The 207,042-nt window shown below is 43.8% G+C and overlaps 1 protein-coding gene across 2 annotated transcripts; it reads right to left on the bottom strand.

Annotated features, from left to right (window-relative positions):
• Nucleotides 1–66,904: 66,904 nt before the first annotated feature.
• On the bottom strand, nt 66,905–193,502 carry ATP2A2 (ATPase sarcoplasmic/endoplasmic reticulum Ca2+ transporting 2). 2 transcript variants are annotated; one of them, XM_068245299.1, is made up of 21 exons: nt 192,835–193,502; nt 190,914–190,931; nt 190,743–190,825; nt 179,841–179,945; nt 167,380–167,518; nt 149,649–149,729; nt 148,115–148,200; nt 145,911–146,375; nt 118,347–118,435; nt 116,325–116,427; nt 105,139–105,270; nt 103,726–103,848; nt 103,209–103,427; nt 101,496–101,831; nt 101,018–101,238; nt 99,005–99,207; nt 98,071–98,156; nt 95,040–95,173; nt 93,077–93,194; nt 92,867–92,987; nt 66,905–67,725 (listed from the first exon to the last, which is right to left on the bottom strand). In XM_068245299.1, the coding sequence occupies exons 1-21, from the start codon at nt 192,950–192,952 to the stop codon at nt 67,712–67,714; spliced, it is 2,994 nt and encodes a 997-aa protein (XP_068101400.1). In that variant the 5' UTR covers nt 192,953–193,502; the 3' UTR covers nt 66,905–67,711. The 2 variants fall into 2 exon arrangements, with proteins under 2 accessions (XP_068101400.1, XP_068101391.1); XM_068245290.1 differs by lacking the exon at nt 66,905–67,725 and having other exon boundaries at nt 91,828–92,987.
• Between the last annotated feature and the right edge of the window lie 13,540 nt (nt 193,503–207,042).

Below are 207,042 nucleotides of genomic sequence, written 5' to 3'. Positions count from 1 at the left end.
CCCAAGTGCTCCCAAAGACTTCCGAAGCCTCCTTCAGCGGCAGAGAGAGCAGTATTTGACCAATTGGCCGAATACTGCTACCGGGGAGCCAGTGCTGGAATGTGAGGACCGTGAGAGTGGCAGGAAGGCTCTATAGGACCCCAGAGCCTTCCCCCTCCTTAGGTAAGTATTTGTTTTTTTTTCAGGTTCCCATTCACTTTAAAGGACAACTATAACGAGAGGGATATGGAGGCTGCCATATTTATTTGCTTTTAAGCAATACTAGTTGGCTGATCCTCTGCCTCTAATACTTTTAGCCACAGACCCTGAACAAGCATGCAGCAGATCCGGGTGTTGCTGACATTGTCAGATCTGACTAGTGATGGGCTTGCGGGTAGAAAACGAGCAGAATCCGTGATTCTGAGGAGGCTTAATTGCCTCAGGTGTGTGCATGGGGAACAGGGGTTTAATCACCCAGATGTCCGGGCGCTTCTATGCATATCACATGCTTGCATGTGTCCAATGGGACTCGTTCCACGACTCAATACTGTGCACTTCCAGCCGAAATGGGAACTGCGCTGTACTGAGTCGTGGAACGCCTCCCATTGGATGCGTACAAGCGTGTGATATGCATAGAAGCGCCCGGACATCTGGGTTATTAACCCCCTGTCCTCCAAGCACACACCTGAGGCAATTAAGCCTCATTAGAATCGCGGATTCGGCTAGTTTTCTACCCATGAGCCCATCACTAGTCAGATCTGACAAGATTAGCTGCATGCTTGTTTCCGGTGTTATTCAGACACTACTGCTGGAAGATGGATCAGCAGGACAGCCAGGCAATTGGTTTTGTTTAACCACTTGAGGACCACAGTGGTAACCCCCCCCCCCCCCCCCCCCCCCTAAAGACCAGGCTGTGTTTTGTGTAATTGGCCACTGCAGCTTTAAGGCCAAGCTGCAGTGCCACACAACACAGCACACGAGTGATTCCCGCCCTCCCCTTTTCTCCCCACCAACAGAGCTCTCTGTTGGTGGCGTCTGATCGCCCCCCTTGTTTTTTTTTTTTTTTAATAAACATTTGTTCGTTTTGATTTTTTTTTTATTTTTCTTCTTACTGGTGTTTTTTCCTTTTTTTTTTTTTTTTTTTTTTTTTTTTTTTTTACAAATCCCCTCCCTCGCCCTAGCCGGCCAATCACGCGATCGGCTGTCACACGGCTGTCCTCAGTACATCGCTGCTGCTGATCGCAGCACTGTACTATGTAAATAGACGGCGACTGAAGACGGGGTGGAGCTCCGCCCCCCGAGAAGGAGATGCGCGCGCAATCTCCTTCAGTAGCTGGCTCCAGGACCTGACTCCAATTGGTGTTAGTCGGTTCTGGGGCTGCCGCTGCGGCCACACCCATTGGTGTGGAGTGGTCATAGAGAACTTAAAAGGAAATAAATATGGCAGAATCCATATACCTCTGACTTCAGTTGTCATTGAAGGGCTGGACACTAGAGGGAAAGGTGAGAGGAGAATGTACAGCATTGGAATCTCTTTCTGCATGTCACATGCAACACATTGCACGACACACAGCGTTTTCAAATTGACAATTCTTCTTCAGGCTGTCACACATTGCTGTGCAAAATGCTGTGCGATGCAGACCCGGCACATTGTTATACTATTTTATGAAGCTATAGATCAAGTTTTGTTGAGTTTTAGATGCAGAGCCTTTTATGAGGATCTATGAGTCTTTGTACATTACATAGCCAATATTGTGATACAGAGGCTGTAATACACAGCACAGTCAGTATTGTGATGTAGGAGCCCAGCTACACAGCATGAGTACGTATGAAATCGCCGCCAGGAGACTTGGGTGCAGGATACAGCCGATATATGGCTTACCCTGTTCCAGCACAAGCCCCAGCGGTGTTAATTACTATTCCCCTTCCAGGTCCATGTGGATGGTGGGGAATTGTGTAATTTGTCTTTCATGTATTGCTGGTGTCCAAATTACAGTGTTTTAAATGTAACTTCAGAGGCAAGAAAGCAAGAATCCATCTATGAAAGTTACAAATGCCTATAGACATGTGTGTGTGTGTGGGGGGGGGGGGGCTTAGGAGTTCCCGACATCAGGAACTATAACTTAGCATGCCTGGCAAGACATGTAAGGGACTGAGTCTCGGATACCAGCCACTTTTCTAATATCTGTCTGGAAAGGGCTCTGGTGGAACCATGGTCGTTAGAAGGGCTTTTACATGCTCCATGGGCACAATGGCCATTAAGGCTGAAGCAAAGTCCGTTATTTAGAGATACTGCCGTGGCATGGAAAGAACTTTATAAATTATTTGTGTTACCGTGGTGAGTATCAAAATATATGCCTTTTTGGGGCCTACCTGGATTTGTACCTGGAATGATGATGCATGAAGTATTTCTACAGTGGGAGGATAAGGGGGGTAGTAAAGGTAAGTAATCTTTTGAATCTTCATGACCACACTTGGATCCCTTTCCGTGAACTCCAGCGAGGTTACAGGTTGTCTCTACATCATTTTCTGATGTACGCTCAGGTTAAATCTTTTGCTGGCAAACCTTTGAGGAACGTCGAACCCATAGCCCAGTTCACATCTTTTGATCGCATCCTGAAATTAGGAAAACAGACTATCACTCTCAGAGCTACAAAATACTATGTTAAATGTTCATCTAAAGGATAAACCAAAATTTCATTTTTAGGGATTTGGAAAGGCATTTCCTAATGCGGGTATAGAGCATAAAATTCTAGAAGGTAATAAGGAGTACAGGGGAATAATGTACAGTGAAAGGTGGAGAGAATCTCATATGCTATGCCTCTATAAGGCTAAATATGCTTTCAACATCCAGTATGCTCATCCGCCTGCGCATTATGTCAGTAGGTGCCCCAAGTGTGGTCATGTGGATGCAGATCTTTTACATTGTGTGTGGAATTGCCCCCAAATCCGCCAATTCTGGGATGAGGTATTGCACTTTCTTCATAAAGTCTACAACAAACTGCTAATCAAGAATCTGGGGTTGTACTTCTTTCATCATGTAGCACAGGTAGCGGAGGGGACAGAAGCACATAATAGAGCTAGTAAAATGTCTGATATGTGTCATCTTATTGTGGCTGCTGCCAAGAAAGCCATTTATTACTGATGGATCTATTCAACGATACCTTAAATTCAGGACATCCAAGATGAACTTTCTCATCTCATGGGACTTGAAAAATTAGATGCCACACTCAACATTGAAAAAGGAACCAAAAGATTTTTCTGGAAATGGAGGCCCTACATATTACATGTCCTTCATCAGGAACAGTTTAAGAGCGCCATGGACCCATTTAAATACTCGTCCTGGTACACCTATGAACAATTGAAGAATACCAGGATCTCCAAGACAACTAAGCAAAGACTAAGGGAGAAAGCAGGGGGGGGAGGGGAGGGAAAATGGAAGGAGTTCTAGGGTTTTTGAAGATATGCTCTTGTATGTTCTGTTTTTTCTTTTATAGTCTCATCGCCTCCCATGTTTGGATGGAGATGTATAAGAGTTTTCATGTATAACTTTGTACTACAAAAGCAAAATAAAGCATTTATTTAAAAAAAAAAGTAACTTCAGTGCTGAAGTTATTCACTGTGCCCTGCTATAGCCGTAATTCCTATTACAGTCTAAAAATGTTGGTCCATAGTAAATTTAAACCTGTGCAGGAAAGACAGGGAAACTGGCTAACGGATAAAAAATGGGAAGGGAGCTTCCCATGTGGTCATTGTTCAGCGTGTTAATTTGTAAAGAAGGGCAAAGTTGTTCAGGTGGAGGGCGTCACATGGCAGATTAAGGAATTTATTAATTGCAGGTCCAGATATGTGGTGTATTGCATTTGGTGCCCCTGTGGGAGATTCTACATAGGGAAAACCACTCAGCCACTAAAGGACAGATTTTTGCAGCACAAAAGATTGATCAGGAATGGGGTGGGATCACGCCGTGTGATCGAGCATGTAAATTCATGTCATGGGAGGGGACGCAGGCTGCCTAAGAGTAGCTGGCGTGTTAAAAATCTTGGATATGGCTAGAGGGGGGTCCAAAGAAGAATTGTTATTACATAAGGAAGCGCCTCCTTGATATCGATGGCCAATGCATTGGGGAATCTGGGTTTTAATGACAGAAATTAAATTTCAGCTTTTTTAAGATAATTGAATGGAGTATTTTTTTTTTATTGCATAAAATTGCATGTATGTATAATGTTTCCTCCCTGAGGGGTTAATGCTCAGACTGTGTCTGGGATATGTACCCACCCTCACAGATAGATATATAGTAGGGGTTTGGGGAGGAAACAGCTGTCGACACTGGCATATTTGTAACCTGTTGCAAGTTTTGTACCGTGCTTAAATAAATTATTTCTGCATTTGGAGTTCCGGAATCAGTCTTCTTCTTTCCACTATTAGTCTATAGTGGTGCCGGCTGCGCCCAAATCTCCTGCGCTGGATACAATGTGTTCGACACAGCATTGCATAACAATTTACATAAATTTGCATGCATTAATATTTGCATATCATTGATCATACCTTATAGCCACTAGAGATGTTTAATAAGGTGCAAATAATTCTGAGTTAATGCAACTTTATGCAAATGTATGCAGCTTGAAAATGGACCATTCAAATCACGCCAACGTTTTTGGTCTGTTTTCAAGCTGCATCAGTATGTATATACAATTTGCATAATCCTGCAACCACTTAGCACTATTTGCTTCTACTTAATCATTCCTAATGGCCAGTACACTGTACTGTGATCTAAGAACCCAGCTACACAGCATAGCCAGTATTATTGGGGAAAGCCCAGCTGCACAGCGTAATCAGTATTGTGATTTAGGGCCCATTTCCACTATCACGAATTTGCATGCGTTGCCCGCATGCGAGTTCGCATAGCCAATACAAGTGGATGGGACTGTTTCCACTTGTCCGTTTTCCTGAACGTTTTTCTGTGCAGAAAAAATCTGCACGCTAGGGCCCTCAGAATTCGCCTGCGTGTAAAATGCAGGCGAATCGCACGCAATGTATTTAATAGGGAAATCGCATGCGTTTTCCCCATGCATTTTTTGCCGCGAATTCGCATGCGATTTCGCATAGGTACCCATGTTAATTCACACAGGCAGTGACATGGTTAAAATCGCATCACCCTAACCTATGCGAAATCGCTGCAAAAAACGCATGCGGAATCGCACCCGCATGCGATTTGCCTGCGGTTATTCGCCGGCGATTCCGCAACGCTATAGTGGAAACGGGCCCTTAGGAGCCCTGCTACACAGCATAGCAGCACTATACACAAAATACACAATACACCAGTATTGTGAGTCAATATTGAGTAGGCACCCATCTATACAGAATAGCCAGTATTGTGAAGTAGGAGACCACGTCCACAGCACTATTGGGATGTAGGAGTCCAACTCCCCAACATGGCAGTATTTGGATGTTGGAGACCACCTCCACAACATAGCAGTATTGGGATGTAGGAGACCACCTCTGCAACACAGCACTATTGAGATATAGGTTACCACCAGTAGCAGTATTGGGATGTAGGAGACCATCTCCACAACATAGCAGTATTGGGATGTAGGAGACCACCTCCGAAACACAGCAGTATTGGGATGTAGAAGACCACCAGTAGCAGTATTGGGGTGTAGGAGACCACCAGTAGCAGTATTGGGATGTAGGCGATCATCTCCACAACATAGCAGTATTGGGATGTAGGAGACCATCTCCACAACACAGCAGTATTGGGATGTAGAAGACCACCAGTAGCAGTATTGGGATGTAGGAGACCACCTTCGCAACATAGCAGTATGGGGGTGTAGGAGACCACCAGTAGCAGTATTGGGATGTAGGCGATCATCTCCACAACATAGCAGTATTGGGATGTAGGAGACCATCTCCACAACATAGCAGTATTGGGGTGTAGGAGACCACCAGTAGCAGTAATGGGATGTAGGAGACCACCTTCACAACATAGCAGTATTGGGATGTAGGAGACCACCTCCGAAACAGCAGTATTGGGATGTAGGAGATCTTCACAACTAGCAGTATTGGGATGTAGGAGACCACCTCCACAACATAGCAGTATTAAGATGTAGGAGACCACCTCCGAAACATAGCAGTATTGGGATGTAGGAGATCTTCACAACTAGCAGTATTGGGATGTAGGACACCACCTCTGCAACACAGCACTATTGGGATATAGGGTACCAACAGTAGCAGTATTGGGATGTAGGAGACCATCTCCACAACATAGCAGTATTGGGATGTAGGAGACCACCTCCGAAACATAGCAGTATTGGGATGTAGGAGATCTTCACAACTAGCAGTATTGGGATGTAGGAGACCACCTCCACAACATAGCAGTATTGGGATGTAGGAGACCACCTCTGCAACACAGCACTATTGGGATATAGGGTACCAACAGTAGCAGTATTGGAATGTAGGAGACTATCTCCACAACATAGCAGTATTGGGATGTAGGAGACCATCTCCACAACTAAGCAGTATTAGGATGTAGGAGACCACCAGTAGCAGTATTGGGATGTAGGAGACCACCTTCGCAACATAGCAGTATTGGGATGTAGGAGACCACCAGTAGCAGTAATGGGATGTAGGAGACCACCTTCACAACATAGCAGTATTGGGATGTAGGAGACCACCTTCGCAACATAGCAGTATTGGGATGTAGGAGACCACCTCCACAACATTGCCAGTATTATGATGTAGGAGACCAGTGTTGTGATGTAAAAGTGTAGGTACACATTATTGTATAATAATAAATGTGATGTAGCACTGTGGCTACACAACAGAGCCAGTATTGTGATGTAGGAGCCTATCTCAAGATACATGGACAAGCTTTGAAACCCGTCTAAAGCAGGACAAAAAAGGGAAAAAATTAAAGAAATGAGATGTAGTTGAGCATAAGAATATATGGTGGTGAGCATATGAGAGTCGGTCCTTTTGGGATAAAAGCAACAAACGTTGGCAGTCACACGTAGTTCCCAGAAGGAGAGATAGACCAGACCATTTTAAGTAAGTGAAGTTTCTCACGTAAATGTGCAGCAAGATGTGCTACGTTGTAAATATGTTTAAGCTTGTTGTGTTTAATACTTGTAAATTGCTTGTTCTATAGTTTTCCCTCTGACTATTCCCAACTAGAGTGCAGAAATAAGTTGTGTCACGGACGGTTGTGGGGCCGCAGGCGCGTCTTGGAACCGCCCGTGAAGAAAAGATTGATCGCACTCGATTCCCTGCATCGATTGCGCTTCAGATCAATAGAACCAAGATTTGATGTGTAGTATCCCTCTGCCTAGGAACAGCTGGGGGATCTGTCTTAGCTGAGTGGAAGCCTGGGGGGGAGGTGTTAATTAGCTTGAACATCTTCCCTGTGGAAGGCACAATTTCCCTTTCTGTTCTGGGAACCAGGTGACACCTAGCTGATCTCATGTAGATGTTAATTAACCAAAGGGTGATCAGGATGCCTAGGTGCAGCCAGGCAGGCTACGAATCTCCGGGAGGTCTTGACACCTTGCTCACTGGTAAAATGACACACACAAGCAATAGAACACAGCAATACATGCATGCAGCTACTTTTAAGTCGTCAGCAGGTGCTCGTCAGCCAATCAGGATGCACTGTCATACACCCTTTACCTGCCATACCACATCTAGCAGCCATTAGCATTCAGGTGACGAGCACCTGCTGACGACTTAAATGTAGCTGCATCAGGGCCGGATTACTGACCAGGCAACAAAAGCAGTCGCTTGGGGCCCCATTCAGAGTCAAAGGGGCCCCATTAGCACATAAACCAGCCCTTGCCATCCTGTCAGCGGTGGCTGGATGTTATAATGGTTAAAGGGACTCTGAGCAGTGCAGTAACTATGGAAAGATGCATATCATTTTAAAGCTCTCTTTCTCCTCTTTCCAATGATATATAAACAGCTGCTCTATGCCTTTTAGTTTTCGATATTTTCGCCATCGAAATCGTGGCCACAGGACGACTTTTCTCCAAAGTCAGAGGTGGCTGGATGGTATAATGGTTAAAGGGACTCTGAGCAGTGCAGTAACTATAGAAATATGCATATCATTTTAAAGCTCTCTTTCTCCTCTTTCCAATGATATCTAAACGGCTGCTCTATGCCTTTTAGTTTTCGATATTTTCGCGATTGAAATCTCGGCCACAGGACGACTTTTCTCCAAAGTCAGCGGTGGCTGGATGGTATAATGGTTAAAGGGACTCTGAGCAGTGCAGTAACTATGGAAAGATTCATATCATTTTAAAGCTCTTTTTCTCCTCTTTCCAATGATATATAAACAGCTGCTCTATGCCTTTTAGTTTTCGATATTTTCGCGATCGAAATCGTGGCCACAGGACGACTTTTCTCCAAAGTCAGCGGTTGCTGGATGGTATAATGGTTAAAGGGACTCTGAGCAGTGCAGTAACTATGGAAAGATGCATATCATTTTAAAGCTCTTTTTCTCCTCTTTCCAATGATATATAAACAGCTGCTCTATGCCTTTTAGTTTTTGATATTTTCACGATCGAAATCACGGCCACAGGACAACTTTTCTCCAAAGTTGGCAGCTCGATTCAGCACAATGCAATGAAATATAAGGAACCCAGGGGGATATAATTACAAACATCATGCTGGTAGGTGTGAGGATGTAATGAATTAGTTGTGGGTATGCTTAAAGGCATATCCACAGGCTCTGCTTGGAGTCCCTTTAAAGGGGAACTGAAGAGAGAGGTGTATGGAGGCTGCCATGTTTATTTTCTTTTAAGCAATACCAGTTGCCTGACAGCCCTGTTGATCCTCTGCCTCTAATACTATTAGCCCCTGAACAAGCATGCAGCAGATCAGGTGTTTTAGACTTTAAAGTCAGATCTGACAAGACTAGCTGCATGCTTGTTTCTGGTGTTATTTAGATACTACTGCAGAGATATAGACCAGCAGGGCTGCCAGGCAACTGGCATTGATTAAAAGGAAATAAATATGGCAGCCTCTGTATACCTCTTACTTCAGTTCCCCTTTAAGGGCTCTGCCGCTGACACAGGAGACCAGGGTTCGAATCTCAGCTCTGCCTGTTCAGTAAGCCAGCACCTATTCAGTAGGAGACCGTAGGCAAGTCTCTCTAACACTGCTACTGCCTATAGGGCGCGTCCTAGTGGCTGCAGCTCTGGTGCTTTGAGTCCACCAGGAGAAAAGCGCGATATAAATGTTATTTGTCTTGTCTTGTCAAATGATGCCGTGCGCTGCTGATTGTCTTCAGAGCCAGGCTCTCCTCCTAGGTCCCCCTCCTGCTACTGTGCGCTCTGCCGCTGCCCACTCCACCCTCCCTTCCCACAGAGAACCACAGCTGCAGCAAGAATGATAGCAGCAGATGGCAAATGCTCACTCACCTATCCATGATCTGTCTCTTCTACAGTGCAGCCGCTCGCTCTGAACTTCCTGATTCTCAGATCAGACATGAAGTAGGAAGTAGTAATAGTAGTAGTAACAGAGCGGCAGCACTCTAGAGGAGACAGATGGGCTCCGGATGACAGGACCTCTATTGCTTGGATCGCAATAGGTGAATGTGATTCATCTGGTGCTGTCATTCTCCCCCACTGCGGCTGCCTTCTCTGCTGGACTATCGTATTCACTGGGATGGAGGCTGCATGGTGGCTGTCTAGTTTGGGAGGAAATTGGTTGTTCGGTGGTGGGAGTGGTTATGTAATTCTGTCTGGGGAACGGCTTCCGGTTTGGCGGTGTCCAGAGCTTTCTGCTATTGCCAGGCTGGAGATGCAGGGGGAAAGTGCTGCTGCTGTGATATCTGGCGATCTCTTCACAGGGGTGCCCCAGCCCCTAAGTGCAAATGTCCCAGCCATTCATCTCTCACTCTGCATTTTGCCGCTGCTATTCCCTGCATTGTGCACCCACAGAGGAAAGCGTGCTGTTGCCCATAGCAACCAGTAGCTCGGCTGCCCGGTGTGTGTGACATATTGCTGTGCAGCTGCATCTTCTGATTCTATTACGACATGATGGGGGGGCCCAAATCAGTTACTTTGCTTAGGGCCCCATTTAGCCTTAATCCGGCTTTGAGCTGCATGCATGTATTGCTGTGTTCTATTGCTTGTGTGTGTCGAATTTAGCATTCAGTATGGAGGCAGTGTTGGTGGGTTTTCTGGATGTGAGAGGTCCAGAGCCTGGGTGTGAGAGGTCCAGGCCCACCTGCACTCCCCTCCAGGTATCGCGCATTGGCCTTGGGGCCCCGGCCAGTGAGAGAGGTCCGGGGCCCCTGGCCATCGTGCGAACCAATCGTGTGTTTTTTTCACTGGTAAAGATCAAAGGGAAGTCAGCTGTTAGCAGCTAGAACACATCCTGAATAAACCTGAGCCTCATAGCCTAATCCATAACTTCCCAGATCTGTCATATTTCTAGGGTTCCTGAGATGGCAGCTTCGCCAAACGTGGGGGAAGTGTAGCATGAGTCCCGATGCTGGTTCTGAGGAAGTTTCAGAACATTCTGAGGTAAGGACTGCCAGTTAGGCAGTTTGAAAGTGCCCTGATGATACCACAGGGGTCCCACCCCTCATGTCTGGTATCAGGGCGCTGGGTAAATCGAGACCGACCTGAAAATATTAGTAAATCTGCCCTGACCTGTACGGTTCTGTGAGATAGAGCCCATATATGGTTAAGGCATGATTTCTGGTCTCCAGGACAAGGGGAGGACTCATCTCATGTTCTAAGGGGGTGTGTGGCCCCGCCCTCACTCCCTCCTACTGAATCAGGGGCATAAGAATGGCAGAGGAGCCAAACTCAGGGTCCTCCACCCTGAAAACATCTTGAACTCATCGGTGCCAGCTTGAGGATATGCTGGCATCCACCTGGTCTGAACTCTGAACTTTGATTGAAACCCAGGACTCTGTTTTTCCCACAAAAAGGACATCTTTCCAGGAACTAAGTATTTTTCTCCCTTCTTTTATTTTTTATACTGGCTATTACTGTTTTAATAATTGTTGATTTTAATAATTGTCTGTATATATTAATTATTTATATTGTGTGAATAAACGACTTTCTCCAAGTCATTCACTGTCCGCTACCCTGCTTATCAGCACACACAGAACTGATCCCGGGTCTCTGAAGATACGCTACTGTTTGTTTGTTGTTGGCTAGACAGAATACCGTGTGTTTAACCGTTTTATTCGCAGGACTAGTCAGTCAGTTAGTGGGCTCCACGGTCCCATGGTAACCGCGGTGGTGGCAGTTTACTCTGAACCAGTGGGTGAAGTTGTAATCACCCGTGTCTCACAGGCTCCCTTCTGAGTTGTCTGCGGCTAATTCTTAACGGTTCCTGCACATTGACTGCGACCAGAGTTCGCACGATCTGTGCGCTGGCACCGTTTAGAAAGCTAAGTGCGGTCAGCCACTAGGGCTCCTGTGACAGTGTTAGGCAGCGGTTGGGACCTGTGTTGTGCTGAAAGTATCTAAGATAGCGCTAGCGCTATCAAGAAACGAACTAATTTGTTGGTGTAGCTGGAAGGCAATATATTTTTTATATATACAGAGAGACTGTGTAGCCAGTACCCCTCCCCAAAAGTTTTATTTTATTTGGCATGGAAATGTCCGGGAATTACCAGAACATGTGCCTGTCGGACCTGCAAAATCTTTGCCAAGCGAGAGGCATTGACGTCGGCCGCAGGAAACAACAGGACCGGATAGCAGACTTGTCCAGATGGGATACCCAGCAACTGCGGGAGCCGGGAGTGTCCGCTGAGGTGGATACCAGTCCATCTGACAATCGAGGGGAACCAGAGGCTGAAGATCCTAGGCGTACAGAGGTTGAGCATCCTGCGGGCCCTGTTGCAACAGTTACGCCAGAGACTGTCAGTATGGACCCCAATCCCAGAGTTTCTGAAAGTACTCGCCTGGAACCGGCCAGTACTGGACTGTCCATGGGTGCTGACCCGGTAATGCAGCAGGCATTACAAAAGCTGATGGAGACTGACCTGGACAAGTACCTGCAGTACATGCGTGAGGAGCGCCAATCTGCAGAACGCACAGCTGCTGCTGCTGCTGAACGCCACGCGGAGAGGGATGCCGCAGAGGCGTGGGAGAGACGACAGCACGAGCTCAACATGGCAAAGGTTCAACAGGCCAGCCGGAGTTCACTGCCCAGCCTCCCTGTTGAAGGAGCTGCAGCACCCGTAAGTGCAAAATTTAAATTTGCTAATATTGAAAAAGACACAGACATTGACTTGTTTTTGCGGTCTTTTGAAAAAGCATGCCGTCAGTATCGTCTGTCCCAAGACCAGTGGGCCAGACATCTGACACCTTTGCTGCGCTACAAAGCGCTTGATGCCTTCGCAGAATTGCCTGCGGAGAAGGATAATGATTATGCTGCTATAAAAGACGCTATCATTACTAAGTACCAGCTGACGCCAGAAGCCTATCGGAAAAAGTTCAGGGCCTGGCAGAAAAAGTCTTCTGATTCGTACCGAGATGTGGTCAGCAGCTTGCTCACCACACTCCGCCAGTGAACTCTAGGCCTCACCAAAGGGTCTTATGGCGTCCTGGAGGACTTGATAGTCCTCGAACAATTTCTGAACATTTGCCCTGCTGATGTACGACAGTTTGTGTTAGAACGCAGGCCGGCTTCAGCCACTGTCGCTGCAGACCTTGCTGAGACTTTTGCAACTACCCGGGTGGCTGATACCCGCAGAACTGTCCCATCCAGCTGGAGAGGAGGTCAGCCCAATACTCTGGCAGACTCTCCTGCCCCTGTGAGCCGTCCGCCACAGAGGCCACCCAGCGCAGCTGCTGCACCCAGGCCTGCAGCGCCTGGAGAGGTCACCTGTCACTACTGCCGCCAGCCCGGACACATGAAATTCGACTGCCCGGAGCGGAGACAGACACCACCAGCACCTGGATCATCTGCATCACCTGCATCTCACCCACAGCAGAGGCAACCCGCCAGCGAACCACAGCCTGGATCATCAGATTTTGTCCTGTTTGCCCGCGGAAAGGAAATCCGCAACCGAACCGACCAGCAGCAACTTGTTAGAGTGAACGGCAAAGTTGTCACCGGATTTCGAGACACCGGAGCTGACATCACGTTAGTTCACTCACACCTTGTGCCAAAGGAGAGCATCAGCTCCAGCCGATCCCTTGCCCTTACTGGAGTAGAGGGCACCCTTTTTCACATAGCCCACGCGACAGTGAAGCTGGATTGGGGATTAGGGATCCACGAAAGGGTTGTTGGGGTTATGAAGGATCTCCCAGTCCCTGTGTTGCTGGGGACTGATTTGGGCAAGCTTGTGTTCTACTATGAACCTGCCACGACCGCCTTGTCGCTCACGGAAGGAGATGGACTCTCCACCCACCACCAGGTACTTTATACACTTGGGGGAGCACCAGGGGGAGGTGGGTTGAATGTGCCCAGTTCAAGGGTACCAGGTTCAATAGTGCCTGCTTCAAAGGCACCTGAGTTTGATGTACAGACTGTCTGTTGTGATGATGCTGTAACTGTATCTGAGTTTACTGTACAACCTGTCTGTAATGAAAAAATGTCTATACCTGTCAATGTCATTACTGCATGCAATGATGATTTGAGTAATGTCTGTCTGTGCCATTCTGACAGTGTACCTGTGCTAGCAGTACCGCGCAGCTGCACTGCTCAGAACCCGAGCTCAGAACAGGTGAAGGGGGTTCCGGCCTCCTCCCCCTCCTCTGACCGCAGGGATGAGACCTTTCAGCCACTGGCCTCGTGTGACATGAGCCAGTTGGCTGAAACTGACAGCGCCGTATTCTCGGCCGCACTACAAAGTGACCCAAGCCTGGAGGTGCTCAGGCAGCAAGCCGCTGAGCCCCTCGCAGACGGGGCCGCTTTCAAGGTGTACTGGGAAGGTGGGAGACTGTACAGTGAGTCTGTACAGCCCCCTACAGGTAGATCTCACGCGAATACCAAATGGCTTGTGGTCCCGAGTGCATTCAGGGGACATGTGCTGAAATCCGCACATGGTAATCCTCTGACTCGGGTGTCCGCAAGACACTTGCCGGTATTCGGAACCAGTTTTATTGGCCCCGGATGAACAGGGATGTAGCAAACTACTGCAGGGCATGTGCCGTCTGTCAGGAGCTGGGAAGGTCCAGGGATTCCCGCGGGGTTCCCTTAGGTCCACAGCCACTTAGCAGGGGAACCCTGTGTGGGCTGGCTGTTGACCTAACCAACCCCCTGCCCGTTGTCAGCAGTCCCGGCAGACACCACGTCCGACTGCAGTGGTGCAAACGCCCTGTCCAGAACGGTCCATGTCGGGTCAACCCTGAGGGTAGCAGACCGCGACCGGTCCCGGGGAACCGAGCCACAGGCTCCAATAGGTTTTTCCGCCGTACCGGCAACTCGAGGCCCGTCAGCCAGGTTAGCGGCGCCGCCACACATCTTGCGGATGTGTGGCTAAGCCGCAGACAAGGGGTAGGGCTGTCACGGACGGTTGCGGGGCCGCAGGCGCGTCCTGGAACCGCCCGTAAAGAAAAGAACGATCGCACTCGATTCCCTGCATCGATTGCGCTTCAGATCAATAGAACCAAGATTTGATGTGTAGTATCCCTCTGCCTAGGAACAGCTGGGGGATCTGTCTTAGCTGAGTGGAAGCCTGGGGGGGGGGAGGTGTTAATTAGCTTGAACATCTTCCCTGTGGAAGGCACAATTTCCCTTTCTGTTCTGGGAACCAGGTGACACCTAGCTGATCTCATGTAGATTTTAATTAACCAAAGGGTGATCAGGATGCCTAGGTGCAGCCAGGCAGGCTACGAATCTCCGGGAGGTCTTGACACCTTGCTCACTGGTAAAGATCAAAGGGAAGTCAGCTGTTAGCAGCTAGAACACATCCTGAATAAACCTGAGTCTCATAGCCTAATTCATAACTTCCCAGATCTGTCATATTTCTGGGGTTCCTGAGATGGCAGCTTCGCCAAACGTGGGGGAAGTGTAGCATGAGTCCCGATGCTGGTTCTCAGGGGCAAACGCAGGATTTTTAAGGGGGGGGTTCCTGAAAGGTCCAGAAGCACGTATGTCCCGAGTGCTTCCGAATACAGGTGGCTCCATACTGCCCATGCACAAAAGTGCGCTGGCGTATTACGGAGCTGCCTATCTTTGGAAGTACTCAAGGACACTAGTGTTTCTGAGGGCTTCTGGTAGCAGCAAATGTGAACGGGGTACAGCGCTGGAACAACTCCCCAAGAGAGGAACAGGAGATAGACTTAGTTTGGACAATTCAGTGGAATATGCTACATAGTTTCACATAGCGCAAGCGATACCCATATGATGCAGGGATATATGCATCTGCGGAAGATGTCGGCGCTACATAAATACTAAATAATAATATTTTGCCTCACCAGGATTGCACTTTTATTTAGCTTTCCTGTATGACAAGAACTCACAGTCAGCTCTAGGGGAAGAGGGAAACAAAGGTGAATGAGGGAGGCTGGTGCACACCAAGAGTGCTTCTGAGCGTTTTTCAAATCAACAGTGATTTGAAAAGCGCTTGGCTAATGTTACCCTATGTGGGTGTTCCCACAGCAGCGTTGTGATTTTTTCAAAATCGCAGTTATACTGCATGTAGCATGTTTTTGAGCAATTCATTCAAAAATCGCTCTGAAAATCACTTCACAAAATCACACTCACAAATTGCTAGCGATTGCTATTGTCATTTTGGCGTGCACTGGCCCAGAGAGAGGAGTGGAGAAATTGAGAATAGCCTGAGATGGAGCAGAGAACTTATCTGTATTGAAGTCCCAAATCACACAGGCTACTTGCCTGTAATCGGACTCCTGTCCCTGTCAGTCTCTCACACAAGTCAGAAAGAAGCCCTCCTGGAGTCTAGGGACTGTCAAAAACTTTTCAGCTTGTTATCCACACCTTATCCACACATGCAGTCATTATAACAATGGGGAGAGACCAGACAGATGTTTGCCCACAGACCCTGAGTCCAGGCAAGCTCTGCATCATGCTGTGCATATTTACCAGCTTGCCTGCACTCTAATTTCATCATGTCTGACACTTCTGTGCTGTGGAGAGTCCAGGACTCCATAATCAACATTCTCTCACTGCAGGCTGCATCTTCTTGTGAGGGTTGTGAGGGAAGCTCGGCTGCCTCTCTCATTCTATTAGCTGGAGGGAGGCACCAGAAGTAAGAAGGGAGGGAGAATGAGGCTGTTTATATTATGCGGGCTTCCCTGGCTGAATACACAGCTCAGTGCAGGGGGGAGGTTCCAGACACCCGGAATAGCCCCCTGAGTTCGCCAGTGGTTCTGAGGAAGTTTCAGAACATTCTGAGGTAAGGACTGCCAGTTAGGCAGTTTGAAAGTGCCCTGATGATACCACAGGGGTCCCACCCCTCATGTCTGGTATCAGGGCGCTGGGTAAATCGAGACCGACCTGAAAATATTAGTAAATCTGCCCTGACCTGTACGGTTCTGTGAGATAGAGCCCATATATGGTTAAGGCATGATTTCTGGTCTCCAGGACAAGGGGAGGACTCATCTCATGTTCTAAGGGGGTGTGTGGCCCCGCCCTCACTCCCTCCTACTGAATCAGGGGCATAAGAATGGCAGAGGAGCCAAACTCAGGGTCCTCCACCCTGAAAACATCTTGAACTCATCGGTGCCAGCTTGAGGATATGCTGGCATCCACCTGGTCTGAACTCTGAACTTTGATTGAAACCCAGGACTCTGTTTTTCCCACAAAAAGGACATCTTTCCAGGAACTAAGTATTTTTCTCCCTTCTTTTATTTTTTATACTGGCTATTACTGTTTTAATAATTGTTGATTTTAATAATTGTCTGTATATATTAATTATTTATATTGTGTGAATAAACGACTTTCTCCAAGTCATTCACTGTCCGCTACCCTGCTTATCAGCACACACAGAACTGATCCCGGGTCTCTGAAGATACGCTACTGTTTGTTTGCTGTTGGCTAGACAGAATACCGTGTGTTTAACCGGTTTATTCGCAGGACTAGTCAGTCAGTTAGTGGGCTCCACGGTCCCATGGTAACCACGGTGGTGGCAGTTTACTCTGAACCAGTGGGTGAAGTTGTAATCACCCGTGTCTCACAGGCTCCCTTCTGAGTTGTCTGCGGCTAATTCTTAACGGTTCCTGCGCATTGACTGCGACCAGAGTTCGCACGATCTGTGCGCTGGCACCGTTTAGAAAGCTAAGTGCGGTCAGCCACTAGGGCTCCTGTGACAAGTTGGATGCTAGCAGATATTGGGCTCATGTGATATACTGCAATGATGTACAGACTAAATTACAAAAAGATGAGCAGCTCATTTGAAAATGAACACTCTTGTTCCACACCTATGTTACATAAAACTGATGAAATACAAACATGTACATGATCACTTCTATACTAAACTGTGCAGCTACACCATATGATTTACATGCTGCAGATAAAAGCCATACAAGCTTGATTATTACAGACTCCGTTCACACATTAAAAATATATTGCCTCATTCCAGGCTTGGCTCTAAGCATCAAGGCAACCTCTAAGCACATTTGTGTCATTTAGCGCCTGCTGTACTTTCTAGAAGTAAACAGATTTCTGAGTTATAATGATGATGTGTTTCAGAGCTGATATGACTCAAGATGAATGTTCTGTCCTAAAATCCTGAAAAGGAAATCTTTTTATAAGCTCCCCATTGAACCATAAACATTACACTGTCCGCATGAGAAAGAAAGCTCTTAGTGTATAGAATGATAAAGTGTTAAGACTAATGAGTATGCGTGTTCTTGTGCAGCTTGTCAGTCAAATCAGCTACAGCAGTTACCGCCAAACAAATCTGTTATATAAACATGGAAGGTGAATCTTCAGTCACATTCATGGCCGGTGATGCTCTGAGATTAGTTAATACTTTCCCCTTTTTCACTGTTGTCATGTCTGCCTCTAAAGATCTCAAACTGTGCTCTAACCCAGCTGAAATGATTCCTAAGGAACATGAAGTAACAGGGATATGGAGGCTGACGTATTAATTTACTTTTAAACAATACTGGTTACCTGGCAGCCATGCTGATCCTCTGCCTCTAATACCATCCTACACGCAATCTCCGCTCTACTAACAATAATCTCCTGTATTCTTCTCTGGTCAACTCTTCTCACTCCCGCTTACAAGACTTCTCTTGATCCCCCGCTGGAAATCCCTCCCTCAACACATCTGCCACTCAGCCATACTTACCCTTTTTAGGTATAAACTGAAAACTCCCCTCTTCAAGCAAGCATACTCTCCTACCTAGGACACGTCGGACACTGACCACCATTTCTACCATCTCATACACCGCTTCCCTTTACTTGCTGTCCTATCCCTTAAACCGTTAGAATGTAAGACCTTTTGGCCAGGGCTCTCTTCCCCTTCTATCTCACAATGCTGTCTAATGTGTGTGCCTACCTTGCACCCCTGTGTAAAAATTTGTAGTTGACTTGTACACTGCATCTTGTATTAACTGTTGTATTGTTTATTTTGTATTGTTACAGTGGGAATGCGAAAGCTTGGGCAATGTTGTTAATCATCATAATTTTCCTGTATAAATTGTTGGTTGTTATGATAAAAAATGGCAGTTAAAAATATATAGGAGACACACACCGTGATATCTGAAAAGTGAAATGAAGTGTCATTTTATTGATTCCAAAACTTTTAAAACCTAATTATTGGAACTCAAATTGGCTTGGTAAGCTTAGTGACCCCTGACCTACATACACAGGTGAATCCAATTATAAGAAAGAGTATTTATGGGGGTCAATTGTATGTTTTACTCCTCTTTTACATTTATCTGAAGAGTAGCAACATGGGGGTCTCAAAACAACTCTCAAATGACCTGAAGACAAAGATTGTTCACCATCATGGTTTAGGGGAAGGATACAGAAAGCTGTCTCAGAGATTTCAGCTGCCTGTTTCCACAGTTAGGAACATATTGAGGAAATGGAAGACCACAGGCTCAGTTCAAGTTAAGGCTCGAAGTGGCAGACCAAGAAAAATCTCAAATAAACAGAAGTGACGAATGGTGAGAACAGTCAGCGTCAACCCACAGACCAGCACCAAAGACCTACAACATCATCTTGCTGCAGATGGAGTCACTGTGCATCGTTCAACCGTTCAGCGCACTTTACACAAGGAGATGCTGTATGCAAAGGAAGCCTTTTCTCCGCCCACAGCATAAAGAGAGCCGCTTGAGGTATGCTAAAGCACATTTGGACAAGCCAGCTTCATTTTGGAATAAAGTGCTGTGGACTGCTGAAACTAAAATTGAGTTATTTGTGCATAACAAGGGGCGTTATGGATGGAGGAAAAACACAGCATTTCAAGCAAAACACCTGCTTGCTACCTACAGTAAAATATGGTGGTGGTTCCATCATGCTGTGTGGCCAGTACAGGGACTGGGAATCTTCTCAAAGTTGAGGGACGCATGATTTCCACTCAGTATCAGCAGATTCTGGAGACCAATGTCCAGAAATCAGTGACAAAGCTGATGCTGTGCTGTTTTGTAAAGAGGAATGGTCCAAATTACCTTCAACCAGAATCCAGACTCTCATTGGAACCTACAGGAAGAGTTTAGAGGCTGTAATTTCTGCAAAAGGAGGATCTACTAAAGATTCATTTCATTTATTTTTTTGTGGTGCCCAAATGTATGCACCTGCCTAATTTTGTTTAAACAATTATTGCACACTTTCTGTAAATCCAATAAACTTAATTTCACTTCTCAAAGATCACTGTGTGTGTCTCCTATATGATATATTTAACTGACATTTTTATAGTAACAACCAACGATTTATACAGGAAAATCATGAGGATTAACAACGTTGCCCAAACTTTCGCATCCCACTGTATACCCTGTATGCTGTTGTACAGTGCCACAGAAGATGCTGGCGCTATATAAATTAATAAGAATAATACTTTTAGCCATAAACCCTAACCAAGCTTGCAGATCAAACATTGCTGACAGGATTTGCTGCATGCTTGTTTCAGGTGTTTGAGTCAGACACTAGTATAGCCAGAGATAAGCGGGAGTGCCAGGCAACTTGTATTGATTGAAAGGAAATAAATATGGCAGCCTCTATATAACTTTCCCTGCTCACTCACAAACAAGGTCGACGAACTGCTCCTACTACTCGGCAGCAAGCCCTCGATTGGCAGCTGCACCCCGGTTCTCTGCTTCACCGAGACCTGGCTGAACGACGGCATCCCTGACAACTCCATTGTAGTGCCAGGCTACAACCTCCTCCGGGCAGACCGCGACCAAGCACTGTCTGGGAAGAAAAGAGGTGGCGGCATATGCTTCTACGTCAACACGACCTGGTGCTCCAGCACCACCACCCTCAGTATAATCTGTACCCCTGATGTGGAGTTTATAGCCATTAACTGCAGGCCTCAGTACTCCCCCAGGGAGTTCACTTCCATTGTTCTCTTTGGGGTCTATATCCCCCCTGACGCAAACACAAAGAACGCTCTGAGTATACTCAGCGACAGCATCACCAAGTGGGAAACTGCCTTTCCAGAGGCCCTCTTCATCATTCTGGGAGACTTTAATAGTGCTAACCTGCGTCAGGAGATGCCCCGCTTCAAGCAACACATCTCCTGCCCCACCAGGAACCGCAACACCCTGGACCATTGTTACACGACCCTAAAGAATGCGTACAAGGCCACTCAAGGTGCTGCACTGGGGAACTCCGACCACAGCCTAATCCACCTGATCCCCACCTACAGAAGGCACCTGGAAACGACAAAGCCCGCCACAAAGACCGTAAAAAGGTGTACAGCCGAGGCTAAGTTGGAGCTACAGGCCTGCTTCGAATGCACTGACTGGTCGGCCCTGGAAGCACCCTCCCTGGAGGAATGGGCAGAGAACATCACCTCCTACATCAACTTTTGCGAGGAAATGTGTGTTCCTACAAAGACCTTCAAGATCTTCCCGAATAACAAGCCATGGTTCAACAGCAAGCTGCGCCGCCTCCGGAAAGTCAAGGAGGTGGCGCACAAGCACGGCACCCCAGATGAGTTCAGAGATGCAAAGAACACCCTAAATCGCGAACTGCGTGCTGCAAAGAGGGCCTACTCTGACAAGCTGGGTCACTACCTCCAGTCAAACAATCCACGCGAGGTGTGGAAAGGCCTCAGAGCAGCTACGAACTTCAAACCGCCCCCCCAGCATGCAACCCCCAGCACCTCACTAGCCGAGGAACTAAATAAGTTCTACGGTCGGTTTGAAAACAGCCCCAAGCAGCTTGCTAACCCTGCATCCTCGACAACGCTCTCCCCGAAGGTCCAGGTCGACTTAGTGCCAGTAGCAGTCCAGGAAAAAGATGTTCTCCATCACCTCCGCAGACTCAATGCCAGGAAGGCGGCCGGCCCAGACGGCATATCTCCAACTTGCCTGAGAACTTGCGCAGACCAGCTGGCCCCCACGCTCACCTCCCTCTTTAACAGGTCCCTGGCGGAAGGCAGTGTCCCCTCCTGTCTTAAGAGGTCCACAATCATACCGGTCCCAAAAAAGCCAGGCAACACAGAATACAACAACTTCAGACCTGTGGCCCTCACCCCCATAGTCACTAAGATCCTTGAACGTCTGGTTCTTGCCCACCTGAAACGCCTGGCCAGCCCCTTCCTTGATCCACATCAGTTTGCATACAGGGCCAATAGGTCCGTGGATGACGCCATCAACATCAGCCTGGCGTACATCACAGAACACCTCGAAAGACCAAACTCCTACGTCAGGATCCTGTTTTTGGACTTCAGCTCTGCATTCAATACAATCTGCCCAAACATACTGATCGACAACCTTGCACATCTTGGAGCTGACCCCACACTCTGCGCGTGGGTAAAAGACTTCCTCTCTAATAGGACGCAACAGGTGAAGCTTGGTAACTTCTTCTCCAGTGTGAGCACTACCAACACAGGGGCTCCACAGGGGTGTGTTCTGTCCCCTCTCCTGTTCTCATTGTACACCAACAACTGTACCTCCTCCGCCGACTCCGTAAAGGTCATTAAATTTGCGGACGATACCACCATCATTGGGTTCATCGGAGAGGCAGGTGAACATGAGTATCGCAGCGAGATAGAGAGAATCTGCACATGGTGTGAGGTCAACAAGCTCGTCCTTAATGCAGCCAAAACAGTGGAATTGATCTTGGACTTTAGGAGACACTCACCCACACAACAACCAATCTCTATCAACGAGATTGAAGTGTCCAGGGTTTCCAGCGTTAGGTTCCTGGGAACTACCCTAACGAGTGACCTAAGGTGGGGACAGAATACTACCAAAATCCAGAAGAAGGCTCAGCAGAGACTATTCTTCCTGCGCCAATTGAAAAAATTTGGTATGCCTCAGGAGCTGCTGTCCAGCTTCTACACTGCCACTATTGAAGCTACCCTCTGCTCCGCCATTATCGTGTGGTACGCAAGAGCAACCGCCAGTGATAAGTACAAGCTCCAAAGAGTTATCAGCTCAGCGGAAAGGACCATTGGCTCTCCTCTGCCACCTCTGGACCTCCTCTACACCACCAGAATGAAAACAAGGGCCAACAGGATCTCCCAGGACCCGTCCCACCCGGGCTGCCGCTTCTTTAAGCTCCTTCCATCGGGCCGACGCTACAGGACCATCCGCCCGAGGACTAACAGGCGTAGAGACACCTTTTTTCCCCAGGCAGCCCTCCTACTGAATTCCGGCCTCTCGTCGGTACGCTAGCTGCTTTCTCAGATCCTACTAGCCGGCTAGAACTCTACCTGGGCGGCACAATATCCAACCTGGAGGGTCCCGTAAAAGAGCAAAACACATATTGTACTGCATCGACCGACTAAAACTGGGTGTTACTGCAGGTCTTGCTTATCTTGCTTGTATTATATGCAATTTGTTTTTTTGTCTATGCCTGTCTTGCTTGTACTATGGCTATTGTCTTATGCCAATCTCTGTCCTTGCTATAGTTGCCTACTGCCATGTGATCCACAACCAATTCCGGGTACGACCTCGGTCGCACTTGGCGAAATAAAGATTCTGATTCTGATAAAGATTCTGATTCTTCAGGTTCTCATTTAGTGTTCACTATTGCATATGGACTAAGGTGTGTTACATTTGGTGATAACGTTCTCACACTCTCTCATACTAGTTACTGTAAGTTCAACATGGCACCATGGGCTATGATTAAGGAGCCTTTCAGAGCTCTGATACTTGTCAGCTTTTTGTGTGTCTACTGATGTGCTAATAAAGGAAGATATATTTTTACACCCACCCTTGGTGTAGCGGGTTATCCCTTCTTTTTGCCTGCATGCATCGAGACCTGTGATTCCTGCTCCCTTGGGTTGCATAGCGGTGGTAGTAGCTTTTCCACTCTCCTCCAATGGCACCTTATGGCATAGAACTCTGAGGACTTAAAGTGTACCCGATGTGACATGATGAGATAAACATGTGCATGTATAGTACTAAGCATATTAATAAACAGGGTGTTTTACTTGTTTTATTTTACTGCCTGAAAGAGTTAATTTTTAAGGACAGAAGTGACAGCTTCTGTCTTGTCAGTAGCTTGTCAGGAACACAGTAAACATCACTGATAAGCAAATTACAGCCATAAAAGTTTTCCTGGCATAATAAAATTTTCTACATATTTCTGAGAGCAGAAGGAAAGAGAAAGGGTCAATATAGTTCATGTATTTTCATTTAGGGACACTCAATTGACTGCAACTGAGCAGCGACAACAAAACATTCAATCTACTTTCTAAATGTTTAAATATAAAATAAAATCCTGGGATGTCTAAAAAAGTCATTTTTAGGAGTCAAAGGATAAATACAATGCTTTATCTCATCAGTTTATTTTCACCTCGGGTTCACTTGAAAAAATAATTTTTGCTCCACATAAAGATTGCCTAGGCTATAAGAAGATTTCCATCATCCTGAAATTGAGCAGACCATACAGCGGTTTAACAGGACAGGTTCCACTCACAATAGGCCTCACCATGGTTGACCAAAGAAGTTGAGCGCATGCACTCATTGTCATGGTTAGAAGTTGTCTTTTGTAAATAGACATATGAGTGCTGGCAGTATTGCTGCCGAGGTTGGTGAGGTCAGCCCAACAGTGCCTGGACCATATGCCGCAAAGGGCATCAAATTGGTGCATGGCTGTCATCCCAGAAGGAAGACTCTTCTAAAGATAATGCACAAGAAAGCCTGCCAACAGTTTGCAGAAGACAAAGAGACTAATGACATGGATTACTGGAACCATTTTCTGTACTCTGTTGAGGTCAAGACTCACCTCTTATTTGGTTCAGATGGTGTCAAGGGTGCATGGTTGGGGAGTACAAAGACAAGTGTACCTTGTCTACAGTCAAGTATGGTGGTGGGTGTGTCATGGTTAGGGGTTGCATGAGTGCTGCCAGAACAGGGGACCTACTGTTCATTTAGGTAACCATGAATGCCAACATGTACTGTGACGTATTGAAGCAGAACATGATACCCTCCCTTCAGAAACGGGCCTGCAGTGCAGTATTCCAACATGCCGTCCCCAAATACAGCTCCAAGGCGGCCTCTGCCCTGGTAAAGAAACCAAGAGTAAAGGTGTTGGACTGGCCATTGTCTCCAGACCTAAACTCTATTTTGTATTCATGGGGCATCCTCAAATGGAAGATGGTGGAGCGCATCTCTAAACCACCCGGTTTGTAATGACATCATGGAGGAGTGGATTCCATTGGTAACCTGTGAACTCTGCCCAAGAAAGTTAAAGCAGTGCTGGAAAATAATGGTGATCACACAAAATATTGACGCTCTGATCAGAATTTTGACATTCTTCACTTAGGGGTGTACTCACTTTTGTTACCAGCAGTTTAGACATTAATGTCTGTATGTTGAGTTATGTCAATGGGACAGCACTGTTCACTGACTACACGTTGTAGCAAAGTGTCTTATCTGCAGTTGTTGTCCTATCCAATAATAAAATATTTGCAAAAAAGTGAGAGGTGCAGGGGAGGGTGAGAGGGAGGGGAGGGAGGGTGAGAGGGAGGGGAGGGGAGGGAGGGAGGGTGAGAGGGAGGGGGAGAGGAGGGAGGGAGGGAAGGTGAATGAGAGAGGGAGAGAGAGATATTTCTAATACACGCGCACAGTAACAAGCACAATGGATTCATTGGATTCAAACAAAACTATCACATCTTCCCCATTATATTCAGTCTACTGAAAGTCTTTCATTGTATTCTTGTTTTGAGCTAAACATATAATCTATTTGCTGACATGTCTTTACTGCCCTTGGTGCTCCTGTCATTAATAAAATTACATGCTGACCTTTTGGAATGAATTGCACTCTGTGTCAGCAATCCTACCAAACCAGGGGAACTTCTATTTCTGCCATACTGCAAGCTGCTATTTCCAGGTCACTGGAGCCACCAGGAAATACAAAGCGTATCAAATGGCAAATGTTCTTTCTTCCTTTCTTTTTTTTTTTTATAGTATAATGAAGGATTCAGTTCTGGCAGGTTACAGCTGTGGATGTATTTATGTTGGGTAGAATTTCCCAATGCAGATTACCCTGGCTTCCATGGGACAGCACCTGACTGAGGCATCCTTTGACCCCTCCCCCCCTCCACACACACACACACACGCACACGCACACACACACACACGTACGCACGCACACACACACAGGAAAAAAAATCTTCATCCTGTTAAAAGAAACAGAAGAATCTCCACCTAAAAGAAGATTTCCCTTGATTTGTAACATTTTAGTCCATCAATGCGAATCATTGTTCCTGTTCTCTATCTCCTCAACACATCCACCTTCCAGCTTTGAAGGCAGAAGTGTTGAAAAGATGAAGAGTAGTGTGCAGTGCACTGGCGGCAATATAGGTAAGTTAACCCTCTGTGACGCAGCCCATTTCCCTGTAGACACAGGAATAGTTTCACTCACAAAACTAATCTCGCTCATCCCGCTGTTGAGATCTAGATTGGTTCACTCTGGGAGGTATTCCTCAAGAGCAGTGGCACCCAATGCGTCGATCATGATCTACCGTTATCATGAAGGACTACTGGGTAGATCGCAGTCATGTATGCTGACGAGCGAGAAAGCCAAAGTCATGCAGAGCAAAACCACAAAGCAAAGTGGTGCGAGAGGTGCGTGCTTCACTCACCTATCAGCGCCGCTGGGTACCAGCTATGGATTGTTTGCTTAACAATATTTGTTTTTTTTTATAAGCTTCTCAATGTTTTGCTACCAAATCTGTGCATGTATTTCTCAGAGAATTCCCACCCAGAGGCTAGTTTTACACCTGGCCATAGCGTTGTAGTGTAATGCTCCGCACTTTCGCATTGCCCTGCAGCAGAGAGCACTGACAGGGTCATATGCATAGCTCTGCTGTCCCTGCACACCTTTTGCCTGGCAGGAAGTACGTTACTGGGATTCCCGGCTTCACAGTCATATTTGCATCGTTCTGCCACACTGCTGCTTCCACCAAATGTAACATTTCTGCATCGCGCATTGACTTCACTCCATTCCGCCACTGCAGCATCACTGCAGAAGCAGAATGGAAATGCGCTGTTGTCAGTGGCGAATAGGGTACTTCCGACACAACGCAACACGGTTAGTGTACTGGGCCCCCTACACTTCCTTTTCTGTTGCGATACCCTCAGGGCCAGATTTACAGATCAGGAGCCTATAGGCACAGACATTCCAGTGCCACAAACCCCAACCCTCTGCATAGGCCACACCCCAAGTCATGCCCCCTTTTTTATTAAATAAAACCATGCAAGATAATGCAGATATTATTAAAGACAAGTAGAAAATACCAATAATATGCAGATATTACCAATGACATGCAGATTTTAGCAAATATAGGCCAATATTACCAACAATAGGCAGAAAATATAAATGAAATTCTACTAACACAAAAATTGTGATACATTCTAATCACAGGCAGGTAATAAGTAGTAGATTTTAGTGATAGGTAGAGTCTAATGATAGGAAGGTGGTGGTAGGCAATATAGGTGGTGAGTGAGTTGATGCAAATTTGGCAGGTGAAGATGGGAGGAGGCAGATGAGGGTCTAGGGTAGGTGGAAGCAGGTGAGGATGCTGGGAGGCTTATGAGGGTACTGGGTGGGGGAGACAGGTGAGGGTCCCGGGAGGCAGGTGAGGGTGCTGGGTGGCAGGTAAGGGTCCTGGGAGGCAGGAGAGGGTGCTGGGTGTCTGGTAACCCTGGCTAATGGTGTTAGGTGGAGGAGGTAGGTGAGGGTGGTGGGAGGCAGGTGAGAGTCCTGGGTGGTGGGAGGCAGGTGGGGGGCAGGTAAGGGTTCTGAAAGGATGGCGAGGGTGCTGAGTGGCAGGTAACCATGGCTAAAGGCCCATACACACGTCGGATTTCCGTGAACGACGGGTCGTTTGAACGTCCCGTCGTTCGCCCGCTAAATCGGGCGTGTGTACAGACTGTCGTTCGCTTGATAAGAGGGGCCGGGGGGATAAGATCCGCCGGGCGGATCGCTCAAACTCACTCTTATCAAGCGAACGACAGTCTGTACACACGCCCGATTTAGCGAGCGAGCAACTGAACGACGGGACGTTCAAATGACCCGTCGTTCACGGAAATCCGACGTGTGTATGGGCCTTAATGGTGCTAGGTGGAGGAGGCAGGTGAGAGTACAGGGTGGGGGGTGGCAGGTGAGGGACATGGGTGGGGGAAAGCAGGTGAGTAGGCTGGGTAGGGGGAGGCAGGTGAGAGTGCTGAATGGGGGGAAGGAGGTAAGGGTTCTGGGTGGGGGGAGGCAGGTGAGGGTGCTGGGAGGTAGGTGAAGGTGCTGGGTAAAGGAGGCAGGTGATTATAATGGTGGAGGAGGAAGGTGGGGGTCCTGGGTGGGAAGAGGCAGGTGAGGATGCTGGGAGGCAGTCCTGGGTAGTAGGAGGCAGGTGAGGGTCCTGAGTGGTGGAAGCAGGTGAGAGTCCTGGGTGGGGAGGGCAGGTGAGGGTGCTAGGAGGCAGGTGAGGGTGGCTGGGGAATTTGTGATTGGTGGCTGCGAAGAGGCAGGTGACAGAGTGGGAAGAAATTGCAGCACTAGTCTGCACAGCTAAGCAGGATAGGCTTTGGTGATCACTCACCTGGCCATAGCAGCTTAAAACAACACGCCTCTCTAGCCCTGGCCTTCCCTGAATTAGTGCGCATCACTGGCAGGGAGGCGGGGCTTAGTGGAAGGAGGCGGAAGACTGCAATATCGTGCAACATGATTCCTCCAAGATTACTCCCAGCGGCAGCTAGAGAGTACACAAGCTGGATATGCCATGGCTGAAACATTACTTTTAGGCCATTTTACCTGAGAATTTAGTGTGTACAGCAGTCTGATGATGTAATTTAGCAAACTGCCTCAGCAGTACCAGCAGTACAGTGCTCATTCCCAGTACTGTCACCTGACCCTAAGGATCAGCGATTATTAAGGGCAACAGTAATTAAGCATGTGTATACCTTTAAAATAGCACAATCTGTATGTATCGCTGGACTGGTACTACCACTGAGACGGTAGTGTAATTAATTCACTGTATCAGTTCAAACATCTAGTAATTGAAACTCTGTTATCAGCCATGTAATTGTGAATTAGATACACCATGTTTCCAGACCTCCTTTCCTGCTTTATTTCTCTGAACACAATACAGAGAAGGTACAGTATTTAACCTTGAATTCTTATTAATAGTTTTTCCAATCCGTCTTCAATCCCAAAAGGGTTTTCCTCATTATAGCGATAAAAATAGTAAAAATTGGGCCAGACAATCCCTCCAGCTTTCGGGTGATTAGGAGAATAGATTTTGTGTGTGTGTGCGTGTGTATAAAGCAAGTTGCAGTGGAAAATTGGCAGACTGTCAGGCCTTTCAAGAGATATAAAATGGGTCACGCCTTGATAAAATGGTAATCTCCGAGACTCAGGGAGATGAGATATACAGCCCTGGTAAAGGTGTAGCTGAGGAACTGCACACTAAGACAATATTTGTTTGCCGTAGATTCATCTCTCGGTTAAAGTGGAGGTTGTCTTCCGGAAATGTTGTGATCTGCAGGGTGGGGCTGAGAGGGGCATTTGTAGCAAGATCGTTAGTGTCAAACTACTTTTATTGCTAGTATGTTCAGGCCTTTACATTGCACTAATACTTTTTACTAAATGTAGGTCCAAAGTTTAATAGAGACATGAGGCCATGGGGTTTATTCACAAAGCTTTCCTCACAAATTACCTTTCCTTGCTTATTTCTTAGCTCACTTTTTAATACTTTCCAAAAATAAAAATTAAGTAATTCCTTAAAACAAATCTGTGACTGAAAAAAAAAGAAAAACTAAATACTTACCAAGGTAGAGGGAAGTCTCTGGATGATCTTGAGGCTTCTCTGATTCTCCTCCCGCCCACCACCACTTTCCGGGACCCTCGTCTTCTTGGTGGCCATGCTCCCTTCTCTGTTCTGAGTGTGGCTGCACTGTGCATGTGCAAATATGACCTGTGCACTACCACAAAGCCACTTGTGCACAGCTTCCTACTCAGTGCAGGCCGTACTTGCTTCTGCACATTGCAGCTGCACTCATACATGGCCGGGAGAACATATTTGACAAGGCAATATCTTCAGAGGGTCCCAGTGCTGGAATGGCAAGGTCAAAAGAAGTTGGGGGAAGCCCAACAAGGGAACAGGTCATTGGAAAAATTTAATTTTCCAGTGCATGTGCAGTAAAGACTGTGCTTGTCATGCTATCACGTGTTCTTATTAGCCAATAGCAGGCGATGGGTTATTGATAAATCCCTGCTGGGTGATGTCACATTTAACTCTTTAGTGGCTAGTATAAAATAGCCAACGTGGGCTCCAGAGCTCACTTCCAGTTTCCACCTTCTAGCTTCAGACTTCACTTCTCACTTTACTTCTAGTCATCTACCTGTATGCTGTATATACGCTAAGTGCAACTAGCATAGATGTACCATAAGAGAAAGCCTGGTCTATTCACAAGGGATGGACCAAGTTTGCATGAAAAGCATAAGATTCTACAGACTGATCACTTGGCTGAGGTAACGAAGTATGTAACGACGATAAGATTGCTGAACACATCTGTATATCTGTTTTCCGAATAAACTCCTGAAACTTTGACGACATCTAAGTAGTTCTATAGTCTGTGCTGTTGCTGTGATGAGTGTCAAGTTATCACGCGTTCTGTGATATGGTGCCAAACAAAGGTGTAGTGTTGTTGCCCATAGCAACCAACAAATATTTATTACAATTACATTTAAGATTACAGTCGTTTTTTGACACTTTAGTGGTGTATTATACAGCAGTAACTTTTTAACTACTTATACCATCTTAGTGATATATAAGATATATATCTTGTTTTTTTTCAGTACAATCTAAACTTTCTTTGGGTAATATTTTTCTCCCAAAACTATTTTATTTTTTAGTCATTTTATGGGGAAAATTAGGCATAAGTGCAGAAAAACCCCATTTTTTTTATTCTTCACCCTTCCTACTTTTCACATGACACATCCCATAGTGATAAAACACATAAAAATGAATTGTTTGGCCCTTCCCATTTAAAACAATACACCATATGCCATATTTTATTACTAGTTGAGCATGTGGCAGACAGTTATCCCCAGCCAGCGCGTTTGTGGCGATCGGATGCGTTCGCTAGTGCGACAGCTCATGGGCCATAGTGCTGTACAGATGCATCTCTAGGCAATGGCAGAGCGATACATCTGCAGAGCATTGGGCCCCCAAACGTTCGCCCTAGTGATCATATCCAATCGCTACCGGTGGCAGCCGTTAATAGTTTTTAAACAGGTATAGGTATTTCAGGGGTTAGTAATGGGTTAGTAGACTAGGCTGGGATTAAAAATGAACTAGGTATTAAAAAAAAAAAACAATTTTTATGTTATTGGGACTATGTCACATTAAATGTTTTGTTTTTGTTTTTTTTACTTATCAAGCTTTGTTTTCTTCTAACTTTATTGTATGATTGTTGCTATTAGGTAGCAACAATCATTCACAGGGCCGTTCTTTCATTAACGTGTATGCAAATGTGCGTGTACATGCACATGCATCTAGTGGCAGACGGCGGCTTTTAATGCAGGACATAGATTCTACGTTCTGAAACATAACGTTATAATAATTATACTTTTTAGCCACTAGATGGCGCTAAACAATCTCCTGGAATTTACCCGGAAGTGTTAAATTTTTACTACAGTTTTACTTTTACTTTGATGAATGAACTTGCCTCCTAATTCCAGGCATATTCACTCATTATCGGCACATCAATTGACTTGGGGGAACACTTGTCCCTTTCACCAATCTCCCCTCTCTCACAGCTGCTGGGAACAAGCGGCAGGCACGTCTGCATGTTCTATTTGCCTCACACAGACACAAACTGGACACGCATATACGTCCAGTTAGTGTGAAGAAGTTAAAGGACTACTTTCATGAAAAATTGTAACATTTAAAATACATACATATAAAATGCATATTTCTCAGAGAGTAAGATGAACTATAAGTACTTTTTTCCTATGTTCCTGTCATATACAGTAGGTAGTGAAAAACTGATAGATCTGACAGATTTTGGACTAGTCCATCTACTCATAGGAGATTTCTCTGTACCTTTATTCTTCTCAAAAGCACTCCCTGGAAAGGATCTATATAAAGAAGTCAGCCAGATTACCTACTCTTTTGCACACTATTGTGGCAGTTGGACAGAGCAAATGAAGTTGAGTAAGGCAACGTTTTCCACTAGCCCCCGCACGCGGCTGCGAGACGCGCAGCGGCACTTCCTGGTCTGCAGGTACCCAGACGAATCCCAGAAGCTGTGCCATGTATGGCTATGGGATGCGCTGTCTCCCGCACGGAAACGGATGGCAATGTTGGCCGAATCGCTAGGGCAAGCGATTCGACCGGCGGCTCCATTATTTCCTATGGCAGAGTTACCCTGTGCGATTTGCCTGCGGAGAAACCCTGCAAATTCGGCCCGGTTTCCGCACTAGTGGAAACGGGCCCTTAGTGTTTTTGCAAATAAAGAAATAACTAAGAATCCCCCATAAGGAAATGGACTAGTCTAAATTATATAATACATAAATACTTTGAGTCTGAAGCTGTAACAATTGGTGTCAGCAACACAGATTTTTCTGATTATTGGTGATCTGCAGAATCACCAATAATACAGATGCTATACCTGATTATGTGGTGACCTGCCGAATCACCAATAATACTAGTATAGCTGGACACAGGACAACCAATGTGGAATTGTGTTTTGGTGCGACAGTAATGAAAGAGGAGATCTCCCGAGAAGCGGGAGATTCAGACAATACTGCAGCCAAGAATCCCCTGAGGGGCAGGGAATTCAGACTGCACTGCAGCCAGTGAGCACCTGAGGAGCAGGAACCACTGACTGTACTGCAGCCAGTGGACACCTGAGGAGCAGGGACCACTGACTGAGCTGCAAGGATGATCACCCTAGGAGCGGGTGATTAAGACTCTACTGCAGCTAGCAGACACTTGAGGAGCAAGTGTTGCAGGCAGTGCTGCAAAGACTGATCACCTAGGGAGTAGGTGACAGCTCTCAGAAATTCCTCACTAATGGCTAGACCCACTAGTGAGGATAGGAAGGTCAGACAAGCAGGGTCAGCAACGTACGGACAGATAAGGTACAGAGACGGAAGGCTGATTCAGAGTAAGGTACAGGCAGTGTCGGCAACAGTAATCAGATAGGCAGAAGTACCGAATCAGCAAACAGGAGAGTAGTCAGGAAAGCAGAAGATCATAACAGATAAATAGTAGCAATATAGCAACATCCTAGTCTAGGTGTGAAGTCCTTGATTTCAACACCTGGGATCTAGACTAAAGAATAGTACACAGATAAATAGTAGCAATATAGCAATATCCTAGTCTAGGTGTGAAGTTCTTGGTTTCAACATCTGGGATCTAGACTAAAGAATAGTACACAGATATATAGTAGCAATAAGTACTTTAAGCTATCAACGGAAACTGGCTAAGTGTGAATTCCCAGCTCCAGCTGGTTCTAACACACTGTAAGATCTGACTAAGGTCTGAGCGCTAGCACGTTAGCGTTTGCAACAGCAGACAACCAGCCACTGACAGGCAGGTCCTATATATACTCAGAGCGCTCCACAGTGCCGCCCCAGTCACTCAGCCAATCCGGAGCACTACTGGAGTCAGCTGACCGGCTGATCAGCTGACTCCTCTTTTACTTGCATAAAGGTCCTGTCGCTTGGCGCGCGCGCGTAGCTCTCCATCTGTGTGCACTACTAGGCTCAGACAAACCAGACACATGCTGCTGCGGAGAAACCGCCGGTCTGAACGCGGAACCAGCCGCCTCGCTGTCGGACCGCGCAGCGGTGTCTCCGCAATCCATTACATCACCCCATCCAGAGTGGAGTAGCTCTCAATCTATGTGCACTAGAAGGACCAGGCAAAGCAGCAGCATGTAGCTGCGCGGCAGAGGCCGCCGACTGATACGCGGAGATAGCCGCCATGCCGCTTGGCCATGCGGCGGGATCTCCGCTATCCTTTACAGAAGCCTTATAAAAATCTTTTTTTATTAGACATTTATCTTTAGCACTATCAGCACTGCTAAAACACTGCATTCCCACGGCAGAACGCTGTCATTAAACCCCCCAAATACCGGGGCAAAATTCCACGACTTTCAAAGTCATGGATTTTGGATTTTGCTGCCCCGGGAGGCAGAGCTTAGCGCTGTAGCTCTGCCTCCATTAGCGTCAGTCCCCGCTGAATGCCGCCTGCTGGGGAAAGGCGGGTATCAGCGGGGATTGACGCAAGTAGAGGCAGAGCTACAGCACAAAGCTCTGCCTGTACAAGAAAGCAATCCCCACATTTTGCCCTGCTGATTTGGGGGGTTTAATTATATGGTTCTGCCGTGGGAATGCGGCGTTTTAGCAGTGCTGATAGTGCTAAAGATAAATGTCCAATAAAAAGATGATTTTTTTATAAGGCTTCAGACTCTCTTTAAGTGTGAATACTGCTATATATAGTACATAAATACTTCTGTATATAATACATAAATGCTTGTAGGTTTAAATGCACTACTACACCTCTCTGACGCAGGCATGCATGGGAATCTATAAAGCTATAGAGGACCAAATAAGGAAGACACACTTAGGTTTTTGTTTTACTTTTTCCGCCTTTGGCTGCCAGAGATGTAAACGTGTTAGAAACTAAATATTTGCAGAGTCAACTGTAACAGTTAGAAGAGCCTGAAAGAATTCCATGCTTGTGAAAGCAGCAGAAGATGACAGCCTCCCTTGTGTGCCTGTAAGGAGCAGGGTAACTACATGACTTTGTGTTATGCTATGCAGTATCTGGCCTGAATTGCTGTACATTATTGTGGGTGTGGATGTTGTCTGCATGGAATGCAAGGATGTACAGGTTCAGTGTACATGTTGCAGCTCGACAGCCTTTTACAAACAATTATTTTTGTCTTTCGTTCGTTAAGTTTATGCTCTTCTGTCTAAGGTGTCACCACATACTTGTTTTAAATACGTAGACCTGCCTCTACACCTCAACCTGTATTACTAAATCACTGTACATTTATTTTATATTCAATTGCTGTGCAGTTATAGCTTACTATTCCTATTTTCTAACAGCCAATCAGACTGTACAAAACTTCAAACCAACTGTCTGCTGCCATGTTTCTCTGTTCAACATTTACCGTATTCTTTTTTCTTTGCAAATAATGTTTTCTCACGATCATGATCACACATGCTCTTTCTCTAATCTATCTATCTATCTATCTATCTATCTATCTATCTATCTATCCATCTATCCATCTATCCATCTATCCATCCATGCATCCATCCAAACAGATCCAGAGTCCTTTCTAAAAGGTGAGAACTATTTCCTTGGTTGGCAGCTGCATATGATGCCAGAGGGGGCCGACCCTCAGGGCCCGTTTCCATGTATGCGGTGCGAATTTGTTGCAGGAAAGGTGAAAACGAGTTTGCATGTGGATGCAAATTCGTACGCGTTTGTATGTGAATTTTACAGCAAATTCGCATACTTTTGTATGTATGCGAATTTAACCATGTCAGTGCCTGTGTGCTTTTTACATTGATTTTAGACTAAACCATACGCGAATTCGCTGTAAAATTCGCATAGCGGAAATGCATGCGAATTTCCTATTAAATACATTGTATACGAATCGCACACCGCCTTGCGGTCTGCGATTTCTGATGGCTCTGCCGTGCAGATTTTTCCTGCACAGAAAACCGCAAACAAATCCTGAAAAGTGGAAACAGGCCCATCCACTTGTATTGGTTATGCGGATATGCATGCTGTCAGGAACCGGCCCGCGGCACGCCTGCGTATACGGTTCCCGACTGCGGGTTTGACCAGACTGAGAGGGGAAGCAGCCTTAGTCAAGCTAAAACAAGGCTGGGACCCCTCAGAACACCTCTCACTGCCACCACTAGCGGTTCGCCAGACACTTCCACTCTGCTGTCGAGTCCTCAGCGCGCACTCCGCGTTTTCGTATTTGAGTCAGCTTTGCGCTTAGGCCGAATACGAGAACGCCACGCACCCACACACACAGTACAATTACAATTTCATATGGTAGTGTTGCTCAAACATACAACTAGGCACGGACTTATACACAGCTACACTGCAGTCTCCTTTAGGCTATGAGTGTTAGTTTAGTACGGCAGAAGTCAAGCTTATTAAATAATAATTTAATATTCCAGAAAAACATAGAACAATGCAGAACTTAATATATACAAAAGATTACAAAAAACAAAGTAAAAATAGTTACAAGATAAAAGTTACAAAGATAACACACACGGATATTTGCGTAAAATAAAAATGGGGATTAAAAAAAAGTTACCAACTTGAAGGTCTCAACGTTGTCGGCAGGAGCATGCCGCTTGTTCGACCAGAAGTCGAGATCAACTCTAGCTATGCGCTAACTCGAAGAGCAGATACCGGTGGCTGTCCTGGGTCAGCTTAAATAGTCTGAAGTGTCCCCTGGGGCATTTAATGTCCAGCCCCCAGGAACTAATGCACTTTCCCCGTTTGTGACATCACCGAACGCTTGTCATAATCTTGAGAACAACAAATATCCTGTTGACACTTACAGATTTCAAAGCAATTCCTTTTCCAGAGGTCCAACATCCACTATAGTACCCACACCCAACAAAAGACTTCCTTAGCCCAAATTCCCCAGGTTACAATGTCTATACATCCAGAGATTGTTAAGTGAGGCTTTCAACTCCAGGTGCAAACTTGATTAAGGCTTTTTCCTGTCTCCTGTTTTTTAAAGTCTGCAGAGATTTCCAACCCCCTTCCAATAGATGTAAGTTACAGAGTATGTTTGCGTTTCTTCACCACAAGTTGACATGTGTTAGTCTTTTCCTGACTAGGCTTGCTTTGTGTATTGAGACAATGGGCCGTCTCCTGAGTTCAAAAAGCCAGGCAGATAATCCCATTAGCAGAAACGCAAAGCACTTCATATGGTCAAGACAATACCCACTTCCTTGCCCCAAGCAATCAAAGGCAACCGCTCCCTCCATGGAACACAGGCAGAAAAATGAAAGAATATGTTCCTGTTATCCTTACATCATAAGCACCCCAATATATCACCACACCTCCACCGTTAACTTGGTGCAAGGCAGACGATCTTCCCAGATCATCCTGCCAGCACCTACACTGTTGGTTCTGCTTGATGGGACAGCCCATCCGCATTCCCATGATTTCTCCCCTTCCTATGTTGAATAGTGAAGCTATATTGTTGGAGAACCAAGCTCCATCTCAGCAATTTTCCATTGTCACCAGAAACCCGATGTAACCAACTAAGAGGGTTGTGGTCGGTGACGACCGTGAATACGCGACCATAGAGGTAGTGCTGCAGCTTTTCTAGGGCCCATACAATTGCCAAGCACTCTTTCTCTATGGTGGCGTAGGCTACCTCCCGGGGTAGCAGCTTCCTTCTTCTTTTCTGGGCAAATAGCACTGATGTGGCCCGGTTTGTTACAGGCAAAACATTTCCGAGTGTCAACGGTGGCTGTTCTACCTCCAGGAGGCTGTGGCGCTTGGCTTCGCTGGGTGCTCAGAGGAGAAGGTCTCGCAGTCTTTTCTCCCTTCCAGCTGGGTGCCGTAGTCCTCCGAAAATCAGATGCTCGATTGGACGTGTAGGCATCCGCGACTTTCGCGGCCTCATCCACGGTCTTCGGCTCTCGGTCCCGTACAAACTGCCGAACCTCAACAGGACAAGTGTGGAGGAACTGGTCTTTTATTATCAGTTCCTGCAGGGCATCAAAGGTTTCAACAGCCAGTCCTTTTACCCACTGCTGGAAGGCAGTGCGCAGGTTGCACGCATGATCCAGGTAACTGTCATTAGGACCTCGCTGCACTGTCCTGAAACATTTTCGATACACCTCTGGCGTGAAGTGGTATCGCGCAATGATGGCTTTCTTGATCGCCTCAAAGTCTGTTTCTTCCTCCTGGGGGAGACTCACAAAAGCCTCCAGGGCCTTGCCTCTCAGCCCTGGTGTGAGGTATCTTGCCCACTGCTCACGGGGCAGGGCACCCCATACTGCCGACAAGTCCTTTCAAACCCCTGTAGGAAAGTGTCTATGTCAGAGTCCTTGTCCATAGCGGGGAACTTATCCAGGGGGATTCGGTGGACTCGCTCACCTTCGCGTTCTGCGGGTCCAGCAGACCGGTTCTGCTGCTGAAGTTTAGCCAGCTCCAGCTGGTGTTGCCGTTCAGCACTTTCCCTCTCGGCCTGGTGTCGCTGTGCAGCTTGTTCCCTCTCGGCCTGGAGTCTTTCCCTCTCGGCCTGGAGTCGCTGGGCAGCTTGTTCCCTCTGGGCTTGTCGTATTTCCCTCTCTGCTTGCCGATGTTCCAGAATCAGCTTTAGGCGCAGTTCGGGCTCAGCCGAACCTAGTAGCTGTAGGTCGGCTTCCAGAGATGTCATCTCCAAGTTCGGTGGATCATCCAGGACATCGTCTCCACTCGCATTCTGTGGCGGGAGCGATTCCTCCTCTGGCGTGTCGTGAGCTGCATCCGCTGACGTTGAAGCACGGGCTCGCTCTGCCTCATCATACTCCTCGAGCGCACGAACTAACTGCTCCTTAGTCTGGCCGCTCACCGTCTCGATGCCTTTGTGCTCACACAGGTTGAGTAGTATCTCTTTGTTTTGCCTTGCATAGCTGGATGCTTTCTGAGCCATTGTGTTGCAAAAAAGAAAAAGAAAAAAGGGGGGAAGGGAAAGCAAATACCAAGTGTGTATCTTTGAACAAAAAAAAACGTATATACCGTATTTTTCGGACTATAAGACGCTCCGGACCATAAGACGCACCTAGGTTTGGAGGGCAAAAACCAGGAAAAAAAACAAAAAACTAAACCTTGTGCTTCCATGGTGCAGGGGTGTCTTATGGACACATACATATACATCAAGCACTTAATTAAGGGCAAATAACACTGCAGTATGTAAATTAGAGGATCTGATGGGAACACCACCTACAACAGCCTAATAAGTACATTCAAACTTGCTTAAACACATTGGGCTCTATTCTCAAAGAGCCAAAAGTACCGCAAAATTTTACCGCTAAATTCCCGCCAGCGGTAAACTCCGCATTTTTTCAGCATTCACTAACATTTTCCGCATGTTTGCCGCATGCGGGAAAAAAGATGCGGAAACAGCCATTATTCATGCGGGAATGATGCGATAAAAAGGTCGCATGAAAAAGTGTTTAAAAAAAAAAAGTTAAAGTCCAGCAAGCACAGCCCTTAAGCCTCCACACTTCATTAAAGTCAATGGGATGCGGAATATATCACCTACTACTTGTAGGTGATAAAAATTCGGTAATTAACGAAGAAATGATGCGCCTGAACATCTTTGAGAATTGATCTTTTATTGCGGAAAATACCGACTTTTGCGGAAATTTTACCGCATGAATCCCGCACTTTTATCACACTTTTTCCACATGCGGAAAAAACATGCGGAACATTTTGAGAATTCCAACTTGACGGTATTTTGGGTGCAAACTTTCCGCATGTACTTTACCGCATGCGGGAAGTCTTTGAGAATAGAGCCCCTTGGGCTCTATTCTCAAAGACTTCCCGCATGCGGTAAAGTACATGCGGGAAGTTTGCACCCAAAATACCGGCAAGTTGGGATTCTCAAAATGTTCCGCATGTTTTTTCCGCATGCGGAAAAAGTGTGATAAAAGTGCGGGATTCATGCGGGAAAATTTCCGCAAAAGTCGGTATTTTCCGCAATAAAAGATCAATTCTCAAAGATGTTCAGGCGCATCATTTCTTCGTTAATTACCGAATTTTTATCACCTACAAGTAGTAGGTGATATATTCCGCATCCCATTGACTTTAATGAAGTGTGGAGGCTTAAGGGCTGTGCTTGGTGGACTTTAACTTTTTTTTTTTAAACACTTTTTCATGCGACCTTTTTACCGCATGATTCCCGCATGAATAATGCCTGTTTCCGCATCTTTTTTCCCGCATGCGGAAAACATGCGGAAAATATTAGTGAATGTGGAAAAAATGCGGAGTTTACCGCCGGCGGGAATATAGCAGTAACATTTTGCGGAAAATTTGGCTCTTTGAGAATAGAGCCCATTGTCACCAGGATTCAAAACATGTCCTGGTGCTAAATCCCTTATTAACTAGGCTGCACAATGCTTACTTCCTCTCTTTGTGAAAAGCATTAAACAGCATTCTGCTGTATGTGTTATACACATGCTAAGCTCTGAATGGATCACTTACCAAACATGCAGCTGGTGGGTACCATGATCAGGAATGCTTTCATGTGTTACTTAACACATGGATTGACCTGAACTTTCACTCAACTTGCCTGCTAAGCTCTGCCAAATGAGGAAATGTAACAGGCTGCCACCAGGATTCAGAACATATCCTACTGCAAAATCCAGCTATATCTGTTATATGTGCATGGTTAGCTCTGCACTTACCAACCATGCAGCTGCTATCACCGCTGGATTGGGGAGGGAAGGACAGTCCATTGATCACGAGCCGGCAGTGTGGTTTCCCGATCACCTCTGTGGTTGCCCCAGTTATGGCCGGTAAAGTGCATGCCGATATCGCTTCTGTAGGTGCCCCAGTTGGATGCTGCAGATTGATGCGGCGATGCAGCTTTTCAGAGTTATGGCCGGTAAAGTGCACGCCGTGATTCCCGATCAGCTGCGGAAGTAACCACGGAGAGACGCAACAGAAAGCAATTGGCTAATCAGGTGGGGGCGCTGCCTCTATACGCACCAATCACTGCTGCCCGCGTGCTGACAGGACGCGATGGTCTCGAGGGCGGGACATGGCTCAATCATTAGGGCCAATCACTGCACTCGCTGATACTGAGCGAGTGCAGTGATTTGCCCTAATGACTGAGCCATGTCCCGCCCTCGAGACTATTGCAGCCTGTCAGCACGCGGGCAGCAGTGATTGGCGCGTATAGAGGCAGCGCCCCCACCTGATTAGCCAATTGCCTTCTGTTGCGTCTCTCCGTGGTTACTTCCGCAGCTGATCGGGAATCGCGGCGTGCACTTTACCGGCCATAACTCTGAAAAGCTGCATCGCCCATCAATCTGCAGCATCCAACTGGGGCACCTACAGAAGCGATAGCGGCATGCACTTTACCGGCCATAACTGGGGCAACCACAGAGGTGATGGGGAAACCACACTGCAGGCTTGTGATTATTGGACTGTTCTCCCCTCCGGTCTAGCGGCAGCAGGCGGCTGCAGTATGTAGGTATCAGTGGGGGGATACTTTAGACATATGGCACATGTCTGAAATTTAGTATTCGGACCATAAGACGCACTGACTTTTTCCCCCCACTTTTAGGGGGAAAAAAGTGCGTCTTATGGTCCGAAAAATACGGTAGATTCTGCACTGAGTAGACTTCTGTAGGCTAGTTGCTTCTAGCAAGCTTCCAGCCTTTAGTACTCAGAATAGCGAGCTAAACTGTGTACTAATGTACCAAACGATCCCACCACTGCCACCATTATGTCAGGAACCGGCCCGCGGCACGCCTGCGTATACGGTTCCAGACTGCGGGTTTGACCAGACTGAGAGGGGAAGCAGCCTTAGTCAAGCTAAAACAAGGCTGGGACCCCTCAGAACACCTCTCACTGTGTGCTTTTTACATTGATTTTAGACTAAACCATACGCGAATTCGCTGTAAAATTCGCATAGCGGAAATGCATGCGAATTTCCTATTAAATACATTGTATACGAATCGCACACCGCCTTGCGGTCTGCGATTTCTGATGGCTCTGCCGTGCAGATTTTTCCTGCACAGAAAACCGCAAACAAATCCTGAAAAGTGGAAACAGGCCCATCCACTTGTATTGGTTATGCGGATATGCATGCTGTCAGGAACCGGCCCGCGGCACGCCTGCGTATACGGTTCCCGACTGCGGGTTTGACCAGACTGAGAGGGGAAGCAGCCTTAGTCAAGCTAAAACAAGGCTGGGACCCCTCAGAACACCTCTCACTGCCACCACTAGCGGTTCGCTAGACACTTCCAATCTGCTGTCGAGTCCTCAGCGCGCACTCCGCGTTTTCGTATTTGGGTCAGCTTTGCGCTTAGGCCGAATACGAGAACGCCACGCACCCACACACACAGTACAATTACAATTTCATATGGTAGTGTTGCTCAAACATACAACTAGGCACGGACTTATACACAGCTACACTGCAGTCTCCTTTAGGCTATGAGTGTTAGTTTAGTACGGCAGAAGTCAAGCTTATTAAATAATAATTTAATATTCCAGAAAAACATAGAACAATGCAGAACTTAATATATACAAAAGATTACAAAAAACAAAGTAAAAATAGTTACAAGATAAAAGTTACAAAGATAACACACACGGATATTTGCGTAAAATAAAAATGGGGATTAAAAAAAATGTTACCAACTTGAAGGTCTCAAGTTGTCGGCAGGAGCATGCCGCTTGTTCGACCAGAAGTCGAGATCAACTCTAGCTATGCGCTAACTCCAAGAGCAGATACCGGTGGCTGTCCTGGGTCAGCTTACATAGTCTGAAGTGTCCCCTGGGGCATTTAATGTCCAGCCCCCAGGAACTAATGCACTTTCCCTGTTTGTGACATCACCGAACGCTTATCATAATCTTGAGAACAACAAATATCCTGTTGACACTTACAGATTTCAAAGCAATTCCTTTTCCAGAGATCCAACATCCACTAAAGTACCCACACCCAACAAAAGACTTCCTTAGCCCAATTTCCCCAGGTTACAATGTCTATACATCCAGAGATTGTTAAGTGAGGCTTTCAACTCCAGGTGCAAACTTGATTAAGGCTTTTTCCTGTCTCCTGTTTTTAAAGTCTGCAGAGATTTCCAACCCCCTTCCAATAGATGTAAGTTACAGAGTATGTTTGCGTTTCTTCACCACAATTTGACATGTGTTAGTATTTTCCTGACTAGGCTTGCTTTGTGTATTGAGACAATGGGCCGTCTCCTGAGTTCAAAAAGCCAGGCAGATAATCCCATTAGCAGAAACGCAAAGCACTTCATATGGTCAAGACAATACCCACTTCCTTGCCCCAAGCAATCAAAGGCAACCGCTCCCTCCATGGAACACAGGCAGAAAAATGAAAGAATATGTTCCTGTTATCCTTACATCATAAGCACCCCAATATATCACCACACATGCAGAAAAAGCATGCAGATTCGTGATAGTGGAAACGGGCCCTTAGCTTGCTAGAGGAAAGGTATTTCAGAAACATTGAAGCCCCACCCACCAAAGGAAAGAGAGCTAGCCTCTCTGACATTAGGAGATGGCAGCCAGTGGTAGAGAGAACATGCAAAGGACAGTAACAATGCATGCACACCATGCAACTAATATTACCAGATTACAAATCCACAAATACATTTACACATTTAGTAAACTTCACATGCTGTTGAATGCTATCTAATAAAGTCTGCGTCCACCAGCATGTCGCAAGTCCTAGCACCCGTGTGCGCGATGGGGGGCCATGCGTGTGACGTGTACAGATGCGTGTCGACATGTGCACGGGGCCAAGACCAACCTAGCGCCCGTTAATTTGAAAATGGGCCTAATGGCTAATATATGGTCAAAAATGAATGTCAGTGCGATTCCCAAAGTCAATTGATCAACACAAGTTGCCTAGTTTCACACATTTGTCCTTAACACACTGACTTCACACATTTCCAAATTTGACTGCTTCCCAGTGTCTACTGATCTACTCAAAAGCAACATTTGGTTAATCCATACAGGCTAAATATAGTAAAAAATAGAGATTTACACACTGTACCACATCACAATAAACATAGGTCAAAACAAACAATCATAGACACAGCATTGTGAAAATCAAATAAGGCAGCATCTGCTTAAAGTCTAAAATGTTACCTAAAATGAAAATGCCATACACCTCCAAACAGCCTTATAGCAGTCTCAAATGGAGTCCACTTTCATGGCTGTAATGCAGTCCCTGTGCGCTCACCCACACTGCATATGCACCAACATACCCACGCTGTGGGCTGTACACACACCCATGATACTCTGTACACAAGTGCCTTACATGTACACATCAACCCTGTACGTATATCCATAGCCTGTACACATGCATGCTCTACTTGTTCAGATGCTCTGTATACAAGTGCACAGTGTTTTTCTATATTACGTTATCACTTGCTCACATCATTGTATAAGAATTTTGGCCCACTCTTCCTTACAACGTTACTTCAGTTTGTTGAGGTTGGCAGGCACTCACAAATGCACAGCTCTTTTAATGCAAGCAAAAGATTTTCATTGGTTTGAGGTCTGGACTTTGAGTGGGCCTTTTAAACACTTTGATTATTTTCTTTTTTGCTCATCTTATTATAGACTTGCTGGTGTGCTTAGGATCATCTTGGCATGTTCACAAAGGCCCAGCAAAACAACAATGTGCATACAGTGCATCCTGTGGCTGTAGAGCAAGCTGAAGTTATCATCCACCGCCATGCTTCACAGTTGGTATGAGGCATTTGAGGTGTTTTCACCAAACATGACGCTGTGTATTCCAGATAAATGTGTCCACTTTGGTCTTATCTGTTCATTGGACATTGCTATTCAGTAAGCCCGCACCTCTTCAGTAAGGAGTCATCGGGTTAGACTCTGTAACTCTGCTACCCCTTACTGAGCGCGCCCTAGTGACTGCAACTCAAGCACACAAAAAAAGTGAAATAGAAATGTTGTTTGTCTTGTCTTGTATGCATCTTGTGATTTGTTAGATGCAGTTTTGCAAACCTAAGCCATGCTGCCATGCTCTTTTGTAAGAGAAGAGGCTTTCTCCTGGCAGCCATTCTGAACAAGCCACACTGTTCAGTCTTTTCCTAATAGTGCTGTCATAAACTGTAACATTTAACGTGCTAACTAAGGCCTGGCGAGTCCGAGATTGCACTGTCATACCAGGAGATTCATTTGCTGGGACCTCTGCTCCTGGGATGATTGGCAACTGTCTAGGAATATTTCCCACTTGTGAATAATCTTTCTCCCTATAAAATGATGGAGCTCCTATTGTCTGGAAATAGCCTCATAACCCTTTCTAGATTGATGGACAGCAAAAATTTGCATATTTAAAATTAGTGTTGACCCAGATAAAAATAAAAACCTGACAATGGTTTAAACCTGTCCTCACCCTATCAAAACTAAAACCTACACTGTAAGTGCTATTCATGTTTCCACAGAAGAACAATGAAGGGACGCGTCCCTTCATCCACCGATAATATTGAAAAGTGCCATATTAATAGTATGGTTATTGATGATATGACTACAGTTATGGTTGTAGTTATGTGTTCATGTTTGATTGACATCACCTTACCTTGTTTTGATGAAAATGATGGAAGGCAGCATGTTCTGTTATCTTTGCTGTAATATCATAGGCTTTGGATGCATTACTCCCCATGTGGGATATACGGTGTGTAATTTTGTAATCTGCATGTTATTTTATATGCCTTTCTACCACATAAATATATTTTGTTAAATAAAAGAGTAATCTAGACAATAAATGGTACCAGCCCTATTCAAAATATTCAGCCACTGCTGTTGTAGGTATAAATATATACTGCTACATGTATATAATATAAGCATCAATTAGTCACTTGGAAGATAATACAGGATATTCCAACAATAAAAGTTTATTTCTAGTTAATACCATAGGTGTGTGTGACCTAGTCCTGTAACTGATCTTTATAAATCATAATAAAATATAATAATATAATAATAAACTAGCTGGTGTACTTGAACTGCTTATGGAGAGTTAAGCTACATTCACAGTGACGTGTTGCTGTGCGGCACAACAGCCGCATTGTCACCCGGCAATGCACCACCTCTCTGATGTTTACAGTATGGTGCGGCGTAATGTGCAGTGCGTTACCGCAAAACACATGCATTAACAGTGACAGTGAAGCATACTGACGCAACACGTGGATAACATGCATTCCTGTTCCGTTGTGTTCCTGCTGTTACAGGGAGCAACTCCCACTGTGAACCTAGCCTTATACTCATGTACACATATATGACGTGGATGGATCAAATGTTACTAATAAATAACAGAATGCAGAAATGCTGCCGTTAACTGATAAACAGAAGCATGCTAGTTGTGGTGACTCTAATGTTGTTGTAGGTAAATTTTGTTGTAAAAACATAAATTTTGTGCTTGTGCTGTTTACTGTCAACTATGAGACAGCAGACAGTAAACATAAACGCTTGCACTTATCTGTTGTCCTCCCCTGAGACTGGAATGGTAAACACCTTGGGCCTGATTTAACAATGACAATGCAGTAAAAAGATTAGATTTTCCTTATTGTTACAATCGATCTGAAAAATTGATTGTAATCCTCAAATCAAGAAAAAAAAAATTAGTAAAAAAGTATATGGTGTGTGGCCACCTTTACTCAGATACCTCCACAGATCTCTGAGAATCTCTGCTTAGACCATCATAAGTGGTCCCGAAGACCTGCATTGTATAATAAAATGTGTTTGCCACCTTTGCCTCATAATTAATTATTGTGAGGGTTGCTGAAAAGTAAAAAAAAAACAGCAGCTATGTGATTTCAGCCAGAGCATGAACGTTTTCAATAATCCTAGGCTGTCTAAGTTTCATTTTGTTTTATTTATTTATTTTTCTACAAAAACCTTGCTGTGGATGCAGCATGCAACTCCAAATACACAAACGGAAATTTACTTTCCTTGACTTATTGATCCTAATCAGTTAATAATAGTTTGTAATTAATCCCATCTACTCATAAAACAGGATGACTGTACACTTATGTAGATCCTTGGATCCAGAGAGCGTAATCAAAAACCCAGGCAGGTGGTGATGTATCAAGTATTCAGAATATAGGGAGGATTCATGAAAAAATATATCCTTCAGGGTGTCTCCACTTCACCAACGATGCAATCAACAATTTAACAAGGATATAATATCAACATAAAGGGAAAGTCCAGGAAACCAAAAATATAACACAACAACAATGCCGGGTTGTTTCAGGTTGAATGCTCTTCTTCAGGCCATAGAAATATAAGGTGTATCTTGTACAAAAATCACAGAGACCAAACATAAATAACTAATTGCACGATTGGTGACCACTCTCTGCTTTGACTATGCTACATTTCTTCTGCTTGGTCCCTCCTACCTCTAAAGGCACGTGCACCTGCCATACTGTAGCAAACGATGGGTCCGTCAGACCCTCCCACTGGGCGGACTTTCTGCCGACAGTGGCACGTGTGTACACGCTGTTGGCAGACTGTTTCTGAAAGATCCGCTGACGGACCCATCGTTTGCTACAGTATGCCGTGCGTATGCACCCTTAGGGGTGGTATTCCCTGGATTTATTTTGTCCAGATGCATTTAGTTATTTACCTTTGGTCTCTTTTATTTTTGTACCACATTACATTTATACGGCCTGAAGAAGGGAATTCAACCGGAAACAAGCCAGCGTTTCCACCTGAAAGGTTTAAGACTATACAGCACTTCTAAGGCCTCGGGGGGCTTTTATTGTTGATGGATGGACATATTGTTCCAACTTTTTTTAAACTTTTGTGAATTTTTGTACCTTTTGATCATTAACGAGTAAGTCAATTTTATATGTTTGGTTTCCTGGACATTCCCTTTATGTTTATTTATTTATTGTATTTATAAAGCACCAACATATTACACAACGCTGGACATTAGTTTAGGTTACAGTTTATGCTGATATTATATCCTCGTTTAGGTGCTGAATCAAGGCAGATAATAACAATGAAGACTCACACAGATTTCAGATGAATATGAGTTGAAAATCCTTTCGCCTGAAAGTTACTTCAAATGACCCAAGGATGTTGTGCTGGAACTGTTGCCACGGGTGGTGTTTCACCTTATGCACCCCCTATATTAATATAGTAAATATGCTGCAGTAAATAGAGCATATTCTGCACTCCAGAAAATAGATGTAATTCAGAGATGCCTTGAAAAGCTTTTGCATCAATTGCTGAGATGTTCAGTATTAGAGTGTATTCAATATAGGCCGTTTCAAAGCCCTAGGTAGACTGGATGCTGTAATTGTAGTAATTGCACTTAACCCAGTGGCATCATAGATGATTTCAAAGTCTCTGTACAGTATTTGCAGTAATTGCACTTATCTTGGTATCATCCAGCTGCCTCATGTCACATGAAATGATAGACATTGTCCAGTTGTGTTCTGCTACAGTATTATGTTCACATAAAGCAGAGAAGGATTTTTTTGTAGGAAAAATCTTTTGCATTTTAATAAAACTGAAATGCCTGGGATTAAAGTAAATCTGACGAGATACACATCAAGTAAGTCTTACATTAGTTGTGGAAAGGTTCTAGATCTCATAGAGCCTTCTTGTTCCTCCATCCGGGCTGTTGTTCCAGCACTGTCCTCCGGTCTAGCTCTCCGGCATGCCATTATTAGGAATGTGCAATGTTCAAAACTACTTGGAGGCATCCGTGTAGTAAAATCACCTGGAAAAAAGGGTGCAGGCAATTGTCGCTAGTAAACTATCAGCAAAATTACTGATATTTTACTACTGAATTCCGATAGTAAAATATCAGTAATATTTACTGATATTTTACTATGACTTAACCTAACCCTACTCTCACACAGAACCCTCCCTCTACTGATGCCTAACCGTTAACCCTTCCTCTACCTATGCCTAACCCTTAACCCTGCCTGGTGGCACCTAATCCCGCCTGGTGGCGCCTAACTCTTAACCCCGCCTGGTGGCGCCTAACCCTTAACCCCGCCAGGTGGTGCTTAACCCTTAACCTGCTGGGCGGTCTGGACGAGCTCAGCTCGTCCAGTACCGCCGGAGCCTGCCGCTCAGGCCCTGCTGGGCCGATTTGGCTCAAATAAAAAGCAGCACACGCAGCCGGCACTTTGCCAGCCGCGTGTGCTGCCTGATCGCCGCCGCTCTGCAGCGATCCGCCGCGAGCAGCGGCGAAAGAGGGTCCCCCCAGCCGCCTGAGCCCAGCGTAGCCGGAACAAAAAGTTCCGGCCAGCGCTAAGGGCTGGATCGGAGGCGGCTGACGTCAGGACGTCGGCTGACGTCACTCCGCTCGTCGCTATGGCGACGATGTAAGCAAAACAAGGAAGGCCGCTCATTGCGGCCTTCCTTGTTTATTCTGGGCGCCGGAGGCGATCGGAAGAACGCCTCCGGAGCGCCCTCTAGTGGGCTTTCATGCAGCCAACTTTCAGTTGGCTGCATGAAATAGTTTTTTTTTTATTAAAAAAAAACCCTCCCGCAGCCTGCCTGGCGATCTTAATAGAACGCCAGGCAGGTTAACCCCCCCTGGTGGCGCCTAAATCTTATCCTCCCTCCCCCAGAGCAAAGCTACGATTTTCAGCAATGTGTGGAAATTTGGGAGCATGGAGTCTTCCTGCTATGCAAATTGCAGCTTTGCATAGCGGGGAGGATCAGCGGTATTTTATCAGGCGCCTCTGTGCGCCCAAATTTCTAGACATTGCAGCAAATCGTGGCTTTTATAATGGCATCTATGGTGGCGCCTTTTCTTTTTTCTGGCTTTGACTTGGAGATGTGAGTCATTCCGAAGAGCTCTTGGCTGAATAACTAGACCAGTAGATGGTGCTGGAACAACGGCCCAACGGAGGAACGGGAAGGCTTTATGCTATCCAGAGCCTTCCCTCTACTAACGTAGGGAATGAACCTGAAGTTTGTTAGGGATCAAACCTATAGTTGTATAGTTATTTGGGTTGAAAAAAAGACATGTGTTACGTCCATCGAGTTTAACCACAAAATAAGGTACAGCACAAGCCTGCACCCTCACATATCCCTGTTGACCCAGAGGAAGGCTGAAACCCCTACAAGGCATGGTCCAATTAGCCCCAAAAGGGAATACAAATTCTACTCCAAATAGCAATCAGATAAAATCCCTGGTTCAACACCCCTGGGAATGACCTAGTAATTATAGCCATGGATGTCTTTTGATGCAAGAAAATCATCTAAGCCCTCCTTAAAGGACACCCAAGGTGAAAATAAACTGATAAGATAAACAATTGCATCTATCCTTCTTCTCCTAGAAATTACTTTTTTAGATATCCCACAGTTGTATTTTATATTTAAAGCTACTTTTTAAGTGTTTACTGTTTCATTGTTTCTGCTCAATGACATATTCATTGAAGTATGCCAGAGCTAAAATCTATGAACCATTGATCCTTTTTATCTCTTTCCTGCTCTGATAAGCCATTTTCTTGCTAGGAAAGTGTTTTATGACTGTAATTCCTTATCACTGAGTGTTACACTGTAGTCTGACCCAGTCCTGACTGTAGAAAAGGTACTATAAAAACAATTTTGTGTGTTTTCTTGCTTTCTGGGAGTTTAAAGGACAACCGAGGCTAAAATAAACTAATGAAAGAAACAAATGTATCTATCTTCCTCCTTCTAAAAATGACTTTTTAAGATATTCCACAGATTTATGTTTTCATTTATGAACTATTGACCCTTTTTATTTATTTCCTGCTCTCAGAAGCCATTTTCTGCTAGGAAAGTGTATTATTGTTGGAATTTCTTATCAGTGAGGGTCACACTTTAGTCACTTCCTGTCTGAGTCAGGACTGAGTCAGCCACTTACATACCTGATATTTAACTCTTTCAGGCAGAGAAAGAAAAAAAGGAACACAGCATAGTTATTTGTGTGCTTGGCACTGTACATACACGTCTATCTCATCATGTCACATGTCACCTCGGGTATCCTTTATATGCAGATGTAGAATTTGCCATAACTACTTCCTGTGGTAATACATTCCACATTGTAATCACTCTTACTATAAAGAACCCTTTCCTAAATAAATGGCTAAAACTTTTTTCCTCCATGTGCAGATAATGTCCCCTAGTCCTTTGCACAAGCCTAGGGACAAAAAGCTAATCTACCACGCTTTTATATTGCCCTCTGATCTATTTATATTAATTAGATCTCCTCTAAGGCGTCTTTTCTCCAGACTAAATAAGCCCAGTTTATCTAACTATTCCTGGTAAGTGAGACCTTCCATCCCTCTAATCAAAAAAAGTAAGCTGTATGCCAATCTATTTGAAAGAGAGTCACAAAAGCACCCGAGGATGTATGCTATCCGGGCCACATGCCTTATCAGTTTTGATTTTATTTAGTCCTACCTTCACTCCATCCTGTGTTAAGTCATTAAAATTAAAATTGGATGATTGAGACCCTTCCGCATCTGTAATTTGCAAGAACGATGTTTCCCTTGTGAAGACAGAAGCAAAGCAAGCATTCAATAGTTCAGCCCCACTTTAGTCTTCCAACATTGAAATTTTCTCACTTATCCTCTAGGACTCTAATACAGTCTTTTTTTCAGAGTTAATATATTATATTTTGGATTATCATATACTACAGGGAGTGCAGAATTATTAGGCAAATGAGTATTTTGACCACATCATCCTCTTTATGCATGTTGTCTTACTCCAAGCTGTATAGGCTCGAAAGCCTACTACCAGTTAAGCATATTAGGTGATGTGCATCTCTGTAATGAGAAGGGGTGTGGTCTAATGACATCAACACCCTATATCAGGTGTGCATAATTATTAGGCAACTTCCTTTCCTTTGGCAAAATGGGTCAAAAGAAGGACTTGACAGGCTCAGAAAAGTCAAAACTAGTGAGATATCTTGCAGAGGGATACAGCACTCTTAAAATTGCAAAGCTTCTGAAGCGTGATCATAGAACAATCAAGCGTTTCATTCAAAATAGTCAACAGGGTCGCAAGAAGCATGTGGAAAAACCAAGGCGCAAAATTACTGCCCATGAACTGAGAAAAGTCAAGCGTGCAGCTGCCAAGATGCCACTTGCCACCAGTTTGGCCATATTTCAGAGCTGCAACATCACTGGAGTGCCCAAAAGCACAAGGTGTGCAATACTCAGAGACATGGCCAAGGTAAGAAAGGCTGAAAGACGACCACCACTGAACAAAACAAGACACACAAGCTGAAACGTCAAGACTGGGCCAAGAAATATCTCAAGACTGACTTTTCTAAGGTTTTATGGACTGATGAAATGAGTGAGTCTTGATGGGCCAGATGGATGGGCCCGTGGCTGGATTGGTAAAGGGCAGAGAGCGCCAGTCCGACTCAGACGCCAGCAAGGTGGAGGTGGAGTACTGGTTTGGGCTGGTATAATCAAATATGAGCTTGTGGGGCCTTTTCGGGTTGAGGATGGAGTCAAGCTCAACTCCCAGTTTCTGGAAGACACCTTCTTCAAGCAGTGGTACAGGAAGAAGTCTGCATCCTTCAAGAAAAACATGATTTTCATGCAGGACAATGCTCCATCACACGCGTCCAAGTACTCCACAGCGTGGCTGGCAAGAAAGGGTATAAAAGAAGAAAAACTAATGACATGACCTCCTTGTTCACCTGATCTGAACCCCATTGAGAACCTGTGGTCCATCATAAAATGTGAGATTTACAAGGAGGGAAAACCGTACACCTCTCTGATCAGTGTCTGGGAGGCTGTGGTTGCTGCTGCATGCAATGTTGATGGTGAACAGATCAAAACACTGACAAAATCCATGGATGGCAGGCTTTTGAGTGTCCTTGCAAAGAAAGGTGGCTATATTGGTCACTGATTTGTTTTTGTTTTGTTTTTGAATGTCAGAAATGTATATTTGTGAATGTTGAGATGTTATATTGGTTTCACTGGTAAAAATAAATAATTGAAATGGGTATATATTTGTTTTTTGTTAAGTTGCCTAATAATTATGCACAGTAATAGTCACCTGCACACACAGATATCCCCTATAAATAGCTAAAACTAAAAACAAACTAAAAACTACTTTCAAAAATATTCAGCTTTGATATTAATGAGTTTTTTGGGTTCATTGAGAACATGGCTGTTGTTCAATAATAAAATTATTCCTCAAAAATACAACTTCCCTAATAATTCTGCACTCTGTATACTTTGGATTCGTGATTTGCTTTTCAGCTTCAGGCTAGATTCACAGTGGGACGTTGCGTTTTGATGCCACGTTAAAGTCGCACCGCAAGCTTACAACGCAACGCGCCCAAAAAGTGGCAACGCAGCGTTACCGTTGCATACAGCAGATACAGTAAAAAATACAGGCAATGAAAAGTATGCTTCCAAGTCATTACTGAGCATGTGCAAACAGTCCAACGCAGCTTATAACGTGTATAACGCACTGCATGCAGTATTTTTACTTAACGTGCAGCGTTAGACACCAACGCAACGTGTGCACTGTAAACAGGGCATTGATTTTTCATTGCAGTGAGTTATTCTGCATTAAATGCTGTTTTAACGTGCGACTTTAACGTCCCACTGTGAACTTAGCCTCAATCTTTGCCTGCCTAAATAATTGTTACAACTTTTATGAGTTACCAAATCTTCAGGGAATCAACTAACAAAATTATTCCTTTTACACTGCTTTTTGATAAATTTGGACCTAAAATTGTATTGATCAAACCAGATGAAAGATTTAGGTCAATTGGCCTGGTATGGCGTTTGACCCGGGGCCTAAAGCGTTGCACCCCATTGAACAGTGTAATGATGTAGTTCAATCAATTTTCAATGGATGTCCTGCTGGAACCTATTGAAAATCTATGTACTGTGTGTGATAGGAATCGATTTCAATTTGATTTGATTTTGATCAGAGTGAAATCGATTGTTTTGCCACATTGCAGTCTCATCTGTCAGGATGGCGTGAAGTTTCACTTTCTTCTGTGTCTGGCATCTTTTTAAATAGTAATGTCAGAACATGCGGCAGTGTCATGTGGTACAGGAGCCCCAGTGACAAGAAAGAAAGATGCCAGACACTGGAGGAGGCGAGGAATCGCTCTGGCATGACAGGTGTGCTGCTCCCACACACTTACCACTGGCGGGAACATATACACTTGGAGGGGAGACTGGCTAGGGGTCTGTTGGACATCGTCATTACCGCCGCACATCTAAGCTTGAGCTCTTTCAACCCAGATTTTTTGCAGCATGTTGGATTGATCATTTTAGTCTGATCAATCGATTGGGAGCATGTTGTTAGTGTCTACTGCACGGCCCAGTCTCTGCTTCTCCCTGCTGGTTGCTTCATCTTCTTCACTTGTCCAAAGGTGTCCTTTGTTCACGTGTCCCGAGGCGCCTCTGTAACATAATGCAGAGGCTAGATATTAGAGGCCTCTATTAGTCACAGTGCCCCTAGTGTCTGTCCCCTGCGTTACATCAGAGGTGCATGGGGACATGGAAGTGAAAAAGACGGAGCAGCCGGCAGGGAGAAGCCAGGACCACACAGTGGACAGGTGGGAACCACATGGCCCGGGGCAGGGGCAACTGGGACCCAGCAGGCAAAAACAGATTTTCAAAGATTTCATGCTAAAATCAATTGAAAATCTGTGTGGAGGTAATCAAGCAGATAGATAGGTCACAGATGGCGCTATCTACGGGCCACATCGACCAGAATTTCGGCCAGTGTATGGCTAAGGATGTGTCTCGCTAAAGGGGAACTCTGTGCTACTCACGCACATCGCCAACGGCATCAGCAAATCAGTGACAGCTCACAGACATCAGGGGTATTTAGCAGCTATTCATCAGTTTATCCATAGCTTTGGGGTCTGTACCCTGCATTCTACAAATGCACTATACATATAAAGTTCATTATCTCTAACACTCCAGTTTATTTTCATTTTTGTAAAAATGAAAGGGAAATGGTCTTGTGTGAAGCAACTAATCAGATTTCCTATTTTGTGCTGAAACAGGTGGAAGCTTATAGGTTGCCATTATCAACATAAGCAATGTTCTTTTCTTATGCATAAGACCAAACAAGCCTGCCTTTAGCACTGTCATGGGTGCATAGGGTTTTGTGATTTCACTTTACAGCTCAGCTTGCTATACTAGCCAGGGCCGGCGCTACCATAGAGGCAAAGGAGGCAGCTGCCCCAGGGCCCCATAGCTTGTAAGGGCCCCCAGTAGCTACAAGAGGAAAACATTTTTTTTCAAATCGGCCTTATAGTTTTTGAGAAAATTGATTTTAAAGTTTCAAAGGAAAAAAAATACACATTTAAAAACCTGCCGACTTTAATGGTTAATAGCAAATCCACCTTAAATGCTAGAAACCCTAAATTTGCAGGATACGTTAAGGAGATCATTAGGAAGCTCCGACCAATTGGGACTTCACACCCTGACTATACCAGCTGCAAAAAAGGTCCCCTAATGCCGATTTTTGTTCCGGGGTATATGTTGGGGGGGGGGGGGGGCAGGTTTATTTTGCCCTGGGGACCCATTGTTGCTTAAACCGGCCCTGATACTAGCCATTGTTCTGCTGACCCCTAAGGTGGTTCTCTTGATGTTTTGTTGAAACAAAAGTTGCAACACTTGGATGGTGTATTTACTCTTGTAACAGCAGATCTCTGCTGCCTGTTTAAATTGTGTCTGGGAATGTCTCTTGTCATAACACTACTATATCTCTGTGTAATTTGGTTTGGACATGCAATAAAAAGCAATGATACATTTTAGTATACAGTAGATAGTTATGTAGCCTATGCAAAGTCCATGTGATTCATGGTGATTGATGAGGTTATTCAGTAACTGGGAAGCAACGCATAGCAACTGGCTTCAGCAAATTCTCTCAAAGGTGTCTCTCCTGAACTGGAACTGTCAGAGCAGCAGAACACATCCTGCTCTTTGCTGCTGACCAGTCACATAGCAGGAAGGAGGATGTGGCCTGCTGCTCCGCCTCCCAGTGGTCAGGGGAGAAGAGCAGTGGGTGGGAAGGTGAGTAGAAAAAGAATTCCCACCCTCCACTGCTTTCCTCTACCACTAACAGTAGGGACATTGAATTTCCTGTGCCCTGTACCCGTCTCAGCACCTACATTACACCCATATTATAGCCAATGAGTACCCCCCATAGCTAACTAGCACCTGGAACCAGAAAGCACATGACACCTATTACATGTAACCAGCACCCACATGACATCCAGTACTCGCACCCAACCCTCACACGGCACCCTGTATTCACACCCTACCGACTTGTGGCACCTATTACATGCTGTTAGCAGCCACATGACACCCAGTACCTGCACTCAAAGCCAGCATGGCACCAAACACAACCCAGCACCCACATGATGGTCAAAAGCCCTGAAGCCAGCACCCATCACCTACACCCAAGACCTGCACCCAGAACACTAGCACAACCAGTACTTATCACCCACATGGCACCCAGTACCCACTACTATACCACTATTAGTATCCTCCACAGCTGGCACCCAGCCACCACATCCCAAATACCCCGCTACTAGCTCCCACATGACACCCAGTGTCCAGCCATGGCCCACATCCAGTACTTACATGGCACCCAGTACCCACTCATGTCCTGCCTACAGCACCCACTATTCATCTACAGCCTGTACCCAGCACTCACACTGCACCCTGTACCAACAAGGCACCCACTACTATTTAGCACTGTCTGCTGTTCGGCATCCAATACTGTTTAGCAGCCACAGCAATTTGACATCCAATACTGTTTAGCACTCACTGCAACTTGGCACCCAATACTCCTGCATCTTGGCACCCATTGCATCTTAGCAACCATTGCTTTCTTGCACTTACTACTTGCATATCTTGTACTTCCTACTACTTACAACCCACTTTCTATCACTGCTTGTCATCTACTACCTGTCACCTAATGACTGCCTAACCATCACTACTTGCCTTTCACTAGAATCTACTGATCACTGAATACTGCCAATTGCTACCGGCCTGTCCCCAAAAAACTACTTTCCCACCTCTAGAATCTAACTATCACCCCCAGCCAGCCACTATAATCTACCAATCACTCCCAGCCTGCCACTAGAATCTAGAGTAGGTAGAGATGCCAGATAGACATTGAGTCTTGAATGTCAGCAGGCAGCTCTTAAATGGCAGCAGGCAGATCTCAAAATGGATTCTCCATTTAACTGGCAACCAGTAAAGAGTTTGCAGTACTGGGGAGAGCTGTGAGGGGCATTGGCTAAGAGTCTGGCTGCTGAATTCTGTTCTAGTTGTAAGTGGCATTGAACTTTATCCAGGTATCCTATGAAATAGGCATTGCAGTAGTCTGGATGGGAGGATACAAAAGCATGAACCTGTGTAGGTAGGTCTTGATCTGGGATAAGGGGTTTAATTCTTGTTATATTTCTCAGATGGGAATGAGAATTAGACGACAGCGGATACCTGCTGTCTGAGTATTAGCTTTCCATCCAGGTTAACCCCAAGGTTTCGCACAGAGTCTTTATACTGCACGGTATCTCCCCCAATGGCTAGTTTGAAGTGGGGAGAGTTTTGGACTTTATCCATCATGTGTGAACCGCCTACCATTGACACCTCCGTTTTGTCAGAATTCAGCCTCAATCAGCTGGTGTTCATCCACTTTTGTAATTCCACTACACAGGCATTGATGGATGCTGATGGGTCTTATGCGCCAGGCTTGAAGGACAGATACAGTTGGGTGTCAACTGCGTAACAATGATATCCTAGGCCATAGTTTTGGACTATATTGCCCACTGGGTGCATGTAGACTGCAAAGAGTAATGGTGATAGCACAGAACCCTGTGAGACTCCATAAGTATGTGGCACTGGGATTAGAGTAGTGGGTGCCCAGGCACACTTGCTGTGACCTGCCAGATAAAAAGCACTGAAACCAGCTGAGAACAGAACCCCTTAGACTGCAGTATTTCTTCAATTGCTGGATTAATATTTCATGATCCATGGTATCAAAAGCTGCAGACAAGTCAAGAAGAATCAGAATTGGGCACTCACCCTTGTCTCTTGCTGTAAGTAGATTATTCTTTACTCGGACTAGTACCGTTTCAGTGCTGTGCCTTTTCCTGAAAGCTGGCTGAAAGGTATCAAATATATTGTTATCTGTAAGCCTGGCTTCTAGCTGGTTGGCAACTGCCTTCTCGATAACTTTTGACAAGAATGCTAAGTTCGCCATAGGTCTTTAATTGGTCACAGAATCAGGATCCAGAGATGTTTTTTTCAAGAGGGGTTTTATGATTGTTTTCTTCAGTTCCTGTGGGTATAGCCTACTTTGCAAGGAGCACCGAGTTTTTTTTGTGTGGTGCTGTTCTGATCAGATCTGGGCACTGCATTAAGGGACCATTTTGACCAGGATCCAGGTCATAGGTAGTAGGGAAGATACTTTGGATGAGAACACCAATATCTTCCTCACTCAGAGTGTCAAAGACTTGCCATGGTTGTTACAGGCAAATGCAAAGTTCTGGGGTCAATTGATGTTGTTGGTATAATGCCGGCACGAATGGCAGACACTTTGTGAGTGAAGAAGGCAGATAATTTTTCACATCTTTCGCTGCAGAATGTGGCTTGGGGTTTTAGGCATGAAGGATTGCAGAGTGTTTCCACTGTGTGAAAGAGTTCAGCTTCTCTTTTCTTAGCCATAGATATTTGTTGCTGTCAAGATTGTGTGAAGGAACCACCCCTGCAGTCCATGAAGCCATGGGTACTTCAGTGTAAGCTAGTGGTGGTGTTCATCTCCACCTTCTTGGCTCCACTACCTTCCTGTTTCCTGTCTGTGCTCCTTGGAACAATTAGCTCAGAGTGTTATACAAAGAATGCTTTACACAGAAAAGGAACTCCTTTATTTAGTTTTGAACACCAAACACAGATAGTCGTTATAAGAACTTACAACACTAATAAGTATGAGGAGATAGGAGTCCCATGTTGACACGATTGACAGGAATATTTTTGTTTTGATGGGTAAATAGTTAAACTCAGCCAGTTCTCCATTAGACCCACCCTTCTAGGGATTTGATTGATTGTTGGTGGAATCTGAATGTGCGCATTACATTCTGTTGGCTTTTCTCTTGTGAATTTTTCTAATAAAACATCATAAAGCTGAACATCTTATGCGTTACATAGCTTGGGAAAGGAGAATATTGCTCAGTATGAAAACCTTTTATGGTGCTGACACAGATACAAAAACACAAGTTACAATGTTTCAGGGAAAAAAAAAACCCTTGTAGGATTTGTAGGAACAAATGGTTTTGTATTTTCCATAACAAATTTTGGTAAGAATATGACATGAACCAAAACTGGCTAAGAATCAGCATTGACAAACAACTTCAGTACAGTTTGTTCAGATCACATTGGCCTTGATTCATAAAGCATTACCGCATTCGGTAATGCTGAAAACAGCTGACTTTACCGAGCACTTGTCGATTTTGAAAATGTCAATTCATAAAGGCTGTTACCACATGAAAAACTGAAGTTACTGAGCAGTGAGGTAAATTACTGACTTGTGCAGTAAATACCCCAACAAATGTCAGTAAATGTCAATTCATAAAGGATAGATCATGCTGTAAAAGCCTGAAATTTTACCGGCACCTCTGGTGTGGCGAAATTATAGCAGAGACTGTGCGATACTGTGGGAAGCCAACGTGACTCTGGGCTCAAACCCACTAGAAGCCTTTTCTAAGCGCTAGTGATTTGAAAAAGCTCTTGCTAATGCAATGCTATGGGGGCTATGAAATCACATTGCTCAAGTGGGATCACACACATAGCATTACATTAGCAAGAGCTTTTCAAATCACAAATCGCTCAGAAAAGCGCTCCTAGTGGGTTCCAGGCCTAAGACAAGCAGAGAGGGATAAGCTATAACTGACAGGAGCAGAAGCCAATGGAAACAGCCCGTCTCCTGCATGTCGGGTTGACGCATTTTGATAGGACACAAAGCCTTCTCTGGCGGGTCCTGCTTTTCTACCCCCAGGCAGTGAGTAGAGAGAACGGAACATAAGAAGTTTCCCCTGCCTCCATTTAGCAGTTTAACCTCTTCCATTCCTGTTTGAAAATGCAGAGTAGCTAGTAGGGAAATCATCTAAGCAGGGCGTGTGTAAAGTCTCCCGGAAGTTTATCTAAGCTGTGGCAATTAAATAAAATGTTAAGAAAGACTAATAGACAGAGTCAGAGTGAGCAGAGGCAGAATAACAAACAGTGTAGCAACACATGTACATCTAAAGGGGTGTCAAGATACCTATTACTATTGTAATGCTGTCTCTGCACAGAGTTTTGTTGGTAAATGACCAAACTTCTACCGCACCTGTGAACATTTTGATGAATTAGCACACAAAAGGCTAAAATACCGAATGTGGTGATTTACCGAGCACTTTACATTTACCGTACTGTGCTCTATAAATCGAGGCCATTATGTCTGGACTTTGAGCAGAACAAAAGCAATGTAAACTCATCTAGTTAAGTTTGAGGCCTTTTTAAGAGTCAATGTTGCAATAATCCATGTTAATCTTATTAGGAAAGTAACACTTGCCAAAAGTTTATATCTTAGCTCTTGCAAAAGTTAAAGTTCACCTTCACAGATTTTCATTCACTAAAGGTGAACAAACATTACCTACACAATTTTATATTTGATGTACCCATTCTGACTCCCTTTGTAAAGTCAGTCACAATACCTCAAGATCTGTAGCGCTGCCAGCAGAGTTCCTCTTCACAGAGCCATCACCTGACCAACCCCGTTTCTAGGTGCGGGCAAGGCAGGTGTCCGCCTGGGGGCTGTGAGGGGGCCTGGAGGATGCTAGCCTCCACAAACAAATCTTACTAAAAAAAGTGAGGTGATCATCAGCAGGGGCAAAAACCGCTATCTTGCCTAGGGCCCCATTTCATCTTAAAGTGGACCTGAACTCACAACGTCCTCTCTGCTCTAAAAGATACGTAACAGCATAATAACCTTCAAACAAAAAAACATCTTCAGTTTCTGCTTCCTGATTCATGGAAGCAGACATATTAACAGCCTGTGCTTTCAAATTAGCTTATCTGCTATCTCTCCCATGGCAGTCATGTGACATGGGAGAGATCAAATTACAACTTGTGATTAGACACAGATGAGGGGGAATTAGACATGCTAAACTCTCTAAATACATACAAGGTGCATTTCTCAACATTTTCCTTCTGTCCTGTGCAATAGTTCAGGTCCACTTCTCAGAGTGCTGGGATAGGATCAGAACTATTTAATTATAATGTAATAATTAAGGACATATTAGAAATATGCCAGATGCTGTTCAATGCCTGCTTGGAAATGTGTAATATATAGAGGTATTGGGTGAATTATTATATTAAGTAATTATCAGTTAAATGTACACCACAAAATGACATTTTGTTTCTGTAACCAAGTTATGAAATGGTCTGTCATGAAAGGCAAAGAAAAACCCCAAAACGGCCGCCTCTGTCAGAATTTTCCGCACGGTTTAAGCGGTTTCCCATTAAGGCGTATTAATTTCCTGCATTTCCGCATGCGGAAATCAATAGTAATGAATGGAGACGGTAAAATATAATAAATAAAAAAATATGTACGCATGCGAATTCGCATGAAAAAAAAAGCTTGCAAATTCGCAAATGCATGGCAAATCCGCAGGCGTTCTTTTCTGTGCAGATTCGCTTAGGTATAGTGGAAACTTTGATAAAGACCTGAGCAGACAAAATACTGTACAGTGCAAGAGATTATCTTCTTACATCTGCCTGTTAGGTGGACAGGCCTCAGATTAATCTCAAACGGCCATCAACAGGATATCTGCAATGTAATCTAATTGGGATGGAAAAAGAGAGGGATGACCTATGCTGCTATCCCTGGACCTACACAGAAAAAAAACTGAATTCCTCTCAAAGGAAATGTTTTGAAAAAAAAATGGATTTGGCTCCAGCTTTCTTTACATCCTGAAAGGTCTCTATAATTACACATGCTTAACGGACAACTGTAGTGATTCTGGGTGTATGCTTGGCTTTTTAAGGATAAGGATGATTTTCATATTCACACACTGCCCAAAAGTGATGCATTATGGGAATGGCTTCCTGCTCTTTGAAGCGGAATGTCTGCAAATACCTTCTGTTTTTTGGAAGGCAACATTACACTTGGCAACAGTCTGGAAGTAGCAAACACAGCATTCCAACATGCTGCCCATTACCCGCTATTTCTTAATAATAATGTGGCGTAACATTAACCAAGCTATTTTGCGGTGACTAATGCATGTGCTAAATCATTTCAGGCTTGTTTTGCCAGTCTGTCAGTGCTGTTTTGTATGTATAAAAAGCAGGTATGTCTGAGAACGGTGCGAGTTTGTTTGACCTTGGCAAGGAATCTGTGCAGCGTTTGATTTAATAGCTGTAGGGAATACAGATCACCACACACCTCAGGGAGAAGTAAACAATGCAGCCTGGAATTCAGGCAGCAGTTACTATATTTGAATAGCTTTCAACCTTCATCCACAGTGCACTTGTTAATTTCTTTTATTCCAGACTCAAGGACAAGCTGAGAAGAGTCTGCTGCTCTGCATCATTTGTATCAGAGTTTCTCAGCTTTATCAAGATGTATATTTAAAAATTTATATTTAAATTACTGCAGGTGCACCTAGCTAATGTCATCTGTTGTCAAGTGCTCCTTATATTGCTAGTACACCTGATTTGTAGTCCAAATATTTCCTTATAATAAAAAAAAGTAATTACTGGTACCTTTTTATATTGGATTTATTGCTCTCTTAACCAGTCTAGGACAAGCGTTTTTTTTTTTTTTTTTTAACAAAAGCATAGTTTTTATTGAATAAAAAAATGAAAGCATTACATTGGAAAAACAAAGAAAAAAAATAAATAGAACAGTGGGGAATACAAAAAGTCCCAAGTCGGTCCTCATTATTGTCTACAGTTTTTCTGCCTATCCCAGACTAGGTAAAACCTCTTGGTTGCCACCCTGTGTACATAAACTAATTTTTATGAGACTATTGTAAACTTTGTATCCATCTCTGGAGTGAGGGCAGGGTGGGTGCAAGCCATCTGTACACCACCTCCTGCCTTGCCATGAATAAGGTCTTTTTTTTTTTTGAGGGGAGCACCAAGACCCTCATCCTGGATCACATTTAGGGTACACAGCACAAGGTCACTGTTCATGGGAAATCCCATTTTATCATGCAGGAATCCTGTAACCTGATTCCAGTAGCCAGTTAATACTGGGCATTCCCATAAAAGGTGAAAAAAGGCGAGGGTTAGGGAATGCCACTTGGAATATTCATCCGCAGCTTAAATTTAGAAAGGCATTTTTTTTCTACTTAGATCAGCTGACAGTGACCTCGGGTTTGAAGCTAATCAAATTGACTGATGAAATCTACATCCTGGCATAGATAAAAGGCTGCAAACAGGATGTAGATTTCTAAAACCTGCATCCGGAACAGGTTAAGGCTGGTACATACCCTTCATTTTTATTTGGCCAATGACTGCCCAATTTTATCAACTCCTCCATGTAGGCCTCCATGTAGAGGGTTTATCAACATATTCTGCTCATAGTATTCAGTAGCTGTTGATCCTCATACTATATGAAGGTGCTAAAATTGTGTAGGTAAGCAGGAGAGCCTACCTACACAATCTTCTCATATTATTCAAAATCTGTTGGTCCTCTCATAAGACATGGAGAAGGTAAAATGGTTAGTGATTGGCCAGTGAAAACTGGGTGTGTTTAAGCAGAATAATCCATTAAAGCCTTGTTTCCCCCTCCCTTTTAATAACTACATTTCATAGAAATAGAATAAGAAATGAGTATTTAAAGCTACTGTTAATATGAAAATGCAAAGTTCAGGCTGCAAGTTGTCAGTGGTGTGAAGTGCAGAGTAATGCCTCTTTTCCATGGACAGTTAAAGGACTCACGAGGTGACATGATGAGATAGACATGTGTATGTACAGTGCCTAGCACACAAATAACTAGGCTGTGTTCCTTTTTTTCTTTCTCTGCCTGAAAAATTAAAATTCAGGTATGTAAGTGGCAGTTCCTGTCCGGGTCGGGACCGGGTCAGACTCTAGCGTAACCCTCACTGATGAGGAATTGCAGCCACAAAACACTTTTGTGGCAATAAATGGCTTCTAAAAGCAGGAAAGAGATAAAAAAGGTCAATAGTTCATATATTTTAGCCCTGGCATACTTCAATTAATGAGTCATTGAGAAAAGGCCATGAAACAGTAAAAGCTTAAAAAGTTGATGTAAATATAAAATAAAACCGTGGGATAACTTTAAAAGTCATTTTTAGAAGGAGGGTGACAGATACAATTGTTTATCTCAGTTTTTTTTCCCCGCCTTGGATGTCCTTTAATAGGCAGTGAAATGCCTCTAAAACTCACAACTGCTCACTGCTGCCTGTTAACTGCTTGCTGAGCACACAGTTCAATTGCCTGTGGAAAAGAGGCCTTACAGTTTGCAGCTTTCTCTTCTGCACTCCTCCAACCCTTTCTGATAAATCTGCACAGAGAGACTAAGGGCTGTTTTCCATGGACAGTTGAACTGTGTGCTCAGAAAGCATTTACCAGGCAGCAGTGAGTAGTTACCAGGCAGCAGTTGTGAGAGTTTGAGAGGCATATCAACTGCTTGTGGAAAAAAGGCCTCTTTTCCAAGGACTGTTGATAGGCAGTGAAATGCCTCTCAAACTCTCACAACTACTCCCTGCTGCCTGGTAACGGCTTATTGCTGCCTGGTAGCTGCTTGCTGAGCACACAGCTCAACAGTCCATGGAAAAGAGGCCTAAAGCTGAGCAATGAGATAGCACTGATTTTGGCTTGCATATTTAACACAAATTATATGTAGCTTAGAATTGGTCTAATCAAAACTGACTGAATTTGCATTTGATTGGCCATTACCAGCTGCCATCAATTTGCATTAAAGCAATCTAAAGTGAGGGCCCATTTTCACGGGCAGTGTTCTCAGCGAACAGTTACCAGGCAGCAACAAGCAATTGTGAGAGTGAGAGACTTTTCACTGCTAGTGGAAAAGGGCCCTCAACAAAGTTTTAGGGTAGGAACACACTAGGCAGAATCACATATGCATTTTCCATAGGATAGTGGAAAATGCATATGCGATTCTGCCTAGTGTGTTCCTACCCTCAATCAAACTATGGTGCCATGGAGCTTTACAGGGATAAAGGAAACATGTACAAAAGATGTTGACTGGACTGTGAAATAATGTGCAGTGTACACAGTGGTAATAATCAGTGCATAGTATGAGCAAGGCATTAAAGCGTACCTAAACTGACGTGTGACAAGATGAGATAAACATGAGCACATACTATATCGTACTTGTCTGTGTTCACTGATTATTTTTGTAATAGATGAGTGCTTTATGTAATCAAATGAGGCAGCTGAACTGCATATGTAGCCGTGGTCCAGCATGCTTTACTTCTTCCTGCCCGGCAGGAAGTTTAAACAGTAGAGCGCCCTCTACTGTTTAAACTTCCTGCCGGGCAGGAGGAACTGAAGCATGCCGGAGACCAGCGCGGACACGGAGCAGCGGTGACCGGGGTGAGTCGTGCGGAGCAGGTAACTTTAGCATACATTACTGCTCTATTGCGTCAGTCGTCGGGTACTCGAACGCCGCTAGCGAAGCGCTCCCTACCCGCGGGCGATCGACGGTAATTTTCCGCACGGAGCGATCGACGGGATCGGGCGAAATGGATCAAAATTCGGCATGTAGCACAAACGATTGGCAGCAGATTTTATCCCAGTGATCGAATCTGCTGTCGAAACGGCGGCAAATCGGGCCAGTGTATGGCCAGCTTTAGACTCAAGTATTTCTTTCAGCTGGGAGCTGAATGAAGCCGGTGTCTGACATGGCTGCTGTGCACTTTAGAGATCATATCTAACCCTTAAAAGTGAAAATAAAAATATGAGACACCATTTAAATTCCATATACCATTGCTTCTAACAATTCATTACTATTTAAATGCAATGTATTGGTCTTGTAACTACTGTTGCCTACCTGACCCTGGGACATGAACAATGCTACGTGATAGTGTCCATTATTTCCAGTTGAAATTGAGTAAGTGGGGTGTACCATAACGTTGGTTGTGCGCTACATAAATGGCAATGGAAAAAAAAAATACATGGTTAATTCCTTGTAGAACCAGAATGGTAAAGATCTGATTTTACAATGATGACCAGAGATGATCTTACAATTACCATATTTCTCAGACTATAAGACGCTCCTGACCATAAGACACCCCTAGGTTTAGAGGACAAAAACCAGTGGGGAAAAAGTATATATCTTAAACCTGGTGCATTCATAGTGGAGGGGCATCTTGTGGAATATGCCCCCTTTGTACATCATGCCCTCTTGTACCTCGCATCTCCCTGTGTCCCTCTCCATGCCCCTTTGTGTCCTCCTATACGTGGGCACAGTATAGGGAGTCCCCAACATTGCAGCGGGTTGAAGGTTCATATTTGCAGGCACGCAAGTCAGGAACTCTCTGCATTTGGACTAAGATGCAGTTACTTTTTTTCCCCCACTTTTGGGGGAGAAAAAGTGTCTTATAGTCCAAAAAATAGTCTTTTACTTTTATTCATACACTAAAATCATGAACATAACATATTTCAATATGTTGTTACTCAGTCCTCACATCCAGAACATAGCTGTGATGCTTCAAGTGGATGAAAAAGAGATTGTGAAATTGTGCTGGTCATCACTGGGAGAATCACTGCTAGTTGTGCTACAGAGAAGTTGTGTGAAGAAAGAGACATACCACAATCATGTGACTATTTTAAAGCTTCCTTTATGCCTCTGTCACACAGGAGCCTGAACTGCGTCGATCGTCTTTTGGTCATGCCAACTTCATGCAGCAGAAAGGCAACACTTGTCACCCATGCGCTTTATCATTTGACACGTGGTTGGGTTACCCAGCAGGTAAAAACATGCCCTGTAGCTTCTGACCACAGCCGCACTCAGATGTAACTCCATAGGGGCTACTTCTCCAGCTCCTTTTCAAGTGCAAGCAAGTTCTGGCTGGGAGCAGCTGACAGGTTGTGAATGTCCAGCCTACAGCCTTCCTTTACAGAGAACTGGAGGCGTCACAAAGTCAAAAAAGTAAATACTCACCTAAGGAGAGGCCTGGATCCTCCAGAGGCTTCCAACGATGTCCTCCGCTGCCTCAACATTGGGGCTGTGCACCTCTTCTGGCACAAGCACAGCTGCACCTGCACAGTAGCATGGAGCTGCTCGCTATGGCTTATTGCACAGGCACTGCCGTACTCACGCAGACGCAATACGGCCATCATCATGGCTGAAGATGAGCGCGGTTGCAATGTAATCGACAAACTCTTGTCAGTAATCTTCAGAGGGTCCACGGCATGGGAAGCCTCTATAGGATGCAGAGGTTTTCCTCTTCATAGTAAGCATTGATATTTTTTGATGCCTTGGGTACACTATAAGATACTTACCCCCCCCCCCCCTCCCCTCCCCCAATCTTCAGCAGTGTATTTTTAAACTGTGTGTAGTTTTTCCCTTTTGTATACACAAAGCAGTTCTCAAAACACATCAGGCCTTTAGCAGCTAGTCAGCACCCACTAGAAACATAAGAAAAAACAAAAACCAAGAGCACAAAGAAAGACAACTCAGACATAGTACTCTATAGTAGAACAAACTTTTATTTACCTGAAACCATGATGTCTGTATGATGCTTATGTCAGCAACAACTTGAATTTATTTACAATTGTCTAAAGGCCAAACATGCGTTTGCAGTAACTGACATGGTTTTCTTGTCATAGAAGCATCACAATAAGTCCTATTGCACCAAAATGTTATCTGCTTTATAATTCATTTAATAAGTTACATTATTACAGTGCAAAAATGACAATTTGCACACTTAAAACGTTTTTTTAAAAAAACCTAAAACTTATGAAATGGTGATCTGGAGATTTACATTTTAAAACATTCAACATCTGTAGCTTTTGATTGCGTTTATAAATAGAACAAGTGCATATTGTACATAGCTGTTTATAAAGGAAATGATACAATACAGACATTTGGCTACTTACAACTGAAAGCATGCACTACAATGATATTATACATGAGTCAATGACATCCTACATGGCGAAACACAGACACTTGGCTTCGCTGCTTAGGTTATCTCCGGATCCGTTTGATGTTAGAGGGTTACAATACTACATAGGGATTCAGGGTGTCCCTCCAACAGCAAAAAGATGAATATTTTCTCAATAAATATATGGCATCTTCACTGTGCACTGAATAATTAAAATCTTCCAACTCATTTAATAGTTCTGCTGTCATTTTTTTTTCTTTTTCAGCTGATTTTTGAAACTCAATAGACATGCCTTTTCTTGTACCCCAATTAACTTTGATAACTGCCTCTAAACACACACATGCACGCAACAAAGCAACCTTACATCTCTGCACAATTGTTTAAGGAGGGGATTACTCCAGTTGTTCTGAAAAGGAAAGAAGAAATAGTACATCAGCTTTCAGAATGCTGTAGAATGACAAGAGTTGCATTTATACAATATACGTCTATTGCTTAGCCTAGAGGCCTGTCAACTAAAAGCATACTTATTATAAAGCCTTGGAGCTAATCTGTACCTCTCTATGCTGAACGAAGGAAGAAGTATCACAATAAGGACAAAATCGGGTGAAATGGAGCCAAGACAGCTCAACAGTGCTGGTACAAGGTTAAAGCACTGCTTTATCAGGGTTTCATATGATGGTGAATGGATACTTCTCCTTTAAAGCAAGTCTGAAGTGCGAATTAAAACAAAAAAAAAAAACAGATACTTACCTAAGGAGAGGGAAGACTGGGACCTATAGAGCCTTCCCAGTCTCCTGGTTCCCCCACAGGCTTCTCGGTTTAAAGAGAACCCGAGGTGTGTTTAAAGAATGTTATCTGCATACAGAGGCTGGATCTGCCTATCCAGCCCAGCCTCTGTTGCTATCCCAAACCCCACTAAGGTCCCCCTGTACTCTGCAATCCCTCATAAATCACAGCCATGCTGTGAGGCTGTATTTACATTTGTAGTGTCAGTCTCAGCTGCTCCCCCGCCTCCTGCATAGCTCCGGTCCCTGCCCCCGTCCCTTCCCTCCAATCAGCGGGGAGGGAAGGGATGCAGGCGGGGACTGGAGTTCTGCAGGAGGCGGGGAGAGCAGCAGACTGACACTATAGAGATAAACACAGCCAGCTCTGACAAGCTGTTTGTCAGCAGCGTGACTGTGATTTATGAGGGATTGCAGAGTGCAGGGGGACCTTAGGGGGGTTTGGGATAGCAACAGAGGCTGGGCTGTATAGGCAGATCCAGCCTCTGTATGCAGATAATATTCTTCAAACCCACCTCGGGTTCTCTTTAAATCTCGGGAGACTTTGGCAGCAATCGAGCTTCTGAAGACAGGTGGATCTGTACTGCGCACGCACGAAAGAGAATGCTTCCGAAGACTGCTGAAGCCAGCCCAACCCGGAAGAGAGCAGTTCAGTCCAATGGACTGCTAACAGGGGAGCCTGCAGGGGAACGGGAGGAGAATGGAAAGGCTTTGTAGGATCCATAGCCTTCCCTCTTCTTAGGCAAGTATCTGTGTTTAAATTTTCAGACTCCCTTTAAATGAAATGATGCTAATGTTTTCTAGCTTGCTGAATTATTTTACAGAAGCAGATGAAATCAGGATGGACACTACAGGTCTACCGATTCTTGACCTACCTGACAAATGTATTAGAATATTCAAGGAGGGAGTTGTCAATGTTAAAGACAATGGTATCTACAGTATTGTAATCTTAAGAGGTATAATGCCATTTGTTTTCGGTCATATACATGTAAAGGTAAATAATTAGGTGGATTCACTACAGTGAATATTTAAAGCACATATTTTATGAGAGAATATGTGATATCGCCAAAAGTGTTTACCACAAGGTGCTTATGAGCCCCTGTAGCTGGAAATATGGCTTGCAGACCGAGGCCCTCAGCTCTGACTCAGACCAGGGACACATGCCCTCACTATCCCACAAGACAGCAGCACCTCAGTCAGAGGCAATTAAAAGTTGCTGCAGTTTTTCATTGGGCAGTGGGAATATTGCAAAGCACCAAGTCACAGTGAGGCTGATTATTCCAGGGACTACACTCACAAGGACAGTTTACTGCCAGACATAGGTACAGTCAGGAACTTTGTGATGTATGCTGATAATGAAAACCTTCAACAAGGTTTTAGTTTTGTGGGCTACATATATAAAGATATTTTGGCACATGATCAGGATGGTCTGATGATTCCAGCCTATAGTGAATGAGCTATGTGCAGGGAAACAGGTATAGCTAGGATTTCAGCATTTTCCAGTAGCACCCTACAGCCTTCTTCTCTAGGTCCTCCTGTGAATGCTGCCACATCAGGTCATTCAGAAGACATCCCCTGCAATGAGGAACATCTGAGAAAGCACCAAGCCCAGGCAACAGGAAGACTTGGAAGGAATGATGGACTGGATGGGGACATCAAGTTACTATTCCACAGACCTGTGAGTAATCTTAGTTCCCTCTATACCAATTCCTTTAGATCAGAGCTCTTAACCTTCCTGGCAGTTAATTTTTTTTTTTCAAATATTGAAAAAAAACTTTTTTTTTATTTTTTTTTTTGTTTCATGAAAAGCTACCAGAGTGGTAGCTACATGAAACACCACTAGAGGGCGCATGTGGCCCTCTCGTCCGATCGCCGCCGGCAACAATAGCAAACAGGGGAACGCGTATATAACGCGTTCCCCTGTTTGGCTTCTCCTGTCGCCATGGCGACGATCGGCATGACGTCATGGACGTCAGCCGACGTCCTGACGTCAGGCGCACTCGATCCAGCCCATAGCGCTGCCCGGAACTCATTGGTCCGGGCAGCGCAGGGCTCTGGCGGGGGGGGGGGGCCCTCTTCTGCCACTGCGTGCGGGCGATCGCCGCAGAGCGGCGGCGATCAAGCTGTGCGCGCAGCTAGCATAGTGCTAGCTGTGCGCACAGCACTTTACATTGTAAAAATCGCCCCACCAGGGGCTGAGATATCTCCCTGTGCGGCATAGCCCAAGCTCAGCTCGGGCTTACCGCCAGGGAGGTTAAAATAGTAATTTGTAAAAAGGCTACCATTGGTATTATAGTAGCAAAATTCCTTCATCATAACTACAATAGCAATATTTAAAGTATATGTTCAGGGGACCTAGCAATTCTAAATATGCACCCGAGTGTAGTCACATGACCACTTGCCTCCAGGCCTACCTTTGTTGCAAGGTAGCTCCGGGCCAATATTATTCTAATGCCAAAGTTGTCTACATATCTGCTGCAGGCTCTTATGAGAGAGGGTTTATCCTGAACTGCCATGATACAGTCTCCTCATGGCTCAAGATGGTCAATGAGATGCAACTAATTCCAAATTATAAGCAAATTGAATGCAAACTGTATGCAGCTTGGAATTAAGCTAATCAAAATTGGCAGGAAGTACATTGGATTGCCCTAATTTAGTGATCTGCAAACTTGGCTCTCCAGCTGTTAGGGAACTACAAGTCCCACAATGCATTGCAGGAGTCTTACAGCCACAGTCATGATTCATAAAGGCAAATGCATTGACTGACTTGTAGTTCCTCAACAGCTGGGGAGCTGAATTTGCAGATCACTGCCCTAATTCAAAGGTGCACACAATTTGAACTAATTCTACATGCAAGTAGTAATTATCTGCATCTCATTAACCACCCCAAGTCATGGTTAGTCCAGGACTAAAGGTGCGTACACACATGCGACTATAGTCGTTTGAAACGATCGTTCCCCAAACCTTTCGAGCGACGATCTTTTGAAAAAAAAGCAGCCAACGACCATGAAGTCTAACAACGGACGAGCTAGATCGTTCAAAACGAATGATCTAGCTTGGCGGATTTTTCCAAACGACGTTCGTGTGCAAAAGTAGTACATCGTTGGAAACGATCGTTCGTACTAGGCTTGACATGCGCATTTCACTATTTCTCCATGGAACTTTTCATTTTTATGCGCAGGTGCAATAGTTACTTTTACGTGATGTAACGTTCGTGCTAACGATCTGATCGTTACACACCTTTTAAAACTAACTTTACTTAGGTCGTTCTTTCATCAATTAAAAGTTCGTTCGTCGTTGACAACAAACGATCATTGTCGCATGTGTGTACGTAGCTTTAGAAGCAAAGATTGTGAGTAGTGTGACTGCATTTTTAAAATAAGCCGATGAGTAGTGTTAAAAAGTGTTTGAGGAGTTAGAAATCGGAACTGGCCATTGCGCGCCACGTAGTGTTCTAGATCTCTAATACATCCTCTTTCTGGCTTTCAAGGAGGAAGTATTGGAGAGCTGGAATGCAATGTGAAGCGCAGCAGCCACAGGAGGCAATAAGGGTGAGTTAACACTCCTTGCCGCTGTGCATATGTGTGAAGTTTCAGGATCAGTAGCATTCGGAAACCAAGTTCCAAATGTAAACTACTCGATCATGTCAACACTAGCAATAAGATCCCACATCTGTTCAGAGGAACAATGAAAGGTGTAGAGTGCAGGATTATAACTGCACATCATTGGAAGTCCACTTTAGCTATCACAGCCTAAAAAAGTATTGAATTTTATGACAACATGCTATCATAGATGATGTGATTAAACTCTCCAGCAGTTGTCCAACAGAGCACCAGATCTATTAATAAAAAAAAGTCAGCAAATTATACAGTGATGCTAAAATCTGTTCTAAATTTCTTATAATACACTAGGCTTCAGAAAACACTTTAACAGTATAGGTTTTAAACTCCCAATATACAACCATTTATCACCAGGGTTAACAGCATTCAGGTGCACAGTGAATTTCAAAATGGCAAACATTTTCATTAGTCAGTGTGTGGGTGAACAAAAAAAGTGAGTTAATTTTCCCAAGTTGAGTAGCAGAGATGTGAAGTGTTAAGGATGGAAAGGAGTGAATGGGGTCATTTGTCCACACTATTAGTCTAATATATTTATAGGATTGCAACCACAGGATCACAGTTGAATTAAGAGGAACCTTATTTTTTACATCTAGGCATCAGAACTGCCAAATTTCTTTTAAAAGACATAGTGGGACTAATGTAAAAAAGCAGGAAGAAGTGGAAGTATTTCTCAAATTCATATTCAAGGAAACAAAATACTGCAACTTTGAAATCAACTTCCACTGTTCTATGGGCTAAAAGTATTAAATGTTAGCCACAATGTCATGAGGCAGATGTGGTGTCTTTTACTCTATCACCTTGCCAAATGCCGACCAGTGTAGCAGGCTGATTGCGGTATTTTGTCATTAGTACAGTGTAGCAGTGGGTGTTCTACCTGAAGAATTTGTCCTCTGCTCTGTACTCTGTCCTACATCGGGGCTGCACAGCCTCTGGGACAGGAATCCACATGGGTTTCCTGAATTACAAATGACAGTTCTAGAGCATTATGCTTGGCCAATTCTTTTAAGAATTCCCAAAATAGGAATACAAATGATATTTAGAGCCCAAATCTTAAAGAGGCGGTGCATAGCCGAACTATAGAAAAGAAGTAAGCCTTAGGCTAAGTTTACGGTGGAAATGCATTGCGTTTCCAGTAAAGACAGGAATGCAACAGGTGTTAAGAAGTCACATTGCACGTTATGCGAGTGTTGTGCCATATACAGTCAATGAAAAGTATGCTTCACTGCCATGATTAACGTTGAGTTATACGGTAACCTACTGCATTGGAATATCGGAGAACGTTGGATCGCATTGCACCAAATGCATTCTGAATGTTGAATAGACTTTCAGATGCAGTGCGATTCTGTGCTTTAAAATGCCAATGTTACATCATAACGTCCTGCTCTGTGCCTAAAACAGAGAAGTGAAATGTAGACTGTCACAATGTGCGTGTGCACGAAAGGCATGCTACTACCCTCCATATTCTTAGCAAATGCTCAGGCTAAGGATATTTTGCAAATGACTTTCTTTGGAAGCTACATTCTTTGTACATATTGCAATACTGTGCTCTAGAAACCCACTTATGCCTTTCACTGCAGGAAGATTGAAACAATCCTTTGTGTTCTACATTCTATAGCCTCGTTTTTCTACCAAGCCCAGCACTACATTATCTTTCCCATAGCTGAACACGCCATATACAATACATTGAATCAATTCTGCCCTCCCCTTATGCAGCTAAACTTGAAACCTGGTAAAACCAAGATGGAGAACAGGGTTCTCGTTTCTTGTCAAGATATAAGATGGCGCTTTCCAAATATCCATGCTGAGTAAACAAATGGTGGAGAGAAAGAAGAGGAAAATAAATGTCTGCTTAATATACACAAGGGCATCTCAAGCATTACATGTTTAAACTGTACCTGTAAGGAAAAATAAAAATGTCCCTAGGGGTACTCACCTGGGGGTGGGGGATGCCTCTGGATCCTGCTGAGGCTTTCCCCATCCTCCTCCACCAGTCCTGAGACCCCTGAAAAGCCACAAGACCATGGCTTGCACACGCGCACTAGCACAGATCCGCTTGGGCTCAGTGGAAAAAGCCCAGCCCAATCAGGGCCAAGCTACTGTGCTATGCACAGGAGTTATATTTACCACCAAGCAGAATCAATTAATGACAGATAAAATGATTGCGGGGAGAGAAGTCAGCGCATCCTAAAACAAGGTCGCATCTGAAATGACTACTAATAAAGGGCGTGCAGAGCCCGCTAGAGGCAACATACACACCTTGTACAAAACAGATACTAAACTAGACACTAGAGTCTTCATAAAAACGGTATGCAAACATAAAAATAACAAATGGGTGCAGGTAGCCATAAGGTAAACGTACATTTCTTAGACAGCAGGGAAAGGTGGCAGCGCTTCCCAAAACAGGCTGCATTTGAATGACTACCAGCATAGGTGTGCAGAGCCTAATTATAGGCAGGATAGACCTCTTACATTCAAAACAGATGCACCAAATTAACATTAATGGAAGATGTTAGCCAACGCATGGCCCACATGTACAAAGCCTAATGCTTATAATAGCCAGTCAGATGCCAGCTCTCTTTCTGAACATAACCAAAAAAGCAAATCCTCCTCTGATTTACGTTGTTGCTTAAACGACACCTGAACTGAGAATGATATGGAGGCTGCCATATTTATTTCCATTTAAGCAATACTAGTTGCCTAGCTATTCTGCATGTAGTACTTTTAGCCACAGACCCTAAACAAGCATGCCGAACAAGTGCTTTGACTGAAGTCTGACTGGATAAGCTGCAGGCTTGTTTCATGTATGTGATCCAGATACTACTGCAGCCAAAGATCAGCAGGAATTCCAGGCAGCTAGTATTGTTCAAAAGGAAATAAACATGGCCACTTCCATATTCCTCGAAGTTCAGGTGTCTTTAATAGAATGTCTAATAACCAGGGAGCCTCCACAGTTTCACAGAGAAACCTACATCTGCAGCTCCTTATTTAGGTTCATACTGTGTCCCACCCAGCTCTCTAAAGCAGCACACTGGAAAGAGGCAGGTTGAAGGCTGCAATGCTATGTAGAAGTTCAAATCTTCCAGTTCCGCTTCCCTCTGCTGTACCGGTTTCTCTGGACAGCGGATGAATGGCAGCACTTCCGCACTAGAGTGCTGCAGGCACTGCAGCAACGACAGTGCATCTGTCAAAATGGATGCAGTATCCTTAGTGTGAACCCAGTCTACATTTGGGGTTTATTTTATACACACATGTAAGTAACTAGGGTAAAGTCTGACTTCAGGCAGATGTAAATCATGTGATGGCTCAGTGAGTACAATGCACACAGGTTATCCTTTTCCATCAAATGAGGTTTCTGCAACAAGAATATAATTTTAAGCCACAAAATAATTGGAATAAGAAGCACTATGTGGTTCCAATATTAGCAGAGGAAACTGCATTCCCCTTTAGTTACTTCTGGATGTAATACAGCCTACAGGTAATGTTAATTTACTTGCAAACTATATGTCCATTGTGCAGTGTATGTTTTAGTTATGCTATATATCAAAGCATAAGGTAACTATGTTTTCCCCTTTACTTAACAGGCTGCTCCCTTGTTCCTCATCATTCTGTCCAAACAAAATTGGGGCAGGGCACAGATTGCTGCCTGAGAACATTGCAGTCTGCTGATTTAAAAGCCTGTGCTACAGTAAAGGTGCAAACACATGTCCAATTTTACCACCTTGTATGATAGCCAACAGAGTTTGAATAAAGTAGAGTCTTGGTTATCTGGCAGACAGGGATTGGCTGATGCTGGATAAGTGGGCTTTCTGGTTGCTTTCGGCTCAATGTTAACAATAGGCCTAGCTCAGAAGTCAGTACTATACCCTACACTATATACATACCATGAACTCAGTATTAAAGGGGCACTATGGAGAAATGTATGCTGTCCCTATTAAACAATTGATGGGGGGGGGGGCAATGGAACAGCATAAGTTTTACCATAGAGCTTGTGTTAAAAGAAGAAAATAGCTCCTAACACCTGGTTTTCACTTCTAAAGAGCTGATCTACCTCATTAAATCATCGGTTTCTGACAGGTTAGTGACAGGCTAACTGTTCCCTGCTCTCTCCTATCTGATATCAGCCTCCTTTTCGCTCTGCCCACAGCTGATTTTTATCTCGGCTCACACAATTCAGAGCCATGTTTCTGCAGGTTTCTCACATGCAGCATAAAGTAAATAAAATTAAGAAGCAGTTGAATGTCTTAAAGGTAGCAGAGTTTGAACCGGAGACATTCAGGTCTGAAGTCAAAAGCCCTACTACTTTACCATGGCTTTTGTTATTAGCTGCCTGGGAAAAACGTTTATTAGACTTTCAAAGCTGCACTTCTGTCTTCTACATCCAGAGGGCAGAATGTTAAAATACAGTTTAAGTGGACTTGAACTCTTGCATAGGACAGAAGGAAATGCACCCTGTATGTATTTAGAGAGTTTAGCCAGTCTAATCCCCCCTCAGCTGTGACTAATCTGTAATTTGATCTCTCAGCTATTTCAACTGGCTACCTTGGCAGAGCAGCTAATTTGTAAACACAGGACGTGAACCCAAAGTCTGCTTCCATGAAAGCATGAAGTAGACACACTGCAGATTTATTTCAGGATTTGCATCTGCAGTAACAAATGTTTTTCTTTAGAGGTTAGTATGCAGAGTAAGTTCTGAATTCAGGTCAGTTTTAGTATATTAACAGCAGAGCCCACAAACTGCCTAAGAAGTTGGCAATCTACACAGAGCACTGCCAGGGATTTGTGCTGGTTAGAGGAGTTCCAGATAACTAGGACTCTATGAACAAATTGTGTAGGTAGACTCACACTACATGGCAGTGCTAAAATAAGCCAACCAAAATTGGATGTGTGTAACAGGGTGAAATGGCTGTTGAAGAGGCTCCCGAGCAGTAACATGAAATGAGTACTGAAAAACTTTGAGGTGCTAATACAAAGTTCTAATCAACATCTGTCACTTTGTGCCTACACAGGATTAAACAGATTCTTGTAAGAACAGATCCAAAAAAGCCTGTGTGCCTGTAATTTCTGTGCAAGAACGGCAGCTGCTCTTGCTGCTACAAAGCCAGCATTTGCAACTAAAATAAACATGAGCTAGGCTTGCAGGACGGAGGAGGGCTGTATGAGCCAGAACACAGACAAATACAGGAAGCCTCTACAGATCCATGCATGATACAGTACACAATGAAAACATGGCACACCACACAGGCAGAAACCATAAAACCTGTTATGCAAACACTAGAAAAACATGATCAAATCTGCAGCCGCTCAACTATAGCTCCCTACGTACAACGGGAAGGTTTCAGAATCCTGAATAACCACCAGAACTAAGCATTCAGTTGTAATTATATTATTGTACGGTAAATGCATCCTGCTACATAATCTGTTTTTCTAATTTACAAAACATTGCCTTATGGCTTACATTAGTTTTGCCCTCTCTGGCTACATACATGAACCATCACTTTCTTCATATGAAGTGGAGATATTCAGTGCTAGACATACCATGCTGAAGTTGTAGCCTCATCACTCATCAGATCTTCTATCAACATTACTATGGAAACGTTATTAGAAGAGGTCTAAGCACGGGATTAATACATATTTTTCTTACTTAAAATGGAGGTAATTAGATAAATAGTCTGAGAGATTGATGAAAAGTAATGGAAAAAGTCATACAAGGCTTTCCTGGCAGTTTCAGCTTATCAAGCTGTAGAGTTAAACACAGCTTGGTCACTAGGAATGCTTGCTTTTACTCTAACCATTTATGGACATAGTAGGCTTGAACCTCTTTCTAGCAAAGCAGTTTCAGATGCACTGCTAACGAAGGTAGCTGTACCAGCAGCTGTAACAATGCATTCACGGTAAAAAATATCCTACCCAAATGATTTCCAGAGGAAGCTAAAAGTAGAAAAGGAAAAAAAAAACTACTTTAGGAGTTTCTTCCAGCCATAGGCATCTGTGCTGTAACTATCCTGGGATACTTTCTCTGCACAGAATGTTGCAAACCTAGCCACACGCAAGTTCATAATGGTTTGATCAGTCCATAGAAAGTAGTGATCAATTAAGGTTGGTATACACGCTAAATTTAACTCGTACCGCAGCCCCGACCCTCAGACAGCAATACGTCCCGACGGATCACTTTGGCAGAGAGCATTGTTCTTACCACATACTCCGCCCACTACATGATGTCACTCACGCTCAGCACCCTTAGCGCAGAACATGTCGCTTGTTTGCAAACAACGCGTCTGCACAGACTCAGCCCTGCAAGGTTGGGAGCTGACACAAGGGTAGCTCCGCACTTAACGCCTGCTGCTTGCGGTAATAGAAGTCTATGGGCAATGGACTATGGGCTCTATTCACAATCCTTTTCCGCATGCGGAAATGCACTTGCGGTAAATTCCCGACTGAAAAATGACCATCTTGACATTCACAAATTTTTACACATGATTATTGCATGCGTAAAAAATGCGGTAAAAGGCCGCAAAAGTCGGTAATTCCCGCAAAAAAAATTTTCACAAAAAAAAGGGGTGCCTTATTTCTGACTTAACCACCGATTTTTTTTTATCACCTACTAGTACTTGGTGATATAGTTTGCTTCCCATTGACTTAAATGGAGTCTGGAGCCTGGAGTTTGCTGGACTTAACCACTTCGCCATATCTGGACGCATATATCCGTCCAGATAGGCAGTGGTGCTGCAGCCGTGTGTTGCGCGCGATCGGGCGCGCGCCCGCGCGCGCCCCCGCTACCTCCCGCTGCCCCCCCGATCAGTGAATGGGAATATAATTCCCATTCACCGATCCAAGTCCCCGGCAGAAATACCGACGCTTTCTCATCAGAGAGCGTGGTATTTCTGCCCCCAGGAAACAACTTCTCTTCATTTTAGTTCCTAGATGCGACATCGTTCGCATCTAGGAACTTTTTGAATGTGGCCATCTTGTGGCCAAATAGTAAACTGCACCCACATACCTGTATTGAATAAAAAATACATTATTTTACATCTAAAATTGGCTATTTACCTCCCAAACTAAAATTACCCAAATACATTTTTGTATTAAAAAAAATAATAAAAAAAATTACAATTAAAAAAAAAAAAAACTACATAAATAGTTACCTAAGGGTCTGAACTTTTTAAATATACATGTCAAGAGAGTATCTTATTACATTTTTTAAAATTATAAGCTTGTAAATAGTGATCGACGCAAATTGAAAAAATGCACCTTTATTTCTAAATAAAATATCGGCGCCATAAATTGTGATAGGGACGTAATTTAAATGGTGTAATAAGCGGGACAAATGGGCACATAAAATGCATGGGTTTTAATTACTGTAGCATGTATTAATTTTAAACTATAATGGCTAAAAACTGAGAAATAATGTTTTTTTTCCATTTCTATCTTAATCTTCCTGTTAAAATGTATTTACAGTAAAGTGGCTCTTAGCAAAATGTACTACCTAAAGAAAGCCTAATTAGTGGCGGAAAAAACGAGATATAGATCAATTAATTTTGATAAGTAGCGATAAAGTTATTAGCGAATGAATGGGAGGTGAACATTGCTTGGATGCATAAGATTTTCGAAGCTGTAGGCTGAAGTGGTTAAAGTTTTTTTTTATGCCACTTTTTTTTTTTTTTTACGCATGGTTTCCGCATGTTTACTATGTAATTACGCATGTTTCCCAAATTATTTTACGCATTGTTCCCGCATGTGGGAACTTGCGGAACATTTTTAGTGAATGTGGAAAAAATGCGGAAATTATCACTGGCGGCAATATAGCGGTAAAAAAAATTCTTACCGCATGTGTGATTGTGAATAGAGCCCATTGTGTAAAGGATGGAGCATGGTGCATGGGCTTACTGACTGGTATCCTAGTGGCGTACTTACCGCCCAGCAAGGAGTACGACACTGAGCCGGGGGCGGTGCTATGCATATGACCCTGTCAGCACACCCTGACACAGGGTCATATGAGAGGTTTTTTGTGGCGCAGCAGGAGCATTGCAAAAAAAAAAAAAAAAAAAAAAAAAAAGGGTAAATCTGGCCTCAACATAAAAACGCAGCTGAGGGCTGACAGAACCACTAGTGTTATCTTGCTTAGGTTATTTTCACACTGACAGGTTGTGGTGCGCTGCGTCAGACAATATAATCAAATGGCAAATACAATGCACTAATATTGTAAATGGTACGTTCAAATCGGCTCCTTAGCAGTGCAGTGGGACGAAATCCATTGGAATAAGGTGAGGCACACTGTGCAGTAACAGGTAATATGCATATTACAGTTGCATTGATGCATACTTTTTACGTGTGCATTACGTGTACCAGTAAATATGACTTTTCTCCTCTGTTGCGATCCTGTTTTTAGAGAGTATGCAATTCATTCCTACACACCTGTCACAGTGTGAAACTAGCATTAATGCAGTACAATGCTATGTCAATCCAGCCTCAACAGAAATATACCACCAATCATTTTGCCATATCAGAAGGAAATCTATAAGTGTATTATAATGCTTAATTCAGCTTCATCTATTCATCCTTGAAATCATTTAGAGGAGCCTTCCTGTATTTGTGACAGTGGAGGAATGGCCAAACAGTTGATATTCTCAGAACAGTTTTGTGTGTTGGGACAGGCATAAACCTCGACATACCCTTCCAAATTATCATGCAAATTATCTTTTTCTCTAATTTACCTAAATGCTCAACGCAAGTGAAATGCACTGAAAATTCACGGTTTTAAAATTATTACACGTTTCAAAACAATTTTAGGCTGTATATAACTAAAAATGGTAATTGTTGAATTTGCAGCACTAGCAGGCCATATTTAGTGAAAGCAAAAGTCATTTGAATCAAAAAACATTTTAACAGGTCACGTTACATATTATCGTTATTTAATAGCAGCGTCACAATTCTTGCATCCATTTAACTTGTATGTTTTTGGAGAGTTTCTGCTTGAATGTCTATGTAGGATATCAGACCAACCTTCCAGAGCTGCTGTTCGGATGTAAACTTCCTCCCACCCTCATACTTTGCGTAAACATTTTCCAAATGTTCTCAAAAGGTTTGCGGTCAGGGAAGGATGGAGGCCACACCATGAATTTCTCTCATTTTATGCGGATAGCAGCCAATGATGCAGAGGTATTCCTTACAGCATGAGATGGTGTATTATCATGCATGAAGATGACTTTGTCACAGTAAACAAGGCTGTTTGACAATAAGTCCATGTAGTTATGGGCCCGCCACTGCTGCAGTTTCTGCTTGTGAGCATTGGTTAGGGTTGACTGAATAGAATCTTTGTGCATAACTACAATCTTCTGGAGGATCCACCTTGATTCTTGATATATGTAGGACTACTCCAGTGGCACTAGCAGCTTCAAAGTACCGGTTAGCTGCTGTATAATGGCATTTTAGCAGCTGCTCTCTTAATCCAATGTATTTGTCTGGCATAAACCTTCATTTTGCCTTTATATGCACAAACCCATGTGTGCTCTGAGTAAGCCACAAACCTTTTATCAGTATGATGACCATGTTGAAGTTTTCTTGAAATATCTAAGGCTTTCATACCTTGTCCAAGGTATTCAACAATTTCACGCTTGATGGCAGCAGAGAGATTTTTCTATCCCATATTGTTTGTGAATGTTGGTCTGCATAATAATGTGGAACATCCTTCCTATTGGGCTCACTTGGCAAACTAATTATCATAGGCGACTGAGATTGATATCAGTGATCAAAAGAGCCCTGAGGGTAGGAACACAAGGCAGAATCGCATATGCGGTTTCCACTATGTGCTATAGAAAACGCATATGCGATTCTGCCTAGTGTGTTCCTACCCGGAAACACAATTCCATCCATGAGTTTAATTGAAAAACAAAATATTAAATTTTTATGACACTTAACTTAAATACAATTTGCACAATAATTTGGAAATCTTTGTAAAGTTATCTTTTGTTGTTACAAAGACCGGCTGAGAAATGCAATAACTTTGTATGTATAAAACTCTTCTGGGATTGGTCTACCCACAAAAAAATACATTTTATGTGTGTGTTTCCAGAATTATGTATCTGACTTTCCTTTGCCACACACTAAATTATCTGATAGAAAATGTAACAGCAGTGGTGGGAGCCTTCATTATGTAGCAGAAGATTAAAAGGTGAATATGAACAAAGCCTTTAACTATGGTAGAGAAATGTAAAACCAGTAAAGTGTGGGCAATAAACTGCATAATGATTGCCAGAATAATGCAGATTATGTCAATTGAGTAAAGCCTAGGGGGTGAACAGCACTGCAATAGATAGGTTACAGCTGTTAGTGGAAGCCCCACACACTGATCAAGCACTGGAGTAGACGATCAAGCTACTTCCAGGCAGTGTACATTTTTGTTAATGTCATATGACTAAGTGAAACTTTGCGTTCTACTGGAGGTTTCAGTGGGAATTAATTTAAGTGTATAACTTGCACCTTCCAGGCCTTATTAAGCCTTTTCTAATTAGGGGCATTTTATTACTTTGCCTGAACAAACAACTTTACCATTTTGCAGTGTTGTAACGGCTTGTTTAATTAAGCCAAACATGGATGAGACTCTTTAATCACATTTAAAGTAAAAAAAAAATATGCCTATTGGCTGAAAGCACACTTGTCAGTCTTCTGTATGCCATTTTCTGCACACTATGTATTTGCAAGTGGAAAACTGTGCACGGGTCTGGCGGGACTCATCTGACGCATGCATGTGCAACAATCAGAATATTCTACTCACAGCCTGCCATACACCGGCAGACTGCCACCTGAGGTACACAAAAGATAAATCACTTTCTGATTGACATTTGATCAAAGGAGAATCAAATACTGCCATACACTGCCCCCGAAGTTTAATCGCTTTCAGCAGCTTACTACAGGATGCAACTACTTTCACAACAGTGGCTCTACCTCAGCACAACCTGCTCCACAGACTTCTAGGCTGAACATTTATCACTATGCAGAGAAGAGAAAAAAAGTGTGGTTTGTTTACCTGTGCAGCAGTGACACTTTTGTTTCCTGCATTAAGCTATGTCAGGCCAAGAAGAAGAAGAAGAGAGAAAGAAAGAAAGAAAAAAAAACCACTGTAGTGTGCTTTCTTTCAGTAAAGCTGCTGAGCCTACCATGTGCACTTCCTCAGACCTGACAGGATGGGAGACATGTGACAAATTCCAGCAGGGAGTTTTCTTTGCCATAGCGTTCATATTTGTTTCTGCTCCTTAAAGTAACTCTAAACTGTATTAAAACCGTAAAATAAAGCCCAGCTAGATTAGATTACCTCATCATCCCCCCCCCCCCTTCAGTCAAAGGAACTGCTTCCCATAGCCCCGTGTGATTCAGGCACAGTTCCAAATTGCTCTAGCACAGTGAAAGCCAGTGGGGCTGCTAGCCCCAAAGTTTGTTATTTGCCGAATTTATTTTTCTGTATTAATGGAGGCTTCATCCAACAATGGGGGCTTCATCCAACATTTTTCTTGGCAGACCTGCTTAGACCGCTGTTAAATTCATGTAAATTTAGCTCCACCCATGACCACACCCACATTCTGGTGCATGGCCCCACCCATTTTTTGGGATGGAGTGCCCAAAAGTGCCCTGGATCTTTTAGGATGCTAGCAACGACCCCAGTGAAAGCAAAGCGTTCGTTCACTTTCTTTCACTGTGCAGGCTCAAACTCGCGACTAGGCAGTTATGCATTGGTCTGCACCACTCAGAGGAATTTTCAGGTGGCTACAGAGGGGTGGGGACAGGGAAGACCAGGGACAAAAATGAGCAGCAAATGGCATTAGTAAAATGTAATCTAGCCCTCCATGGGTTTTATTTTACAGTTTTAATACAGTTCAGGGGTAATTTAAAGCATTTTACCCTGGGTGTCCTCAATGTAACAATCTATAAAAATATGAAATGAATGTCAAATCATAGTAGAACAAGTCACAATAAGGGGTGTAGCAAATCCTTTACTAAAAGGGTCTGCTATAGGGCACATGAGGAGGGGGAAAAAACACACTGGTACCCAATTTTTACTTAAACCACCACATGCTCTCTTCTGCCTTGCATCTTGCAGATATTTGTAAGTAACTTGATGATTTATCACATAGGGTTTGTGAGATATGAACTGTCTAGAGATTGTGTAAACCAATGAGTAGTCACTGTACTGCATCGCACACAGTACATTAAAGTAAGTCTCCTGGCCACTGCAAACACACAATTTTCAGTAAATGCACAGCACGAGTCCATTGGGAACCAGTACACAGCACCACGGATGCACCAATGTGAACATACCATCCTCTATAATAATAGGCAACTGTCCCTGCATAGCAGGGACAGTTGTCTCAGTGTAGCTGGGTCCGTGCTTTTTGCTACTGCGCATGTGCGCAGCACAGACCCAGCCTCACACAGGGAGGACGAGAGGGACGCAGCCGGGTGTGCGGGCAGCCGGGTGTGCGGTGGGTGCACGGGCGACAGCGGAGACAGACCTAGCCCGTTTTTTAAAAACGAGCTAAGATCACTAGTAGAAATATAATAGCCTTGCACTGCGATCATATTGTCCATTGTGGTGGAACAGGGAGGATGCAGAATGAAAGGAGCCTTATTCTGTTACCCATAGAGCCTGATCAAGCGTCCAGATCAGGTGCTTCAACTGGATTAGCCCCACGCTTGTTTTAGCTGTGTGATTCAAACACTACTGTAGCCAAAAAGATCAGCAGGACTGCCAGGCAACTGGTATGGTTTAAAAGGAAATCAATATGGCAGCATAGCCACCATTAAGCCCTCACTTTAAGTTTCGTTTAAAGCAAACCTGTGAGTTTAATGGAGCGAGTCCTCCAAAGGCTTCCCAATGTCCTCCTGCAGACCACCTCTTCTCCCCAGGACCCCCCTCCCCCAAAAGCTTGCAGGTGCACTCCTATAAGTGAATGAGCACGGCTGCACTGCACAGCTGAGCACGATCGGCTCAGTGCTAATGCACTGGTGCAGGCAGTCATGCTACATTGGCAAGCACTTGTCAAAGCTTGGGAGGTCCTAGTGCTGGAAAGGCAAGTTGGGAGGGGCTGGGGATTAACTGGTGGCTTTTCTCTATTAAAAGGTTAGTACTGGGCAATTTTTCCCTGTGGGTTACGCTTTAATAGAGCGGTTTACAAACAACCATTACACCTTACCAGCTCACTACTCTGCAGTACAACCACCTAGAGGCTTATTTATTTCATATTCACTATTACATTCTTCACTACCAAAGTTCTGTATACGATACAGTAAAATCCCTTTATAGCAAACATCTAGGGGCATGGCCAAGTCGTTTATTATATCATCAATTTATTATATCATTAGTCATACATTGTATATTCATAGAGGCGCACGGTCGGACATGGAGACAGTTTACTAAGACGTAGTAATGGTAGACAGGTTATAGATGTCAAATGGGAGTTGTAAGCTTTAGTGTTTGCTTCTTTTTGAATGAAAGATTTTGTATTGTAACCCCCATGTTAATCTTCCTATCTTTAAAAGAAACGTGAGACAAAACAAAAAGTATCCTTACATACCTGGGGCTTCCTCCAGCCCTCTTCAGGTCGTTAAATCCCTCCTCTGGCTGTCCAGGTATAACAGTTGTCATTTGTCACCCCGTACTGTGCATGTGTGGCCTGGCCACGCACACACCCATTGCGCTTCAGTTGCTGAGAATGTTCTCCACCTGCACAGAGTGAGGGAGGAGCATGCACGGCAAGGCCACACATTCGCACCAACGGTGGATGACATTTACTAGGGTAGATAGGAGGGAGCCAACACCCTGAAGATGGCTGGAGGAAGCCAAAGCTATGCATGGACATTTTTTGTGTCTCAAGTACACTAACTCTTTCTTGTTGCAGTGGACAGACCAGCAAGGCTGCTAAATAGTTACAGTTCCTAAGCTCAAGAAAGCAAAATTACATTTAGGAGTGCTCTTTGATGGGGGCTTTTTTGGTCTTATTTTGCCCTTTATACCTCCCAGGTGGTTCTGGCTCATCATGAGCTGTCTGGGTATTCCATAGCTCCAGATTCCATCCCAGGACATAGTTTGTATGGTCTGCCAGTACTCCTTTGGGCTTGTATTAGATTCTCCAGTTTCACCCTACATCCCATAAATATGCCTTCAAGGTTGCTCCCTAATACTGGCCCTAGAATGTGGCAGGGACATGTAATTACAACCCCAGTTTGAGGACCAGGGATAGATTCGATTCATTCTTAGTAAAGGCAGATCTGTTTACATCATGGTTATTGACCTACGAACATGTCTATAATTCAAATACAGTAGAATCCCTTTATAGTAAACCCCAAGGAACCAGGAAAAAGTAGTTTACTATAAGAATTGGTCACAGATTGAATATTTATAAAGCATTTGCTGGGACCTGAGGACTGAATTTACTATATCAGACTTTACTATAACAAGATTCTACTATAATCCATCATTTAAACAAATGTCCTATCAAAATTGCAATTTATTGCCTGCAAAGATCTAAAAGCTCCAGGTTTTCATATCTGAAAATCTCCATAGAGGAAGCAAATTTAGTGCATCTGATCTCTACATTTTTATAAGAAAGAATTAGCAGTAATGCTAATGCATTAGAATGCATGTAATGTAATGCACACAAAGCAAACCCGAGGTGGTGATTAAAAAAAAATGTTACTTACCTAAGATACCTTTAAGGTGGCCACAAATGATCCAATCTTTTTCATCCAATTTTAACATATCTATGTAGTAGAAGGGTAAATTGAATGGGTAATAAATTCAGTTCCCTTATATTACATAGAAATGGTAAGATTGGATGAAAAAGATTGGATCATTAGTGGCCACCTTTCGAATCTTGCAACTGCCCGGGACCTTCTGATTGTGTGTGGCCCCGCTAGTCTTCATGCACAAGCGCGGTGCACATGTGTAAGCACAGAGTGGCTTTGGCTTAGGCCTCGTTCAGACTATACACGCTGCCGTGCGCATTTTGGCAGCGCATATAGTGTGCGACGTGCAAGACCGCATAGACAGCCCTTCTACCATTCCCATCATATGCGCTGCGTGGCAGCGCGACTGCGCTATCGCGTGCTGCACGCATTTTTGGTAATCGCAGCGCAGATCCCATTCATTGTAATGAATGGGATCTGCAGCGCATAGTAGTGCAAATAGCGTGCAATTGCACGCGTTGCGTTCCGATCGCGCATCCATCTGCGCTAAATGATGTGAATGAGGCCTTACTGTACAGCCATTCTCATGCAGGTGCGGTACAGCCATGCATGTACACTGCAAGCTCTTGCTGGATAGGTTTAGAGGGTGCATACATGACAATGGTAGGGGGTCTAGGAGGGCATGGGAAGCCTCTGGACTGCCCAGAGGCTTCCCTCTACCTTGCTGAGTACGTAATTTATTTATTTTCAGGCAGCCTTGGATTCGCTTTAAGACATTTGTTGGTAGAACTGTTTACTGCGATTGATTTTAAATGAGTTCTCCAACCAGGCGAGTGCAGATGTTTTCTTGGCTCTATGCTGAGCAGAAAGAACTGTTCTAAGGAGAGGAGAGTGACCACAACAAGGAAGATGTTCTTCAGGCCATGCCTGTAAGGAAACGCAGCGGCGTAGCAATAGGGGGGTGCAGAGGTAGCGACCACATCGGGGCCCGAAGGGCTCTACTTCAACTACAGTATTCACTCTCTACTGGTCCAGCGCTCATAATAATCACTTCTATAGATACTTTGAATAGTGGTAATCATTAAGCTGTTCCCCATCCCCTTCTTGCACCTCTGACAGTGTAGTTGCCGGTGGCAGGTTTTGATGCGCCGTATCAATTGTTATGTATAGAGTGCATAGGGGGCCCCATTGTAATACTTGCATCAGGGCCCACAGCGCCTTAGCTACGCCACTGGGGAAACGTTCTAGAAGTTGGCAAAAGATGTAACTTTAGACTACTGAAAAGATATGGGCCAGTGTTGAGACATTTATAAACAGAATACCTGAAATCACTTTTTGGGGTGCAAAAATTGTAATGTGTGTACGTGGTTTAAGTGCGCGGGAGATGATCCCTTCAGACGTTTTATGAATCCTACAATCCAAGATCCAACACTACCACCTAATTTACCATATTTTTCAGACCATAAAACACCCCTGACCATAAGATACACCTTAGTTTAGAGGACAAAAACCAGGGGGGAAAAAAAACTAAACCTAGTGTGTCCATGGTGCAGCTCTTGTGGATCTTCCCCCCCCCTTGTGTCAGCCTCTGCTCCCCACGCAGATCTAAAACTGAAGGCCCAGTGCACACCAAAACCGCTAGTAGATCCGCAATATGCTAGCGGTTTTGGGAGCTGATTTCAGAGCGATTCTAGGTAGGTTTAGAGAGGTTTTCTAAACATACCTAGCGGTTTTGGGTGAGTTTTTGTGTAGCAGATTACACATATTGTTACAGTAAAAGCTGTTACTGAACAGCTTCTGTAACAAAAATGCCTGGCAAACCAATCTGAAGTAGTGTTTTTCAGAGCGGTTTGCGTTTTTCCTATACTTTACATTGAGGACGAAACGCTTCAGAAAACCGCAAACGTGCAGCAGGAGGCACGTTTGCGGCTGGGCAAAAACCTCAAAACGCCGGTGTGCACCATCCCATTTTAATACATTAGCCAAGCGTTTTCACAGGCGGATGCGGCTGGCAGATCGCTCCAAAAACCTCTCGGTGTGCACTAGGCCTAACAGCTCACTTGCTATGGGCACCTGCAGTGATCAATGTCGTCTCCTTTCCCTCATGGTTTCCCATGTAATGATGTGATTAGGAGAAGCCAGCACTAGAGGAAACCGTGAGAGAGAGAAGACATCACTGGAGGCACCTGGACGCCCTACCGCTGCAGATTACTCTGCACGGGAGAGCACAGTACACAGAGTCCTCAATATCACAACGGGTTGGCGAACGTTTGTTTTGGCAGGTGTTTGTAAGTTGGTTCATAAGCCGCAGAGACCTTTTCTCCCCATTTTGGGGGGGGGGGGGGGGGTGTCTTATGGTCTGAAAAATACAGTATGTTATTGTAAATCCCTAGTTCATATTTCTAGGATTTTTCATTGATTGTTAAAAAAATAAAAAATAAATAAATATATGAATACAAGACTGCCATTGCACACTTTCATACTTCATACAGCTATTGAAGAAAAATTGGCCCCAGAACCATTCACAAAAGATTGCAACTGCAGAGTGGACGTTTCCAAGCTATTAAGCAGTTTATGTCAAGCACAGTGTCACATTGTTACCTACCTCCTACTTATCTGCTTACTTGTGATCGACACTGTAGCTGCAGTGCTGATCATTACCAGCACAGGGAGGAGGTGGAAAAAGAGTCAGGTGATCTCTGCTGAGAGAAAGACTGGCTTATTTTCCCTCTCTTACTACCTCAGATGGGCAATAATAGCATAAAGGGTGGAGTCTGGACTTGGTGCCCAGTAAAACTGCACTATCAACTCATGAAAAAGGACCTGCAGGAAACAGCCAGCAAAAACTTATGGTGCAATACCTACCTTAAAAAGTAGCAACAGCATAAGAACTCATTCACACTGGAAGTTAAAGCAGTGCTCAGCAAGTGTATTGCAGCTCAAGCGTGACCCACAAAAATCAATTCAAACAGAATGAATTCATAGTGATTGTACAATCCAGTCATTGCTGCAGTGTTCCTGCTATGCCCCTGCCTGCCGGAAAGCCTAACCGACAGAGGAATCATCAAGGACTATGGATGCGTAGCTGCATCCACTGCCTATGTAAAAAGGTCCTAAGAAGATGACAAATATTTTGGACAAAGTAAAGGCTCATACACACGTCATTTTTCCAAACGGCCGGTCATTTGAATGTCAAATCGGGCGTGTGTACGGTCGGTCATTCACCTGATAACACTGGATTTGAACGATCCGCCAAAACCAGTCTTGACATCCAAACGACCGTCCGTTTGGAAAAATCAGATGTTTGTATGCACCTGAGGAATGGGTTAAGCCCATTGTCTCTGCTGTGATACTTTTCCCACATGGTCAACTCAACAATGCATTAGCTTTAAGTAAACTGGAGAGAATTTAAAACATTTCATGTTTTTATTGATTATGTCCTCTCTGCTCAGGAGGCCACCCGAGATCGAGACAGACAGGAAGGAGGTGTGTTGGGGTTGACTGTAGTTCCAGTTTTTATGCTATTCAGTCCATTATATAGGAAAAACACCTAAAGAGCACAGTACATTAAATTGATTACAATAGTGTTACAAAACTTTAGGCATTAGAGTGATGCAACATAAACCAGCATTAGTGTACAGAGCTATATCCTGACCCCTAAAGAGCAGAGGACCTTAGAATGATTACAATAGTGCCGCAAATCTTTATCACTATGTGGCATAAAAGAGCCATGCTAGCCTTTAGTGTACAGAGCTATATCCTGATCCCTAAATAGCAGAGGACCTTACAATGATTACAATAGTGCCGCAAATCTTTATCGCTATGTGGCATATAACAGCCATGCTAGCCTTTAGGCTACTTGCACACCAAGACGTTGCGTTAGGTGCTACGTTAAGGTCGCATAACGTGCACCTAACGCAAGGCCTGGTGCTCTTCGATGTGGACGTCAGAGTGAGCCACGTTGTGCAGCTCACTCTGGCGTCCGTGATGCGCACTCTTGGACGCATGCGGCATCACGTGGTCCCGCCAGCCAATCGCCGCACAGAGCAGCAGGAAGTAAACACTGCACGTCACCGAGTGCAGTGAATATTAATTAGCCATGTGCCTGGCCGCTCTCCGCTCCTCCCCAACATGACTGAGCATGTGCAGACAGTCTAACGCGGTTTAAGCCGCTGTAACGTTATAGTATGCTGCACTTTCGGAAGAACGTGCAGCGTTACATGTAACGCAACGTGGGCAATGTGAACAGCCCACTTGTGTTACATTGCTGTGCGTTGGGGGAGCGTTACAGGCTGCACTAACGTGCGCCTGTAATGTCTTAGTGTGTAAGCAGCCTGAGTGTACACAGCTATATCCTGACCCCTAAAGAGCAGAGGACCTTAGAATGATTACAATAGTGCCGCAAATCTTTAAGCCCAATCTACACGATACGATTCTTTATGCGATTCGATTACGATTCTATTTACGATACGATTAAATCTAACATGTCCGCTCGGGATTCGATTCAATTCGATTTGCCATTGCAAAACAATGGCAAATCGAATTGAATCCTGATCGGACATGTCGGATTTAATTGGATCGTAAATAGAATCGTAATCGAATCGCACAAAGAATCCTATCGTGTAGATGGACCTTTAGACCTATGTGGCCTAAATCAGCCATGCAAGCCCCTTCAGAGTACAGAGCTATATCCTGACCCCTAAAGAGCAGAGGACCTTAGAAGGATTACAATAGTGCCGCAAATCTTTAGCGCTATGTGGCATAATACAGGCAATGCTAGCCTTTAGTGTTCAGAGCCAGAACCTGCCTCAGTAGGTTGTCTTGGTCTTCCAAAACTTACCGCAAACCACGATAACTTTGTGAAGTTGGTATGTATGAAATGTGGACAGACTCAGTACAAAGCAATGGGAAACTTAACCACTTTTATTCTTTAGCAAGAGTACAGAATGTCATTTCTAGCATCGGTAAATGATCTGGCTATGATGGACTTTTTTTTCAAAGGCATTGAATACTCACTTTAGTTGATGAGTGTTGGAAGGCATTTGGAGAAAAACACCACAATTAGGACGGTTAATGACCTAAACTTTGGTGGCTGACGGAAATCAACCTGAAAACATGCTCTAACAGTTAAATGATGGTCATTAGTGCCACTTTCAAATAAAAATAGATCTATACAATATGTTCATTTGGTCATGTGCTATTTACAAGATAAAAAAAAATTAAATACACAAATTCCCCAAATCTGGTAAGCACAGGTCAGCAAAACAACCTGCAATGATAATAGTTGGATGCTTGCATGCTGACAACTGGGAAATACGATCCAGCATTATCTTTGCAGTGCAAATTATTTGATCACACTCACACAATGCAGAAAGAAGAGAGAGATAAGGAACTTAGGTGATAAAAGCAGTTTTAGAGACAAGACGTTGGTTTCTCTGTCCAATAAAAGGTTTTTATTTTTTTGTCTAGGTGGTGAAGTATAGCCCATGATCTGGGCAACACTGGCAAAATGAAAATGTCTTACAATAAAATACATTAGACATTTAAATAAATAAACTTAAAAATCTATGGGAAGAGAGACATTTGAACTAGATGAAGGTGGGATGATCTGCACAAGCAAGAAAAGGCATACCTCTTACAGAAAATGATGTAAACAGGAAAAAAATGGAAAAAGAAAAAAAGGACAAAACAAGTCTATGAAATAAGACGAGAAAACAAAAATACTGACTGAGGTAGCAGTTATCTGCTTTGTGCAGAAAGAAGAAGAAAAAAAAAAAAAGGCATATGGCTATATAAAAAGCCCATTACACAGACAGCATTATGATATCAAATCAAATTCAAATGACCATGCAGAAATACAGATCATGCTCTGTAGTTTTAGGCATTTAATTGCTTTCCCTAAATCTGCTGCTAATTTTCTGCAGATAATGTCCATTGATTTAAATTAAAGTTCCTTTTTCGCTTCCTTTTGCTTTTTTTTTTGTTTTTTTAATGAGAATATTATGAAACAGAACACTGTACATGCTTTTTCCCATCTACAAAAAATATTTGCATAAAATAGTGTTAATTCTCTGTACATGTTGATGAACACTAACTGTACGTAAAAAAAAAAAAAATTAATAATAATTGGGCGCGATACCTCTGTGTAGAAATGAAGAGGTGTGTGAGAGGGGGACCAAAATAAGACCTAGTATGAGAAACGAACTTGCCTTCACCAGCACTATGTTCATGTGAAAATTCAGCAGAAATAGACAGTTGCTTTAAACAATAAAAAAAATGAATTGGTTAATTTAAACATTTCCATTCCGTAAAAACGTCAGTCAAGACCAAAACATCTCAGTAATGTTAGTGTCGGTGCTGTAAAGCCAGGTAATCAAAGGTAAGGTAATGAACACAAACGGCCAAGAAATCCCCTCAGTGCATGCTGAAAAAGTGAACGGTTTGGCGGCAGGCTTTTCACACTCTTTACCAGGTTCCAAGTAGTTACGGGCAATAAATTTAAGTGCCTCATCCAGAAGGATAACCGGTAATGAGATTTTCAGCACCATCAACCACTGAATCAGGTTCAATGGGGTGATCTGGAAGATGAGCTATAGGAAAGAGATAAAAAAAATAAATAAAAACAGAATATAACGTATAAGAACCTTCATTGACTATGGCAAGAGTGAAAGATACTCACAGGTAATGGTTCAACATAGAGAATCAGGAAATGGAGGGACATGGATAAACAGATGGAGCCCAGAAGCCACACGTTCTCCCATGGAGGCATCCTCAGTAGAGACTGGTTTTCAGATAAGCTTGGTAGAAAGGAGACACACAATTTGTTACTTAATACGTTTACTGGAGCCGAGTCGTTATTGGTAGATATTGAAATACAAGAGAGGAAAATGCATTAAAAATGTAAAGCCATTACAGACAGTGAATGAGATGATTAACTGCAAACTGCATGCAGCATGGAAGAGGGCCAACAAAAAAACAAAACTGCATTGAAAGAGCATTTAACTGTCCAATTTCAAGCTGCATACAATCTGTATCAAGCCTGAATGGAATGAAGAGATCTTAGCCATTAAGACATTTTATTGTTAACTTAAGATCTGGTTTGGAGTTCAATCCTATACGTTTAGCCCTTCAAATGAAAATAAGAGCAGACACCAGGAAAGTTATGTGTAAGGACCAGCTAACGCCCATAGGCGTCAGCAGGTCTTAAGTGGGTTACCATGGAAACGGCCGCTTGATCGAGCGGCCTTTTCATGTCAGTTCACGGAGGGTGTCTCCGTGAACAGCCGGAGAACCGCCGATCGCGGCTCGCCGGCAAAATGTAAACACGCGGGGAAGAAATCCGCGCTGTTTACATCATACGGCGCTGCTCCGTGACGTAGATCGGCGATCCCCGGCCTCTGATTGGCCAGGGATCGCCGGCATATGATAGGCTGAAGCCTATCCTTCAATGCGCAGGACGGATATCCGTCCTGCGCAGCCCATGGAGGGAGAGGGAGGGACGGGAAGGCAGGGAAAACGCTGCGGAGGCGGGCTTTGAAGAGCCCCCCCCCGCAGATCACAAACAGCCGGCGGCGATCAGACCCCCTCAGCAGGCCATCCCCCTAGTGGGGAAAAAGGGGGGGGAGGGAAGTCTGATCGCCACGGCTCAATCCTGATCGGTGCTGCGGGCTGGAGAGCCCACGCAGCACCGATCACTGCAGAAAGCCCTGGTCTTTAAGTGGTTAATGCTACATACAATTATCTCACAAATTTTTAGTTCACATTTACTTTAAATACTTTCCTCAGTTTCTACTGTCCTCCACAGGATTAGCAGAATCAAAAAAGGTGCTCTTCCTCTCCCTCTACACCAGATAAAACATTTGCTTTTACGGTTTACCATTTACAGCAAATTTCACGCAAGCAGTTTTTAGGTATAGGTCTGCTTTACAATCCGCTTTCTTAAAGCTACATTAAAGGTGACATTAAGGTACATTAAAGGTAATTCGTGCAGTTACATGACCACAACGGCACCAGCTTCTCAAACTTTCCAACACTGCTTTCCATCGGCAGAAACTGGAAGTTACATGGTCATGTGACAACTGAATAGAAAACAAAAAACAAAAACATTTCTAACCATTTTGAATAGCAATTAGAAAAAAGGGAAGATGCAGGGGTGAAAGGTGACTCCAAGCAAGAGCCTACTGCTGCCATTTCTGCTTCAAGATTTAAAGCAGTGCAGAGTACTAAAAGATGATGCGACAGTCAGCTGACACAAATAGTTGAGGCTGTAGCCTGATCAGCACAGTGGACCCATGTTTCTCCCCAGAAACCACAGTACCACAGTCTGGTAGTCTGTTCATAGGCCCTTCCACAGCAAAAGCACACCAATGAGCTAATCATTCTACATGCTGCCCCTCTAATCCAATTCCACGAGTTCTGCATTCTGCAAAGGAGAAAAGCCTGAGCTTCAAAACTCAAGCTGTGCTAGTGTCAGTCCGAATAATGCTGTGCACTAGAATGTACAAAAGCCAACATTAAAAGCCACAATCTGGTACTTAAGTCAGCAGCTCAACTTAAAACAAAATTATTTTTTTTAGAAGAAAAGATAACAAAACTGATTTTTGTATAGGACCATCAGCACGCAGCGTCACCATTTTAGTTACCTGTTCAGAGCATTACACATTTCAATAGTGACAAGAACAGACAATGCCATTGTCATTGGATAAGGAGACTCAAAGATTTCGCACTGGACATTTTCAAAGTCTGGGTTTTCTTCCTTGCACTGAAGAAAATGGCTCTGGGGGGAAAAAAAACACCACCACCTAAGTTAGTCTATATTCTATATCACCAACATACTTTCATGAACTATTTCCCCAGGAATAGGACTGCATAACCATGAATGCAAAAGAAAATGGATGTGAAAGGACCAAAATTAAACTGAACACCCCCCTATGGGAGGTGCGTAAATGGTGAGGGCCAGCAAACAATTAGCTTTGGGGGCTGCTCAATAGCCATCCCCCCAGGTGTATGTGGCCTTCCATCTTTTGATCCACTGCCACAGTTCAAAGTGCTCAAAGCAAATGGACCCCCAACAGTGCACAACATACTAACATCCCTTGAGGCAATAAACTGCTTACCCTGCTCAAGTCCTTGCGGAATTAATTACTATTCTCCCTCCAGGCTGCCTGGGATAGTGAGAGAAAGATGTAATTTGGCTTCCAGCTATTGCTGGCGGCCGAATTACAGTGTTCTTGTCGTGATTTGTGCTCAGTCTTCCGACGGCGCCCAAATCAGTCACTGCACGCTGCTATAGCCGTAATTCCTATTATGGTCTATGGTGGTGCTGGCTGCGCCCAAATCTACTGCGCTGTAATTACAGCACTCGTCCCTTAAAGCCAATGGGTACCGTTTAAAAAAAGAAAAAGTCAGATACTCACCTAAGGAGAGGGAAGGCTCGGTCCTAATGAGCCTTCCCTCTCCTCTCCCGGTGCCCTCGGTGCTGCGCTGGCTCCCCCGGTCGCGTCCGTCGCCGCAGGGACTTCGGAGGTCTTCGGGAGCACTCGGGCTTCCGAAGACGGGCCGCTCCATAGTATGTACGCGCGAGCGCGTCATAGAGGGCGCTCGCGCATTATGGAGCGGCCGCGTCATTGGGAGCCCGAGTGCTCCCGAAGGCTTCCGAAAGCTCCCTTCGGCATGCGGAAGTGGCAGTATTTGACCGAACTGGTCGAATACTGCCACGGGGGATCCTGCGCGGGACCCGGCACCGGGAGAGGAGAGGGAAGGCTCATTAGGACCGAGCCTTCCCTCTCCTTAGGTGAGTATCTGACTTTTCCTTTTTTTGAACGGTAAACATTCACTTAAGAGGTTTAAAACCCTGACATAATATTCAACAAAAACATGTTTTCTACTTTTTATATGCCATACAGTTATCATATTTGCATCTGTGCAGAAGTATTATTCATTTAGAAATAGGTTCCTGAAAGTACAGTTTTTTGCTTTGTGAGCTGACTTTGCATTTTATTAATTACTGGTTTTATTCATTGCTGTATTGCAGGCAGACATGCGTCACATTCCTCACTTGATACATTTAAGTAAACACAAGATAACAGCGTCTAAAGTTTGGATGCATCTGCAGTTCACCGCACTGAACTTTCAAGCTCTGTGTGTAACCCTTCAAATGCTGGTCTAGTAAAAAAAAAAATGCTGGTTGCATAGAATATGCTGTAAATAATGTTTTAGAGCAAAGTTGAAATGCTGGGTGATATTCCGCTTTAAGGAGAGGTTTGTTTTACATATTTTGTTTGCTCAGCGTGCTTTAAACGGAACCAGAGGTGAGGTGGATATGGAGGTGGACATGTTTATTTCCTTTTAAATAATGCATATTGCCTGGCTGTCCTGTTGATCCTCTGCCTCTAATACTTCAAGCCATAGACCCTGAACAAGCATGCAGATCAGATGTCTATGAGAAATCTGGCAAGATTAGCTGCATGCTTGTTTCAGGTGTGTGATTTAGACCCTACTGACCACAAAGATCAGCAGGACTGCCAGACAACTGGATTTAAAAGGAAATATGTCAGCCTCCATATTCCTCAGTTCAGGTGTCCTTTAAGGTTATATGAAATATGCTAAGTCTCTATTAAGAAGGTGTGGTTAAGTGCAGACAGCCCCGCCTCTATGTGAATCATGTTTCTGTGGTCCCCACAAAAAACTATGGTGGAAAAAAGAAGAGGCAGTGTGAGGTCAGTGGTGAAAAGATGGTGGAGCTGTGATCCACTGCGTACGGTAACATGAATAATGCATAACATAAAAAAATGTATATATTTTTATATAGCATTTTAGCATAGCATTGAAAATGGACCCTGTAACTGGGATTTAATAATCATCAAAATAGTTTTGTATACATCCAAAATTACTTAATAAAAAAATAAAAAATAAAAAACACCCTTAAAAAGGGACACTGTAGGGGGGTGGGGGGGAAATGAGTTGAACTTACCTGGGGCTTCTAATGGTCCCCCGCAGGCATCCTGTGCCCGCGCAGCCACTCACCGATGCTCCAGCCCCGCCTCCGGTTCACTTCTGGAATTTCAGACTTTAAAGTCTGAAAACCACTGCGCCTGCGTTGCCGTGTCCTCGCTCCTGCGGATGTCACCAGGAGCATACTGCGCAGGCCCAGTATGGTCTGTGTAGTACGCTCCTGGTGACATCAGCGAGGTCGAGGACACAGCAATGCAGGCGCAGTGGTTTTCAGACTTTAAAGTCTGAAATTCCAGAAGTGAACCGGAGGCAGGGCCGGAGCATTGGTGAGTGGCTGCGTGGGCACAGGATGTCTGCGGGGAACCATTAGAAGCCCCGGGTAAATACAACTCATTTTCCCCCGACCCCCCTACAGTATCCCTTTAACTTAAAAAGTTACATGTAGCAGAAGTATTAAAAGAATTAGGACACCAACTATAAAGAAAGGAACATTATAACACAAACATTATGATAAAGAACACATTATGTTAGAAGGGCTAGTGCACACGGCTGTTTATATCCATCTGAAAACAGTTTAAAGTCAGTTTGGCATCCCAATTACACTACTGAATGGCAAAATATTAGAAACCCATGCACACAAGCTTAAAAATACATAATACCGGTTAGCAGGTACTTTCCACATCCAAACATTGTAGAATATTGCCATATATGAATGATTACCAGCTGATAGAAGGTAATTCTTGGTCCGCCCTCAGCAGCAATAAACCACCAAGCAGCTGCACCAACTGTAGCAGCACCAACATAGCCTATGGCAAAATAAAAAATAAAAATTAATGCACCACAAATACTAAGAGCCTTTATAAGTTTTGTACAAAAGCATATGATTAAAATCCAATGATTAATTTTATCACATCTTTGTGATGACAATGTAAAATATCACCTTAAAATTAGACTGTACGGCCAGCTAAATGTCTCCAAAAACACTTAAGGTTATATAGCACAAAGTTGAGTTTTTTGCTGTCTGGGTCCAAAATGGGTATATTGATCGCTTTCTCTCAGTCTTGTGAGTGAGAGAATTGCCCCCCCCCCCAAAAAAAAACAGGGAAACAGCCTGCAACAAAAACCTTTAGAGTTTGGTTGGGTTAAGACCTTGATTGTGGGCATCATAAGTAGAAGAGCAGCTAATTTAAGATTATAAAGATGTTAAAAGGAACCCAAGGTAAGAGGGAAATGGAGGCTGACAGGTTTATTTCCTTTTAAATAAATGCACATTGCCTGGCTGTCCTGCTGATCATTTGCCTCTGATACTTTAAGCCGTAGACCATGAACAAGCATGCAGATAAGAGGTGTATGAAAACTGACAAGATAAGCTGCATGCATGTTTCAGGTGTGTGATTTAGACACTACAGACCAGAAAGATCAGCAGGACTGCCAGGAAACTAGTATTAAAATGAAACATATGTCAGCCGCCATATCCTCAGTTCAGGTGTATTTTAAGGACTTTTACAATAAAATAAAATAAAAAAATGAAATTTAAAATCCCAAAATGTAAAGAAGAAATGGATAGTATGAAAATCTAAAGTTTTTTGTGTGTATACACAACCTAATCTAGTGCATGCAGATGACCTGCTTACAAGGACAGAACAATACTCACATCCAATCGCCAGATAGCGAAAGAATAGCCAACCGCTAATCAGGGGTTCTTTAGGATTGCGGGGGGGCTTGTTCATGATGTCCAGGTCTGGTGGATTGAAGCCTAATGCAGTGGCAGGTAGACCGTCAGTAACCAAGTTAACCCACAGCAACTGCACAGGTATTAATGCCTCTGGGAATCCAAGAGCAGCGGTCAGGAAAATGCTACACAGGAGGAAAGAAAATATATAAAAGGAAAATGAACTTACTGCTGCCATACATTGGTATCAGAGAAAGTAATAGATTTGTGGTGGTACCACTTTCATTCAGTATTTGCTGCAGATCTTTAAAGACCTGGTTTATGTTTGTAGCCACATTTATCTATAATAAGAATAGGACTAATGAATATACGAGTGTTTTCTTGTCTGGCAAGTCATCAGCAGTTCTGATAGCATACTTAACTGTAGAGTAATTATTAAGACTTCAGTTTTCTGGAAGCTTACTGGATGGCTTAATTCATACCAGGTCTACTTTTTGTTGCCAACTGTATGAGAAGCCTAAATGTTCTGAGTTTTCTGAGCGTTACTTGCAGGATTTCCCTGATTAGTGTGGTAAGGCAGATTTTGTGTACTGAGGCACATCTCCAAGATGAACGTTTTCTGTCAGCAAATGCTATGGAGGATTATTTCCGGAGACAGTTTGCTTTGTCACAGTCTTAGTACAACCTGTGCCTACAAGAGACTTAAGCATCTTATTATTGGGCAGTTTTAGGACTAGTGTACAAAGGTTTCGGACATCCTTCTGACATCCCAGTTAAACCTACTGAACAGAAAACTGCTGACAAAAAAAACAACAACAAAAAATCAGTATGGATAGCAGAAACTATGTACAATAAATAGCCACTAGTGCAACTCAGCAGCTACGTCTGCTCAAAAGAAAATTACATCATAGCCAAGGAAAAGGATTATTGTGTTGAGGGAAAAACGTTTGACAGATTGTGTATGAAGTGGTTTTGACCGTAGTAAAGACAGAGGGAACAGAAAATGCTGCTAATAATGCAGCAAAGTGTGTCAAACAGCACAAAAGTAATAATATACTCTTACAGAATGCCAAAGACAATTGCTAAAAGTAAAGCACAAATCCCCATGGGAACTTTTATTAGTATACAAGTATACTTGCTTGAATACAATGTATTTGGGATGGCATATAAAGGAGGTGCCTCTTTTAGTAATACCCATTTGGTTATGAAATAGTTGTAAAGAAGAAAAAAAAAAAAAAGAAAAAAAAAAAACTGTCAGTTTTTGATTTACTGCAGTTTAATATTTTTGTATACTGTACTATCAACATTGACACCTACATTTCTCTAAAGGATAGGTGCCTAAAGGGCTGCTGTTTTATCCTCAAATTGCAGACATTAGAATTCCTTGCATTTCATTTGTTCCTAGAGCTAATCAATTTTCATCTTTTTCCTTGTAGACATTTAGATCTTCCTAAAATGAGAATGAACCTCACCATCAAATTTACACAAAAGTCAGAATATTAAGGGCCCTTTTCCACTAGCGGCGATTACGATGCTGAATCGCAAATCGCTAGTGATTCTTAAATCGCTACGGTTTGTTTTTTAACATAGGAATCGTGGTAGGTAATTTCCACTACCGCGATTCATTTGTTACTCAAACGCGATCGCACAGTGGAGCGATTTTTGCTGTGATTTTGCTATGCTTTGCATAGCAAAATCACGATCGCGAACTCCGGGAAAATTTGTTCACTTTGCTGAATCGCAATCACCAGAATTTAGCGCGAACGCTAGCGATTGCTAGTGGAAAAGGGGCCTAAGTGTGTACAGGTTTGCTGATATTCTTTGGTTCTTATTGGATTACAGACAAGACATCTCCAACCATTTGCCAGCAACCGATGGAGAAATTAGGGAATAGAACATAATGCAAACTTTCTGAAAAAACAGCTGGCCAAAAGAAGTATGCCGAAATAAATAAAAAAAAAGTATTAACTAACAACAGTTATTCTTGACACATACCAAACCACTTCTCCAACATTGGAGGAGATAAGGTAGCGAATGAACTGCTTCATATTGTTGTAGATGGCCCGCCCTTCCTCCACAGCAGCTACAATTGTAGAGAAGTTATCATCAGCCAGCACCATTTCTGAAGCAGTTTTGGCCACTGCAGTGCCTGATCCCATGGCAATTCCAATTTCAGCTTTCTTTAAAGCAGGGGCATCATTCACACCGTCACCAGTCTAGGAGTTAAACAATACAAAAATTTATTATAAAACTAGGTCATAGATGTAGATGAAACAGATGTTATGTACGCATTTGCAAAGCTTTGCACTGGGAAAACAAATCCTGATAATCATCACATGAAGGATTTTGCTCTAACAGGTTAGGACATCTAAGCTTCAAATACTGCAAGTTTAATTATTACTGATTGTGATTTCATTACAAAAGCCTTTCATTATGCCTCAATCAGGAAATCCACCTTCCCCCAGTTCCGTACCATGGCTGTGATCTCATCAAAAGACTGCAGAAACTCAACAATTTTGGACTTGTGCGAAGGTTCCACACGAGCAAAGCAGCGAGCATTCATACAAGCATCCCTCTGTGCAGCCGGAGACAGCTCATCAAACTCGCGGCCAGTGAAAGCCTTTTCAGAAACGTCTTCATCTTCACGGAAGATACCAACACGCCGGCATATTGCGACTGCTGTACCCTTGTTATCACCAGTAATCATGATCACCCGGATACCAGCCTGCCGACACATTTTCACGGATGCTGCTACTTCAGTTCTTGGAGGGTCCAACATTCCAACGCAGCCAACAAAAGTCAAGTTGGTCTACAGATGAACATAGCAGAAGAAAAAAAAAATAAATTAACTTTACTGAATGAGAACCCCGCAATAGATATATATGTCAGCATTTAAACAATTGCTTTATCAAACATTCACAAGGTTTAAAATCGCAACTTCAGAACAAAAAAGAGTGAGGGGGGAAAAAAAAAAGCCATTTATGTGATCGAAAGTTGATCATCATCGCAAAGGAACTGAGATAACGGAACTATAAAACAATCAATTATCTCACTACAACAGCCCACAAACTTAAAAGCGGTATTAAGTGATAAAGATGCTAATCCTGCATTCAAAACTTGCAAAACTTTCTGCTGTTCTGGTTTGGAGTTTTTTTTTAATCTATAACATATTCCTCCTCTTCCATTTATTTCCCTGCTTAGCTGCTTATCAGAAACACCCTCTGATCACTTGTGTTTACAAGCAAGGCTGAGGTGACTCGGCGACTGGATGTGTAAAAAAGTGCAGATCCTAGTATACACCTCAGTGGGAGTGTCTGAAGACTCTGGGAGGTGGGCAGCTAATGAATACACAATGAGCAAGAGAAGGGGGGGGGGGGGGGGGGGAGGAACAAGAGTCAGGCCTAGTGCACACCAGAGCGGTTCGGCTGCGTTTTGCTATCCGCTAGCGGCTGCGGATACGCTTGGGTAATGTATTTCAATGGGCTGGTGCACACCAGAGCGGGAGGCGTTTTGCAGAAACGCATACTCCCAGGCTGCTGCAGATTTTGGATTGCGGAGGCGTTTCTGCCTCCAATGTAAAGTATAGGAAAACCGCAAACCGTTCTGAAAAAACGGCAGTTCAGAGCGGTTTTGCAGGCGTTTTTGTTACAAAAGCTGTTCAGTAACAGCTTTACTGTAACAATATATGAAATCTACTACACCAAAAACGCTTCACAAAACCGCAAAATGCTAGCTGAAACGCTACAGAAAAGGAAGAAAAAGCGTTTCAAAATCTGCTAGCATTTTGCGGATCTGCTAGCGGTTTTTGTTGTGCACCGGGCCTCAGGGAGGATATGTCAGCATTAGCTTGGCAAGATGGCCACCGCCTAGAATTGGATTTCTGCTTTTCCTTTATAAAATTCACAGGAATCATTACGTGGATAGCACAATACATTTGTTATGTAAGTAGAAATCTACTTATATACCGTATGTGTTTTTTATTTCTAGGTTGGCATGGGTGTCGCTTGTTCTTTAAAATGGCCGTCAGCTGCTCTCAGAAAACGTTAAAATAGCAGATCAAATCAAAAATAAAATACCAATACATGGGGCCAGCAGGAATTTGTGGAAAAAAGGCTGATATAAAAAAACAAAACAGAACAAAAAAAACTACGTGCATAATTTAAAAAAAACAAAAACAAATTCTTACCTCATAAGTAATAAAGTTGGAAGATTCCTCGAGATTCATTTCCTCTTTACGTGGGGGGTTATCGTGGGTTGCCAGAGCCAAGCAACGCAGAGTGTCACGCCCGGAGCCCCACTCCCTGATCACACTCATGATCTTCTGCTTAATTCCAGGTGTCAATGCTACCTTGGCACCTCCAACACGAATATGAGTACAACGATCTATTAAACCTTCGGGGGCACCCTACATTAAAATATTAAGCATAGAGACAGTGTTAAGCAATCAAACAAACTATAGTAATTTAAAGGGAACCTGAACCGATATGGATTTTTCCTTTTAAAATACTAGTTGCCTGACCCTCCTGCTGATCGTGTGTGTCTAATACTTTTAGCCACAGACCCTCAGCAGGACTGACAAGCAACTGGTTTTGTTTAAAAGGAAACAGCCATATTCCGCTCAGGTAAGGTTCCCTTTAATGAAAGCTCTTATAAGGATATGAATAAAACCCAAAACTATCTGAAATGTGTTTATTTTGTATTACCTTCACAAACATTTTGTTCATGTTAGTGCGACTTGGTTTGTTAGGTGTACAATAAACAGACATGGATTTTCTGTCTCTTGAGAACTCCAGAGTGAACTCTTTCTTCATCAGCTGTTTTATAACCTGTAATGAAGAAAATGTATACAAGTAAGAATAATTTACAATAGCAACTTATATCTCCTGTAAAAGCCTAGCACAGAAGTCCATGTTCCACTGTGTTCCAGGACAGTACACAACAGACCATTCTGAATTGTAAATGCAGGACTGTCTCAGAAGACCGTACATATCCTCAAAAGCACTTCTCAATTTATATACAAATCACTATTTCCCTTACTAGATACAGCATTCATGATAATATGCCGTTAGGAATCATTTAACACAGGTGACTGTTAGAAACCAAAACGTTCATACTAATTGTCTAACAACCAATCCATATCATGGTGCATATCACAGGAAAAACAGCTAGGAGACCAAAACTGGCAATTCCACCCACATTTATTTAATGTCTGAACTCTGTGTACTAAAGTGGCCAGTGCTTAAAAATAATAAATTATACACACTGTACATGGTGTGAAGTATAATCATAAGCAAATATCTAGGGCCCTATATTTATATGGGCATTTGTTAGGGGCTCATTCACAGTGGGACGTTATGAAACAACGTTAGGGGGGCAGTGCAGCATGGAACAACGCACTGAAATTATATACGTTTATGCAATGTTCAGAGTGCAACATTAGCATTGTGGTGTAATTAGTTGCGTTATGGTAATGCACTGCTGCAGTGCGTTACTGCTAAATGCACACATTAACAGGTACAGAGAAGCATACTTTTCATTGTGTATGCTTCACTGTACCTCACTGTATGCGACATAGAGAGGCTGTAAGATGTGGTACGACTTCTTTGTTCCGTTGCATTGTGTTCCTGTTAAAACAGGAACACAAAGCAATGTCTAACTGTGAACCTAGCCTGAAACCCCAGGTACACTTGTTTATATACACTACACACCACATACACTGTACGCATTTTATTTTTTAGCACTGATCAGTTTAACTAAGTGGTTATGGTATCTACTTCAGACTTTGAATACATAAGGATTTGATTGCTAATATAAAGTCTTTAAGGGCCCGTTTCCACTATACCTAGGCGAATCCGCATAGGAAAAAAATATATACACATTTTTGAATTTTGGCTGTAATGGAAACCGGCTCATTGAAATACATTATTATACGAATTTGCATGCAGTTAATGCAAATTCGCCATAGTGGAAAGACCTGTAATTTCAAATCACTGTTAACATAACTATTGTTTTCAAGTGACATTTAAAGAAAATTATACTTCGCCTCTCGTCCGTAGGTTGAATTCTCCACATCCATGTTGGCTATCAAAAGGTAGACCTGCAAAAAATGAACCTACCGAGTTGCAGGCATTGGCACGCTCTATTCTTGAGAGCCCCTTAAGATCCGTGTCAAATACATTCATTTTTTCAACCAGACAAGTGAGAGCAGTTTCTGTAGCTTCTCCAACTTTCTCATAAACTCCCTTTGCCTGAAACAAGAAAATATAAAAGTTGCAATACAAGGAAAACAAGGTTACCATTTCGGGAGATAAACTCCAGGGCTTATTTTCCTTTTGAAAGTTCAACTAAATAAACCACAACTGAGGAAGATTGAATAAATACTGAATACAACAAAGGTTCTAACAGTCCACAGATTGTTTTATGATGTAAAGGATTCTAAATAAGGTTTAGTTAACACCAGAAGAATGCACAGCGGTTTACAAAATGCCCAAATATGGGGTGGTAGAACGGATCTCCCCTCACCCAGTCATGTCAACTGAAAATACCTATGCCTGCCTGCAGAGATTCCATTATTTCCCTTTATGGCACCAGAGATAAGGAGATGTACCCACCATTCTTCCTAACCAAGGACAAAGAAATGTGAGGATGAGGACAGCAATACTGTACAAACCCTTCCAGCTATTAAAAAGTAAAGGATCTTTTGGTAGCAAAAGTACTTTAAAATTCAAATTCTTGACATGCCGAAAGGACGTTTCTATCCTAAAGTAAACATACCAGTGAACGCACAACAAGTATTCAGTGCATGTTCTATGGAATCAAAATACAGTATAACTAATTCTAGCAAGCACATTGTCTGCATGAGGCTTTTGTGTACACTGAATTTACATTGGTTTCTGCCTGTATTCTGACACAAATGGGAGGGTCAGTAAGTTTCCCTAAAATTGGTAACTGTGAGCCCCACTAATGGACATTTAGTGACAGGACTCGTTTGATGTAGTATGTAAAGCACTTCGGAAAATGGGTCAGTGCTGCATGAAACTTTAATGGTTGTAGTGAAAAGGATTAGAAGAATCCTCACCTAGTATAATTAAACTCCCCCCCCTCCCTCCCCCCCAGCGTACATTTTGTACTGTACTCAACTAAATCAAACATGCTTCTTATGTTGGGTTCATTTTGCATCATAGCTTGCTATTTAAATAATTTGTTTGCATAATAAAAAGAAAAGGGCAAAGGATAAGTACAAATAATTCATATTTGTCCAGCTTTCAAGTCTATAATATACGTGTTAATACAAGTATGTATTCCATAATATAAGTGTTAGTATAAGTTATGTATGCCGTGTTCATTCATGTTTCCCGTACCAAAGTTACATCCCATTAAAGATTCTACATTCGCATCAACACATTCAACCTCCTATTCACTCCCTAACCTAAAATTGGTTCTTGTACCACACCATCCAACCATACATATCTACACCTCAATCATCCTAACCTGATATTAGTCGGTATCTTCTTTCTTCTCCCTCCCACTGGTTAAAGGCTGCGTATGCTCTTTTCCCCCCAACCCCTCAGGCATTCCTTCCCACTCCATTCCTCCTTACCCCTATTAAATCATAAGTTTTGATTCCCCCATCCCTTATCTCTCTAGCCAACTGACATTTTTTACTTGATCCGCCTTCCGTTCTACCTCCTCACCCGACTCCATCAGCAGCAAGTGTGATGATTGTTTCGCCCCTTATTATTTTATAGAGGGTTTATTTGTAGACTTCCAATCCTTCTCTATGACCACTCTTGCTGCTAACGAGAGGATGTAAAGTAAAATTGCCATGCTTCTGCTGAAAAGGCTTTCGATAACAGATTGGAGATGGATGGATAAGGTATTAGATAAATTTAACATACAAGGAGGAGAAGTCAGGAATCTGATTAAAGCAATGCATACAAACTCGAAGGCACGTGTATATATACGCCGGGTTTTCTCTCGGAAGAGATAGTATTAGAGGAAGGAACTAGACAGGGCTGCCCTTTGTCTCCCCTGCTTTTTAAATCTAGCGTTACAGCCAGACCCAAATGCTAGAGAGCAAATTGCCAGGCATGTTGGAAACGCTGTGGTGTCGCAAGCCATGTTCGCCGATGATATCCTTTTATTTTTAAAAAACCCAGAAACTCAACTGGAAGAAGCCCTAAACATAATCCAGCAAGTTGGCAACTTTAGCGGCTTCAAGGTGTTCAAGGTGTTTCCAAAGGTGAACTACTATATCTCTCCCCCCTGGCACCCAAACATCAACTGGCCCATCTTCCGGTAAAAGTAAGTACTGTAGTCACCTATTTAGGCATAAAAATACATAAATATGCTATATAGCTTGAACTATTCTCACCTGATAAAAGATCTTAAGAATCATCTGCTAAGATGGGAAAATTTACCAATAAACCTGGCAGGTAGAGCTGCTCTGATTAAATCGGTCACCTTTGGGAGGCTACTCTATCCCTCTATCCCTTACAAACCATCCCATTGTTACTGAACCATTCAGACATATTAGACATAAATAGAGCAATATCGAGATTTTTATGGAAAAAAAAAAGCAAGAATTGCTCTCGTTTAACTACAGTTACCAAGAGAATGGGGGGGGGGGGGGGGGGCTAGCAGGCCTCCTACACCCCGCAAAGCAAAATCCCCCCGAAGCTGGTAAATAGTAGAGTTATCAAAGATACGGTGATGGCTTGGAGAGAGCTAAGAAAAATATATATCGGGTACTAGGCCTGAAAGATAAATTGAATTTAAATCAAAATCGCGATCACCAAGATCACAATTTCAGAATCGTCAAAGCGGCGAATATAGCGATCACGTCATTTCCACACGGGGAAGTTTGAAGAAGCGCCTTCAAACTTTCCCAAAGTCCCAGTACACGCAGCGTTGGACATACCTTCAATCCTCTATCGCCCCCTGCCGCCTCTTGTGCTTGGCAAAACTTCGGGTTTCTGTATGTCACATGACATACAGGAAGTATGCCGTGCATTAGAGCCTGCAGGAGGCAAAGTGGATAGGCGGCCATCGCTGGACTCGTGCTTGAAGCTATGTCCAGAACTGATGCAGCTTGGGGGCAGAGGAGGCACAGAGAGACACAGGAGACACAGAGGGGGCACAAAGAGAGACAGAGTGGGCACAGAGACACAAAGGAGGCAACAGAGAGACCCAGAGGAGGCATGAAGAGGCAAAGGGGGCACGAGAGACGGGGACAGAGGGGGGACAGGCACAAAGGGGGGGGGGGGGGACAAAGCTTGATTTGAAGGAAATTGTGAATCGAAATCGTAATTTTGGACAGAAATCGCTCAATTCAATTTTTTTCCTAAAATCGTTCAGGCCTATTGGGTACCTCAGCAGATCTCAAAATACATGCCATTTCGGGGACTTCCTGGCTTTACGGCAAGCATTATGCATGGAGGATTTCTGAGTTGGAGAGAGAAAGGGCTCGAGCACTTGGGCCAGATCTGTGACCTGCGCAGGGGGAGATTTATGACCTTTCAGGAAATAAGAGCTAAATTTGGGATTCCCAGAAGCCATTTTCTCTATAACTGCCAAAAAAGTTCACACATACGGAGCAAAATAAAGGACATATCAGTTGTAACTCTAAACTCTTGATAAATTTATCTCGCCCCATATGCACCAATTATCGCTAGCTGAAATGCACTCAAGGTTACAGGGAATAAATATAGAAACGAAAGCTAGGAACAATTTAACCAAGTGGCAAAAGGACATTCCAACTGAAAAAAATGAGGAAAAAATATTAGAGGGTTACAGACTAGTGCATAAAATTATACCAGGGGAGACATTGAGGGAGTCACAACTTAAATTCATAGAGCGAAATACGTATTTAATATAAAATATCGTGTCCCCCTGCGCATTACTGTCCGAGATGTCCCAAGTGCTCACTACAAAATGCAGACTTGTCTTTGGTCATGTCCGGCAATTATCACCTTCTGGCAAGAGGTGTTATATATATTCTGTCTGTAAAAATCGGTTGGACTGTTGCCCAATAGCATGCCTTGTAATTATATCACATCTCCAAATCTAGAAACTGATGCACAAACATCAAATCCCAAGTAAGCTCACACACTTGATTCTGATTGCGGCGCGCAAAGCCATATTTAATAAATGGATCTATCCAAGCAATCCAACGCTCTGGGATGTAAAAGAAGAATTATTCCATCTTTTTAACCAGGATAGACTAGAAGCAACCGTGCATAAGGACCGAAAGACAGCGAGCTTCTTCAAAAAATGGAGGACCTTCATTCTGGCGGCATATTCAGACTTGGAAAAGCAGAGTTAGTACCTGCTAACGATGTTTTCAACAATCCTTCAGGGCAAAGGTGAGACGTTGCTCCTCCCAGGAACAGGAACAGACAGCACTTCCCCTATAAAAAAGTCACATGGTTAGTCCACCCTCAGTGCGTTTAGCCAAGTACCCGACAGGTGAACATTCCACTAACCCATAACCGTGCAACTATCAGACACAGACAATTAACACCCGGGTGGGATCGTTGCCCTGAAGGATTGTTGAAAACATCGTTAGCAGGTACTAACTCTGCTTTTTCCCCACAATCCTTCAGGGCAAAGGTGAGACGATTAACAAGTAATACAACCTCAGGGTGGGACCACTGCTTGGAGAACCTTTCTACCAAACGCTTGGTCGTGTGCAGACATTGCATCAATTCGGTAAGGACGGATGAACGTAGAAAAGCTTGACCACGTTGCTGCCTTACATATTTGCTCAGGCGAAGCCCCTGCATTATTAGCCCAAGAAGCTGCCCTAGCTTTAGTAGAATGCGCTTTAAATGAGGCAGGAGCCTCACTTCCCATAACTCTGTAAGCTTCTATAATAGCTAACCTAATCCAATTAGCTATAGTAGATTTAGAAGCTCTCTGACCTACAGTTTTCCCTGAAAATAAAACAAAGAATCTGTATTCCTGACATCTGCAGTTCTGTTCAAATATTCCAGAACACATCTTCTAACATCTAATGAGTGAAAAATCCTTTCTTTTCCACACTTTGGATTCACACAGAAAGTAGGCAACATAATATCATGCGACCTGTGAAACCTAGACATAACCTTCGGACAAAACTCTGGATATGCCTGTAATCCTAATGTATCCTGAAAGTAAGGACTTTTCATAGACAAAGCTTGTAGCTCACTGACCCTTCTGGCTGTAGTGATGACTCCTAAAAAATACTGTTTTTAATGTAAGATATCTAAAAGAACTGTCCTTAAGAGGCTCTAAGGAACCTTTGGACAGTCCCTTTAAAACCCCTGATAATCTCAAGGAGAAACATATGGTTTATAAACTGGCAGTTTCCTAGAAAAAGCCTTCAGAAACCTCACTATCAAAAGGAGAGGAAGACAAGGGGATAACTGAAAAAGCAGATAAAGCAGCAATCTGCACTTTAAGCGTACTTACAGAAACATTTTTATCCCAACCCTCCTGAAGAAAATCCAGGACTGCTGGAACTGACAGGCTATCAAAATTAAAGCCGGACAGCCGAAGATGGAAAGTTTTCCAGCATTTCAAGTAAATCTTCCTAGTAACTTCTTTACGGATACCAATCAATGTAGAGTCTGCCTTGTCAGATACTCCCAATTTTTGAGTAAGGATCCAGACTGACAGATTCAATCTGCCTGGATGTGGATGCCACAGGTTCCCTTGCAGCAGCAGATCTGGCCTGCAAGGAAGTCTCCAAGGGTCCCCTAAGGTGCAATCAAAATCATCAGATTTTGACAACCTCTTGTTGATAACGGCAGGAATCAAATTGAGAGGAGGAAATGCATACCGAAGTGGAAAGTTCCACTCCTGAATGAATGCAGTCACCCCCAGATATATGCTTTTTTGGATTGAGGGAGAAGAAACTCTGAATCTGGGCATGATCTTCTGTTGTGAACAGATCGATTGACTGTGTTCCCCATCGTTTTGTGATGTCTGGGAACACCTCTCTCAGTTTAGAGACCACTCTGATGACAGAATCCTGCTTCTGCTCAGTTTGTCTGCCTCTATATTGAGTTTTCCCTCGAGACGAACAGCTCTCAAGGATAACACATTCTTTCCTGCCCAGGACAAGATCTCCTCCACTTCTTCTTGCAACAACAGGGATCTCGTGCCTTCCTGTTTGTTGACAAAACGCTACTGCCGTAACATTGTCAGAGTGGATCAGAACATTGGACTGTGACAGTATCGATCGCGCCTGAAATAAGGCCCGCTTTACTGCCATTAATTCCCTCCAGTTGGATGACCTCAGACTCCAGTTCTGTCCACTTCCCTTGAAAGGCTCTGTGAGCTATACGAGCTCTCCAGCCCCAAGCGCTTGCATCCGTAGTAATTACCTTGTCTACAGGCTCCTTCCAAAGCCTTCCTTTCACAAGGTTGGATTCCTCCAACCACCACTGCAGAGACAACACCACAGTTTGAGGAATTGTGACTTTGAAATCTTATGTTTATGGACGACCGTCCCAATTTCCTAGAAGGAAACTCTGCAACTTCCTGGTGTGTGCCAGTGCCCAGGGTACTGCCACCATTGTGGATGACATCAATCCCAGCACAGACAAAATCATCCTTAGGGAAACCTTGTCTTCCCTCTGTAATGATTTCACTGCCAAATTTATCTTTAGGATATTTTCCGGAGGAAAGAAAATCCTCTGTTTTAATGAATGCACTAGCATGCCTAGAAAAGGCGTTTTCTGACTTGGAATCAAAGAGTACTTCTCTAGGTTGATAATCCAACCTAGGGATCGGAGATGTTCCGATACCAGATTTAAATGGTTTGTCAGTTGATCTGCTGAACTTCCGAGAATAAGCAAGTCGTCTAAACACGGAATGATTAAAATCGACTGCTCTCTTAACGGAATCAATGCTTCTCCCAGCATCTTTGTGAACACTCTTGGGGCAGAAGTGATCCCAAACGAAAGGCAAACAAACTGGTAGTGTTCTACCCTCCTATTTTCTCCAACTGCAAATTTTAGGAATTTTTGCGATTTTTGGTGAATGCCAATATGCATCTCTTAGATCGAGAGATGCCATAAAGGCCCCTGGAAACAGTAGCTCCCTTACTGAAAAAATGGATTCCATCCGAACTTTTTCTGTCTCATAACAGGTTAAGTCTTTTTAGGTTCAGAATCAGGCGAAACTTGCCCGACGACTTTTTACTACAAAAATAGTGAAACAGAAGCTTTGCTTTTGTTCCTTTACTGGCACAGGATACAGACTAACCAGCAAGCTCATGGTGACCCAGAACTCAGAGTGTGTAAGAGGCTACAATGGTCCTAAAAGCCCTCTTACTAAAATGCTAAGAAAAGCAAAAAAGTTTGCTTTCTTAAAACAGAAAGAATTTGCAATAATTCAGGTTGGAGTGAGCTTGAGATGTCTCCCAGTGCATCACTGCTGACTATATGCAAATTAACCATTGTTACCCTTAGCAGCTACACACCGCTGGAATGCAATGATGTGTCAGCTTGTTAATTTGTACAGAGCCCTAATAATCCAACATGCATACAGACTGTTTCGGATTGTTTGATCCGGCACAGGATAAAATACATTCTGTTTTAGCATGTTTTGCAATATACTCAAAATTTCTGGAAACAGAGTGGGATCTCCTGGGGCCTTTGAGACCACAAATCTTGACGATGGATGGAGCGCAAACTATTTGGTAACCAAACTTTATTGATCGGCAAATAAACGGGCTTTTTGCCCCTTTTGCCACCTGAGAGAGAAGCATCTTAGCCTCCCCCCACCGCCTTACACGAGTCGTTGGGATTTGACTGGGTTTTCGGAGCTTTATATTTAAAGCCCCTTTTCCCCGACTTGTCAGAAGTCCACTTTCTGCCTTTTCTCTGATCTTTAGAGGCATCTCTTTGATCACACACAAAAACTTTAGTTGCAACAGCTTTTTTCTTTTTAGGAAAAAAATTTTCTTTTTGTTCGATGTACTTTCCAAAGCTGATCATTAATTTCAGCAGTGGGTGTAAACCTAATTGCCTCAGCCGAGGAATCATCTAAATATGCAGCAGATTTAATGAGAATCGCAATAGAATTCAACAAATGCTCAACAGGTGCCAGTATATTAGCTCTGAGCTGATTAATCCACAGCTCCAAAGCTCTGACCACACATGTAGAGGCAACAGCCAGCCTAAACATAGCCACACTAGCCTCCAAAGACCTCTTCAAATAAGCATCCACTTTTTTATCCAGTGGATCCTTTAGCTTTGTATAATTGATCATGAATAGACAAATTAGCTACCACATCCTTACTCAACTCCAAAAGAGTAATTAATGGCAGCAATCAACGCCTCCGTATCCTCAATACGGAATTTAAACTTTGGAACAGACTCAGATTTTATTTCTCTAATGTCTGAATCCTCAGAACTAGCTGCAAACTCAGCCTGACTAACATCAACCTCAGTCACAGATACAGCAACCTGAGAAGTAGATGGATTAGCATTCAATAATGAAGACTTAATTGATTCCAATGAAGCCTTAATCTCCTCTCTAAAGGATCTCAATGTATTCTGAACAGAGTGACCCGGCTCCTCCCTCATAACCCTCTCTATGCACAACTGACAGAGTCTTTGCATAGGGCAACATTAGCTTAACATTGCACAAAGGGCATCTCTTATAATTAGGAGGGAGCCTATGCTTATCTGCAGCAGCAGCCTCAGCAGATTTAGCAGCGGCCTCAGTTTTGGCCTGCAAACAAACAAAACCAACAAGGCATTTAACTCTGTACAGCTTTAGCACCTTTAGCCCAGAAAGAGAAGCCATTATCTCACCTTCTGGGCGGCCTGGTTGCTCTCAATCCTCTCAGCGTCTGACATGTCTCCAAACTTTCATGTCCAGCGCAGGACCAAACTCCCTCTGAGCAACAGTGCAAACAGGCCTGCGCAGCCTCCCTTTTAAAACATATCCGGCCTGCCACAATTGGATGAGGGGCGGACCGGAGGTTCAGAAGGAGTAATGAACCAGCTCTACAATTTGCTACATTCGGCATACCCGCCGGAAATTATGCATCCGGACGCGGCCAAGCGTCCTAATGGCCGCAATGCGCTCCACGCTGCACATGGCGCTTACCTCCGTCCTGCTCCTCTGCCGCAAGGCCGCCAAGGGGAACCCACGCCTTCCACACTTGCTCTCCCTGGCAGCGGGAGAGAAAGGTAGGCAAACCCCAGTAAAGATCCAGCCTGGGGCGCATGGCCAGACTGCCTCAGTACCACAGTCTCAGCCACCCAGAAGGATCCACCTGCAGCCCAGCACACAGGCTTCACCCAGAGGGGAGATGCCGACCTGCCTGGACGCAGGAACAAACAGCACTGTGGGTGGACTAACCATGTGACTTTTTTATAGGGGAAGTGCTGTCTGTTCCTGTTCCTGGGAGGAGCAACGTCTCACCTTTGCCCTGAAGGATTGTGGGGAAAATTAAAGATATCATGGAGCCTTTCACCTATACCAAATGGTATTTGACAAACCACATCCAGGGAACTCTGGGCCGCTTGGACATTTTGCTTTCCAACTAGATTATAAGCATTTAAAATTTCGCCTTAGAGATGACAGAAGGGGAGGTGGGAGGAATCAGGAATGCAAACAAAATTTGTTATAGCACATTGTAAACGGATGTATGTTTATAATAAGGCTTAATGCGTTTCAGATCTTTGCAATGTAACTGTTTGTTCACTATGTGGCAGTCAAATTCCTGAATTGCTGTTATGTGGGATAATAAAAAAAATGTTTAAAAAAAAATTGCCATGTTTTATTTTACCCTTTTTGGCTGAGCTTGAAAACCACTACCGTTGCATTTATATCACTATCTGGGTTTATATACCGTATTTTTCGGACTATAAGACGCTCCGGACCATAAGACGCACCTAGGTTTAGAGGGCAAAAATCAGGAAAAAAAAAACTAAACCTGGTGTGTCCATGGTGTGAGGCGTCAATGATGTCAATCATGTCTTCTCCCCTCCCCCTCATCGTAACCATGTCTGCTCCCCCCCCCCATTGTAATCATGTGTTCTCCCCTCCCCCCATTGTAATCATGTCTGCTAGTCTCCCACCACCCATTATAATCATCTCTGCTCCCCTCCCCCGATTGTAATCATGTCTGCTCCCCTCCGCCTCCCCCCTTGTAATGACGGTATGCGTGCTTTCCCATTGTAATCAAGTCCGCTTCCCCTGGCAGTGCTAAGAATCCCCGCACGGCAATGGTAAAAAGCAGCGGAAGACCTCACCTGTCATGGCGTGTTTCTTTAGTCCTACCCGGGTGTTTTTAAATACCGGCATGTCCGCTCCCCCTGGCAATGCTAAGGATCCCCGTGCACGGCGACAGACCATGCGCTTCTATTCATCCCCAGGTGTTTTTTAAATACCGGAATGTCCACTCCCCCTGGCAATACTAAGGATCCCTGCATGGCGACAGCTGAAATCAGCAAAAGACCGCATGTCCCCGAGCAGCAACAGCCTGCTTCCAGTCTTCTGAGTCGCACGTGCACCGCCAGGTCAAGCAGAGAGAGGGCGCCAGTGACGATGTAAACCAGAAGAAACACTCGGAAGACTGGAAGCAGGCTGTTGCTGCTCGGGGACATGCGGCCTTTCGCTGATTTCAGCTGTCGCCGTGCACGGGGATCCTTAGCAATAGCCAGGGGCAGCGGACATGCCGGTAATTAAAAAACACCCGGGGATGAATAGAAGCACGTGGCCTGTCGCCGTGCAGGGATCCTTAGTATTGCCAGGGGGAGCGGACATGCCGGTATTTAAAAACACCCGGGGATGAATAGAAGCATGTGGTCTGTCGCCATGGGAATTCTTAGCATTGCACTGCCAGGGGAGCGGGCATGGCTGTATTTAAAAACACACGGGGAGGCATATAGATGCATGCGGTGACAGGTGAAGTCTTCTGCTGCGCACAGGTCCTTAGCATGGCCGGGGAGCGGACATGATTTCTATGGTGTGGGGAGGAGCAGACTTGATTATACACAGCAGGTGGGAGCGGACATAGCAAAGACCCAGCAGGAGCAGATACAATTACAATGGCCGGCGGGAGCAGACATAATTACCATGGACAGAGGCGAGCCTAGCCCACTTTTGGGGGAGAAAAAGTGCGTCTTATAGTCCGAAAAATACGGTAGATCTTTTGATGAACTGCTCAATTTCTGCCCAAAAAACTGTATTGTTGGGCAATACCATAACAGGTGTTAAATTTCCTACCTCTGCTCCGCATCTCCAACAATGATTATTATTCTCTTAAATTCATCAACAATTGTCTTTTAATACAAACCTCATTAAAGTCCAAAGATGAATCATTACAAAGTGCACAGATGGTGGCAAGCTCCACTAGACCATCATATTGGTGACATTTCACAAGCTTGTCATCCTTCAACCTATAAGTCAACACAGGAAAAAATAAAGACATTAAAAAAAAAAAAATTCTCAAGTCCCAACATGCTTGTAATTTTGATTCAATTAGTTTGTACTTAAAGAAAAAAAAAATTATAGTGCATTTACAAATGTACTGTAATCTGTTTTACTATTAACCCTCTATCCATCCATCTACCTACTATGGATTTCTCAGGGCAGGACAAGGTTTTTGATCAGTAATGATCACCCTACATGTCGCTTAGCAAACAAAGCACTACAAATCTATAAGCCTTTCTGAAAGCAAGCAATATATTGTAATGATTAATGGTGTCCACTAATAATACAATCTTGATTTATTGTACAATCTTACCTAATCTCTACAGTAGAAGGCTAAACTAAGTGAATATACTGTGAATTGATACATTAGGTAGGTCCTCATGCTACACAGAAATGGTAAGATTGCATCATAAGTGGGAACAATTAGTCTGCAGAAAGACATTGTCAAAGGAGAGAAGGGGCTTGCGGGACAGTAGTAATTTTGTAAACTGGAACTCCTGCGCATTCAGCTTATTAAAGCTTTATTGAAAATTATGCACAGCATTCAATTAATGCAGCATTATATAATTTTCAATAAAGCTTATAATTTGAACATTTGTGAGTGGAAGTAGGGGGTGCTCTTCCACTTGTCTCCTTGCAGCCCATTTTTATACTTATATTTTTGAAAAGGTGCACTGTAATCATTTGCTAGTTTCAGTAGCGATATTGTTTTGCTTTGGTGTACAGTTGGAAAATTTATCATGTGACAAAACCTGCCAAAATAAAGGAAGCCACATGTTTATTAGTTTTCAGTATGCTTTTTCAATAACCTAAATGAATCTGCTGGAAATCTATGCCCCAGCAGGTCAGACTGATCGGATTAATTTTTGGATCAATTTTTAACTGAAAGCTTGATCGAAGTTATCAGACAAGATGGAAAATCTCTAATCACGGGCAGCGGTAGCTGTGGAGTCAGATTTTAAGAGTCAAAGCAATTGTTGGGTACCTGGAGTCAGAGTCAGCGGTTTCATAAACTGAGGAGTCTGAGCATTTTTAACCCACTCCATAGCCCTGCAAGGGCTGTGGAGTTGGAGTCTGCATAAAATTTGGGTACCTGGAGTGGGAGGTTTCATAAACTGAGTCGTCGGACACAAGGGAGGTGCGGTAAGAGACCACACACCTCCCTATACACTTAAAGTGTCCCACAGCTAGGTCATATTTTCAGGGGATGGCTTATATCTCAAGCAGTAGAGTACAGTGGAAGGAGGCGCCCATAGAATGTATGTGAGTCCACTATTAGTAGGTAATATATATGGGAATTTGATCAGGTAAGTAGAGAATACCCTTACCTGTAATAAAGGTAGAAGACCACTGGTATAAAATTGTAATTATTTATTGAATGAGATTAGCACCTTGAAATATATGCTAGGGCTTATTTTCGGGGGAGGTCTTATTTTAGAGTCAACACAGTAGGAGCAGAGAATCAGCACGCCAGCCAGGTAATTTGCATTGTTTAAATTAATTCATATTCCTCTCAACTAAGGTTCTGTCTAAGGACTGTCACTTCCAGACAAAAATCCAGGTAAAACAAACTTATGTTGCCACTATATATGATGTATTTCAATGAGTATTGCTAGCCTTTCCCAACAAAGAATGCATTGCCTCACCCATAGCACTCAGCATATACTGAGGATATTGTGAGTATGCGCTGTTAAAGTATATAAAATACCTAATGGCATTCATTACTAACCACCAACATTTCTGTAAATAGCGGAAACTAACATAATGTCCTTGCACAGAATTAAACAACTGCTATCCTGAGCTAGATTGGATGTGGTAGGATGGAATCGCATATTAAATTGACAAATAAATTAGTGAGATGGTAAGTAGATGAAAATAAACTTACACTTCTCCCATAGGAGCATATGTGGAGCCGGTTGCAGAAAACTCATTCAGAAAGCAATTATCACCTTCAACTCTATCAACAACGAACATCTGCAGAAAGAAAAAAAATGCCATTAGTTACAATCACCAACTTTTCCTGAAGCATATATTTTACTCCAAAGTTCCTCCTGGCTGAATTTTGTAACCAAGATTATTAACTCTTCATAAGGGGCCCACACACTGGTCGATTTCAGCCATCATTTAATTCTATCGAATAGATCGATCGGAAAACGATTCTATCTAATCAGCCGATCGATTGATTTACTTGATCGATTTTACAAGGAAATCCATCCCCAATAACTCCTTTAAGGTGGCCATTCATCTAGTGGTAATGGGCAGATTAGACTAAGAAACAGATGTCTCTCTCCGATCTAATCTGATAGGAGAGAGATCTATCAGCTGCCCTTAAACTGCGGGCCGATTACCTATTGATTTCAGCATGAAATCTTGCAGGAATTGGCCTAGTGATGACTCCTCATCACCCATGGCGCTGCCCACCCCTCCAAATTGGTTGCATTATTGATTGGACATGCTCGCGGCAGCAGCGATTTTCATTTGATTATTATCATTGAATCGGATTGGCGATCGGACGTCAAATCGCCTGATGTACGGCCACCTTCACTGCATTACGTTTGTATCTCCCCATTGTTGCATGAGGTTTCTTCCAATACTCTAAATTCAACCCAAAAAAAAAAAAAAAAAAAAAAAGAAAAAAAAAAAAAAAGGTAAACTACCTTCCACTCAAAACCTGTCCCTAGGCTGTGGAAGATGCAGTAGTTTCATGGAAGGAAAGTGTGTGATGTGCATCATTCCAGTTCTCCACAAAGCACAGCGGAATATGTGTCAGCACTATATAAATTAATAATAAACTAAATCAATTTGACTACTTAGGATATTCAAATTAGCACTGTTTAGCACTTTAATATTAAAGAAATGAATCAACACCCAATTCAGTATTTCTCAACATACAGTAACTTAGGTCAATTTCCCATCTCAACCTAGTTTGATAAACTGTACATTTGCGGTGAATGGAAGCTTTATCGTTGCTATACCAAGGTTTCTTTTTCAAAATAGGGAAGAAAGGAAAACAATATACCAAATATCGCCTGCTAAAGGCAATTTTCAATGAATGTATATAAACATTTATAAAGGTTTCATAAATATAAAACCAATCTTTAGGACTTGGATAAATGGCAATCTTCAACAGTTACAGGGCTGCTCCGTAGCCCCCCTTCTCAACGGGGGCGTCCCATCTTGCAGCCATCACTACCATAGTTCAAAGCGCCAGAGAGTCCAGCGTGCCCCAACCGCTAGTATATGTTTGGAGATTTAGCGTGCCCGGCCACTAGAGCATGCCAGGAGATGTAGTCATTACATCTCTTGGCCGGAATACGTGAAGAAATCTATGGCAACATATCGTGGCATACAAAAGCAACCAGAAACGAGCTGGACTTGTGGGCACTTTGAACTGTGGCCATGCAGTAGTGACAGCTGCAAAATGGACACCCTCATGGAGATGGGGCTATGGAGCAGCCCCATAGGTAAGTTAATTGAAGGCTGCCCAAGATGGTCATTTAAGTGCATGGCTGAAGGTAGGTACTGTCCAGGGCTGTGGAGTCTGAGCTATTTTGGGTAACTGGAGTCGGTGGTTTCATAAACTGAGGAGTCGGATGACTTTTGTACTGACTCCACAGCCCTGGTACTGCCTCCAAAAAGTCTAGACATACATTTCGAAAACAGCATTGTACGGTGATGAAAAATTAAGTTTACAGCCCTCTCCCCAGTTCAGGCATTACAGCTCCAGTCTGAAAGGTGCGTACACAAACCACTGTCCCCTAAAGGGATTGGACCTTGATGCCTCAGGTAACCGTTTGGTTGAAGACTGCTGTACAGACATCTCTAGCCTACAGGCTATGGGAATGTGAAGAGCGAAAATAGCGTCCTAGTGACAGTGGGCCGGCTGCAATGGACACAGCTGCTGCCCACTGTAATGAATCAAGAATGAGGAGAAAAGACATTCTGCCATAGATCGGGACGAATGATAGCCGGGCGCTCTAGGGAGAACATGGCTAGACATTTTAAAGGACAACTGAGGTGACAAGTGAGATGAGATAGATGTGTATGTACAGTGCCAAGCACACATTTGACTATGCTGTGTTCCCTTTTCCCCCCTTTCTCTTCCTGAAAGAGTTAACCAGTTCACCCCCAAGGGTTTTTATCCTAACGGACCAGAGCAATTTTCAGTTGTCAGCGCTCCTCCCTTTTATTCCCTAATAAGTTTATTACTAATCACAAGAAAATGATCTATACCTCGTTTTTTTCCCCACTAATTAGGCTTTCTGTGGATAGTACATTTTGCTAAGAATTGTTTTATTCTAAATGCATTTTAATGAGAAAAACAGAAAAAAAAAGAAAAAAAATCATTATTTCTCAGAGTTCAGCCTTTATAGTTTTAAAATTAAACATTCTCCTGTGGATAAAACAAACACGTTTTATTTGCCCAGTGGTCCCGATAATTAAACCGTTTAGATTATGTCCCTACCACAATGTATGGCGACAGTATATTATTTTGAAATATAAGTGGTTATTTTTCTGTTTGTTCTGGCCATAATTACAAGCCCCTATGTAATAAATTAAAATTAATTTTCCCCCATAAAATATAGAATAAAAAAAGCTGAGTCCCTAAGGCAACTATTTTTTTTTTTTTTTTTTAAGCTGATTTTTTTTTTTACAAGTGTTTTTTTTGGGGGGGAGGGTTGGAAGTGTAATTTTATTAATGATGTGTATATACTTGAAAATGTATGTATTTTGTAGGTGTAATATACTTTTTGGCCACAAGATGGCGCTAGTGAACACTCATAGGACGTGTTCACTTTTTTTTTTTTTTTTTTTTACACACACTTTATTAAACTGTTACATTTCCTGTTTATGTGAATGGACGTAGCCGCTGTTCGCGGTCACGTCCATTCACTCCAGGCACTGCGATTGGGTAGAGGACTGTTCAGTCCTCTTCCCCAATCGCCCAGCACGGGATCCCGACGGTAATGGCGGCGGTAGCGGCGGACACACGGCGGTAGCAGCGGCGGGAATGCGCGACGTATTAAAACGTCATGTTGCTGTTAATAGCGGTAAGCATGACGTTTTAATACGTTAGGATGGCGGTAAATGGTACATCAGGTATGCAAGTGACAGTTTCTGTCAGGGTCAGACTATAGTGTAACCCTCACTGATAAGGAATTACAGCCATAAAACATTTTCCTGTCCATAAATGGCTTCTGAGAGCAGGAAAGATAAAAAGGGTCAATAGTTCATAGATAAGAGCTCTGGCATACTTCAATGCATGTGTCATGGAGCAGAGACAATGAAAAAGTAAAAATAAAAAAGTAGATTTAGCTCAAGTGGGAACACAGCCAACTTGTCCTTAATTTGTCTGACTGTCTCATTACTACCTGTGGCCCCTTTGTCAATTCATCTTATCGGAGACACAAGATAAGAAATGTCAGAGTCTCTGCAAGTGGGACACAGAGCTATAAAACATCGAGGTAGGAAGTACAACCTGTAATGTTCCTATCACTCATCCTTATGTTGCAGAGATTCTCTTATTTCCATTGTCCTCATCAGTAACAAAAGTGAAGGTCACTTTACTAATGGTGATATAGCCAAGGTAAGTACCTCACAGTTCATGCGCTATCATATTGGATATGTACAAATTATCCTTAATGTAATGGAATCTAAGAGGAGAGGAACATAGGAAGGTTGCACTGCTAACGTCTTTTTAATAAAAATGCTACTTTCCTAGCTGCTGTTCTGAGTCAGTAATCAAAAATCTATTATAAGCAGATGATCAGCATAACCACTAAGTAACAAATACTGACAGTCCGGTCTCTGAGAGCTCGTGATTTGTTTGATCAGCTGATAGATATGCAAGTCTCTGATTTGCTAGTCATGATTATGTGCTCACAGCAACTAACCTGACCAAACTGATCACATGCTTCTCCATGGGTTCTCCTAGACAAGAGTTAAGCCTCATCTACACGGGTAGATGAGGCTGCGATCCGGCGGCTCGATTAGCCTCTTCCGCGTGCCCGCCGCATCGCCGCGCATGTGCCGCATTCGATTCCCCGCCGGCGCCGCTTATCTTCCGCTTGATTCCCTGCCATTGTCCCCTCGTGGGGAGCGAGCAGGGAATCGGCGGTGCGGAGATCCGTCCTGTCGGATCTGATCAATCGAGCTGCATCAGCGGCTCGATTGATAAGGAGCATCGCGGCCACATCTACTCGTGTAGATGCGGCTTTAGGGCCGGTTCACATGAACGTTTGGTGGAGATTACCGCGGGCATCTGATAGAACGCTCCTATTCAAGTGAATGGGAGAGTTTATATCAGCAGTTTACAGTTGTTTACGTGAACGCGGCGTTTCAATAAAGATTTTCACCATCATTCTAGGCGACACTGGAAGGACCACTAGACTGCCAGAGATAAAGTGGCAATACCACTAGACTACTATTTAAAGGGAAACCACTAGATCGCTAGAACTACTTCCCGACCGCCGTATAGACAATTGGCGGCCGGGAAGTGGACCCCGCAAGGACCGCCGTATTGACAAACGGTGGCGGTCCTTTTACGGCATGGGCAGCGCGATTGCATCATTCGTGACGCGATCGGCCGCCGGGGACTGGCTCCGCCCACCTCGCGCTGTAACCCGCCGGCCGTTCGGAAGCGCCGGCGGGTTATTAGCACCCGGATCGCCGCATACAAAGTGTATAATACACTTTGTAATGTTTACAAAGTGCATTATACAGGCTGCCTCCTGCCCTGGTGGTCCCAATGTCCGAGGGACCACCAGGGCAGGCTGCAGCCACCCTATGTCGCACCCAAGCACACTGATTTCCACCCCCCCTGCCCCAGATCGCCCACAGCACCCCTCAGACCCCCCCCCCCCCCGCCCACCCCCCAGACCCCTGTTTGCACCCAATCACCCCCCCTAATCACCCATCAATCACTTCCTGTCACTATCTGTCAACGCTATTTTTTTTATCCCCCCCCCTGCCCCCTCCTGATCACCCCTCAGATTCTCCCCAGACCCCCGCCCCCCTGTGTACTGTATGCATCTATCCCCTTGATCACCCGTCAATCACCCGTCAATCACCCATCAATCACCCATCAATCACCCATCAATCACCCATCAATCACCCATCAATCACCCCCTGTCACTGCCACCCATCAATCAGCCCCTAACCTGCCCCTTGCGGGCAATCTGATCACCCACCCACACCAATAGATCGCCCGCAGATCCGACGTCAGATCACCTCCCAAGTGCAGTGTTTACATCTGTTCTCTACCCTAAACACCCACTAATTACCCATCAATCACCCCCTATCACCACTTGTCACTGTTACCCATCAGATCAGACCCTAATCTGCCCCTTGCGGGCAACCCAATCACCCGCCTACACGCTCAGATTGTCCTCAGACCCCCACTTATCAATTCGCCAGTGCAATATTTACATCTGTTCTTCCCTGTAATAACCCACTGATCACCTGTCAATCACCCATCAATCACCCCCTGTCACTGCCACCCATCAATCACCCCCTGTCACCCATCAATCAGCCCCTAACCTGCCCCTTGCGGGCAATCTGATCACCCACCCACACCAATAGATCACCCGCAGATCCGTCAGATCACCTCCCAAGTGCAGTGTTTACATCTGTTCTCTACCCTAAACACCCACTAATTACCCATCAATCACCCCGTCACTGCTACCTATCAGATTAGACCCCTACCTGCCCCTAGGGCACTCAATCACCCGCCCACACCCTCAGAACGCCCTCAGACCCCAGCCCTGATCACCTCGCCAGTGCATGGTTTGCATCTATTCCCCCCTCTAATCACACCTTGAGACACCCATCAATCACCTCCTGTCACCCCCCCCCCCCCCCCCTAGCACTCCTATCCATCAGATCAGGCCCAATACAACCTGTCATCTAAAAGGCCACCCTGCTTATGACCGTTTCCACAAAATTCGCCCCCTCATAGACCACCTGTCATCAAAATTTGCAGATGCTTATACCCCTGAACAGTCATTTTGAGACATTTGGTTTCCAGACTACTCACGGTTTTGGAAATAGTATAAGAAATTTTGGCTAGGGTTCAGGATGTGTAAATCAAATAGTAGTAATTTATTGATAAGTACAAAAACGACACAATTTCATAGCTTGATTGCATGCAAAAATCAGCTTCATAAAATTACCAGTAAAAACCTGTGGAGCATCTAGGTACCAACAGTGAGATGCTCTAACCTTGACAGCAACTATCTAATCTAGGCCGGCATCATACGTCCATCCATACTTCCATCAGTTTTGGGCCAGTAAAATGCCAGGGCGGTATAGGAACCACACAAAGTGACCCCATTTTAGAAAAAAAGACACCCCAACGTATTCTGTTAGGTGTATGACGAGTTCATAGAAGATTTTATTTTTTGTCAAAAGTTAGCGGAAATTGATTTTTATTGTTTTTTCACAAAGTGTCATTTTTCACTAACTTGTGACAAAAAATAAAATCTTCTATGAACTTGCCATACACCTAACGGAATACCTTGGGGTGTCTTTCTAAAATGGGGTCACTTGTGGGGTTCCTATACTGCCCTGGCATTTTAGGGGCCCTAAACTGTGAGAAGTAGTCTAGAAAACAAATGCCTCAAAATGACCTGTGAATAGGACGTTGGGCCCCTTAGCGCACCTAGGCTGCAAAAAAGTGTCACACATGTGGTACCGCCGTACTCAGGAGAAGTAGTATAATGTGTTTTGGGGTGTATTTTTACACATACCCATGCTGGGTGGGAGAAATCTCTCTGTAAATGGACAATTGTGTGTAAAAAAAATATATCAAACAATTGTCATTTACAGAGATATTTCTCCCACCCAGCATGGGTATGTGTAAAAATACACCCCAAAACACATTATACTACTTCTCCTGAGTACGGCAATACCACATGTGTGGCACTTTTTTGCAGCCTAACTGCGCTAAGGGGCCCAAAGTCCAATGAGCACCTTTAGGCTTTACAGGGGTGCTTACAATTTAGCACCCCCCAAAATTTCAGGACAGTAAACACCCCACAAATGACCCCATTTTGGAAAGTAGACACTTCAAGGTATTCAGAGGGGCATTTTGAGTTTTTTGTCACAAGTTAGAAGAAATGGAAACTTTTTTTGTCACAAAATTTTCCGCTTACTTGTGACAAAAAATAATATCTTCTATGAACTCACTATGCCTCTCAGTGAATACTTTGGGATGTCTTCTTTCCAAAATGGGGTCATTTGGGGGGTATTTATACGATCCTGGAATTCCAACCCCCTAATGAAACATGTCAGGTGCTCAGAAAAGTCAGAGATGCTGGAAAATGGGAAAATTCACTTTTTGCACCATAGTTTGTAGACGCTATAACTTTTACCCAAACCAATAAATATACACTGAATGGGATTTTTTTTTAATCAAAAACATGTTTGTCCACATTTTTCGTGCTGCATGTATACAGAAATTTTACTTTATTTGAAAAATGTCAGCACAGAAAGTTAAAAAAAAAATCATTTTTTTGAAAAAATTCATGTCTTTTGATGAATATAATAAATAATAAAAAGTAAAAATCGCAGCAGCAATCAAATAGCACCAAAAGAAAGCTTTATTAGTGACAAGAAAAGGAGCCAAAATTCATTTAGGTGGTAGGTTGTATGAGCGAGCAATAAACTGTGAAAGCTGCAGTGGTCTGAATGGAAAAAAAGTGCCTGGTCCTTAAGGGGGGGGGGGTAAAGCCCACGGTCCTCAAGTGGTTAAAGAGTAACTGTCGGGCATAAAATCAAAAATCAATTCTTTATTTTTTTCTGGTACACACGTAATAAGGATGCTAATCAGGCAATCCAAAAGTTAAAACCACTATTACTTTTCTTGTTAATAAATTATCATTCCCCAGTTTACATGACTTATTTGGTACACAGAAATTTGGTACACAAAAGAGAAGTTGCAGGGCATGCTGGGTTGTTTTTTGCTTCTCTACTTCCCCTCAGACTTCAAGAGACACTGAAGCGAAAAAAAACATTATGATATAATGATTTGTATGTGTAGTACAGTTAAGAAAAAAACACTAGCAGCAGAGACACTTTTTCCAGTAAAGGAAGAGCTAGGAAACTCCAGTTATCTATGCAAATTAGCCTTTGAGCTCTATGACTTGCAGAGAACTCTGCCAGACACTTGAGATAATAAGCTTTAAAAGACAATAATGTATCCTTTTCCCCTCTGCAGAGAAGATTTTACAGAGCAGGCTAGTGAACTTTTGAACCCATTTAGAATGCCGAGTAGTGTCTAAACTGCAAATATTAGAGAATGATGCAATGTTAAAAAAAAACAAAAACAAAAAAAAAAAAACACTATATAACTGAAAATAAATTAAAATATTTTCTTTGCTACTAAAATTCTAGTAATTATCCATACTACACAACCAATTCATTATATCAATTTATATTTTTTTCCGCTTCAGTGTCTCTAACTAATGCAGCCTGATTGGCTGAAGCCTCTTTCCCTCCTGTTTTCCCCTCGCACACCTCTGTTCCTCTCTGATTGGCAAAAAATTTCTCAGGCTGGAACAATGCACTTTCTATAGTGAAGGGCGGGCAAATCGGGCAGGGGAGACTAAAGGCCCATACACACGCCGGATTTCCGCAGACGGGTCGTTTGGACATCCAAACGACCGGTCGTTCTGATGTCAAATCAGGCATGTGTACAGTCTGTCGTTCGGCTGATAAGCGCGGACTTGAGCGATCCGCTTGGCAGACCGCTCAAGTCCGCTCTTATCAGCCGAACGACAGAGTGTACACACGCCTGATTTGACGTCCAAACGACCAGTCGTTTGTGGAAATCCGGCATGTGTATGGGTCTTAACCTCCCTGGCGGTAAGCCCGTGCTGAGTACGGGCTATGCCGCCGGAAGGCACCGCTCAGGGCCCGCTGGGCCGATTTGTATAATTTTTTTTGCTACACGCAGCTAGCACTTTGCTAGCTGCGTGTGCAATGTGATCGCCGCCGCTACCCGCCGATCCGCCGCGACCTTGCCTCGCTACATGAAAAAGAAAAATTAAAAAAAAAACGGATTTGCTGCCCCCTGGCGGATTTTTAGCAAACCGCCAGGAGGGTTAAGGGCGGATATTACATCATGACTGGCTTCAAAATAGCCACAGTAAATATGGAAACTGTCTAGAATAGGATTCTCTACTTTTCCTTTATAAAATTCACAGAAATCATAACGTGGACAGTGCAATACATATGTTATGTAAGTAGAGCAAGTATTTATCTACTTCGATATTTGTGTTTTTTTTTCCTGAGATAGTATGGCTGACAGCTCCTCTTTAAAGGATACCCGACGTGACATGCGATATGATGAGATAGACGTGTATGTAAAGTGCCTAGCACACAAATAACTATGCTGTGCTCTTTTTTTCTCTCTGCCTGAAAGAGTTAAATATCAGGTATGCAAGTGGCTGACTAAGTCCCGACTCAAACAGGAAATGACTACAGTGTGACCCTCACTGATAAGAAATCCCAACTATAAAACACTTTCCTAGCAGAAAATGGCTTCTGAGAGCAATAAAGGTAAAAATGGGAATTTCTTATCAGTGAGGGTCAAACTGTAGTCACTTCCTGTCTGAGTCAGCCACTTACATACCTGATATTTAACTCTCTCAGGCAGAGAAATAAAAAAGGAACACAGCATAGTTATTTGTGTGCTAGGCACTGTACATACACATGTCTATCATGTCACATGTCACCTCGGGTATCCTTTAAAGGGGGAAGAGGTTATCAGTAGACTGCCAAGGATTTCTTAAAGAGGTGGGGGGATTCCACTAGACAACCAGGGAATGTGAGGGGTACCACTAAACTACCAGGGAACATTTAAAGGGGAAAAGGGAGGACCACTACGCTACCCAGGAAAGCTACTGCAGTTGGGGGGGGGGGGGGGAATACTACACTACCAGGGACGGCTGTGGGAAGAGGGCACTATATTATCAGGGAAAGCATTAAAGAGTTGCCTGGTCAGGCAGTCATGCTAATCTTTTTGGCCAGTAGCGTTTGACTCACACACGTGAAACAAGCAAGTACCGTATATACTCGCATATAAGCCGACCCGCATATAAGCCGACCCCCCAACTTTTCCCTGAAAAATCAGGGGAAAATGATTGACCCCCATATAAGCCGGGGGTAGGAAATGCTGGATTGGTGCAACCCCCCCAGTGTGTCCCAGTATAGCTAGTATAGTGCCCACTATGGGTAGGTAGTGCCTCAGTATAGCTAGTATAGTGCCCAGTATAGTTAGGTAGTGTCCAGTATAGCCAGTATAGTGCCCAGTATAGTGCCCAGTATAGCCAGTATAGTGCCCAGTATAGCCAGTATAGGTAGGTAGTGTCCAGTATGGCTAGTATAGTGCCCCAGTATGGCTAGTATAGTGCCCCAGTATGGCTAGTATAGTGCCCCAGTATGGCTAGTATAGTGCCCCAGTATGGCTAGTATAGTGCCCCAGTATGGCTAGTATAGTGCCCCAGTATGGCTAGTATAGTGCCCCAGTATGGCTAGTATAGTGCCCCAGTATGGCTAGTATAGTGCCCCAGTATGGCTAGTATAGTGCCCCAGTATGGCTAGTATAGTGCCCCAGTATGGCTAGTATAGTGCCCCAGTTTAGCCAGTATAGGTAGGTAGTGTCCAGTATAGTGCCCAGTACAGCCAGTATAGTGCCCAGTACAGCCAGTATAGTGCCCAGTACAGCCAGTATAGTGCCCAGTACAGCCAGTATAGTGCCCAGTACAGCCAGTATAGTGCCCAGTATAGGTAGGTAGTGGCCCAGTATAGCGCTCTCCCCCTCCCCGCGGCCGCCACTGCTATTACCTGCTTAGGCAGCGGCCACTTCCTAATCCGCGTTCCCCTTCTCATGTTCAGTTGTTGCAGAGTGTATCACAGCAGCACACCCGGCGCTGCTGCTGTGACTATGCAGGGGCAGGAAAAAGCGCTGCTCCCTGTAGCGGCGATCTGTATTGCCGTTACCAGGGGAACCGATCTTTCCTGCCCCCTGCATCGTCACAGCAGCAGCGCCGGACGCGCTGCTGTGATACACTCTGCAACAACTGAACATGAGAAGGGGAACGCGGATTAGGAAGCGGCCGCTGCCTAAGCAGGTAATAGCAGCGGCGGCCGCAGGGGGAGCGGGGAGGGGGGAGCGGACCACCTTACCACTAGACCACCAGGAAAGACTCGCATACAAGCCTTGGGGGTCAAAAATTCGGCTCGTTTGCGAGTATATACGGTAGCTAATTTTGTCAGAAAAATCTGTATGCTTGTTCAGGGCCTATGGCTGAAAGTATTTAATGCAGTGGAATAGCAGGACTGCCATGCAATGTGCATTGCTTAAAAACGGACCTGAACACAGAACTTCCTCTCTAAAACATACATAACCGCATAAAAACATGTAAAGAAAAACCATTTCTTTGTTACAGTGGATACAAATCCTGCAATACATCTGCAGTGTATCTACTTCCTTTCATAGAAGCAGGCATATTAATTTCCTGCGCTTTCCAATTAGCCTCTCAGCTGTGGAAGACAGCTGATACAACTGAGGGATCAAATCACAAATTGTGACTAGACCCAGATGAGAGGGAATTGGACAGGCTATAGATACAGGGTGCATTTCTCTCAGATTTCCTCTGTTCTGTGCAAGAGTTCAGTTCCACTTTAAAAGGAAATTAATAGGACTCAATCTTCTAACTGTAATATTAAATACTTAACGCAGGAAGAAGTGAAGGCAAGACTAAATAAATTAAAAATAGACAAGGCACCTGGCCCGGATGGCATGCATCCTCGGGTCCTAAGAGAATTAAGTTAAGTTATAGATAAACCCCTTTATCTTATCTTTTGTGACTCTCTTTCAACTGGCAGAGTCCCAGTGGATTGGCGTACAGCCCACGTTTTCCCATTATTTAAAGTGGTTTAACACCCAGCATTACAACTTTGCTTTAAAAGATTGCTTACAGCTTACAAACTATTATGCCAGATTTTTTTTTAAGTAGAAATTCACTGAATGGGTTAAACATGACATTTTAGTGTTGGATTAAACTAGGAATCCGCAACCGTTCTTATCTTTAGTTACAAATGTATCTTTATTTGGAATACAAATAGACCTTTGAAAAGCCTGCTGGGGAAGCCCTCTTTGTTCTCTCAGAGCAGTGTTTGTTACATTGTAGATAAGATACATTTGTAACTAAACAAGCAAGCACGGAGGAGGATTTCTAGCTAAATGCAGCACTAAAATGTCATGTTTAATCCATTCAGTAAATTTCTGCTAAAAAAAAAATCTGGCATAATAGTTTATAAGCTGTAAGCAATCTTTTAAAGCAAAGTTGAAATGCTGGGTGTTAGACCACTTTAAGAAGGGCAAAAAATCAGATCCAGGAAATTATAGACCTGTAAGCTTAACATCAGTTGTATGCCAACTATTTGAGGGGTTACTAAGAGATACTATACATGACTTCATAGTAGAAAATAATCTGATTTCTCAGCATCAACATGGGTTTACTAAAGACAGGTCCTGTTTGACTAACATGCTCAGCTTTTATGAGGTAGTGAATGCTAATATGGATATTGGAAATGCTGTAGATGTGATATACTTGGACTTTGCAAAGGCCTTCGACACTGTTCCCCACAAAAGTCTGGTGCAAAAGTTGATGCAAGGACTGGGGAAGAGTCTGTGTGCATGGATAGGGAACTGGCTAATGGACAGAAAACAAAGAGTTGTGGTCAATGGATCGTACTCAAAATGGGAGACTGTTATAAATGGGGTCCAACAGGGGTCTGTACTGGGTCCAGTGCTCTTCAATTTATTTATTAATGACCTAGTAGATGCAGTAGTGAGCAATGTTGCTATTTTTTGCAGAGGATACAAAATTGTGCAGAATCATCAACTCTCAGGAAGATCGTGTCATATTGCAATAGGATCTGGATAGGATGGCTATATGAGCACATACATGGCAGATGAAATTCAATGTTGAAAAATGTCAAGCATTTTGGTCGTACCAATGGTCTAGCACCATACAAATTAAATGGGATACAGTTGGGGACATCAAACTTGGAGAAGGACTTAGGAGTACTTATCGACAACAAGTTAAATAAATAATACTACTCAATGCCAAGCCGCTGCAGCTAATGGTAACAAAATTTTGGGATGCATTAAAAGGGAAATAAAAACTTGATGCTAGCATAATATTGCCCCTGTGTAACTCTCTAGTAAGGCCACATCTGGAATATGGAATTCAGTTCTGGGCACCACATTACAAAAAAAAAAAAAAAAAAAAAAAAAAAAAGATATTGCAGTTTTAGAGCAGGTGCAGAGACGAGCAACAAAATTGAAACGTGGGATGGAAGGTCTCACTAAGGCCCTTTCACACCAGAGGGCTTTTTCGGCGTTTTAACGCCACAGCCAAAATTGGCGTTTTCCTAGGTAAAATGAAAGTCCATAGACTTTCATTTTACCTTTCACACTTAACGCTGCGTTTTGGAGCGTTGCGTTTTGAAGCTCCCAGGAGCTTTTTTAGGGCTGACCGCTGCGTTACAATTGATACTAATGTATTGGCGTTAAAATGCCTTAAAAACGCTTTGAAAACGCCTTAAAAACGCCAGCAGCCAAAACGCAGCGTTTTAGCCTTTTACTGCTGCCTGTAGTGTGAAAGACCAAGAAAGGTTGGATAAACTGGGTTTATTTAGTCTAGAGAAAAGACGCCTTAGAGGGGATCTAATTAACATGTATAAATACATCAGAGGGCAATAGAATAGCTTGGCGGATGCGCTTTTTGTCCCTAGGCCTTCTCAAAAGGACTAGAGGACATGATCTGCGCATGGAGGAAAAACGTTTTAGCCATTTATTTAGGAAAGGGTTCTTTACAGTAAGAGTAATTAAGATGTGGAATCCATTGCCACAGGAAGTAGTTATGGCAAACTCTATACCTGCATTTAAAGGGGGCTTAGATGCTTTCCTTGCGTTGAAAGACATCCATGGCTACAATTACTAAGTAATGCCTAATGATGTTGATCCAGGGATTTTATCTGATTGCCATCTGGAGTCGGGAAGGAATTTTTCCCTTTTGGGGCTAATTAGACCATGCCTTGTAAGGGTTTTTTCGCCTTTCTCTGTATCAACAGGGATATGTGAGGGAGCAGGCTGGTATTGTACTTTATACTGGTTGAACTTGATGGACGTATGTCTTTTTTCAACCAAAATAACTATAACTAACTATGACAGCCTCCATATGTCCCACCTTGGATTCCCATTGGTGGTCCAAATGGGCTTCACATAGCCACTTCCCCTTTCTAACTTGATTAAAACTCCGCCTTTGCAGCAATGCAAACCATGTGTATGTTCAGATTGCCTAGTGGGGGACATGACTACTGTCACTGCTGTGGTTGGATGTGCAGCAGACAAAGAGACTTCTAAAGCTCTCTGCAGGGCTGCGGAGTAGTTACAAAAGTCATCAGACCCCGAAGTTTAAGAAACCACCGACTCAGACTCCAGGTACCCAAAATTGCTCCGACTCCTCGACTCAAACTCCTTAGTCTAATTTTTACAAAGTATATCATGTGGAAGAGAGGAGGCAAGGTTGGCACTGCATTTCAAGATTTATTGGTATAAAACATATATATTGGTATCACTGCGACAGAGGGAGCCCTATCGCAGTGATTAAGTGCCAGCGGCGCAAAACAGTCATCTGTGGAGTACCAAAGACCTGGCATCCACTTAGGCGCTATAACATCGCCTGACCAAGCTGCCTACGAGTCTGTTTTTACCTTTCAATGATGTTTGATACCAATAAATCTTAAAGTGCAGTGCCAGCCTTGCCTCCTCTCTCCCACATGATATACACATGCTTGAGTGGCTCGAGCAAGCCTTATATGAAGATTCCGTATCTCCACAGTCCCAGCTACCTATACAGGCCAGTCCAGTCCTGCACCGCAGAACCCCTTTGAGTGCTGGAATTACCTCCCACCCCACACATTAAGTTTTACAAAGGCTATGGATTTGGTTCAAAAATCATCTGACTCAGTTTATTGAAATCACTGAATCAGACTCCAGGTACCCAATATTGCTCCAACTTCACAGCTCCACTGGCTCTTTTTTACACTGGTACTACAAGAAGGTAAAATTATATACAACATAACCTTATACTCATTGACCACTATGTCATGTTTGATACGGGGTTACTAATGGATGCAACCATTCCAATATCTCAAGAGCAATATGGTAGTTCTAGGCAGGGCTGTGGAGTTGGAGTAGAGGAGTCGGAGAAAATTTGGGTAACTGGAGTCGGAGGTTTCAGCAACCTGAGGAGTCAGAGTCTGATGATTTTTTAACCAAATCCATAGCCTTTGTAAAAATTAGGCTAAGTAGTCGGAGTCAAGAAGTCGGAGCAATTTTGGGTACCTGGAGTCAGAGTCTGTGTTTCATAAAAGGAGGAGGGAGTCTGACGATTTTTGTACTCCACAGCCCTGGTTCTAGGGTAGCATTGTAGGTTTAGAGGGAACCCGAGGAAAGAGGGATATGAAGGCTGCCATATTCATTACCTTGTAAGCCATGCCAGTTGCACCTGATCTGCTGTATGTCTGTTCAGGGTCTATGGATAAAAGTATTAGAGAGACAGAGTCAGGAGGGACTGCCAGGCAACTGGTATTGTTTAAAAGGAAATATGGCAGCCTCCATATACCCCTCACCTTGGGTATTCTTTAAGTATAATCTCGGAGGTAGCATACATAAACCAGCAATAGTTAGAAAGACTGCAATAAAAATAATGTGTTCACTACAATAAGCCAAAATTATGTCCCCTCGGTTCAGTTTTTGAGTGTATATAATAAACTAAAAAATGCAACAATGATCATCACCACATATTTGAAAACTCAAACCAGAATTCCTTGTCACACAACCCTTCCCCCAACAGTCCCACATAAACACAGTTAGTCTGGCCCATGGCCAAGCAGAAGAGATAAAAATCACTGTTATCCACCCAAAACTGAATATTCCACTCATAGCATAATAAGTCTGTATTTCAAGCACTAACATAATAGCACAGACTGACCCATGTATGCACAAAACTATTAGCAAATGCCTTTGTCAACAAACACTTCTTTCCATTTGTATTTTTGGCAAGAAACTAAATGTTCTATATTTGGGAAAAGACATTTGACTTTGAAACAGGAAGCCTCTGCGTACAGAATGAAGTAAGAAGAGTACTTCTTGTGACTTTTGTAGAGGATTACACTGGAACTATTTTGTATCAAAATTCAAGGCTTAAATCATCTTTTAAATTGCTGCCAGTAGAAAGCTCTGTACAGAAAGGTTTTTCAGAACAAAGTTTTCTTAAAAAGGCAAACACGTTTTATATATCCTGAACAGCCAAAACAGAGCCAACCGCAATTTTTTTTTTCTCTTATGGACATACACCATTCTGATAGAACAGCCCATGGACTCCACAAAATGTTCTGTGGCATTCAGGGCTTTGTTTTGGTATTGGTAAGTGAACATTACAGAGCACCTCCGGCCCAATAAAAAAAAAAAAAAAAAAAAGGTTTGAATGGCAATACATATGTATAATATATATAGCGTAACATCTGGTACATAACAGTTGATAGAACAGATGGACTCATATTTATAACTGTAGTAGCACTTCCTTTCTACTCAAGCTGAAGTCTTGCTAAAATACACCCTTAGGGCTCTTTCACATTAGGGCAGATTTTGTGCGTTAAAGTGAACCTCCGGACTAAAAATCGACTCAGCAGCACTGAAAAGGCTTGGTGTTTTTGTAACAGTTTCACAGCATCAGAACTTTGTTTCTCTTATACAAGCCTCATTTTTAGCTGCACAGAAGAAAACTGCCCGGGCAGTTTCCCCCTTATGCTGTGCAAAGCATGATGGGATTTCTGATGTTCTCGTTCTGCTGTTTTGGTGCAATTTTTTTTTGTACATTCTGAATTTGACATTTGAAGCTTAGTGTGTGCAGCTGGGAGGGGTCATCAGGACAGAGGACAGTTGGAACTGTGTCTCCTGGTCCTTGTCACCTCCTTTCAACCAAAAAGATGGCTGCCCCCATGACAAAGATGGCAGCCCCCATGAATCAAACATTTGCCTGTTCTTTTAAAACAGGGTGGGTAAAAGATTATATTACCTATCTATTCTAATTAACATAACTAATGTAACTTAATAACAGTATGTTTGTTTAGGCTGAAGTTCCCCTTTAACGCAAACGGCAGCCGTTTGCGTTAACCAAGGTAAGATGAAAGTCCATAGACTCATTTTACCTTTTACACCCGACGCTGCGTTTCAATGCGTTGCGGTTCCGACGCACCCGGGCGCAGTTTTTCATCCAACGCACCCGCGAGCCGGCGTTTTCCGGCGGGTTTAATTACCAGCTACCGCCGCTGATTGCGTCGCACCGCAGATACCCGACGACACGCCGCAGGCAGACAACGCGTGCAGGAGAAAGGCTCCTGCACGCGTTGTCTAATGTGAAAGAGCCCTTAGCATTGTGTCCTCCCCTCCAGCCTGGCACCCTCCCCTGCTCTCTGCCTGTCTGGATCAAATCATATCTGTTACAATATTCCGCCGCAACCGGCCCCAACCGCCAGCCCTGGCGCATACCCATATCCGCAACCTCCAGAGGGTAACACGCGCCACTGAACGAAACTAGAGGAAAACGCAACTTAGCCAGGATTTCCTACAGTACAAGGCTAACCTGCTGCAGTTCCACACTGCCCTTGCTGATGCGAGGCAGGAATACTTCACCAAGCTCATCGGAGCACAAGCTTCCAACCCAAAGAATCTCATTGGCACTTTCAACTCCCTGCTTAAACCAACGCCACAGATTTAGCCACCCACTTCACCAACAAAATTGTCTCCATCAGTCAGGAAATATCCAACCTTCAATCCTCATCTCCCATCCAGCTCCTCCTCCACCCTATCCTTCCCTCACTTCTACTACCATTGAGGAAGTCAACCACCTACTGTAAACTTCCCATACCACTACCTCCCCCCTTGACCACGTCCCTTCCGATTTACTCCATCCTCAGTTCATGGATTTGGCCCCAGTCCTCACTACTGTTTAACCTCTCCCTATCAACAGGCACCTTCGCCTTAGACTTCAAGCAGGCCACTGTACTACCCCTGCTCAAGAAACCCTCCCTCCACCCCTCACTACCCCATCTCCCTCCTCCCCTTTGCCTCAAAACTCCTTGAGCGTCTGGTTCACAAACGCCTGACCCAGTATTTCAAAGCCAACTCCCCGCTAGACCCACTGCAATTTGGATTTCTGCCTGCCCACTCAACCGAAACAGCTCTCACCAAAGTGGTCAATGACCTTGCCTTAGCTAAAGCTGAAGGCAAATACTCCAATCTCCCTTTTGACACAGTGGACCATCCCCTACTCCTCCAGTCCATTGGCATTCATGACATTGCCCTGGCCTGGCTCTCATCCTACCTCTCCAACTGCTCCTTCACATCCTTCAAGGAGTCCTCACCCACCCCCAACCACCTCTCGGTGGGAGTACCCCAAGGCTCGTTCCCTGCCCCCCCCCCCCCCCCCCTACTGTTCTCCCTATACACCTCGATTGGCAAGGTTATCTCCTCCATGGGTTTTAACGATCATCTGTATGCAGATGACACCCAAATCTACCTCCACACTTCTGACCTTTCCCCCACTACCCTGGACAAGATCTCCTCCTATCATCAGCCATCTCCTCCTGGATGTCCGCTAGGTTCCTGAAACTAAAGCTTGACAAAACGGAATTTATGATCTTCCCACCCCAGCCATCCCTGAACCTCCCAGATGTGCAGGTCACTGTTAACCACACTATCAGTCACCCTACCTCTTAAGCCCGCGGTCTGGGTGTCAACCTGGACTCACCACTCTCCTTCACTCCAGACATCCAAACCCTCACAAAGTCCTGCAACTTCCACCTCTAACATCTGAAAGATCCACCCTTTCCTGACCTCTGCCACCACCAAACTCCTCATCCATGCCCTCATAATTTCCCGCCTTGACTACTCCCCCCTCCCCCGTATACATTACCTGAAGCTGGCTCCGGGTCCTCTTCTCTGCGCTGCACCGCATCCTGCACCGCATCCCAGCGTACACTGTGTCACTCCGTGACCAGGAAGTTCAAATAGAGCGCCCTCTATATGAACTTCCTGGTCACTGGAGTGACACAGGAAGTTCATGTACGCTGGGATGGAAGCAGGAACAGAGCGGTGCAGCACGGAGAAGATGCCCGGGAGCCAGCGTCAGGTAATTTATACTTGATCAGATCGGCCGCCGCTAGCGACGCGCTCCCTACCCGCGGGCGATCGACGGTAATTTCCCGCACGGCGCGATCGACGGACCGATTTCGGGCGTTTAGCGCGAACGATTGGCAGCAGATTCGATCCCAGTGATCGAATATGCTGTTGAAACGGGCGCAAATCGGGGCAGTGTATGGCCAGCTTAAGCCTCCTTCTTGTGTGTCCTACCTGATCATGCACCTCTATTACTGTGCACCCATGCTATTATGCATTTGAGTGATTTCTACTTGATAAATCCCCATGCTCCCATCCAGTGACAAAGCATTACCTTGTACTTCTATTATGCTGCATGATTTTTTTCACTTGTATTCCAGCATGGTCTTATTGCTCTATGTCACCCCTAATTATTGCCTAACTAATGTCCAGCGCTGCGTAATATGTTAGCGCTTTATAAATACAATAATTAAATAAACTTATTAGGTTTAAAGCAAACTGTAATTTATAATTTAGGTACTCTTGGAGGATGGGACAGTTTAGGGTTAGGCATCATAAAGGAAATAAAAAAACACTGGTGTGAAGTGATTGACCAGTGAGATATCACCTACCAGCTTAAGGGGCCCATACACCTAACGATTTTCACACCGTCATACAGCCGATTCGATCACAGTGTTAGAATCGGCTGTGAAATCGCTGCGCACACCGCTGACAAAACGATCGATTTCCGTCCGAAATCGATCGTTCCCGTCGATCCTTCCGTGCGGAAGATTCTCGATCGCCGGCAGGTCGGGAGTGCTTCGATAGCAGCGTTCGAATGCCCGACGACCGACGCAATACAGCGGGTATACATTACCTGTTCCGCCAGTGCGACTCTCCTGGTCCCCGTTGTCTTCTTTCTGCGCTGGGTTCCAGACCGCTGCAGCTACACAGAACTTCCTGTCCCGGCAGGAAGTTTAAATAGTAGAGCGCCCTCTACTGTTTAAACTTCCCCTGGACAGGAAGTTCAGTAGCTGCAGGAACGGTCCGGAGAAGAAGAAAGCGGGGACCAGGGGAGTCGTGCCGGCGGAACAGGTAATGTATGCAGGAGGGGGCGGCAGCAGCGGCAGCTCCACAGATTGTGAATAGATTTCAGCCTGAAACCGATCACAATCTGCAGTAAAGGTGGCCATACGATCCCTCTCTGATCAGATTCGATCAGAGAGGGATCTATCTGTTGGTCGAATCTGATGGCAAATCGACCAGTGTATGGCCACCTTAACACCCTCTCAAACCCAAAATAGCACTGTACTGGCAATTTTGCCAATAATCCACTTCCATAAGTACCTCCAGGAACAACTAAAACCTTCTTGCTTTCAAGTAGCTCTGATCCAATAGTCTACCTATCAAGTCTCACTCAGATCCTTACGACTGCCCATTTTCTCTACTGTTGACTTGATGCCTATTCCTTTAATAGATATGATTTCATGCCCTCCCTATCCAACTGGAAAAAAGGAATTAATGATGCCTTACCCCTATATATCACATATCAATCGCGAAACCAATATCAAACATTTGACAAAATATGGGACAAATGGGTAAAGGCTATAAATACTACCATACCTAACCTTGATATCACGGCCTCAATACAAGACCTCATACAAGTATGATCCCTTACTTAACTACACATGCTAAAACGATATCAAACATTAATTGATATATATACACCCTTGACCCATGTATAATCCAGGTTTCATCATACTCCAGGACAGCTCACCTGAGATTACCATGGAGTCCCTCCCCTATGGAAACAATGCAGATTAAATTAATTGATTAGCTCTCGGTCCACCCTATATAGCCAGCCCCTTTCTCCATCCCATCAGTTCTTCATTGTTTCCACTCACCCATGGACAGTGCAGTGTTTGTTGTGTTTCAACATAGGGGAGCGTGATATAGCACCTATGGGAGTAGAACAAGCTGATTGGCAACCACCAGGGCACAGTCAGCAACAGCTAATACAGGGGTTGCCGGCTATCTTGGGCCCTATTGAGCCAGATTCTCCTAATGAATCATTTGAGGATATATCAGCAGAATCATTTGAGGAGGGGGAGGCTAGAGACTCAGAGGGACAGGCTGGGTCCTCAACTAGAATGGCCAGGTATCTATTTAGTGTGGAGGATACAGCAGAACTTTTGAAGGCGGTGTATGAGTCAGAAAATATTCAGGACTCAACTCCGGCTACATCAGTTCAGGATGAGATCTACAGGGGGCTAGAGGAGACGGGCTCCAGAACGTTTCTGGTACACAAATCCATTAAAAGTGTTATATCAGCTCAGTGAAAACAGCCTGAGAAGAGATTGTTTATACCAAAGTAATTTAAAAGGAGATTTCCCTTTAAAACAGGAAGATCAGAATTTATGGGGAAAGTTCCCTAAGTTAGATCAGATGCACCACTAGCTCAGTACTCTAAATCGGCAGACTTATCGTTTGAAGATGCGGGCAGTTTAAAGGATCCGATGGATCATAAGGCGGAAATTCTTCTAAAGCGGGCATGGCAGGCAGCTGCTTTTGGTTTTAAGCCCGCCATTGCAGCTGTCTGCCTTACCCGCAATTTGGAAAAATGGATGCAGGGATTAAAAGCACACTTAGTGGCAGGTACCCCACATGAAAAGATTTTGGAATCTATGCCGGTGATGTCCAAGACAGTAGCATTTTTGGCAGATGGAGCCACTAAATCCTTGAGATCCTTAGCCAAAACAACTGCCCTCATAAACTCCGCCAGACGCGCAGTGTGGTTAAACACTTGGGAGGGGGACGTATCCTCCAAACATCGTTTATGCGCTATAGAGTTTCAGGGGGAGTTATTGTTTGGCAAAGATTTAATTGACATACTAGAGAGATCTTCGGACAAAGCCAAGAAGTTTCCGGACAAGAGAAAGAGGGGAACAAGTAGGCCCTTTCAGGGGAGAAGATATTTTTCCAGACGAGAGGCTGGAAGACAGGGCTCGCAGCAGCAGCAAACAAGGAGATGGACTTCTAATACAGGCAAGGGAAAGTCTACCTTCCTGTTCAATAAGCCACAGCCAACCTATGCAAAGCCTGACAAATGACGTAGACTTACAGGTGGGGGGGGGAGGCTTCTTTATTTTTTTCAAGCCTGGCAAAAGATAACGGGAAACGACTTTATTTTAGAGTTAATAAGGAATGGATACAGGATAGAATTCCGGACCTGGCCCCCCAAGAATTTTGTTGTTACAGGAACCCCCAGGGACCCAGAGAAGGCGGTGGCCATTCAATCCTTTGTGATAAAGTTGTTACAACAGAGGGTAATTCAAAGGTTTCCGGTTCAGGAATACTTCAGGGGGTTTTATTCCCGGGTGTTTGTAATTCAAAAACCCTCTGGAAAATACAGAATGATTCTCAACTTGAAACCCCTGAACCCTTACATTCTGGAGAAAAAAGTTTCAGATGGAGAGCGTGGCGTCGATCCGCAATTTGATTTGGCCAGAGGCGTTCATGGCCACCCTGGATTTGAAGGACGCGTACCGCCACATCCCTATTCATCCGCATTTTCAAAGATCTCTGAGATTTGCGGTTGTTATGGGGGACGCGGTATGCCATTATCAATACCGCGCCCTGCCATTCGGAATATCCTCCGCTCCGAGGATATTTACGAAGGTCGTAGCAGAAGCCGTCGCACATCTACACCTCCAGAATGTAAGGATTTTACCATATCTGGACGATTTCTTCATTTTGTCAAACACAGAGCAGTCGTTAAGAGAAAGTCTACAGCTCTGCATCCAAACCCTGGAAACCCTAGGGTGGATAGTCAGCAAGGAGAAGTCAGGTTTACAACCCACCCAGACAGCTCTATTCCTGGGGTTAGTATGGGATTCGATACAGCAAAGGATTTTACTACCGGAATCGAAGATAGTCAAGCTAATGACAATGGTAAGAGAATTCGGGTTAGCCCCAACTGTTTCCTTACGGCAGACAATGTCGCTATTAGGTCAAATTACATCAGTAATTCCGGCAGTAGAATGGGCTCAGGCTCATACGCGGATCTTAAAAGCCTGGGACAAACAAAAGACCTCATTGGACAATCACTTTGCCCCCCCCACAGCCAGTGTTGCAAACCCTCCACTGGTGGCTGGACGCAGACCGCTTGGGCAAGGGCCGTCCCTGGATGCAAAAGGATCCGGTAAAGGTATACACGGATGCCAGCGCATGGGGGTGGGGGGCCCACTGTCAGGGGCATCAGGTGCAGGGTCAGTGGTCTCCTCAGCTGAGTCAGAGGTCATCCAATTTCAGAGAGCTGACAGCTGTCAAGTTAGCACTAGTCTTTTCTGCCTCAGTTACAGGACAAGGAAGTAATGTTGTTCTCAGACAACATCGTCACGTTATCTTATATCAGGAAACAGGGGGGGGGGGGGCAGAGTCCAGAGTCTCAGGGAGTTAGCGATGGAAATCTTAGTCTGGGCAGAGGAACACGTCACGTCTCTGACGGCAACCCACATTCAAGGGGTCCAGAACCGCTGGGCAGATGTTCTCAACAGAGCAACCCTGACGGAGGCAGAGTGGCAACTGAACCAGCAGGTTTTCGATCAGATTGTAGTCCAGTGGGGCAGACCAATATTGGATCTGTTTGCCACACCACAAAATGCAAAGACAGAAGATTTCTGTTCCCTACATCCTTCCTCTTTAACAGACCAGTTAGACGCCCTGACTGTAGAATGGCCGACGGGCCTATTACATGCTTTCCCCCCGTTCAACCTGATCCCAAGAGCCCTCAACAAGTTGAGAAACTCACAGGCGGAAGTAATATTCATAGCACCCTGGTGGCCGAGAAGGGCCTGGTTTCCGTTCCTACAGACCCTAAGGATAAGGGGCCCTTGGCACTTAGGGAGCAGGGTAGACTTACTGATGCAGCCTGGATCCTGAGAGGCAGACTGAGTAGTTTAGGGTTTTCACAGAGGGTTAACAACACACTGTTAAGGTGTAGAAAGGAAAACACGCGAAAAATGTATTCCAAGGTGTGGAAAGTTTTTTGTTCATGGAAGGAAAAGAATAGTGTCAGATCAAATGACAAGAAGTCTATTTTAGATTTTTTGCAGGATGGCGTGGACCTGGAGTTGGCAGTTAGCACCCTCAGGGTCCAGGTGTCGGCATGATCTGTTTTTTTGGACAGGCAGTTATCCACTGAGTTGCATATACATTTTTTTTTTAAAGGCAGTAGCCAGAACACAACCGATTCCAGTGAAGGTGGTACCTCCCTGGGACCTGTCACTAGTGCTTGATTTCCTGATGTCAGACTTTTTCAACCCGCAGAGACTATTCCGGTTAAGTTGTTAACACTAAAGGTAGCTTTTTTTGATTGCTATTACAACAGCTAGGAGAGTGGGGGACATACAGTTGTTATCAATAAAGGATCCTCATATGATAATCCACCCAGACAGAATAGTGTTCCGACCAGATCCAACATACCTACTGAAGGTGGCCACTGGGTTCCATAGAACACAGGAAATCATCTTGCCATCTTTTTCCACAGACCCCAAGAATGACAAGGAAAGGAGGTTGGCAAATTTAGACGTTAGACAAGCAGTGATTACCTATCTACAGAGGACACAACAGTGGAGAAGATCTAGCCATTTATTAGTTTTATTTTCGGGTAGTTGTAGGGGGTTACATGCCTCAAGAGGTTCCATAGCCAGATGGATCAGAGAGGTTATAGGTTTAGCTTATAAAAGTTCAGGTGCTGATACACCCACGAGCATTAGAGCACATTCGACAAGATCCTTGGCAGCCTCCTGGGCGGAAAGATCAGGAGCAACGTTAGACCAAATATGCAAGGCAGCGACATGGTCGGGACATTCTACATTTTTGAAGCACCACCGAGTGGAGTTGCTATCCAGCCAGGATCAGGCGTTTGGGCGCAAAGTGCTCCAAGCAGTCATCCCACCCTAAGGTAAAAGTTCTCGCTGGTCTCAGGTGAACTGTCCTGGAGTATGATGAGAGAAAGGCCGTCCTACTTACCGGTAGTAGTGTTTCGGCGAATACCCCAGGACAGCTGCCTTAGTACCCAGCCCTAACTTTGTATATGTATGAAGTAAAAATAACTAAAGACAGGATATGGGGTGAGCTAGCTACTCTTCTATTGAACTGATGGGATGGAGGAATGGGCTGGCTATATAGGGTGGACCAGGAGCTAATCAATTAATTTAATCTGCATTGTTTCCATAGGGGAGGGACTCCATGGTAATCTCAGGTGAGCGGTCCTGGAGTATTCGCCAAAACACTACTACCAGTAAGTAGGACGGCCCATTTCATCCCCTCATTCGTCTGATGTATTATTTTGTTTTGTCTCTGAGTCACGTCATGATAACACCACTGACTTTTATAACCCAGCTGAACTGTTAATTTATTTTACTTTTGTTCTTTGTTGAAAATTCAATAAAAATTAAAAAAAAAAAAAAAAGATAGGATTTCATGAAATAATCAATGCTATGTACATCTCCAGTCATGGTTTCGTTTTTACATACTGTTAACATGCAGAAAACATGGATAAATAACTATGAAACCGTTCCAAATCACAGCAATGTACTGAAGTGGTCGGAGAAATCCTTCACGCCTGCACTCTTGTGCTGCACAGACATTTTCAATTCAAGTGAATTAACAGGTTTCTTAAAATATGCAACACACAAATGCATAGATTTCTGGTGAGCTTGTGTCCTGAGAGAGCCTGTTCAGATTATGACTGCAGTGGCTGGGTAGTGGTACTGACACAGGAGACTTCCTGTTCAGTAAGCTGGCACCTATTCAACAAGTAGACCTTGGGCAAGAGTGCCTAACACTACTAGTGCCTACTAAGCGCACCTTAGTGGCTGCAGCTCTGGCACTTTGAGTCCACCAGGAGAAAAGCATGATATAAATGTTTTGTGTCTTGTCTCTGCTGGCCACCACCCTGCTTGCTACAATGCAAGGGAATGGAGCAGAGGCTGGCAGAGGAGACTGTGGACATGATCTGTATAGGCTGGGCAAGCCTTCAGCAGTGGTAAACACCTCTGGAATCATGCACTGGGAGAGTAGCCCATTAGATGTCACAGGGGGTGGGCAAATACACAATTCTTTTCATCTACAGGCTTATATAATTTACCTTAACCATTCAAGGACCAAGCCAATTTTTACACTGCTGCAGTGTTATTGCCTATGGGAAACTATAATCTCACCTCAACAGCACATGAATGTAAAAATTAAACACTACCAGAGGTCAGATGGCACAGCACATTTAAAAAACAATACCCAACAGCATTACTAGTGTATTTAAAATTGTTTTTAAAGCAAAGGGGAAACAAAACTAAAAACAAACCTACTTCTCTAAAGGATGCTGCATATCTCTTTAAGAAAGGGAGATTCAAATTCAGCTCGACAGGCTCTAATACTTTCCTGCCAACGTCTCTTGGCTTCATTCTTTGAAAGCTCAGAACAGAACAACCCCAAGACTACAGCAGTTATGCAACGACACTGCAACTAGTCTCCTCTTGAATACTGATCAGCATCCGCTCTCTTGAGAGCAGAGAGGTAACCTTTTCACTTCCTATGGATTAGGTCAAACAAAATTATATATCTGTTTTTTATGCTGGATTCAGTAATAAAAGCTATTACATAACACTCAATTCAAAATACTTCTTATATGTTTAGAATTGAAAACTGCAGCACAAAAAGCAGGGCGCCTTGCACTCGGGCTACAAAGTAAATACATTATTTTCACAGAAGCATTCTGTCAGGGCTTGTCCCTCTAAGCAAAACGAACAAAAGTGTTACGATTTATCTTAACTCACAAAAGCTCAGTCTCATCCTCATCTCTGTTTAGAATGCTGTAAGGGATGGAAACAAAAATTGACCATTCATCCATGACTCACTTAACAAGCAATGCACCACAGACTCAGCTGCCTGGCACAATAATAAAGATTAGATTTTTTTTTTTCTCTTGATTTTTTTTTTCACTGAAGACTGCTCACACATTCAAGGTGACATTGATAATGCAGGCAGAATGATACCACTATACCTGGCCATAAAGCTGCAAAAAATGTTTTTCCTAGACACAGCTATGCAGGCAAACAAAACCTGATTACAGCTATACACAAGATTATTTTTCATGTCAGCCTCCAGAATAACCATTTCTCCTAGATATAGGGATGATTGTTTTCTTACCCTACAGACAGACATCTGGTTCGTCGTAAGAGTACCAGTCTTGTCAGAGCAAATGACCGATGTGCAGCCCAAGGTTTCAACCGATGGCAAGCTCCTGACAATGGCATTTTTCTTGGCCATTCTTCTAGTACCCAAAGCCAAGCAAGTGGTGATAACTGCAGGCAGTCCTTCAGGGATAGCAGCAACAGCAAGGGCAACTGCAATTTTGAAGTAGTAAATGGCTCCTCTGATCCATGAGCCTCCATGGACAGGATCATTAAAGTGTCCAATATTAATGATCCAGACAGCTATACAAATTAAGGAAATGACTTTAGAAAGTTGTTCCCCAAATTCATCCAACTTCTGCTGCAGAGGAGTCCTCTCTTGCTCAGTCGCTACCATTTCATCTCTAATCTTCCCAATCTCTGTGTTGACTCCAGTTGCTACAACTACTCCTATTGCTTTGCCAGCAGCAATGTTAGTACCCTGTGAAGAGAAAAAAAAATAAAAAAATATGCAGATATACACTATAGCAATTATTAAAGCAGAAATCAGCCTTATACACCAGACAAGGCGCATTGAGAGCTTCCTTCTGAAAAAGCTAGCAGTCTAGCTCGGATGTAGTTCTTTAAGCTGGAATTTGGTTTGAATCCCTCACCTGGAACAAGTATGCAGATTAGGAGGAGTGTCTTAAAGTACATATGAACAGAGAGGGACAGGGGCTCAGGAGGATAGATGGTGCAGAGGAGCGGAGTGGTGCACAAGGGATGTCACACAGTGGGGGTATGGCGAGTTGGGAGAATAAAGGTCTCAGCCAGCAGAAAGCTGAATCGATACGCCAGGTTGATTGCTGGCTGAGTCGTCATGAGCATATATGTACATACACTAGATTCTTGGCTTAAGGCATATTTACACTTTGCTAAAGTGAATTGATAATATTGCCAGTTGCAGGACAAATCATCAGACGGTCTTGTGATTAACTAATTCATGTGCAAGCAAAGTGGAAAAAGTTATTGGGAGACAGCATGCATTCTCTCTCTCTTTCACTAGTATTCAAATTGTATAAAAGGGCAAAACATTCTTTAAATGATTTGTAATTATATATGCGCAATAGGTCAACCAATAGATGACCATTTTTCCTGGAAGTCAGATGCATGTGATTGGTTTATCAGGTGATCTCTTTATACTTTTCTGTTGGTCACATGATCAAGCCTAATGCCTGGTACACACCATGCAATTTCCGATCGTTTTCCTGTTTAAAGGTCCGTACATACGCCGGATTGGAGGCGACGGGTCCGTCGTCACCTCCCGCTGGGTGGGCGTTCCAGCGACAGTCCGGCATGTGTACAGTCTGTCTGCAGACTGAAACGGCTGTTTCTGAGCGATCCGCCCGGCGGATCGCTCAGAAACAGCTGTATCAGTCCGCCGACAGACTATACACACGCCGGACTATCGCTGGAACAACCACCCAGCGGGAGGGGACGACGGACCCGTCGTTGCCTCCAGTCCGGCGTGTGTACGGACCTTTATTTTCTGATCACTTCTATGCAAATCGATCAGAAAAACGATCTGAAGTCAGATCGGACCTGTTGGAAATCATCTATTCGACCCATCTATCTGATGGGAAATTGCATGTTGCGTACCAGGCTTTAGGGCCCATCTCCACTGCACAGCTGAATCGCAAATCGCTAGTGATTTTTAAATTGTTAGGGTTGCTACTTTATCATAGAAATCATGATTCCACTATAGTGGTTCGATTCGCAAATCGCAATCGCTTTCTGGAGTGATAACGCAATGCAAATGAAGCAATCACATAACAAAATTATTGGCGTTTGTGATTGCTAGTGGAAAAGGGCCCCAACTACTGATTCCTGTGTAGGCCAACCTAGACAAAGTAGACCAAAACCATTACCAGGTAAATTGATCATGGGCTTCTCCAAGGTTTCCGTTGCAAGATAAATTTTCCTAGGAAAATTGATCAACTCTAGCAGCAACATATTTCTTATCTAAGCAAATGGCATTATCTTATGCAAGAGAGCATTTTTAACTCCTAACATGTGAAAAAAAAAAATCTTTTCTTAAAAAAAAATACAAAACAAAAAAACCAAACAAAAAACGCATATATTTTGTTGACATAGAAAGCAAACTGTAACTGAACATGTGGGCTTGCAAATAATACCATAATTCTATGTAGTGATGTGTGTGGAGAAAATAACTATACTTACAGAAAACAACATATTCTTTTTGTCTTGATTGACAGCCCGTGGATCAGGCACTGGGTCCGTATGTTTGATAACCGATACGGATTCCCCTAGAAATTAAAGGACATACTTCAGACAAAGTGAAACAACAAGTTCTATTTTCTCATTTTTTGTCTATTCTATTGTCTCCATATCTGGCCCAAGATTTAAAAGCTGTGACTCATGAACAGAATCAGAAGTAAAAAACAAAACAAAAAAAAATAGTAATTTAAAAGAAAGGATTCTTGCCATAAAGGTGTCCATTCACACATCGATTTTCCCATTCCTGCCACATGATTACGTCAATCATCAATTTCTCCAAAATGTCAGATTAATAAAATGAAGACTGAGGCTAGGTTCACGGTGCTCAGTTGCATAACGCAGGCGTTATAATGACTGACCTGCCATGGAGACTAAACAAACTTTAAAGGGGTACTGAAGTAAGAGGTATACGGAGGCTGCCATATTTATTTCCTTTTAATCAATACCAGTTGCCTGGCAGCCCTGCTGGTCTATTTCTCTGCAGTAGTATCTGAATAACACCAGAAACAAGCATGCAGCTAGTCTTGTCAGATCTGACTTTAAAGTCTGAAACACCTGATCTGCTGCATGCTTGTTCAGGGGCTATGGCTAATAGTATTGGAGGCAGAGGATCCGCAGGGCTGCCAGGCAACTGGTATTGATTAAAAGGAAATATGGCAGCCTCCATATTCCTCTTACTTCAGTTCACCTTTAATACAAAGCCTGCAAGTTAGAAAAATGCAATCAGTTACAAAGCAGCACTGTGAACAGGCACATATGATTGTATGGGCAGTGACTTGACATGCAGACTTATTCGGTAATGCAACTGAGCACTGAACTAGGCCTCATTAGGACCTTAAAACTATTGTCCTCAGACAGGACGAAAGATTTGCATCTATCAGGGGGGGCAGGAGTGGTGGTTGATCAACAGGCCATAGTGTTGCATTGATGTTCAATCCATTTTCAATAGATTTCCTGTTGTGTATAGTAGGAATCAATCCCTCTTAGATCAGATTGGAGAAGGATGAAATGTTTTGCCCCATCGGATGGTAATCTATAATTGTATGGGCACCTTAATACATGATTTCATTTATACAACTTTCCAGTGCAGCAAAACAGGTCATGTTGCCATTTATGGAATCCCCTAATGATGGCATAAAACCATAGTAATACTATTGAACCAGCCACAAAGTAAAGACCATACTCCAGCTGGATGCTGACAAGCTGCACAATTGCACATTTTAGCATCACGGAAAATGTCAAAAGTGTGCTCCTGTTAGAGAATAATACGTTGCAAATTAAAGGACTCTAAAGCTGGGAGAAAGCTTTTTCAAAAACCTTGCACAAGTGCCTTTACTTGTTGCTTAAACTATTATAATTGCAAAAAATGTATAGCAAGTAGCATGTGACTGTATGATCATGTGAAATATCCTGAGGTGGGGGGACAAAGATAAGCATGAGACCTACCAACCCCCCTCCCTGTCCCCATTGTACATACCAGTTAGGATCGACTGATCTACTCGTAAAGTTGTAGACTTGATAGATGTTAGTCTTATGTCTGCTGGTACTTTGTCGCCAACTGCCAATGGAAAAAAAAATATATATTTAGCATTAATCACAGCCTTGCCATTCAAATCTTAATCTGGAATATACAGATGAGTAATTACAGTTACAATAATGTAACAAAAGTATATATATATATATATATATATATATATATATATATATATATATATATATATATATATATATATATATATATATATATATATATATATATATATATATATATATATATATATATATATATATATATATATATATATATATATATATATATATATATATATATATATATATATATATAGGATAGGGAAAAGACATGCCTTGCAGAGTAGAAATATTAAACAATATTCATTTTTCACAAGCGGGCATAATAAACAGTACATGAACAGATGTGCAAGACTGCAGACAAGCAGGCTAAATGCTAATTAGGTCATCTTATAGACTCTAGAGAGGTTGTCATGCAGAGCTATTAAGAAAGTAAAATAGAAGCTTCCAATAATAATCCAACATAGCCATTTAGGCTAAGTTTTCACTAGAAGCATGTAAATTACATGCAATTTGAGATGCAAAATTTGCATGCGAAACAGCAAACATGTGACATGATTTTTCTGCATGCAACATCCAAAAATAGTAACATGGTTGTCATTTTGTTCTGGATGAAAATTTCGCATTTAGCAGAAACAGGGCCTATAGGAGATCTTTGCAGTGCAAATTTGTGTGCCAAAAAAGAAAAAAACAAAAACAAAACCCAAAAATGCATATATTTGGACCTAGTGGAAACAAGCCCTAAGAACAGTTACCATCGAATAATTTTTTCACAATGTAGTAGCCATTCTCTGGGCAACTTTAAAACCACTCCAAATTGTGATTGATCATCATACTTTAAATAGAACGTGTATGAATGAGAGAGACGCCGACTAGCTAAGTCCAAACTGAATTTCAATATTTCTTTTTTTTAAAGATTCTTTATTTATAAGAGAATTTTTATACAACAAGATGAAATACAACATAATACAGTGTAACAGTCAACTCCACCATTCGCTATCCAAAGATAAAATGACATGGTGCAGCCGATAGCAACCAGAGCCATCAGCATAAATAATATCATATAAACGTAGGCAGCGAAATGTGAGTGTCGAACTTTTTGTGCGCAAAATTTCCCATAAGTGTAGTATATAGCTTATTTTATGACATTCAATACTACACGTGTCTGCCCCCACGTGTGTTCCAGCCCATAAGCTTCCCTCTTCCCAAAGGGGGAATTTGGAAGGTAAGTGGAAGTGGATGTCCTGGGGCCCGGAGGGATCAATCACCCAGGACACCCGGTCCGCCCATTTGAGATGTGTCCCATGTTAGGCCGGTGCACATGGTTATTACACCTTAGGGGTCATAGATATTCACACTGAAAGATAAAAGGGGGAATGAGATAGATAAGGTATCACACATAGAGGTGCGAAGTAGAAAGAGAGAGAGAGAAGTGAAGAGTAAGAAAGGAAAAGAGTTCAGATTGTTGGGCACCAGGTGGGGGGGGGAGCGCGAAGACCACCCTTCTCAACAATTGAGTCTAAATCCAGAAGAGAGACGTTCATGTAACGCCAGGGAAGAGCCAATGCCAAGGAGTCGACGTGTCAACCCATTAGCTCCCTATAGGAATCAGACTCCTCAAACTCCGACCAGGGAGCCCACGTCCTGCTATATTGTTCATCCCTATTATGTATAGATTGGGTGATATTTTCCATCTGTCGGATATGTTTTATCTCCTGAAGCCACTCAGTAACTGTGGGAGGTTGGGTTCCCTTCCAGTGACGGGCAATTGTTATTCTGGCTGCATTGATAAGGTGCTTTGAAAGGGATTTTTTATATTTCCCTAGGCGTCTTGGCGTATTGTGGAGTAAATAATATGTTGGGTCATCCGTGGCGGTCACTCCCGTAATCTCGGACATAAGTTCCCTGACTGTGTTCCAATATGGGGACAGCAGAGGACACTCCCAAAAAATATGCAAAAAGGTGCCCCTATGTGTCAGGCACCTCCAGCATACATCTGCTGATCCTGGGAACATTTTGGCAAGTCTAGCAGGGGTGTAGTACCACTGCGTCAAGAACTTATATCCTGATTCTTGGATCCTCGCCGAGGTCGAGGTTTTGTGTGCTAGTATAATAATTTTTTGCCATTGCGTATCGGTGAATGAGCGTCCAATATCGGCCTCCCATCGTAATCGGAGCCCATTGGCAGAATCGGGGTCAGCTAACAGTAGTGCGTATACCTGGGAGATGGTTCGGGTTATATGCCCTTCTCCATTGCATAATGATTCAAAAGGGGTGAGAGGTCGAGTAAGCTTAGTTTTTCCACCGAGGCTGAGCAGGAAATGTTTAAATTGCATATAGGACCATATGTCAGCTTTAGGTAGTTTTAAGGCGGCTCTTAGGGATTGTATACTCCGCCAGTCATTGTTTTCAAATAGGTGAGATGCTCTTATGATCTTCCCCACCATCCAGTGTTTATATGCTGAGCGGTGTGTGCCCTGGGGAAAGTTAGGGTTGTCCAACAGCGGTACTAGAGGGGAGGGCCAGGGGCTTATTGTCGTGTGTCTACGCAGCTTATGGAACGTCTTTAGTGTATTTTCCACTAGGGGATGATGATTGTCCATATGGATAGTCTTATGACTTACCCACGGTAATTGCGCTATGTGTGGGGTGGCCATATCCTTTTCCACTCTAACCCACTGTTTATTCTGTTCATGTCTACTCCAGTCCACAATCCTGATAAGCATAGCCGCCGAGTGGTATAGTTGCAGGTTGGGGACTGCCAGTCCTCCATCTGCCTTAGTCTGGGTTGTGAGAGCGTATCGGATCCTGGGGGGTTTACCCTTCCATATAAATTTGGCAAAGCATCTACGTGATTCTTTGAAAAAGGACATAGGCACCGAGACCGGGAGAGTCTGAAAGATATACAGAAAGCGGGGGAGAAGATTCATCTTGATGATGTTTATTCTTCCAAACCATGAGAACCTCGGTACATCCCATCTCTGTAAGTCAGTTTTGGCTCTGGATAATAACGGGGCGTAATTTAATGAGAAGATATCTGCTAGATCATTAGGGATTTTGGTTCCCAGGTACGATAGCGCGCGTGAGGACCATCGAAAGGGGAAATTAGTCTCAATTACAGATTTAATCGAGGGATCTAATGTGATATTGAGGGCTTCAGATTTATCATAGTTCACTTTAAAGTTAGTCAGATGTCCAAAGGTTTTGAATTCTTCGAGTAGGTTTGGTAGGGAAACGTGGGGGTGAGTTATATAGAAAAGCAGATCGTCCGCGTATGCGGCGACCTTGTGTTCCCCGGACGGAAGCTGAAGTCCCTTGATGTCGGGATTTGCACGGATGGTACGTAAAAGTGGCTCCAGCGTTAGTGCAAAAATTAGGGGTGAGAGGGGGCAACCCTGTCGGGTGCCATTAGATATTTTAAGGGAGGCCAACAGTTCGCCATTAACTTTTACCTGTGCGCACGGAGAGGTATACAGGGCCATTATGCGAAGGAGCATATTACGTGCCAGTCCAATGTGCTGTAAGGTACCCCCTATGAAATCCCAATGGACACGATCGAAGGCCTTCTCCGCATCTGTGGACAGTAGCATCATAGGTAAGGCCCTCGATCGTGCCCAGTGCACCATATTAAGTGTGCGTATCGTATTGTCTCGTGCCTCGCGCGTCGGTATAAAGCCCACTTGGTCAAAGTGGACCAATTGAGTCATATATGGGGATAATCTATTTGCGAGTACTTTGGCATATAGCTTCAAATCCAGATTTAGTAAGGATATAGGGCGGTAACTAGTGCATACCGCCGGGTCTTTGCCCTGCTTGTGTATGACCGAAATGTGGGAGCTCATCATATCGTCCGGGAAAGACAAGGGGCAGTCATCATCCGCGATCGAGTTAAGGGCGCGAAGCAAATGGGGGTGAAGAGTATCAAAGTATTGCATGTAATAGTCGCGCGGAAGACCATCCGGTCCCGGTGCCTTTCCTGTGGGGGTCTGTGCTAGAGCCACTTTGAGCTCCTCAAGGGTGAGGGGTCCTTCTAGATCTTTAATGTCATCTTCGGATAGTTTGGGCATCCCAGATGCCTCAAGGTATGTCTTAATTTTCCCTCTTAAGGTGCGCTTTGCTAACTCTGATCCGTCTCGGGGAAGATTATATAGTGAGTCATAGAATTGTCTAAAGACATTCGCAATCGAGGAGGATCTGTGATGTTTCCGGGAGGTGGGGTCATTGATAAACGGTACATAGTTCCCCATCTGCTGCTCCCTAAGGGCCCTGGCTAGCAAACGGCCGCATTTATTGCCATGTTCATAATAATATTGCTTACAGCGCGTTGCTGCGTACCTTGCTTTATAGAATAGAAGGGATTTTAGCTTGTCCCTTTCTGCCGTCAACGCCCTCAAGTCAGCATCAGAAAGGGTACACCTATGTAATAGTTCTAAGCGATGGATTTCCTGGAGGGATTTTTCGATCGTTTCTGTTCTTTCTTTTTTAAGTCTACTACCCTCTTGTATAAAAATTCCTCTCATGACACATTTGTGTGCCGCCCATACTGTCATGGGCGACACATCACTAGTCACATTTGTTGCAAAGTAACGCTCCAGTGCTTTGCTGACTCTTACTTCTATTTCCCTACTCTTCAATAAGGATGTGTTGAGCCTCCAGGTGAAAGGACCCAATTTCTTTTCCAGTATCGCGAACGATGCTGTGACCGGAGAGTGATCTGAAATAGTACCTTCTAGTATCCGGGTATCTGACACCGTCGGTAGTAGGTTATGTGATGCAAATAGGTAGTCGATACGCGTGTAAGTCTTATGAGGGTGCGAGAAAAATGTGTATTCCCTATCTGATGGATGGGCGAGACGCCATATGTCCACCAATTGTCGGGACTGAATAGCAAGCGCACAGCGTCGGATCACCCTATGTGGCACTGTTGATCTACCGGAAGAGGTATCCATAATTGGATCTAGTACCAAATTCAGATCTCCCCCTATAATCAGGCTGCCCTCTGAGAAAGCATCTAACTCCTCTAGAAAGCTATTCAAGAAGGTTTGCTGTCCAGTGTTAGGGGCGTAGTACGTACCAAATGTGTACGTCCTATTATGGATGATCCCTTTAACTAGCACAAATCGCCCTTCCCTATCCCTGGAACTCTGAGTCTGTGTTATATTAATGTGTTTGGAGAACAATATGGCCACACCTTTGGTCTTAGTATCTGGGGAGGAACTGTAAAAGGCCTGCGGGAATTGTCTATTAGTCAATTTAGGATGTTCACTCCCCTTAAAGTGTGTCTCTTGAATGAATGCTACCTGCACCTTAGAGCGTTTTAATTCATTTTGTAGTGCGGACCGCTTCTCGGGTATGTTCAGCCCCCTGGCGTTGAACGTCTGTACCTTAAGTGATGCCATCCTCTGGAAGAATATTTTCAATTAATGACAGTCTCCGCGCCACCCACCCCACCCAGCACCCACCAGAAAGAGAAAAGAGAGTAAAGAGAAAACAGAACAGACAGTACAAACAAACAAAAGAAGTTAGGAGTCTATGCTCCTTGTTATACAGTAGAGGGAGAAAAAAACTCCCCCACCATATCACCCAAAGAAGGCCAGGACTCTCCTTTCTACTGAAGGAGAGCAGCATCATATGCCTGACCAACCTGAGGTAGGAGACGAATCCAACCGCCCGCGTGGCCAGCGCCCGTCCCTCCCCCCACATAACAATCGTATAAACATATCTAGTGGAAACTTCTATTGACATAACTGAATTGTAATAACACCATGCATAAATATAACATGACAGATCAATTATCAGCTTATGCGTTGGAAAGAAAGTGTTTGGTTATCATCTCGGGAGTATGCGACCTTCCTATATTATAGGCGATAAATGTGTCCGTATGTAGAATTCTAGATGGTAATTATGTGTATATACATACATATATTGTACATCAATATGCCCACATCTACACCTATATCTCCGTTTTCACCCACCGGATCTACAACTAGTCTGTCGGGATGCATCACCCATCTTTAAGAAGTTTAGACCCCATCTATCCCGCCCCCCTCCATCTTGCCTGCGCTATTGCTTATCCAACACAGAAGCATTTTAATGTAAAGAGGGAAGGTGAAAATACCAAAAGCACCAGGCCCCCATATATTAGTGCATATTGATACATAACTGTGGTTAATGGTATATATCCTGAGTATTCTTATAAGCGTAGCAGTCCAAAACTCCCTCCCCCACACCCCCCCCCGAAGCCCCCCCCCCCCCAGTTCCCCGTGAACATAGCCCCCTCATCCTAGTGGCTTCGGCAATCATATCTGCATAAATAGTTACAGTTCACTAATCATATCACAGTCTGATTAAGTGGATAGCAGCACAAGAGTGGGCCTAGAAGATGTCAGCTATGAATGGTATCTGCCGAAGCTAGATCGCTAAGCACATAAAGTTCGCATGGATATTCCACGGAGGGGTCCGTTATTCCTGCCAGATACACGGATAGGCTCATTCAGCTAATAGGAGTCTATGTGCCATCCAGGGATATCCGGGGATCCGATCAACATGTTAGGGAGAGGAGAGGACACGGGAGAAGGGGAGGGGAAGGGCACTCCCGGGTGTACAAAAAGCGCGAGGCATATTACCTTGTCGTGCGGATCTCAGTCCAGAAAAGGGGGATTAGTACAATTAAGCACCATACTGTAGAGGGGGTCCATTGGTACGTAGGTGGGATCATAGTTCTCCATTTTCCGAAATGCCATAACACTGTTGCGCGGATGCAGAAAAGCCTGCACGGTGAATAGGATCCAAAGTAAAATCACATACGTTTCACTCCCGTGCGTTTCTCTGGCGCTTCTGCTTTTGTGGTTTGGCAAAGTCGATGCTGTCCGGGTCCCACTCCGGAGTCGCCACTGATGGTATATCCATGGTCTTGAAGAAGTCAGGAAGATCTTTTGGATGTCTCAGGGCGAAAGAGGTGCCATTTTTGGTCGCCAGCAGATGGAAGGGGAAACCCCATTTATAAGTTGCTCCCGCCTGGAGTAATGCAGTTATGACTGGTTTAAGTGCTCGTCTCTGAGCAAGAGTGGAGGGAGCTAGATCCTGATATAGTGAAATAGATGCGCCATCAAAGTCAACCGTCCCAGATTCACGAGCTGCCCTCATGATTGCTTCCTTAATCTCAAAATCGTGGATGTGACATACAACATCTCTTGGTGGTTCGGAGCCTTTTGGCATAGGGCGGAGAGCCCTATGTGCCCGATCAAATTTGAGTGGATGATCAACAACCCTGTTAAGCAGTCCGTTAAAGATTGCACGTAGTGTGGGCTGCAGGTCCTCCATCCTCGTGGCCTCGGGTAACCCCCTTACTCTGATATTGTTCCGACGACTTCTATTTTGTAGGTCCTCTATTTGGGATCTCATGAAGGTGTTGAGGGTCTGTTGTCTGTCACTCTTCTGCTTTAGGCCGGCGACCTCTGTCTTTAAAGTCTCCACTTCGGCCTCCAACACTGTGACCCGCTGTGCCGCTGCTGCTATATCTGATCTTACGGTAGCGATCTCCGACTTCGTGGAGCTGAGAATATGTTCCGTCTGGTGGTGCAGATCAAGCTTAGTGGGCATTCCCCTCAGGAAAGCCCATATTTCGTCTAGTGCAGAAGAAGGATTGCTGGACTGCGATGATGCAGGAGCGGGAGTCCCAGATGCTGAAGCGGCGTCCATCTTGGACGAGGTGCTCCTTGCCGCTCGTGGGGTAAAAAAGTTCTCTAGATTGTCTTTCAGTCCCGCAACCTCGCTTTTTCTGGTAGTCTTCCGTCCTCCTCTGCCTGCCATACCATATGCGCCGTTTTCCGGGGTGAATTTTAGGGTTTCCACGCTAAAGATAGTGCCATGTGGTCGGGAGTTCAGAAGGCAAGCTGCCTCACGCGTCCATGTCACGCTCCGCCCCCCGAATTTCAATATTTCAATAATTTTTTTTAAATTGTTTTTCTGTTATTTATCAATTTTTATGGTATTGAACGAAAATCTATCGAAAACACGCTCAAAATTCAGATCAGATGTTGGAAAATATCGATCTGGCAGAAAATTTGATATAGTAATCGAACTCAATGGTTGATCGCCCACCAAGTTGCCTGATGTATGGCCACCTAAAGAGATTAAAGTTTACTGGTCACTTTTAGGCTGCCATGTAGAAATATTATATAATTTAAATGCTCATATCAAATTAAGGTGCCCGTACACTTATACACATTTATTTAATCTATCTGCTGTGAATATATTCCCCTACAAAGTCCAACTGATCAACTTAGTCAATTTTAACCAAAACTCATCTGAAAGTACAGATTGGAGAGGAAGGAAGATCAAGGTAAATTGGGGCAAGTGAGGTGTGGTGGTAGATCGATGGCCCATAGCATTGTGCTGCATTTAACAGTGCAACGCTGCAGTTCAATAGATTTTCAAGATTCCCTGCTGGAATCTATTGAAAATCTATGCGCAGTGTGTGGAAGGAATAGATTCCTTTCAGAGAGAAATTGATCATTTTGCCCCCATCAAGTGTTCCCACTGGAGAAGAGAATGGACATTATGTCTTTTCTTCGCTCATTGTAAAAAACTGACAGAGAGCGGTTCCTTTTTCCTATATAGAAGCTGCTCACACTTGTCAGCCTGCAACAGATCCGTGAGACCCGTCGAAGTAAACACTCTGCACTTCTGTGCAGTCAGTGATAACCCCGATCAGGTGGATGTGTTCCCTCATGTAGCCTATGGGGGTAATGCATCTGCCCCAGCCAGACCACCAGAGGGGACACTACAATGTCCGCTCCCACTGGATGCACGTGATACAGGTACAAGGGGGAACACAGCCTATAAGTGTACAGCAGCTTTAGTTGCTTAAAGAGACACTGAAGCGAGACTAAATCTCGCTTCAGGTCTTATATATAGCAGGGGCACGTGTGCCCCTGCTAAAACGCCGCTATCCCGCGGCTTAACGGGGGTCCCTTCACCCCCAACCCACCCCCCGCAAAAGATGGTCGGAAAATGGTCGCTGGCTGTCTCTCTTCCTGGAGGCAGGGCTAACGGCTGCAGCCCTGCCTCCCAGCGCGTCTATCAGACGCGCATCGCCGCCTCTCCCCCGCCCCTCTCAGTGAAGGAAGACTGAGAGGGGCGGGGGACAGGCGGAGATACGCGTCTGACAGACGCGCATGGGGCAGGGCTGCGGCGGTTAGCCCTGCCCCAACCAGGAAGCGCTCCCCCGCTGCACGGAGGGGGTTTGGGGGGACAGGGACCCCCGTTAAGCCGCGCTATAGCGGCGTTTTAGCAGGGGCACACATGCCCCTGCTATATATGAGGTCTGAAGCGAGATCTATTCTCGCTTCAGACTCTCTTTAAAAAGGCGATTTATCTGACATTACCCAATTTGACATTACCCAATTAAAGTGAACCTCCGGACTAAAAATCGACCCAGCAGCACTGAAAAGGCCTGGTGTTTCTTTAACCGTTTCACAGCATCAGAATTTTGTTTCTCTTATCCAAGCCTCATTTTTAGCTGCACAGAAGAAAACTGCCCGGGCTTTTTTCCCCTGATGCTGTGCAAAGCATGATGGGATTTCTGATGTTGTTGCTCTCGTTCTGCTGTTTTGGTGCAATTTTTTTTTTTTTACATTTTGAATTTGACATTTGAAGCCTAGTGTGTGCAGCTGGGAGGGGTTATCAGGACACAGGACAGTTGGAACTGTGTCTCCTGCTCCTTGTCATCTCCTTTCAACCAAAAAGATGGCTGCCTCCATGACAAAGATGGCAGCCCCCATGAATCACAAACATTTACCTGTTCTTTTAAAACAGGGTGGGTAAAAAATATTACCTATCTGTTCTAATTAACATAACTAATGTAACTTAATGACAGTATGTTTGTTTAGGCTGAAGTTCCCCTTTAAGAAGCTTATTACAGATAACGCTTCAAGAGACTACTTCCATCTAAAAAACGATACTGCTAAAATCAGAAATAGCACAGTCATGATTTTACAAATAAAATAGGGGGAGGAGTACAGCATTTGCTATAAAAGCTTCATTATATGAAAGAGATGGATAAAAATGACCCTGCTCTGAAAAGCTTTCTGCACACTGTGTCCCTGTGGAACAAGTCTCTAGTGGGAGTCCTTATGCAATTACAAGTAATAGCTTGTTTTGAGGTTTGCATTCTTAAACACCTGCAGTAAATCTTTCCAGGTTGTATAAAACACCTATTATGAACCTATAATCTACTGGCCCCTGTGTATCATGCACAATAAAAACAAATATCAGCAGATGTCCTTAGGAAAGAAGAGTTACAGTAATTTACCAAGAACAAAAATCTTCATTCCTAGCTACATTAAACCAGTAATGCCAGCTGACTATGCAGTGCCAACATCAGTAGTAAAAATTTACGCAACCATCTTCTAACAAAGACCCTTTATGATTCTCTATTGACATGAAGCTGTCATTGCAAGCCTGTTTCTTCTGAAAGCATAACATGTAATCTGCTTCAGGATGTAATATGTGAACTATAACCATATCTTAAAGGGAAGATCCGCGGTAGTTACTAAAAAAACAAAAACAAAATGAAACCAGTAATCCACTTACCCGGGGCTTCCTCCAGCCCGTGGCAGGCAGGACGTGCCCTCGCCGCCGCTCCGCAGGCTCCCGGACTTCTCCGGTGGCCGACCCGACCAGGCCGGCTGCCAGGTCGGACTCTTCTGCGCTCCAAAGTGTGTCTCACTTGGGCGCGCTGACGTCATCGGACGTCCTCCAGGCTGTAATGCGCAGGCGCAGTACAGCCTGGAAGACGTCCGATGACGTCAGCGAGCCCGCGTGAGGCGCACTTTGGAGCGCAGAAGAGCCCAACCTGGCAGCCGGCCTGGCAAGGTCGGGTGCGCCACCGGAGAAGACCGGGAGCGGCGAGGGCACGTCCTGCCTGCCACGGGCTGGAGGAAGCCCCAGGTAAGTGGATTTTTTCTTTTTATCACCGTGAACCTTCCCTTTAAGTAGCCATGTCATCAACAATTATTGAGTGGAATGGTAATGTACATGATTTCATAAGCATAATCAAGCAGCTTTCAGAAGAAATATTTGGTAAGCGGCACCCCAAAAAGTAAAATATTTTTTACAAGTTTTAAAGATAAGGGGGCATTCTATACTAATCAACACGCTGATTCTGCCTGATGTACTTTGCATTTATGCCTATATAAGGACACTAGCAACTCAAAGTTGTGTCAAATGGGGAAAATAAAAATTTAAGGAAGGCAGAAATGTATAAAGTGCACCGGAGGCAGTAAAATAAAAAAAAAAAAAAAGTGTAATGTTACTATCTGAAGGACATACCACTATGTGCCCTCCGTTCCATTGTTGACATGCAAATTGTAGGCAAAGTAATGGGGAAGAGGCATCCCTTGTAGGAGGGGAACTCCTGTGTAACGTCCCTTCCCCGCCTATTTGAGCATTCGAACTGGCTCTTAACTGCCTGCTCCCTGCCCTCTCCATGCCAATCAGCGCTTTGTGCTCAGGGAGGAGAGCACAGAACTGCTTCTGCTGCGTCGTGACCCCAAAGACCACAGACCAGAAAGTGTAGTATTGCTGCAGATAGGAGTGGCGGGGAGAGACAGCAATGGACGCTACTTGATCCTGCCACCCTTCCACATCAGGTAGCATACTTTCTCTTTTAAACCTGCCTCGGGTCCTCTAAGAAGTTATCAAGCAGTAATTATTTTAAATTTTCATTAAGTATAAATAAAAAAATAAAAATAAAAAAAAAACACTCCACCCAGAAATATACTACTTTTTCTTAGGAATCAGATGATAGAGACCTGGACAATGTGTAATTTAAAGCTCCTTTGTTGGGCTTTAATTTGGTTTGTGAACTGGCAATTTAAGAATCACAATTTTCTGTAAATTAATCGAGAAATACGCTGTAACAGGAGTAACTCCTAACTCCCAAGTTCCTAATGTTCCAATTGCTGGCTAAAAAAAAGATAATATATTGTTGGACTGATAAAGTTGAATTACAAGATAAAAAGCACAGACTGTGCCTACAAAGCATAATGAGCTTAAAAAAGCAAATACCAATATGGCATTGGTGTGCGGCAGCTCAAAAAAAAAGGGCAACACCATCAGAAGGACTAAAACCATTTTAGCCAAAACACTTATCCCAACAGATACTTGGTAGCCAACAGATGATACAAATACTCCATGTTTACAGCAGGGCTGTGGAGTCGGAGTCAGAGTCAAGGAGTCGTGGCAATTTTGGGCACCCAGTGTCGGAGTCGTGGTTTCATAAACTGAGGAGTCGGAGTCGGGTGATTTTTGTACAAAATCCACAGCCCTGTTAAATATTAGACTAAGGAGTCGGAGTAGAGGAGTCGGAGCCATTTTGGTTACCCGGAGTCGGAGTCGTGGTTTCATAAACTGAGGAGTCGGAAGATTTTTGTACTGACTCCACAGCCCTGGTTTACAGCCCTAAAAATTTCCTCTATAAACTCCAACCATCAAATCAAACTATAAATGGCTGAGTATAGGGTTGTTGAGATCAATTCCCTCCTCTCATAGACCTACCCAAGTATCACTTAAGCTGGCCATACACACATCAATTTTCCCTGGTAGATTTGATCACTGATCAAATCTGCCAGAAATCTACAGCACAGTAGTGTAGTGTATTGAAGGATTTGATGCCACTGGAATCGGATCTAGATCAGAGAGTGATTGATTAGTTTGCCACATTGAACAGAAATCTATGGTGTTTATGGCCACTTTTAATGAATCTCCAAAACTACATACATATGGAAGATTTTCAATAAAAATCTTTTGCAATTACATCAGGCAAGTTAACAATTAGTGTAAAGATGCACTGCTTTTAAGGCGCTCTGCGGATCAGTCAAAAACAGCCTTATGGCCCGGTGCACACCAAAAACCGCTAGCAGATCCGCAAAATGCTAGCAGATTTTGAAACGCTTTTTCTTCTTTTTCTGCAGCGTTTCAGCTAGCGTTTTGCGGTTTTGTGTAGCGTTCTTGGTGTAGTAGATTTCATGTATTGTTACAGTAAAGCTGTTACTGAACAGCTACTGTAACAAAAACCGCCTGGCAAACCGCTCTGAAGTGCCGTTTTTCAGAGCGGTTTGCGGTTTTCCTATACTTAACATTGAGGCAGAAACGCATCCGCAATCCAAAATCTACAGCAGCCCGGGAGTATGCGTTTCTGCAAAACGCCTCCCGCTCTGGTGTGCACCAGGCCATTAAAATACATTACCCTAGCGGATCCGCACCCGCAAGCGGATCGCAAACCGCAGAGGAAACGCTCCGGTGTGCACTAGGCCTATCAGTCTGCCGACAGCTTGTACTCATGTGCAACTGTCGTCAGAACTACAGCCCAGCGGGAGGGTCTGAAGGACCCGTAGTTTGAAAAAGTACGGCGTGTGTACGCACCTCAAGAGATCACCATCCTGTTCTAGAGGATACACACCGGAGGCTGCCTGCTGTAGCACACAATGGCCCATATACAATTAACTTTCTTCTGAGTTCTCTCCTAGGAGATAATTTTTCATCTCTTTAAAAACACTTTACTTCAAAGTGCTGAAAAAGTCTATAAAAAATAAAAAGTACTATCAAAATAATTTTCTTGCATTCTGGGGTTTTAAACGGTATTTTACTGTTAAGATATTAAAATATCACCTAGGAGAAAAACAGAATTGCACATGGGCCAATGCGGGCTATAATAGAAGCATCTAACTTCGCATATTACTGACAAAATCTGAGAACCTACACCAGTATTAGATTTTAACTAATGACAATCAGGCTACCATTTAGCAACAGATATTTAAAGCATGTTCACAGAGCCTTCACACCTCAAGACTATGGTGTTCCAAGGATTATGGCACTACAGTGTCACGTGATGTCACAGCTTTCAGCCAATCAGCAGTATTTTACAAATGCTTTGGATTACCCTTGGATGGTGCAACTTGTATCCCTGTGACATGCTGTTGCTTTATTTAAAGTCCTCTTTGTAACAACGTGGAGGCGGACTACCTTTTTGTTATTGGATATAGGTTGGGTAAGACAGCAGTAAACTTGATATAGGTTGCTAACTTCTCCATTCAGTAAAAGACTTGCTGTACCCTGTCCCAGATGGGGAGGGTCTACTTCCCTCTAGGACAAGATGTGAAAAGATGTGAAGGCAAATAATTCCAATGTAAAACTCATAAAAGCTTTTAGTTGCCCTCAAATCGCCAAATACAGATCTTTTACTGATATAGCAGCTGAAATACTTCATTTTTAACCAATCACAAGTTGATTATAGTCAGAGGGACAATGGGTAAAGACGTAACCTAAAGTTAATGCCCAAACCAATTTTCTCCTCAAAATATCACTTTTTGGTCTTGTTTCCACTTCCTCTCAATGCAGATGGCTACTGCAATGCGATTCTCTCCAATGTGGTTGCGATACCTTTTGTTTATAATGAATGAAATTGTACTGCCTTGCACAAAAATGCATGCAAGCAATCATGGCACTGCGATTCCGCAGTAAAGATGGTGCACTTCTGATATCCCTGTATGTCGCATGTGCAATGATAACATGATCAGCAGCGCACAAACCAAACCAAGGGCTTTGCATCAGCATAAATTTACTTAATATTTGTCTATTTGCAATCACCACCAAAACACTGGCTCCAGAGATGGTCAATGAGATGCAAATCAATCTGAGTTGATGCAGGATTAAGCAAATTCATGCAATTTGGCAGGATGCGTTTGGTTTTTTTAAAGCTGCATACAAAATGTGTATAATCCTGTTTCAACTTGGAATCATTAGCATCTCAATAACCATCCCTAATAGGGATCACATTTTGTAAGAAAGTGTACATGCCCTGTTCAGGTACCCATGTGCACTTAAAAATCAACTCCTAGAAAATATTACACCACATTTACATAAATGTTTGCAGATAACTTAATACTTTTAAATTATCCCAATGACACTATTAGGGTTGCACTGCAGCATGGCTTCCAGGAGGGATTGGTTGTTTCCTTCTTTAGGAAATGACCCTTTTTAAACGCACTACTACACTTCCAATGACCTTCAGTAGTAACTAGAAGACATTCAACTGCTGCATGATGCAAAGTTACCATATTTTTCGGAATACACACTTTCTCCCAAAAGAGAAAAATATTCCAATATTATATTTCAAAGAGATCACCCGTCAATATAAACCGCCACAATGTCAGGGACTCCCTGTATCGTGTCCTGTGTGGTCCTCCAGTACACCCTCATGACTCCTCTCCCTGTATGTAAATACAGCTAGCGGCAGACGCAGCTCATCTAATTCAGTGGTGAGCGCAGACCTCTTCTCCTCCACGGCTCACACGATCAGCAGAAGCCGGCACTAGAGGAGCAGTGCTCGCCGCAGGTGACTACTCGATAAGGTGAGACACGCAGCCGCCAAATGTTTTTACACACAGAAAGTGGAGGAGATCGGGGAGAGGGGGGTGGTTATGCAGGCTGAAGACCACACAGGGGTACAAGAGGGGACACACTGGAGGATACACAGGGACTGGAGGAAGACTCAGGGGGCAAAGAAGGACAATGGGACACAGGAGGACAGAAGGGGACAGGAGAACAGAAGGGGACCACAGGGGGAGCAAGGGAGGATAGAAGGGGACACAGGGCGACTATGATTGGGGGGGGAGGGGGGGGGGATAACATTTACAAGATGCTCCTGGAACATGGATGCACCAGGTTTAGTATAGAAATATTTTTTCCCTGGTTTGTGTTCTCTAAACCTAGGTACGTCTTATATTCCGGAGCATCTTATATCCTGAAAAATAGTCATTTATACTTCTGCTAGTGTCCAATAACACTACTTTCATGCCTGAAACAAGTGTCGCTATAGTTAATTCCTTCAGCAACTTCTGACAATGCGTTTATATAACTTCATAAATATGGTTGTACAACTTTTTTTTTCCCCATTACATTTTGCCTAACATTCTTCTATTATGTGGCCACTGACCTGGGACTAGACAGTCTAGCTAGCACATATAACTGGCCTAATGCCACCATCTGTAGATTAGCTCCAAATAAACGGCAGAGCAACATGTGCAGAAACTGCGCAATGTCTGCTTAAATGAGGCTTATTGGCCCAGTTTCAGCAGAAATACACCTTTACTTGATAATGTAGCTATGAAAACATTGCTAATCCTAACACTTGGCATACAAAATCAGTCCTGGCAAACTGGGGATTTCAGGCAAGACAGATCATAATCAGCAAATAAGTTTTCTTGCAGTCAATATTTGACCAAAGTAGTAAGACTACAGTTACCCCAAAGCAGCGGACAGATCCAACACTAGTGTCCTGTATGAAAAGGATACATACAATACACCAGCGGATCATATTTGGATGCCTGGAAATTTGCTGCTCGTCAAGTATGCTCGTCAAGTAGTAACTTTGCATTTACAAGCACTTTGATTTGTCAGTATCTGGGAGGCAGCATCTGCTGTGTGTGCGTTCAGGACTACAAAGTAAAACACTTAACACCACTTTATAAAAAGAATATGAAACCGGAGAAGCATTCTGCAGTGGACATGATGAAACAGATCTATGACAGTCAATCATTTTCACTATTGTCACAGAAGGCAAATTGGATTCGACATACAAATGTCACTGGCATACGGCCTAGAATTCCATTTCGAGATATGCATCCCTGTGTGAGGTGCTCCATTTCCCTACATGGACATCTCTCTACAAATTCTATGGCAAAGTCCATGCAATACTAAACATAAAAGGTATTAGCAACAGACTCCCCATACATCAGCAACGTAACATGAGTTCTGCAGACATTTAATAAATTGCAGCCATGTCTGCACTTAAAAGCAATCTGACATTTATAGACATATTAAAGCTTCAAACATGCATATTATTCAGCCTCAGGCAATAAATTTATCAATGGAAAGTATATACGGATCAGAGGACTGAATCCGCAACCAGTCCTACATATAAACATTCACAATAACGATTAGCGTAAGCAAAGGCATGCAATTCAGCTGACAAGGAACACTAAGGGCTCTTTCACATCAGAGCTGGCGTTGGAGAACGCTCGAAGCATACGTTTTGTTGTATGCGTTTTAATGCGTTTTGATATGCGTTGCACTGCAGTGAGTGTGCATTTTTAATCCGTTTTCAATGCGTTACAGCACATAGAAAAACGCAGGTAATTTTTTTTTCTTTTAGTTTTCAACTTTCTACATTGTTCCTCTGTTGCATTCTGGGACTGATTGCCTGCGTTAACGGATTAAAAACGTGCATAGTGTGCGTTTTACATTGACTAACATTGTAACGCATAAAGCCAGCGTCGGCCGAAAAACTGCGCCTGGGTGCAGTGTAACGCAACGCACAAAAAGGCTGCGTTATATGTGAAAGCTAAAATGAAAGTCTATGGACTTTCATTTCACCTTGGGTAACGCAGACTTTACCCTTTGCGTTGAAACGCAGAAAATCTGCCCTAATGTGAAAGAGCCCCAAGCGGTGTGCATTGCTGGAATCTGCAACACAGATATTACCATTTGAAAATCTCCCAGTAACAGGCAATGTTATTTCTAGTTTTCAGACAGTTACATAAGTGAAGCCTCACCAGCAACTTCAACAATGTCCCCAGGAACGATATCCCTTGCTTTAATCCTCTGGACGCTTTTTCTGTCCTGTCGGTACACTTTCCCCATTTCGGGCTCATATTCCTTGAGTGCTTCAATAGCATTTTCAGCATTCCTTTCCTAATTTTAAATGGAAAAAAAAAAAAAAAAAAAAAAGGTCAAAAAGCAGATAAACACACGTTAAATAAGAGTGCATAAGGTAACACAGAAGGTAACACACTTCCTGCCACTGTTAAAGTATGCCAGGCTGTAGCCACCCATAGCTAATAAACGTCACATAATCAAGTTCAGTGTTCTCCCCAGGCTCTTTTAGCCGGGTGCTCCACCCAGCTAGATTTGGTGACCACCCGGCTGTCATCGGCTCACTTCCTCCTATGCTGTAAGCAGAGTTGCCCTGCATTTTCATCTCGACCCACCAGGCTACTTTTTCATGCCACCCGGCTGGAAAAAAAATTCTCGGGAGAACACTGAAGTTACATCAGCAACCTGTTACTGTCAAAAAAACAGATTCTAGTAGAAAACAATCCACAAGTTATGATCCTCATTCTCTTGAAAATACACACCTCTTGAGGTGCAAGGAGTCCTATATATAAAAAAAAAAAACAAAAAACAAAAACAAAAAAAAACAAAAAAACAAAAACACAGTAGCTTCAAAAATGTAAATTCCACAACTTAGCGATTGGCTGTCTCAACTGCCAAAATAATCAACCACAAGTATGCAGAAGGAGTTTTGATATGTAGCAGTGGAAATTCCAAGTGTAAGAGCTTTAAGTGGGGCATTATTGTGAGTTCAACTCTTTTGTCCTTGACTTATGTAATGGCAAACAATGCAAATTGGTAAAATGTCCTTTATTTATAAACAATTACTGCCATTTAGTAAGGCCCATTTATAAACAAACAAAAAAATTTGTGAAAAATAGTGTTTTTCTATTCGCCATCAACAATCCAAGCTTATAGGCCCTAACAAATATTACAATCATAATGTGAAGAAGAATTGGTCAAAACAGCCTCAGACATAATGACATTTTTTTTCCTTTGTGTGATAGAAGCACTTTCAAGGCTTCCAGAGAATGACAACCCCTTTTTTTGACGGAGCAATAGGGTCAAACAAAATGGGTCCAGAAGGCTGTGAATCTATCCCAGATCAAGCAAACTGCTTGACATTACCGTGTTAATAAACTTTTTTGAAGGTCATTGATCACCATTTTGAACCACTTTTTAAAAGGGAGGAGGCCTGAAGAAAGCCATATTTATGTGATTTGCAGTCTGACCAAAAAGGGTTTTTTTGACATAAAAAAATCCTACTGCACCTGGAAAGTCCATCTTCTATGATCATGAAGGAATGTAACAATGTACTTACAATAGACCTCAAAGTGGCCCAGCCAGATCACAAGTAGAAAAAGGTTTATGTGGGGGTAAGGTACTGTATTTTTCGACATAACTCTGGACTTTAAGAAGCACCTAGGTTTGTCTTTGGAGCAGGGGTGACTTATGGACCTTTCCCCCCTAAACAGTCTATCCAAGCTAGGCTGCACAACTACACTAACCCCTGCTACATCACACTTCACTACATTAACTCCTGCTGCCCCCAACAACTACACTCACCCGATGCCCACCAGCTACACCCTCTACACTAAACTGAGTGGACCCATCTCACCCGATCCTGCTGCCACGATCCTCTCCTCAGTCTCGCTCCGGTAATCTTAAGGCACCATCCTTGAGGATGTGCTACATCCTGAAGGACGGTGCCCACAAAAGGAGGAGAGGATCACTGCAGCAAGATCAGGTAAGACCTTACTTGTGCACTCTGCTTCCATATCTTTGGAAAATAAAAGACGCACCAACTTTCCCCCCTAGTTTTGGAGAAGAAAAAGGGTGTCTCATGCCAAAAAATACGGCATGTACGAATGAGAATGTAAAGTTGGGTCAGTTGCTCATGTAAAAATGGGGAAGAGTATTTGACTGCTTCAAGTGTGTCTTCCGGTATTTGTGCATGTACAGGATCTTCTCAAAAAATTAGCATATTGTGATAAAGTTCATTATTTTCTGTAATGTACTGATAATCATTAGACTTTCATTTATTTTAGATTCAAATACACACAACTGAAGTAGTTCAAGCCTTTTATTGTTTTAATATTGATAATTTTGGCATACAGCTCATGAAAACCCAAATTTCCTATCTCAAAAAATTAGCATATTTCATCCGACCAATAAAAGAAAAGTGTTTTTAAAACAAAAAAAGTCAACCTTCAAATAATTATGTTCAGTTATTCACTCAATACTTGGTCGGGAATCCTTTTGCAGAAGTGACTGCTTCAATGTGGCATGGAGGCAATCAGCCTGTGGCACTGCTCAGGTGTTATGGAGGCCCAGGATGCTTCGATAGCAGCCTTAAGCTCATCCAGAGTGTTGGGTCTTGCGTCTCTCAACTGTCTCTTCACAATATCCCCCAGATTCTCTATGGGGTTCATGTCAGGAGAGTTGGCAGGCCAATTGAGCACAGTAATACCATGGTCAGTAAACCATTTACCAGTGGTTTTGGCACTGTGAGCAGGTGCCAGGTCGTGCTGAAAAATGAAATCTTCATCTCCATAAAGCTTTTGCTTCCGTCTGAACCAGCCCTTAGCCACTTTTTCTTTTATTGGTCAGATGAAATATGCTAATTTTTTGAGATAGGAACTTATAGTTTTCATGAGCTGTATGCCAAAATCATCAATATTAAAACAATAAAAGGCTTGAACTACTTCAGTTGTGTGTATTTGAATCTAAAATATATGAAAGTCTAATGTTTATCAGTACATTACAGAAAATAATGAACTTTATCACAATATGCTAATTTTTTGAGAAGATCCTGTGTATGCCCTCAGCTGCCCAGAATGCTTTGGAGGAAAAGTGTTGTTCCGGTTTCTCAATATTATATAAACCATGATATAGTGGATTTGTTGGGGCATCTTATTTGTATGGTTCCACAAGAGAAATGTGCAAGTAGTGCATCTTTTAAAAGTAAGTAGATAATTTTAAAAGGCAAATAGTTATTCAGAAGAGATTAGTCTAAAAAGCAAATTAGCTGATCCGGGTTGTAATTTCACATCTTTCATGCAAAATAGTCACCTAAAATCAATTTATAAGGGCATGTTGGCCACTCTACTAGAGACATCTTTTACATGATAGCTTTTCCCACCTAGAAAATGCTATTTAAGTCTACAGGGTTGTGCAGTAGCTTACATTCAATAGCGATAACAGGTACCACTCAAAGGGCTTATTTTCTGTCAGCCCACTGTGGCTTAACCTCCTGAGCGATAATCCCGAGCTGAGCTCGGGGTATACCGCGCAGGAGGATTTCTCAGGCCCTGGTGGGCTGATTTGCATAATTTTTTTTTTGTTACACGCAGCTAGCACTTTGCTAGCTGCGTGTAACTTCCGATCGCCGCCGCTCGCCGTCAATCCGCCGCTACCCGCCGTGCAGTCCACCCCCTCCCTGACCCCTTGCGCAGCCTGGCCAATCAGTGCCAGGCAGCGCTGAGGGGTGGATCGGAACTCCCTCTGTCGTCACGACGTCCATGACGTCATCCCGCCCCATCGCCATGGCGACCGGGGAAGCCCAGCAGGAAATCCTGTTCTGAACGGGATTTCCTGCTTACTCTGATCGCCGTAGGCGATCGGAGTGGGTGGGGGGATGCCGCTGCGCTGCGGCTATCATGTAGCGAGCCCCGGGCTCGCTACATGATTTACAAAAAAAAAAAAAATAGTGCTGCGCCACCTCCTGGGCGATATAATTGTATCGCCCAGAGGGTTAATTAATTTATTACAAATTCCACTTTAAAATATTAGTCCTACCTAAACCGCCGCATCCCCGCCGCTCTAATCTAACTAAATCCCCCCAAACTCCCCGGGGGGCAATCCTGGCAGCGCTTCCGTGTGAGGCAAGGCTATGAGCCGAAGCTCTGCCTCACAGCACGTCTGTCAGCCCGGATCACCCACTCTCCCCCGCCCCTCTCACTCTTCCTTCACTGAGAGGGGTGGGGAAGAGGCGGAGATCCGCCCTTGACAGACGCGTGTGCGGCAGGGCTGCAGCTCATAGCTCTGCCTCAAACGGAAGAGCAGAGGGCAGCAAAATCCACGACCAAGAAAGTAGTCGATTTTGCAGGGGAGAGGGAGGGCGAGTTGGGGGGGGGGGGGGGGGGGGGGATTTAGATAGATTACAGCCACAGGGATGCGATGGAATATTTCTCCGCTCATTATCCAGCAAGGTAACTATTACAGATGGTACATGAGATGCTAATTTTCCAGGTTGAATCAAATTTTAAAACAAAATGCATGCATGTTGAAAGCAGTCATAATCATAAGTAGCTGCACCAATGGCAGTAGAAAAGGTCACAAACACCTTACTCCTAATTTATTCCTACTAAAGGTGTACATCAATGATACAGAGTCTTGATTGTAAAATCTTACCAATGCACTTTTAATGGTTATTTTAGGTAATCCCTCATATTACAAATAAGTGGTTGCAAGACTTTAGTGGGAACCTTAAAAAAAAGGTATGTAGGGTAAGCTTGCTGTACAAACAGAAATGGATTTATCTTCAACTCTGACTCAAATATTCCAATGAATTATCTGCCATTGTAAAATCATTAGTCACAATAACAGAACATGCTGATATCAGTTCTTCACTCTGTGCACCACACCTTGCCAGCTGTTTTGCTATGCAGCCTACCTATTTTATCTTTACTAAAAAACTGAAAATACATAGATTCCAAGTTAAGTTTCCCATGACAAATGTATGTTGCAATGACGATTAAGGGAAAATAAATCGTAGTTATAAGTAACTCCTGTAAGATGCAACAAATCAGTGACCACTGAATGTTTTAATTCGTAAATAATCTCCACAGTATAAATTTAGGTTATTTAGCACTGCAATTAATAAAAGTGGCAGATTTAAAAAAACAACAACTAAAACAGTGAGGGATAAAACTATTACCACATGAGCAGGAAACACCGTCCCCTAATAAAAAGAGGGATAACCACTATCAACATTCTGTAGTAGCCTTACTGGAATGTACGTCTGTTCTCTATGAAACGCCTGGTCTGAATGAATTCATCATGGTAAACTACAGCACTAGGACAAGGGTGACCTGCAAAGGGCTGGCCAAGCTAGTATGGAATTAAGGAGAAGATAGTATAGAATTAAAGAGCTGCTGGGATTTGTGCAACCCTAGCTAAGCATAATGAATCCACAACATATTTTACACTGTTCACAACTGACTTGCATACAAGAATATGCATGATTAAAGAACTAGGGTATCAAGGAGATGCAAACATTTCCAAATTCATGAAGGATTATGTAAAATTTTCTGCAAATATATGCAGCTTGAAAATGGACCAATCAATTTGAACCTGGGTGGACTTCATTGGTCTATTTTCAAGCTGCTTATATTTACATAAAAATGTACATAATTCTGCATGAACATAGAAATATTTGCATCTCATTGATCACCCAACTGTCACTTTGACAGCACCGATGCAATAAACCAAACAGTGTAGGTGATTTTTCACAGTAGAATAGGTCTCATTTATGCAAAAGTAAATACTGTGCCCACTACCATAATTTTGCATTGTGCAACAAACGTCGTTCTTTTATTCTTGAATTCAGTTCATAAAAAAAAATTCAAAAGTGTGTTGCTGAATTGCAGTTAAATTTAGAAGAAACGTGAACATTACTAGCTACTAGTGACATGTCTGGTGTGAACACAGAAAACAAATTGTACCTCCCAACCCAGAGCACAGTGAGGCCCCGCTCATATTACAAAACGCAGATGGCCATGCGATCAGAACGCAAGCCATCTGCATTTGCATGCATTGTGTGGCTGATACCCATTCCGCGCATTTCGGGAAAAAATGTGTGCAGCATGCGTTCGAACTGCACTGGTTCGGAACGCATGCAGTATGAACATCAGACAGTGCAGTCTATGCACTTCTGATGTTGCGCGTTTCTGCCTTCCGCACTCGTTGCCGAAACACGGACGGCAACACGTGCAATGGGAACGGGGCCTAAGGGCTAAAACCCACTGGCGGCCTTTTCTAAGCGCTAGCGATTTTAAAAAGCTCTTACTAATGCAATGCTATGAGGGATTTTTAACCCTTCTGGCGGTAACCCCGACCTACACTCAGGGAAGCCGCCGCAGAGGATTCCTCTGCCCCGGGAGGGATTTTTTGAATTAAAATTTGCTTTAGCCTTTGTAGCTAGCACTTCGCTAGCTACCATTGTCCCCCAAGTCCCTCCACTCTCTTGATTGCCCCCAATCGCCGCCGTTATATGAACCCCGCCCCCCCCCTGATCCTGTGATGGCGCAGCCTCTCCAACCAGCTCCAGGCTTCGTTGTGGGGAGGATCAGGATTGCGCATGACGTCATGTCTGATAGTCACCATTGCGCCGACTGAAGCTCATTGGGGAGGCTGCGGCTCTCGCGGGATTGCGGCTAGGTAACGTATAGCGGTGGTGATCAGAAGGGTGCGAGGGGCTTGGGGGGACAATGGTAGCAAGCCTAGTGCTAGCTACAAAGGCTAAAGCAAATTTAAATTTTTAAAAAATCCCTCCCGCAGACGCAGCCTCAGAAACTGCGTACCGCCTGGAGGGTAAATAAAAAAAATAAAATAAAAACAACAACAACAAAAAAAAAATATCACATCGCTGAAGGGGAATCACACCCATAGCATTACATCAGCAAGAGCTATTCAAAATCACAAAGCGCTCAGGAAAGTGCTCCTAGTGGGTTCCAGGCCTAAGCTGCTCTTACCTCTCAGTGCTCAACACAGCACTACCTACTCCTACCATCCGTTACCCTGTGTAAACACAGCAATCTACTTTTTTCAACCAGCACTGTATGAACACTGCAAGCTACTGTTACCTTCCTGTCCAGTAAGAGCGCGGAGCTATTCTTAACTCCCAACCCTGTAACACAGTGAGCTACTCTTATGCTCCTAGCATTGCATGAGCACAGAAAGCTAGGCTTTCCTGCCTGCACTGTATGAGTTACAGATAAAAGTTTACAGTTTTGTTATGGGGTATATGGATGTTTAGTAAGATGCAAAGATTAAACACTTCAGGACAAGAGCAATTTTCACATATCAGCACTGCTCCCATTCATTCACCAATAACTTTATTACTATTTATCACACTTAAATGATCTATATAATTTATTTTGTCAGGACATATTAGGCTTTTAGCGTGTGATAGGTTTTTTGGGGTTTTTTTTTTTTTTTTTTTGTAATTACCTTATTTTCTATCCATTTTAAAGGGAAAAGGAAAAAAATAGAAAACACATTCCTCCATTTACATCCAGTACCCTGTACAATAAACAATTTGTCCATCCTGGTTATTACAACATTTAGATTATGTTCCTAGTACAATGTATGGAGACAATATTGTATTTGGAAATAAAGGTATTTTTTTCAGTTTTTTGCTTTCTTATTGTACTCCATCGATAATCCCAATACCTTATTTTCAAAAATAACAGTAATATACCCTCATGGCATACATAATTAAAAATCAAAATTCTTAAGGTAACAATATATGTTTTTTCTTTTATATTCTGTAACTTTGTTTTCATTTTACAAGTCTTATTTTGGTACAGAATATGCAAAAATGTAATTGCTTTTGATTCAGTTTGTGACTAGAAAGAAAATTACTTTTTATGTTTGATTGAGTTTGTCCCTACCTATTTATGTGACATGGATCCAAGCTTTAAGACACCAAAATGTATACTACAACTCGGCACTGTTAAAATGATACCACATGTGCCACATTTAGTAACAAACTGATGGTGCAATCTACACAATTACATTGGACATTATATATACATCCTGTTGTCATGATGTGGTTAAAGTTTGAAACCTTGGTTCAGGCTTCTGTATTAATTGGTAGTCAGTAGGATTTATCATAGGATGCAATACAAAATAGTGTGTATTGCAGAGTTTTGTAAATTGAGTTTTTATTCTCTGGCTGGCTTTGAAATAGCGACTCTCTGTGCTACAGTCAAATGCAGCTTGACTGGACTGAACAATAGGCAGCCTATGAGCTGTCCAAATATCTCTCCTCATACTATTATCAGGAGGTACTCAGGGAGGAAATGCAATATAGAACTAGCCATGCTTTACCTGTGAACTAAGAGCTAATCCTGCCCATTGTGCCACACAGGAAGGAGCAGAGATAGGAGGTGTTAAATTAATCTGCAAAGTATTGCACAAGTGTCATCTTCTGTACTATCTCCTGCTCCATATTTTGGCTGAGTTTGTAATCTAAGAGAAGTATCATCTCAATACTTTATGCATTGCACCGGAAGAATGATAGATGTGTAGGCTTAAAAAGGAACAGAATATCCCTTTCATTTCAAGTTTTACTTAAAGTTAATCTGAAACCTATTTAACAAAAAATAAATAAATAAACACCTAAGAAAAGGAAGGGCTCTGGGTCCCAATGAGCCTTCCCGTTCCTCTCACGGTTCCCACGTTCCAGCGCTGGATCCTCTGATTAAATTTCCTGCTGTGGGAGGTTTCGGAAGCCTGAGTGCTACCGAAGATAGGTAGCTCTGTACTGCGCATGTGCAAACATGCGAGACAGCACTCTGGCTCCTGAAGACTTCTGAAGTCTCGGGCAGTGGCAGAGAGCAGTCTCCGGCTGATCGGTAATGAGGGAGCCAGCGGTGGAACGTAGGGACCATAGACAGAACGGGAAGGCTCATTAGGACCCAGAGCGCTACCTCTCCTTAGGTATCTGTTTTTGTGTTTTGTTTTTTTAAATAGGCTTCAGTCTCCCTTTAACAATTATAACACCAAGAAGTTTTACGCAACTGCTTAAAATTTGGAAGCATTGCCCTTTAAAGAGAGTCTGAAGCGAGAATAGATCTCGCTTCAGACCTCATAGCTAGCAGGGGCATGCGTGCCCCTGCTAAAACGCCGCTATAGCGCGGCTTAAAGGGAAGGTCCAAGCAAAATAAAAAAATGAGTTTCACTTACCTGGGGCTTCTACCAGCCCCATGCAGCCATCCTGTGCCCTCGTAGTCACTCACTGCTGCTCCAGTCCCCCGCTGGCAGCTTTCCGACCTCGGAGGTCGGCGGGCCGCATTGCATACGTTTTTACGCATTCCCACTAGTGCAGGAACATTAACACATACATTTTTAAGCATTACTGGTTCAATGCGTAAAAATGTACGCATTGAACCAGTAACGCGTAAAAATGTATGTGTTAATGTTCTTGCACTGGCGGGAATGCGTAAAAACGTACGCGATGTGGCCCACCGACCTCCGAGGTCGGAAAGCTGCCAGCGGGGGACTGGAGCAGCAGTAAGTGACTACGAGGGCACAGGATGGCTGCTTGGGACTGGTAGAAGCCCCAGGTAAGTGAAACTCATTTTTTTTATTTTGCTTGGACCTTCCCTTTAACGGGGGTCCCTGTCCCCCCAAACCCCCTCCGTGCAGCGGGGGAGCGCTTCCTGGTTGGGGCAGGGCTAACCGCCGAAACCCTGCCCCATGCGCGTCTGTCAGACGCGTATCTCCGCCTCTCCCCCGCCCCTCTCAGTCTTCCTTCACTGAGAGGGGCGGGAGAGAGGCGGCGATGCGCGTCTGATAGACGCGCTGGGAGGCAGGGCTGCAGCCGTTAGCCCTGCCTCCAGGAAGAAGATTACCAGCGACCATTTTACGACCAACTTTTGCGGGGGGTGGGTTGGGGGTGAAGGGACCCCCATTAAGCCGCGGGATAGCTGCGTTTTAGCAGGGGCACACGTGCCCCTGCTATATATAAGACCTGAAGCGAGATTGAGTCTCGCTTCAGTGTCTCTTTAACAACACAAATAAGGGAATTTCTTAGCCAGTGTTTCACAGTGAAAAACAGAGGCTCTGCATAATGTAATGCAGCCAAACACTAAAACAGAATGTTCTACATTAGGTTAATGAGGTTCAATGTCAGCAAAAGCCTAACAGTGAAAGAATGTAACATTTGTAAATGCACACTAGACCATACTAAAAAAAAATTAGAATGATTGCAACATACAATTGTAAGAGGAAGTTGCATCACTTAAAAACACTGGAAGATGTGAGCAACACTAGTAAGAAGCAAACTAATGTAACCTAAAATGAAGGTATCAAACAACTTGATTTTGTTTTACATTACTCAGCGTAAAATATTGTAAAGAATCCAACAGCGTATGTTTATATAACAAAGCTGAAAGACATTTATGAATACTGTAACAACTATAACTAGGTACCTGAACTGCCATGATACATTTGCGTATGTAGTTTTAATCAACACAACTTGGCCGTGTTCATTTTTTTTGCCTGAATGAGATAAACACTCAGGTATGCAAGGGACAGTTACTTTCTAGTCCGACTATAGTGTAACCCTCTCCAATAAGGAATTGCAGCCATAAAAAACACTTTCCTGGAAAAGAACAGCTTCTAAATGCAGAGAAAAAGTGAATAAAGACCAATAGTTCATAGATTTTGGCTTAAACTGTACAACATTAAAACTTTCTTTTCCTGCTTTTAAAGAGCAAAATAAAAAAATGTACTATTCTTAAGTAGTCATTTTCAGGAGGATAGATACAATCGTTTCAGCTCAGGTTTGCTTTAAAGTCCAAGGTCAGCATTAACTTTATGCTCCCTTCCCCTAAAGTGTCTGTAATAGCTTATGACGCTAATACAGGACTGCCTTATTAGTACAGATTGAAAATCCGGCCACATCCACATCACTCTACCCATCTCTTCCAGCAGCAACACTTCCTCTTCAAGATTTAATACATCTGTAGAAACTCCATAGATACACCAAGTGTCTTGCATAAAAAAACAGGGCAGAGCGCCGAGCACATATGCAATGCCATAGGTTAGAATTTACAAAGAAGACACAAACAAGGCTGCTCGGAAGGAGAGTATCAGCCCCATACCTACGCTCCCCTTCGCCTATGAGACATCACATGGTAATGAAGGGAATATTTCAGAAAAACTCGTTATATACACACTACCAAAATACATTAAAGGTGTACCGTAGTGAGAATGATATGGAGGCTGCCATATTTATTTCCTTTCAAGCGATACCAGTTGCCTGGCTGCCCTGCTAATACTTTCAGCCTTAGACCCCGAACAAGCATGCAGCAGATCAGGTGTTTCTGGCAATATTGTCAGATCTGACAAGATTAGCTGCATGCTTGTTTCTGGTGTGATTCAGACACTACTGCAGCCAAATAGATCAGCAGGGCTGCCAGGCAACTAGCATTGTTTAAAAGGAAATATGGCAGCCTCCATATCACTCTCACGGGGGAGCTACAGTTCATTAAGGGAGGGAACGATGTATGCCAACATGTACTGTGGCATATTGAAGCAGGAGCAGGATTACCCTTCATTTGGAAACTTGGCCACAGTGCAGTATTCCAGCATAAGCTCAAACATTTCCAAGACTACCACTGCCTTACTAGAAAGAAACTAAGAGTCAAGCTGCTATGGAGCATCCTCAAACAAAAGGAAGAGGAGCACAAGGTCTCTAATATCTACCAGCTTCGTCATGGAGGAGTGGAAGGGGATTCCAGTGGCACCTTGTGAACTCTAGGCCCAAAAGAGTTAAGGCAGTACTGGAAAATAATGGTGGGCACACAATATTTGGGCACAATGTTTTTGCTTTGGTTGCCAGCAGTTTAGACATTAATGGCCAAGTGCCAAATTGTATCAAAGTGTCATATTTTCAGTGTTGCATGAAAAGAAAACATTTACAAAAACCTGAGGTGTACTCACTTTTGTGAGATACTGTAAATGAAAACCCAAGCTTAAAGGGATACTGTAGGGGGGTCAGGGGAAAATGAGTTGAACTTACCTGGGGCTTCTAACAGTCCCCCGCAGACATCCTGTGTTGGCGCAGTCACTCACCGATGCTCCGGTCCCGCCTCCGGTTCACTTCTGGAATTTCAGACTTTAAAGTCTGAAAACCACTGCGCCTGCGTTGCCGTGTCCTCGATCCCGCTGATGTCATTAAAAGCGCACAGCGCAGGCCCAGTATGGTCTGTGTCTGCGCAGTACACTCCTGGTGACAGCAGCGGGAGCGAGGACACTGCAACGCAGGCGCAGTGGTTTTCTGACTTTAAAGTCAGAAATTCCAGAAGTGAACTGGAGGCGGGGCCGGATCATCGGTGAGTGGCTGCGCCAACACAGGATGTCTGCGGGAGACCATTAGAAGCCCCGGGTAAGTTCAGCTCATTTTCCCCCGACCCCCCTACAGTATCCCTTTAAAAAAATACATTAGCTTCAAAGAAAATATGTTGTTCAGCAGGTTAGCCAAAAGTGTTGAAATGTGCCAGCCACAACAAATAGGTGCTTAATGAAGAACACAAACAAGTAAACTTATGGCAGACTGATAAAAATAGGTGTAGGAAAAGTTAGTACCATAGCACAAATATTTGCTTACCTGCCACACACCCACAATGGCGTTTGCTACTAATATAAGTAAAATTACAAAAGGTTCTACAAAGGCTGTGATTGTTTCTTCACCTTCCTCAAACCATGCCAAAACCTGAAATAAAAGATGAGAGAAAAAGATTAGCAGTAGGCAAATGTGTTATGAGTAGTGTCCTCACAAGCTTTTAAGACTTTGGAATTTGTTGGAGCTGTTTAAACTGAGAAATTTATGACTGACAATTCAGTAGTGCCCGTTTTGGACTGCTTCAGGTCTGGACAGCTCTACCACAACAAGATTCCAAGACACATCAGGATAACTCATTAACACCAGATTTTATATAGAGCAGAGATTAGTAAGAATAGGTTAGTGTGCATCTTAGGCGAGACCTAGCCTTCATGTAAATACTGCTTACAGATCAGTTATGAAACTAAGAATACCCAAGTATGCTATGTTTATATAAGAGATTGCTTCAGAATTTTCTACACCTAGATTTAATGTTCCATTAAGTACAAACGTTCAAGTAGAGAACATTTCAGTTAATCCAGACAATATGGGGGAAAGGGGGGGGGGGGGAATACGCTTAAGAATTCAAGAGACTGGTGCTGGACTGAGCATACCAGAAAAAGGAGCAAACATTAAAGTGGATCCGAGATGAACTTTTACTCCTTGCATAATTGTGTTCCTTACATATAGTTTATAGGGCATTCCTCAAGCCAAATACTTGTTTTGTTTTAATACCCTAATTTCCTATAAACTAAACAAGCCACACCCACAGCTTCTCCAGAGTGCCTTGGCGCTTGCAAGGGATTGTGGGATTTCAGTCTGGGCAGGTGAAAAAGGTGTTACTAGCTATAGATTTCAGAGGCAGAGTTTTCACAATTTGAGAGCTGCAGTGCAGATACAGATCAGTTGCCTGTGTAATGGAGGAGATAAGAGTGGAGTTTTCACAGCATATGCAGATTAGCATGCCTAGATACAGATAAGCTTGCCTGTGTGTGTAATTGTGTAATAGTGACAAGCAGAAAACATGTCTGCTCCCATTGTATCACAGGAAAAAATATTAATATACTGTTGAAGCTGTTTGAAGATAGATTTGCTGTGTAAACTATCTAAACTTTAGATAAGATATATAGACAAGTCACTTGTTATATTTAGTTTTTCATCTCGGATCCGCTTTAAATACACATATTAGATACACATCTGACCCAAAGCAAACAGAGGTATGTGCTTACCTCTCCTTCCAGCCCCTATAATAAAGCTTTGGAAAAAAAAAACTGCACTTTTGTCTAAAGTCAAATTCTTTGGCAGTAAGAGGAAAGCTTGCCGAAAAGTTTTCCCTCTAGCGTATCACCCTCCCATCCCCGCCTCTTCCCCACCCCAATCACTCCCCTTAAGAGGAGGGAATAGGAGGGTGAAGGGAGGGAACATCACGAAAGCCTGCCTCTTGCAGTGAAAATCTGACTGGCTTTACAGTGATCATTCACAATCATTGTACACGTTGGCTTGTTTTGGGCTGTTGCAGCTTGAAAACCTAGTGTGTGTACAGCTGCCCCACCCTTGTTGCCTTGACATGACTGTCAAAAAAATAACATTGTGCTCTTTGGTTTCTCAAATCTCAGGACACTAAATCACCGCTAATCATACCTCCTGTCTACCCAGAAAAGCAAAGGCTGTTCAGCTTAAAGAACAACTGAAGTGAAAAGGACATGGAGGCTGCCATATGCATTTCCTTTTAACCAATACCAGTTGCCAGGCTGCAGTAATGTCTGAATCACACCAGAAACAAGCATGCAGCTAATCTTGTCAGATCTGACAAGGTCAGATCTGCTGCATGCTTGTTCAGTGTCTATGGCTAAACGCATCAGAGGCAGAGACCAGCAGGACAGCCAGGCAACTAGTATTGTTTAAAACGAAATAAATATGACAGCCTCCATATTTTTCTCGCTTCCGTTGTCCTTTAAGCTGAACAGGGTGTCTCTACAGTGATTGTTCTCTGAACTGTGAAACTAATTAATGATCATTAAGGGCAACCATTATTGAAATGTGTACAAGGCTTAAAACTGTCACATGTATTTAACTGAAGGAATTATTTCAAGTGACAGAAGCAGAGGGCCTGTATGGGGTTTTAAGCATATCAGTTCAAAACTATGACCAAATTTTATAAACCCCTCCCATCCCTTGCAAAATAAGACTTTCAGAACCATAAAAAAAAAAAAACACCTTCTCTTGCAGTTGTCATTTATAGATGCACAAATGCAAGAGAGAAGGACATGAAATTATTTGTCTGCTTAACCTTTTGAGGTATAGTACACGGGCCACTGTGCCGCAGGCATGCAGTCAACATTATGACTATTATGTCATGAAAAATAAGAAGGGAAAAAAAAAAGTCACCTTTTGCTAATTTCCTAGAATTTGTAAATGTCAGTTCTGTTCTGTCAGTCTCAAGAGACAGTCTAACTACTATATTGCTATCAAATGTATCTGGACGATTAGTCAATGGTGAATGATGTACAGCATGTCAAGCCATACACAAATTTGACTGCTAGAACAGGTACTCTATTCGGCATTTACCCAAACTCCTGCTATGGCGACTTTTCCTTTCCAATGTCATCAGTCAACAGGTGAGAAGGAGGAGGGGGAGAATACTACTAAAACTGAACAGTTATAATTCTGACAAACTGATTAAAGGGCATATGGAAGCTGCCATATTTAATTAATTTAAAACAGTACCAGTTGCCTGGTGTCTGCATAGATTTCATACATCAGTAGTGTCTGACACATGCATCTGGAAACATCTGATCTGCCTGCTTCAAGGTCTATTGCCAAAAGCATTAGAGGCAGAGGTTCAGCATCAGAGCTTGTGATTTTAAGTCTTGCTAATGTAATGCTGTGTTTTTTTCACCTGAGTGATGTGATTTTATAAAAATCACCCATAACATTGCATTAGCAAAAGCTTTTCACATCACTAGCTCTAAAAGAAAAAAAAAAAAAAAAGCTCTTGCAGTGTGAACCAGCCTGAAAGGAAATATGGCAACCTGCTGCTTCATGTGTACTTTAAAGAGAACCAGAGACGAAGCACCCTCATGTATTTTATTACATTTATCAGTGGGAACATGACAGTAAACACCAAGCCTGCTTTTAGTTTCATTGTTATCTGCTTAATTAGTCTATTAGCAGCTGTGATAAGAATCCCCGACTGGCTCAGTCTAGGTTTGACCTGGAATCATTATAGCTGAGTCACTCCTCTGTGAAGTCTTCAAGCCCAAGCCTGCCTCCTCCGGGCTCAGATTTCCTTCTTTGCATACTGAGAGCTGTGATGACATGGGAGGGGCTGCTGCTGCTGCGAGAGAATCTCTGAAACAGACAAGTGTGGCTGCAATATGATCCCTGTGTGCTCTGTGTGCACTAGATACTGATGATGACTGCAGTTTCATTCCTATGAGAGACACTTCCTACAGTCAGCTGCACATCATATGAAAGGCTGCAGCAGCCTCTCTCATATAGCCTAGATAGCAGCCTAGTCTCATATAGCCTAGACAGCACATCCAGAACAACTCATAACCCGGAAGGAGAAGGGATGAGCCGGCGGCGGCCATATTTGATTTTTCCTGGAGCAATAATGGATAAAAAAAAAAACTAAAAAAAAAAAAAAAAAAAAAAAAAGGAGGGCACACCAAAGCGGCAAAATCAGGTAGAGCATTTATTCTTTACAAGCCATCAACTGATAAGTTTATTTTGTGTGAAACGTTCATCTCTGGTTCCCTTTAAAGGGAACCTAAACTGAGAACCATATGGATTTTTCCTTTTAAAAGATAATACCAGTTGTCTGACTCTCCAGCTGATCCTGTGTCTCGAATACTTTTAGCCACAGCCCCTCAACAAGCATGCTGATCAGGTGCTCTGACTGAAGTCAGACTGTTTCAGGTGTGTGATTCATCCACTACTGCAGCCAAAGAGATCAGCAGGACTGCCGGGCAACTGGTATTGTTTAAAAGGAAACATCCATATTCCTCTCAGTTAAAGTTCCCTTTACATAAATGACTTTCTTCTCCAACAATATATGCTAATCTGGAAAGGAGAACACTGGTCCAAATGTGTACTTTTTTGAGTTTTTATCCAGTAGTAAATGTCTCCTGTATTGTAAAAAAAAAAATGGCTCCTGAATTCCATATTTTTATATCCAACCTTGACTTTCTCTCTGATTCCAAAATCAATTCAGAAAGTCTCACACTGTTTCCACTACAGTTTTTCACTACTATAGGCTGCTGTGTTCCTGGGAAAGAAATATGAGGGCAGACTCAGGATATGGAAACCGCATAAGAATAGTTGGGTTTAACCTGATTAGTAAATAAACTGATCTTCTAAACGGTTAGAAGGTATGCAAGTAGAGTATGTCCCACGAGCCTACACGGAGAGGAGCATGGCTGCAAGGATACTGGCTAGCAGTGGAAGTTGTTCTTGCATTCTTTAACTCACAGCTGTAATTAGGGGAAACTGAGGCCCTACAACTTCATATTATCATGGTAATCTTGATTGTATAACTTTCTGTTTAGATCCTTTACTGTTCAATTTTTTTTTTATTGCCTTCAATTGGGCCTTCCCACTGCCCATTATATGGTGTATGACTAAAACAACCAAATATCCGTCTTTACTGCATGTGCAAAACAGGCAAGAGATTTTGCAATAAATTGTTAGGATACCATCAGTGTACCTGTATACAAATGCTAAACAATTGCAAAAACATTCCTTAACCATTTCCGGAAAGAACGGCTCTGGCTGCTTTAAGACCAGATCCAACTGTGCCCTTTTAGTACTGTTATTACAGTGATTGGCTCACAGCAATCATGCGATCAGGCTCCTGACAGATATGAGGAAGCTCTGCTGTCAGCGTGACAGCAGAGTTAGAGGGTGCAGCATTCAGGGTTCCTTTATACCTAATCAACTAAATCAAATTAAAAAGGTTTCTTCTGGAATAAAGTTGTGCACAGGTAGCTTTATTCTGCTGTGCAGGCCTTATTCACACATGCCCAGTCTTGGTGCCCTCTATGTCCAAGAGTGAATCAAGAAGATCAAGTGGCACCCTGTGCTGGAAAGGTGGGCTCTACTAGGATCTAGGATGCCTCCAGACAAGGAATGTCAAACTCAATCAAAACCAGACTGTTTATCAACCAGACTGTATAGTAGCACAGTGGAGCAGTTTATTATTTACCTGTCCCAGTGCCACTTCAGGTCTCCTCTGTTAATAATAATCCAAACATTTGTATAGCACTTTTCTCCTGTCGGACTCAAAGCACTCAAGAGCTACAGCCACTGGGACGCACTCAAAAGGCCACCCTGCAGTGTAAGGGAGTCTAACCTTGAACTCCTTACTGAATAGGCACTGACCCTAGCCAGGATTTGAACCCTGGTCTACCATGTCAAAGGCAGTGTCCTTAACTAGTATACTATCCAGCCACATGTCCTATGCCGCAAACCTTTTGACTCCCGATACAGGTCACAGAGCTGGAGGTATGCAAGGATAAAGAACGGACGCAGCGCTGGAGCAGGTAAACGTTACACTGTTCTGCTGCACCACTCTGCAATGTGGAAAGAGGATGCTGGAGGGAGAAAAGAACCCCATGCTAATTTTGCTTTTGAGAGGCCCCATGCTAATTTTGCTTGGGGGGGGGGGGGGGCATGGGCTGTTGCTGCACCCCAGCTCAAACTGACAATGTTTCAACCAGATATATTCAATTGTAGTACATGGTAATTGTTTCTAAACAATATCTAAGTGTTTACTATGGATTTTAATTAGCTAGAATATGAATTTGGTGTTTATAATTTTCTATCAAGCCCAAACATCCCCTGGATTCATCAAGAAGTACCTACTGGGGTAGTAATATCACATGTTGAGAGCCTAGGCTCTAGAGACTATGCAAAGGCTGGCTGCCAACTACCGAAGTATCTAACTTTTCCCCTTCCCCATTATGTTTGCTTTAAAGGAGAACTGTAGTGAGAGGTATATGGAGGCTGCCATATTTGTTTCCATTTAAGCTATACCAGTTGCCTGGCTATCCTGCTAGTCCTCTGCCTCTAATACTTTCAGCCATAGGCCCTGAACAAGCATACAGCAGATGATGTGTTTTTGGACAGATATGACAAGATTAGCTGCATGCTTGTTTCGGGTGTGATTTAGACACTTCTTCAGCCAAATAGACCAGCAGGATAGCCAGGCAACTGGTATTGCTTAAAAGGAAATAAATATGGCAGCCTCCATATATCTCTGACTACAGTTCTCCTTTATGTGGTAGCAGCTTACTTAGGATTGATTCGGATTTGTTTGCAACTAGCGTACATATATTCTGGCACCATTACGGACGTTGGGGGGGGGGGGGGGGGGGGGGGGGGACCTCTTGCCCATTTTACACATGCTGTAATGGTGGATATCTGGACACATACAGACCATTCTTGGTCACAATATAGCAACTCTAGAAGAATTGTGATAGGATTCTGTAAAACATCATAGATTCATACCAGTGATTACACTGATGTATTAAGCTTTATTTCATTTGTGCTTAGCTCTTTTTTAAATAACTAAAACATTCACAGGTTAACAGATTTCACTTGCAGAAAATCCATAATACTGTAGTGGTAGGCATATCAACCTTTAGGATTCCATCAGGAGTAGTGGTAGCAATTTCCTTTATCAGCTATGCTCCCTTCTATCATCTCCTTATAGCAGTGATGGCTAACCTTGGCATTCCAGCTGTGACAAAACTACAAATCCCATCATGCCTCTGCCTCCCCGAGTTATGCTTAGAGCTGTCAAAGTATTGCAATGCCTCATGGGACTTGTAGTTCCACCACAGCTGGAGTGCCAAGGTTAGCCATCACTGCCTTAAGGGGCCCATACACTCAGCCGATTTTCTGGCCGACCGATCGATCCCGATCGATCATTTGCAAATCGGTTGACCAATCGACCGATCAATGGCCGATTTCAATCGATTTCGATGGATTTCCATCGCGCTGGCAGGATGGAAAATTTAGGTCGATCTGATGAGATTGCTTATCAGTTTGCATTGGCCTTAATGGAAATCTGATGGCAAAAAAATGCCATCAGATAGAATTCCAATAGATTTCAAACTGAAATCTATTGGAATTCTATCCTGGTAAAAAATGTTCTAAAAACGCATCAGATAGATCATCAGATGCATTTCTTATCTATCTGCTGCCAATCTGACGAGTGTATGGGCACCTTTATAAGATAAAGCAATAACATTTCTATCATTAGGGGTGACCTTTAAAGTGTCCAGTGAAAAAAAAAAAAAAAAAAATTCTTGCTCCACATGAAATCACAGATAAGCAAGAGCAGAGCTTTGCTCCAGTTATTTGCAGCTACCTGTGAACTATACATTTATCACACACATTCAGCTGTGAGATTGTTGTGGTAGTGTTAAACTATTCTGTCATTGTACCGATCCAAAGAACGCGGGAGCATTTCGAAGTTAGAATGAATATTACAATCCACTGAGTATTTCTTAACAGGTGACCTTGGTAGACTCACACTACAGAGAATTCCATAGACTGATAAACTTTCATCTTACTTTTCCAGGGCCACACTACTAGCACAGCAGTGGCACTGGCTAAACTGCACAGTTGTTTGATGTTTGCACTGATTCTTCAACAGTACAGCACATAAATATATAACTACACATGAGCCAACTGTCTTTAGACAATACTAACATTTTCCACGATGAGCCTAATGTCTCCAGGCTCCCCAAAAACTTTCTATTCAGTGCTTACTGCAACACAGCCAAACATGAACAAAAACCTATGTGATATTGTTAAACAAACAAGTGAACATTTCAGAACACTTATTAAGAATATGAAAATCTAGTCTGGTGCCAATCTATTGGGGCCTCAGTGGAATATACTGCAGTATTGTAGCAGCACAGCCCTCAAAGGTCATTTACTAAATTTGGTCAACAAATCAGTCATGCTACCAACAAGTATTATTCAGCTTAGAACATTGTCAGTGATGAAATTAATTTGATATTTTAAAACCACCATTCTGTAGGGAGGGTGGTAATGAGAGGGACAAAGATTGGGGTCCTGACTCCCTCCCTCAACTGACATGCTTTTAATCTGATCTAAAAAATAAAAAAAATACTTTAAAGGAATACTATCGATTCACATATTTTTTTCAAGTGACACAGGAATTGTTTGGGAAGTGCTGCCAAGTACTCGTGTATAGATTTTAGTAGCAACCTCTTTGTTTACTGTTATCAAAATACTTTCAAACTTTACTGATGGCAGACTGAGCCATGAGGAGAGAGGAAATTCCCCTCACACTTCATCAGTGAACACTATGTGTAACTGTGTGTGACAGAGAGAAAGCTCCCAACAGCTGCAGCTTCTGTGTCCTGTGTTTCTGACTGAAGTGTCTGAAGAGAGCAGAGGAAATGTAACTAATTGTCACAGCTTTTCATACTGTTTTTGCTTTCAGAGTTTGATATTTGCTTTCTTTAGTCTGATATGCAACTCTGGCTGTGCATTGAAGCAGACACCCCTTCTGCAATTGATTTGTCCCAATATAGCTAAATCCTACCTTCAATAAATTACAGCTTTTGCCTCTGATATTTAACATGAAAAGCAGGAAAATGTTTACACAGCTTCTTAGACATTATTTGTACATTGTCATTTTAGAACACTTGGGTATTGATAGTATTCCTTTAACCTCCCTGGCGGTAAGCCCAGGCTATGCTCGGGCTAGCCGATGCAGGGGATCACATGGCCCCGGAAGGATTTTATGTAGCAAAATGTGTTTTATATTTGTTAGCTAGTTAACTATGTTCCCCAAGTGCCTCCGCTCCCCGCCGTAACATGTACCCCCCAGGGATCCCGCGATGGCGCCACCTCCCAATCAGCTCCAGGCCTCGCTATGGCGGCGATCGGGACTGTCGATGACATCTCCAAACGTCGTCATAGCGACCAGTAAAGCTCAATGTGAAGCTGTGGCTCTCGCGGAATCGCGGTGGGGTACGTATTGCCGGCGGCGATCGGGGGGGGGGGTTCTACATGGTGCGGCGGGGCTTGGGGGAATATAGTTAGCTAATCAATATAAAACACATTCTGTTACAAAGAAAAAAAAAAAATCCTCCCGGCGGACGCAGCCTCTGAAACTGCGTACCGCCAGGGAGGTTAAGCTGCTGTTAAGTAAAAGTACTAAAATATGCAGGGGCACAGCAGGTTAACTTACCTTTATCAGCACCTATCATCGCTTTCACAACCAGAAGTCGGGAGAATAGAGTGTAGTGCAGGGTGTAGTGTAGGCAATTTAATTCTCTGTGTCATGGCCCAAGACAGCTAGTTTTGGCGCAGCAATGTGCCCATTTAGGCACCGCCCTGGGCCATAATGCAAATTATCGGCTCTAGCTGTGCTCAGTGACTACGGTCATTTGGGTACAGGCAATAGCCGGAGCTCAAATTAGAAAAAAGACAAGGTAATTCAGCCACCAGCAATAGCAAAAGCCTGAATTGCTACAACTCAGCGAGGAAATAGTATTTAACACAAGCAGGAGTTTGACTTAGGCTGGTTTCACACCAGGACGTTGCGTTTTAGGGGACGTTATGGTCGCATAACGTGCCCCTAATGCAACGCCTGGTGCTCCCTGCTTTGGACGTCAGAGTGAGCCGCGTTGTGCAGCTCACTCTGACGTCCGTGATGCGTACTCTTGTGCGCATGCGGCATCATGTGGTCCCGCCGGCCAATCGCTGCACAGAGCGGCTGCTCCAGGAAGTAAACACTGCATGTCACTGAGTGCAGTGAATATTAATTAGCCATGTGCCTGGCCGCTCTCCGCTCCTCCCCAACGTTACTGAGCATGTGCAAGCAGTCTAACGCGGCTCTGCCGCTTAAAAAGTACTGCATGCAGTACGTTGTCTGGTGGCGCAGCATTACTATGTAACGCAACGTGGGCACTGTGAACAGCCCATTGATTTTTCATTGCTGTGCGGTGGGGTGCGTTACAGGCTGCTCTAACGTGCGCCTTTAACGTCCCACTGTGAAACCAGCCTTAAAGAAGAAATAAAATGGAGGTTTGTGGAGAACCGGCACGGGACAACAAGGCTGCAAGGGGCTGGCAGAAGCCCCAGGTAAGTGAAACACTTCCTGAATTTAAGCACCGGGGCCTTTGCCCCTGTAAACATTGTTACAATTTCACTTCTAGTAAAACTAAACTTGATTATCCCTACTTCAAATACCCACCCCCCCTCCCCCCACACACAAAAAAAAAAAAAGCCTGACGTGATATGTGAGGTGAAGAATGCTCTCTAAGGGGTCAGGTGCATTAAAAGGGAACTGAAAAAAAAAAAGAATTATAAAAAAATAAAAAAGTTTCACTTACCTGGGGCTTCTGCCAGCCCCCTGCAGTTGACCTGTTTCCACGCAGCCACTCACCGATGCTTTGGTCCCACACCGTGGCTCACTTTCACTCTGCACAGTTTGGGAGAACTGCGCCTGTGTGGCCCTGGCTGCACGCCTCATTCACGTTCCCGTAGCTGGACGCGTACTGCGCAGGTGCAGTAGAGATTTTATTGTACTGCGCTTGCGTAGGGTGCTCCTGGCTACAGGAATGCGTACTAGGATACATGAAATCGCCCTCCATTACAGGAAAAAAAAGTGAGCTGCGGGGGAACCGAGGATCGGTGCAGGACTCCGAGAGCACAGGTCGGCTGCAGTGGGCTGGCAGAAGCCCCAGGTAAGTGAAACTTATTTTTTAATCAGTTTTCAGTTCCGCCTTAAGTCTAGAATATACTAAACTGGCATTTTAGCCTGACTGGCAGCATTTCTCCTCAACACTAATGCAGCTTTTCATAAAATGTTACAATGTTTCCATTTCACATTTCATTTTTGTTTAGATAGATACTTACAAATGATATACAGGCAGCAAGCAGCAAAATTCTAACTAATAAGTCTTCAAACTGTTCAATCACCAACTCCCATAATGTTTTCCCTAGGGGAGAAAGACAAACACTTGTCACCATGACTTAAGTTCAACACAAGTGCAAATAAAACAAAGGCCAGGATGCAACAATTCCTACCTTCCTCTGCAGGTAGTTCTGTTCCCCCAAAAAATTGTTCCAGGTACATAAGGGTGTAAAGAAAATGAAGACAATTAATACCAAAGCTTGATGCCAAGGAATATACATCACTTATGTAAATAAGCTACTGTCATTTCCCAGATGACAAGTCTAGAAGCATGCTCTTTTCCAGACACAAAGATATACCCTCAGACTGCAGCATTACATACCCCACTGCTATGCCAAATGGCATAAAATTGTGAAAATCCAAATGTATGCTACAATGCAATTATCTAAGTCAAACAAGGCACTAGGTATATGAAAAATGTAAACTTAAGAATGCCCATACATTTATTGGTTATTCAATTCCTGGTTGATTCGACAGGTCTGCTCAGAATCCGTTCCCCCCAAAATGCCGAAATGACATTTAAATTTTGACCATAGATCGTTCTTAAGTATCGATTGGACAGGATGGAAGATCTAGAATGAATAGGGCGGTGCATGAGCAGATCAAATGCCCATCGTGTTGCACTGCAATTAACAATCCTTTCTCAATGGATTACCTGCCAGAAAATATTGAAAATTAATGTGCAGTGTGTGGTTGGAATAGATTTCTCAGACAGGAATTGATCATTTTGTCACAATGGGTGGCAATCTCTAAGTGTATGGCTTAAAATTAAACATCACGTGCATTTGTGCTCCACAGGAACTGGAATTAGAAGGGGCTAATAGTAAACTCTGCACATGAATAACCAGGTTCAAAAAGTGAATGATTAATTATCCAACAGCTTTATTCCTTTATCAAGCTGTCAAGTGATTATTAGCTTTCTGAGTATCATTAGCCCCCTTCAATACTGATTATTCTACAGGAAAAGGCAGGTGAAATCTCTAGTCATTATATATAGTAATATGGACCTGCTAAAATAAAATTAACTTAATTCAAATCAGACTGAAAATAGGTGTTCCTTATTCTCCTTCAATTTGTTTATTACTCCTAATATGTTACCCTGCAGCTGGGGGAAAAAAATATATCCATTTAGTAATTAACAAGCTTTAAAAAAAAAAATGGAAACACTATACTAAGTTCTTAAGAAGAAAAAAATAACAGGACGTTATTGTGCAAGTCTCAAGATAAAGGCAAATAGATTATGGCCAAGATCAGCAATCAGCAGATGTCAGGGAAGTGGTGAGACCGGTTCTGGTACTTCGAACACACGAGGCTGCATCCAGGCAGCCATCTTCTCCTAATGTAATACTAAGCTCCCATTGAGATGCCGGTTAAACATGGGATAGGCCCTTACAGGAAGTGCTTACATTATCTTCTGAGATACACGTTTACCCTCACACAGGAGCATGAACCGTATTTCAACACACACATAAAGGTGCCATGGTCGTGATTAATATATGAAATGCTGCAATCTCTATCATTATGTTGACAAAGAAGATGATTTATCATTTTATTACACTTACTAATTACACCAGGAACCCTTAACCATCCTCAACCAGTAGCCAGGACATTAGGTCTCTGGATTAAGAAAAGCATGATCTAACAGTGATTTTTTTTTGTATTTTCCCTACTGACTCTAGTTCATGGATGGGTAAAATAAATAAAAAGAACTGTAGAGCAATGAATCCTGTCTTCACTACCCACTTACTACTGGGCATCTTAGCAGCAAGAGTTTATTTAAGGTCAGGCCAGCAGTCACAAAGGACTGAACATTACATTGCTCCTCAGGTCTGGCGTACTTGGTACCACTGGCCATTTCTCTTATATTTTTGGCACAAAGTTTAATAGAAGTGTGCTCAAGTGAAGCCCCAGAAAGCTCGCAGAATGCCCCCAGTGGGGTGAGACAGTGATGGAGGGGGCAGACAAGATGTGGGCGCCCAGCATGCTGAGGAAGCTGCAGCAGGCAGCACGGTGATGGGCGCACTGCTCACGTACCGTTGGGGCCCCATTTCTCCCTTTGCTTCTTGACTTGTTCCAAGCTCAGCCCCGTGCTCTCATTCACCACGAAATGGCCCAGCACCTCCTCCACCGTCTTGGTGTGTGCGTTGTCCATGGTTGGCTGTGCGCTCCTCTCCGTGCTGCAGCGGTATCCGCCTAGAGATCAGTCCCCACACAATAGGCCCGAGCCGTGCCTCACAGCGCTCTGCCCATACGAGCCCCCCCACCCCGGGTACCACTGTCTCTAGGAAGAGAAGCTGTGCTGTCCGTGCCGGCTGGGCGTCACACGTCTACACGCAGCTGGGTGAGTCTAGAGATGCTCGCCGGGCTTCCTCCACAGCTGGCGAGAGCGGAAGCGTGCTGGCTGAGGCAACCTGCCGCTGTTCCAGAGTGTTCTATGCTGCCCGGACTGCTGTCACTCCACTGGCTGCCGGTGAATGAGGATCTCCACACACACACACAGCTCATACAGCACCCGGCTACTCGGCTAGTTCCCCTCACAGTCCACTGTAGTGTTATGTCCGGGCCGCGGCCTCTCTGGCTTCTCCCTCGCCTTACACGGTGCCGTCTCCCCCCGCACAGCTCCTGTTCCTAGTGTGGCAGCGGGACACAGCCGCTATAGCATTTTATTCCGAGGCTGCCCCAGGCTCACGGTCGCTGCATGTGGACGACTCTGATTGGTCGAAATTCGCGTCATCAAACCACGCCTCTTTCTCCGGCAGGATCCCGGATCACGATGACGTAGCTAGAAGTGTCCCACTAGGGGAGCTCAGCCTACGCTCTACTGAGGTTGCAGGGGCGTGGCTTAAAGACAGGGCTACACTTCCATCTGGGAGCTTCATGTCTTTGAAGCTTCAATAGACTGCCTGTGCGTCAGTAATAAACAGTTGGTCTGGCTTCTAGTGGTCGCTATCGTATTCCATGCTCGTTTACATGTTGTAATATGGATTTTCACTCAGGGTTTCATGTAGTTATGGGGTACAGTATTTCCAATGCCTTACAGTATACCTGGGACAAAATTAGTCTCAGGTATTATACTATTGGGCTTTCTCCAGCCCCCTTGATGCTTTTTGGTCCATCACCATCTCCCTGAGCCTCTCCTGTCCCCGCTTGGACAGCCCAGGCAGATGGCAAGGGAACAAGCGGCCTCAAGGGGACTGGGGCAAGCCACAGGTAAGTATAAAACCTGAGAATTCTTTCCTCTCAGGTTCTCTATGCATCTGGCACTTGTACTTAAAACCTGAACTGAAAATTGTAAGTCAAAATAAACATACACACCTCATACTTACCTCCTGTGTAGTCTACTCCTTAATCTCTTTCTCCTCTCCCGGATCCTGTCTGTCCACTGGAATCAATGGAATTCTCCGTCTTCCATTTTAAAAATGACGACCCTGTAACAGCTTCTGGGTCAGCAAACTGTTAAACTGTAATATGGTCAACTTAAGCCATAGGGAAACATGGACAATACCTTGCATAACAGTTGTCCTTTCAGTTGTAACTGACAACTGCTGATATATAACTGACAGCAACTGATATATTTCAGTTCTGCCAAAATTTTGTCAGAGCTGGAAGGAATTGTTGTTAGAAGAAAGGTATGAAGCGCATCAAGAGGAGAGGAGCTGTAGCTCATCAGGAGAAGAGGAGCTGAGAGGAACTGAGGTAAGTATATAAAATTCACTTGTAGGTACATCATGTGTGTATTTTAAATAATTTTACTAGGTTCAGGTTCCCTTTAAAGAGAACCTGAGGTGGGGTTCTGACACAGCGCGGCTGTGATTTATGGGGGACAGCAGAGTGCAGGGGGAACTTATAGGGGATTGAGATAGCAACAGAGGCTGGGCAATATAAGCAGACCCAGCCTCTGTGTGCAGAGAGCATTGTCAGAACCCCACCTCGGGTTCTTTTTAAAGGACACCTGAACTGAGAGGGATATGAAGGCTGCCGGCAGGCTCCCCTCCCTCGTCCTTTGTCTTCAATCTATATATATAAAATCGTGTGTGTGTGTGTGTGTGTGTGTGTGTGTGTGTGTGTGTGTGTGTGTGTGCGTGCGTGCGTGCGTGCGTGCGTGCATGCGTGCTGCGATCACGCGAAAACGCCTTGACCGATTTGAACGAAACTTGGTATACAGATCCCTGACTATCTGGGATGATATGTTCTGGGGGTCTCGCGTCCCCCCTGCACACCTGGGCGGAGCTACAAACAGCCAATCAGATTCCACCCATTCAAGTGAATGGAAAAAATGTAAAAGGCTGCCATTCTCACAGTAATTGAGCCAGAGTCCCCACACTTGGAACAGTTGGTCACTTGGTGGTTGCAGACTGGAATGTGGTACAGAGGAAATAGTCAGGTGTTCATAAATGCCAGACTAAAGAGGTGGGTTTTCAGTTTGGACTTAAATGCTTCCAGGGATGGAGCTGTCCTAATTGGGTGTGGCAGAGAGTACAAAAGTGTAGAGGTTGACTCTGGGGTTGACCAAGTTATTACATCCTTTTGATCTAAGATTGAGGGGGTTTGATGCATTTGCAACAAGTCTTTCAGGTATCCAGGGACTAGATTGTGCATGGATTTGAATGTCAATAAGCCAATCTTGAACAGAATTCTCAATTTTTTCGGTAGCCAGTGGAGTGAGCAAAGGGTTGGTGTTATGTGGCAATGGTGGGGTTGGCTAGTTAGCAGCCTTGTGGCGGCATTCTATACTAATAGCAGGCAGTGCAGGTCTTTGTTTGGAAAGCCTGTATAGAGAACATTTCAGTAGTCCAGTCTTGATGTGATGAAGGTATGAACTAGAGTTGGAAGATCTTTTGGAGGTATGAGGTGTTTAATCCTTTCAATATTCCTTAGGTGAAAGAAGGAATGTTTCACAACAGCTGAGATTTAATTCCTGAAGCTTAATTTCCCATCAATCAGTACACTGCGTTGTTCAGATCTGCACTTCCTATTCTTAGTGATGCTGGCTGAGACTGGAGCTGCTTTGCTGTCAAGCGTTGACCTTCGATAACAAGACCCTCAGTTTTGTCAGCATGTAGTTTTAGCTAGTTATTAGCCACTTACATACCTGATATTTAACTCTTTCAGGCAGAGAAAGAAAAAAAGGAACACAGCATAGTTATTTGTGTGCTTGGCACTGTACATACCCATGTCTATCTCATCATGTCACTTCGGGTCGGGTATCCTTTAAGTAGCGGCCTGCCGATTGCTTCTTTCAGACAGGTGGGAAACCTCCCTTCTTGTAAGGAACAGTTGACTATTTTGAGGAATGCTGGTGTAAATAGCTCAGAGCATTTCAACATGAACTTAGTGAGGGCAGGGTCCAGACCGCAGGTGGTCTTCAGGTGCGCCTATTTATCGTGAACCTGCAGCATGTATGATATGTACTCACATGTATATTTACAAATAGACCAGCACTCTTAAAATCCTCTGAAAAAACGTGTTCAACCTTTATTCAGATCCTGTATTCAAACAATGCAGGCAGCTGCACGGTGTTGTGAGCTTCAGGATGCCTGCATACATTCTGGGTTCTAAACTTGTACCTTACCCAGGTCTGAGGGAGGATTCTGGGCACCAGGTAACCTGTCTATGAAAGGGTATCCTTGGGGCTTTTCCTGTCCAAACGTGTACCACTAAAATACAGCATGCCACAGGGCTTTATGTTATCCATTTTGCTGTTCGACCATATACATGCTACCACTTGTAAAAATCATCCAAAAACATGGATGATATACCACTGCTGTATGTATCATTAAAAGTCCTCTTAAACTATGCTGTTACCGCTAATTCTATGGAGACTTTCCTACTTAATGTGATCTGATGCAACAGAATTATTTAAAGAGGAACTCCAGTGAACATTTTTACTGTTGGCAGGTGATGTAGCTGCTGCATGGTTTTTGGCAGTTGGAAACAGCTGTAAACAGCTATTTCCCACAATGCAGCAAGGTTCAAAGACAGGAAACTGCCAAGAGTACGTACTTTTCTTGTTTCTTGTGGGAGGGGTTTCACCACAATATCAGTCATACAGCGCCCCCTGATGGTCTGTTTGTGAAAAGGAATAGATTTCTCATGTAAAAGGGGGTATCAGCTACTGATTGGGATAAAGTTCAATTCTTGGTCGGAGTTTCTCTTTAAATCACCATAATCCCGTCGCAAAGTCAACAGCGCATTACCGCATGATACATGGCTACTGCAGGGATTATGCAGTAATGCAAGTCTATGGTGATGCAGTAAGTATGGACAATGAGCGCGTAGGGCAGCGCAGAATCCGAGCAATGTAAACCCTGTCCAGCAGGGAGTATGTCACTGAGCAGGAGACAGGGCTATGCATATCTATCTATCTATCTATCTATCTATCTATCTATCTATCCAGTGCAGTTTCTAGGCTAAAATGCACCCAGGGCGAGGGTGTAAAAATTGCGCCCCCCCGAGCAAGGTATGGGTGCCCGCAGTATAGGTTAGCCAGGTCTAGTTGCACTTAGTATAGGTCCCCCCAGTATAGGTAGTCAGGCATAGGTGAGCCAGTTTAGTTGCCCCCGCTATAGGTTAGCCAGGTAGGTGCCTCCAGTATAGGTACAATACAATACAATACAATACAATAACATTTCTATAGCGCTTTTCTCCCATAGGACTCAAAGCGCTTAGGCTCTCTCAGATTCAGTAATTAGTAGGATGAAGTATTCACACAACAAAAGTTATATTTCTGCAAATGCCAAACTGAACAGGTGGGTTTTCAGTCTGGATTTAAACACGTCCAGGGATGGAGCTGTCCTGATCTGTTGAGGTAAGGAGTTCCAAAACGTAGGGGCAGCATGACAGAAGGCTCTGGGACCAAAAGTTTCCAAGTGGACTCTGGGTATGACTAGATTATTAGAACCTGTGGATCTGAGAATGCGGGGATTGCTACGCAGCTGCAACATATCTTTCATGTATCCAGGGCCTAAATTATTCAGGGATTTAAATGTCAATAGGCCGATCTTGAATAGGACCCTCCATTCTATAGGTAGCCAGTGAAGGGAGTGCAGGACTGGCGTTATGTGGCAGTGACGGGGTTGGTTGGTTAGCAGTCTGGCAGCAGTATTCTGTATCAGCTGTAGTCGGTACAAGACCTTTTTTGGAAGGCCAGTGTAGAGAGCATTGCAGTAGTCCAGTCGGGATGTGATGAAGGCGTGGACTAAGGTTGGCAGATCTTCTGGGGGTATGAGGTGCTTGATTTTTGCAATGTTCTTCAGGTGAAAACAGGATGATTTCACCACAGCAGAGATTTGAGTTCTGAACTTTAAATCCCAATCAATTAGAACTCCCAGGCTACGCACATGATCAGAGCTGCGCAGATCCGTGCCTCCTATTCCCAGTGGTGAAGACTGCAAGTTAAGTTGTTTTGTTATCATGCTCTGCCCTCCTATCAGAAGGACTTCAGTTTTGTCTGCATTTAGTTTCAGCCAGTTGTCATTCATCCATTGCTGTAGTTCACGTAAGCAGGCGTTTATAGTTAGAGTTGGGTCTGTCACACCAGGCTTGAAGGAAAGATATAGTTGAGTGTCGTCTGCATAGCAGTGGTATGTCAGGCCATGTTTTTGGATTAGTTTTCCCAGCAGTAACATGTAAATCGTGAAAAGCAGGGGAGAGAGGATTGAGCCCTGGGGCACCCCATACCTAAGTGATACAGGGGTGGACAGGAAGGGCCCCATAGACACTTTGTGGGTTCTGCCACTCAAGAAGGATTGGAACCACTGAAGAACTATGCCATCAATGCCGCAGTATTCCTGTAGCCTGTTTATCAAGATGTCATGGTCAACTGTATCAAAGGCTGCAGAAAGGTCTAGCAGTATGAGGATGGAGCACTCTCCTCTGTCTCTTGCCATGAGCAGGTGGTTGCATATTTGGATGAGGGCCGTTTCAGTGCTGTGGTGTTTCCTGAAGCCAGACTGGAATGGGTCATAACTGTTGTTTTGTAGGATTTTGGCTTCTAGCTGGAGGTAAACAGCTTTTTCAATTAGCTTGCCCAGAAAGGGAAGGTTAGAGACAGGTCTGTAGCTGGTCATTGCATCTGGGTCCAGGGAGGGTTTTTTGAGGAGAGGCCTGATGATTGCTTCCTTCAGTAAAGCAGGAAATATCCCTGATTTTAAGGAACAGTTAACAATTTTTAGGAATACCGGTACGAACAGGTCGGGGCAGTTCAACATGAACTGTGTTGGGCCAGGATCTAGGTCACAGGTAGTTAGGCGGACATGAAGGAGGATGCTTGATGTGACTTCTTCATCAATTTCTTTGAAGTTTGACCAAGGTGTTACATTGTCTCTGCTAAAGGTCTTCGGCGCTAGGTAGCCAGTATAGTTGCCCCCAGTATAAGTTAGATAGGCAGGCGCCCCCGGTATAAGTTAGATAGGTAGGTGCCCCAGTACAGGTTAGCTAGGTGGGTGCCTCTAATATAGGTAGCCAGAATAGTTTCCCCCAGCATAGGTTAGATAGTTAGGTGCCCCCAGTATAGGTTATTTAGGTAGGTGCCTGCAATATAGGTAGCCAGCATAGTGGCCACCTGTATAGGCTAGCTAGGTAGGTGCCCCCAGTATAGGTTAGATAGGTAGCTGCCCCCCAGTATAGGTTAGATTAGGTAGCTGCCCCCCAGTGTAGGTTAGATAGGTAGCTGCCCCCCAGTGTAGGTTAGATTAGGTAGCTGCCCCCCAGTGTAGGTTAGATAGGTAGCTGCCCCCCAGTGTAGGTTAGATTAGGTAGCTGCCCCCCAGTGTAGGTTAGATAGGTAGCTGCCCCCCAGTGTAGGTTAGATAGGTAGCTGCCCCCCAGTGTAGGTTAGATTAGGTGGCTGCCCCCCAGTGTAGGTTATATTAGGTAGGTGCCCCCCAGTATAGGTTAGATAGGTAGCTGCCCCCCAGCGTAGGTTAGATTAGGTAGCTGCCCTCCAGTGTAGGTTAGATTAGGTAGCTGCCCCCCCAGTGTAGGTTAGATTAGGTAGGTGCCCCCCAGTGTAGGTTAGATTAGGTAGGTGCCCCCCAGTGTATGTTAGATTAGGTAGGTGCCCCCCAGTATAGGTTAGATTAGGTAGGTGCCCCCCAGTATAGGTTAGATTAGGTAGGGTCCCCCCAGTATAGGTTAGATTAGGTAGGTGCCCCCCAGTGTAGGTTAGATAGGTAGCTGCCCCCCAGTGTAGGTTAGATTAGGTAGGTGCCCCCCAGTATGGGTTAGATAGGTAGCTGCCCCCCAGCGTAGGTTAGATTAGGTAGCTGCCCCCCAGTATAGGTTAGATAGGTAGCTGTCCCCCAGTGTAGGCTAGATAGGTAGCTGCCCCCCAGTGTAGGTTAGATTAGGTAGCTGACCCCCAGTGTAGGTTAGATTAGGTAGCTGCCCCCCCCCCCCGTGTATGTTAGATTAGGTAGGTGCCCCCAGTGTAGGTTAGATTAGGTAGGTGCCCCACCAGTATAGGTTAGATTAGGTAGGTCCCCCCCAGTGTAGGTTAGATTAGGTAGGTGCCCCCCAGTGTAGGTTAGATAGGTAGCTGCCCCCCAGTGTATGTTAGATTAGGTAGGTGCCCCCCAGTGTATGTTAGATTAGGTAGGTGCCCCCCAGTGTAGGTTAGATTAGGTAGGTGCCCCCCCAGTATAGGTTAGATAGGTAGCTGCCCCCCAGTGTATGTTAGATTAGGTAGGTGCCCCCCAGTATAGGTTAGATAGGTAGCTGGCCCCAGTGTAGGTTAGATTAGGTAGCTGCCCCCCACCGTAGGTTAGATTAGGTAGGTGCCCCCAGGATAGGTTAGATAGCTAGCTGTCCCCTATAATGGAGGGGGGAGCCGGAGCCGCGGGGAGGGCAGCCCGACCTCTCCCTCCCTCCCCTCTCCTGGCCGCCCTCCGTGCTCCCCCCTCAGATGCAGAGCGAGCAGCCGGGAAGCGCTGTTTACAACTCACCTCCCTGGCTCCAAGCGCTGCTCTCTCGCCGCTGGTCTGTCTCCTCTCTCTGCATAGATGCGGATACACACGCTGCTTCCTGCGTGGCAGCGTGTGTATCCGCATCTATGCAGAGAGAGGAGGCAGACCAGCAGCGAGAGAGCAGCGCTTGGAGCCAGGGAGGTGAGTTGTAAACAGCGCTTCCCGGCTGCTCGCTCTGCATCTGAGGGGGGAGCACGGAGGGCGGCCCGGGAGAGGGAGGGAGAGGGAGGGCTGCCCTCCCTGCGGCTCCCCCCTCCATTATAGCGCCCCCCCCCTCCCAACAGCGCCCCGGGCGGCGGCACGCCCCACACGGCCTTAAAAACGGGCATGTATCTATCTATCTACAGTAGCAGTAAAATGTATGTGAACCCTTTGGAATTATATGGATTTTTGCACAAATTGGTCATAAAATATGATCTGATCTTCATCTAATGCTGGGCATACACGGATGGATTGTTCCTTATCAATCGAGCCACTGATGGCTCGATTGATAATATCCGACAGGTCAGATGACCCGCCGGGTCGATTCCCCGCTCGATCCCCGCGGGCGGACAATAGCGGGGAATCGAGCGGAAGATAAGGAAGCGCCCGCGGGAATCGATCCGGGCGGCCGCGGGGATGAGCAGGGATGCGGCGGGAGTCGATCCGGCGGCTAATCGAGCCGCCGGTCGACTAGTGTATGCCCAGCATAAGTCTCAACAATAGACAATCACTGGATGTTCCACAGCAGTACTGGCAAAATATTCTGTGGACAGATGAAACCAAAGTTGAGTTGTTTGGAAGAAACACACAACACTATGGGCCATATGCAATTCAGTTTTTCACCTGAGTTTTCTCCTAGTTGATATTTTTAAACTTGTCAATAAAATGCGTTTTAAACCCCCAGCAAGTAAAAAAATACTCAACATAATTTTGATAGTACCTTTTCTCCTACTTTGTGGTACTTTTTCCTTTGCAAATTGCTGAAAACGTATTGTAAATTGAAGATGAAAAATGATCTCCTAGGAGAAAAGTCAGATGAAAAAGTGAATTGCATATGGCCCTATGTGTGGAGAAAAAGAGGCACAGCACACCAACATCAAAACCTCATCCCTACTGTGAAGTATGGTGGTGGGGGCATCATGGTTTGGGGCTGCTTTGTTGCATCAGGGCCTGGACGGATTGCTATCATCGAAGGAAAAATGAATTCCCAAGTTTATCAAGACATTTTGCAGGAGAACTTAAGGCCATCTGTCCACCAGCTGAAGCTCAGCAGAAGATAGGTGGACGACCCAAAGCATAGAAGTAAATCAACAACAGAATAGTTTAAACAGAAGAAAATACAACTTCTGGAGTGGCCCAGTCAGAGTCCTGACCTCAACCGATTGAAATGCTGTGGCATGACCTCAAGAAAGCGATTTACACCAGACATCCTAAGAATAATGTTGAATTTGAAACAGTTCTGTAAATAGGAATGGTCAAGAATTACTCCTGACCATTGTGCACGTCTGAACTGCAACTACAGCAAACGTTTTGTTGAAGTTATTGCTGCCAAAGGAGGTTCAACCAGTTAGTAAATCCAAGGGTTCACATACCTTTTCCACATGCACTGTGAATGTTTATATGGTGTGTTCAATAAAAACATGGAAACATTTAATTATTTGTGTGGTATTAGTTTAAGCAGACAGTGATTGTCTATTGTTGTGACTTAGATGAAGATCAGATCACATTTTATGACCAATTTATGCAGAAATCCATTTAATTCCAAAGGGTTCACATACTTTTTACTGCTAGTGTAAATTGGCCCAATCTGCACCCTCTACCACAGGGTCATATGAAGTATGGATTCATACGGTGCGGTGATCCTGAGGCAGACTTCCTGCTATGGGATCACTGCACACGTATAAATGTGCTCACCTCAATGATATATAAGTTCTTCAGGCTCCTTACTGTGTCTGGGCTCCCCGCCATCTTCCACAGTCGAAGTCTGGGGCATGTGCTGTCCACTTTGCATGCCCCTTGTTAATTGTAGCAGTGCACAGCAGCTGTGGCTGAAAGCGTCTTGGGCAAGCGGAAGGAATCCGATTTGTGATCATGTGGTAAAGTACTCCTGTTGTGGTGCGGTCGCCAGGCGGGATGTGATTGCATGGGGAGAGGACTTTAAAAGGAGAATTTCTCAACATTATTACAGCATGTACCAATTCATAAAGATGATGTTGGTCAATTACCCCGTATTGCAAGTATCATTTCAAATACCCCTTGACACATAAATATTTGTTAAAAAATACTCAATATTTGTGTATAAAAAAGTTATCAAAAAGTTATTTATAATTTCAATTAACTAAAATACAATACATATCTAGGCTTATTTATATATGATGTATTATTTCTTTAATCCCATCAAGTACCGCAAACCCAAGCAAAGTAACCCGAGGGGTACCCGTACCACATGTTGACAACCAAGGATTTAGAGAACATCTTTTGGTGGTTTTTTTGTTGTGTTTTTTTTTTTTAATCTTTTTATTGTTTTAAGGACATCAACAAAACAAAAACACAGTTGATAGTGTGGGTCAAGATCAGGGGCCGTGATATGAGTTATCACGGTTTAGTGAATCAAGCCCCGTAAGTGAACCCCAGGCCCCTTGTGTCACAGTGTTGACTACAGAAAAAGGAAAGGTGTTTCAGTGGGAAGAGTTAGTTCATGGATTCTGAAGGTGGTTATTATTATTTATTTATAAAGTGCCAACCTATTCCGTGGCACTGTACAAAGTAGGAAAACAACAAGGAGTACATAAGGATAAAATGATATACATCAAATATGGACACTGGTACAAAATACAGAAGTGGTGGTTACAAGGACAGATGTAACATGATGATTAAAATGTATAACACAGTGCAAGCTATAAAATAAATGACTAATTCGTACATTACACAAAAGGTGAGAGAGCCCTACCCTTGTGAGCTTACAATCTAAAGGAGTGAGGGGAAACAAGAGGGTTGAAGGGATCCCTCTGTCTTAGGCCCGGTTCACACTTGCGGTTGTCTGCCAAACGGACCGGATGACCTGACCGGATCCGGACCGGATCCGGATCGGAACCGTACGGTTCTGATCCGGATCCGATCCGGATCCGGTCAGGTTGCATCAGGTGTTCATCAGGATGCGATCCGGATCCGTTTGGCAAAAGTTAAGTACAAACCAAATAAAGTGTTGGGGTCTGGGAGGTCAGCAGAAGGGGGACCTGTGGAATCAGGCCCTCTGCTGTTTAGCACTCACCTCCACCTCCGACATGCTGCCAACATCTCCAGCTCGTGTAAAGTCACTGCTGCTCCACTCCAAAATGCTTGCCCATGTGTCCCCATCCAAAATCGCCGCAACAATCCGCATAGGAAGTGGGGTAGAACATCCGGATTTTTAGCCAGTGTGTTGTGCGCTCTCCGGTTCTCATTGGTTTGTATTGGCCGGATGGTGCAGTCCGGCTCCGCCCCGGATACGGCTGCCGGAGGAGCCGGACCCAAAAATAGCGCATGTTGGAACGGACGCCGGAGTCCGGATCCGGCCCGGATCCGGTCCGGCTCCAGTCCGGCAGAACGGACGCATGTGAACGGACGCATAGGCTTTCATTGCCATGCCGTGCGTCCGTTCCGTCCGTTCTGCAAGCGGTCCGGCTCCGGCACGGCGATTCCGGACGGCCACCGCTAATGTGAACCGGGCCTTATATGCTGCTGGTCTGGTAGGCACTCCCCTCCAGCGCATGGTGATTTCTCTTCTTTTTATATCTAAAGATCTTGCAGGACTGGAGGACTCTACTAGATAGCATGTCTTCCTTGTGGGCCTCCTCCAGTCTCCAAGTATTTCAACTACTGGTAAAGCAATGACCTGAGCTCCACAAGAAAATTAATTTTACAATACATGGTGGATCTAGATATTCTTTTTTTTCTGTTGTTTGCATAACAAGTTCTCTTCTTCCGTTTAACCAATTAAAAATGAATCCATCTTTCCTTCTTTTCATAGCAAGTTATGTAGGTACCACAGAAAATGGATGCTTACCGATGGTGAATTGTCATTAGTGATGCATCTCCATTGCAGAGTATGATCACTGTTGGAGGGTAGATACATAAATGGCAGTAGCCTGTACATCATGGTCATTTATATCAAACTTCCTGTTTAGTAGGGTGTGTAAAATTAGTTTCTGCCATGTCATTTTTATTGCTTATACTTGGTGTTGGTCACATGATTAGCACCAGTCGTTATGAATGTTTGCTTTTGGGGCCAATTTGTTTCACTGTATGATGTGAGTAGATATAGGTCATTATCAACGTTTACCTGTGAGGACAAGAATATGATAGCTACAATTACTGTTTTCACAATCTTAAGTTCCAGCACTGTCGTCATGATCCTGGCTTTGCTACCAAATGAGTAATTGACCTGGAACAAGCGTGTAACCAGTGACATCAATTCTACTATAGGATAACAAATGACCTGTGCAGTAAAACTGCATTACCAAAACCATTCTTTTATATTTCTATAAACAAAATCATAGTGTTCGAGTGAATAAAATTGCAATGTACTGGGTCAAAAATACACTTATGCTATGCTAATTGCTTGAATAAAGCTGTTTATTGTCACCCACAATATTTCAAGGTTATTAGCCTGGGCATTGTGATGTTCTTAAAGGGAAATAAAGGAAAAGTTTTAACTGTAACGATTGGTGTCAGCACACAGAGAGAATCTGATTATTGATGATCTGCAGACTCATCAACAATACAGATGTATACCTGATTATGGATGATCTGCAGAATCACCAATAATACAAGTATGACTAACCTCTGGACACCTAATGAAGTGTATGTGTTTGGTGCAACTGTAGGCTATCTTCCGTGAGGCGGGAGACACAGATAACCTGGCCAGAGACCACCTGAGGGGCAGGTGGCCCTCGGCTGTACAGGGACTATCTCCTAAGAGAGGGGATAGAGATAATCTGGCAGCCAGTGATTCCCTGGTAAACTGGAATCAGACTGTACTGCAGCCAGGGGACTCCTATGGGGTAGAGGCCACTGGTTGCACTGCAGGCAGGACTCTCTGAGAAGCAGGAGTCCTTGCAGCTAACTGACACTTGGTGGAATAGTGTCACGGGTAGTACAGACAGACTGAACACTTGGAGGATAAGTGACAGCCAGGAGGGTCGGGCAGGCCAGGTCGGCAACACACGAGCAGATAAGGTACAAAGACAGAAGGCTGATTCGGTAACCGGGTACAGGCAAGGTTTGGCAACTGGTAGGCAGATAGGCAGAGGTACCGAATCAGAAAGCAAGAGAGAGGTTGACAGAACAAATGGTCATAACAGATATAAAGCACAATCCTAGTCTGGGGTGTGAGGTCCTTGGTCTCGACACCCAGAAACTAGTCTAAAGAATAACACAGCAATGACACAGTAATCCTAAGGTTGGGTGTGAGGTCCTTGGTCTCAACACCCCGGAACTGGTCTAAAGTATAACACAGCAATGACACAGTAATCCTAAGCTTGGATGTGAGGTCCTTGGTCTCAACACCCCGGAACTGGTCTAAAGTATAACACAGCAATGACACAGTAATCCTAAACTTGGGTGTGAGGTCCTTGGTCTCAACATCCCGGAACTGGTCTAAAGTATAACACAGCAATGACACAGTAATCCCAAGAGCGTAATCTGGCTAAGTGTGAATTCCCAGGTCCACCTGGTTCTAACACACTGTGGGATCTGACTGAGGTCTGAGTGCTCACACACGTAAGTATTCGCAACGGCAGACAACCAGCAACTGACAAGCAAGATCTATATATACTCCAGCGCTCCTCAGCACCGCACCCAGCCACTCAGCCAATCAGCAGCTCCGTTGGAATCAGCTGATCGTCCTGATCAGCTGATACCTCTCCTGCTGGCATAAAGGGCCTGCCCTCTAGCGCACGTGCGCGTAGCTCTCCATCTGTGTGCACTAGAAGGCCCAGGCAAACCAGACGCATGCTGCTGTGCGGAAACCGCCGGTCTGAACGCGGAGACATCCACCCCGCCGCCAGACCACGCGGCGGCATCTCCGCTATTCATTACATTAACTCTGTAAAATCGTTTGATAGAGCTGGACTTTGTACACTGCAGCCAGAGAAGTCTAAACTTCCATTCTAAATGCTTGCTCTATGTGATTGACTAGGTAGCAAAGACAGGATCAGGGTGAAAGCTCCAGAGCTTGCACCTTTAAAAACAAATTCTGTAAGCATATACTGGCCCTCCAAGGAATGTAGGTACAGGGTGCTGGTACCCCTTCCTG

The sequence above is a fragment of the Hyperolius riggenbachi genome, chromosome 1, assembly GCF_040937935.1.
Source record: "Hyperolius riggenbachi isolate aHypRig1 chromosome 1, aHypRig1.pri, whole genome shotgun sequence".
In the NCBI taxonomy this organism is placed as follows: domain Eukaryota; kingdom Metazoa; phylum Chordata; class Amphibia; order Anura; family Hyperoliidae; genus Hyperolius; species Hyperolius riggenbachi.
The sequence above is the reverse complement of the archived record's forward strand: the minus strand, read 5'-3'. Positions and strand labels throughout refer to the sequence as shown.

Coding starts and splice junctions, on each gene's coding strand:
- ATP2A2 (XM_068245290.1), bottom strand. CDS start 192,952: ATGGACAACGCACACACCAAGACGGTGGAGGAGGTGCTGGGCCATTTC. Junction 146,376..148,114: donor AAAAGAATATGTTGTTTTCT/GTAAGTATAGTT, acceptor TTCTCTTCACAG/GGTACTAACATTGCTGCTGG. Junction 103,428..103,725: donor TGAACAAAATGTTTGTGAAG/GTAATACAAAAT, acceptor ATTTTAATGTAG/GGTGCCCCCGAAGGTTTAAT.